Consider the following 260,185-nt stretch of genomic DNA (forward strand, 5'->3'; position numbering starts at 1 on the left):
GGACCAAGTTGATTTGTACTTTCTGCAAGATATCAAAACTGGAGGACCAGTTAAGTCCACAGTCTAACTGAATTTGACAAACCTGTCAGTGGCTCCTTTTTTCCGGCTTTTAGAGTGGATTTTTCATTTTCAGAATGGGATCTTAAATTACCCAGCTTAATGTTTTGCTCTTTGTCGAAGCAGGTGGATAAATCCACAGTCTGCCTTAATTAAGTACACACGGACAAAAAGGATGAGGAGCACGGCACAGACGAAAGACTTTCAAAAGTACGATTTAGGGGCCTACTATAGTCATGGAAAAACCAAGGCACTCAGTCCACTCATGCAGCATGTAGACTAAAATATTATTTTCCAGGATGTCACGGCACACATCTAGTGAACATCAGACCCTGCTAGGATCATAGTGACCCATCTGTCTCCTCCCTGCTCTCCTCTCTCCTCATACAGCTAGCTAGCCCACCACAACCTACGCTCGGTTTGATTTCTAACGGCCCTGACCTCCACGGCCTCTACAGCCTGGCTATTTCTGCTGCTGCTAGTACCTGCGGCTTTCAACTTCTCAACCCCTCCCTGCAGGCCCCACAGTAAATAGCTGATGGTCCAGCTGGTGAAATTAAAGAGAGCGATAGATATATTTACCCAGGAGCACAACTCTGGCCTGTTTGTGACGGTTTCAGTTTCAATATGTTTAAGGTTTAAAAAAAATAAAGAAATGCATTTGCTGAATATTGTCCGAAAAGCCGCAGAACAGACAATTAGCCAATCACTTTGTACACTGAGGTTAGTTCCTGGTCATTTTCATGACGTCGTCCTTTGGATTACTTTCTTCTTAAGCAGAAGTTGTTACCTATGTACATTGCTAGCGAGTGACCAGTCCCGTTTTGTAGCGCATTTCTAAACCATCTTCTTCCTCCCAGGTCTGCCCCTGCTGGTTCAGAGGACCATAGCCCGGACCATCATCCTCCAGGAGAGCATCGGGAAGGGCCGCTTCGGCGAGGTGTGGCGGGGGAAGTGGCGAGACGAAGAGGTGGCGGTCAAGATCTTCTCGTCCCGCGAGGAGCGCTCGTGGTTCCGCGAGGCTGAGATCTACCAGACAGTCATGCTGCGTCACGAGAACATCCTGGGCTTCATCGCTGCCGACAACAAAGGTACGACCAATCACAGCTCACCTCTAAAGAGTAGAACCACTTGTAGGGGCGCTTTTTTATTGTTTTTACTTGCCGGACCTTACGATTCGTAATGCCCCTCTATTAGGGTTTAGGATATGGTAGACCGTGCTGGTGTGGGCTTGTAACGGTTTGATAATCATGATAAAGGTTCACTTCAGCATATTTGGATGCAGTCTAGTGATCTCAGTGCAGAATCCCTGCTAGAGAGCCAGGGGTAGGTGTGTGTGTTTCTAGAGTCGGTTGTAGTAGTTGTGCTCAGTCCAGCTGGTCTGAGCTCTCTCTGACCATCTGGAGGTAACATTACATTGCTCTGAGGAGAACCAACTCACTGTGTTCATTAACCTCTCCCTCCCTCCCTCTTTCTGTCTGTCTCTCTCTCTCTCTCGCTCTGTCTTTCCCTCCCTCGGTCACTCGGTCTTTCTCGGTCTGTCTGTTTCTTTTTGTTTTTCTCTCACTCATCTTACTCTACTTTATCTCTCTGTACATGTATCCCTCTCCCCTCCCTCTTTCTGTTACCCCCTTCTCTTTCCAGATAATGGGACATGGACCCAGCTGTGGCTGGTATCAGACTACCATGAGCATGGCTCTTTGTTTGACTACCTGAACCGCTACACCGTCACCGTGGAGGGCATGATCAAACTTTCCCTGTCCACTGCCAGCGGCCTGGCCCACCTCCACATGGAGATCGTTGGCACGCAAGGTGAGTAACAGCTATGTTGACCAATCACAGTCAATCAGTGACTGGTGACAGCAACACCCACCAATCAGCGACTGAGGACTTTACTCTTTGTCAAGAGATGGGAGTCGGAACATTTGCCTTTTGGCTTCACGTAGAATAGTAATGTGTTACAAACTGTGTGTAACATAGCCACCAAATGACATGCATACAATACTTCACACATATATCTGTACTCTAATCATAATGTTCACACATTAGGTTTGTATCATGGGCATAGAAAGGGGAACTTGGACGTTTGACTATGATGACAAGCGGGTCCACTCCCCACTGTAGGGAAATCCCAGTCTATATCTGTAAATAGATGTTAAATCATCCCTGTCGGGCCTCTGTAGTTGATCTCCTGATGGCACACTACCTACCTAGTTATTATTCCCTATTATCAACTATGAAATAACACATATGGAATCATGTTAAACAAATCAAAATACTTTATATTTGAGATCCTTCAAAAAGCCACCCTTTACCTTGATGACAGCTTTGCACACTCTTGGCATTCTCTCAACCAGCTTCACCTGGAAAAAGTCTTGAAGGAGTTTCCACATATGCTGAGCACTTGTTTGGCTGTTTTTCCTTCACTTTGAGGTCCGACCCATACCAAACCATCTCAAATGGGCTGAGGTTGGGTGATTGTGGAGGCCAGGTCATCTGATGCAGCACTCCATCACTCTCCGTCTTGGTCAAATAGCCCTTACACAGCCTGGAGGTGTGTTGGGTCATTGTCCTGTTGAAAAACAAACGATAGTCCCAAAATTCTAAATAAATTACTTAGTGTCACCAGCAAAGCACCCCCACACCATAACACCTTCTCCTCAATGCTTTACGGTGGGAAATACACATGCAGAGATCATCTGTTCACCCACACAGCGTCTCACAAAAACACGGCGGTTGGAACAAAATATCTCAAATTTGGACTCATCAGACCAAAGGACACATTTCCACCGATCTAATGTCCATTGCTCATGTTTCTTGGCCCAAGCAAGTCTCTTCTTAGTATTGGTGTCCTTTAGTAGTGGTTTCTTTGCAGCAATTCGACCATGAAGGCCTGATTTCATGCAATCTCCTCTGAACAGGTTGGTAACTCTGATTAACATGTCCTCTGAAGCGGTCCTCATGAGAGCCAGTTTCATCATAGTGCTTGTTCTTGCCATAATATGGAGTTGGTCTTTTACCAAATAGGGCTATCTTCTGTATACCACCCCTACCGTGTCACAATACAACGGATTTGTTTCAAACACATTAAAAAGGAAAGAAATTCCACAAATGTACTTTTAAGAAGGCACACCTGTTAATTTAAATGCATTTCCGGTGACTACCTCATGAAGCTGGTTGAGAGAGTGCAAAGCTGTCAAGGAAAAGGGTGACTACTTTCTAGAATCTCAATATAAAATATATTTTGATTTAACACTTTTTTTGGTTACTACATAATTCCATATGTGTTATTTCATAGTTTTGATGTCTTCACTATTATTCTACAATATAGAGAATAGTACAAAAATAAATAAAGAAAAACCCTTGAATGAGTAGGTGTTCTAAAACTTTTGACTGGTAGTGTATGCATATATACAGTTGAAGTCTGAAGTTTACATACACCGTAGCCAAATACAGTTAAACATTCTTTTTTTTTTTTTTACTGTTTCTGACATTTAATCCTAGTAAAAAATTCCCTGTTTTAGGTCAGTTAGGATCGGCGCTTTATTTTACGAATGTGAAATGTCAGAATAATAGTAGTGATTTTATTTCAGCTTTTTTTTTTTATTGCATTCCCAGTGGGTCAGAAGTTTACATACACTCAATTAGTAGGTACACCTCCAATAGGCTAATTGGCATCATTTATCAGAAGGTTCTAAAGCCATGACATCATTTTCTGGAATTTTCCAAGCTGTTTTAAGGCACAGTCAACTAAGTGTATGTTAACTTCTGACCCACTGGAATTGTGATACAGTGAATGATAAGTGAAATAATCTCTGTAAACAATTGTTGGAAAAATTACTTGTCATGTACAAATTAGATGTCCTAACCAACTTGACGAAACTATAGTTTGTTAACAAGAAATTTGTGGAGTGGTTGAAAAACAAGTTTTAATGACACCAACCTAAGTGTATGTAAACTTCCGATTTCAACTGTACCATATACAGGACCTTTTATTATGGGTCTATTTTATTTTCTATCTGAAGATGCAGGATATGCCAATGCAAAGAGTGTGCTTTCAGCTGTCCAGTTTTTTCAGATCAGTACGGATACAAGGAGTAAGGAGAGGAGACCACTTAAGACTATTGAGATGCACCCCCACTCTCTCCACTCCTATGTCAAATACAATCATGTAGGCACCAGCGGGGACAGGCAGTCTTTATCTTTTCATTTTTTCTCCTCTCACTGTCCGACCTTTGCATCAGTGAGCTCTCAATCTAATTTCTCTCTCTCTTTTTTGTCACTCTCTTTCCTCTCTCTCCTTCCTTCCCTCTCTTTCTCTCCTCTTCCCACCCTCTCTTTCCCACCCTCTCTTCTCCCACTCTCTCATCTCTTTTTTCTCTTTCCCACTCTTTCTTCTTCCTTCCTCTCTTCTCCTCTCCCACACTTCTTCCTTTCTCTCTTCTTCCATCCTTTCTCCCCCCCCCCCCCCCCCCCCCCAATTCCAGGGAAGCCGGCCATCGCCCACAGGGACCTGAAATCTAAGAACATCCTGGTGAAGAAGAGCGGGACATGCTGCATCGCTGACCTGGGCCTGGCCGTGCGCCACGACTCCGCCACTGACACCATCGACATCGCCCCCAACCACAGAGTAGGAACCAAAAGGTAACTGGACTCCCCATTTGGGCTCCGCTGCCCTCTTATGCCTGTTATTTGGCCTGGCAATATGATATGACTGAGTCGCCATGCCGGCTCTTTGATGTGGTTAGTGGCGACTTCAAACTACTCCCCCCTCGACGTTGGAACGGGAATCAAAAGGTAACAGGAGCCCTTTGACGGCCATTCTGGCTCCACGAGCTGTCATTGGTTGTAATGATGTGGTGGGAGGTGGAGGTGCCTTGTAAACTGTTCGTCCATTCTGGCTCCAGAGTGCTGCCAAGCCCCCAACCACAGTGTGTGAAACTCAAAGGTAACTGGAGTCCCCAGGGGCGGCCTCTTTCGAGTCGTCATTCATAGTGACTGGAGCCATCACCCCGACTCCCAGCTCCAACAACTACTGCTCGCCGTAATAGGTGAAGGTGCTGTGAAATCGGTAGCAGGTAGGGAGGGAGGGCAGCTGCGAGGGAAGGAGGAAAGGAGAGGAGGAGCACACGGCGTGAGTAATTACATGGAAACACGCTGCCCATACAAATGCGCCGTCTCTACCTCACTGCAGCAGCAACAGTGATGTTTTATGAAACCATGTCTTGTTTCAAAGTAGCCAGGCCAAAATACAACCATAGAAATGTTGAGGGAATTATTTTAAAGACCCATAATATGCCATTGAAACCAGCATTTTTCTTGTGTTTTCTTGGTTTTTAAATCAATGTTATTTTATTGTCCAGCAGCCAAAGGCATAATCCTAGTCCTTTTAGTAACCCATGCTGATTCGTCTTTAGATCTCCCCTCTTTCTTAATTTCTAAAATATATTTTCATATCTGTCACATGAAACCGCTAGCGCGTGCCATTTTCCCAGTAATTGCATTTTGGAACGTTCATGCGGCCATATGCGCATTGTTGAGTTTATCAGCCTCTGCTTTAAGAAAGATATACATTCTATGCAGTGGTTCATCCCAGAACTGTCCCAGGGTCTGTTTTGAACTGTAGACATTTTTTTTCTCTTTTCGGGATACCCTTAATTTTCGAGCCCTGGAGGGTATTATTTTAGTATTTGGTTGTAATTGTAATATTTTATAGGCTACCAAGGGTAACCAACCATCCTCCAACAGAGCCTTAAAGGGGCAGTGTTGTATTTTGAAGCAGACTTGAATAGGCAAAGAAGCCAATAGGTGTAGCCTACATTTTTATCTGATTCTCTGTGGTGAAAAAGATAGTACAGCATTTTATTTTGTAAGGTGGTTCCTTGCATCGTACGATGATGTAAAAATGGTGTTGCAGACCTATTTTTTTTCTTCTTTTTTTGACAATTGACTTGAGCTTTTGGACGAGTAAAAAATATGTCCTACTTGTGAAGCCCTGCTAGAAACATGTCCCCTATCTTTCCTCCCACCGCACTCATGTTTCATGTAGCATTGCCCTGGGGCTGAGGAATGGGGACTGTGGGCGTGAGGGGGGGGGGGGGGAATCAATGCTGCAGAACCAATACTGAGTCATAGATGGGGTGGGGTGGTCGATGGCATTACCACAGTTTACTATGGTCATTGTCGGTAGGTGGTGGAGCTGCATTAATTAGTGCACTGACACATTGGCGCTGGTAGACAATGTCAAGAGTTTTTCTACCGTTCTGGAGTAGCACGGGAGACCCCCTTTCTCTTTGCGGTGGGTGGTTGTGTTGTGGTCCTTGCTGGCTCTGTGTCTGTCTGTCTCTGTTCAGCTGGCCCACTGGAATCTGTGTGGCTTAGTGAGGCTCACAGCTCTGGGACTGGGGAGGGAGATTAGGCGCAGCGCTAACACCCTTCCTTCCGGTGGCTCCCAACTTTCCAGAGGGGAGGGTAGCCCCCTTCCCAAAACATTCGCTCTCATCTCCAGCTGGGAATCTGGGATTCCTTCTTAAGGAACAAAATGTCCTCTCTCTAACGACAGTATTAGAGATTGACCCAAAAACTGATCTGTCAGTTTTGTGTTTGAGGTCTAATGGTGCAGGTGAGAATCTGGAGGAGGGGAAACTGATTGTCCATCTGTGCCAGAAACTTCCAACCGGAGAGATTTGCTGGTTATCAAGAATGTTGTTCATCTACAAATGCTGAGGAAGACAATGTTTCATATCTCTCTGAGAAGCTGTGTTTGGAAAACACGCCTGGCGGCCTAGCAGAGGATAGAATCCGTTTTTTGTTTGAATTTAAAAAAATTAAAATCAGAGGAATGATTGTGTCTTTTATTGCTCTGAGTGTGTTGGGCAAATATTGATTCACTTCTAACTGCTCTGTGATATGAGCATTTCTGAAACGCTCTCAAATGCACGGGGTGTTTGTAGGTGTATTGACACCAAACCTTTTGATGTTTTTTTTATTGTCATTATGAAACTCCAGCTCAAGGAATTCAATTGAAGACATTTTTTCTCAGTGTGGAAGGTTGTGAATTGAATGCTGCATAAGACGGTGCATAAGTGTGTGTGCGCGGTCAGTCTACTGTAGTATCTAACCAACCTTGCCGTCTCTCTCTCTCTCTCTCTCTCTCTCTCTCTCTCTCTCGCTCTCGCTCTCGCTCTCGCTCTCGCTCTCTCTCTCTCTCTCTCTCTCCAGGTATATGGCACCAGAGGTGCTGGACGACTCGATAAACATGAAGCATTTTGAGTCATTTAAGAGGGCAGATATCTACGCCATGGGCTTGGTTTTCTGGGAGATAGCCAGTAGATGCTCTCTAGCAGGTACGTGCGTTGGTCCCCCTGTAGATCCTCCGTTATTAATTCACTGTCTGTTGCGCCCCCGATATCAACAGTTGGTGAGTAATATGATGGCGCATAGCAAGTTTATTAGTTCATGAACTAATTCTCTGGTTCTGTTGGATTATCACTGTATATACAAATCACATACATTTCCTTTTTGAAGTACATGAGCTACTTCCTCTGGGATGTTTATGATATATACTGTGCGGAGGACAAACACATTTCCCTCGAGGGATAATAAACATTTGTTGTATTGTGTTGTAAGTACCGTTAGCGGTTTGTGATGTATTTTAACGCGTCTGACGTGATTTGCGTCAGGCATCGTTGAAGACTACCAGCTGCCATACCATGACCTGGTGCAGTCAGACCCTTCTGTAGAGGAGATGAGGAGGGTGGTGTGTGAGCAGAAGCTACGGCCCAACATTCCAAACCGTTGGCAGAGCTGTGAGGTACGTCACACACACACACACACACACACACACACACACACACACACACACACACACACAGGACCTTCATATCATTAAAAATGCTTTTATTTTTATTGCTTTGGTTTTTAAACCATTCACATTCCAAGTTCTGAGGTACGGCTCACCTTAAGAAATGTGTAGTGTCTTCTCTTTGCAGCCATAATAACTAGCCAATTTCATCAACTGAAAATCCACATGACATGACGCGTTTAAACCAAGAACGATCGCAGCCCACAAACCTGAAACTCTCCCATGCGTCTATCGATCTCAATAAGACTGGTCTCACAAGCTAGTGTTTCCCTCTCTCCTCAGTAGCACCACAGTCCCTCCCTCAGAGAGTAACCATCCACCCCGAGGGGAAGAAAGTGTGCTGCGTTTCTCCCCTCTGTCTCAGGTTTCCCTCCTTCACGGCATCACACTCTGTTTACAAGGCTCTTTTTTCCCCCTCTTTTGCTCTTTCTTTCATCCTCTCTGTTTATTGGTGTTCCTGTTTATTGACTGTAAAACCGAACAATTAGATTAGAGCCAATCCAAAGTAATACAATCTTGTAATCTAATCTGGCCACTACGACCATGCCTTTATGGCTGCCAAGCTGTTGTGACTGTGCTGCACCTGCCATTCAACACAACACAGTGACAAGACAATGATCGATCAACCGGAGAGAAAGATGTCCCTGATACCAAAATAATAGTCTAATGGGTATAGATATTAAGCTATATTCTATATTTCTGCCTTCTGCCAAGTTGTTTGCTAAGTTGTCCCCATACCAAAAACCTTTTTATAAAAAAAATGTATTTATAATTAAGATGAATACATACATGCAACCTACGGCAACACAAATACTAAGCAATGTAGCATGCCAGTACCAATCGTACAGTACAACTAACATAATATGTCAAGACATACAGGTCTGGTTTCCCAGAAACAGATTAAGCCAAATCTCGGACTGAGAAACGCTTTCATTGGAGAATCTCAGTTTAGCATAGGCCTAGCATTAACCACCCCAAAATTGAAATATACAGCCAGAGGAAAGTCATTCTCCTCTTCTTTCCCGGGTTTTAATTGAGGCTAGCTACGGCTGAGGGGGCAGTGGTTTAATGTGCCAATGGGCAGATGGCGCCTCAGCGGCCGCCACTCGTTCCCAGGTCAGGCCGTAAACACAGATGCCTTTTGTTGAGACTGGCGTGTTGCACCGCCACGGTGAGTCAGCCACACCCTGCCAACAACAATACGACCAGTAGGAGGAGGACTGAGAGGAGGAGTGTGTCTGTCTGGTTGGATAGAGCAGAGAATAGTGAGGGGACCACCTTGGGGCACCCTCTCCAAACAGACAGTGGTGTAGTTTATGATGAGGTACAGATTATCCTCGTAATGACTTCTCAGAGGACTTCCTTGCAGACAGACCAAACTGCTGCTTATGTTCATACAGGTGGTTTGGGCTGCTAGGGTAGTTTTGGTATTTAGTGAGAGACTCTTTGTTTTCTCTGAGTCAGGCAGAGCGTGACATGTGGAGAGCCTTCCCAGCCTTGTTTTGTGTCTGACAGCATGACCCTGAAAAACCGCTCTGTCTCACCACAAGCTATGGTTTCAGGGAGGTGTGTGTGTGTCTAGTCAGTTTGCACACAATGTGTGTGTGTATTCGGTTTGCATACTACATGTGTGCGTACGTGCAGTAAAGTGCACACACACACACATCCCTCTGTGCTCTTTAGCTAGCTAGTCACTGGGGCGTTCCTGTGGTTTCCAGCCCACAGCCCCACGGTGGCCTTGTAAACTCTCCAGATAACATCTCCCCTGTGCGTTCTTCTCACATGACTCACCCCTCTCCTGTTTCCCACTCTGGAGAAGAATCCTCTTAGCCAGTCAATCTGTTTCATCAGAACCACACGTTGGGTATGAAAAGTCTGGTCGATACAGATTTGGGCCAGACCAGGGCCCCCTGGTCCAAAGTAGTGCACTATATCAAAAGTAGTCCACTATGTAGGTAATAGGGTACCGTTCCAGTCAGATGCACACTTAGTCATTTCTAGGTGTCAGGATTACGCCGTGTTCTGGCCTTGAGTCCATTCAGGCATACAAAACAGAGAGCGCTGTGAATGCTTCTTAAAGCAGTAGCCAGCGTGGAGACTAGCTGCTGAAAAGGCCCTGCTGGATGTGAGTCAGTGTAATCTATGTTTGTCAACACACTGCAGCAGATTGTGGGGGAGGTGAGGGACCGTGGTGGGCTGCTGCTGCTCTGCTACTACTGTGCCAGACTTCTCCCACAACCAGGCTATCACTAATACTATTACTGAATAGGGAAGCAAAATATTTGGAACTGAATAGGGAAAGTCTAGACTCTTAGATCAGTGGGGATCTTTCTATGAGTCCCAACTGTATTGAATGTCCCAGGGTCTCAACATGTGAACTTGGGTAATGTCACAGCTTCTGAAACAATAGTGTGTTTTTTTTATAGTGTGTATCTCTCTAGCCTGTCTCTTACTCTTATCCATAGTGTATTGGTACATTTTCGATTTATTTTATTTCCGAGTCATACACCAATTGGTATGTGTTCACAAAAACATTTTTTTAGTTTTTTTTGTTGCATTAAACAAATTGAATGCATTTCACAATTTTTAAATGCACAATTATCAATCCTAAATATTTTAACGTCATTCAAATATGCATTGTGTAAGTGTTTCACTGTTGACGTTGTCGCTAGTACAGTGCTAGGACATGACCAAAATGAGTAATCATAACCAAACACTTCCACACACAGAATTACGTGATCTCTGTGGTTAAACACGCCCATTCAAATTGCGGGCATCTCCCACAACTGGAGCGTATACATAGCCACTGGCGTGGGTTGTATTAAGAGACCGTAGCTGATGCGGCGGCGAGGTCTACTTGTCAGAAAGCTTCCTGAAGAGTATTTGTCAGCGTTAATCCAAACGAGTGCACTCTGTCTTAATAAGCACTGGTGGAAATCTCCAAGATTATGTCCTCGACAGGTTTCTGAGAGATGTAGACAAATTATGGCCAGAAAACAGATGCTGTTTACAAGGCTGGCAACAAAATGATTCAGCGTCTCATTCCAGCTCCTCAAAAAACATACTATCCTTTTAAGAAATTAAGGGTAAGGGGATTTTGGCAATGAACCTACTTCCCTAGAGTTGGATGAACTTGTGGTTTTATGTCTCTGCATCTAGTATGCAGGAAGTTGCAGGTAATTTTGCAAGCAAATGCTAACTAGTTTCACGCAAAGACTTCGGGTACACCTAGTATGCTCGGTGCCACAATCTTGAACCGTTACCACAATCCCGAACTATCCCTTTAAACAAGTTTTTGACGAATGAGCATCAGATTGGTCCAGGGTTTTCAATTTAGGAGAGCAAAACAGGGCTATTGTTGAAGTAGGTATTGGGTCACCTTGTACACCCAATGGCCACAGCCAAGCCTCTCAGGAGTCTAACAGTGGAAACGATAAAAACATCAGTAAGTGGTTCAGAGCCCAGGGGCCCAGGTTCACAAAACCTTCTTAAAGAAGACATTTTTTTCTTAACTGCCACCCCCCCCCCCCCCCCCCCGTACTTTCTATAGTTAAGCAAAGTTGCTATTCCTCAAAGGTTCTTGGAAATGTTCTTGCGCTATTTATGTTTCTCCTTAAACAAAAAGTGTTTGTTTGGGTGCAGTGAGGAGGGTGGGGTGGGAACTCTCCTCATGTGTGTGATGCACACTGGTATATTGCCTCTCTCTGTTCTGGGTATACAAAACCACTGTTTACTAATATCATTGTCATGATAATAAATACTCCTACACACCTCTGTTCTAACACGTTGCTTTAGTGACGTTTTTTCTCTCTCTTTCCTCCAGGCTCTGCGGGTAATGGCTAAGATCATGAGGGAATGCTGGTATGCCAACGGAGCCGCCCGCCTCACTGCGCTACGCATCAAGAAGACTCTTTCTCAGCTCAGCCAATCAGAGGGCATCAAGATGTAGACACACTTTCTCTTATTATATTATTCATAATCTTATTATTTTATTATTACCATCATTAGTTCTCGCTCCGCTGTTCCTCCTCTTGGTTTGAAAGGAGAGGCGGCTCGGTGAAGTTTTACTCTGATATCCCCCGACCACTCCCTAAATGCCGGCATCGTTTCCTCGTCGCCCCACCGACCGGCGCGTGGATCTATTTCCTGTATCACGGAGGTGATGGATGGATCTGGTGGAGGGATGTTTGCCAGTGCAAACCACACCCCCCATGTCCTCAAGATTGGTGGGATCACTTCCTCCAGTGCTCGTGAATTACCTATCAGGGTGATTACAGGCCGACGTAGTCCCACCCTGCCACAGACCCATCTCTCAATGCTGTTCTGCGGAAACCAGAGGAAAGGAACAACGACCCATAAGAAAAACCCTAAGGTTGCACGACTGCTGGTCATAACATTCAGGTGACAATGCCTCCATTCCAACAACAAATGTTCTGCCACTGGGCGAGGTAGCTTGGACTCGACGAGAACCGCCCAAGAAAAAGACTGAACGAACTATAGTTTGTTTATTTTTTTACCATCTGGTACTTAAAAACGAGCATATTAATTGAGTTATTATTTGTGTTTTTTTCCATGGAGAGATGCTGGTGTGCTGTTGGACTCATCTCTCTAGAAAATGTTGCATCTTTTTTTTAGTATTTCTTTCTCTTCTCCCTAGGTATCACGGTACAGGGGGTCTACAGGTCAGTTTAACTTATTGGTTTTTGTTTGCAAACAGAATGGACATGAGCTCATTCAGTCTTGGCCAACATGCTATGGCATATGCAATATAGATAAAATGTATCTATTTTATATACTCTGCTCTGCTACTACTATGACAACAACAGCTCGACAGTCGCCATCATGCCTTCCGAGCCAGGTGATAACCTGAAAGTGCCACTGCTTTAAACCTACCCCCCTTCTTCCCCTCTCATGTCAGTTACTGTGTGAGGGTGGATGGGTGGGTGGGTGTTGGTGTGGGTGGGTGTGTAAGATCACATGGAGACTTGACAGAAGCCCTCCCAGAGCTGTAGGAGCAGCAGGGAGTGTTCCTCCTCCTATGCACATGAAAGGACACATGTGGCCTTGCCACACTGCCAGGGGCAGCCACAATACCGCCTCTCTGGTGCCATCTACCCACCCCCCTCTCCCCCCTGCTGCCAGCCACCCTCATCAAAACAGCAACAAGGGATGTATTTTTACCCTCGCTCGCGCTCGCTCGCTCTCTCTCGCTCTCGCTCGCTCTCGCTCTCGCTCTCGCTCTCTCTCTCGCTCTCGCTCTCGCTCTCGCTCTCGCTCTCGCTCTCGCTCTCTCTCGCTCTCGCTCGCTCTCGCTCGCTCTCTCTCGCTCTCGCTCTCTCGCTCTCTCTCTCTCGCTCGCTCTCGCTCGCTCTCTCTCGCTCTCTCTCTCTGTATGGGAGAGCTCTCTGGACTATAGAAACGGCATACCAGACTGATAGTGGGGCTAGTACCCACAGGACTACAGAGGTCACCTCCAAAGTGGCTTTAAGGAGAAAGAAAAAACAGCGCAAGCATTACTGAAGTTGCCCTATAAACATGCATTGTTGGATTCTACTTTTTTGGGGGGTTGTTTCAGAGTGTGTGACGGCACACATTTATTGTTTTAAATGTCTCTTTAAATAAAAACATGGTGAAGTACATTCATTTAAATATAGCAAATGGATATTTACTAAGCCATAGGTTTCCCCTTTTTTTGTGCAACTTTTTCTACTACTACAAGAATGTACATTTACGGATAAAAATTATCTGTAACATTATGTAAACTGCTTCACATTTCAGCTTAGCAAATCTTAAGGGACCAATGGAGAGAGGCAGGATTGCTTTTGTTTTGTGAAAAGTAAGATGATAAATAATAACTATTAGAAAGTAGGGTCAATATTATATATAAAGAAAAAAAGTAAATATTGCACCAGATTTAAAGCTGCAATATGCAACTTTTTGGGCGACCTGTCAAAATTCATATAGAAATGTGAATTATAGATCTGTCATTCTCATTTGAAAGCAAGTCTAAGAATCGGTAGATCTGTTCTATGTGTGTTATTTCTGTGCTTCCTGTTTTTAAGTTTAGTTTTTGCTTTACTTTTGGTTTTGTGCACCAGCTTCAAACAGCTGAAAATATACTATTTTTGGTTATGGAAAATTTCACAGTGGTTTTGGTACAATGATTCTCTAAACTATACTTGCTTGTTTGGTCACACAAACTGAAATTAGGCTAACTATTAGAATTTTAGCATCCAGGAAGTGGCAGAGTGGTTTCTGCATAGTGCATCTTTAACAATTGTATGTTTTTGTTTGTATTGTAAGGTGCCCTATTGCCACACACCTAAACCTGCAAGCTGCATATTTATACCAATTTGGATAGTGCTCGTTTTGGTATGTTCAGTTTCCACAGTCTTGATGTCACTGCAGCTTATTGCTCTATTTCAGCATACTAAGCAAAACCTCATATTGGAGCATGTGTGAAAAAAAGATAATATTTTTTTTAATGAAAAACTGTGTTGTCAATTGTCACAAAAAATAAACAGAACCCCAAAAGATATGAGTACTTGGCAATAAGTGCACTTCTTCTGACCTAACTGCACGTGAACCTGTGTGGCAATAAGTGCACTTCTTCTGACCTAACTGCACGTGAACCTGTGTGGCAATAAGTGCACTTCTTCTGACCTAACTGCACGTGAACCTGTGTGGCAATAAGGTTGTCTTTGTTCTTGTATTATTCCTTTGGATTTCTCTACAACAGTCTGCTGTTTGGATGCATTGTATTTATCTATGGGACACTGTGCTGCTACAAAATGTCTGCCTCTGTTCAGAAACCAAGATGAGGTCAGAGATGCTCTGTGAGAGCCCTGATTGGATGTACATAACATATCCCACATGCCTCTTATTAGAACTGTGTCATTATGTTTTTGTCTCTACATGATTCACCATTGGTGTTCCCCAAGGGTGAGTGCTGGGATCTCTGTCTCTCTCTCTCTCTGTCTCTCTCTCTCTGTCTCTCTCTCTCTGTCTGTCTCTCTGTCTCTCTCTCTCTCTCTCTCTGTCTGATGCATCAGGTCAATCTTCATCCTGTAGAGAAATGCTGAAGTAGCCCTTTAAGCATTTTCTTATTATTTCTGATTAGGTGTGCTTCAGGAAATGAAGATCTTTACATTGTGTTGAACCTTGGAGATTGATTGTATGCTGTGCCATATCTTAGTGATCCCTGCTACATACTGAAAATGTTCATTTGGAAGATTGAAGTTAGTGGAAATGAATGGACAGAGGGCGGGAAATGGTGTATATATCCAACTATTGATGTAGGACCTTAATTTGATCGCCCCGTTGCAGGAAAACATGCCTGTAAATCAGCAGGACATGTTAAACTTGTGTATTTGAGGTTTAAAAAGACTTCTGAAGTTTGCAATTTTCACTTACAAAAAAAATGTAACAACCCCTACAAAAATGTCAATTATTTATAATCCACGTAATAACTCACATTTCCTGTTGCTGCAGGATTATTTTCCTGCTGTAGCAAAATGGTCAAATTTTAAGATCCTACATCTTGTATATCTGTCTGAAAGCTCTGTCCTGCACAGTTGGTCAGCAAAAATAGTTTGAACAAAAAGGAAGTGAAAGCTATCCCTAATATTAAGAGAGTAACAGATATCGCTGCTATGACACATGTTGAACAAATGGAAGGGGGAAAAAGCAGAAACGTCATCATGCTGAATTAGGTCCCCGTGCGTGTACATAATGCTAGATCTTAGAGCTTGTGTTTGTGGCAAGGTCAACTCCATTCTCTGGGACATAACAACAACAACACTCAAACAGCAGCAGTTCAGCTGACTACTTCACTATCTATGCCTCCGTTGTCTACACTGGGCCAACGTTCATTCTGTGTCTGGACACATTTCTGTCTTAAAATCACCAGCAGCCTTTCTTTTCGTTTCTAAAATCAAAGGTGACTTATTCTTACATTAAGTGTAAAAAAACATGACATATCCAGGTATTCCCCTCTCAGTGATATGCAGGTAATTTTTCCTGGCCATACCAGCTTACAAGTTAACAGAAACAACGACAACAACCATACCGTTGCACCTCTGGTTTTATCATAAAACTAGGGCGACAGTCGCGGCTTTCGGGGTGGTCTAGAGTGGAAAAGTGGGGTTTTAGGTCTCGAAGCGCATTTAGTTTGCCTAGGGGTCTCTTGAGGTGCTACCAGTGTCCTTTTCAATACCCCCCCCCCAAAAAAAACTTTTCTGTGCCTCCTTTCTGCTCATCTATTTCCACCCAAACACAGAAAGGAGACACAAGCCAGGATGTCCCAGGCAGCAGACTGCCAGCGGCCATCTTTGTTTCACCAGTTAGGAGGGTTGAAAGGGTGGGTGTTTGCTGTACGTGCCCTTTTGTGACCCAAACTCATATGATCTGGTAATTTTATCACTGGCAGACGAATGGTGTAGAGGGCACTGCTGGATATGCAGTCTGCTCAGACAGAAACTGGCAAACAGTACTGTTGCTCCAAGCAAGGAGCAACACTAATGGTTGCTATTTTTATTTGATTATTTAAAAAAAATAATAATAATATTTGATTTATTGTGTGATCTATTTGAGGCCAGGGAGATATGCAAATGATGACCCCCCCCCCCCCCCCACTGAGATTAAACTGACGTGAATGTATAAACTCAAATGGCTCTACCTTTCCCGAGAGAGGCCGCAAACCGGAGCCAATTTGCATAATTCCTTCAAAGGTCATGCATATGCCCAGTTGGCCTGCAAAACCACAACACACAGGTTCCTCTTATAGTTATGCAAATTTTTTTGGCCAACGTGGTCCCTTTCTTTGCTTTCCATTTTTCGCTCCTGTCCTGTTCGGGCACCGTTTTACTGGTCTCTATCTATGCTACTATCTGGACCTTTTTTGCAGTACTGTGGCTCAGTTGTGTCAGAAAGCACAGGCATCATCATTCTGGAGACATTTTTAGACTGCCAATTAATGCCCAAGGGAAAGAAAGCAATGGTTTGGGTCACAAAAGGGTCCTGCTTGCTAAATAAAAAGCCAATAGTGGTGCTCTCCACGGGTTCTATGTGGCTGCTGTAAGGAGACCGTTGTGTAAAAGCTTTATCGTGTTTTATTTGGTGCCTAAGTTAGACTATTCTCTCTTCTGTAATTTTTCCACCTAGAATGACGAGCTGCATGTGATTGTGTTCCAATGTATGCATCACTTGATTTATAAATAAATAAAAAAAGCTGGAAAAAAATATGAAGTGTAATTAACAGGATATTAGGTCATTCAAATCTAAAGAAAATACCTCCTGAAGACCAATGTGTTTTTACCTCAATGTATATATTCGATTTGTTTACGCCTAGTTAGATTTTTTTTTTGTTTCTATGAAATGCTCATTTGAAGAATACACATTTGTCAATGGTACTTTTTTTTGTCAATGGTATTGTGTTTTGTGGTGTTCAGTATATTCCTCTATTTACCATTATCACTTATTGACTTCTGTTCTGTCTCAAATGTAAATGCTTTACCAACGTCAAAACCTTAGTCTTTTCCAAGCCCCTCTGAGCTGTGTTTAAAAATGTCTTGTTCTTTTTAAGTGGTCAAAAAGGAGGCTGCAAGGAGTGACCCGTTTCAGAATCGCCTGTGCCCCCTTCTGATTATTTCTAATGCATATGTATTTACTTCTTTTTAATAGTGTGCACCGAAGAATGAACGATCAACATAGGATAGCTTATGTTAAGTTCTAACATAGTTGGAGTACAAAGTGGTGTGAATAAAATACATTTCTGTAAGACCATGGTTTTGTTTGTGGTGTTGAATTCACATTCACAGTCTGTGTAAGGAATGAGCCATGTATTTCATTTCTGCTGGGGGGGGTTCTGGTGTGCCAGTACATGAGGATTAGACCTTCCTATCAAACAGAATGGAGTAGACACTCTTGGTTTTAGCTGAAGGCTAGCCTGTAGCCCAGGGCTCTCCAACCCTGTTCCCAGAGAGCTAGCCACCTGTAGGTTTTTAGCTCCAATCCCAGTTGTAACTAAACTGAATACTCTTATCAACCAGCTAATTATTAGCATCAGATGTGCTAGATTATGGTTTGAAGTGAGAAAATATAGGACAGTAGCTCTCCAGGAACAGCTCTGCATGTAGCCTATGGCCTCGCTGGTGAACATGTAGAAAGTACAAAAAATGCTGTCTGGGCCAGCGTACTGTTATCTACATGTTAAAACATTGTTTTAGTGTATTGCTGCCTGTGAGGGGTATACTACAAAGTAGGATCAATATTCAGAAATGTTTTTATTTTTATTAAAATGTTGTTTTTTATAGATCATCTTGAAATGGCCATGGTCTAATTGACTCAACAACCAAAACACATCTCAGTTTAGATTTCTTAATGAACCATAAAATCAATAGTTATTTATGTTTGTTTATCAAAGCTAGCTGGCTAACTCATTGATCCGGCTATATATTATACCACTGGTATTAATCAGATGTTATTTACTTGGAGGTGATTTGCTATAAATGAAAACTTTCGGGTACTTCAAATCATTCAACACAATTGGTGTCCACCATGTAATTTTGAGCTAAATAACAGGGTTCAATTCTCGGGCCGACTCTTTTCTCTGTATATATCAATGATGTTGCTCTTGCTGCGGGCGATTCCCTGATCCAACTCTACGCAGATGACACCATTCTGTATACTTCTGGCCCTTCCTTGGACACTGTGCTATCTAACCTCCAAACGAGCTTCAATGCCATACAACACTCCTTCCGTGGCCTCCAACTGCTCTTAAACGCTAGTAAAACCAAAAGCGTGCTTTTCAACCATTCGCTGCCTGCACCCGCACGCCCGACTAGCATCACCACCCTGGATGGTTCCGACCTAGAACATGTGGACATCTATAAGTACCTAGGTGTCTGGCTAGACTGTAAACTCTCCTTGCAGACTCATATCAAACATCTCCAATCCAAAATCAAATCTAGAATCGGCTTTATATTTCGCAACAAAGCATCCTTCACTCACGCCGCCAAACTTACCCTAGTAAAACTGACTATCCTACCGATCCTCGACTTCGGCAATGTCATCTACAAAATGGCTTCCAATACTCTACTCAGCAAACTGGATGCAGTTTATCACAGTGCCATCCACTTTGTTACTAAAGCACCTTATACCACCCACCACTGCGACCTGCATGCTCTAGTCGGCTGGCCCTCGCTACGTATTCGTCGCCAGACCCACTGGCTCCAGGTCATCTACAAGTCCATGCTAGGTAAAGGCGGAGGCCTTATCTCAGTTCACTGGTCACGATGGCAACACCCACCCGTAGCACGTGCTCCAGCAGGTGTGTCTCACTGATCATCCCTAAAGCCAACACCTCATTTGGCCGCCTTTCCTTCCATTTCTCTGCTGCCTGTGACTGGAACGAATTGCAAAAATCGTTGAAGTTGGAGACTTTTATCTCCCTCATCAACTTTAAACATCTGCTATCTGAGCAGCTAACCGATCGCTGCAGCTGTACATAGTCCATCGGTAAATAGCCCACCCAATTTACCTACCTCATCCCCATACTGTTTTCTTAATTTACTTTTCTGCTATTTTGCACACCAATATCTCTACCTGCACATGACCATCTGATCATTTATCACTCCAGTGTTAATCTGCTAAATTGTAATTATTCGCCTACCTCCTCATGCCTTTTGCACACAATGTATATAGACTCTTTTTATTTAAAAAATAAACAAATTCTACTGTGTTATTAACTTGTTTATTGTTTACTCCATGTGTAACTCTGTGTTGCTGTCTGTTTACAGTGCTATGCTTTATCTTGGCCAGGTCGCAGTTGTAAATGAGAACTTGTTCTCAACTAGCCTACCTGGTTAAATAAAGATAAAATAAAATAAACATACTGAGATATATCTTTATCATAATTAGATATAGATGTTTCAATAGTTTGAAGGTTTTTATTGGTCCACCATTAGAATTGAATCCTTTGTGATCGATCTCTCTACCATTGGCTCTCCTGGCCCCAATATCTAATTTGAGGCAACATTGATAGTGAAGTGTTTTAAAGATGTCTAGGCAGGCAGTGCTCAGTTAGGCTTATACACTATCTATTTGCCCCTCATTGATTTTTGTGACACTGACAATTATGGGCACCTACTCTCGGCAAGCCCACTAGAAACCAAAGGGGCCAAACACAAACTGGCGATGGAAATGGGCTGTCTCTCTCTTCCCCCCCGATGCTCAGTTGGCTGCCGCATCCTAGTTTAATGGGGTGGATAGTTCAGATCCTCTTACTTGTTCTTTCTATCTGCCCTCTCTCTCGACGCACATTAAGTACAGAGTAGTGTACAGATACATTTTTCTCAAGAGGAAAGATGCTGTTCATTTCAGAGCTGAGCATTCATGGGTAAAAGAATGTGAGCGTCGATCCCCTGCCATGCGAATCGAGGATTTACAAGTGTCTGAATGCTGTTGCAAATTCTAGCATAAATGACATTTATTTACCCCATGGGTTGAACATTATAGAATGTTACTATGATGCAGTATATTGACTTACTGTATCTAAAACGTTTTACACAATGTGTTTTCGATGCATAATACCCATTGTACCAGTGTTGTATGAGGTGCAGTACAGTTCCGAGAAGCAGCCTTCGTGCAACTCCACTAGGGCCTCATTCTCAATGTAGGAGAGCTATGTAGTCTGAAGGTTTCCTCCACCATAATCCCTGGTGTTTTTCAATAGCTAATGATGTGCGCACCGCTCTATCCTCTTTTTTTTATGTGTGGAGACGCTGGGGAGCTCCCAAGGCCTCTCGGAGCAAAAGGGTCAATAGCTAAAATGAGGAAATCGATGGGCTGAATCGCAAACTATGCTGCCTACACCCCCGCACCACGGTCTCGCCGCTACGCAGACATTTCACTGCGGTGCTGGAGCTCAGGCCAAGCTGAAGACTTGTCCATACAGAATGGGTAAAGGCTTGAATAAAAGAACCGTAACAACAGCCGCACAGTAAAGAAAGAAATTCCACAGACGTGGGCTGTGTCTCGATAGTGTGAATTACGTTTCCTCATTTACATGGATGTAGATTAACTGGATTGGTGATAGCAAATACTGTAGCTTGTGTAGGCATTCTCCACCATATTGCTTTCACCTTGCAGTGTTTTACAGCTCAATGCAGGTTAAGGAGAGGAGACGAGGAGAAGAAGCAGCTTGAGACTGGGATGCACCCATTGAATGTTTAATAGGCTTGGCTAGTAGATTCCAGTCAATACTGCCTGCCTCTATTGACACTCAAAAGCTGCCTGACGTGAACCAATCTCCTGATAGCTGCATGGTGGCAATGGAAAATAACTCCTACAAAATGACTCATTAGCAGCGCATGTCACACCACACATAATACATGCACTGAGTGCACAAAACATTAAGAAGACATGCTCTTTCCATAACATAGCTTTCACCTGGTCAGTCTATTATCCCTTATTGATGTTACTTCAATCAGTGTAGATGAAGGGGAGGAGATGGGTTAAAGAAGGATTTTTAAGCCTTCAGACAATTTGAGACGTGGATTGTGTTTGTTTGTTTGCCGTTCAGAGGGTGAATGGTCAAGACAAAAATGGTATTTCTTTATTTCACCTTTATTTAACCAGGTAGTCCAGTTGAGAACAAGTTCTCATTTGCAACTGCGACCTGGCCAAGATAAAGCAAATCAGTTCGACACATACAACAACACAGAGTTACACATGGAATAAAGTGCCTTTGAATGAGGTATGGTAGTAGATGCCAGGCTCACCGGTTTGTGTCAATAACTGCAACGCTGCTGTTTTTTTTTTCACGCTCAACAGTTTCCCATGTGTATCAAGACTGGTCCTCCACCCAAAGGACATCCAGCCATCTTGACACAACTGTGGGAAGCATTGGAGTCGACATGGGCCAGCATCCTGTGGAATGCTTTCAACACCGTGTGGAGTCCATACCCTGACATTGAGGCTGTTCTGATGGCAAAAGGAAGAGTGGGGGGGTGCAACTCAATATTAGGATGGTGTTCCTAATGTTGGGCATAGTCAGTGTATATACACAATGCTTCATGTATAAGGGAATTGCAGTGATTGTCTGATTCTCCGTACACAAAATTACACACTCACAGAGCCCATTCTAAATGTCTCAAAACAGTCACACTTTTTGCTGCAGTATATAGAAATTGTCAGACAGTGATTTATTTTCTCTGTTCTTCCCTTTTTTAGCAGTATAAATGCAGGAGCTGGAGAAGGGAAGAACATGCTGACAAGAAGTAGAACAGCAACTCAAGAGTCGGGCAGCATGTAGATGTTGTGTCCTTGAGTGCAGGTAACAGAACAGATGCATCATTTAATAGTCAAACGGAATGGAGCGGATCCAGAAATATTTTCTACAGGTAACTGGTTTTGTGAACCTTGTGTTTTTAAGCTTACAGTATCAGTATGTAAAATCCAAAGTTTGATTCACACTATTGATTTTTACAGATATGTAAATGTGCATTTCATCTACACATTAAATAAAAAGACCGATGCAGTGTTTTATGAAGATAAAGAAAATGCAAGCAGGTGTCACATCTCACCATTAATAAAACCACCAGAGGAGGGAGCTGTTGCCCACCAATTCAGCCTCTGAGCCACTGCTGGGTTCGACGAGGTCGACGAGTTTCTTTCTTTGTTCCCCATCTTCTGCATTCCGCTGTGACGTGCTCCTTTACACGTATCTTATCCACAAGCCCCAGCTGACAAAATGTTTTCAAACAGGATATGAAAATTGGCATTTTAACAGAAGTTGCGTCTAGGGGACCTACAAACGAATCATGCATAACCCAGGGTACAAACATCTGGGGGGGTAGTAATGTGAATTTTAATTACCTTCAACATGTCATGGTGAAATTTAGTACATATTGGAATGTTTTGCTGCCTAATCAACCATACTTACCAAATAGCATATTAATTGTACAAAGTATATCAGTGTCAAACCTATGCAGACTGAAGATGGAAAACAAATTCAAATGTTTAGATCAGAGGGGCACAAATGTCAAGCAGCAAGATACTGTCGTTCTTCCATAATTCGATATTAGATTGAGGATTGAGATGTTTTGAAAGTAAATTCTTATTGGCAGTTATATAGACTCATCTTGGGGCGGCAGGTAGCGTTGGGCCAGTAACCAAAAGGTTGCTGGATCGAATCCCTGAGCTGACAAGGTACAAATCTGGACAAGGCAAGTTTAACCCACTGTTCCCCGTTAGACCATCATTGTAAAGAATTTGTTCTTAACTGACTTGCCTAGTAAAGGTTAAATAAATAAAATAACAAATATTGTCTGGCATCCTATCCACAAAATAAAGTACCATATATTAATTACATCTGTACCATTTTGGTGATGATACAATTTTCATACAAACTCTATTGGACCTGAGGTAAGTCTTGTCATCAATGCAAGTAATTATTTCAGGACCCAAGGTAGCCAACAGTTTTCTCCAGTTGATGAATATTTAACATTAAGTCAACCATAGATGTGGCTCATTTCCTGTTGAATAAATAATATGTGCACAAAAGACAGATCTCCGTGAATATAACCTGGCATTTACCAGTCCCCCTAGTAATTCCTTCCATTCACGATTGACTTGATCACTGACTGTTGAGAAGTCACTAAAGAGGCGAGATAAAAAAAGACAATGTGAAGGTGGGAGAGGAGATTCAACCAAGTTTGCTTTCGGCCACACAGCCCATTCAGATCTGTAAGATCAGCACTGCTGAGCCTCAAGTAGACAGGGAGGTTGGGTAGGCATTGTAGGAGCATTAAGACAGAGCCTGTCAATTTGCTGTGGCCCAGAGAGAATTCCCCCCCCCCCCCGGTGCTCCAATCATAGATTTACTCTCTAATCCACATCAAATGTTGTTAGGCATTTGAGGGTAATTAAGGATAATCAATTTAACCTCCCGGAAACATGTGCCCATTTTAGCAAGCCGCCCTAGGAATTAACACCCATTTGCACACGCTCGGGATAGGATGAGGAATTAAACGTGCTAAAGTCTGTTATGATAATAGCACAACTCCCTGTTGTTACTGTTCCTCCATTGCCAGGCTTTGATATTTCACTAATTAAAGTGAGATCCACAGAAGATAAATTCCTGGTTTTACCTCAGAGGAAACTTAATATTATTATTTTTCCACTGAAAAATAGATTAATTGAGATTACTTTTCAAGTGGTTTTAACAGAAATGATTTGTAAAAAGCTTAGTGCAGTGTTATTTTAATGGCTCCTCAGATCATCCTCAAAAAGGCATATGTACACGTAGGGGGACATCTAACCAAAACAAGACGTGTGCTTGTGGTGTGTGCATGTGTGCGTGCTTGCTTGCAATTATGTAATACTAACCAATTAGATCCAAGCAGAACACACTGGTACCAACCAATCAGCTAAAGACATGCACATCCTCTGTAGGGGTCGAACAACCTCACTACTGAACCTCACAATGAGGGGTCAGACACTATGTTGCACCATGGCCAATACACTAATCACAGCTTGATGACCTAATACACTACATTAGTAAAAAAACACCAGGCATTTGCTTCAGCAAACATCATGAGGCTACAATAGGTATGTAAAAGTCATCTTTATACAACAGTGACCCTGGAGCAGATGCAGGCTTTTGTCTTTGTGTGACCTATATTCCCTCCCCTCTGATTAATACCTGTGTGTGTGTGTGCGTGCGTCCGTGTGTGTGTGTGTGTGCGTCCGTGTGTGTGTGTGCGTGCGTGCGCACGCACATGTTTAGCTGTTCAATCTGTCTGTTTTCCCTTCCTGCTGGCTGCCCTAGTATATTTCCTACATTTCTTCACAGAGCGCTGCATCGCCATGTTAACACGGAGATAATCTTCCCCCATCTCTCACCACCTGGACGTGGTGGTGGTGCGGGTGTTGCCAGGCGGGAAATCTCCATATCAGAAGTAGTGTACTCTGCACGCTCCCTCTGATGCTCTGGTGCCAGATGAGTGGTGCATGGTGGTGCTCAGCGTCACTGACTCCTCTACAAACGGACAGAGGACCCTGTGAGGTTGTTGACAGGCGGTGGCGGGAGTCGTGCAGCAGCCGTACCATCCCAATGCTGCATAGCCTCTTAAACTATGTACAGTGCCTTCAGAAAGTATTCACACCCCTTGACTTTTTACACATTGTGTTGTGTTACAGCCTGAATTTAAAATGGATCAAAGTTAGATTTCTTTGTCACTGGCCTACACCCCATAATATCAAAGTGGAATTACATTTTAAGAAATGTTTACAAATTAATACAAAATGAAAAGCTGAAATGTCTTCACTCAATAAGTGTTCAACCCCTTTCATAGCAAGCCTAAATAAGTTCAGGAGTAAAACATTGCTTAACAAGTCATATACGTTGCATGTGTGCAATAATGGCGTTTAACATGATTTTTGAATGACTACCTCATCTCTATGCCCCACATATGCAGTTATCTGTAAGGTCCCTCAATATCCCAGAGAATTTTAAACACAGATTCAACCACAAAGACCAGGGAGGTTTTCCAATTCCTCTCAAAGAAGCGTACCTATTGATAGATGGGTAAAATAAAATAAAAAAGACACATTGAATATCCTGTTGAGCATGGGGAAGTTATAAATTACGCTTTAGATGGTGTGTCAATACACCCAGTCACTACAAAGATACAGGTGTCCTTCCTAACTCAGTTGTCGGAGAAGAAGGAAACCGTTCAGGGATTTCACCATGAGGCCAACTACAACATTGTAGTTACTCCCCAATACTAACCTAATTGACAGTGAAAAGGATGCCGGTACAGAATAAACATATTCTAAAACATGCATCCTATTTGCAACAAGGCACTAAAGTAAAACACAACAAAAAATGTGGCAAAGAAATTAATTTTATGTCCTGAATGCGAAGCAATATATTTGGGCCAAATCCAACACAACACAACACATCACTGAGTACCACTCTTCATATTTTCAAGCATGCTGGTGGCTGCATCATGTTATGGATATGCTTATCATTGGCAAGGACTAGGGAGTTTTTTAGGATAAAAAGAAACGGAATAGAGCTAAGCACAGACAAAATCCTAGTGGAGAACCTGGTTCAGTCTACTTTCCAACAGAAATTGGGAGACAAATGAATCTTTCCGCAGGACAATAACCTAAAACACAAGGCCAACTATACACTGGAGTTGCTTACCTTGACGACAATGAATGTTCCTGAGTGACCTAATTACAGCTTTGACTGTAAAATCTATGGCAAGACTTGAAAACAATGATCAACAACCAACTAGACAGAGCTTGGAGAATTATAAAAATTATAATGCAAATATTGTACATTCCAGGTGTGCAAAGATCTTCGAGACTTACCCAGAAAGACTCATAGCTGTAATCGCTGCCAAAAGTGATTCTAACATGTTTTGACTCAGCGGTGTGAATACTTATGTAAATGAGATATTTCTCTATTTCATTTTCAATTCATTTAGCAAAAATTTCTAAAAACATGTTTTCACTTTGTCATTATGGGGTATTGTGTGTTGAGGAAAAAAATCGATTTAGTCCATTTTGAATTCAGGCTGTAACACAACAAAATGTGGAATAAGTCAAGGGGTATGAATACTTTCTGAAGGCACAGTAAGTGGCACTGTGTCTGGTTGATCCTTGGATGGAAGACCAAGATGCTGCTGGAAGTGGTGTTGGAAGGCCAGTAGGGGGCAGTCTCCCCCCTGGTCTATGGAGACCCCAATGCTTCAGGGCAGTGGTACACCATCAGTGAGCAATAGGGATGTGTTAGTGGCTTGGTTGTAGCCGTGTGGTTATACAGTAGGTCCAGAGGTATTTTCAAGTTTCATGTTTTATTATTATATTATTAGTCGTACGTACGGTATAAGCATGGTATACAACGTCCAATGAAATGGTTACTTGCAGGTTCCCTGTCGACAATGCAACAACAATTAGAAATAAGAAAAGATACAAAAAGTAAATGTCTCAGCAGAATGGAATAAACATTTTTAGCATAAGTATAATACAGGAAGGCACAATTTATGGTCCAATATTTCCATGTGTACTGGGGATGGGGGACACTGTATGAACTAAGCAGTATAATAGTCTGGTAGCAGCAGTTGTGATGTGTGTGTATCATGAGTGTGTGTATTAGTGAGTGTACTAAAGGTGTGTAAAATCAGAGCAGGTGGTCAATCCAGTTCAAGTGTTCGGCAGTCTGGTGGCTTGTACTGTCGATAGAAACGGTCTCTGAGCCTGTTGGTATCAGATCTCATGCTCCGATACCATCTGCCCGACGGTAAGGGAGAGAACAGCTCGTGGCTGGGGCGTGTGGGGTCCTTGATGATGCTGCATGCCTTCCTCAGGCACCGGTTCAAGTAGATGTCCTGGATGGGTGGGAGCACGGTCTTAGTAATGTACTGAGCCGTTCTCACCATCCGCGAGGAGCTTATAACTAATGACTCTCTCTACTGCAGTCTCGTCGATGTGGATTGGGACATGTTCCCTCTGCTTCCTCTGCTTCCTGAACAATCAGCTCCTTTGATTTGCTGAGGTTGAGGCTGAGGTTGTTGTCATAACACCACAATGCCAGTTCACTTACTTCCTCCCTATAGGCTGACTCGTTGTTGTTGGTTATCAGGCCTACAACCATGGTGTCATCAGCAAACTTGATGATGGAGGTGGTGTCGTGCAAAGACACACAGTTTTGGGTAAACGGGGAGTACAGCAGAGGACTGAGGACACACCCCTGTTAATTCCTGTGTTAACGGTCAGTGTGGAGGAGGTGTTTTTCCCAATCCTCACCACCTGTGGTCTGCCTGTCAGGAAGTCCAGAATCCAGTTGCAGAGGGTGGTGTCCAGACCCAGGGCTCTGAGATTGGTGTTGACCTTGGAGGGAACAATAGTGTTGAATGCTGAACTGTAGTCAACGAACAGCATTCTCAGGTAGGTGTTCCTCTTGTCCAGGTGTGTTACGGCCGTGTGTTGAGCGATGGAAATGGCATCTTCCATGTGACTGTTGGAGCGCTAGGCAAATTGTAGTGGGTCCAGTGTGTCTGGCATGCTGGCTTTGATGTGGGCCACGACCAGCCTCTCGAAGCACTTCTTGATGGCCAAGGTGTGCGCGACGGGGCGGTAGTCATTTGTCACCTTGTTTTTCCTGGGCACTGGGACGATGGTGGTCTCCTTAAAGCAGGTGGGGACTACAGCCTGGGACAGAGACAGGTTGAAGATGTCAGAGAAGACGCCCACCAGCTGATCAGCACACACTCTGAGGATGAGACCAGGGATGCCATCTGGGCCAGCGGTTTTGAGTATTCGCTCAGAGTTTTCCTCACGTCAGCCTCGGAGAGGGAAAGCGCTTGGTCATCCGGAGCAGCGAGAGTCTTCCTGGATGCGTTGAAGCGAGCCAAGAATGTGTTAAGCTCATCTGGGAGGGAGGCTTCGGTGGGTACCGCACAGCTGGATTTGCCTTTGTAGTCTGTGAGCTCTGTAGTCCTTGCCACGTGCGATGCTCGTCTGGGTTGTTGAACGTCAATTCAAGTTTGAGACTGTATTGTCTATTTGAGTCACTTATGGCTTGTGGTAGAATTGTTCAAGGCTAGCATGGGTGGGTGGTTGCGGTGGCAGTAGCTCACAATGTGTAAACCTGTCAGTGAGAGCCATGTTAATGTCTCCCATGAGACCCTAGCACCAGGCAGCATCCCTTTTCACTAACCAGATGTATTATGACTTATGGCCCTGGAGTAGAGCTGTAATAACACTTAATTCAATATTGTCTTTGGCAACATCAGGATGCTCCTGGTTGTTTATAGAAAACAATTAGACGCCATGTTGTATTTATACAACTGAAGTCACTTATGAAGACAGAAGCTTTAGCGTTACAAATCAGTTTGGGTTACCACAGCAACCCATCGGCCCTCGAGGTGATAAATTATTTTAACAGGAGGGCTCCTTTGAGGTTTAAGGTTTGGAAGGAGGCAGGAGAGAGTTTACAGTTTTCTAGTTTTGTGCTCGATGTGGTGCTCAAGCGCTGTGTGGTGCTTCGTTGAAGGCCCTTCGGCCATGTTAAATCATCCAAATGACTTCAGAATGACACTGGCCCCCAGAGCGCGGCAGAATCTCATTAAGATGGGAATCCAAAGACACAATTGCACAGTGTGTGTGTGTGTGTGTCTGTGTGTGTGAGTTTGACTAAGAGCTCACACAAGGGTGTGCTGTGCTTGCGTAATGAGGATAAGAGAAATTAGTCTAAAATGAACCAGGGCAATGAGCAAATTTAAGAGCAGATATACTGTATTTGGCGGCGTGCTGCCATTCACAAATTGCAGAGGGCATGATTGGTTGATCGAACTACCGATGTGTCACAGGCTCACGAAGTGGAATAATAACTCAAATAGCACTTTTCTATGTAATGCAATATCCTCACATAATTTTCACCTATGAAATATGAGAATATGGTTCATTTGAAAGTAGCGAGATAGGCCCTGCCCGGTTCAGACAGCTTGCGTTAATAGCATTCCTTGAGTAAATGTCTCTCCATTGTTATGTAAAATCGAAGGCAAATTCAGTCATAAAAAAACAGTGATGGCCCAAAGCTCCAACTGAATCGCTAACTGTGACCTTTTGGGGTGTAGGAGAAGTGACAGTAATACTGATATCTTGCAGGAATCATGAAAAAAAAAGACTGGGTTATAATCCGATGGATGGCGGGAAGAGTGGGTGGCGAGAGTCAACCCAGCGAGACAGAGACTGATGCCAGGAAAACGGCATGTAAGCACATATAGAGAGCACTGATAGGTTGATTCTGTTATCTTGCCAAGCAAATACCCTCACCAGATTGCATGTGTGTGCCAAATCACATGACATTTCATTGTCATGTATGTATATGAAAATGTCATGCTAGGGGCAATAAACCGTATTAAAAACAGCACTAGATGGAAGGGTTCTCTAGGCACTACAAGACAAGTTGAAACAGAGAATGAAATGCCAAAGAGTTCAACATGTTAGTATAGACAGCCATGCTGAAGAAAACAACAGGCCTGCTACTATACTTCTACTATTTTATTGATCATTGCCTTTAAGAGCACTAAGATGTGTTTTTTCTGCTTTAATAACCTATACGATACAACAAAGATGATAATAACAGCGATTTAGCACCATTAAAGTGGACAACAACATAATTTTGAAGTTCCACTACTGGCCAGTGGACAGCGGCCACTGGCCATTAGTGGAACTTCAAAATTATGTTGTTGTCCACTCACCACTGACGGAATCTCTGAGGATAAATGGTAGTAGGCTTATCCAGGAGTCAAGAAGTCTGGAAGGGGAATGCTAAAATGCTCCCCTACTTACTGTTTGTTACATCAGGGACTCAAACAGTAGCTCCCATGGTGCAGAGGCAAGCACCCAATGTACTATAAAAGCCAGGCCACTAAGTAGAACCAGTACACCACTCACATAGGGAGAATAGGCCCAGGCCTACTGTTACACACTATCTCAAGAATTGTCATTATGCATGAAGCCCAGCATGCCAACAAGCACACTTCCCCAACACCAAGAGGAAACACAGGGATAATCCCACTGCTGCCACCAATGTAGCAAGAAAGAGAGACAGGGAGCTGCAGTGGGGACTCGAACCGTAGCTCCTATGGCGCAGTCACAATACAAAAAAAAGTGCAATGCCTACGTAATGTACTGTGTTACAATAGAGCAGTGTCTCAGTCCTCTGTAGCATGGCCAGATAGTGACTAGTAGTACTGCTGATGTGTTGTGCCAGCATCTCCCATTCGTGTTCTTGGTCTGTCTCTGCTCTCAGGGGTGCTGTCCAACATTTAGCTTCCATTTACAGTCGCCTTATTCACCACACTGTGGGTTTAGGGGAGGATTGGTTATAGCGGCTTTAATGACCTTTGAGTGGTTTTTATTTCTGCTCGATTTCTCCTGCTTGTTCGACGCAATGGGACGTTGTTGAATTAATCATGATGGGCATCTCTAGCAAGAATCCCATCTCTCGACAGACCATTTGCTCACACGTGTAAGCATTATCACCATGACGATGATAATATTACATGTTTCAACTGAAATGCCAACTTGGTAATATGTCTAGGATCATGATTCATGTGTACTGTGTAATATGTCGAGCCCAGACATTAATGCCACATAATGCATATTGCATTGCCTATTTCTGTTTGAGCAATTAATGTAGCTAGCCTTTTTAATAGGCCTAGTCTTTGCAGTGGGACTATCACATCTTGAAACTTTGCAAATGTAGTATCATCTAGGCCAACACAATTCCCTCCAAGACACAGTTCCAATGTCCTTGAAATGTACCATCCGCATAAATGACAGAGAGAAAATTCCACTTACCAGAACGGCATTTGCATAAATCCAAGCCTTTCTTCTCATTCTTTCAGCAACTAAACTGACACATAAATACTGTGAGTTAAACTTATTTGATGCGACAAACACACAGAATGCTGATATCACACTGTGCCTACTTCTTTACACTGTCCTGTTGGTTGAGTAAAGGTGTACACTACAGACCTAGCCCGGAACCCAAACGGAGCATATCAGTTTGGATTACAAGCCACAAACACCTAGCCTGGTCTCATATCTGTTTGTGCTTTTGCCTACTTCATTGTCAAGCCAAACATGTTTTGCATGCCAATTTCACAAGGAGTTGGCAAGAGAGCAGAAACAGACTGGCACCCAGGCTAGTCATGTGGTAGACTGGCACCCAGGCTAGTCATGTGGTAGACGGGTACCCAGGCTAATAACAACCCACAACAAATAAATTCCTTGGCTTTTGTGGGGCAGAGGTAATGCCAGTGCGTCATGGTCATACCTTGTTTTGTTATGAGCATGGTCTCAAATCCCAGAGGTACATGAATCACTAGCAGATTAGTAATCCTTAATAATCTATACATTGATCACATTTAAGGGGCACCTGGTTTTTGGATTACCCCAGCTGGCACCCCTAAAATGAGGTGGCATTTCTGGCAGTGTGGAACAGATGAGAAGGGTAAAGCGAAGGTTGGCAGATGGTTGGATTTCAGGCAGGCAGTGCCCACTGGGCACCTTGGCAGGAGGTGGGAGGTTGGTATGAATTCAGCTCACTGTAACCTTTCAAAGCTAATGAGGGTGGACACGCTGGCATGGGATTGTGTTGGCGTGCTGGCATGGGGTTGTGGGAAAAACATCCTCCCACCTATAGAATGAAAGGGTAGACCATGATGTATGTAGCCTCACATGCCAGGATTCTAGACTCTGATATAGACACACTGCTGTTGAAAGACACTAACATATACAGTGCATTTGGAAAGTATTCTGACCACTTGACTTTTTACACATTTTGTTAACCTTATTCTAAAATGGATTAAAAAAAAATATCCCTCATCAATCTACACACAAAGCAAAAACTGAAATATTAAATTTACATAAGTATACAGACCCTTTACTCAGTACCAAATATCAACATTTGGAGGAGATTCATCTTCTGCTTGGATAGTTCCAATCAAATGTTGAAGCACCTTTGGCAGCGATCACAGCCTTGAGTCTTCTTGGGTATGAAGCTATAAGCTTGGCACACCTGTATTTAGGGAGTTTCTCCCATTCTTCTCTGCAGATCCTCTGTCAGATTGGATGGGGAGCGTCGCTGCACTGCTATTTTCAGGTCTCTCCAGAGATGTTTGATTGGTTTCAAGTCCGGGCTCTGGCTGGGCCACTCAAGGACATTCAGAGACTTGTCCCGAAGCCACTCCTGTGTTGTCTTGGCTGTGTGCTTAGGGTTGTTGTTCTATTGGAAGTTGGATTTTTGCCCCAGTCTGAGGTGCTGAGCGCTCTGGAGCAGGTTTTCATCAAGGATCTCTCTGTACTTTGCTCTGTTCATCCGCCCCTCAATCCTAACTAGTCTCCCAGTCCCTGCCACTGAAAAATATCGCTACAGCATGATGCTGCCACCAAAATGCTTCACCGTAGGGATGGTGCCAGGTATCCTCTAGATGTGACGCTTGGCATTCATGCCAAATAATACATTATTTGTTTCATCAGACCAGATAATATTGTTTCTCATGGTCTGAGAGTGCTTTAGGTGATGCTTAGCAAACTCCAAGCGGGCTGTCATGTGCCTTTTACTGAGGAGTGGCTTCCGTCTGGCTACTCTACCACAAAGGCCTGATTGGTGGAGTGCTGCAGAGATGGTTGTCCTTCAGGAAGGTCTAGGAAGAGTCTTGGTGGTTCCAAACTTCTTCCATTTAAGAATGATGGAGGCCACTGTGTTCTTGGGGACCTTCAATGCTGCAGAAATGTTTTTGTACCCTTCCCCAGATCTGTGCAGCGACACAATCCTGTCTCGGAGCTCTTACGGACAATTCCTTCGACCTCATGGCTCGGTTTTTTCTCTGCACTGTCAACTGTGGGACCTTATATAGACAGGTGTATACCTTTCAAGATCATGTCCAATCAATTGAACTTACCACAGGTAGACTCAAATCAAGTTGTAGAAAAATCTCAAGGATGGTCAATGGAATCAGGATGGACCTGAGCTCAATTTTTGAGTCTCATAGTGAAGGGTCTGAATACTTACGTAAATAAGGTATTTCGGATTTTTATTTTTAATACATATGCAGAAAATTCTACAAACCTGTTTTCGCTTAGTCATTATGGGGATTATAGATTGATTGATTGTTTTTGTTTTTTAATAATCAATTTTAGAATAAGGCTCTCGCGCAACAAAATGTGGAAAAAGTCAAGGGGTCTGAATACATTCTGAATGCACTGTATTGGACACCCACGTACTGTATTGATTATTCTCACGTTTACATATGCCATACATTAAGCATACATTCACAAGCCCCCTGGCTGAATGTATTAACCTACATCCCTGTTCTCGCATGTAGTCTATGTATAGGCCTAATACATGACATTCCAGTCCCTCTTTGCTGGTTGACAGCTACAGTGGGGCAAAAAAGTATTTAGTCAGCCACCAATTGTGCAAGTTCTCCCACTTAAAAAGATGAGAGAGGCCTGTAATTTTCATCATAGGTACACTTCAACTATAACAGACAAAATGAGAACAAAAATCCAGAAAATCACATTGTAGGGTTTTTAATGAATTTATTTGCAAATTATGGTGGAAAATAAGTATTTGGTCACCTACAAACAAGCAAGATATCTGGCTCTCACAGACCTGTAACTTCTTCTTTAAGAGGCTTCTCTGTCCTCCACTCGTTACCTGTATTAATGGCACCTGTTTGAACTTGTTATCAGTATAAAAGACACCTGTCCACAACCTCAAACAGTCACACTCCAAACTCCACTATGGCCAAGACCAAAGAGCTGTCAAAGGACACCAGAAACAAAATTGTAGACCTGCACCAGGCTGGGAAGACTGAATCTGCAATAGGTAAGCAGCTTGGTTTGAAGAAATCAACTGTGGGAGCAATTATTAGGAAATGGAAGACATACAAGACCACTGATAATCTCCCTCGATCTGGGGCTCCACGCAAGATCTCACCCGTGGGGTCAAAATGATGAAGAACTTCGGATGTTTTCAATGAGGAGACTCTCAGTTAGATAGCAAATGTTCAGTTTTTCCTGAAAGATTATTTGTTTAGGACAAATCGCTCCGTTTTCTGCGTCACGTTTAGCTATGAAAAAAACCTGTATCCAGGATTGTGTAAATCTATCCGCAAGCTCATTAGCATAACGCAACGTTAACTATTCATGAAAATCGCAAATGAAATGAAATAAATCTATTTGCTCTCAAGCTTAGCCTTTTGTTAACAACACTGTCATCTCAGATTTTCAAAATATGCTTTTGAACCATAGCTAAACAAGCATTTGTGTAACATTATTGATAGCCTAGCATAGGATTATCCCTGGCATTCAGCATGCAACATTTTCACAAAAACCAGAAAAGCATTCAAATAAAATCATTTACCTTTGAAGAACTTCAGATGTTTTCAATGAGGAGACTCTCAGTTAGATAGCAAATGTTCAGTTTTTACAAAAATATTATTTGTGTTGACAAATCGCTCCGTTTTCTTCATCACGTTTGGGTAAGAAAAAAAAAAGAAAAATAAATTAAGTCATTAAAACGCAAACTTTTTTCCAAATTAACTCCATAATATCGACAGAAACATGGCAAACGATGTTTAGAATCAATCCTCAAGGTGTTTTTCACATTTCTATCGATGATAAATCCTTCGTGGCAGTTGACTTTCTCTTCTGTTGAAATGGAACGCGCATGGACCTAGAGATTACGCAATAATTTCGACACAGGACACTGGGCGGACACCTGGTAAATGTAGTCTCTTATGGTCAATCTTCCAATGATATGCCTACAAATACGTCACAATGCTGCAGACACCTTGGAGAAACGACAGAAAGGGCAGGCTCATTCCTGGCGCATTCACAGCCATATAAGGAGACATTGGAACACAGCGCCTTCAGAATCTGGGGCATTTCCTGTGTGAAACTTCATCTTGGTTTCGCCTGTAGCATTAGTTCTGGGGCACTCACAGATAATATCTTTGCAGTTTTGGAAACGTCAGAGATTTTTCTTTCCAAAGCTGTCAATTACATGCATAGTCGAGCATCTTTTCGTGACAAAATATCTTGTTTAAAACGGGAACGTTTTTTATCCAAAAATTAAAAGAGCGCCCCCTATATCGAAGAAGTTAAGCCAGTACATATCCAGGCCTGTCTGAAGTTTGCTAGAGAGCATTTGGATGATCCAGAGGAAGATTGGGAGAATGTCATATGGTCAGATGAAACCAAAATATAACTTTTTGGTAAAAACTCAACTCGTCGTGTTTGGAGGACAAAGAATGCTGAGTTGCATCCAAAGAACACCATACCTACTGTGAAGCATGGAGGTGGAAACATCATGCTTTGGGGCTGTTTTTCTGCAAAGGGACCAGGACGACTGATCCGTGTAAAGGAAAGAATGAATGGGGCCATGTATCGTGAGATTTTGAGTGAAAACCTCCTTCCATCAGCAAGGGCATTGAAGATTAAACGTGGCTGGGTCTTTCAGCATGACAATGATCCCAAACACAACGAAGGAGTGGCTTCGTAAGAAGCATTTCAAGGTCTTGGAGTGGCCTAGCCAGTCTCCAGATCTTAACCCCATAGAAAATCTTTGGAGGGAGTTGAAAGTCCGTGTTGCCCAGCAACAGCCCCAAAACATCACTGCTCTAGAGATCTGCATGGAGGAATGGGCCAAAATACCAGCAACAGTGTGTGAAAACCTTGTGAAGACTTATAGAAAACATTTGACCTCTGTCATTGCCAACAAAGGGTATATAACAAAGTATTGAGAGAAACTTTTGTTATTGACCAAATACTTATTCTCCACCATAATTTGCAAATAAATTCATAAAAAATCCTACAATGTGATTTTCAGGATTTTTTTTCTTCTCATTTTGTCTGTCATAGTTGAAGTGTACCTATGATGAAAATTACAGGCCTCTCTCATCTTTTTAAGTGGGAGAACTTGCACAATTGGTGGCTGACTAAATACTTTTTTGTCCCACTGTATGTGAAGGGGGAAGAAACAATAGCTGGTAGCTGGAACAAAGCAAAATATAATACTTTGTAACTAGGGACAAACTAACTGATAGCTTCTATAGAAGGTGTGAGTGGCCAAATTACTAATATTGTATTTCACACTGTTATCAACATGCTCATTAAGCACTAGCGCAGAGATAAGGGCAAGTCGAGATGAAAAAATGGCGGAATCAAATGCCTTTCGTGTGTTCAGACTTGTTTAATTTGTTTTATGTTAATCCTTTCTGCAACGGCTTTGATGATGACATACGCTACCTAACTAAAGAAGAGGTGTAGTATTACTCCCAGACAGTGGTGTAAATTACTTAAGTAAAAATACTTAAAGTACTACTTAAGTCATTTTTTTGTGGTATCTGTACTTTACTATTCATATTTGAGAACTTTCATTTCACTACATTCCTAAAGAAAATTATGTACTTTCTACTCCATACATTTTCCCTGACACCCAAATGTACTTGTTACATTTTGAATGCTTAGAGGGACAGGAAAATTGTCAAATTCATACTCTTAAAGAGAAAATCTCTGGTCATCCCTACTGCATCTGATCTGGAGGATTCACTAAACACAAATGCTTCATTTGTAAATTAATTCTGAGTGTTGGAGTGTGCCCTTGGCTAACTGTAAATATATATATATATTTTTAAGAAAATCATACTGTCTGGTTTGCTTAATATAAGGGATTTGAAATGTTGTATTCTTTTACTTTTGATATTTAAGTATATTTTAGCAATTACATTTACTTTTGATACTTAAGTTTATTTAAAACCAAAGACTTAAGACTTATACTCAAGTAGTATTTTACTGGGTGACTTTCACTTTTACTTGAGTCGTTTTCTATTACTGTATCTTTACTTTTACTCAAGTATGACAATTGGGTAATTTTACCACCACTATTCCCAGATAATAGTCTGTCAAAGCACTCATCTGTGGAAATAACCTGACCCACAAGAAAGTTGAGCATGGTCCTTTTTGTCTAATTCAAAAAACTAAACAAAGTAACTTATTTTGGCTGAGAAATGCACAGAGGATGCAGAAGAGAATAGGATTGCATTGTTCAGCAGAATCACGTGCCCCTGTCAATGAAAACAACAGTAAACATGTTGTCCCACACGAATGATGCAGCGCCCCCTTTGGACCAATTGAGATATCGCTTGTGACTAACACATGCCAGTTAATTACTATAGCTCCCGCCCTGGGCAAATTAGTGTGAATGCCGGATCTCTATGGTAAGACCCATTATTCAACCAAGTTTCGTCAAAATCGGCCCAGTGCTGTCAGAGATATCGCGTGTGACTAAGGTACAAACGGAGGAACAGAGACAAATCCACATTCCTCTCCCCGATTTCATCGTGGGGGACAACTAAAGCCATTAATTAAGGGGAAGGGAGAGCGAGGGAAGGGATGGAGGCACACAGGGGTGTTTATAGATTTGTTTGTGGGTAGTATAATCTGTGTGCGTGCGCCAAATCAGTACACAGCAGAAACACCATCTGTTTCCTCAGAGGCTAGGACTCAAATTTGGTCCAGATCGGCACGAGACAGCTGCTTATTGCAGGACTGGTGGGCTGTCTCCCGTAGCCTCCCATAGCTCGTCAACCAGTAGGATTTCTGAATTTAAAAACCTCTCTCACCGACTACGAAAGCGGGATCCCGAACATGATGATGGGAGAAGATGCGAACTAATATCGTTGAGAGAGTAAAGTATTTTACATGCTTTTATCTGTATTCAATAACTGCTTTAATTTCCGAGAATTTTTAACGTTTTACAGGACTGAAATGTATGAGGAGAGCCTACCACAAAACTGCATTCATGTGTTAATGCTGAAATCATCCTGGATGCTTTGAAGGCTGCTACGACTGTGGTTCATCTATCCTCCTGCATCGATGAAGCGCTTGCAACGGCTGAAGACAAACGAAATTAATTGCATGGTCATTATTTGATATAAAAAAAAGGTGAGCCTGCCGCGTTTTTATGTTTATGCTATTTGTGTCGAATTGTGGGTTTGATTTTGTCCATTGAGAATGTACTTGCTGCAGTAACGGACAGTTATACAAAACCTTGTGACATTGTTATATTTAGGATAAAGTCATATGTAACCAAACGTGTGATCAGGTTGCATTTGTTAAAGTAGGCCTATGCTATGTATTCAGGCTTTCATATTTTACGTGTTTGTTTGTCATTAGCCAATATACATACTTCTCCGCCAGTTTTATAAATGCATTATAGAAGTCTAGCAAATTATTTGATAGTAAATTAACATGTTTTATATAAAGTAAACTTATAAACTTGCGCTGATTCAGATTAACTTAACTTTTTATTCAGGAACGGCCTTTTATTGCTATTTGAGTTCTGAAAATAAATTCGTTATCATAAACTAGCTATCCAAGGTGAATGGATAAGGGATAGCCACCATTAGTTTAGTAGCATCGATTTTCCACAGGTGTCTGGACTCCAAATGTAGCCTATTTCTTTTATATGAGAATACTTATCTCTTATATCACACTACAGAGGCCAATATTAAACTAGGCAGATCTATTCAGATTAGATTTCCTCATTTTGAAACGCGCTTTACTGTCTACCAACAGGGAGTCCGTATACATTTTGGCCTTGACGAGTTGCCGTTAAAATGGGAGACAACATGTCCAAAAGATTGAAATTAGTGTCGGCTACGGAAGCGGAGATGGAGGAAAGATCTTTTATCAACCCGTACCCCGACTGGGACCAAGGAGTCTTCACATCTTCCAATTCAGGAATGGACAGTGACTGCAACGAGCCTTTCGGCGAAAATGGAAAGGTAAGAGCCCCTTTGTTAACATTTATTTGCCATAAGTAGCTACTGTATCTGGCTAAATTGTAACGTAGCTGTTATGATTCACTTGCGCATGCCACAAGCGCATCTTTGACATTCTGAAGAGCTCTAACTCAGACAAAGTGCAGTATTAGACAACCCTAGCCCCATTGTGACTGCTATTAGTCAGTAAACACCACATTACTCAGTAATAACAGTCACTCAGACCATTCCTGCACAGAGCCCACACTACTCTGACACATTATTAGCCTGAAGACCCAACGACGTTGAATTGCTTAGAATTCTATGTAGGGCAGAAATGAGCGTTTCGATAAGGAAAGTTTCCTCTCACGACCTCTACAAGCCAGAATGCTAAATAAAATATACTTTACAGGTTGTCTGTGTGGTTCGTCTTTTTGCAGGTATGAATGTGAGACAAAATATCCACAGAGTAGTGTTATCAACCAGACCTTCAGTATGCTGGTTTGTATGTCGTTTGCATTTCTGTTTTTTATTTTCAACACGGATGCAATTCCAATCCCAGGTGACAAACCCTTGCACAATATGGTCGAGTCTAACAGCAAACACTTCCAGCTGATTGCGAGGAAACATGCTTAGGTCGACTACATTTGGCTATTGTTTACATATTTTGTGCATCACATGCAATTTGTCAACAGATTGAAAATACAAGCGACAGAACTCTTACCGGCGCCGCAAAAAGTTGGGTAAAAAATCTCCACCTCCTACCACCAAAAGGACCAACAGTGTCCACAGCATTGTGGACACTGTAGAGTAAGTGTAAATATCATTTGATGTAACATTCTTCTTTGTAGCTAGAGACATTTGCATCTTTCTTACTGCAACTTTGTTTAGACTGATTTCCATGGAGCAACCATGGTAACAGTGTGACGGTTTGCCAATGGACAAGTGTGCTGAATCTTGTAATTTATGAGCTGTGACCTGGGTGTCACATAGTTCAGAGGTTCTGGTGCTGAAATTGGCGATCGGCTGTCATTGTTTTGTCGTGCAATAATGGTGCTATGTTTACTTGTGCGCTGTGTTAATGGCACAACTTCCAGTTTCCACAGGCTCCTTTGGATGTCTTCATTTTACCTGTAGCCGTTCCCAATATGACAGATGGCCTCATGGTAGTGCCATCCCACTTCTCACACCAATGTAGCAAATCCCTGGTCCCGTGGAGGAAAGAGTGGTCTGGAGGAAAGGGCTTTTAGAGATGATCTAGACGATTAGCAAAGCTGGTGTAGGAGGTCTATGGCCTGTATACAGTGATGGATTGAATTGTGACATATTTAACTGCAGCTCCCCCTAGGAAAAGTAATTGCATCTAACTGCTAATGAGGCCTTTTGTGTGGATCTGTTTTGGCAGTGGGGTACAATTATGACTCAAGAAACTGTTGTAACGGCCGGCTCCGGCCAGTATTGTGGCTAATCATTTAATGTCTTCTCAGCCTTTATACTCATTAGTATTGTGGCAAGGAAACAAAGCACAAAGCTCGTTTTACTTTTTAGAAAACAGCCCTAATGTTGGTAACAAAGTTAATTATGTTTCATACAGAGTCACATTTATTTATTTTCCAAGCTATAGCACACAATATTTTACATACAGCAGGTTTTTAAAGGACCAAAGAGTTTGATCTGCATCGTGTTTTCACTTTTGCCATGGAAGAAATATTGCGATACTGGTATCGTCACAGCCTTGAAATGAATGTGACATAATGGTCATAACACATCATGTAGTCATGTGACCTAGCCTTGGAGACAGATAATTTTGTCATGCAAGACTACAACTCGGTGGCCTTGTGGTTATGTGTCTGCCCTGAGATTGAAAGGTTGGAAGTTCGTTCCCTGATGCGGCAATGCTTGGCACTCGGGGGTGTACTTGTACATCAAGTTCCCTCAAGCTACAGAAACAGGAGAGTGCCTGCTCCTATAAGTTGTGCCGGCTCGCACAAGCCAAGGCTACTTACTTACAAGACAAAAATAGAGGAGACTGTAGGCCATTTGGTCTCCATCTTTTTGCTATTTTCATTAATACCCAGTGGTTTCCCAAGCCATTTTGTGTTGTGAGTTGTGACCCTCCCCCTAAAGCCTTTTAGAATTTCCCTCTGGCCCTCTCTGTCCAGCACAATGCTTCTTGCCACGGTCACCTAGTCATAAGCCTCCACAGCCTCAAACCTGCCTGTCTAATGACTTGGCCTTTAGGCTGCTGCTAGCTAGTCTGGAGCCCTGGACTGAATTGAGATCATTCACAAGTGTGACAGGAGATACCAGGGATAATGTCATGCTCAGCAGCTCATGCATTAGATTCATAGAGGTTGAGTCCTTACCTCTCAACCTTGATGCTGTTATGGGGAGTGACAAATAGGTTCTGCACTTTGAGTGGATAGCCTGCCCTAATACACTTAGACCCGGCCTGACATCATATCTCTTTTCCTGCTCCTGAGAGGCTTGGCTACTGTAGTCTGGTCCTCAGGCCAACATTTTGTTGGGTTACATCAATCAAACGGAGAGGGAAATATCAGGGGACACGGTAAAAGAGCCAGAGGGATCGTCAGTCACCTGTGCAGTTAAAATAAGTTATGTTCTTAACTTAATTCCTCAGTTGGTGTTGTGTGTTTACTCACTGTCAGCAACAGTACCTAGACCCCGGGGGAGAGAAAGGCAGAAGGCTCCATAAAATAACCCAATAAACCAGAATTACACTTCACCCCTCCTCTCTTTAGCTCTCTTAGGCGCTGTCTTTCTCTCACTCACTCACTCACTTGTCTGGCCCAGGGCTACCTGCAGAGTGGGTCGTGGTTTGGATGAGATTGAGGGGGCAACCAGGGAGCAATGAAAGTTCCCACACAGCCCTAGAGAAAGTCATTTTATATTGTAATTGAGGTGTTCAGGTCAAGGAACATTTGGTGCCAACATGGCTTGTATGAAAAATGTATTTCTATACGGAACAAAACTATAAACACAACATGTAAAGTGTTGGTCCCATGTTTTATGAGCTGAAATAAAAGATCCAAGAAATGTTCCATATGCACAAAATGTTTATTTCTCTCAATTGCACACATTTGTTTACATCCCTGTTAGTGAGAATTTCTCCCTTGCCAAGGTAATCCATCCACCTGACAGGCGTGGCACATCAAGAAGCTGATTAAACAGCATGATCATTATACAGGTGCATCTTGTGCTGGGGACAATAAAAGGCCACTCTAAAATGTGCAGTTTTGTCACACAACACAATGCCACAGATGTCTCAAGTTTTGACAGAGTGTGCGCATGCCGACTGCAGGAATGTCCTCCAGAGCTGTTGCCAGAGACTTTAATGTTAATTGCGCTACCATAATCCGCCTCCAATGTCGATTTAAAGAATTTGGCAGTGCGTCCAACCCAGGACCTCCCCCGGCCTCACAACCCAGGACCTCCCCCGGCCTCACAACCCAGGACCTCCCCCGGCCTCACAACCCAGGACCTCCCCCGGCCTCACAACCCAGGACCTCCCCCGTCCTCACAACCCAGGACCTCCCCCGGCCTCAACCCAGGACCTCCCCCGGCCCCTCAACCCAGGACCTCCCCCGGCCCCTCAACCCAGGACCTCCCCCGGCCTCACAACCCAGGACCTCCCCCGGCCTCACAACCCAGGACCTCCCCCGGCCTTACAACCCAGGACCTCCACATCCAGCTTCTTCAACTGTGTGATGGTCTGAGACCAGCCACCTGGACAGCTGATGAAACTGTGGGTTTGCACAACTGAAGAATTTTTGCACAAACTGTCAGAAACCGTCTCAGGAAAGCTTATCTGTGTGTTCATCGTCCTCACCAGGGTCTTGACCTGACTGCAGTTTGGTGTTGTAACTGACTTTAGTGGGCAAATGTTCACCTTTTGAGGGTCACTGGAACGCTGGCGAATTATCCTCCTTTACGGATGAATCCCAGTTTCAACTGTACCGGGCAGATGGCAGACCGTATGTATGGCGTTGTGTGGGCGAGCGGTTTGCTGATGTCAACGCTGTGAACAGAGTGACTCATGGTGGCGGATATGGTATGGGCAGGCATAAATCCATTTGAATGCACAGAGATAGCTTGACGAGATCAACAGCCTAATCAACTCTGTGCGATGAAGGTGTGTTGAGCTGCATGAGGCAAAAGGTGGTCACACCAGATACTGACTGGTATTCTGATCCACACCTCTACTTTTTTTTAAGGTATCTGTGACAAACTGATGCATATCTGTGACAAACAGATGCATATCTGACAAACTGATGCATATCTGTATTCCCAGTCATGTGAAATCTATAGATTAGGGCCTAATGAATTTATGTACATTTCATTATATGAACTGTAACTCAGTAAAATCTTTAATTGTTGCATGTTGAGTTTTTATATATTAGTTGTACATTTGTACATTTGTCATGAATAAATTGCAGAAACAAAGAGCACCACATATTGGTCATTAGTCTCTGTATAAACTGAGTCTGATAAATTCAGAAAGAGTAGCTACTAGTTTGTAATGTTAGGCTTTGCATTGAGAAAAGCTGCAGCTAGGAAGCAGGTCTGAAAGGAGGAAAGCACAAAGCAGGAGTTTGTGTGCTATAAAGTGGACGATCATCCAGCGGCCAAACGCGAAGCTCTTTAGCCGTGATTTATGACCTAACACCCTCTTACAGTCAATCTTTATTCTGGGCAACTTACCTGCCTCCTATAACTCTTTTGGAGAATTTGACAAAATAGGTTCTCCTCAGCTGTATTTTTCCCTTCCCTCCATAAAGTAAACCGATTTGATCCTTCACCTCAAGTGTTTTCTGGGGATACAGTGCCTTCAGGAAAGTAAATCCCTTGACTTTTTCCAAATTGTATTACGTTACAGCCTTATTATAAAATTGATTAAATTGTTTTTTCTCCATCAAGATAGCACATTTTTTTTATTTTTTTTTTTACAAATTTTAGAAAGTATATATAAAAAAAAAAAAACGGAAATCACATTTACATAAGTATTCAGACCCTTTATTCTGTACTTTGTTGAAGGACCTTTGGCAGCGACTACAGCCTTGAGTCTTCTTGGGTATGACTCTACAAGCTTGGCACACGTGTATTTGGGGAGTTTCTCCCATTCTTCTCTGCAGATCCTCTCAAGCTCTGTCAGGTTGGATGGGGAGTGTCGCTGCACAGCTATTTTCAAGTTTCTCCAGGAATGTTTGATTGGGTTCAAGTCTGGGCTCTGGCTGGGCCATTCAAGGAGATTCAGAGACTTGTCCCGAAGCCACTCCTGCATTGTCTTTGCTGTGTGTTTAGATTCATTGTCTTGTTGGCAGATTAACCTTCACCCCAGTCTGATGAGGTCCTGAGCGCTCTGGAGACGGTTTTCATCAAGGATCTCTCTGTACTTTGCTTCGTTCACCTGTCCTCGTTCCTGATTAGTCTCCCAGTCCCTGCCGCTGAAAAACATCCCCACCTCATGACGCTGCCACCACCATGTTTCACTGTAGGGATGTTGCCAGGTTTCCTCCGGATGTTTACGCTTGGCATTCAGACCAAAGATTTCAATCTTGGTTTCAACATACCAGAGAATTTTGTTTAGGCAAACTCCAAGCGGGCTGTCATGTGCCTTTTACTGAGGAGTGGCTTCCGTCTGGCCACTCTACCATAAAGGCCTGATTGGTGGACTGCTGCAGAGATGGTTGTCCTTCTGGAAGGTTCTCCCATCTCCACAGAGGAACTCTAGAGCTCTGTCAGAGAGCCCATTGGGTTCTTGCTCACCTCCCTGAACAAGGCCCTTCTCCCCTGATTGCTCCGTTTGGCCAGGCGGCCAGCTCTAGGAAGAGTCTTGGTGGTTCCAAACTTCTTCCATTTAAGAATGATGGAGGCCACTGTGTTCTTGGGGACCTTTTAATGCTGTAGACATTTTTTGGTACCCTTCCCCAGATCTGTGCCTCGACACAATCCTGTCTCGGAGCTCTGTGGACACTTCCTTTGACCTCATGGCTTGATTTTTGCTCTGACATGCACTGTCAACTGTGGGACCTTTTTATATAGACAGGTGTGTGCCTTTCAAGATCATGTCCAATCAATTGAATTTACCACAGGTGGACTCCAATGAAGTTGTAGAAACATGTCAACGAGGATCAATGGAAACAGGATGCACCTGAGCTCAATTTCGAGTCTCCTAGCAAAGGGTCTGAATACTTATGTAAATAAGGTACAGTTGTTTTTAATTTTGAATACATTTGCAAAAAATGACAATCTGTTTTTGCTTTGTCATGGGGTATTGTGTGTACATTGATGAGGAGAACTTTTAATACATTTTAGAATCAGGCTGTAGCGTGAATTATCCATTTTAACAACACATCAGCTCTCTGGCAGAATACACTGCAGCATGCAATACAGTAGCACTTCTCACAGCCCCACTCTCTCTCTCCCTCCTATTGTTATGTTAAACAGTGAATGTTTGTTTCTCTGTTGAGCACTTCCTCTCCATGCCTGGCTGCAGTGGGAATTGTGAACTCCAGCACAATGTTCCTAGTGGTTAGTAGTCAGGCCCGCTGTGCTCCATAAGCCTATGCTTTCAGTAATATGAGCTGGTCCTTTAAATTGATCTCAATTGTTTGTTTTGCATTCCATAGGCCATGTACCCCCTTGTCCTACAGTGTATATTGTTGATTGGAAATTGGTCCCAAGAGAATGGACTGCATATCCATGATCAAACAAGGGGGTTGGCCTTACCCTTTTTATGTGCAGAACGAATCATAAGGCCATGTTCAAGGCCTGCATTAGATCAGACAAATAGTACTCTTTGTGAATATGATTGGTTGTTGTCAAAATTAAATCCTCATAGATGAGTTTTTTGTTATCCCTGGATTAACCTTACATCAAGGTTGTGTGTCACTGTCCAAGATGCTTAAACACGGTAGCGCTGCCTTTAGCATTGTAGCACACACTTAACCCAGGCTTAGTTTAGCCTTCGTTGTGATTCTGTCCATGGTGCTAGCAGAATTAGGCTATATTATGTAGTCTTAGGCTACACATACAGGCAGGTTACTATTGTCTTGGTTGTATGTGGTATTGACGCTGAATAGAATACAATAGCTAAGGGTGCTGATAGTTCTTGGCTGTGTCTGTGGTCTGTCTGGCTGTGCGTTAGGCGTGGGCGGTATAGCGTGTGGGGTATTTGGAAAAAGCCACGGGATGGTTTTTCAATACCTTCAATATCGTCAACTATTACTTTGACGTTTTTCTATAAATGTGAATATTTGTAGCTACTTTTAAGTTATTACCTGCAGTGAACTTAGGAGATAAAGCAGATTGCGTTCTTCATTTTACCTGTCACATTTATTTTAAATCATGCAGTTTCCATAGTTCCCCAGAACAGTTGAGCCAGTCACGTGTTTGTTTGTAAATAGCACAATGGGAGAAAGTGAGCTGGTGAGTCCATAGTGTTCTATATCTATCGGCGAGTCTCTGTTGTGCGGTGCACATGAGGGGATGATGGCTTTCCGACTGAAGTCAGGGCTCTGGATGAGTTGCCATCTTTTCCTTGTGCTTCCTACTAGCATTTTTTTCCCCCTCCTCTGTTCTTCTCTCCTCCATGTACACATGCTGCTCTTCCTTCAGAAAAGCATGCGTCAACTTAGTTGATTTGCCCAATTTCTCTCGTTCACTATCGCTTGTAAATGTCCACACTCACCGAACATGACATTCGGTAGCTACTCGCTATGCTTGTTTAACTTTCTGAACTGGATTTGCCTGCCTTTGCAATTAGTTTTCCGTCAAGATAGAACTACCAAAGGAGTTGCAATCTACTGCAGAGAGAGCCTGCAGAGTTCTGTCATACTATCCAGGTCTGTGCCCAAACAGTTTGAGCTTCTACTTTTAAAAATCCACCTTTCCAGAAATAAGTCTCTCACTGTTGCCGCTTGTTAGACCCCCCTCAGCCCCCAGCTGTGCCCTGGACACCATATGTGAATTGATTGCCCCCCATCTATCATCAGAGTTCATACTGTTAGGTGGCCTAAACTGTTATATGCTTAACACCCCGGCCGTCCTACATTCTAAACTAGATGCCCTCAATCTCACACAAATTATCAAGGAATCTACCAGCTACAACCCTAAATCCGTAAACATGGGCACCCTCATAGATATCATCCTGACCAATTTGCCCTCTAAATACACCTCTGCATCACTGATCTCAGCAATCACTGCCTCATTGCCTGCGTCCGTAATGGGTCCGCGGTCAAATGACCACCCCTCATCACTGTCATACGCTCCCTAAAACACTTCAGCAAGTAGGCCTTTCAAATCGACCTGGCCTGGGTATCCTGGAAGGACATTGACCTCATTCCGTCAGTAGAGGATGCCTAGTTGTTCTTTAAAAGTGCTTTTCTCACCATATTAAATAAGCATGCCCCGTTAAAAAAAATGTAGAACTAAAACAGATGTAGCCCTTGGTTCACTCCAGACTTGACTGCCCTTGACCCGCATAAAAACATCCTGTGGCATACTGAATTAGCATCGAATAGCCCCCACAAAACTTTTCAGGGAAGTCAAAAACCAATCTACACAGTCAGTTAGGAAAACAAAGGCTAGCTTTTTCAAACAAATTTGCATCCTGTAGCACTAATTCCAAAAAGTTTTGGGACACTGTAAAGTTCATGGTGAATAAGAGCACCTCCTCTTCCAGCAGCCCACTGCACTGAGGTTAGGAAACACTGTCACAACCGATACATCTACGATAATCGAGAATTTTATTAAGCATTTCTTCTATGGCTGGCCATGTTTTCCACTTGGCTACCCCTACCCCGGCCAACAGCTCTGCACCCCCGCAGCTACTTGCCCAAGCCCCCCGCTTCTCCTTCACCCAAATCCAGATCTTCTGAAAGAGCTACAAAATCTGGACCCCTACAAATCAGCTGGATTAGGCAATCTGCACCCTCTCTTTCTAAAATGATCCGCCAAAATTGTTGCAACCCCTATTACTAACCTGTTCAACCTCTCTTTCGTATCGTCTGAGATCCCTTAAAGATTGGAAAGCTGCCGTGGTCATCCCCCTCTTCAAAGGGGGAGACACTGTAGACCCAAACTGTTACAGACCTACAGTGAGGGGGAAAAGTATTTGATCCCCTGCTGATTTTGTACATTTGCCCACTGACAAAGAAATTATCAGTCTATAACTTTAATGGTAGGTTTATTTGAACAGTGAGAGACAGAATAACAACAAAAAAATCCAGAAAAACCCATGTCAAAATGTTATAAATTGATTTGCATTGATGGGCAAACATACAAAATCAGCAGGGGATCAAATACTTTTTTCCCCCTCACTGTATATCCATCCTGCCCTGCCTTTCTAAAGTCTTCGAAACCAAGTTAACAAACAGATCACCGACCAATTACAATCCCACTGTACCTTCTCCACTATGCAATCTGGTTTTCGAGCTGGTCATGGATGCACATCAGCCACGCTCAAGGTCCTAAACGGTATCATAACCACCATTGACAAAAGACAGTACTGTGCAGCAGTCTTCATCAATTTGGCCAAGGCTTTCGACGCTGTCAATCACCGTATTCTTATCGGGAGACTCAATAGCCTTGGTTTCTCAAATGACTGCCTCGCCTGGTTCACCAACTACTTCTCTGATAGAGTTCAGTGTGTCAAATCGGAGGGCCTGTTGTCCGGACCTCTGGCAGTCTCTATGGGGTTGCCACAGGGTTCAATTCTCCGGCCGACTCTTTTCTCTGTAAATATCAACGATGTCACTCTTGCTGCTGGTGATTTTCTGATCCACCTCCACGCAGACGACACCATTCTGTATACATCTGGCCCTTCTTTAGACACTGTGTTAACTAACCTCCAAACGAGCTTCAATGCCATACAACACTCCTTCCGTGGCCTCCAACTGCCCGCACCCGCTCGCCCGACTAGCATCACCACTCTGGACGGTTCTGACTACAAATACCTACAGTTGAAGTCGGAAGTTTACATACACCTTAGCCAAATACATTTAAACTCAGTTTTTCCCAATCCCTGACATTTAATACAAGTAAAAATTACCTAATTTAGATCAGTTAGGATAACCATTTTATTTGAAGAATGTGAAATGTCAGAATAATAGTTGAGTGATTTATTTCAGCTTCTATTTCTCTCATCCATCTCATCCATTCCTCCTGACAGAGCTGGTGTAAATGAGTCAGGTTTGTAGGCCTCCTTGCTCGTACACGCTTTTTCAGTTCTGCCCACAAATTTTCTATAGGTTTAAGGTCAGGGCTTTGTGACGGCCACTCCCAATACCTTGACTTTGTCCTTAAGCCATTTTGCCACAACTTTGGAAGTATGCTTCCAAGCTTTAACTTCCTGACTGACGTCAGGAAGATGTTGCTTCAATATATCCACATAATTTCCCTGCCTCATGATGCCATCTATTTTGTGAAATGCACCAGTCCCTTCTGCACCACAGCACCCCCACAACATGATGCTGCCACCCCCCCATGCTTCACGGTTGGGATGGTGTTCTTCAGCTTGCAAGCCTCCCCATTTTTCCTCCAAACATAACGATGGTCATCATGGCCAAACAGTTCTATTTTTGTTTCATCAGACCAGACGACATTCTCCAAAAAGTACACTCTTTGTCCCCATGTGCAGTTGCAAACCGTAGTCTGGCTTTTTTTATGGTGGTTTTGGAGCAGTGGCTTCTTCCTTGCTGAGCAGCCTTTCATTTTATGTCAACATAGGACTTGTTTTACTGTGGATAAAGAAACTTTTGTACCAGTTTCCTCCAGCATCTTCACAATGTCCTTTGCTGTTGTTCTGGGATTGATTTGCACTTTTCGCACCAAATAATGTTCATCTATAGGAGACAGAAAGCGTATCCTTCCTGAGTGGTATGACGGCTACGTGGGGTCCCATGGTGTTTATACTTGCGTACTATTGTTTTTACAGATGAACGTGGTCCCTTCAGGCATTTGTAAATTGCTCCCACGGATGAGCCAGAGGTCTACAAGGTTTTTTCCTGAGGTCTTGGCTGATTTCTTTTGATTTTCCCATGATGTCAAGCAAAGAGGCACTGAGTTTGAAGGTAGGCCTTGAAATACATCCACAGGTACACCTCCAATTGACTCAAATGATGTCAGTTAGCCTATCAGAAGCTTCTAAATACATTACATAATTTTCTGGAATTTTCCAAGCCGGTTAAAGGCACAGTCAACTTAGTGTATGTACATTTCTAACCCACTGGTATTGTGATACAGTGAAATAATCTGTCTGCAAACAATTGTTGGAAAATTTACTTGTGTCATGCACAAAGTAGATGTCCTAACCGACTTGCCAAACTATGGTTTGTTAACAAGAAATGTGTGTAGTGGTTGAAAAGAGTTTTAACATCTCTGGGATAAAAGCCAGAGAAAATGCAGAGTGCCAAATTCAAATAAATTACTATAAAATCATACTTTCATGAAATCACACATGCAAGATAAAAAATTAAAGCTACACTTATTGTGAATCCAGCCAACATGTCAGATTTCAAAAAGGCTTTTCGGCGAAAGCAAACGATGCTATTATCTGAGGATAGCACCCCAGTAAACAAAGAGAGAGAAGCATATTTCAACCCTGCAGGCGCGACACAAAACGCAGGAATAAAAATATAATTCATGCCTTACCTTTGACGAGCTTCTTTTGTTGGCACTCCAATATGTCCCATAAACATCACAAATGGTCTTTTTTTTCGATTAATTCCGTCAATATATATCCAAAATGTCCATTTATTTGGCGCGTTTGATCCAGAAAAACACCGGTTCCAACTTGCGCAAAGTGACTACAAAATATCTCAAAAGTTACCTGTAAACTTTGCCAAAACATTTCAAACTACTTTTGTAATACAACTTTAGGTATTTTTTAACGTAAATAATCGATCAAATTGAAGACGGGATGATCTGTGTTCAATACAGGAGGAAAACAAATTGTAGCTAGCTTTCTGGTCACTCGCCACTATCTAAAAGTACACTTCAAGTTACCCTCATTCAAGATGGCCGTACTTCTACATTACACAAAGGAAAAACCTCAAACCTCAAAAAAATTTCTAAAGACTGTTGACATCCAGTGGAAGCGATAGGAACTGCAAGAAGGTCCCTTAGAAATCTGGATTCCCATTGAAAAGAGAGTGACCTCAAAAAGAACATCTAAATGGTTTGTCCTCAGGGTTTCGCCTGCTAAATAAGTTATGTTACACTCACAGACATGATTCAAACAGTTTTAGAAATGCCAGTGTTTTCTATCCAAATCTACTAATAATTTGCATATCTTATCTTCTGGGGATGAGTAGCAGGCAGTTGAATTTGGGCATACATTTCATCCGGATGTGAAAATACTGCCCCCTGTCACCAAGAAGTTAATGACTCCAACCTAAGTGTATGTAAACTTTTGACTTCAACTGTAGGTGTCTGTTTAGACTGTAAACTCTCCTTCCAGACTCACAACCCCCAATCCAAAACTAAATCTAGAAACGGCTTCCTATTTCGCACCTACGCCTCCTTCACTCATGTTGCCAAACATACCCTCGTAAAACTGACTATCCTACCAATCCTTGACTTCGGCGCTGTCCTTTTCAAAATAGCCTCCAACACTCTACTCAGCAAACTGGATGTAGTCGATCGCAGTGCCATCCGTTTTGTCACCAAAGCCCCATATACTACCCACCACTGTGACCTTTATGCTCTGGTTGGCTGGTCCTTGCTGCATATTCGTTGCCAAACCCGCTGGCTCCAGGTCATCTATAAGTCTTTACTAGGTAAAGCCCCGCCTTATCTCCGCTCACTGGTCACCATAGCAACACCTACCCATAGCACACTCTCTAGCAGTTATATTTCACTTGTCATCCCCCAAAGCCTACCCCTCCTTTGGCTGCCTTTCCTCCTAGTTTTCTGCTGCCAATGACTGGAACGAATTGCAAAAATCACTGAAGCTGGAGACTTCTATCTCCCTGACTAACTTTAAGCATCAGCTGTCAGAGCAGCTTCCCGATTACTGCACCTGTACACATCCCATCTGTAAATAGCCCACCCAACTACCTCATCCCCATATTGATATATATCTTTTTTTTTGCTCTCTTGCACCCCAGTATCTCTACTTACACATCTATCACTCCAGTGTTAATGCTAAATTGTATTTATTTCACCACTATGGCCTATTTATTGCTTTACCTCCCTAATTTTACTACATCTGCACACACTGTATATTGATTTTTCTATTGTGTTATTGGCTGTACGTTTGTTTATCCCATGTGTAACTCTGTGTTTTTGTCGCACTGCTTTGCTTTATCTTGGCCAGGTCGCAGTTGTAAATGATAACTTGTTCTCAACTGGCCTACAAACTTAAATGTATTATTATTTTAAAAATCTTTTTAGCATTTAGCTTAAAGCGTCTATGTGATATCACTTAGTTTGTGCTAATCTTGTTAGCATTCTGGTAATAGAGGCCCAATGAGCTTTTCTTGCGTTTATGGCGCCACCTTGTGTGCTTTGACTGTCATACCTTAAATCCTGATATGAGAGAAGGACGGTATGAAAATCTGGATAACTCCCAAGCCTACTGTGTGTGTCTGTCCATTTCTGTCCTCCTGGCTCCTGGGGCTTCTTCAAGGCCTCACCCTCATCCATCTGGCTCTCCACTATATCCTCTCAGAGATGGAACCATCTTTCACACAGACATGTCTGCTTCTAGAACCAACCCTTTTCCTGCTTCCCCATCTTCTCAAGCTCTGTTGATATCACAGTTTGACCTAGTCGTTGGTGTTGTGGCAGCAGCGGCCTCCAGTCATTTTGATTGAGGTAGTAGTGAATCTTGCTTGATGTTTTGTTTTCTCTGCTTCAGTTCATACAGGATTTCCTTCATTCAGAAGTTTAGACCTGGATATTGCTCTTATATAATCTATTCATCAGTGTTGGGGTTTGGTGCCTCGGGCTCTAAGCTTCTCCCTTTCTTTCACCTCAATATTGACGCTTTATGGTTATTTTTATACTGTAAATCCATTAAAATAAAGTTGTCAACTCATCATTTGACATCTAAAACAATGAACATTAACATAATAAGCTTGGTTAAGAGAAAAGCTATTTATTACAGTGTCTTGCACAAAGCCAAGCATGTCAAAGTGACGGCCTATTTGAGGCGTTCGTTAGCATAATACTGATGTTGTTCATGGCCTTGAGTCAAATCTAGCAGACACGCTCTAAATAAACACAAAATAAAGAGTAAAGCTTGACTGATCCTGATTCATCAGAATAAACAGATTTTATAGGGGCTTAGACTAGGCTATACGCTAAGCCCAAATTAAATCAATGAAGGCTGAATATGGAGGGAAAGGCAGGATGGCCTACATTGGGTGAAGACTCCTGTGAAATTTAAATGGTAGTTTATTTTGCAAGAGGCAGGCTATTTCACAACAGGATTAGTCCATAATGTTGCATGATCGGTGGTTAGGCTATTAGCTGGCCAAAAGTAGGCTACATGAAAAGTGCAATACTGTTAATTACAGTTGTGCCGGTCAATGTTAAATTAAAATCTCCCTACATCTCCCTACTCCCTTGAGAAAGTATTCGGCCCCCTTGAACTTTGCGACCTTTTGCCACATTTCAGGATTCAAACATAAAGATATAAAACTGTATTTTTTTGTGAAGAATCAACAACAAGTGGGACACAATCATGAAGTGGACCAACATTTATTGGATATTTCAAACTTTTTTAACAAATCAAAAACTGAAAAATTGGGCGTGCAAAATTATTCAGCCCCCTTAAGTTAATACTTTGTAGCGCCACCTTTTGCTGCGATTACAGCTGTAAGTCGCTTGGGGTATGTCTCTATCAGTTTTGCACATCGAGAGACTGACATTTTTTCCCATTCCTCCTTGCAAAACAGCTCGAGCTCAGTGAGGTTGGATGGAGAGCATTTGTGAACAGCAGTTTTCAGTTCTTTCCACAGATTCTCGATTGGATTCAGGTCTGGACTTTGACTTGGCCATTCTAACACCTGGATATGTTTATTTTTGAACCATTCCATTGTAGATTTTGCTTTATGTTTTGGATCATTGTCTTGTTGGAAGACAAATCTCCGTCCCAGTCTCAGGTCTTTTGCAGACTCCATCAGGTTTTCTTCCAGAATGGTCCTGTATTTGGCTCCATCCATCTTCCCATCAATTTTAACCATCTTCCCTGTCCCTGCTGAAGAAAAGCAGGCCCAAACCATGATGCTGCCACCACCATGTTTGACAGTGGGGATGGTGTGTTCAGCTGTGTTGCTTTTACGCCAAACATAACGTTTTGCATTGTTGCCAAAAATATCAATTTTGGTTTCATCTGACCAGAGCACCTTCTTCCACATGTTTGGTGTGTCTCCCAGGTGGCTTGTGGTAAACTTTAAACGACACTTTTTATGGATATCTTTAAGAAATGTCTTTCTTCTTGCCACTCTTCCATAAAGGCCAGATTTGTGCAATATACAACTGATTGTTGTCCTATGGACAGAGTCTCCCACCTCAGCTGTAGATCTCTGCAGTTCATCCAGGGTGATCATGGGCCTCTTGGCTGCATCTCTGATCAGTCTTCTCCTTGTATGAGCTGAAAGTTTAGAGGGTTGGCAAGGTCTTGGTAGATTTGCAGTGGTCTGATACTCCTTCCATTTCAATATTATCGCTTGCACAGTGCTCCTTGGGATGTTTAAAGCTTGGGAAATATTTTTGTATCCAAATCCGGCTTTAAACTTCTTCACAACAGTATCTCGGACCTGCCTGGTGTGTTCCTTGTTCTTCATGATGCTCTCTGCGCTTTTAACGGACCTCTGAGACTATCACAGTGCAGGTGCATTTATACGGAGACTTGATTACACACAGGTGGATTGTATTTATCATCATTAGTCATTTAGGTCAACATTGGATCATTCAGAGATCCTCACTGAACTTCTGGAGAGAGTTTGCTGCACTGAAAGTAAAGGAGCTGAATAATTTTGCACGCCCAATTTTTCAGTTTTTGATTTGTTAAAAAAGTTTGAAATATCCAATAAATATCGTTCCACTTCATGATTGTGTCCCACTTGTTGTTGATTCTTCACAAAAAAATACAGTTTTATATCTTTGTGTTTGAAGCCTGAAATGTGGCAAAAGGTTGCAAAGTTCAAGGGGGCCGAATACTTTCGCAAGGCACTGTATCTACAGTGCCTTCAGAAGCGTTCATACCCATTTACTTATTCCACATTTTGTTTTGTTACAGCCTAAATTGAAGATGTATTAAATAGATTTTTTTCCCCTCACAAATCTACACCCCATAATGACAAAGTGAAAACATGTTTTTAGAAATTTTAGCAAATGTATTAAATACAGAACATGTATTTGGAATAGATGGCCAGCAGCATACCAGCCTGCATCCCACTGCTGGCTTTCCTCTGGCTTTCCTCTGAAGCAATGAAGGTGTTGGTCCTGGTCGGTCCCTGGATAAGAGACCAGATGCTACTGGAAGTGGTGTTGGAGGGCCAGTAGGAAGCACTCTTTCCTCTGGTCTAAAGAAAATATCCCAATGCCCCAGGGCAGTGGTTGCGGATGTTGTCAAATCAAAGTGTATTTGTCACGTGCGCCGCATACAACAGGTGTTACAGTGAAATGCTTACTTACAGGCTCTAACCAATAGTGCAAAAAAGGTGTTAGGAGAACAATAGGTAATTTAAAGAAATAAAACAGGCAATATACAGTAGCGAGGCTACATACAGACACCGGTTAGTCAGGCTGATTGAGGTAGTATGTACATGAATGTATAGTTAGTGACTATGCATATATGATAAACAGAGTAGCAGCAGCGTAAAAGAGGGGTTGGGGGTAGAGGTCGACCGGTTATGATTTTTCAACACCGATATCGATTATTGGAGGATAAAAAACCCGACTTATTTTAACTTAATATAATGCATCAATAAAATCTATTTAGTCTCAAATAAAGAATGAAATGTTCGATTTGGTTTAAATAATGCAAAAACAGAGCGTTGGAGAAGAAAGTGAAAGTGCAATATGTGCCATGTTAAAAAGCTAATGTTTAAGTTCCTTGCTCAGAACATATGAAAGCTGGTGGTTCCTTTTAACTTGAGTCTTCAATATTCCCAGGTAAGAAGTTTTAGGTTGTAGATATTATAGGACTATTTCTCTCTAAAAAAATTTTACATTTCATATACCTTTGACTATTGGATGTTCTAATAGGTATTTTAGTATTGTCAGCCTAATCTCGGGAGTTGATAGGCTTGAAGTCATAAACGGCGCAATGCTTGAAGCACAGCAAAGAGCTGCTGGCAAATGCCAGGCGGCCCAAACTGCTGCATATACCCTGACTCTGCTTGCACTGAACGCAAGAGAAGTGACATAATTTCCCTAGTTAAAAGAAATTCATATTAGCAGGCAATATGAACTAAATATGCAGGTTTAAAAATATACTTGTGTATTGATTTTAAGGAAGGCATTGATGTTTATGGTTAGGTACATTGGTGCAACGACAGTGCTTTTTTTCGTGAATGCGCTTGTTAAATCATCACCCGTTTGGTGAAGTAAGCTGTGATTCGATGATAAATTAACATGCACTGCATTGATTATATGCAACGCAGGACAAGCTAGATAAACTAGTAATATCATCAACCATGTGTAGTTAACTAGTGATTATGTTAAGATTGATTGTTTTTTATAAGATAAGTTTAATGCTAGCTAGCACCTTACCTTGGCTCTTTGCCAAATGGCAAATGGCAATCTTATCATTGATGAGAATGTCCCAGATGACAACCGAACTGACATCATGTTCATTAAGTACCACCGCATATGTTCAATTGGTCGGATTACCAGAATATAGTTCATTTCCCCCCACCTTCTGATGTTCCCAAAGTCTCTATGTTAACCAAGGGGTTTTCAAATGTAACATCAGTAGGGTAGAGAGAGGAAAAAGGGGGGAAGAGGTATTTATGGTCATAAACCAACGTCATGACACCAGTGACTGATGTGGTGTACTCCTCAATGCCATCGGAAGAATCCTGGAACGTGTTCCAGTCTGTGATAGCAAAACTGTCCTGTAGTTTAGCATCTGCTTCATCTGACCACTTTTTTTATAGCCTGAGTCACGGGTGCTTCCTGCTTTAATTTTTGCTTGTAAGCAGGAATCAGGAGAATAGAGTTGTGGTCAGATTTACCAAATGGAGGGCAAGGGAGAGCTTTGTATGCGTCTCTGTGTGTGGAGTGCAGGTGATCTAGAAATGTATTTTGCCTCTGGTTGCACATTTAACATGTTGATAGAAATTTGGTAGAACTGATTTAGTCCCTGTGTCCTGTGTAGAGTGCTGTATTTCGGATGGGACGTTAAACAAGTATCCTGACTCTCTGTGGTCACTAAAGATCCAATGGCACTTATTGTAAGAGTAGGGGTGTTAACCCTGGTGTCCTGGCTAAATTCCTAATCTGGCCCTCATACCATCATAGCCACCTAATCATGCCCAGCTTCCTACTGGCTTATTCATCCCCTCTCCTCTGTACCTATTCCCCAGGTCGTTGCTGTAAGTGAGAATGTGTTCTCAGTCACATTTTAACTGGTCATTTTTTTTATAAAGATGTCTGTTTGGGCCAAATTTAAGGCCAGTCCAGATTGGACCAAATCTGAACCAGAGGTGGATGAGATTCCCTAAAAACATGCCACTTCAATGCAGCTATGACCTTTTCGTAGCGGGTTAGGAGATCTTACGCAGCATGTCAGAAGAATTTGGTTAAGTTTAGGAAAAGGGTTAGGATAAGAATAGATACTCTCCTAACCTACTACAAGAAGTCACTTGCATAGAAGTAGTGTGTTTTATTTTAAGGGAGTCCCATCCGTGGACGTTGAAATCAAGGCCGGTCCGGTAGCCATCAACAAGTAAAAAAGGTGCGTCTGGGGGGATTTCTTTCTAAATGCTCACTGACAATTTATTCAGTACTTTGAGAGTCACAACTTCTATGTGCTTAATGTAAAGCAGCTGTTGACATTCACCACCTCCACTCTTTAAAGGGAGAATCCATATGTTTTGCATAAATGCAAATAACCATGTCTATGAATTAATAGCCAGGGCCCAGTTTCTCAATAGCGATGGAACTTATTACAAGTGTTTTAACAACGCATGCGTTTTACAAAACAACACATAGGGAGAACTTTCAATAAGTGAGTCGCTAGAGCATGTGTCGATACTGATAGGCCCGAAAGGCAGTGCTGCTCTCGGATCAGCATTTTCCATTTAAAATCTTACCTTAATGTTAGAGCCTGATAACAGATCAGCTCCTAGAGGGAAATTATCACCTACGGTTGTAAATATTGAGGCAGCTTGTTCTAATGCTTAGGCTATGCACTATCAATTACTTGACACATCATTGCACACATCATTAGGCCTACACATCATGAAATTGAGACTAATTTCGGGTAGCAGCCTAGCTAAATAGAACTCAATTGAACATGAAATTGATTCCAATATGATTGAAATACAGTACCAGTCAAAAGTTCTGACACCTACTCATTCAAAGGCTTTCTTTATTTTTACTATTTTCTACATTGTAGAATATTAGTGAAGACATAAAAACTATGAAATAACACATATGGAATCATGTAGTAACTAAAAGTGTTAAATCAATTAAAATATATTTTTATATTTTAGATTCTTCAAAGTAGCCACTCATTTCCTTGATGACAGCTTTGCACACGTTTGGCATTCTCTCAACCATCTTCAGGAATGCTTTCCAACAGTCTTGAAGGAGTTCCCACGTATGCTGAGCACTGCTGGCTGATTTTCCTTCACTCTGCGGTCCAACTCATGCGATCCAATTTATCCCAAACCATCTCAATTGGGTTGTGGTCGGGTGATTGTGGAGGCCATGTCATCTGATGCAGCACTTCATCACTTTCCTTCTTGGTCAAATAGCCTTTACATAGCCTGGAAATGAGTTTGGGGTCATTGTCCTCTTGAAAAATAAATGATATTCCTACAAACCATATGGGAAGGTGTATCGCTGCAGAATGCTGTGGTAGCCATGCTGGTTAAGTGTGCCTTGAATTCCAAATTAATCAGACAGTGTCACCAGCAAATCCCCCCCAACACCATCAAACCTCCTCCAAGCTTCATGGTGGAAACCACACGTCAACCACGTCAACGCGGTTGGAACCAAATATCTCAAATTTGGACTCATCAGACCAAAGGACAGATTTCCACTTGTCTAAAGTCCATTGCTCGTGTTTCTTGGCCCAAGCAAGTCTTTTCTTATTATTGGTGTCATTTAGTAGTGCTTTCTTTGCTTCAATTCGACCATGAAGGCCTGATCCACACAGTCTCCTCTGAACAGTTGATGTTGAGATGTGTCTGTTACTTGAGCTCTGTGAAGATTTTATTTGGGCTGCAATTTCTGAGGAAGGTAACTCTAATGAACTTAGCCAGTTTCATCATAGCGCTTGATGGCTTTTGTGACTGCACTTGAAGAAACTTTAAAAGTTCTTGAAATTTTCCAGATTGACTGACCTTCATGTCTTAAAGTAATGATGGACTGTAATTTCTCTCTGCTTATTTGATCAGTTCTTGCCATAATATGGACTTGGTCTTTTACCAAATAGGGCTATCTTTTACCACCTCTACCTTATCACAACACAACTGATTGGCTCAAAAGCATTAAGAAGGAAAGAAATTCCACAAATTAACTTTTAACAAGGCACACATGTTAATTGACATGCATTCCAGGTGACTGGAAGCTGGTTGAGAGAATGCCAAGAGTGTGCAAAGCCGTCATCAAGGCAAAGGGTGTCTACTTTGAATAATCTCAAATGTTGAAATATTTTTGTTTAACACATTATTTTTTTGGTTACTACATGATTCCATGTGTTATTTCATAGTTTGGATGTCTTCACTATTATTCTACAATGTAGAAAATAGTAAAAATGTTTTAAACTGAGTAGGTGTGTCCACACTTTTGACTGGTACTGTATATAGCCTCTATTTTTCTTTCAATCTCCTTTAACCCAGAACAAAAATCTTCCGTAATTTGGTCAGAAATTCGTGTACCGCTTTGTCTCTGTAGTCTGTCCACGAGTGATTGCACTGTTGTAGCCTCTAATGGCATTTGCATTGTGACAGTCCCAAGAAAGTCTGTATTGACTTAGCTGTCGATGCTGAGCTGTTCTTTTACCGTCTCAAACCAGTGGAGCAGTGAAATTGAAAAGGCATTCTGGATATGCATCACAAGATAATTGCTGAGGTGGCCTATTTAAAAAAAATATATATAAGACACAAGACGACCCGCTAAGGCAGATTGTAGCCCTGGGGTGCTGGATGGAGGCCATCGGAGTTACCCAAGCTGTCACTCTGTTGTTTTGGCCTGGGAAAGGGAGCTGTCTTTTGGTGTTTGTGTGCTGTTTTGTGAATTGAAGGTGTGCCCCTTCGTTCCTTATTTCCAACCAATGGATTGTGTGACTGAGCATATACAGTTGAATTTGGAAGTTTACATACACCTTAGCCAACTACATTTAAACTCAGTTTTTCACAATTCCTGACATTTAATCAGAGTAAAAAATCCCTGTTTTAGGTCAGTTAGGATCACCACTTTGTTTTAAGAATGTGAAATGTCAGAATGATAGTAGAGATTTATTTCAGTTTTTATTTCTCTCATCACATGCCCAGTGGGTCAGAAGTTCACATACACTCAATTAGTATTTGGTAGCATTGCCTTTAAAATTGTTTAACTTGGGTCAAACATTTCGGGTAGCCTTCCACAAGCTTCCCACAATAAATTGGGTGAATTTTGGCCCATTCGTCCTGACAGAGCTGGTGTAACTGAGTCAGGTTTCTAGGCCTCCTTGCTCGCACACGCTTTTTCAGTTCTTGTCACAAATTTTCTGTAGGATTGAGGTCAGGGCTTTGTGATGGCCACTCCAATACCTTGACTTTGTTGTCCTTAAGCCATTTTACCACAACTTTGGAAGTGTGCTTGGGGTCATTGTCCATTTGGAAGACCCATTTGTGACCAAGCTTTAACTTCCTGACTGATGTCTTGAGTTGTTGCTTCAATATATTCACATAATGTTCCTCCCTCATGATACCATCTATTTTGTGAAGTGCACCAGTCCCTCCTGCAACAAAGAACCCCCACAACATGATGCTGCCACCCCACGTGCTTCACGGTTGGGATGGTGTTCTTCGGCTTGCAAGCATTCAAATTTTTCCTCCAAACATAACGATTGTCTTTATGGCCAAACAGTTCTATTTTTGTTTCGTCAGACCACATTTCTCCAAAAAGTACACTATTTGTCTCTATGTGCAGTGTCAAACTGTAGTCTGGCTCTTTTTATGGCGGTTTTGGAGCAGTAGCTTCTTCCTTGCTGAGCAGCATTTCAGGTTATGTCGATATAGGACTCGTTTTACTGTGGATGTAGATACTTTTGTACCCGTTTCTTCCAGCATCTTCACAAGATCCTTTGCTGTTGTTCTGGGATTGATTTGCACTTTTCGCCTCAAAGTATGTTCATCTCTCGGAGACAGAACGTGTCTCCTTCCTCAGCGGTATGACGGCTGCGTGGTCCCATGGTGTTTATACTTGCGTACTGTTTGTACAAATGAACATGGTACCTTCAGGCGTTTGTAAATTGCTCCCAAGGATGAACCAGACTAGTGGAGGTCTACAATTTTTTTCTGAGGTCTTGGCTGATTTCTTTTGATTTTTTTCCCCATGATGTCAAGCAAAGAGGCACTGAGTTTGAGGGTAGGCCTTGAAATACATCCACAGGTACACTTCCAATTGACTCAAATGATGTCAATTAGCCTATCAGAAGCTTCTAAAGCCATGACATAATATTCTGGAATTTTCCAAGCTGTTTAAAGGCACAGCCAACTTAGTGTATGTACATTTCTAACCCACTGGTATTGTGATACAGTGAAATAATCTGTCTGTAAACAATTGTTGGAAAAATGACTCGTGTCATGCACAAAGTAGATGTCCTAACCGACTTGCCAAAACTATAGTTTGTTAACAAGAAATGTGTGGAGTGGTTGAAACACTTAGGTTGGAGTCATTAAAACTAGTTTATGTGAACTTCCGACTTCAACTGTATGTGTGTGTGTGTAAGTGAGCAGCAGCTGTCTGTGTGCCCAGTCTGTGCACGTCTCCCACCCTAAGCCCTTGTTCAGTAGAGCAGAACAGCGGTACGGTGTAAAGCCTAGGTGTGTACGTGTGTGCTTTGGTGCGCGCACATTCTGGTTCAGAGCAGAGGTGTGTGTCTCATCCGCATCCCCCCCCCCCCCCCCCCACACACACACACACAGTCCTGCCACAGAAGTTCGTAATCACCATGGTATTTCACTGCTTTGGCTCTTTGGCTTTGACAAAGCGGAACTGTCTGATCCCAGTCTTCTCATAGGGCTTAATGGCCTATGCCCCTCAAACTCAACTCTGGACCTCAAGTGTTTTTTTTTCATTGTTCCCCTCCAATCAGGGACTGATTTTAGACCTGGGACACCAGGTGGGTGCAACTTAATTAGCAGTTAGAACAGAAAAACAGCAGGCTCCAGACCTCGTAGGGTAAGAGTTGAATGCCTCTGTCTCTCTGCTATTTGCAGGTGTTACAGAATGTCACTCAGGCCTACACCCTCCACTCTGTACTGGTACCCCCTGTATATAGCCTCAGTATTGTTTTTATTGTGTTACTTTTTTTACTTTAGTTTATTTTGTAAATATTTTCTATTACTATTTCTTGAACTGCAGTGTTGGTTAAGGGCTTGTAAGTCAGCAACTTGCCCACCTGAGTGCTTTGTATTGGGGATCACAAGCTATAAATGCAAAGGTGCATGACTCTTCACAATTCCATGGCTCTCGACTTCCTTTCAAGACTATAACACTGGCTCTGGCTTGCAAGCTCTTTTCAAAACTCCAGTTTGACTTTAAACCCCCTTCCCGCACCCTAGTCTAACCCTAGCCCTTGATGTGATTTTAATATAGGCCTACCTGGATTTAGTTGTCCTTTTAGGTCTGGCCTCCTCCGAGCGGTTTGTGTTTTACAAGGACTGTCCGTACATTTTGTGTACCATTGTCTCCCTTGTACGCGGTTTCATGGACTGGAACTGGAAGATATGGTGTGGTCATGTGTTCTTACCCTCCTCCTCTATCCCGCCACAGATCAGCGAGGTGTTCCAGAAGAAGGTGCAGAACAAGATCAAGGACCTGCTGCAGCAGATGGAGGAGGGCCTGAAGACGGCCGACCCCCACGACTTCTCCACCTATACGGGCTGGACAGGTCAGTGACCAGTGGCCAGACTGATCTTCAGTTATGATTTAGAGACCTCGATTGGATTGAAGGTGAGAGACGGTTAATCATGTCTCATGGCTAGAAAAACTAACCTCTGACTCCTACTCAGTCATCTCTGACTCCTTGTCAGACTCCAGTCACCTAAGACATAGACAGTTCTCTCTGCTATCGCACGGCAAGCGGTACCGGAGGGCCAAGTCTAGATCCAAAAAGGCTCCTTAACAGCTTCTACCCTCAAGCCATAAGACTTCTGAACAACAATCAAATGGCCACCCGCACTATTTACATTGACCCCCACCCACCCCTTTGATTTAACACTGCTGCTACTCGCTGTTTATTATCTATGCATAGTTACTTTACCCCTACCTACATGTACAAATTACCTCGACTAACCTGTACCCCACACATTGACTCGGTACTGGTACCCCCTGTATATAGCCTCGGTATTGTTATTTTGCTTTACTTTTTATTACATTATTTTTTTACTTTAGTTTATTTAGTAAATATTTTCCTAACTATTTGTTGAACTGCATTGTTGGTTAAGGGCTTGTATTCGGCTCGTGTGACAAATACAATTTGATTTGATTTAGGGTTATAACCCACTGTTTGATCTAAGGGTGAAAGATGTTGACATGGAGAGGCTTGAATGTCGAAATGTTCATAAACACAGTACCAACAACGACGAGACGGCCTACAGGGAGGAGGTGAGGGCCCTCGGAGTGTGGTGTCAGGAAAATAACCTCACATTCAACAAAGGAGATGATCGTGGACTTCAGGAAACAGCAGAGGGAGCACCCCCTATCCACAGTTCCTCGGCGTACACTTCACGGACAAACTGAATTGGTCCACCCACACAGACAGCATGGTGAAGAAGGCGCAGCAGAGCCTCTTCAACCTCAAGAGGCTGAAGAAATTTGGCTTGTCACCAAAAGCACTCACAAACTTTTACAGATGCACAATCGAGAGCATCCTGTCAGGCTGTATCACCACCTGGTACGGCAACTGCTCCGCCCACAACCATAAGGCTCTCCAGAGGGTAGTGAGGTCTGCACAACGCATCACCAGGAGCAAACTACCTGCCCTCCAGGACACCTACACCACCCGATGTCACAGGAAGGCCATAAAGATCATCAAGGATAACAACCACCCGAGCCACTGCCTGTTCACCCTGCTATCATCCAGAAGGCGAGGTCAGTACAGGTGCATCAAAGCAGGGACCGAGAGACTGAAAAACAGCTTCTATCTCAAGGCCATCAGACTGTTAAACAGTCACCACTAACATTGAGTGACTGCTGCCATACATGTCAAAATGTATCACTAGCCACTTTAAACAATGCCACTTAATATAATGTTTACATACCCTACATTACTCATCTCATATGTATATACTGTACTCTATATCATCTACTGCATCTTGCCATCTTTATGTAATACATGTATCACTAGCCACTTTAAACAATGCCACTTTTATATGTTTACATACCCTACATTACTCATCTCATATGTATATACTGTACTCGATACCATCTACTGCATCTTGCCTATGTCGTTCTGTACCATCACTCATTCATATATTTTTATTTTTTATTTATTTAAATTTTTATGTACATATTCTTTATCCCTTTACACGTGGGTGTAAGGGAGCAGTTGTGAAATTGTTAGGTTAGATTACTTGTTGGTTATTACTGCATTGTCGGAACTAGAAGCACAAGCATTTCGCCACATCTGCATTAACATCTGCTAACCATGTGTATGTGACTTGATGTATTTGATGTATATGATTTGACTCTCAGTGCACTGCCTATTATTGCTAAATATTGGAAGCAGGCATTTGTGGACCATAGCCTCTGGGTGCATGGCCTGGTTGACCATGGATGATGTCAGCCCTGGGTCGTTCCACTTAACATGAACAGCCCATCTTGAGGGTTACGGTAATGACATTGTTACGGTAACGACATTGTTACGGTAACAACATTGTTACGGTAACGGCATTGTTACGGTAACGACATTGTTACGGTAACGACATTGGTACGGTACCGACATTGGTACGGTACCGACATTGGTACGGTAACGACATTGTTACGGTAACGACATGGCAAATGTACAGTTACGGTAATGACACAAGACAGATGTGGCTATGGTTTGTGACAGCTGGTGTGTAGGTGTTGTTGTGACCATTTTACCTAAGCCTTGGGTCTAGGGGAAGTGATACTCGCTGGATACTCGTCCAAAGTGCTATCCCTGTGAATTTTTGTTTTGTATCTAGCCTAATATGTATTTATTGCTCCAGTGAGTGAGATATTTTGATTAAGTGGACTGTCAGAATGCCTCTTTAGACCTACATATTTCATGGCTAACGGGACACAATTTGACCAGCCAAAGTGAACTGTAGTTGAAAGTTAAATTCTCAGCACAGAAATACCCCATGCCTTCCCTTACCCTGTTTAGCGCTCCTGCTACTAAAACGTGTCCTATTATGATCGTGTTTGGAATTTGTCCACAACTGTGCTCAGATAGCTACTGCATCAACCTCTAAACCGATTTGATAAATTATATCCTATGCCAGTTATGAACAAGATTTATTTTCCCTGTCTATAGGTATCGCCCTTCTCTACCTGCAGTTGCACCGGGTGACCTGCGAGGCCTCCCACCTCCAGAGGGCACTGGACTATGTGAAGAGGACCCTGAGGATCCTGAACGGTCGCAAGGTCACCTTCCTGTGTGGGGATGCAGGGCCACTGGCCGTGGCTGCTGTGGTGCACCATCGCCTCAAAAACCAGACAGAGAGTCAGGAGTGCCTCACCAAGTAGGGAGCTTTTAAAAACTCTCCGACTGCAGTAGAAATATTGTTATTCTTTTTGAAGCTCCTTTCTTTAATACTGGATTTGTTGTTGGCATGAACACCAGAACCTCCTGGCCTTTCAGCCTATAAGTACCCGCTAGAGATCGTTGCTGGGTCCACCTTTAGCATATGCATCAGATGCATATCAACCCGCAAGGTGCGCAAACATAAGCACCACCACTTGATAAATGGTGCATAAACTATTTTAAAGGATTAATTGCATGAAGAAATATCAATTTCCTTGCATCTGTCAATTACAAGATGTGCCCATCTCTTCATGTACAATTTGACAACTGATACCCTAATATTAGCACTTGTCCGATTATTGTCAATTTCGATGGGCCGGCTTTGCGGGCTGAGACGCATTAGCACCTGGTTGGGTACCAACACCCTAGAGCACATTGTCTTAGCGGGTTAGGTTGGGAGTAGGTGTGAAAAAAATCAGGTTAAAATACTTTTCTGTTTGTGATTTCAAAATTCTGACAAACGAGCAGTTTAAAATACAAACGTTTAGGAAAAGTCAGGGAAGGAGCAGGACATGGCTTATTTTCTTTGACAAAGTCAAATGTCCGTGACCGTTGGCCTATGGCGGTTCTAGTGTTAACTTGCTGATCTCTTTCTCCCTACCTCCTCCCTAATTTTCTTCATGCTCTCCAACCTTCTCACACTGTCTTTCTCTCCCCAATACTCTTTTACTGTCTTTACCTTTTTCACAATCTTTGTTTTCTCTCCTTTTACTCTCTACCAGTTTCTCACTTGGTCATTTTTACTATCCACTCTTTTTCCTCAGGTGCACTGTGTTCTTCATCAAGAACCATTCAGTTAATCCCTACACTATCCAACATGTCAATTGTCCCTAAATTATTTTCATTCGCAAATCTCTGCTTATCACGGACAAATGTCTCTCCCATGGTCTGGGGCTGGAGTGGTGTGTGTAATGTTGAGTGGCGTGATAGGTTGTAGCTAAATCTATTGGCCCTGCCTGCCTCTAGTACTCTATCTAGTTTTGTTAGCATGCTGATGGAACTAACAGTGGAGCTCACAGCAAGGGGCTGATTAAATGTCTGAACCTTATCACACACACACACTCCCTACTACTCACAAAGGCCCTCCTGCTGTCATCAAAGCAGTCTGAGCCCTGAGCCTACATGTTTTTACATAAAATGCATTTGGAAAGTATTCAGACCCCTTGACTTTTTTAACATTTTGTTAACAGCAGAAACAGCTTTTTATAATTTTTAGCAAATGTATTAAAAATAAAAAATGTCAGTATTTTGTTGAACCACCTTTGGCAGCGATTACAGCCTCGAGTCATCTAGGGTATGCGCTTGGCAAACCTGTATTCAGCTACACCTGCAATAACATCTGCTATACATGTGACAAATACAATTTGATTTATATTTGGGGAGTTTCTCCCAGATCCTCTTAAGCTCTGTCAGGTTGGATGGGGAGCATCACTGCTCAGCTATTTTCAGGTCTTTCCAGAGACGTTATATCGGGTTCAAGTCTGGGCTCTGGCTGGGCCACTCAAGGACATTGAGAGACTTGCCCCGAAGCCACTCCTGCATTGTCTTGGCAGTGTGTGCTTAGGGTCGTTGTTCTGTTGGAAGGTGAACCTTCGCCCCCAGTCTCAGGTCCTAAATGCTCTGGCGCAGGTTTTTATCAAGGGTCTCTCTGTACTTTGCTTCGTTCACCTTTCCTCATTCCTGACTAATCTCCCCGACCCTGCCGCTGAAAAACATCCCCACAGCATGATGCTGCCACCACCATGCTTCACAGTAGGGACGGTGCCAGGTTTCCTCCAAATACTTATTTTCCACCATAATTTGCAAATAAATTCATAAAAAATCCTACAATGTGATTTTCTGGATTTTTTCCCCCTAATTTTGTCTGTCATAGTTGAAGTGTACCTATGATGAAAATTACAGGCCTCTCATCTTTTTAAGTGGGAGAACTTGCACAATTGGTGGCTGACTAAATACTTTTTTGCCCCACTGTATGTGCACCGACACAATCCTGTGCTGGAGCTCTCCGGACAAATCATGGCTTGGTTTTTGCTCTGACCTGCACTGTCAACTGTGGGACCTTATATAGACAGGTGTGTGCCTTTCCAAATCATGTTCAATCAATTTAAATTGACCACATGTGGACTCCAAGTTGTAGAAACATCTCAAGGATGATCAATGGAGACGCATTTGAGCTCAATTTTGAGTCTCATAGCAAAGGGTCTGAACTTATGTGAATAAGGTATTTCTGTTTTTAATTTTTAATACATTTGCAAAAATGTCTAAACCTGTTTTCGCTTTGTCATCGTAGGGTACTGTGTGTAGATTGCATTCGGAATACTTTCCGAATTCACTGTACATGGGATCCAATTGAATATAATTAGGGACTGTGACTCAATCCACCTCTCTGTTTTGGCCGTCTTTCAAATGTGTTTGATTTTCTTTTGTGCATTTATTACGGAAATAGTTCTGTTTGTACATGTTTTTCCTGAGTATTTTGTGTGTGATTGCCTGTGTGTGCCTATCTAACTCTGTGTTAACATGTGTCTACCCTCCCCCAGGTTGCTCCAGCTGCAGCGTGGAGTGGTGTCTGCGGACTCTGAGATGCCCGATGAGCTGCTGTACGGACGGGCCGGCTACCTGTACGCCCTGCTCTATGTCAACAAGGAGATAGGACCCGACACTGTGGATGAGACCACCATCGCCAGGGTTAGAGCAACAAGCACGCCCGCCCGCACGTACAGTACACACAGTGCACGGGACCACCATGTCAATTATAGTGCAACAACACACGTCATCTCTAACACGGCATAAACATTCTGGTTAGCAACCGGGGGAAAAAAACGACCAAGTCAAATCATAATTTACTAATTTGCAAAGCAGAGGGGACAGTATCTAATATACGCTCTGGCTGCTGCCCAGTACTCGTGTGGTGTATGTGTATATTCACGTGTGTGTGTGTGTGTGCGAGCACTGTGTAGCGTAGGAGTGGGAATTCTCCAACCCCATTCCGTCCCCCTGTCTTTCTGGTAGACAGATGGTTATTGGAGAAGCGATGGAACACCTTCCCTGTAGAGCTGTATTTCACACAGAGGTGTAACGACGAAAAATGTCCCCAGTCACAAAAATATGCACAGTCAAAGCATAGTTTAACTATTCTCTTCCCTCTGGAGGAAAAGCTTACGGTGGATACAGCTGGGACTTTTCCACTACGTCTATACTACTGTACTCGGAAACATTGGCCCCATTTTAATCCCATTGGCCTAAATTTACCGTTTGCCTTTCAAGGATCAAATCTTTTATCTGAACCTTAATTGCTAATCCTTAGAAGTTCCGTTCCTCTAGGGCTCCAATGCCTCTGTCTTCCACTACATTAACAGCTCATTAGGAAAGATCTGTATGCTGCTCGCTCTCTCTCTCTCTCTCCCCCTCTACCACTACCGCCCTCTCTGTCTGTCATCTATATTTTCCCACTCTTTCTCTTTTCTCCTTCTCTCTCTCTCTCTCTCTCTCCCTCAGTCTTTTCCCTTTTTCATCTCTATCGATCGATCTCTCTCTCTCTCGATCACTCTCACTGTGCATGTTCAAGATGATGCTATTCTTAGCCCCGGTAGAGAGCCCCAGTGCAGGCTAGAGGGTAGGCATCCCTTCATGCTCCATCAGGATTGGGAGTGAAGGTTCATGCGAGGGCCAGGCCCGTAGGGTTTAGGGTAGGCCGGGATGCATGGATCACCTGAGCTTGTGCCCACTGCCCGCGTCACCCTCCTATCAATTCACCAGTTACTGTCTGACTGTGCCCCCGTCATTCCCCTATATCAATTCACTGGTTAGTGTGTGACTTCTAGGGATGACCCTATTTGGTCGATAGGCAGTTGGTCGACCAAGATTTCTTTAGTCGAGCAGTGTACATATTGTACAAGACACCTGTCTGATTCGTGCCTGTCTGAGTGCACTAGTCATTACGGAGGCTGTGGAGATGGCACAGTCCGTCACTAAGACGTGTGCTACTGAAATTGTATATGGTTAAATTATGTAAGAGCTATGGTGCAAAAATGTGTTATATTATTTCATAACAAATGCACTTTCTCCCCCGTTGGATAGTGGTTAAAGTGCGCTGTTGAATTGGCGTCTTTTCCTAGACCATGTTGCTATGTGGATAATAGCAAAGTTAACCAGCATGTTGGTGTTGAGAACAATGCGGCGGAGGCCGCATCGGCATTAGGAGACGAGAAAACAGCCCTTGCCTTATTGTCTAAGAAAAGTGAGGACAGATGAAATCTCAACTTAGATCTATAATCAATAGCCTAACTGTTAAATGTGCCTGGCTTTATAAATCATCGATATACAGAACCAGTCAAAAGTTTGGACACACCAAGTCATTCAAGGGTTTTCTTTATTTTTTACTATTTTCTGCATTGTAGAATAATAGTGAAGACATCAAAACTATGAAATAACACATTTTGAATCATGTAGTAACCAAAAAAGTGTTTAACAAATGAAAATATATTTTTTATTTGGAATTCTTCAAAGTTGCCACCCTTTGCCTTGATGACAGCTTTGCACACTCTTGGCATTCTCTCAACCAGCTTCATGAGGTAGTCACCTGGAATGCATTTCAATTAACAGGTGTTCCTTGTTAAAAGTTCATTTGTAGAATTTCTTTCCTTAATGCGTTTGAGCCAATCAGTTGTGTGGTGACAAGGTAGGGGTGGTATACAGAAGATGGCCTTATTTGTTAAAAGATCAAGTCTATGTTATGGCAAGAACAGCTCAAATAAGCAAAGAGAAACGACAGTTCATCATTACTTTAAGACATGAAGGTCAGTCAATCTGGAAAATTTCAAGAACTTTTAAAGTTTCTATAAGTGCAGTCGCAAAAACAATCAAGCGCTATGATGAAACTGGCTCTCATGAGGACCGCCACAGGAAAGGAAACCCCAGAGTTACCTCTGCTGCAGAGGATAAGTTCATTAGAGTTACCAGCCCCAGAAATCGGCAAATAACTGCACCTCAGATTGCACCTCACAGAGTTCAAGTAACAGACACATCTCAACATCAACTGTTCAGAGGAGAATGCGTGAATCAGGCCTTCATGGTCGAAGTGCTGCAAAGAACCACTACTAAAGGACACCAATTGGAAGAGACTTGATTGGAAACACGAGCAGTGGGCATTAGACCGGTGGAAATCTGTCCTTTGGTCTGATGAGTCCAAATGCGAGATTTTTGGTTCCAACCGCTGTGTCTTTGTGAAACGCAGAGTAGGTGAACGGATGATCTTCGCATGTGTGGTTCCCACCGTGAAACATGGAGGAGGAGGTGTGGGGGTGTTTTGCTGTTGACACTGTCAGTGATTTTATTTAGAATTCAAGGAAAATTTAACCAACATGGCTACCACAGCGTTCTGCAGCGACACGCCGTCCCATCTGGTTTGCCCTTAGTGGGACTATCTGTTTTTGAACAGGACAATGACCCAAAACACACCTCCAGGCTGTGTAAGGGCTATTTGACCAAGAAGGAGAGTGATGGAGTAATGCATCAGATGACCTGGCCTCCACAATCACCCGACCTCAACCCAATTGAGATGGTTTGGGATGAGTTGGACCGCAGAGTGAAGGATTAACAGCCAAAAAGTGCTCAGCATATGTGGGAACTCCTTCAAAACTGTTGGAAAAGCATTCCAGGTGAGTACCTCATGAAGCTGGTTGAGAGAATGCAAAGCTGTCATCAAGGCAAAGGGTGGCTACTTTTAAGACTCTTAACATTTTATTTTGATTTGTTTAACACTTTTTTGGGGTTACTACATGATTCCATATGTGTTATTTCATAGTTTTCAACAATTCTTTTTTACTATTCTACAATGTATCAAATAGTAAAAATAAAGAAAAACCCTTGAATGAGTAGGCGTCCAAACTTTTGACTGATACTTTATATCTACAGAAATAAGACAGATCCTGCTTCTGTTGCCTGTTGGAGTGTTTGTTTTAATAGCCTACTGTGTGCACCAAGCCTCATACAACCAAAACATGAGAAACAATTTCACATTTGTCTGTTTTTAATCTTTGCTATGCTGTAATAAAGGCTTTACACTTTTTTGTTGTTGTTGTTAGAACAGCCTCAGGTATGTTTTTATTACTTATATAGTGTTTACACTTTCAAATTGTCCCAAAAATTATATTTCTCATTATTGTTATAGTTATTATGATCATCATTCTAATAATAAGTTATGTCATTATCATTAGTAGGCTTAGTAGGCTCGACCACATCCAGTTTAGTCTTAAACTGTATCTTACTTTGACCTATATTTCAATACTTATATAGGCTACTGTATCAATCAGTCAATCATTTGTTAATGTTATCACAAGCATACAAGTCATTCATGATTGGAAATGCAATCAAGCATATTCGTTTTTAAAATAACTTAACAGCATTTGTTTTAACAGCACCTGTTTGGTACACTTAATATGCATGCAGTGTTGGCTCCTTACCTTCTTTTTCTTGATCTCCAGTATTTTCCACAACTAGTCCAATTTATTCCACACATCTGACATTCCCTTTCCTTCCTGTGCAAACAGTAAACATTCCCCCATTTTGAGTTTCTATGTCACTTCCTCTGCATCCATTTTGCTGTCTCGTGTTTGTAGTTTGTTATAACCAATTTATTGATGTGATTACTATGCTATAGGTCAGGCACTATTGGTTACATGCATGCAATGCATACATTTGTCACATAAAGAGAGCAAAGGTTGAGGGAATAAGGAATGTTTTCCCTAAACAAATGAGGGATTTTGGTAACATAACTTTTCAGTCAGAAATGCGGGTAATTCTGTTACAGCTTCAGCAACACGGACAGCGCAATAAACACTGTTGATGTTCTGTGGTTGTAGCTGCAGCAGGAGACAGCCCCAGTGTCCACGTACTGTATATCAATTCACCAGTTAGTGCACTGTAACCCACAGAGAGATTTCAGAACCTCCACCCTTGTGCATGAGCTGAAGCAGATATCTATATGTTTTTTTGTTCTACCATTACTTATCGCACAGTTTTGCACATGTTATGTGGATTTTTTTGCACTTGCATGCACACAGTCACACTCATCCAATCCCTGTGCTTTGTCATACTGTTGGTTTCTTTGCATCCTCCAAACGAAGATGGATTTCCTCCAGCCCTATAAATACAGTATAGTAGTTGAATCCCCACTGCAGAACACAACTGGGAGAGTGAATTTATTCACTACCGCACCTGTCATCTCCAGCATACCAACTAAGCAATGCTACAGTACACCGTTGACAAATGGCCTGCACATTTCTGGGGCCCCGATCGGACAGGTATATTATTAGGACAAATATAGGAATAAAGTTGTCAGGAATTTAGTTTTAATATTTGTATTTTATGTTTTTGGGCAGGCACAGCCCTGCAATTCGTCACAGCATCATGGGGTTAGATGAGGTGCCTGTCAAGGAGAATGTGTGTTTTATACACAGACACACACCCTTCATGGGTTACAAAACTGTGACTTTGATAGCTGCTCTTTTGGCTGGTTAATACTACTTGTTTCTCTTTTAATTTTTTTATATTCAGTTTATGGTGCTTTGTGTAAAATGAATGATCTGCTGGTTCTGTTTCAGTTATGAGATGGGTTTTCTTCTGCAGTATGAAAGGGCAAATATACAATCTGCTGACTGGCTGTTCTCGACGTGTCTCCAGTTCCCTCTTGTTGTTTTCTCTCGCTCCTTTTTTTGTGTTTGAACATTCCTTCATTTCATTCTGCAGTTGACAGCTTTGTGACGAGGGAGTCTGAGCTTACAGGGAAAGAGAGCAGCGTTTGTGTTTTTCAAATGTTTTATTTTGCACTTTGCACATCGCCATACACCTACTCTTGTGACATCCATTTTGGAAAAACATCAGAATGAGGGGAAAAGGTGGAAAGGTTCCTTTGCTTCCAAGGCGCCACCCCGTCTTAGAAAGAAGACACACACTTGATAATGTTCATGAGTCACACACACGTCCATGCACGCACGCACACCTACCACCCCCTCTCTATCTCTCTTCCAAAATGTTCTGGTCTGTTTTTTATGCCTTCACTTTTTGCCTCTAGCCAAACGAAAGTTTACTTAACTAATCCCATTTTGCCATAGCTGTACAGCAACACGAGATGAAGACACAGACAGACACAGCTCCTATCTCTCAGACCACATAGACTAGACAGTGTGTCAATCTAGTCACACCAATTTTTCCCTGTGATGTCTTCCCAAACAGCTGTGGGCGTTTGTTTTGATGTGCTAGGCTGTGATTTAATTAGTTCTATAAACAAATTAATTCACAGTGAATTACATAGCCTTCCCTGTGGGTGAAACAATTTGATGGCTTATGAATGAGGCCCTGTGAATTAATGTGTTGTGTGTGTTTTAGAGGTGAGGGATTTGGAGAAGAGTTACAATGGTGTGAATGAGAGGAGTTGTGATTGGTTGAATGGAGGTTAGTTGAGACAAACATTTTTTTTTTTACCTTTATTTATACAGGGTTTTCTCGTTGAGATAACATCTCTTTTTCAAGAGAGACCTGGTCCAATAGCAGCAGGGGGAACAAAGTTTCAGACAAAACAACTTACGTACACTAACACAACACTAATCAAAACTATAGACACACATGCAACAATTACATTAAAAAAACACAAATGTCACGACAAAAATAAAGCTATCCTAAAGACAATTACACTCTTCTATGATATTTATGTCAATCAAGTTTTTAAACTCCACCAACGTGAGTTTACATACCCTACATTACTCATCTCATATGTATATACTGTACTCTATACCATCTACTGCATCTTGCCATCTTTATGTAATACATGTATCACTAGCCACTTTAAACAATGCCACTTTAATATGTTTACATACCCTACATTACTCATCTCATTCAGTGGGGCAAAAAAGTATTTAGTCAGCCACCAATTGTGCAAGTTCTCCTACTTAAAAATAATAGAGGCCTGTAATTTTCATAATAGGTACACTTCAACTATGACAGACAAAATGAGAAAAGAAAATCCAGAAAATCACATTGTAGGATTTTTAATGAATTTATTTGCAAATTATGGTGGAAAATCTGTATTTGGTCAATAACAAAAGTTTATCTCAATACTTTGTTATATACCCTTTGTTGGCAATGACAGAGGTCAAATGTTTTCTGTAAGTCTGCACAAGGTTTTCACACACTGTTGCTGGTATTTTGGCCCATTCCTCCATGCAGATCTCCTCTAGAGCAGTGATGTTTTGGGGCTGTTGCTGGGCAACACGGACTTTCAACTCCCTCCAAAGATTTTCTATGGGGTTGAGATCTGCTAGGCCACTCCAGGACCTTGAAATGCTTCTTACGAAGCCACTCATTGTCATGCTGAAAGACCCAGCCACGTTTCATCTTCAATGCCCTTGCTGATGGAAGGAGGTTTTCACATGATACATGATTCATTCTTTCCTTTACACGGATCAGTCGTCCTGGTCCTTTTGCAGAGAAACAGCCCCAAAGCATGATGTTTCCACCCCCATGCTTCACAGTAGGTATGGTGTTCTTTGGATGCAACTCAGCATTCTTTGTCCTCCAAACACGACGAGTTGAGTTTTTACCAAAAAGTTCTATTTTGGTTTCATCTGACCATATGACATTCTCCCAATCTTCTTCTGGATCATCCAAATGCTCTCTAGCAAACTTCAGACAGGCCTGGACATGTACTGGCTTAAGCAGGGGGACACGTCTGGCACTGCAGGATTTGAGTGTGTGTTACTGATGGTAGGCTTTGTTACTTTGGTCCCAGCTCTCTGCAGGTCATTCACTAGGTCCACCCGTGTGGTTCTGGGATTTTTGCTCACCGTTCTTGTGATCATTTTGACCCCACGGGGTGAGATTTTGCGTGGAGCCCCAGATCGAGGGAGATTATCAGTGGTCTTGTATGTCTTCCATTTCCTAATAATTGCTCCCACAGTTGATTTCTTCAAACCAAGCTGCTTACCTATTGCAGATTCAGTCTTCCCAGCCTGGTACAGGTCTACAATTTTGTTTCTGGTGTCCTTTGACAGCTCTTTGGTCTTGGACATAGTGGAGTTTGGAGTGTGACTGTTTGAGGTTGTGGACAGGTGTCTTTTATACTGATAACAAGTTCAAACGGGTGCCATTAATACAGGTAACAAGTGGAGGACGAAGGAGCCTCTTAAAGAAGAAGTTACAGGTCTGTGAGAGCCAGAAATCTTGCTTGTTTGTAGTTGACCAAATACTTATTTTCCACCATAATTTGCAAATAAATTAATTAAAAATCCTACAATGTGATTTTCTGGTTGAAGTGTACCTATGATGAAAATTACAGGCCTCTCTCATCTTTTTAAGTGGGAGAACTTGCACAATTGGTGGCTGACTAAATACTTTTTTTGCCTCACTATATATACTGTACTCTATACCATCTACTTCATCTTGCCTATGCCGTTCTGTACCATCACTCATTCATATATTTTTACGTAGATATTCTTCATCCCTTTACACTTGTGTGTATAAGGTAGTTGTTGTGAAATTGTTAGGTTAGATTACTTGTTGGTTATTACTGCATTGTCGGAACTAGAAGCACAAGCATTTCGCTACACTTGCATTAACATCTGCTAACCATGTTCAGGAGAGAATTCCAGGACCACGGAGCTGAGTAACTAAAACTATTTCTACCGTGACCTGTTCTAATTCTTGGTACTGTTTAAAGCAAATGTGAATGGGACCGTAGTGGATATTTATTTACCGACCGAATTTAAATAAATACATTTAAAAGAGTAAGTGGCATTTTACCCAGTATGGCCTTATAAATCAGTGTTTACTAGTGTTTAAGCCTACACAAGGTCAATGACAACCAGCCAACGGCGCTGTAGAGATCACAATGATGTGTTAGACGTTTTTGATTGGTAATGAACCTGAGGGCTGCATGATATACTAAATCAAGTGCTCTCAGGGTAGTGGCTGAGGCCTGCGTATATACAGTTGAAGTCGGAAGTTTACATACACTTAGGTCATTAAAACTCGTTTTTCAAACACTCCACATATTTGTTAACAAACTATAGTTTGGCAAGTCGGTTAGGACATCTACTTTGTGCATGACACAAGTACATTTTCCAACAATTGTTTACAGACAGATTATTTAACTTATAATTCACTGTGTCACAATTCCAGTGGGTCAGAAGTTTAGTTTATGCAATGTTGACTGTGCCTTTCAACAGCTTGGAAAATTCCAGAAAATTATGTCATGGCTTTAGAAGCTTCTGAAAGGCTAATTGACAACATTTGAGTCAATTGTAGGTGTACCTGTGGATGTATTTCAAGGCCTACCTTCAAACTCAGTGCCTCTTTGCTTGACATCATGGGAAAATCAAAAGAAATCAGCCAAGACCTCAGAAAAAGCATTGTAGACCTCCAAGTCTGGTTCATCCTTGGGAGCAATTTCCAAATGCCTGAAGGTACCACGTTCATCAGTACAAACAATAGTACGCAAGTATAAACCCCATGGGACCACGCAGCCGTCATACCCCTCAGGAAGGAGATGCTTTCTGTCTCCTAGAGATGAACGTACTTTGGTGCGAAAAGTGCAAATCAATCCCAGAACAACGGACATTGTGAAGATGCTTGAGGACACAGGTACATTAGTATCTATTTCCACAGTAAAATGAGTCCTATATCAACATTACCTGAAAGGCCACTCAGCAAGTAAGAGGTCCTGCTCCAAAACCGCTATAAAAAAAGCCAGACTACGGTTTGCAACTGCACATGGGGACAAAGAGTGTACTTTTTGGAGAAATGTCCTCTGGTCTGATGAAACAAAAATAGAACTGTTTGGTCATAATGACCATTGTTAGGTTTGGAGGAAAAATGGGGAGGCTTGCAAGCCGAAGAACACCATCCCAACCGTGAAGCATGGGGGTAGCGGCATCATGTTGTGGAGGTGCTTTGCTGCAGGAGGGACTGGTGCACTTCACAAAATAGATTGCGTCATGAGGGAGGAAAATAATGCAAATATATATATTGAAGCAACATCTCAAGACATCAGTCAGAAAGTTAAAGCTTGGAAGCATACTTCCAAAGTTGTGGCAAAATGGCTTAAGGACAAAGTCAAGGTATTGGAGTGGCCATCACAAAGCCATGACCTCAATCCTATAGAACATTTGTGGGCAGAACTGAAAAAGCGTGTGCAAGCAAGGAGGCCTACAAACCTCACTCAGTTACACCAGCTCTGTCAGAAGGAATGGGCCAAAATTCACCCAACTTATTGTGGGAAGCTTGTGGAAGACTACCCAAACGTTTGACCCAAGTTAAACAATTTAAAAGCAATGCTACCAAATACTAATTGTATGTAAACTTCTGACCCACTGGGAATGTGATGAAGGAAATAAAAGCTGAAATAAATCATTCTCTCTACTATTATTCTGACATTTCTCATTCTTTAAACAAAGTGGTGATCCTAACTGACCTAAAACAGGACATTTTTACTCGGATTAAATGTCAGGAATTGTGAAAAACTGAATTTAAATGTATTTGGCTAAGGTGTATGCAAACTTACGACTTCAAGTGTGTTTGTGTGTATATGTATATATACACTGCTCAAAAAAATAAAGGGAACACTAAAATAACACATCCTAGATCTGAATGAATGAAATATTCTTATTAAATACTTTTTTCTTTACATAGTTGAATGTGCTGACAACAAAATCACACAATTATCAATGGAAAGCAAATTTATCAACCCATGGAGGTCTGGATTTGAAGTCACACTCAAAATCAAAGTGGAAAACCACACTACAGGCTGATCCAACTTTGATGTAATGTCCTTAAAACAAGTCAAAATGAGGCTTAGTAGTGTGTGTGGCCTCCACGTGGCTGTATGACCTCCCTACAACGCCTGGGCATGCTCCTGATGAGGTGGCGGATGGTCTCCTGAGGGATCTCCTCCCAGACCTGGACTAAAGCATCCACCAACTCCTGGACAGTCTGGTGCAACGTGGCGTTGGTGGATGGAGCGAGACATGATGTCCCAGATGTGCTCAATTGGATTCAGGTCTGGGGAACTGGCGGGCCAGTCCATAGCATCAATGCCTTCCTCTTGCAGGAACTGCTGACACACTCCAGCCACATGAGGTCTAGCATTGTCTTGCAGTAGGAGGAACCCAGGGCCAACCACACCAGCACATGGTCTCACAAGGGGTCTGAGGATCTCATCTCGGTACCTAATGGCAGTCAGGCTACCTCTGGCGAGCACATGGAGGGCTGTGCGGCCCCCAAAGAAATGCCACCCCACACCATGACTGACCCGCCGCCAAACCGGTCATGCTGGAGGATGTTGCAGGCAGCAGAACGTTCTCCACGGCGTCTCCAGACTGTCACGTCTGTCACATGTGCTCAGTGTGAACCTGCTTTCATCTGTGAAGAGCACGGGGCGCCAGTGGCGAATTTGCCAATCTTGGTGTTCTCTGGTAAATGCCAAACGTCCTGCACGGTGTTGGGCTGTAAGCACAACCCCCACCCGTGGACGTCGGACCCTCATACCACCCGCATGGAGTCTGTTTCTGACCATTTGAGCAGACACATGCACATTTGTGGCCTGCTGGAGGTCATTTTGCAGGGCTCTGGCAGTGCTCCTCCTTGCACAAAGGCAGAGGTAGCGGTCCTGCTGCTGGGTTGTTGCCCTCCTACAGCCTCCTCCACGTCTCCTGATGTACTGGACTGTCTCCTGGTAGCGCCTCCATGCTCTGGACACTACGCTGACAGACACAGCAAACCTTCTTGCCACATCTCGCATTGATGTGCCATCCTGGATGAGCTGCACTACCTGAGACACTTGTGTGGGTTGTAGCCTCCGTCTCATGCTACCACTAGAGTGAAAGCACCGCCAGCATTCAAAAGTGACCAAAACATCAGCCAGGAAGCATAGGAACTGAGAAGTGGTCTGTGGTCCCCAACTGTAGAACCACTCCTTTATTGGGGGTGTCTTGCTAAATGCCTATAATTTCCACCTGTTGTCTATTCCATTTGCACAACAGCATGTGACATTTTTTGTCAATCAGTGTTGCTTCCTAAGTGGACAGTTTGATTTCACAGAAGTGTGATTGCCTTGGAGTTACATTGTGTTGTTTTAAGTGTTCCCTTTATTTTTTTGAGCAGTGTATATACCAGTAATGTACATCGTACCAGCTTCTTCCTGGCCTCCAGAGAAAAGCTGGTATTGAATCGAGGTTGTTTGAGACTGTAAGGTTTTATATTTATGAAGGATCCCCATTAGCTGCTCCCAAGGCAGCAGCTACTATTCCTGGGGTCCAGCAACATTAAGACAGTTACATACAGTTTAAAATGACATTTAAATTTCATAACACTTATCACAACACATTAAGATTGGTAATTAATGGAGTTTGGTTGGGAGACTATGGATCGTAATGAATGGAGGTTGCTTGGGAGACTATGGTTGACAGTAATGCCATGATTGTGGATCTAGGAACCTGTGATTGCACAGCACTTGTCTCTCTGGTCGTTCTTGTGACAGGAATAGTTTTGTTCCGGTCTAAGGTTCTACGTTGATGGAACAATCTAATGGTGCTGGAGCTATATTATAGCCATTGCTATTTGCTGGTCCGTGTAGTACCCTATTAGAAGTTCTGTCTATATTAAGTTTGGTTAGTGAGGACCATTGAGCTCTCGGTCCCTCCTCTCCAGTGTAGCCCTGCCTGCCTCTCTCCTGCCTCACTGACACAGCCCTTCCCAGGGGACCTAGGGGGAGATCAGAGAGCTGAGTGTGGTTGCCACAGAGCAGAAATGGCCCTGAGTCTGCAGTTTCCCCCTGTGCAGCCCCCAGTTCACCGTCTCCAGGGATACGACTGTGCGGGAGGAAGGGAGGGTGTCGGGAGAGAGAGAGAGAGTACTGCAGCAGCCCTTCCCTTTATGACAAGGTGGATGTACGACGAGCACACACACACACACACACACACACACACACACACACACACACACACACACACACACACGCTCACTCCTAGGCCCTATAATATCGGTATCAGGTTTTCGCTCTCAAAATATTTTTCATTGGAAAACAAATGCTTGTCCACAACAATGGTTAAACTACAAAAGGAGACCACTTTTGAGGTCTGTGTGTAGTTACCCTTAAATTCAACTGGGCATGAGCCAGAGAATGTTGTTTGGTTAGCAGTGTTAGTTGATTTCCTACTCATTTCAATACATTTTTTTTACATTGTTGAATTCCGTTTTAATGTCTGGATTCCATGACGCCATCTGGGTTTTCCGCAACACAGATTGTATATATGCCCTACACTCCCATAGATCCATACTGCCACCACAGTGCTCTAGCAGCAAATCCCTCCCTCCCTCTATAGAAACAGATCTATACTGCAGCTTATCCATAGCTCAGCAGCTCCCTGGCCAACAGCTCCAGTTCACTTAAAGGAAATCCATATCACACCCATTTTCTCCTTTCAAAAGAAGACAGAATCTCATTTGAATAAGGGTGGGGGGGGTGTAGAGGCTGTGTGTGTAGAGGAGGTGTGTGTGTGTCCAGTCACTTGCGAAGAAGATGGATGAGCTTTTGTTCGAGAGTCAGAGATTTGAAAAGCTGCAATTTTATGTCTTACTGAAACGTGGCTGGATGATGTTGCTATGCACGTACTATTTGGTGGATTCTCCATGCAGCGTCAGGATCGTACACCGGCTTTGGAGAAGTCGAAAGGAAGTGGAGTGTTTTTTTTCACCCTCATGAAGAGCAACTGGTGTGCTGCTTCAAGTGTGAAGGAAATCTCAAGCGTTTGTACTCCTGATATAGAATACCTCATGGGAAGCTGCAGACCCTTTTATCTACCAAGAGAGTTCTTATCTGTAATTATCACGGCTGTCTACATCCCGCCCCAAGTCTACACCACACTGGCACCCAATGAACTGTGTGCTCACCCAGAAGTAGCAATTTTGGTGGGCAGAGACTTTAACGCGGGGAGACTTAAAACCGCCCTACCTCACTTCCACCAACACGTCTCCTGTGCCACTAGGGGAGCAGAAACTCTACACCACTTTTATTCTACCCAGAGAAAAGCACACAAGGCCCTCCCTTATCCTCCCTTCGGCAAATCTGACCAGGAACCCATTCTTCTGCTTCCTGCTTACAAACAAGATCTCAAACAGGAAGCAGCAGTGATGCGCTCAATGAGGAAGTGGTCGGATGAAGCAGACGCAAGACTGTTTTGCTAGTATACACTGGGATATGCTCTGGGATTAATTCAATAGCATTGAGGAGTTTCCCCCGAGTCATCATCTTCATCAATAAATGCATAGACAATGTTGTCACCACAGTGACTATAAGAACGTATCCATCCAAAAACAGGGAATATCCACGCTGGACCAAAGGCTAGAGTTACTGTTTACAAGGAACGGGACACGGACATGGACGCATACAAGAAAGCTCGCTATGACCTCCGAGACATCAAACATGCAAAAAGACAATATAGGAGGTGGAATCCTATTACATCGGCGGCGTATGCTTGTCGTATATGGCAGGGCTCCAGGGCGTATGCTTGTCATATATGGCAGGGCTCCAGGACGATAACTGATTACAAAGGGAAACCCAGGAATGAGTTGCCCAGCGACGCAGAACTCTCAAATGAGTTAAATGCATTTTATGCTCGCTTCGAGGAATATAACACTGTGCCTTGTGTGAAAGTCCCTATTTTTCCAAATGACTGTGTTCTCGCTCTCTGGGCCCATGTGAGCAAAACATTTGAACAGGTTTACAATCACAAGGCCGCATGGAATACCAGGGCACTTTCTCAAAGCATGCGCAGACCAGCTGGCAAGTGTCTTCACAGACATTTTAAATCTATCCTTGTCCCAGTTTGTAATTCCAACAGGTTTCAAGTTGACCACTATTGTCCACATTCCCAAGACATTCATGGTAACCTGCCTAAATGACTATCCCCCTGTAGCACTCACATCTATAATTATGAAGTGCTTTGAAAGGCTGGTCATGGCACACACCAACACCATCCTACACCCACTCCAATTCGCATACTGCCCCAACAGATCCACAGATGACGCAATCTCAATTGAACTTCACACTGCCCTTTCTCACCTGGACAATAACTGAGAATGCTGTTCATAGACTACAGCTCAGAGTTTAACACCATACTCCCCTCCAAGCTCTTCACCAAGCTACGGACCCTAGGACTCAACCCCTCCCTCTGCAACTGGATCCAGCCCCAGGTGGTGAGGGTAGGCAACATCACCTCTGCCACGCTGACCCTCAACACGGGGGCTCCTCAGGGGTGTGTACTTAGTCCTCTCCTGTACTCCCTGTTCACTCACGACTGTTGGGCCCGAAAAATTGCCAGACTCCAGCCACTCAAGCCGTAGACTGCTCACTCTGATACCATCCGGCAAACGGTACCAGAGCGTCGGCTCTTGGACCAACAGGCTCCGAGACAGCTTCTACCCCCAAGCCATAAAACTGCTAAATAGCCAGACTGCTAAATAGTCAATTAATGGTACCCAAATTACCCACACTGACTCTGTCTTGCACTGACCCTATGCACACTCACCAGACTATATATATACAAACAATTTACTCACTCAAACACACTACATTGACACTCCCACACACGCAGAACGACACAACACACATACATACACATTACACACACACACTTTTACACTAATTTCCTGCTCTGTTCTTTATTTTTTCTCTTATGTGTCCTGATGCCTGGTCACTTTACCCTGCCTTCAGTATCTACCTCAAATACCTCATACCTCTGCACATTGATCTGGTACTGGTGCTCCCTGTATATATATATCTTCTTGTGTATTTTATATCTCTTGTATTTTTTTAAACTCTGCATTGTTGAGAAGGGCTTGTAAAGCAAGCATTTTACGGTAAAGTCTACCAGTTGTATTTGGACGTGTGTGTGTGTGTGTGTGTGTGTGTGTGTGTGTGTGTGTGTGTGTGTGTGTGTGTGTGTGTGTGTGTGTGTGTGTGTGTGTGTGTGTGTGAGTGTGAGTGTGAGTGTGAGTGTGAGTGTGAGTGTGAGTGTGAGTGTGTGTGTGTGTGTGTGTGTGTAAAGCATTTTAACTCGCTTGTGTAAATGCCAGGCTACCTTTTATTCAACCTTTTTACAGAACCCCTCCAAAATGATACAGTGTATGAAACCATTCCCCTCCCCGTCAGTTAAGTGTCTAATACGCCAAGCCACCTGGCAAAGAGACGTAAATACTGCAGTTGCATGTTCATTAAACCTATAATGATATGAGTCAGTTATTATGCAAAGCCATGTCTTTTATCTGCTTTACAATCATTAGTCATCATCGTGAAATCCCCACCCTGATCAGTAAGGAGTACAAATCACATTATATTGGTTACATACACATGTTTAACAGATGTTATTGCGGGTGTAGAGAAATGCTTGTGTTTCTAGCTCCAACAGTAAGGTAATTTCTAACAAGAAATATCTAACAATTTCACAACAATACACACTAATCTAATGGAATTAAGAATATATAAATATTTGGACGAGCAACGTCGGAGCAGCATAGACTAAGAAACAGTAGAATAGAATACAGTATATACATATGAGATGAGTAATGCAAAATATGTAAACATTATTCAAGTGACTAGTGTTCCATTATTAAAGTGGCCAGTGATTTCAAGTCTATGTATACAGGGCAGCAGCCTCTAAGGTGCTAGTGATGGCTATTTAACAGTCTGATGGCCTTGAGATAAAGAGGTTTTTCAGTCTCTCTGTCCCAGCTTTGATGCACCTGTACTGACCTCACCTTCTGGATGATAGCGGGGTGAACAGACAATGGCTCGGGTGGCTGATGTCCTTGATGGTATTTTTGGCCTTCCTGTGACATCGGGTGCTGTAGGTATTCTGGAGGGCAGGTAGTTTGATGCGTTGAGGCAGACTGCACCACCCTCTGGAGAGCCGTGTGGTTGCGGGCGGTGCAGTTGCCGTACCAGGCGGTGATACAGCCCGACAGGATGCTCTCAATTGTGCATCTGTAAAAGTTTGTGGGTTTTAGGGGCCAAGCCAAATTTCTTCAGCCTCGTGAGGTTGAAGAGGCGCTGTTGCACCTTCTTCACCACACTGTCTGTGTGAGTGGACCATTTCAGTTTGTCAGTGACGTGTACGCCGAGGAACTTGAAGCTTTCCACCTTCTCCACTGCGGGTCCATCGATGTGGATAGGGGGGTGCTGGCATTAGGTGTCTGGCTGTGGGGGGAAAGGGCTTCAGCCCAGGATGTGTGTGTGTGTGTGTGTCAGCCCAGAATGTGGGAGGGAGTGATTTTAAAGTGCTCTACTCTACAGAGTTTAGACTCCCTGTGTGTGAGAGAGAGAGAGAGAGAGAGAGAATCACCAGGACATGTCTGTCTGCTGCCTGCCTGCGTCCCCCCTGTTCTGTTCAATCTGCTTCTCAACGGGTACTAGTGCATACCAATGCGCGTGTTCATGTGTGTTCACACTCTCTTTATTTCTCAACCTCAAGTCTGCATACTAACGGCAGGGTAGAGGGAGCAGAGATCTGTCAAATCACATTTTCATTCTGTCTCTCCGTCTCTCTTGGAGATATCAATCAATTCAGGGGTTTAATTGCACTCCCATGGAGAGACTGGCGTGTTCAATTCAACTGACAGGAATGCAAATGAGAATTGACCCGTTGAACTTTGCTGTTTATTAGTTACGGTAGTTATTGTCTTTGGACAGGGTCTCGCATGCATATACAGTATCTCTTCCAAACCTATTGAAACAGACGAGAGGGAGGCTAACCCACTTCCTGTTGGTGTCTTTGCAGGTTGTGACGGCCATCTTGGAGTCGGGGAAGAACATGGCCAAAGAGGAGAAGAAGGCGGAGAAGTGCCCACTGCTCTACGAGTGGCACAAGAAGCAGTACGTTGGCGCTGCCCATGGCCTGGCGGGCATCTACTGTATGCTGATGCAGGTGAGTTAAACACATTATCTTTAAACATTCTTTACTATGAGATATCGATCAGTGAGTAGATTTGACTGCTGTCTGATTTAATGCATATTACAAGATCTTACAGTATAGCATACATAGCATTGTAGTAAGTCTCTTTGGCCATGTTTCTAATAATGTATCATTTACTTACCATTTTTCCTTAAGGGAGTTGCTCCTACTCCGATATCAGATCTTTTCATTCTGATGCTCTGAAATGCGGAAGACACATTTCAGTTGAATGCGTTCAGTTGTACAACTGACTAGGTATCCCCATTTCCCTCTCCGTGAGTCTGCAGGTTTTCACAGTATCTGCCGGGAATTTGGGACTCATGCTAAAATTGCTGGTTCCTAGTTGGCTTATATCCATGTTTTGCTTCAGCGAGATGCTGTTTACGATCATGATGTGTAATCTAAATTCACCCAGGAGATGGATCACAGGAAATAAAATAAGATCAATTATTCAGGACCCAAACAACATCCCATAATGAGATCCTAGAGTGGCATCAACCTCCTACGCTCCCATTACCACGATGAATTAATATGGATTAATATGCTTTTTAATGATCAGTGTTCTTGGATTTTATGGCAGGTGCGGGTGTACCTCGATACATTTTTATATTTTAGGGAAAAATAACCTGTTTAAAATCATTTGTGAGTTGTTTTGTTTCCCCATGGTGCTTGTAACACTGATGTGCTTTAGTTAATTAAATTAGTCAGGGAGGAGAAGTTTTATGATGGAGTTAAAAAAGATATTTCTGCACAAGATTTTGTTATATGTGCACAAAACATTAGGAACAACTTTGCTTTCCATGACAGACTGACCAGGTGCGAGCTATTATCCCTTATTGATGTCGCTTGTTAAATCCACCTCAATCATTGTAGATGAAGGAGACCGGTTAAAGAAGGATTTTTAAGCCTTGAGACAATTGATACATGGATTGTGTATATGTGTGCCATTCAGAGAGTGAATGGGCAAGACACAATTATTTAAGTGTCTTTGAACGGGATATGGTAGTAGGTGCCAGGCGCACCTGTTTGAGTGTGTCAAGAACTGCAACGCTGCTGGGTTTCTCACGCTCAACAGTTTCCCGTGCATATCAAGAATGGTCCACCACCCAAAGGACATCCAGACAACTTGACACAACTGTGGGAAGCGTTGGAGTTAACATGGGCCAGCATCCCTGTGGAAAGCTTTTGACACCTTGTAGAGTCCATGCCCCGACGAATTGAGGCTGTTCTGAGAGCCAAATGGGGTGAAAGTCAATATTAGGAAAGCGTTCCTAATGTTTTGTGCACTCTTGAGTATATAATGTAGGTGTTACCATTACACCATGGCTCTGCACATGCAGAGTAACTATGTAGGTTAAGGGAACCCTTTACATTAGCCTAACTTTTTATCTAGTTTCTCTGCAGCTATTTGGTAACTAGAATATCATTACTCAGTTGTACAATGAAAGATATATACAAAATAGGCTAATTACTGTGTGTTTACAATGTAATTACACAACCCATGTAACTCAATGGTATCTATGACAAAAAGTAAGGCAAGGAGGGCTTACAAGCCACCATAGAAGATTCCATTATGACACCAGCCACCTATGGAGGCTAGCTAGTCCTAATCACAATCTTCACCCATTAGTATTGGAGGCTTCCAGAGGCTGTCAGAGGCCATGGGACCATGTGTTGGATATGTAATCTGCTTCTCTGAGAGTTTTTAAAGGCCAGAGTGGAGGAAAGTAGCTTATCTTTGATCCCCAGTGGAGAGTAGTCAGCGTTCTCTCTGTGCTAGGGCATGTGCTTCTCTTTTAGAAATGCTTCGATGATCCTCCTGTAGTGCTGGCACTATCAGCATGCCTCTCCTCCTCTCTTGGGATTGGCTGGCCATGCATCATCTGTCTCTGGGGAGGAGGGCGGTGATTGGGAGTAATGATGCCGCCCACAACCAGTTCCCAGGTTGCACTTAGATCTATAATAATGGCATTTAGCAGACCCTTTTATCCAAAGCCACCTACAGTCATGTGCATCCATTTTAAAGATGGATGGCAATCCAAGTTGCAAGCGTCATGCTCTACCAACTGAGCCATACAGGACGGCTCTACTGGTAATCATTAACTAGCAACGGACCTGCCATGTTGCTTTCAACTATCAGTAGAAGGGAAGGAAGCGAGGAGAGGAAGCCACGTTAGACTATTGAAATGCTCCCGATGACTGGAGCCACAGGGCTCTGCACTCCCACCTCTTCCCCCTTTCAAACTCTATTGGGCTATGACACACACACACACACACACACACACACACACACACACACCGTTGGCGTTTACAGCTTTGCAAATATTTGAGACCCACACGACCCTCATTAAAACATGAACAGAGGAAGGACTGCCACCAGCCAAACTAGTAAACGCATGTAAACAACCGCAGGCCTGGGAATTGTGTGTGTGTACAATTTGTACTAGCACTGACTTTGCTGATAGCTACTTAATGAGGAAGATATTGGCTTACTATGACTGCGGTTGTCTCTCTTTGCTACCTTAAGATCAATGCATCTAACTGTGAGTCGCTCGATAAGAGTGTCTGCTAAATTACAAAGATGTGTGTGTGTAGGCGTACACTAGTACGCCTGTTTGTGTGTTCATTCGCGTGAGTATTTCTCCCCCGAGCATTTACAAGGGGCTCCTAATCCAAAATTGGACACGTCTTATTTGGAACTTATGAAAGTTTGTTTCCATCTATCTATCGATCACTCTTTGAAATGTGAAAGCATAGCCGTGGGAAGTAGGGGTGTTGAGGGTGCTGCAGCACTCCCTGATAAACCCCCCCCTCGCCCTCATATGTGAACGAGGGACCAGAGCATCTCTGCCACTACCTGGGATGCATTGTTGTCCCCTGTTGCACAACTGAAAGCTCATATAGATTTTGCCTTGTAACAACTCCAATCTGGCATTGGCGTACCCGTCCCCACGAGAACACTGCCCAGCAAATGTCCCCGATAGCGGTCTGGACCGAACCCAACAGGAAATGTATTTAGTAATCCCCAAGCTGTTGGACTACCTCCATTTAGGCCTGTGTTTCTCGCTCTAAAAGGCTACATTTCAACATGTTTTTGCCAACTCACTCTCAGGGCACACAGTTATCAATGGATACAACTTGATTCCTTTTTGTGTTTGATGATAACCACTATCATTTGCGCTTTGTGTGCGTGTGCGTGTGTGTGTGTGTGTGCCCAGCTGCTTTGAGTAAATAGATTGTGTATATGCATTATCTTCCCTATGTGTTAGAGCAATGCAGTGTGTGTGTGTGCGTGCGTGCATGTGTGTGAGCATGTGTGTATAAGTGCGGTGCGTCATTGTGACGCACGTGGAAATGCTCTGCTACACCTATACTCAGACATAACACACAAACACACCCATCTTTCACTCATCCATCCTTCCTTTATTTCTCTCTTCCCTCCGATTAGTAACAGTAGCTCTCTCTCCTCCCTCTCTCCTGCTTCATCCTTTTTCCTCCTCTCCTTTCTGTCTAATGTCTAACAGACGCTCTCTCCTTTCTGTCTGATCTCCCTCGCTCTAACATTCTCTAACGGTAGTCTTCTCTCCTCCATCCTTCCTTCTCTGGCTGTCATTTTCTTTAGCAGCATTTATCTCCCTCTTCCTCTCTTTCTGGCTGTAATATTCTTTAATTGCAGTCCTCTCTCCTTCTTCCTCGCCTTCCTTCCTCCTCCTCCTCCTCTCTGACAGTATTCATATCCAACAGCTCCCTCCCTCCCTGTCTCTGGCTGTATTATTATCTAACAGCAGTCTTCTCTCCCGTAGGCCATGTTTCTCAGCATGGTCTTTCTTTTCTTTTCTTTCTCTCTAGCCAAATCAAAAGATTGTCCTTGTCATAAATTCTCTCTGACACTTGCCTCTAATTCATCTTTCTCCGTGCAGTAAAAACCATCAAGTGCATATTCAACACGGCTGAGTGCTATTTGGGATAATGACTGTTGAGTCAGGGATTTCTATTTGATTTGACTGGATTCTTCTAAGTTTAGTTAGTCTCTTAATGAAACCCAGTATAAATGGCCCGCATTTAAAATGCCTGACGGTCTCTCATAAATGTAACATCTGACAAACCTGCTGCATGTAAAGCTGAAGTGCAACGCTTGGGATGTTTCAGACCAGGTGATATGTTGTGTATTAACTGTTCATCGCGATAAGAATGATTGTGATATGCATATCAACAGATTTCAGCATACTTTGCTATCAGATGTCGGTATTCCACAGTAGTTACACCACCCGTCTTCATGTCACCTGAACTTGTGCCTCCATATTGTTACCATGATATTTCTACAAAGGATGTGGATATGGATTTTATTTACTATATCTCTCTCCCCTCTCCTCTCTCTCTCTCCCTCTCGGTCTCTCCCTTTCTCTCTCTCCCTCTCTCTTTCATTCCCTCTTTTTTTTTCTCTCTCCCCCTCCCCCTATCTCTTTCTCTTGGTCTTTTTCTTTCTCTGTCTCTCTCCCTTGCTCGACCTCTCTCAGCCCTCTGCTAAGGTGAACCAGGAAGTCCTATCTGAGTTGGTGCGGCCAAGTGTGGACTACGTCCGCCACAAAAAGTTCCGCTCTGGGAACTACCCGTCGTCGCTAAGCAACGAGACGGACCGGCTGGTGCACTGGTGCCACGGGGCGCCAGGAGTGGTGCACATGCTCATCATGGCACACAAGGTGAGGGACACACACCGTAGTAATGTCTCTTCAAGTAGATCTGAAAGGATTTTGGATTGAAACACTCGACACCACTCTCTCTCTCCTCTCTAGCACAGCTCTCTAAACCTCATGAATACACTCTCACGATATTAGGGCTCGTTTGTTTTCCTAATATCAATATCACGTTAACTAACCCCATGAGTTCCATTATAGCACTCAGCTACTCTCCCATACAGAGGACTGAGAGAGAGCAGTGAACCAGGCCCTCTCCTCTAATGCCTCCAGCTCTGCCACTCTCAAATAATTGCATGGAATCACCTAGGAAATATATGTAAATCTATAGCTGGAGGTAACGAACTTAACAGCTCCCGCTGCATCTCAATGCTCCGGCGCCGTGGCTCGGCGCCTAGGAGAAAGACACAACTCACAGTGACGCCTAGTGGATATCAGGTGCACTGTAGGACCAAGGTCCCTTTTCACAAAGCGTCTCACAGTAAGATGCATGATATTATATGGACAGTGGAGGCCTGGTCCCAGATCAGCACTAGGATCACTACGGGCCCCGGTGTCACATTTTGATTACCGACTGAATTTAAACAAGCACTACATCCCAGCTTTGACATGCTAGTCCGCTGGTTTAATACCACAGTCAATTTCAAGAGGTCTTATTGAGTAATGGGCTGTTTTTCTGCCGTGCTCAGCATATGGCCTCTTACAAGCTGACTCTCACTGCAGGTCTGAAAACGCACACCCTCTCCCTTTGAAATGACTAATAGAAGGAGCAAAAGAAGGAATGGAGATTATGTAGTGAGCATTTTGAGCATGCGTTGTGTGAGGAGAGGAGATTTCCCCGGATAAACGCTTCATCTCTTGACAAACAACATGTATTTAATCAGTCGTAGTGTGGCATGAATACACACACTCACGTTCAGGGGGGAGCACACACACACACACACACACCCCCCCCCCCCCCCAGTGCAGGGTCATTTCATGTCTCTTTGGTCCATTAACTTCATGAAGGAATACAATGTGCGTATCACCTGTATTCAGGTTCCTACCTTCTAGGGAGTTTTTCCTAGCCAATGTGCATCTGAATTGCTTTCTCTTTGGGGTTTTAGGCTTGCTATCTTTAAAGCACTATTACAAATTATGAGCTAAAATGGGCTTGATGAAATACAGTTAATTGATTTGATACTGTATCTTTGGCTATTTCAGTCTCCCTATGTAATGTAAGGGCAATTGATTAGGAGTACATGAAGAACATTACAGATTTCTAAATAGCAGGGCAAGATGAAAGTACTCTAATACCACGTTTCTTACATCAAATCCTTTCCGATCCTCGTGTGTGTGTGTGTGTATGTGTGTGTGTGTGTGTGTGTGTGTGTGTGTGTGTGTGTGTGTGTGTGTGTGTGTGTGTGTGTGTGTGTGTGTGTGTGTGTGTGTGTGTGTGTGTGTGTGTGTGTGTGTGTGTGTGTGTGTGTGTGTGTGTGTGTGTGTGTGTGTGAGAGTGAAGTTGTGGGTTTGGATTTCAGATGGGGTTTGGGATTGGCCATGAGTCTAATGTCACGTCTCCCCTTTCCTCCCTCCCTCCAGGTGTTTAAGGATGAGAAGTACCTGAAGGATGCTGTGGAGTGTGGGGAGGTGATCTGGCAGAGAGGCCTGCTGAGGAAAGGTTACGGTATCTGTCACGGCACGGCGGGCAACGCCTACTCCTTCCTCACCCTCTACCAGCTCACCCAGGAGAAGAAGTACCTCTACCGCGCCTGCAAGGTAACACTGGGGTGTGTGAGGAGGGGCTGTGGAGCTCCTGGTTGCTCCAGCAGTGTTGTCCTCCTTCAGATCTTCTTCCTCTGTTTGAGTGAGATGGGAAGGAAGGATTCGCCCACACATGCAGTACAGTGTAGGCAGCCTGCCCTGAACAAGCCTGCTAAAGACACGACTACACTCTGTGACACAAAAGTCTTTATCGTGACATGTATTGTACCATTGGCCAATATTGAAGGCCATTCTTCTTACTGACAAATAATCAGTATATGATGAATCATTCAGTCGGATTTCATTCATTGCTTTCTTGGTTTTATAATATAGCCTATGTTATGGTGTTATGTCTGCGTTGTCGCTTGCTTGCATCGATATGTATTGTCTCGTGTGAAATCCGGTTGTCAGTGAATGACCTTGTCATTACATTTGGATCAATTAATTTGTGCATTCATTTATCCAATCCTCAGGATTTTAGAATTACTGCATGCATGGTTCACATATTTATGTATTTATTTATTTATGTATCCAATTAACATACAGTATAGTCTATTGTCTTTCATGTTCAACCCTATGTTCTGATAATCACATTGGTCCTCATTTTTTCCCAGTTTGCTGAGTGGTGTCTGGACTACGGAACCCACGGCTGCAGAATCCCAGACAGACCGTACTCTCTGTTTGAAGGTGAAACTTTTATTTAAACCCCTTAAGCAGACAAAAACATCCCCAAAATACGTGACATTTTCCGCCTTCTCTTCTTCCCATTCAATCAATGTAATAACCACTCTGTAATTTACGAGAAAATGCAGACTGAATTTGCTTTACATATGTACTGTACCAGTCAAAAGTTTGGACACCTACTCATTCAAGGGTTTTTCTTTATTTTTACTATGTTCTACATTGTAGAATAATAGCGAAGACATCAAAACTATGGAATCATGTAGTAACCAAAAAAGTCTTAAACAAATCAGTCAACAAGTGCTCAGCATATGTGGGAACTCCTTCAAGACTGTTGGACTGGCTGAAGCATGACGTGGGGTGGGCGGCTGCCGAGCCCACCAAGACAAGAAGTCCTCTCGAGCTAGCTACGGCGTGGAAGCCCGACGAGCTAGCGGAGGCACCCCTGGGCCCATCGGCGACGGCACCCGGACCAGACATCACCAACCAAAACAAAAACCAAAACTCCCTGATGCTTATTTTAGTGGTGTCAGCATTCTGTAAGGACCGACGCTGGAGACGAGAAGCAGGTAGAGGGAGTGAACATTTTAATGAAACAACGGACATGAAACAGAACAGGAACAGCATTTGGACAGGGGAACAATACAGACGTCAATGCTGACACAGGGAATAAACGGAGGAGCACACAGATATAGAGGGGGTAATCAACAAGATAATGGACTCCAGGTGAGTCCAATATAGCTCAGCTGCGCGTAATGGTGGTGACAGGTGTGCGTAATGAAGGGCAGCCTTGCACAAGAGGGAGAGTGGGAGCAGGCATGACAGTCTGAGTGTTGGAGTGTGCCCCTCTGTCAGTAAATTTAAAAAAGAAAAGAAAATCATGCCATCTGGTTTGCTTAATATAAGGAATTTGATGTATTACATATACTTGAACTTTTTACTTTCATTTAAGTATGACAATTGTGCACTTTTTCCACCACTAGACTCATCCCTCATTCAGTGTAGTAAAAGAGGGAGATAGGAGAGGAGACTCTGTACCTCTCTGTTAATGAGATTTGAGGAGCCCTGATCTCTCATTGCTAATACAACTGAGAGATTGACCAACTACTGGACATTTTACAAACAATTAACACATTCAGTTAGCAATTCTAATGTTCCATGGCATGTGAAATTATTTGATAATGTATTTAGGAAAAGAAGTGCACTCTAAACGACTTCTGCACTAAGTCATGTTTCATGAGCTAGTGAGGCTTTTGCTCTTACCTCTCTGAACCTTCCTGAGACTTAAAGCTCTCTGCCTCACTGTGACTGGGTGATAATTGACTTAATATTTTAATCATCATTTTCTTCTATAATTATAATCTGATAAATATTGTGTGAGGGTGTGAAGTCAACTTTGATAACTTTAGCAGCTGGTCAGGAAAGGCTGATCTTACATCATAAAACCTGTCAACGGGCACAGTCCAAATAATCTGAGAGTGGCAATTACAGTGCCTTCGGTAAGAGTTCAGACGTCAGACCCCTTGACTTTTTCCACATTTCGTTACATTACAGCCTTATTCTAAAATGGATTAAATAAATACAAATCTTCAGCAATCTACACACAAATATACCATAATGACAAAGCGAAAACAGGTTTTCATACAAAAATACTTTATTTACATAAGTATTCAGACCCTTTGCTATGAGACTCAAGCTCAGGTGCATCCTGTTTCCATTGATCATCCTTAAAACGATTCTCAATTTTAGAATAAAGCTGTAACGTAACAAAATATGGAAAAGGTCGAAGGGTCTGAATACTCTCCAAAGGCACTGTAGGTTACCTTTAGTTTGGCAATGACTGGCCTCTATTTGGTTCTGCCATTGGTCCACTGGTGAGGTTTCCCTATGCCAGCTTTGTCCCCCCATCCCACCCACGTGTTGTGTGCAGCCACATGAAACGTCTTGCCTGGCGGTTTACCGCCACATCTCCATGGCAACCAGCTGCTGCCCACGTCCGAGTAGATTTGTGGGCTGTGATTGGTTGGTCTTGACCCCCTTTGTCTCCCCTCTCTCACACACACGGACAAACACGTACGCTCCCTTTTCCCATCCCTGCCTGAATTAATCTTCCACTGATAAACAGTCTGGTAAAAAATTATGCAGCAGTTTAATTTTATTAGTAATATATGGGCCCATGTTGACTCTACAACCTAGAATATTGAATGTTCATGTCTTGAATGTAATAACAGAATACATGTAATATTTCACATTACTGTTGTACCCACAGTGTTACAAGTACATTTTCAGCTCTTTGAACTATTTCAAAGAGATTTGAGAAGGTTTTGTTCATTCACGATGATAAATAACTCCATGATGAACGGTAAGTGATTTGTAAGCCAAGCTTTCATGTATATTGGGTTGTATGGTTGGGCGGTATCCTGATTGCCGTGCCATCATACCGTGCCTGTGCCATCCTGGGATAGACAGTATTACCTGGTAGTGCAGACAGGTGGCGCCAAAAGAAATTAGGATGTAAACATCTACCAGCATGCTAACAAGTACTAAGGAATCCCCATAGTGGATGCTAGGTAAATGCTAACGAGTGCATGAAAAATTGACTACCAAGACAGACAACCCAGCTCATAAGGTTATGCAAGTACAGTACCAGTCAAAAGTTTGGACACAACTTCTCATTCAAGGGTTTTTCTTTATTTTTACTATTTTCTACATTGTAGAATAATAGTGAAGACATCAAAACTATGAAATAACACATATGGAATCATGTAAGCAAAAAAGTGTTAAACAAATCAAAATATATTTGAGATTCTTCAAAGTAGCCACCCTTTACCTTGATGACAGCTTTGCACATTCTTTGCATTCTCTCAACCAGCTTCATGAGGAACGCCGTTTGCATAACGCACAAAACAAATATTACGCAGCAGGGCTCTTAATCCAGGAGGGGATTGTCTCTGCTGCTGTTACCAAGAAGCTTGATATTGCAAGCTAACAGCCACTAATGCTAGGAAGTTGACAAAAAAAACAGCTGGAGAGACTTATTTGGCACATCTTAGATAGTTGACTTAATAGTTATATACAGTGCATTCAGGAAAGTATTCAGACTCTTTCCCTTTTCACACATTTTGTTACCTTACAGCCTTATTCTAAAACGCTCATTCTATACACAATTCCCCATTACAAATGTATATTACATTATTACATATTGCTTTTTACCTTATTTACATAAGTATTCAGACCCTTTAATCTACCTGTGGTAAATTCAATTGACTGGACATGATTTGGAAAGGCATGTACCTGTCTATATAAGGTCCCACAGTTGACAGTGCAGGTCAGAGCAAAAAACCAAGCCATGAGGTCGAAGAATTGTCCGTAGAGCTCCGAGACAGGATTGTGTCAAGGCACAGATCTGGGGAAGGGTACCAAAACATTTCTGCACAATTGAAGGTCCCCAAGAGAACAGTGGCCTCCATCATTCTTAAATGGAAGAAGTTTGGAAACACCAAGGCTCTTCCTAGAGCTTCCCGCCCAGCCAAACTGAGCAATCGAAGGAAAAGGGCCTTGGTCAGGGAGGTGACCGAGAACACGATGGTCACTCTGACAGAGCTCCAGAGTTCCTCTGTGGCAATAGGAGAACCTTCCAGAAGGGCAACCATCTCAGCAGCACTCCACCAATCAGGCCTTTATGGAACAGTGGCCAGATGGAATCCACTCCTCCAGTAAAAGGCACATGACAGCCTGCTTGGATTTTGCCAAAAGGCACCTAAAGAACTCTCAGACCATGGTCTGATAAAAATATGATTGAACTCTTTGGCCTGAATGCCAAGCATCACGTCTGGAGGGAACCAGGCACCATCCCTACGGTGAAGCATGGTGGTGGCAGCATCATGCTGTGGGGATGTTTTTCAGTGGCAGGGACTGGGAGACTAGTCATGATTGAGGGAAAGATGAACGGCGCAAAGTACAGAGATCCTTGATGAAAACCTGCTCCAGAGCGCTCAGGACCTCAGACTGGGGCGAAGCACACTGCCAAGACAACGCAGGAGTGGCTTCGGGACAAGTCTCTGAATGTCCTTGAGTGGCCCGGACTTGAACTTGATTGAACATCTCTGGAGAGACCTGAAAATAGCTGTGCAGTGATGCTCCCCATCCAACCTGACAGAGCTTGAGAAGAATGGGAGAAACTCCAAATACAGGTGCGCCAGGCTTGTAGAGTCATACCGAAGAAGACTGGAGGCTCTAATCTCTGCCAAAGGTGCTTCAACGAAGAACTGAGTAAAGGGTCTGAATACTTATATAAATGTGGTATTTCAGTTTTGTATTTTTACAAGTGTAACTTGATCACCTCACTTAAGTTGCGCTGCAGGAGTGACTCACCTAACAAATGAAAAATAATCAAACAGGCGAAGCGATTAACGCGATCTGCTTTATCTATTACCTAATGCACAAGTTGACTGCAGGTATTTATTTCAAATGTACACTTTTTAATTTATTGAACTGTATTGGAAATTCAGTGGGTATTTCAGAAAACCCTGGCATACAGTATACGGGCCAACCCTAGGTTGTACTGTCTCTGCTTGTAATTAGACCCTGGTTTCTTTCTCCATCCTTAAATTTGTGTTTTAAAGTTATAGATTTCTTGTGTATTTGACTGTTGTAAATTGTGAAATAATTCAGCATTAGCTGCTGTTGATACCATGTAATGTCGTCTTATTGAATTTGAAATACACCATTCTCTCTTCCAGGTATGGCCGGGGCTATCCACTACCTGTCAGATTTGACCCAGCCTGAGTCTTCCTGCTTCCCTGCATTTGAACTTTAACATTTGAGTCGTAGACGGACCTCGTCCCCCTTCCATTCTAAATATTTGGGAGATTGCGATGAGCAGGGCTCTTGGATGAGGGGGTTTGGAGTGTGATGGACCCCTGGCGTCTTGACGAAGGGAACCCTCAGCCCAGAACTGCAGCCTGGGGAGGGATGTTGTCCCCTGCTCCGGTTTTTCAGACACATGGACAGAGGAAAAACACCCCAAAGCCCTAGGCCTTTAACTCTGTAAACGCTGTGTGTGTGTGTTGGGGTTTTGTTGTGAATGGGAAGAAAATAGTGTTTTGTTCGTGGATCTTTGCCTCTGCATGCCTATCCAGATCTCTTTCTCTGTATGTGATCTCTAATCCTTGTCCCACACCAGTTTTTAGTGCTACTCCCTCTTCCCTAGAGACTAATTATCTTTGCATGGGGACATCAGAAAACATGTATTAGCCTTGGAATGCGTGTCAGTCAAATGTTAATGTCTAACAGTAAAGTAACGTGGCTTTTTTGTATGTCACTGTGTTTTGTCCCATTTTCCATTTCGTTAATGTGCTGAAGAGAGGATTTTGTTCAATGCCGCTTCGACCTTTTCTCGTGGATATTGTTTCTCTCAGGCGAACAGCGTTACATTATGAATGTTGTACAATAAACCGGGCTTCAATTGCTGACTTACCGAGTGATTACAGTACAATGTCTTAAATAAAATGCATTCTTACCTGCCTTCAGAGGACTGACTGCTTAGGTTTGGTTTTTGGGGATGGAAACATTGGTCAATAGTCAAAGTGGTGCATCTCAATATGAGGTACCGAACATATGGCTTTATTTAACATATGAGGAGGAGGAAGTCTTAACGGGGGTTTGGCCAATTAGTGTTCTTTAGAAAGCCACCTCAGGCCAATGTGAGTGTTACATAAGCATTAATTACTCCCACCTATCACTTCCAAGTTAGGACTGCCATTGCCTGGAGTTATCTGTACTGTTAAGTCACCCAAAGCTAACATTCTGGGATGACTCGGTGTTTGAGTATTTATCTGCAGGGGTATTGAACTACATGACAAACGGTGGAGAAATGTGGCTTCTGGCTGATTTTTATGTAAGAATACAAGCAAGAGAGGAGGATACCATTCTATAGAATGTCTAGGCAGTGTCTCATTCATTTGGTCTACATTTTATCTGAAGGGAACAGTTTTCCTTCCCAGATGATAATATTTTCATTCAACAAATATGACATCCAAGTATAAAACCTTCAATCTCAAAGCACGACTGAACAGTGAGAAATCCGTCACGGACAACTTTAAAGGGAATAAATGAACACTAACTTCTATCGGAAGGAAACTTTATTAACCATATCATGGATGGATCATTTCTATTTTTTTGTCATGTAAAATGCCGAAAACCAACCGTCTTGGTGCAACAGTAAAAGCACATCCTAGCTCTACAAATGACATTTTAAACCTTGGTTGCATAGTTAAATGATCAAATAGAGACATGTCATATTAGCCAAACGTATACACATCATCCAATAGTAACACTTACCATAAATTAGATCTCCCTCCTTGGTTCTGCTCTAATAGTGTCTACGTACCCCAGTTTGCCGGCTAACATCTACAAGGACATTCCAAGTCAATGACAGTTGTATCGTTAACACTGGGTGGTTAGTTCGATCTGTTTTAACAGATGGTAATGTCTCATATCCTGCCCAGAAAATAGTCAACGCCCTATCTTAGGACATTTCCATATGATTGCCTTTGTGGAGGGGTTGAGTGCCTGATCCACTCTGAGAAATAAGTGTAAACAGAAGAACATATCCTGGTACCTTCACCCAAATGGTCAGTGCCAGCTTGAGGACCTGGTCAACCATTGGGACATGGGACCTCTACTACACATGCACATTCTACATGTGAGCTTGATAGCTTGTTTATGTGAAAGCAAACCATTTTTTTATTCTCCGAAATGCAAAAGGGTTTCAGATTCATACATGAAAACCATTTTTACCACAGTAAGGGTGTACAGCGCTGTACCTACCTACGCAGAACCAGTTGGTCATTAACATTCTAACGTGAGATGTTTAAATGGCGAACAGATGGTACATTGTGTTTGAGGAACTAGGTTACTGAAGGAGTGCAGCTAGCTTTTGTGACTACCACTACTTTGTCTAGAGATTATTGCAGCACAAAAATGGAGAATCCGTAAGTAAGCAGTTTCACTGGGATGGGCCATCGGTCAGAAAAGCTTCCCATATGCAAAATGTAATCCAGTTGCGACCTGTGTGTGTGTGAAACAAACATATCGTTTTGGGTTAATCCTCATTCTGGTTGAGCTCCTAACTGTACAAACTGAAGTCGATCTGAGAACCATGGCTGAACTTCTATGGGGATCACATCTCACTTCGAGCGGAAATGGATGCTTAGAGAATATGGCGTAGGTAGAGTTGTGGTAGGTTTCATCGTACCCATGCAGTCACTGACAAATTGACTTGTTCTCAATTGGGGGTCTGTCTGGTTGATTTGATTCTACATTTACATTTTAGTCAGTTAGCAGACGCTCTTATCCAGAGCAACTTACAGTAGGGAGTGCATACAGTTTCCTACATTTTTTTGTACTGGTCCACCATAGGAATCGAACCCACAACCCTGGTGTTGCAAGTGCCATGCTCTACCAACTGAACTACACATTCCCTGCCAGTTTGTGATGTCCCGATCCAGAGCGCCGAATCGCCACTGTCAGCACCACAGGAACACACACACGCATCCATAATGTGAATGAAACGTTGCAAACAAATCGGCCTCATAATTACCGCTCTCTCCAGCGCACACAATAGGTCCGATAAATCCAGGTCGGTTTCCTTTCCCTTCACAGCAAATGGGCACAATTTGCACAACGCATCCTGACAAGTGTTTATTGTCTATTTAACATTTTCTCAGTGTTAGGCGAACACAGCCAGCTACAGAGAGAAGCCCAATTATTCAGCCTCATAATAGGAAAGTCTTTGAACCTTTTAAGCCATTTAAACGCCTTTTGTTTTCAACTTCTCCAAGGTGTCTTTCAACTCAAGTTTGATATTGCTCCTGTACAGTTTAGATAGTGGTTGGTCTTATGCCCTTGGTCCTGGATCAGCTTCTCTACCCTAATGTTTACTTGAATCGATATTAATCTAAAAGCAATGTGCTGATCTTGGGTAAGCTTTCGTGATCGACTTCCACAGTTTGGTGTCTGTGGCATGAACACCCATCTACAGGACTCTGTGAGCGACTCAGTACATATCACAGTCACAGGCAAGACCATGCCCATCAAGATGGCATTGCCAGCAGAAGAGACTGCGGTGGATAGCTATGCTTTTGTGAAAAAAGTGGGCAAGGTGGAGGAAGGGTGAATGACAGTGAAATCCAAGCCATGGAGATACGGAGATAAATTCAGCCCGTCTGTCCAGAAGACCACAGCCTGCGGCACAGGTCCCCAGAAGGCAGTTTGTCTCTAAAGGTGGTTGTCTGTATCTTGTCCCCAGGACTTGGGCTGATGGTGAAGGTATAACAGTGGCAGACAGACTGTAGATGTCCCCTCCTCTCCTTGTCCTGTCAGTTCTGCTCGTGATGAGGTCACCATGAAGGAGAAGAAACGGAGGGGACGCCAATGGTCTCCGTCAATGACGCCGCAGACACTGGCAGCCTTTACCTCTTCTCTGGTGTCCGGAACACCTGTTCGTAGGGCGGGGGTGGGTGGTTGCAGTACGAGGGCGGTGGAGGGTAGGCGCTCATGTGGGCAGGGCCGAGCTGGATGGGGTAGGTGGGGGTGAGGGGTGATGTCATGACGCCAGGGTCGCCGTAGCCCACCATGCCAGGTTGCTGGGATACTGCATGGGGAAGACACAGAGAGACCACTGTTAATCATCTTTTTTTACAAGCGTTTGGTACAAATATACATTCTGTGGACAAAAGAGTGTGTGTGTGTAACTACTTAATGTGTGTGGGTCTGGTGATTGCATGCTCATTTGCATTTCCTGTTTCCTTAAAGAAACACAACAGTGCACCAGGCACTAATATAATCTTTGCCATTACAATCAAACTTTGCTGTACAAAAAGCTGTCTTTTGACTGTTTTCAAAATGGAGAAGCATAATGGCAGCCCAATCATCTATACCACTACTTGAAAGTCTATTTCTGAACCGATTGAAAATAGCACAGGATTCAATTTGGAAACCCACTCTGAACACTTAAAATGTGTTTTCCTATGTTCCCTGATATAAACATGAAAGGAATAAGCCATGTTAATAGGTTTATTGATGCTTTGTGACGCACAACAACCCAGTGAGAGTGAAAACAAAAGAAATGACAGTGTTCTCCCTCATGTTCAATTCTCCAGTGCCTGGAACTCCATAGCCATCGAACTCAAGAATGAAATTAAACGTCCATATATTATTGGAGCACTGAATACAATTTTCTGCATGACTGAATGATATAATGAACGATCCCATTTATTTTTGCCCTTTCAAATAGCTTTCGTTGGGAAAGCTGGCAGTATGATTAGGTGCCCTACTTTTCAGTCCGAATAGCAGTTTGAAGTCTGTTGGAAAAGTTTGGGAGTCAAAAGGCCAGTGACTGTGGAGCTCGCTGATTCGCTTAACATTTCTACTAACTTCTCAACTCAACAAAGCCCTGAATTCTGGAAACATCTGTCTTTCATTAACTTCATCCACTCTTCTACTCATCCTCCCTCCTCTAATCTTCTGTGTAAAGCAGATAGAGGGGTTGAAGGATAACACGTTTCACAGTAACAAAAGAGTGTGTGGGTCTCCTACTCTCAGTGACTCCTGAGGGGGCACCGATAACAACGAGCAACACATTGTGCTGCTCCACCGGCAGGCCAAGGTGGAGGACGGGTTCTGTTCCTCTCTGGATAGATCCAGGAGAACCCTAGAGGCCTTTCTAACCTGGGTCAATCAGGATTTACAGCTACAAGGTCCACGCGCCCCTTTGTTTATCCCATGTGTAACTCTGTGTTGTTGTTTTATTGTCACACTGCTTTGCTTTATCTTGGCCAGGTCACAGTTGTAAATGAGAACTTGTTCTCAACTAGCCTACCTGGTTAAATAAAGGTGAAATAAAAAATAAAATAAAAAATATCGTACATGATTTGAAGCAGCCTCAATAAACTCACTTTCAATGACAGAGCACCTACGAAAGCACCATTTCTCGCTCTTTCATTTCTATACCAGGTGGTTAACTAGGGAATGAAAGGTGGTGGTAAAAAAAGACAAGCTACAGTACAAGCAGGTTGGTTGGACCCCCTCAGGGTAAAGCGCAGCTAGCTCATTTTGAATGTGCAAATTAAATGTCACCAGATATCTTTCCTACGGGTCATTCTGCAACAGCTGGAAGTTGAGAGGTCATATTGCTGGCATCCTATTTGTTTACAGTCGACTTAGTTCTGAATAAGCAGAAAAAGAGAAGTGAAGGAAACTGCTGTGACTGGAGTTTTGCCATCAGTGGGATTTAGTCTGGGGAAAAGGCCAAATAATAGTGATGATGATTTGTTCAAGTTGACCAGAGTCAGCGATATTTATACACTACTTCTGAGATGTTGTGTGAGGTGATTTTCTACCTTGGTGACAACTAATTCAACTCATTTGTGGGATAAGGGTGGCAGTTGTCTTGAGATTGGGTGCAATCGGTCGGATGAAAGGTTTATGAAGCGGAAGGTTTGGAACTCACTTCTAAAAACTCCCATCACACTGCGAAAACAACAAACCAAACACTTCTCTGATGTGAAAGGACAGATCCACCACCAACCATCTCTCTATTTAAACTGCAGGCATTGCATCATTGGTTGTCATCATTAAAGAGGAGCGTAATGGAGAATAACAAAAAATATACATGATTGTAAGATGGTCTGACACTAGGGCAGCATTTTCTCTTTCATCCTCCTTCTAAACAGCTCAAAGCCTCCACTGACACAGGAAGCAATACATCAACTATCTATGACAAACATCCCACACACTTTTCCCACAACTAAGAATACAACAGGTGTAGACCTTACAGGGAAATGCTTACTTACAGGCTCTAACCAACAGTGCAAAAAAGGTGTTAGGTGAACAAAAGTTAAGTAAATAAATAAAACAGTAAAAGGCCGTGAAAAATAACAGTAGCGAGGTTACATACAGTAGCGAGGCTACATACAGTAGCGAGGCTACATACAGTAGCGAGGTTACATACAGTAGCGAGGCTACATACAGTAGCGGGGCTACATACAGTAGCGAGGCTACATACAGTAGCGGGGCTACATACAGTAGCGAGGCTACATACAGTAGCGGGGCTACATACAGTAGCGGGACTACATACAGTAGCGAGGCTATATACAGTAGCAGGGCTATACAGTAGCGAGGCTATATACAGTAGCGAGGCTACATACAGTAGCGAGGCTATATACAGTAGCGAGGCTATACAGTAGCGAGGCTATATACAGTAGCGGGGCTACATACAGTAGCGAGGCTATATACAGTAGCAGGGCTATACAGTAGCGAGGCTATATACAGTAGCGAGGCTATATACAGTAGCGAGGCTATATACAGTAGCGAGGCTATATACAGTAGCAGGGCTATACAGTAGCGAGGCTATATACAGTAGCAGGGCTATACAGTAGCGAGGCTATATACAGTAGTGAGGCTATATACAGTAGCGAGGCTACATACAGTAGAGAGGCTATATACAGTAGCGAGGCTATATACAGTAGCGGGGCTATACAGTAGCGAGGCTACATACAGTAGCAGGGCTATACAGTAGCGAGGCTATATACAGTAGCGAGGCTATATACAGTAGCGGGGCTATATACAGTAGCGGGGCTACATACAGTAGCGAGGCTACATACAGTAGCGAGGCTATATACAATAGCGAGGCTACATACAGTAGCGAGGCTACATACAGTAGTGAGGCTATACAGTAGCGGGGCTATACAGTAGCGAGGCTATATACAGTAGCGAGGCTATATACAGTAGCGAGGCTATATACAGTAGCGGGGCTACATACATTAGCGAGGCTATATACAGTAGCGGGGCTACATACAGTAGCGGGGCTACATACAGTAGCGAGGCTATACATTAGCGAGGCTACATACAGTAGCGGGGCTACATACAGTAGCGAGGCTATACAGTAGCGAGGGTACATACAGTAGCGAGGCTATACAGTAGCGAGGCTATATACAGTAGCGAGGCTATACAGTAGCGGGGCTATACAGTAGCGAGGCTATATACAGTAGCGAGGCTATATACAGTAGCGGGGCTACATACAGTAGCGAGGCTATACATTAGCGAGGCTACATACAGTAGCGGGGCTACATACAGTAGCGAGGCTATACAGTAGCGAGGGTACATACAGTAGCGAGGCTATATACAGTAGCGAGGCTACATACAGTAGCGAGGCTATACAGTAGCGAGGCTACATACAGTAGCGAGGCTACATACAGTAGTGAGGCTATACAGTAGCGGGGCTATACAGTAGCGAGGCTATATACAGTAGCGAGGCTATATACAGTAGCGGGGCTACATACAGTAGCGGGGCTATATACAGTAGCAGGGCTATACAGTAGCGAGGCTATACATTAGCGAGGCTACATACAGTAGCGGGGCTACATACAGTAGCGAGGCTATACAGTAGCGAGGGTACATACAGTAGCGAGGCTATACAGTAGCGAGGCTATATACAGTAGCGAGGCTACATACAGTAGCGAGGCTATACAGTAGCGAGGCTATATACAGTAGCGAGGCTACATACAGTAGCGGGACTACATACAGTAGCGGGGCTACATACAGTAGCGAGGCTATACAGTAGCGAGGCTACATACAGTAGCGGGGCTACATACAGTAGCGAGGCTATATACAGTAGCGAGGCTATATATAGTAGCGAGGCTATAACAGTAGCGAGGCTATATACAGTAGCGAGGCTACATACAGGCACCGGTTAGTCGGGCTGATTGAGGTAGGATGTACATGTAGATATGGTTAAAGTGAATATGCATATATGATAAACAGAGAGTAGCAGTAGCGTAAAAGAGGGGTTGGTGGGACACAATGCAGATAGCCCGGTTAGCCAATGTGCGGGAGCACTGGTTGGTCGAGCCAATTGAGGTAGTATGTACATGAATGTATAGTTAAAGTGACTATGCATATATGATAAACAGAGAGTAGCAGTAGTGTAAAGAGGGGTTGGCAAGGGTGGTGCGTGGTGGGACACAATGCAGATAGCCCGGTTAGCCAATGTGCGGGGGCACTGGTTGGTCGAGCCAATTGAGGTAGTATGTACATGAATGTATAGTTAAAGTGACTATGCATATATGATAAACAGAGAGTAGCAGCAGCGTAAAAGAAGGGTTGGGGGGGCACACAATGCAAACAGTCCAGGTAGCCATTTGATTATCTGTTCAGGAATCTTATGGCTCGGGGGTAAAAACTGTTGAGAAGCCTTTTTGTCCTAGACAGCTTAGCCCCAGTGATGTACTGGGCCTTACGCACTACCCTCTGAAGTGCCTTGCGGTCGGAGGCCGAGCAATTGCCGTACCAGGCAGTGATGCAACCAGTGTTGCAGCTGTGTTGCAGCTGTAGAACCTTTTGAGGATCTGAGGACCTATGCCAAATCTTTTTAGTTTTCTGAGGGGGAATAGGCTTGTCGTGCCCTCTTCATGACTGTCTTGGTGTGATGTGGACACCAAGGAACTTGAAGCTTTCAATGGTCACACAAGTATGTGTGTTTTTGGTTTTACTATCCTTCGGACAAGTGGAGACATTTTGCAGGTTCCCACAAGGGAAAAGGCTATTTTAGGCTTAGGGGTTAGGGTTTCAATTAAGGTTAAGGTTAGAATTAGGGTTAGGTTTAGGGTTAAGGTGAGGGAAATAGGATTTTGAATGGGAATCAATTGTTTGGTCCCCACAAGGTTAGTTAAGCAAACGTCTATGTGAGTGCGTGCGTGTCTGTGTCTCGGCCACGTGCACAGGTTTGCAGTGCATGGCCTCCAGATTGGGGGCCTGGCAAAGACTAGGGCGAACGAGTTGGTTAGGTACTACTCTGTTTCAGCTGTAATGGGCAGCCTAGCTGTTTGGAGAAGGAAGTGCTTTCTGACCTTTTGAGTGTCCATGCATACATACCAATTTGTAAAGTTGCCATGGAAATTGAAAATAAGTACTAGGAGAAAATACAAGTCTCTCTACAACCCATGCTGCCAAGTTTGCAATCAACAGCCTTGGAAACCAAAACTATACACATTCACTTAGCCTAAATAGATTACTTGGATTTAGAGCGGCTGTGTGTGTGTGTGTGTGTGTGTGTTATCCAGCGCACAATCTCATCAGAACCAGAAGGTTTGGATCTCAATTCCAAACACTCCCATCACACTGAGGAAGCAACAACACACCAAACACTTTTCTGACATGAAAGAACGCATCCACCACACTGGCTCTATTTCAACTTCACTGCGGGCATTGCGTCATTGAAGAAGAGGGTAATGGAGAATAACAACAGATATACAGTGCCTTCAGAAACAATTCACACCCTTCAACTTGTTCCACATTTTGTTATCAAAAAATGTTAGATAATTCAATTCTTAGTACAGACACCTACATTCAACACAAACAAACCATTACCAATACATTTTGCCTAGAGTACATGTACAGTGCCTTTAGAATGTATTCACAACCCTTGACATGTTTTGTTGTGTTACAGCCTGAATTTAAAATAGATGAAATGGAGATTGTGTGTCACTGGCCTACACACAATACCCCATAATGTGGAAGTGGAATTATATTACAAATCCATTCAAAATGAAAAGCTGAAATGTCTGGAGTGAATAAGTATACAACCCCTTTGTTATGGCAAGCCTAAATAAGTTCAGGAGTAAAAATATGCTTAACAGGTCACATGATAAGTTGCATGGACTCACTCCATGTGCAATAATAGTATTAAACATGATTTTTTTAATGACTACCTCATCTCTGTACACCACACATACAATTATCTGTAAGGTTCTCAGTTGAGCAGTACATTTGAAACAAATATTCAACCAAAGACCAGGGAGGTTTACCAATGTCTCGCAAAGAAGGGCACCTATTGGTAGATGGGTAATAAAAAAAGCAGACATTGTATATCTCTTTGAGCATGGTTAAGTTATTAATTACCCTTTGGATGGTGTATCAATACACTCAGTCACTACAAAGATACAGGCCTCCTTCCTAACACAGTTGCCGGAGAGGAAGGAAACCACTCAGGGATTTCACTATGACGCCAATGGTGACTTCAGTGTTGTGGAGTAACTACAATGTTATTGATCCATCCTCAGTTTTCTCCTATCACAGCCATTAAACTCTGTAACTGTTGTAACCTAAATGTCAGACTTAAAAGGAAGCCTGTACAGAATAAAAATATACCAAAACACACATCCTGTTTGCAGTAAGGCAAACTGCAAAAAATGTGGCAAAGAAATTAACTTTATGTCCTTCATAAACATTGTTGTTTGGGGCAAATCTAACACAACATCATGTTCTTAAGTATGCTTGTCATTGGCAATGACTGTGGAGTTTTTAGGATGAAAATACTATAAAAACTGAATAGAGCTAAGCACTGGCAAAAAAACAAAACAAAAAACCTGCTTCCGTTTGCTTTCCTATAGACACTGGAATACAAATTCACCTTTCAGCAGGACAATAACCTAAACCACAAGGCCAAATAGACACTGTAGTTGCTTACCAAGACAACATTGAATGTTCCTGAGTGGCCTAGTTACAGTTTTGACTTAAATTCGGCTTGAAAATCGATGGCAAGGCTTCAAAACGGCTGTCTAGCAATGCTAAAATAAAAATAAAAAAACTTGACAGAGCTTGAAGAATTTAAAAAAAGAATGTGCAAATATTGTACAATCCAGGTGTGCAATGCTCTTAGAGACTTACCCAGAAAGAATCACAGCTGTAATCACTGCCAAAGGTGATTCTAACATGAATTGACTCAGTGGTGTGAGTACTTATGTAAATTTGATATTCCATATTTAATTTGAAATAAATTAGCAAACATTTATAAAAACATGTTTTCACTGTCATTATGGGATATTTTGTGCACATGGATGAGAGAAAAATGTATTTAATCCATTTATAATTCAGGCTGTAACACAAAATGTGGAATAAGTCAAGGGTACATATACAATCATATACAATACCTTCTGAAAGTAAGACGGTCTGACACTAGGACAGCAGTTTCTCTTTCTCTAAACAGCTCACAGCCCCCACTGTGTTCTGACACAGGAAGCAACACATGAAATATTTATGACAAACATCCCACACACTGTTCCCACAACTAAGAGACAACACTGACATCAAGTGTGTGTTCTTTGGAGTTTTTATTATGCTTGTAGGGGCCAGACCTCACAAGGATAGTAAAACAAGGAAAATTCAGACAAGTGGGGCCTTTTTATCGGTTCTCACAAAGAAAAAGTATATTTTAGGCTTAGGGGTTAAGGTTAGCTTAAGGGAAAATAGGACTTTGAAGGCGAATCAATGGTTTGGTCCCCATAAGGTTAGTAAATCAAACGTGTGTGTGTGTGTGAGCATGTGCACGTGTCTCCAGATTGTGGGCCTGCCAAAGACTAGGGCAAACCAGTTGTCTAGGTACTGCTCTGCTTCAGCTGTCGTGGGCAGCCGAGCTGTTTGGAGGAGGAGATGCTTTCTGTACCCTTGAGCGTCTGTGCATACAGGGACCTTTGAAATGTTTGGATCCTTTTTTTTTATGTACTTGATTGGTGGATTCAAATAAAGTATTTAAAATGTGTGTGTGTATCCTGGTGAACACCAACATTCTGCGATGCATTGTGCAGCATGAACACACACCAATGTGTAAAGTTGCCATGGGAATTGAAATTAAGTACTAGGAGAACATAACAGTCGGTCTCCAACCCATGCTGCAGAGTTCGCAATCAATAGCCTTGGAAACTAAAACCATACACATTCATTTAGCCTAAATACACAAACACAACTGGTGACACAACACACTTCTGTGTTGTCTCTGTACTGCTTTATTTGTTGTTGCTACTTGGCTACCTGCCAAACGTTTTCACTTTATACTCTTATTAACTGTTTTTAGGAAGTTTACCAAGGTCTTAGTTTTGTCCTCACTACATTTTTTTATTCTCCTTTTAAACCCCTGACACGTTATCTGGACATAGATCTGCAGGACCTCGGCTTCAGACGCAATTGTTAGACAAGGGCAATTTAAGAGTAGGAACAGATGATACAGCGTCTGTGTCACCAGTAAATACAGGCAGTAGTGTTAATCCCCCGGCACAGTCCCCGCAGCCGGACAATTTTCTCATGGCTTCTGGAAAGAAATGCTTTCGGTATTTAAAAAAATATAATTATTTTACCTTTATTTAACTAGGCAAGTCAGTTAAGAACAAATTCTTATTTTGCTCACCCGGGTCGCTCATTCAACCGGTTTTCCCCACTAAGCAGTGAGTCGGAGTCAAAGCCAGAGCCTGCGCAGGTCTCTCCTCCACCTGTTAAAGAGTCTGAGCCGCTGGAGCCTCCCACCATTAGCTCTGACACATTGAAAACCCTAGACATTGGCAACTCCATTACTATATATTAGACTTAAAAAGAATCATCCAGCAATCATACACTGTTTACCAGGGGGCGGGGCTACCGACGTAAAGGTTCATCTGAAGATGGTGCTGGCTGAGGCTAAAACTGGCGAGTGTAGATGGTATAGGGATATTGGTATCCACGTTGACACCAACAATGTTAGGATGAAACAGTCAAAGGTCACCATGCGCAACATAACTTCAGCATGTAACTTATCTAGAAAGAATGGTTGGCATCGACAGTTAGGGGGAGTGATGAGCTCTACAGCAGACTCGCACAACTCAAGCTGGTTGAAAACTGTTTCTGCCCCTCCCAAAAGATAGAACTTGTGGAAAACTGGCCCTCTTTCTGGGACTCCCCCACAAACAGGACAAAGCCTTGCCTGCTTAATGTTAGGACTATTTAATGTTAGATCCCTCACTTCCAAGGCAGTCATAAACGAATCACTGATCATAACTTTGATGTGATTGGTCTGACTGAAACATGGCTCAAGCCTGATAAATTTACTGTGTTAAAATGAGGCACCTCCTCCTGGTTACACTAGTGACCATATCCCTCACGCATCCCATTGACAACAGCAAATAAAATAAAAAATAAAAAATTGAACTTAATGCATTTTTGTCTTTCGAGCTTCTAGTCATGAAATCTATGCAGCATTCTCAATCACTTTTTATAGCTACTGTTTACAGGCCTTCCTTGAATTCCTATCGGACCTTCTAGTCATGGCAGATAACATTTACATTTTGGATGACTTCAATATTCACATGGAAAAGTCCACAGACCTTCTCCAAAAGGCTTTTGGAGCCATCTGTGTTTCTCTCTCTCTGTCTATCTCATCCATGAACATTTGAACATCTTGAAGAACGATCTGGTCTTAATGGCCATGTACTCTTACAGGTTGACTACACTGCTCGCGTTGCAAAATACATTTTGAAATCTATGTTATTCAATTATTCCACCCACACTGCTCGCGAGCACCAACGAACGTCTGCGTTACCAAGGGCTAAAATAGAAGTCAGTTCTATTTCTGACGCAGATCGCGCTGCAAGTCTTGCCTCTCCCATCTCCTCATTGGTTTATAGAAGCAGGTACCCACGTGCCATGTCCTCATTGGTTATAGTCAAATGGGTGACTGAAAGACGAACGAGGTCAGTGGCGGTAATGCACCTAATTTAGGAAAGTTGCCAATCGCAATATAAAGTCAAGAGAAGAAAAAGCCTGGAAGGAGGAGAGATCACTTGAAATGATTCGGTTGACCGTTTATGTGTGGATTAATTATCGAAGGATCTTGTGCATTTCAGGTAAAATAACAACTCAATGTTTATATCCCAGGACAAATTATCCAGCAACAGAAAGCTAGCTAAATAGGACAAATTAGCTAGCAAGTGCAAGGTGATTCTTACCTCCCGTCAGTAACAGTTTATGGTATAAAGAATATACAGACAAGTGTTCATGTTTCATTTAAGCAACGTTTATTGTACTTATCAATGTTATGGGTGAGCGCGTTGTTTGTTTGGTTCTGTTCCTCTTCTCCGTCTCTGTAGCTTCCGGGTATGCTAGGATGAGGACCAGAGCTACGGTAATAGAGGGATTGAGCTGTTGATGGGGCAGCATTGTTTTTAAGATGTCCACCCTTGCGGCTCCGCCATCTTTTTATTTGATAGAGGTTAGGTTTTTCCCATTTAGCCTTCTGGCCTATTCTACCCCACCCACCCACCCACCCACACCCACACAGAGCTGGGTATATTATCACCTGTAGCACTGTGAAGGCCAGTAAAGCTGTCACTGCAGATATCTCAGTGGGGTAATTGGCACTTAGAATCGGCCTCATTCAGTGACATCAGAATCAGAATCAAACCTCATTGGATATTCCAATGCTGATAGATCTATTTGTCTTGTTCGACATGGCAAAACAACAGGCATATTCCACCAACAAAACAACATTGTACAAAGTTGCACGTATAGGTACACATTAAGGGCTTCAGACTAAATCTATTTATAACCCATATATCTAAGGGATAAAAACCCCTAAACAAAGCGCAAGTGTAAATGACTTTTGAAAGTCAAGTGCAGTGTGATGTTGGCACGTGTGTCTCTTAGTCTACTGACCTGGCGTGGATACGGGCTGCCTGGTGAAGGAGACGTTGAAGGCAGGCTCGTCGCTGAGGGGCAAGGGGTACATGCGCCTACGGATGAAGAAGCCTGCACCGCAGCAGAACAGCACCCCCATCATCAGCATCAGCCTGGCGAGAGAGAGTTAGTTCAAGATCTTTTGATAAGCACAGATCCTGGGTGCACTGTGACCTCCACTGACCAAAGTGTCTGAGGTCATAAGGTCATACAGTAACATCCCTAACAGACACCGCTGCTGAACCAATTGGAGCCACTGATCAGCCGTGAGGGCGAGAGCAGTGGAGGGTGAATAAACGGAAACACTGTACTCCCTTTTACATTTTGCACCTTTTACAGAAAATGTCACTGTAACTTGTAACTTTTTTTCATTGCGACCGGCAATGAGAGTTTGCCCACATTCCATTGGGATTATAGTGGGCCAGCCAGATATTTAAATCTCAGAACAGAAAGGGGAGGAATGGTGACGAGCATCCCAAAAAGTCCAGCAGTAATCTCCTTAAAGACTGCACCAAAAGACCCTATGAATTACTTACTTTAACAGCTTAGTTAGGAGCCACTGTAACTTCTCAATTGAGAGAGAGGATATTGAGGCAGTGCAGATGAATTGTAAACCACGTATCACCATCAATCTCGAAGATTTAAATGACTTGTCAACGCCGCAGCCAGACAGCTGGTCAGACAAAACGGTAAAGCAGGAGCGTGATTTAGCAGCGGAATTAATACATCACATATACCTAAAACCTCCATCTGAAAAAGGGTAAAAAGACATGATTAGGAAAATGTGCAATTACACCTGTGTAATATACACTGCTCAAAAAAATAAAGGGAACACTAAAAAAACACATCCTAGATCTGAATGAATGAAATATTCTTATTAAATACTTTTTTCTTTACATAGTTGAATGTGCTGACAACAAAATCACACAAAAATTATCAATGGAAATCAAATGTATCAACCCTTGGAGGTATGGATTTGGAGTCACACTCAAAATTAAAGTGTAAAACCACACTACAGATCCAGCTTTGATGTAATGTCCTTAAAACAAGTCAAAATGAGGCTCAGTAGTGTGTGTGGCCTCCACGTGCCTGTATGACCTCCCTACAACGCCTGGGCATGCTCCTGATGAGGTGGCGGATGGTCTCCTGAGGGATCTCCTCCCAGACCTGGACTAAAACATCCGCCAACTCCTGGACAGTCTGTGGTGCAACGTGGCGTTGGTGGATGGAGCGAGACATGATGTCCCAGATGTGCTCAATTGGATTCAGGTCTGGGGAACGGGCGGGCCAGTCCATAGCATCAATGCCTTCCTCTTGCAGGAACTGCTGACACACTCCAGCCACATGAGGTCTAGCATTGTCTTGCAGTAAGAGGAACCCAGGGTCAACCACACCAGCATATGGTCTCACAAGGGGTCTGAGGATCTCATCTCGGTACCTAATGGCAGTCAGGCTACCTCTGGCGAGGACATGGAGGGCTGTGCGGCCCCCCAAAGAAATGCCACCCCACACCATGACTGACCCATCGCCAAACCGGTCATGCTGGAGGATGTTGCAGGCAGCAGAACGTTCTCCACGGCGTCTCCAGACTCTGTCACGTCTGTCACATGTGCTCAGTGTGAACCTGCTTTCATCTGTGAAGAGCACAGGGCGCCAGTGGCGAATTTGCCAATCTTGGTGTTCTCTGGCAAATGCCAAACGTCCTGCACGGTGTTGGGCTGTAAGCACAACCCCCACCTGTGGACGTCGGGCCCTCATACCACCCTCATGGAGTCTGTTTCTGACCGTTTGAACAGACACATGCACATTTGTGGCCTGCTGGAGGTCATTTTGCAGGACTCTGGCAGTGCTCCTCCTGCTCCTCCTTGCACAAAGGCGGAGGTAGCGGTCCTGCTGCTGGGTTGTTGCCCTCCTACGGCCTCCTCCACGTCTCCTGATGTACTGGACTGTCTCCTGGTAGCGCCTCCATGCTCTGGACACTACGCTGACAGACACAGCAAACCTTCTTGCCACAGCTCGCATTGATGTGCCATCCTGGATGAGCTGCACTACCTGAGCTACTTGTGTGGGTTGTAGACTGCGTCTCATGCTACCACTAGAGTGAAAGCACCGCCAGCATTCAAAAGTGACCAAAACATCAGCCAGGAAGCATAGGAACTGAGAAGTGGTCTGTGGTCACCACCTGCAGAACCACTCTTTTATTGGGGGTGTCTTGCTAATTGCCTATAATTTCCACTTGTTGTCTATTCCATTTGCACAACAGCATGTGAAATGTATTGTCAATCAGTGTTGCTTCCTAAGTGGACAGTTTGATTTCACAGAAGTGTGATTGACTTGGAGTTACATTGTGTTGTTTAAGTGTTCCCTTTATTTTTTTGAGCAGTGTACATTTGAGGAACCTGAGTTTACAGAAGTCAGAAGTTTACATACACTTTAGCCAAATACATTTAAACTCAGTTTTCGCAATTCCTGACATTTAATCCTAGTAGAAATTCCCTGTCATAGGTCAGTTAGGATCACCACTTTATTTTAAGAATGTGAAATGTCAGAATAATAGTAGAGAGAATGATTTATTTCAGCTTTTATTTCCTTCATCACATTCCCAGTGGGTCAGAAGTTTACATACACTCAATTAGTATTTGGTAGCATTGCCTTTAAATTGTTTCACTTGGGTCAAACGTTTGGGTAGCCTTCCACAAGCTTCCCACAATAAGTTGGGTGAATTTTGGCCCATTCCTCCTGACAGAGCTGGTGTAACTGAGTCAGGTTTGTAGGCCTCCTTAATCGCACATGTTTGTTCAGTTCTGCCCACAAATTTTCTATAGGATTGTGGTCAGGGCTTTGTGATGGTCACTCCAATACCTTGACTTTATTGTCCTTAAGTCATTTTGCCACAACTTTGGTAGTATGCTTGGGGTCATTGTCCATTTGGAAGACCCATTTGAGACCAAGCTTTAACTTCCTGACTGATGTCTTGAGATGTTGCTTCAATATATTCACATAATGTTCCTCCCTCATGATGCCATCTATTTTGTGAAGTGTACCAGTTCCTCCTGCAGCAAAGCACCCCCACAACATGCTGCTGCCACCCCCGTGCTTCACGGTTTGGATGGTGTTCTTCGGCTTGCAAGCCTCACCATTTCTCCTCCAAACATAACAATGGTCATTCTGGCCAAACAGTTCTATTTTTGTTTCATCAGACCAGCGGACATTTCTCCAAAAAGTACACTCTTTGTCCCCATGTGCACTTGCAAACCGTAGTCTGGCTTTTTATGGTGGTTTTGGAGCAGTGGTTTCTTCCTTGCTGAGCGGCCTTTCAGGTTATGTCAATATAGGACTCGTTTTACTGTGGATATAGATACTTTTGTACCTGTTTCCTCCAGCATCTTCACAAGGTCCTTGCTGTTGTTCTGGGATTTATTTGCACTTTTCGCACCAAAGTACGTTCATCTCTAGGAGACAGAACGCGTCTCCTTCCTGAGCGGTATGACGGCTGCGTGGTCCCATGGTGTTTATACTTGCGTACTATTGTTTGTACAGATGAACGCGGTACTTTCAGGCGTTTGGAAATTTCTCCCAAGGATGAACCAGACTTGTGGAGGTCTGCAATTTTTTTCCTGAGGTCTGAGGAATTTCCAAGCTGTTTAAAGGCACAGTCAACTTAGTGTATGTAAACTTCTCACCCACTGGAATTGTGATACAGTGAATTATAACTGAAATAATCTGTCTGTAAACAATTGTTGGAAAAATTACTAGTGTCATGCACAAAGTAGATGTCCTAACCGACTTGCCAAAACTATAGTTTGTTAACAAGAAATTTGTGGAGTGGTTGAAAAATGAGTTTAAATGACTCCAACCTAAGTGTATGTACATTTTCGACTTTGCACACGCACACACGCACACACACAGTACCAGTCAAAAGTTTGGACACACCTACTCATTCAAGGGTTTATTTTTATTTTTCACTATTTTCTACATTGTAGAATAATAGTGAAGACATCTTCTTCTTATTGGTGTCCTTTATTAATGGTTTCTTCACAGCAATTCGACCATGAAGGCCTGCTTCATGCAGTCTAACCAGGAAAATTTCAAGAACTTTAAAAGTTTCTTCAAGTGCAGTAGCAAAAACCATCAAGTGCTATGATGAAACTGGCCCTCATGAGGACCGCCACAGGAAAGGAAGACCCAGAGTTACCTCTGCTGAAGAGGATAAGTTCATTAAGGGTTAACTGCACCCCAGATATTGCAGCCCAAATAAGTGCTTCAGAGTTCAAGTAATAGACACATCTCAACATCAAACTGTTCAGAAGAGATCGCATGAATCAGGCCTTCGTGGTCAAATTGCTGCAAAGAAACCACTACTAAAGGGCACCAATAAGAAGAAAAGACGAGCTTGGGCCAAAAAACACGAGCAATGGACATTAGACTGGTGGAAATCTCTCCTTTGTTCTGATGAGTCAAAAGTGGTGTCTTTGTGAGACGCAGAGTAGGTGAACGGATGATCTCCGCATGTGTGGTTCCCACCGTGAAGCATGAAGGAGGAGGTGGGATGGTGCTTTGCTGGTGACATTGTCGGGTGATTTATTTTGAATTCAAGGCACACTTAACCAGCATTTTTACCACAGTATTCTGCAGCGATATGCCATTCCATCTGGTTTGCGCTTAGTGGGACTATCATTTGTTTTTCAACAGGACAATGACACAAAACACACCTCCAGGCTGTGTAAGGGCTATTTGACCAAGAAGGAGAGTGATGGCCATCAGATGACCTGGCCTCCACAATCACCCAACCGCAACCCAATTGAGATGGTTTGGGATGAGTTGGAGCAAACAAGTGCTCAGCATATGTGGGAACTCCTTCAAGACTGTTAGAAAAGCATTCCTCATGAAGCTGGTTAAAAGAATGCCAAGAGTGTGCAAAGCTGTCATCGAGGCAAAGGTTAGCTACTTTGAAGAATCTCAAATATATTTTGATTTGTTTAACACTCCTTTGGTTACTACACGATTCCGTATGTGTTATTTCATAGTTTTGAGGTCTTTACTATTATTCTATAATGTAGAAAACAGTCAAAATAAAGAAAACCCCTTGAATGAGTAGTTGTGTCCAAACTTTTGACTGGTACTGTATAGGTATTGAGAGACAGATGATTTAAGCACACTGTTTGATGAAATAAGACACAATTGACTCAAGAGGGAGCCAGAAATAATGAAAACCAGAAGAAAAAAGCTTAACCTGACCTGACCTGACCATCCTTCTCTCGCTCCTGCTGGCTTTCTGCCGTTACTCTCCTGAAGTTGCCGGTATCGGCTACAGGAGGAGTCGGCAACCTTTGTAGTGTGGAACGTCATTTTATCTTAAAATTTATACCGATCTGCATGCCAGTTATGGTTTTCATATGCACATTTTCGTGGCACAGTTTCATTTAATTTGTAATAATGTCTTCGTATCTCAAATTAATTGTCATGTGGTTAATCATAATTCTATCCAATTCTAAATGAAAATGAAGCAAACCTAAAAAGTAACTTCTATTGCCATTGTCAACTCTGTAAAAATAGTCTACATAAAGCCAATAAATAATAACAATGCAGCCTGCAGGTAGAATATATCCTGATAAAATAAATACCCTATAAATCACATTGGCTACGCATGGCCTGTCTGCAACGAACATGAATCAACTCCAGCTAGAAAACCTGCAACATTGTATAGAATTTTCTGGGCCCTCAGAGATTCCAGGGCCTGTGAGCTCAAGACAGACACAGCTGTAGGCTATTTGCACAAGGGATAAGAGGGCATCAGTTAGGCCTATTTTATGACGTTTCCACTGGATCAGAGCATGACATTTTTCCCTATCATGCTGAATTGTTATCAGAAGGGAGAGAGCTGGAAAGATTTTCAAATACATTGAGGAACTATTGTTATTCTCAATGGATGTAAAAACTGTAACTAAGCCAATCAGGAACATCCAATGTCATCTTGGTATGCAACTCCAGTGTAGATTTGGCCCTGTGTTTTAGGTTATTGTCCTGCTGAATGGTGAAGTCATCTCCCAATGTCTGTTGGAAAGCAGACAGAAACAGCTTCTCAGCTAGGCTTTTGCCTATGCTTAACTCTATTCCCTTTTTTCCCATCCTAAAAAACTCCCTAGTCCTTGCTGATGACAAACATACCCATAACATGATGCAGCCACCACCATGCTTGAAATAAAAAGTGTTATTCAGTGATGTGTTGGATTTGCCCTAAACATAATGTTTTTGTTTCAGGACAAAGCTAATTTCATTTTTTGCAGTTTTACTCTAGTACCGTATTTTTAACAGGATGCATGTTTTAAAAAATATATATTTTCTTCTGTATAGACTTCCTTCTTTTCACTCTGTCACTTAGGTTAGTGTTGTGGAGTAACTACAATGTTGATTCATCCTGTAACTGTTTCATCCTCTCCTATTACAGCAACTAAATTAGAAAGGACGCCTTTATCTTTGTAGTGACTGGGTGTATTGATACACCATTCAAAGTGTAATTAATAACTTCACCATGCTCAAAGGGATATTCAATGTCTGCAATAGGTGCCCTTCTTTGCTAGACATTGGAAAGACTCCCTGGTCTTTGTGGTTGAATCAGTGTTTGAAATTCAGTGCTCGACTTAGGCACCTTACAGATCATTCATTATATGTGTGGGGTACAGAGATGAGGTGGTAGTCATTTTTTTTTAAAATCATGTCAAACGGGGGGGATCACGTGACCCTTGAACGAGATGGCCGCATGAACTAAGAGCTCCGCACAAGTAGTTTCCAATTCCTAATCTTACCTCCACTCCAAGTTCACACTCATTTAGCTTTAGTAAGAAAAAGTCATGGCGGCTACAAAAGGCGACACTACATGTGACATTTTTACCCGGACTCGAGTATTAGCGACGGAAAAAGCCTCCAAGAAGAAGGTAGCTTCAGAAAAAACTAGCGCCATTAGCCAGGAGCAAGAGAACCCGCTCCCCCACGAGGCACAACGAATGCCAACCTCGCACTCTGTCGAAGACATCCTTTCTGAGTTGAGATCCCAACGTACAGAACTAAACACCAAATTAGATGCCATTAACTCTCAGCTCAGTGCGATAGGGGGCAAGGTGACAATCCTGGAAAACGCTTTGCCTGACATCAACAACAAGATAACCATAAACGCGGGGCGCCTGGACGAGGCAGAGGGGCGAATCCTATCCATGGAAAACTTATTGACAGATGCCATGGAAACAATAGCATATGCTAAAAAGAAAATCGAGCATCTGGAAGAGAAAACAGAGGACCTGGAAAACAGGGGGCGAAGGAATAATTGTGTTCTATTCAATCTGGGCGAAAAAGAAGAGGGAAACATGCCACTGATCCGCTACCTGCAAGACAAACTTCCCGAGTGGCTCCACCTGCCCACCGACAGGCCCATAGAACTCGAGAGAGCTCACCGAGCACTGAGGCCCCCACCAGCAGCCGGACAACCAGCGCGCCCAATCACCATACGTTTCCTGAGATTCACCGACAAGGAACGAGTCCTACAGGCGGCGAAAAACAACACCATCACAGTGGGAAACACCAAACTCGCTTTACACCAGGACCTGTCAGCTGGAATACGCCGAAAGCGCCGAGAATTTGACGAAGTGAAGAAATACTCAATTGACCGAGGCATCTTCAGGGGATTCAAATACCCAAACGAGCTCAGGATTCTTCACCAAGGAGCCTTGCGACACTTCAAAACTCCCGAAGAGGCAAAACGTTTTTTGAAAGACAATCCTGGCCAATGAGAAACAGACCAATGACTAAATGCGATTAATGCCATTACTAAAGGAGGTAAGACGACATATAGCCGATATCCAGAGATCCACCCCCTAAATGTCATTATAGCCGTCCAATTTATATTTATTGTCCTTTAACTGAGAGGGATGGGCTGTATAGCCTAACCTAGGCCTACTAATGTTTCAGCCTACTTTTATTTCCCTGTTTTTTTGTTGTTGTTGCTATTATTACCTGGGGTTCCCTATGTCCCTTGGGGGAGGTATATGTAGGCTGGGCTATTGATTTTTTATTTTTCTCCCCTCTTTTACTGTGGTCTGGACGAGGGCAACTGTGTTATTTACTCAATGCGGGGTGGAGAGGATGAGGCATTTCTTTGGTGGGGAGAGGGAGACGTTGTGCGTTGCTAACTGTTCCCGGTTTTTGTTTTATTCGGAACACAGAATTGAGACTGAGCGGGGGGGTAATAGATCCAACGGGATGTGTCGAGTTGTTTGGGAACTCGGCTGGGGTGTTCAGAGATTATTATTTTATGTACACCATTTATTTTCCTTTTATGTGAACGCAGCTGTAATTACTATCCACTTTTACCCAGCGATGACTTGCACTAAAGTTCGATTACTGCTCGATGACGATGACTAGTACCTTACATCTATTGACATGGAACTGCCATGGTCTAGTGCATGCAATAAAACGAAAAAAGATACTATGTGCTCTAAAAAAGGAAAAAGCAGACATTGCGCTATTACAAGAGACACACCTCTGTGATGCTGAACATGCCAAACTCCGCAGAGCTTGGGTGGGACAGGTGTATTTCTCATCTTTCAAATCAAACAGTAGAGGCACAGCCATACTTATCCATAAAAATGTTCCATTCATAATTGACAAAAACATATCTGATCCGGAGGGGAGATTTATTTTGATAACTGGGTCACTATATGGTCAACCAATTACTATATTAAACATATACGCCCCTAACACAGACACTCCTGCCTTCATGTCAAAAATAACCCTGTTCAATGAGCATTGTGTCTCCTTTGGCGTGGTGGCTGGAGATTTTAATTGTACCCTTAACCCAACCCTAGACAAATCATCTCAAGTCCCCACCACAAATCCTAGATCTGCAAAGATGTTGAACTCTCTTACTAAAGAGATGGGACTGATAGATATCTGGAGAGAGAATAATAGCTCATCTATGGACTATACATACTACTCTAATGTTCATAACACCTACTCCCGTATAGATTACATTTTTATCCCAAAGAGTTTCATAAATTCAGCCACATGTACAATCGGACCCATAGCACTTTCAGATCACGCCTTTGTCCACCTCCGCTTTGACCTCTGCAAAAACATCCCGAGGACAAAGAGCTGGAAATTCAACACCTCCATGCTATCAAATGACGAGTTCCATACATTGGTAACTACATGGATAGACAACTACACACAAGACAATAAAGATTCTCCTGTTTCTCCGGCCACAATGTGGGACGCTGCTAAAGCCACAATAAGAGGTCATCTAATTGCATATGCTTCCTCTAAGAAAAAAGCAATGGAAGCACACAGGCTAGATCTTGAGAGGGAGCTGGAATGCTGTGAAAAAATACATAAACAATCCCTAGACAGCACTTCCTGGAGTCATCTTAAAGCAGCCAAAGCCAAACTGAATTTGGACTACACTCGGGAGATAAAAAAAAAAGTTTTCTTTACTAAACAGAAATACCATGAGTATAGCAATAGGCCCAGTAGATTGCTTGCTTACCAATTAAAAAAGGAGCAGTCAGAGCGTACAATCATGGCTATCCGAACAGCAGAGGACGAGGTCACATATGACCCAAAAAAGATCAATTTAACTTTTCATGATTTTTACTGCAAACTATATACCTCTGAGAAAAAACACACGGAGGCAGAACTCCACTCTTTCCTAGAGGGAATCTCGCTACCTAAACTAGCAGAGACCGACCAGGAAGATCTCAACTCCCCCTTCACTCCTGAGGAGATCCTGGAGGCAATTACCTCCATGCCACCTAATAAGTCCCCAGGCCCAGATGGATTCCCCAGAGAGTTCTACAAAGCTTTTTGGCCCCAGCTCAGCCCTATCTTCATGCCAATGCTGGAGGATTTTTGCAAAAACGGAGTTCTCCCAGACTCAATGCACACAGCTCGCATTACAGTGTTGCTAAAAAAGGACAAGGACCCCCTATCCTGCTCGTCCTTCCGGCCCATAAGCTTGTTGGATTTCGACTATAAAATAATTACCAAATTGCTTGCCAAAAGACTAAACACTCTTCTTCCCAAAATAATAAAAGCGGACCAAACTGGATTTATTAGAGACAGATACTCTTCTGATAACATTCGCCGTCTTTTTGATATTATTGATCAAGTAAACGCACAAAAGACCCCTGTCCTGCTGGCTTCACTGGATGCTGAGAAGGCGTTTGACAGGATGGAGTGGAGCTTTCTGTTTTCAGTCTTAGAAAAGTTCAATATGGGCCCAAATTTTATTAAATGGATCAAATCACTATACTCTCATCCAAATGCCATGGTGACTACTAATGGACTGAACTCTGACAGATTCCCTCTGGAACGGGGCACAAGACAAGGGTGCTCGCTGTCCCCGCTGCTCTACTTGTTGGGGGCGGAGCCTCTGGCAGAGCTGATAAGGAGCAATCCAAGTATTATGGGTGTTTCTGCAGGTGGCCTGCAGCACAAGATTTCGCTTTACGCGGATGATGTCTTGCTCTACATATCCAACCCTGAGAAATCCCTCCCTCTCATTTTAGACACAATTGCTCAGTATGGCAAGTTTTCAGGTTATAAGATCAATTTTAACAAATCCACTGTCTGCCCTCTCAATATTACACTCACCAGCTCTATGAAGACACTTTGTCCTTTCCAATGGAAAACACAGGGGTTTCAATACCTCGGGATCTTCATAACACCAGATCTGAATAGCCTTTTTAAGGAAAATTATCTTCCACTCCTGGATCGAATCAAGAACGATCTCCAAACCTGGATCTCCCTCCCAATTAGCTTAGTAGGAAGAATTAATGTAATCCGTATGAACGTCCTCCCTAGACTAAACTACTTATTTCAGATGCTCCCATGCTATCTCCCAGTTTCCTTCTTCAAAACAACTAACCAAAGCATCACCAAATTTATATGTGGCAAATAAAAAACCTAGGATCAAGTTTTCCACTTTATCAAAACCTGAATCTAAAGGGGGTCTTGCCCTTCCCTCCCTTCAACTGTACTACTGGTCTGCCCAAATCCGCAACATGCTAACATGGATCACAAACAGACAAGAGTCAACGTGGATTCAGATAGAAGCCCAATCCTGTGGTTCATTGCCCTTAAGCTCAATTATATTCATTAATAACTTTAGTGAAGTGGGCAACATAGCCAAAACCTTTGCGATTTACAGCACCCTACTAGCGTGGAGGGACTGTAAGAAATACCTGGGCATTTCCTCCCAAATATGTTCTCACTCGCCTATAGTAGGCAACCCAGACTTGCCAAAAGCCCTGAGGGATGCCAACTTTAATCTTTGGCATACTCTAGGAATCAGGACCTTTTCAGACCTATTTCATCAGAAAACCACTACACTGAAATCCTTTCAAGAGCTCTGCAGTGAATTCGATGTGCCAAGATCCCATTTTTTTTAAATATCTTCAAATTAGACATGTAATTTCCTCATTTACCTCCAATAGGAGGTTTAGAACTCAGTTGAATGAAGTTGAAACCCTTCTTGTCACAGCACAATCCATTAAAGGCAAAATATCATACATCTATAGACTCCTTTCTGAGAAAGGAAGCTCCTCCTTTACTCCTTTGAAAATAATCTGGGAAAAGGACCTTGGTCTGACTATCAGTGATGAGTTATGGGCGGAGGTTTGCGACAGGGTATACTGCTCCTCTACCAGTGTAAAAATGAAAGAATCTAATTACAAATTTTTGTACAAATTTTATTATACTCCTTTGAGACTCCATAGAATGAAAACAGATATGTCTCCTAACTGTAAAAGATGTACCTCTGAAAGCGGAACCTATATGCATGTATTTTGGAGCTGTAGGGAGATTGCCAGAATCTGGCAATCTGTACATACTGCTGCACAGAAAATACTAGAGGTACAGTTTGATATGACCCCGTGTATCTATCTTCTTAATGCCCAGCAGGACTTTGTCCTTGATCCTGACAGAGAAAATTTGCTTATGACTATTACATACTTTGCTAAGAAATGTATTCTTCTATTGTGGGCCTCTAATACCCCTCCTACATTTAAAATGTGGATTGACCAGATTGTTGACTTTCTTCCTCTTGAAAAGCTCACTTTTGACCTCCACAAGAGACAGCCCAAGTTTGATAGACTCTGGTCTCCACTATTCAACTATATTTCAAACTGGACAGAGTGAACGGGGTGATTAGGGAAATGCGCAGACACATGTTGTGTAAGGTACTGTAAAACCTAAAAACGAATTATTGTCCCGTCGTCTCAGCGAATGCTTGAAATAGCTGATAAGAACCTTGATAGTGCTGCTGCAAGTGTTATATGTTTTTTTTAAATTTATTTATTTATTTTATTTTTTTAATTTAGTTTTTGAGTACGTGTGCGTGTATGTATATGTGCGTATGTATGTACGTATGTATGTATGTATGTACGTATATATATATATATATATGTACCAAGGAAAATATATAGATTAAGAAAAATAAATGCTTTTATTTGACTTCATCATTCATTTTAATTGTATTTTTATTTTTTCAAAAGTATTATTATTATTTTTTTTTTTTAAATATATATATATTTTTTTAAAGCCTGTCACATCTGTGAATGTGGAATGTGTTTTGTTGGTTGAATGAAAAACAAGAAAACTTAATAAAACTTTAAATTGAAAAAAAAAAAAAATCATGTCAAACACAGAGTGAGGCCATGCAACTTATGTGACTTTAAAGGATCTAACCCTTTTTTTAATTTTCGCCTAAAATGACATTCCCAAATCTAACTGCCTGCAGCATGGATATGCATATTCTTGATACCATTTGAAAGGAAACACTTTGAAGTTAGATCTGGTAAAATATAATTTGTTTTTTCATCATCTTTGAAATGCAAGAGAAAGGCCATAATACAATAGTGCAGTTTAGGCACAATTTAGATTTTGGCCACTAGATGGCAGCAGTGTGTGTGAAAAGTTTCAGATTGATCCAGTGAAACATACCGATACTGTACAATATTTTGTATACATAACTATAGGAGAACATACAAAGATTATATGGTAATACGAACATTTTAAGAATGTCATACATGACGGGTCATTAGCTTATACACTAACTTTCACACATCTACTGTAGATGGCTGGGTGGGGTGGGTGTGGAACCATAGACAGCAGGGGTTCAAACTCAGTTCCTAGATTTGAATATAAAAATTGATTTTATCAAACAAAACTATGCTGCATTTTTATCTCTGGGACCCTCAGGATAACAAATCAGAGCAAGATTACTGAATGTAAGTACATTATTTACCTTCAGATGTGAATGTATCAAACCAGATGCCGTGATAATTTTGTTGTTTCACTGTAATAGCTACTGCAAATTGAACAGTGCAGTTAGATCAACAATAATTTAAGCTTTCTGGCCAATACATTTCCCGGTATAGGGACACCGATCACATAGAGATTAAGCACCTTTATTATCATGAACTTATTTAGTCTAGCTATAAGAAAGTGGTTGAAATTGAATACTTATTGACTCACGACATTTCAGCCTAAAATGTATTAATTGTGTGTAGGCCAGTGACACAAAATCTCAATGTAATCCATTTTAAATTCAGGCTGTAACACAACAAAAAAACATCCACGGTTATGAATACTTTCTGAAGGCAAACATTGTTTCTAAATATTGGAGTGAAACAAGCTTATATTTTGGGTTCTGATGGGGTACGACAGTTGAACTAAGCTCATAAGGAATTTATAAGTCACATTTAATTAATTCAGCAAACATTTAATTAATTCAGAAGTCCAAAAATGGATAAAGCACCTGCAGATTGCCCCTTTAAACGCAATACTGCACTATATGTTTTAATAAAACCATGAGTTTCTTAATCGTGCTTACAGTTATTCTGAATGGAAATCGTGTCTCAGCACAACAAACATGCTCTATACGAGCCACAATCAGTGGTTTTCTGTGAGTTCATTTGAAGGAAGGGAATCTGAAGCATCAGCATAATCAAGAAGTATATACTGCATGTACTTCCTGGAAGCAATAGAATCACACTGTGCTGAGCTTTCACAATACACCGGATTTAACCAAATCCACTCAGTTTGTTCTGTATTGATTACCTTTAGAGTCCTAGTTGTAGCAAGTCATGTCCCAATGAGCACAGCAAAACTCACAGCTTAGGCCAAATTGTTTAATTATTCACATTGAAGCACAAACAAGAACCCCCAACCCAAGAGATTAATCAAAATATGAATACTATAAGGTCTTACAAAGAGCCATCTACAGAAATAACAATCTATATATGTCTCTGAAAGGATCATTTCCACTCATGGCACAGTGCACATGTCTTTTGATGCAAGCATGTGGTTAAATTAGGGGGCCATTACACCTAGTTTGTTTGGAGCTTAAATTAGGTTCGTTTGGACAGGTGTGAACACTTTATCCACACTCAGGTGTGCACCAAACATGCACCATGGTTCACGCTAAAAACGGTTGGTGGTGCAGTTCGCTGCAGGTGAAAACGCAGTCTGGACCAAACTAAGGAAAAGAACCAAAGGCACACAGTATTATTGGTCGTTTGACTGAGTAACTTGATATCTGATGCAGATAAGGGTCTCCCCTATTCTCTGCACGTAGCAGTTAATACAGCTTCTATTGCTATAGTAATATGAAGATTGGGACACAAGTAATGCTCGCCTCCGGATCAAAGATGGATTTAACGTGAGCATTTTCGTCCAATAAATAAATGACTCGCATTAAAAAACGTGGTATTGTTTAGGTATTTAATTTGTTTGACATTTGGCAACGTGTATGAACTCACTGGAAAATAGATTGAACAACAAAAACAATGATGTGTGTGGGTGTATGAGGACTGATACATCTGACAAAGTTCTGGCTCACTTCAAGACGTAATAAAGCATTTTGAAAGGAGCATTATGGCTGCGTCTGATCTTTTTTTTTCCACTAATTGGTCTTTTGACCAATCAGATCAGCTCTGAAAAAGTTCTGATGTAATTAGTCAAAAAAACAGTTAGTGAAAAAAAGATCAGAATGGCTGTCTAAACGCTGCCTGGGTGTCACTTGTGTTCATTGAAAAGATGGGTTTTTATTATCAATGGTTAATATTGTATGAATTCACTGGAAAATAGATTGAGCAACAAGGAAGTCAGATAACCTAGGAGTTGCAGGGTGTGTATGAAGACGTGACAGCACACAACTGATAAATGTTCTATCTCACTTCCTCAGTTGATTGAAATGCAATCTGGGATTCAAACAATAACCAACCACTTTTTTGGTAAACAGCTTTCTGTAGAAATGCAACGACTCTAATAGGCTTTGGCTGCAAGGAATGACCATCCTTGATAAAAATTATAGTTTTAACCACCATGTTTTGAAGCTATGCAATGTTTGTTTAAAATTATATTGGGGTTTTGGAGTAAGACTGTTAAACTTAAGCATTTCTAAGTTATATTCTTCAAGCATAAATGGATATAAACCATTCATTTAAAATGAATAAAATTGATGTACTCATCTCAGATTAACCATATGAGTATGACAGGAACAGTGTGCACTGTTATGCTACAGATGTACATTTAAGCTGGGTGTCATGTCAGTTCAACAGTTCGTTATCATCGTAAATAATACAACAAGGAAACTCAACTTTCAATTGATAACTACCAAAGTGATTGCTAATACTAGGGTTGCAAAGGAAGGGTATATTACTGGAATTCAACAAAAAAAATTTATCCCCAATTTCATGGCATCCAATTGGTAGTTATAGTCTTGTCTCATCGCTGCAGCTCCCGTACGGACTCGGGAGAGGCGAAGGTCAAGAGCCATGCATCCCCCAAAACACATCCCAACCAAGCCGCACTGCTTCTTGACACAATACATGTTACCAAATGTATCAGCTAGAGATGATGTGCAGGAGCTAGCAGAGATTTGTAGTTTTCCATGATGTTTACTTTGATGCTAATTAGAATGTTCAAATCTGAGAGTAAATAGAGCCGAATATCTCAGAGAGATGTAAGTGGATTTATCAAAACGTCATGCCAGGGTAAGACTACACAAAACACAGCCCTTATTTTATGTGTTTCTAAAATCCCTCATGGGAAAAATGATTGTGATTGTAACCATTTCCCTGTTTGACTGCTAAGTTTTATGGGTATTATGAGACCTCCACAGTGGGGCTCTATGGGTAAATAAGTGTGATGTTTCCTTAGCTTTAAAAAGGGGAAATCTGTGATTGGTACATCCATTTTTGTACTTTTAAATTAATGATATACAGTACCAGTCAAATGTTTGGACACACCTACTCATTCAAGGGTTTTTATTTTTACTATTTTCTACATTGTAGAATAATAGTGAAGACATCAAAACTATGAAATAACACATATGGACTCATGCAGTAACCAAAAAAGTGTTAAACAAATCAAAACATTTGATATAAGTAGCCACCCTTTGCCTTGATGGCAGCTTTGCACACTCTTGGCATGTTGATTGAAATGCATCCCAGGTGACTACCACATGAAGCTGGTTGAGAGAATGCCAAGAGTGTGCAAAGCTGTCATCAAGGCAAAGGGTGGCTACTTTGAAGAATCTCAAATATATTTTGATTTGTTTAACACTTTTTTAGTTACTACAGTTTGATCTGCTAGTTAACGAGCAGAACCTTGAGCTTTTGCAAAGGAAAGCATTCTCAGGGTCTATTGCAAAAAACTAAATCGCACCCCGTGCCAAGTACAACGTCTATCTATTCTGTAAAAAATCATTATGGAATAGGAACCGTTTCCAGAAAAATATTATTTCTTCCTTTGAATGGCAAAGAGTTGAAATACAAAAGGGACTTTGATTTGCTAACACTGAAAAAGGAGAGATACACACAGAGAATCTTCGACGTAGAGTACCATGTCGATCAACTGGCCACATTCTCCCAAACACCTGTGGCGCTGGGAGAGTACAGTGCCACCAACAACAACTGCCACTCAGTGAAGCAGACGGTGCGGTTAGAGGAGAGGACCGAGAGACAGAGCACCTGGCAGACCAGCGTCTCCTCCTCCCTGACCATACCCACCTTCATAAAAGAAGGGATACCAATAATCTCTGCTACAGCTAATGTCGCCGTCACATCTGAGAAAACCCACATCAACGGCAACTCTGTGACTGAAACCGTCAGCCACTCAATGAGTGGAGGTGGCTGTCCCAGCCAACCATCACTGTACGGTGAAAATGGCAGGGAAAAAGTATAAGATTGAAATCCTATTCACCGCACACCTGGCTAAAGAGTACACTGACAGCACTGTCCATACCACCACAGTGACGGGCGTCTACCGAGGTCTACAGGTGGGGGAGATTGACGCAGTGGCGGAACGCTGTCAGCCTAACCCCAATCCCCAGCCCTATGCTGCCTAGGTAGCAGGCAGTTGAGACGTCCACTGTAACAGCAGGGCATATGCAGAGAAGCCTGTGTCTATCAACAATGTGTGTGACAATCTCTGTGTTTTGATCTACCAACTGACAGACAGGAATTTGTGGAGTGGTTGAAAAACAAGTTCTAAAGACTTCAACCTAAGTGTAATGTAAACGTCCGACTTCAACTGTACTTATGAATGCTAGAGAGACATCCCTGACAGTGTACTGTCATTAGTGACATTTGTCAGGAGTGAAGTGTAACAAGTAACCCCTGTTCACTTTCCTCATCATCCTCTCGCTGTTTGAGAATGACATTCAGCTTGCCACTGACTTCATATAGTCTGCTTGCCTTGACACTATCAGAATAAGCACCCATTTTATCCACAGATCCACAGACAAGGTCAGGTGTCCATTACATTGAGAGGGGGAGCGAGGACATTACCTTCCACGTGGGCCTTGAGAACCTCGCAATTGAGTTGACACCAGCCGTGACCCACAAGCGCCGTGAAAGGTAACCAGGCAGTCGCTGATCAAAACCCTTCAGCCAAGGCTGCTAGAGCACCATGAAACCATGGTTTTGTTTACATGGTGAGTAGCGGTTCCATGTTCTGTTTTTGCAGTTGAATTGCGAAAGCAAAGCAGTGATGCCACATGGCACAACTGGAAAAACAAAGGCTGATGAAGGAGAGAATAAGTGACCCTAGACTCTTGTAACTCAAGAGGTCGTTATGGCTAATTGCACCACTAACATGCATTAATCATGGAAAAGAGAGGCCTATTTCATGCTTAATTGCATGTCCCACAATAGGCGTATAAGACAATGCCTGACAGGATCGTGCCCAGTGCGCTGCATTTCTCTTTCTGGGTCCCTAACGGTTTCATGATGTCCTTGTCCTCAGCACGCCATTGTTTCGGTCATAATTATCCTACACAAGCTCTTCGCCTCAACACATCAGCTCCCCGTTGACTCGAGAGCTTCACTACAACATACTCAATACTCAGCCTATATCGCTCCACACAGACACAGTTCATCTAACCCTTACTACAAGATTCCTGTTCTTCATTACCAGCCAAGGGCCGGCCACATCACAAAACACCTTGTTTAGAGAGGTCACAAGGGCGATGGTCGCAGGGGATTATCTGTATGCAAACACCGCAGTCATCTCTGGAGTGGGGTATTGATTTGGCTGCCTGACCCCCTGATCCCTTGAGTTGGGGCCCTGAATACCAATAGCGACAGATGTAGCCTTGGGACTGTCATGGAGGGAAGGAGGGGAGTTAGAGGGGGAGGGCAGAGTAAATGTCGATCCATTGGAAAGGACCGCCTGGTAGGTAGGACTCACCAGAAGTACCATAGCCGCTGGATGGAGAGGGCTCGGACGCAGCAGCGCGTGCCACAGCAGTCCTCGTACGAGCGGCATCTGAAATGAGACACAAAGCAGCCTTGGCGAAACACATTTCTTCTAGTCACATGTAGAAACAGAGTGGAATGTGTCATGTACAGTAAACCCAAACCATATCGGCATTTCTTTTCATTTCCATTCCATCTCTATTTTTGACCAGGCAGCTTCAGTGTTGAATCTTGAAATAACAGCACACCTTACAAGACATGGTTCTAAATACAGTTCATGTATTGCATTAAAAAGTGGCCACATAAAAACAACTTCGATTTCAGCAAGCCTCCAGGAGCCTCCAGTATATAATTGTTAGATGCAGTTAACAGACGCGTCAGTATCTTAACTCCATGGGCCGTTGTCCATTTCTCCACACAGCGACATGTAATGGAGTCACGCAGCGAGGCCAGCAGCAGTCATCTTCCTCTCTCCTGATGCTACACTCCACCCAATTAGCCCGTGCTGACCGAGGCCAGTGTTTTACAATGTCCTGGCTGTCTGGGGAGCGAGCTGGTGACAGTACTGCGGCCAGCGACTATGCCACAGTGTCCCCTAGCTGATTGACAACAAAGGAGATGAGAGAGGTCACGGGTGTGAAGGCTCAGAGGGCTCAGCACGGGGACATATTTCACCATCGATTCAACAAGAGGCGTAGAGACAGCAGAGAGCCTGGTGAGTCTGGTACCTCAGGCGTAATGTGGAGACAGATTCATTCTTTAAAAATAGCATAATCGTTTCAGAATGGCTTCTTGAACGTAGCAGTATTTAATCTGATTCTGCTTTATTGTAATGAAAAGTTAAGGAATAGGTTAGAGATTTGGTGGTTTAAATTGTTTGGTTATTTTTAGAATGTGCCCACTTATGTCATAATGTCAGGAGTATACGAGCAAAAGATTGCGATCCAATTGTGATCAGATCTGTAGCTGTGAGCACTTCTGGACAAGGACATGAATGTGTCAATGTTGTGAAGGCGAATTGGTCCCTAAATGTGACCGCTTTTCAGACATGTCTATTTCAAAAACTAGGAAGAGATACTTTTGAACACCTTGTGGCCGCAAAGCATTGTTGTCCAAATGATTTGTAATCGAATCTAAAAGCGTAGTTTCAATACCAGGCATAGACACGGCCTTTTGGAGCTCCCGAGTGGCGCAGCGTCTAAGGCACTGCATCTCAGTGCTAGAGGCGTCACTACAGACCCTGGTTCGATCCCGGGCTGTATCACAACCGATCGTGATGGGGAGTCCCATAGGGTGGCGCACAATTGGCCCAGCGTCGTCTGGGTTAGGGGAGGGTTTGGCCGGGGCAGGCCATCATTGTAAATAAGAATTTGTTTTTAACTGACTTGCCTACTCAAATAAATAAATAAATATATACACATATACATACATACATATATATATATATAAAACAAAATAATGCAGAGAGGCCTGTAATCTCTCTGCAGTACTGTAGCATGAGCGCCCTTGACGTCTGACAATACCATACGTTCCATAAATAAAGTACCATTTTTCAAAACAGCTTTTGAACCTCTGAAGATACCAAAAGCGTACTCATTACTATCTCCTATCAAATTATTAATTCCGTTGCCCTCTGATTCTACCTGGCTGAAAGTAGGTGATTGGAGCTGCCAATACTGGATGTTTGAATTATTCAGTGTTCCTCAATGAAGTAATGCCCCCATAGATTTGGGGTGCGATTCTGTTCCAGCGCTGATGCAGTAGCCAGCTGCAAGCCTTCCAAACTCTACAAATGAGTCATGGCACCAAGCAGAACTATATCAATACTGCTCTAAAGATTCCTTTTTCATCCGTGCCGTACACTCAGTGATGAATGCCTTTGTTCTTTATGTTTTCATCACGTCGCTTTTTCACTCACTCCATTCCGAGGCCAGAGACTCCTTAACAGACCTTTTCCGTTTCTATAACAAAGTCGAGTATCTCTTCGAAAAGACAGAATACTTTTTCGAGTTTATTCTCTCTCTGCGGCTCAACATTTGTCTGACCAGTCTTATCAGTTAACTTCCTCACCCTTGACTCAAAGTTTTTGTGCAATATAACTTTCTAAGTTCTAATTTCCAAAGTAGGCCATATGGAACATATCAACTATGGATATCTGAGTCCGACTGCAGCACATACTTCACAAAGTCCCATAGGGGCGACCAAGGAATACATGTTTTATTGATCATGTTTCTCACAGGTTTGATGTCCAGGCTACAATGTATACAATTGAAGAATCTAAATTCCTATAGAAACAACTAATTAATTGAAATTGTGGCTGGCATGACCTACCTCAGTCACAAAAGGAGAATAATTTCACTGTACTGTTTACACCCTGTATCCTGTGCACTAAACTTCGATTTGACATACAGTTGAGGTCTGAAGTTTACATACACTTAGGTTGGAGTCATTAAAACTTGTTTTTCAACCACTCCACACATTTCTTGTTAACAAACTATAGTTTTGGCAAGTCGGTTAGGCCATCTACTTTGTGCAGGACAAGTAATTTTTCCAACAATTGTTTAGACAGATTATTTCACTTATAATTCGCTGTATCACAAGTCCAGTGGGTCAGAAGTTTACATACACTAAGTTGACTATGCCTTCAAACCGCTTGGAAAATTGGCTTTAGAAGCTTCTGATAGGCTAATTGACATAATTTGAGTCAATTGGAGGTGTACCCGTGGATGTATTTCAAGGCCTACCTTCAAACTCAGTGCCTCTTTGCTTGACATCATGGGAAAATCAAAAGAACAGCCAAGACCTCAGAAAAATAATTGCAGACCTCCACTAGTCTGGTTCATCATTGAGAGCAATTTCCAAACGCCTGAAGGTACCACGTTCATCTGTACAAACAATAGTACGCAAGTATAAACACCATGGGACCACGCAGCCGTCATACCGCTCAGGAAGGAGACGCGTTGTCTCCTAGAGATGAACGTACATTGGTGCAAATCAATCCCAGAACGACAGAAAAGGACCTTGCGAAGATGCTGGAGGAAACAGGTACAAAAGTATCTATATCCACATAACCTGATAGGCCGCTCAGCAAGGAAGAAACCGCTGCTCCAAAACCGCCATAAAAAAGCCAGACTACGGTTTGCAACTGCACATGGGGACAAACATCAAACTTTTTGGAGAAATGTCCTCTGGTCTGATGAAACAAAAATAGAACTGTTTGGCATAATGAACATTGTTATATTTGGAGGAAAAAGGGGGAGGCCAAGGTATTGGAGTAGCCATCACTGACCTCAATCCTATAGAAATTTGTGGGAAGAACTGAAAAAAACATGTGCGAGCAAGGAGGCTTACAAACCTGACTCAGTTACACCAGCTCTGTCAGGAGGAATGGGACAAAATTCACCCAACTTGCTGTGGGAAGCTTGTGGAAGGCTACCTGAAACATTTGACCCAAGTTAAACAATTTAAAGGCAATGCTACCAAATACTAATCGAGTGTATGTAACCTTCTGATCCACTGGGAATATGATGAAAGAAATAAAAGCTGAAATAAATCATTCTCTCAACTATTATTCTGACATTTCACATTCTTAAAATAAAGTGGTGATCCTAACTGACCTAAGACAGGGAATTTTTAGTAGGACTAAATGTCAAGAATTGTGAAAAACTAAGTTTAAATATACTTGGCTAAGGTTTATGTAAACTTCTGACTTCAACTGTAAGTGCATCAAGGACAACATCCCCACAGTGACCTACGTACATATCCCAACCAGAAGCCATGGACAATATATGCACCAAGGTAAAGGCTAGAGCTGCTGCTTTCAAGGAGCTGGACACTAATCCGGATGCTTATAAGAAATCCTTCTACGGCCTCCGACGAACCATTGTACAGGAAAAGCTTAAATACAGGACTAATAACGAATCCTAGCACACCGGCTCAGACGCTCGTCAGATATGGCAGGAATTGCAAACTATCATGGCTTACAAAGGGAAACCCAGCCGGTGACGCATCACCGCTTGGTATGGTAACTGCTTGGCATCTGACCGTAAGGTGCTAAAGAGGGTAGTGCATACTGCCAAGTACGTACATACAGGACCTCTACACCAGCCAGTGTCAGAAGAAGGCCCAGAAATTGTAAAAGACTCCACCCAAGTCATAGACTGTGCTCTATGCTACCACACGGCAAGCGGTACCGGAGCACCAAGTCTGGGACCAAAAGGCTCCTTAACAGCTTCTACCCCCAAGCAATAAGAATGCTGAACAGTTAACCAAAATGGTTACCCTGACTATTTGCATTTACCCTCATTTTATTTGCACTGCTGCTACTCTTTATTATCTATTGCTTAGTCACTTTCACCTCTACCTCCATGTACATATTACCTCCACTACCTTGTACGTCCTGCACATTGACCCAGTACCGGTACTCCTTGTATATAGTCTTGTTATAGTTATATTGTGTTTCCTTTTGGCAAATGTTTCTTATTTATAAATCTGCATTGTTGGGAAAGGGCTTGTAAGTAAGCATTTCACAGTAAAGTCTACACCTGTTGTATTCGGTGCATGTGGCAAATAACATTTTATTTGATTCAACATAACACAAGAGATAATGACGGTCGGCCTCCTGGCAGTTCAGACAAATTGTTTCATACATCCTTCTCTAGCAGTCAGATGAAAACATAAACGGATTCTCTAATACTATCACCATGCTCACAAAAAGCAGCCAAAACCAAGGGGTGAGTTTATTCCCAATGACAGGCTCTGTATCCTCACACAGCCTCTGTTGTTTACAAAGCATCTGTCAGCGCTCCTGCCACCGGGAAATTCAAGGCCTGGTGAGAATATTATCAAGTGCTTATTATCAACAGGGCATCTGGTTCACATTAATAACTGACCTCCTGGGTCACTTTAGCTTTCACTGCCTTTAGAAGGGGTGGGGGACGGGGACGCTGCCTTGTCACATTTACACAAACTTCTCTGCCCTTGTCACCTCAGTTACCCCTCTCTGGTCCTGTCACCAACATCGCCTCTCTGGACCTTTCAACCCAGTCACCCTTCTGTTATCTCCATCACCCCTCTGCCCCAGTCGCTACGTCACCGCTCTTCTGATGTCACCCCCATCACCCATCTACATCAGTGGTTTCCAAACCTCTCCTCTGAGACGTTTCACAATTTGGTTGTAGCCCTAAACCAGCTCACCTGATTAAAGTAGTCAAAGGGCTTGATAATTACTTGACAAGTTGAATCAGGTGTGAGAGCTCTGAAACACATGGAACGGCTGGGTGTCCCCGATGAGGTTTGAAAACCCCTGACCTAATCCTCAAAGAGGTAGGTCTAGATAGTTGGTACGCTATGTAAAGAAGACCAGGGGGAAAAACACAGGATGTGGTGCCTTTGTAATGAATAAGCTTGTGGTGGTCATGACATTTTGTCAACCGGTGATGGTCAAGCAAATAACTGCTGGTCTCACAGTAATTGACCATTTAATGGACATAAACACATTTAGCATAGCCTACAAGCCACTGACGCAGACCATCGACATTTTAAAAAGTCTAATAAATCCATTTAATATAGCCTACATCACAATAAATCCATTACTTATCTTTGACACGTCTAAAGAAACATGATATGAAGAAAATGTAGTCTATTTCAGAAGAACATAATAGCGTACTCAGACATTATGTTCGGCCCTGATCTGAATATGCCATATGGCTATGGGATACACTAGTTCATTTAGCAGACAAGATTTGCTTTGAATTCTGTGGCATTATTTTATAGTATGAAGAATAAAATTGAACATAGCTGAATAAAATAGAACGGATATTTTCTACAAAAGATTTCAAAGGTAGGGTGCACATGCGGCTATTTTGTGTTGAGCGGTTAGCAAAGAAACAGGTCCTCCTATATGCTTAATTTAGAGTTATTTATGCAACTTTAGATATGATACAAACATTGGCTATGTTTTGATTTGTAATACATTCTAAGGCTGCATGATGCGACTCTAATGATGACCTGAAAAAAGTTGCATGAAAGGCATGAGCTCTGCTTTTTTTGCGCAGGCCGTACACACTTCATCAGTCTCTCACTCACAATTTAACAATCACTTGATAATATTCTCACCAGGCCTCGGATTTCCCAGTGGCATCCCCCTTGAGTGGCTGTTGTGCCCTTGGGCTGAATATAATCATTATAATTCCCTTCTTCCGGCTGACAATCGCCGTGCTCCGAAACACCTACCTCTCACTCACATGGATCTCTCAGATATCTCAATTCTTATTAGCCAATGCCCGTCACGTGATTGGGTCCTACTCACAGGCATCTCAGCTCCGAAATAGGCTACAAGTGAAGACAGACACATCGGAGATGCAACTGCGCGTTTCCTTATCAAATTCCGAGGTGAATATTGAAGATGTTAGAACTGTCCACATTTTCTTTTTGTCAGCAAACAAGATGAGTAGGCCAAAAGCACTAGCCTAAGTCAATCTACTATCCCCCATTGTACAAAAGTTTACCTACTCTATTGGTCAACTTGTCCTGTGCGAGAAATAAGTATTCCATACATACTTTGGGACAGTTGTGGGATGCGATAGATCCCAAATGAATACAACCACTCACATAAAAAAAAAACATTTTAAAAGCAATGAGGCTGATGCAACAGATCAGATCATTAAGCTTAAAATGTTGATCAACTATTAGGCTATTTCTTCAAATTATAAGCGCAGCAACGCACACATGCAGCGATGCACACACGGCAGTAGGCTATTAGAGCAATTGTTCCAAAATTAAATCAATTAACGGGAAAACACTGTTCACAAAAGTGAACGCAAATGTGATTATGCATGTAATGCTTTATCATAAAAAGGTGCATTTGTTTAGGGAAAAATATCTTTCCCAAACTTGAAACTCAAGCGCCACCTATGTTTGCCACTTAGGCTCTACACTGGCTGTAAAGCGGATTAATGTGCTTAAGTTATTTGGCCACTTTAGTTGTGATACAAACCTTATCAAAACATAAGCCTAAGGGCTAGGCTACATGAGGTATGCGACTATGATTTGAAAAAGTCACAAAAATGCATGGGCTCTTTCTTGCCTTGCTGCACACGCTGGAAATCATTCACAAGTGATATTGTCACCCATCAGATTATTCTTAATTTAATTTTGTCTTTACATATAATAAATAATATACTGTATGTGTGAAATTAGTTTTGATTTAGAATGGACCATTATCTTGCACCTGTTTCGGAACAGGGTCAAAAATAAATGTAATCTATGCACTTAAATAGCGAATGGAGGACACTTTTCCTGTGGTTCATTTTCATGCCAGCCAGCTAGGCTATACTCCTGTTGTAAAGCGAAGCAATGTGCTTAACAGTAGGAAAGTTGAGAAATAAGACCATCAAAACTGTGTTGTCTCACGCAATTACATAGCCTATGGAAATGTCGCACAACATGAGCTCATAGGCTCTCATGAAGTGCTTGATTTGATTTTCGCTTACATTTGCATTGATGTCAGAATGACAATGGAGTGCTGATTACCAGGCAGTTAGCAATTTTGGTAGGCTACTAATGACCATCAGCAGCATCAGAGCTTGGAGAAGCCTAGTTGCCATGACTAAATGGTCACGTGGAATTTGACTGCCATCATGACTGGTGAGCGCGGGTGAGGCTGTAATACGGTCACCACAACAGCCCTAGTAATGGATCTTATAAATCCTACATTGGCATCAATGCATTATTTACACACAAACTCAAGTTACATGCATGCTTCTCAAGTTGGGATGTAGCTCTTACAGCACAGTTGGTGGTTAGAACCTTGAATATTAAATGTAAACCCACATTGCCATCATTTAAAATGACAACTTGTTCTCCACTGACCTTCCAGTTTACATTTAATCAGATAATAAAACGCCTGCCTTGACTTCCTCCCAGACAAAAGGGGAAAAGTGCTGGCTTACGGTTTTCATAGAGCGATTAAAGCCAGAGGACACCGGGGCACTTACATGACTATGATGTGGAAAGTAGAAATTCTGGAAACTACCATTGGGTGAAGCTCCTGATAAAGCTGAAAGAATAGAGATGTGTGAGGCTTTATGAATCTACAGCTTATGGTGGATGACCCTGAGGGGAGAGGTCTCTTACCGTTGTCATGCTTGGTATTGTTCTCACTGGCAGGGGGATAGAGAGGGTCAGAGGCAGGGTGAATCGATAGATTCAGCGGGAGAAAGTGCAAAACATTTATTAGACACCCATCTATCCCCCTGCCCGCATGACAAAACACACAGACCAAATCTGTCATCAGTGGACTGGCTATCCTGACCCTCCCCAGGGCCAGGTCAGGAGATGCAGCCTGGAGCTGTTTGGAATGCACCCCTCACTCCCACTCTTTCTACTCTCCTTTACCTCTTCTCCTCATCCACAGAACAGTATGGCCCTATAGACTTATCTCCAGCCCTTTATGGTGGCATTACCTGATAAGACGGTGATTAAGATACACAAGTGACAATTTGTTGAGTTATAACACATACAGGCATGCACACACGCACAGAGAAAAGAGTCAGAGAGACAAATTGTGTGTGTGTGTGTCAACATGCGTGTTTGTTCTTGTTCTGTTAACAATCCAAACTCCACAGCTGTAGGCTCCCATGGCACCTCACACAATCCCACCTCATATTTAATCAATGGTACCTTGTTTGTATTCAACGCCAGAGACACGATTGCTCACAAATGGAGTGCGGTACCCCGAGATAAAGCAGGGCTGAACGGTTGCAACGCTTCCCTCCTGGTGAGCTCATGAACTTGACGAAATGACAAGTCGGCTACATCAAAGACCGATTTGCTTTAGAGGTTTACTCCACTGGTAGGTGCCTAAGACATTGACTGAAACGGCACTCTATTCCCTATATAGTGCATTACTTTTGCACAGAGCCCTATGGGCCTTGGTCAAAAGTAGTGCACTACTGTATATAGGGAATAAGGTGCCATGTGGGACGCAGACAGTCATCAAAGTGAACCCAGGAGTAAAGAGAGCACAATAAATCCCCGTTACCAGGGAAACTGATGAGGAAACTGGTTATAAACAAGACTTTGATCTCAAAATAAGTTTGTAAACAAGCACAAAATAAATGTATACGGTAAGATATAACGTCGCCAATGGGCTTTGAAATTCTTAACCAGTCCTTAAAAATGCAATACCTTCCACTTAATTTCAACACATAGATATGACACTAAGGACCAGTGGAATTAACCTCCAGAGGAGATATTAACATAGTCAATGAGCCATGTAAAAGGGAGTGACAATGACATTAGGAGAGCCAAATAGAATGTGGGAACAATGGCCATACAAATTGAAGCAATGCAATCAGAGCTGCAGGGTAATGACACATAATACTGGTGCATGGTGGGAGACAGCTCACCATTTGATGAAGTCAGAGGCCAATTTTTGGTGGAATGAATTCTGTTCAACTGAGGAAAAAAATGTAGAGATTTTCTATGAGTAAAAAGAAAGAGTAGTGTTATATCAAAACAAGTCCAATGAATGGAACATTTCTGATTTATGGTGCTTATCCTTTCCATTCATTTGGGGTTGAACCATATAGCTAGATCTACACAACCGATGGCCTGGGTCATCTTGACATTTGAGGCCTGAAAAACTTTGATTTTGGAAAGTAAGGCCTCTTCAGACAGGCAGGAAAAGTGGCCATCCCCTAAATCAGACTCAAACTGCAGTGTTGCCAGGTTAGGCTGGACTGAGTCCAGGAGCAGTTACCCTCCTCTGTGGTCCACTCTCTGAGATAGCTCCAATAACGTCCACCAAAGTAGAATTAAGCTCTTTATGCTTTGGTCAGAGTCCCAGACACCCTCACTAACAGTCAAAATGTTTTTTTCTAAGGAAGGCCTCTGGGGAAATTATTTTCTTCTGTCTGCCATGGTTATTTTAGTAGGACATTTCAAGTGTTGAATGTATGAAATTCAAATAAGTTGAAGGACCTGTTTGAGTTGAACAGTCAACGGTTGATTCAAGCAATTATTGGAAAGAGCTGTGGCACATACAGTCCCTTCAGAAAGTATTCACACCCCTTGACTTTTTCAAAACGTTGTTGTTACAAAGTGGGATTAAAATGGAAAAATGACATATAATGTGTTGCATGGACTGTGTGCAATAATTGTGTTTTAACATGATTTATGAATGACTACCTCATCTCTGTACGCCACACATACATACATATCTGTAAGGTCCCTCATTCAAGTAGTGCATTTTAAACACAAATTCAACCACAAAGACCAGGGAGGTTTCCAATGCCTCGCAAAGAGGGGCGCCTATTAGAAGATGAGTAAAAAATGAAAATAACGAGCAGACATTGAATATCCCTTTGATGGTGAGGTTACACTTTGGATGGTGTATCAATACACACAGTCACTACAAAGATACAGGCGTCCTACCCAACTCAGTTGCCGGAGAGGAAGGAAACCGCTCAGGGATTTCACCATGAGGCCAATGGTGAAACAGTTCCAGAGTTTAGGAGAAAATGTTGTTGATCCATCTTCAGTTGTAGTTACCCCACAATACTAACCTAATTGACAAGTGAAAAGTAAGCCTGTACAGAATTTAAAAAATATTCAAAAAAATGCATTCTGTTTGCAACAAGGTACTAAAGTAAAACTACAATAGAGTGTCCTGAATACACATTGTTATGTTTGTTGCAAATCCAAATCAACACATTGCTGAGTACCACTCTCCATATTTTTAAGCACAGTGGTGGCTGCATCATGTTATGGGTATGCTTGTAATCGTTAAGGACTGGAGGGGGAGGGTTTCAGGATAAAAAAATGTACGGAGGAAAACCAGGTTCAGTCTGCTTTCCACCAGACACTGGGAGATTAATTAACTTTTCTGAAGGCACTGTCACCATTATTTTTCATAAACGAAAGGGCTATTCCACAGTAACAGAATTATGCTGAGACCACTAAAATGTATGGCAAACAAAAAACGTTGATTTCGAAGTTTAACACACCATATGCCAATGACTGCTTTGAACAATTGACACAGTAAAAAAATACATGAAACTGTGCAGATGCAAAGTTTGGTAAGAGAATTACTCTAAAATAGATGTTTTATTCTGTTACCAAACTTTGTATTTACACAGTTCTTCCTGTAAATGTGTTTTTGTAAATGTTTCAGTCACAATTGTTGAAAGTAGTCCTTGTACATAGAGTTCTATAGTTTGTTAAACTTTAAAGTCAATGGTTTTTGTTTGGTATACACTTTAAAGTGAAACCTGAGTCTCAGCGTAATTCCGTTACCATGGAATTACCCATAACAAGTACTATCCACACATTTCTAACCAACCGAAGACAATGGACACCCTTTTGAGCGTTTCAAACAAAGCCTGACGTCTGAATATAACAGGCTAATGTTCTTACTCAGCAAGAGTGCAACGTAAGAGAGATCTCTGCTATGACCTAAAGCCATTTTAAAGGCCAGGGCCTGGAAAGCCTTGCTCTGCAACAACCTCTTTCTGCTTTGAGTAAGTGTGAAGATGTCAAAGGCTTTGGGATTCTGTGCTGGGTATCCCACTGGAAGAATACCTCCACTGCCCACCAACCCTTTTTCCAAATATGCAGTGTACTGTGTTCGATTTACATCATAAGTTCTGAATAGTGCACTATGCTTTTAGGAATAACTGATATGTGTCAATAGAGTATCAAAGTACACAGTAGTAAACTATTGGAACCATCGAAGAAACTGAAACATTCGCTTACAGTGTATTTGCTAAAGAACACATCTATTAGAATCAGTTATAGGAATGATATTGTCCCGTACAGATGTTAAAATTCTCCTTGGGTTTGAGGGAGACCCGGTGCTGTCTGTGTCTCCATCAAGATTGACAGGTGGTCTTGTGACTGATGAGGCGCAGGCCCATGACGTGTGTTTACACAGACGTCACCTTGCTCTGTGGGGAAACTGGGTGGGTTTGTTAAGCCTCACAGTAACACAGTAAATAGAGGGACACACATAAACCTATTTCTGGAGACGGAGGTAACATACATAATGTATGATATCCCTCTTATCCTAAATTGAGTTTGCACGTTTTGCTGTACTCTTGTGGGTAACATTTTAGAGCTCATCAAAATACTGTGAATGGTCTGGTACTTCATCCGAGTATAGCTTAGCCTAATATTGCCCACTCTAATTGCCCATGCATTGATGGCTAATTAGCTGCTAGTGCTAGCACACGTTTAGTATTTTATTAGGATCCCCATTAGCTGTTGCAAAAGATGACATAAAACATGGCATAATACAGAACACCAATAGACAAGAACTACTCAAGGACAGAACTACATAAAAAAAAATTAAAGACACACAGCCAATTATCAATACATACACACAAACTTTCTAGGTCAAATAGGAGAGAGGTGTTGTTTCATTTGGTGTTGCTTTATCTGTTTTTTTTAAACCAGGTTTGCTGTTCATACAGTGCCTTGCGAAAGTATTCGGCCACCTTGAACTTTGCGACCTTTTGCCACATTTCAGGCTTCAAACATAAAGATATAAAACTGTATTTTTTTGTGAAGAATCAACACCAAGTGGGACACAATCATGAAGTGGAACGACATTTATTGGATATTTCAAACTTGTTTAACAAATCAAAAACTGAAAAATTGGGCGTGCAAAATTATTCAGCCCCTTTACTTTCAGTGCAGCAAACTCTCTCCAGAAGTTCAGTGAGGATCTCTGAATGATCCAATGTTTACCTAAATGACTAATGATGATAAATACAATCCACCTGTGTGTAATCAAGTCTCCGTATAAATGCACCTGCACTGTGATAGTCTCAGAGGTCCGTTAAAAGCGCAGAGAGCATCATGAAGAACAAGGAACACACCAGGCAGGTCCGAGATACTGTTGTGAAGAAGTTTAAAGCCGGATTTGAATACAAAAAGATTTCCCAAGCTTTAAACATCCCAAGGAGCACTGTGCAAGCGATAATATTGAAATGGAAGGAGTATCAGACCACTGCAAATCTACCAAGACCTGGCCGTCCCTCTAAACTTTCAGCTCATACAAGGAGAAGACTGATCAGAGATGCAGCCAAGAGGCCCATGATCACTCTGGATGAACTGCAGAGATCTACAGCTGAGGTGGGAGACTCTGTCCATAGGACAACAATCAGTCGTATATTGCACAAATCTGGCCTTTATGGAAGAGTGGCAAGAAGAAAGCCATTTCTTAAAGATATCCATAAAAAAGTGTCGTTTAAAGTTTGCCACAAGCCACCTGGGAGACACATCAAACATGTGGAAGAAGGTGCTCTGGTCAGATGAAACCAAAATTGAACTTTTTGGCAACAATGCAAAACGTTATGTTTGGCGTAAAAGCAACACAGCTCATCACCCTGAACACACCATCCCCAGTGTCAAACATGGTGGTGGCAGCATCATGGTTTGGGCCTGCTTTTCTTCAGCAGGGACAGGGAAGATGGTTAAAATTGATGGGAAGATGGATGGAGCCAAATACAGGACCATTCTGGAAGAAAACCTGATGGAGTCTGCAAAAGACCTGAGACTGGGACGGAGATTTGTCTTCCAACAAGACAATGATCCAAAACATAAAGCAAAATCTACAATGGAATGGTTCGAAAATAAACATATCCAGGTGTTAGAATGGCCAAGTCAAAGTCCAGACCTGAATCCAATCGAGAATCTGTGGAAAGAACTGAAAACTGCTGTTCACAAATGCTCTCCATCCAACCTCACTGAGCTCGAGCTGTTTTGCAAGGAGGAATGGGAAAAAATGTCAGTCTCTCGATGTGCAAAACTGATAGAGACATACCCCAAGCGACTTACAGCTGTAATCGCAGCAAAAGGTGGCGCTACAAAGTATTAACTTAAGGGGGCTGAATAATTTTGCACGCCCAATTTTTCCGTTTTTGATTTGTTAAAAAAGTTTGAAATATCCAATAAATGTCGTTCCACTTCATGATTGTGTCCCACTTGTTGTTGATTCTTCACAAAAAAATACAGTTTTATATCTTTATGTTTGAAGCCTGAAATGTGGCAAAAGGTCGCAAAGTTCAAGGGGGCCGAATACTTTCGCAAGGCACTGTATAAGCAATATGAGATGGAACGGAGTTCCATGCAATAATGGTTCTATATAATACTGTATGCTTTTTGGAATTTGTTCTGGATTTTTGTTCTGGATTTGGGGACTGTGAAAAGACCCCTGGTGGCATGTCTGATGGGGTAAGAGTGTGTGTGTGTGTGTGTCAGAGATGTGTGTAAATTGACTACGCAAACAATTTGGGATTTTCCACACATTAATATTTCCTATAAAAATAAGTGATACATATGCATTACACATTATGTTACACATACGCATTACACATACTGTAAGTATCTGTTAAGTACTTTATTCAATGCCCTTGTGATGTAGTGAATTAATGTGGGGGACTTGTAGGCTTAAAAACCACACATTGTAGTCCTGCATGGAATGGGCTTGCTGTTGAAAATAAGCCACTGTTGTGAAGTGGATCATTACAAACTAATGATAACCTTTAAACAGACTGCGTTTAATTGCACTCTGTCATTAGTGGCAAACAATAGATGACCTTTTGTTTGAAGAGCAGACACCAATGAGTCAATTCCATATAGGTCATCTATTTTCCATCTTCAACACACTGTTTATTTTGTTGTCACAAAGATGGATTCTATTTGACGAAAACATGGAACTTCTGCCCAATGTCACTCTCTAAAGTCTATTTATCTCCAGAGTTCGAATAACACCATAATGGTCCTACTTAGAACTCAAGATTGTGAAGTTTGTTCCCACTTTATGTATCCATTACATACTGTTGATGAGAATTCCATCCCTAGGATGGAAGAAAAACATTTAGAAAGGCCAACTAAGCCAGAGTAACTTCACGATAATACCCTGCCCGAAAAGAGATACATACACATTTTAAAAGAGAATTAAACATTAAGAATTTAATAAGTGCATTGCATAAACAACCTCCTAATTCGAGGTCAAAGTCTTCCATACAAATGTTGGTCTGAAAATCAATTTGTGGGAAAAATAACTAAATTGCAAAGTGACTCCAAAAGTCAAAACCCACATAAACGGTGTCTATATGGAGTTAGAGCTGTTAGGGTGACCATATTATAAACCCAGTCATTGTGCAATCGTGTGCAAATACAGAGTTGACAGGCCACTATTTAAAAAGAGAATCCCAGCTTTCTCATGCATATTTATTACTCAATTCTTAAAATATAGCACATTAATCTGCTTTCCAAACAGTGCAGGGGGCTATAACGGCCTCTAATACAGGACTATTCGTACTATTCGTAATGTGATGTGCGGAATTGATAGTCATATTTTAGGCTAATAATATAACTCAATCACTGTTAGCAAAAAAAAGGCTGAGTGTGTATAGTGTAGAGTATTTTTATTTTATTTAACTAGGCAAGTCAGTTAAGAACAAATTCTTATTTACAATGACGGCCTACTCCAGCAAAACCCTCGCCTTACCTGGATGAAGTTGGGCCAATTGTGAGCCGTCCTATGGTACTCCCGATCACGGCCGGTTGTGACACATCCTGGGAACGAACCAGGGTCTTTAGTGACGCCTCCAGCACGGCAATTCAGTACCTTAGACCGCTGCGCCATTCGGGAGGCCTGTTTGTTCATAGGCTGGCTATAGTCCTAGGCTATTTCAGATACGTTTCTTCTGTCTTTGCGTGGCTTTTTATAAACACATTTCATGCAATTCTACTACACATTATATGACTGGAGAAGGTACATTTATTTATATTATTTTTTTGGTACTTTTTACCCCTTTTTTTCATTATATCCAATTGGTAGTTACAGTCTTGTCCCGACGCTGCAACTCAGTCATGCGTCCTCTGAAACACGACCCTGCCAAGCCGCACTGCTTCTTGACACACTGATTACTTAACCCGGAAGCCAGCTGCACCTGTGTGTCAAAGGAAACTGTTCAGCTGACGCCCGAAGTCAGCTTGCAGGCTCCTGGTCCGCCACAAGAAGTCACTACAGCGGGATGGGACAAGGAAATCCCGGCTGACCAAACACTCCCCTAACCCGGACAATGATGGGCCAATTGTGCGCCGCCTCATAGGTCTCCAGGTCACAGCCGGCTGTGATACAGCCTGGAATCGAACCAGGGGCTGTAGTGATGCCTCAAGCACTGCGATGCAGTACCTTAGACCGCTGCGCCATTCGGGAGGCCTGTTAGAATTTCTTTTAAAACAACAAATTACAGGGTAGCCTACTCTGCTGGCACTGACAAAGAGATAAATAAAAAACGACATTGTCCATACAATAGGCCTACGAGAAGGGGAGACACAAATAGAATGTGAGTCATTCTAAACTGGATGAGGAAATTATTGTCCAAAAACTAACTTTTAAGTAGCACTGACCCAACAATTATAAATAGTGAATATGTGCAGTGCGCACTCACCAGGGATATTGCCAATGCTCTCCGCTGGTGCAAATAAGATGGGCTATACAGTTGTTTGCTCAATTAAGTTGATCATTTTGATTCTAAAAGACAGAAGTCTTTTCATCGTCATCTCTTTACAGCAATAACCATTTGCTTTCCAAACTATGTTCTCCCCTCGATTGTATTTTAAAATATTGCGCTATGCCTGGCTTGGCCTCCCTCTATTTTTCACAGACAGTCACAACTCAACAATAATCTGCCCAAATTGCGCGAGCTGCCTTCCTTCCAACTGTAGGCAATGTGATTAAAAATTATATATATATGTTTTAAGAAGCCAATGATCCTCTGTGACCAAATCTATCTTAAGTAGCCTATTTTGAAAGATTTTATTTATGTATAGACAGGAGTAAGCTAATTAGCCTACACAATTTTGGCAGAATACTTTGGGGAAAGCTCCCACAGCCTTCTGGAAGTGCCGCCTATGCTCGCATATTAAATAACATAACAGCACATAACCACCATTAATTATTATATATTTTTGTGGGCCCTTCTAAATCAAAAATAATTCCACACATATATTAGTAGCCTATATGTAAAGTCCAGATTCAATTAAGAATAGTCTGATGGGTAAGAATATTATCAAGTGCTTGTCAAATTGTGAATAAGAGACTGATGAAGTGTGTGCAGCCTGTGCAAGAAACAGAGCTCATGCCTTTCATGATACTTTTGTCAAATCATTATCAGCCGCATCACGCAGCCTTAGAATGTATAAAACATATCTAAACATATAGCCTAACTTTTGTATCACAACTAAAGTTGCACAAATGACAAGGTGGAAAAATGACCCAATTGTCATACTTGAGTAAAAGTAATGACACCTTAATAGAAAATGACTAGTCAATGAGAGAAGTGAAAACTAAGGAAGAATTTTATAAATCTAAAAGGCACAACCTAGATTCAAGTCAGTTGAACATGTTATTACTCCAACCTTGTGAAAGTGACAAACTGACACGTTTTCATCTTAGTAAAAAAAAAACTTGATATCAAAGGAGTGCCTTTGATTTGAAGGCCTGCACATGCACAGTTCAGCGCGAGACAACCGTTAGACCCAATGACGTAATTCTGCGCACGCGCTTAGCTAACCAACGTCGCCATGACATTGCCTACAAGTCTGACCGGAGATTTCTATTGGAGAAGCAGTTTCAGCCTATCATCTTCCTACTCTGTCTTTGCTCTCGTCACTAGAGGCAATGCAGCAGATGCTAAAGAAGGCTGCCAGGCCGACAGGACTTCATTTGGGCGGAGGCAGAGGAGTGCATTGAAATGGATGTCTTCTCTGTGAACGCCTCTTCCTTGTCTGCTCCTTTCATCTTTCTCTTCTATCACACAGAAGGGTGAGAAATATGGAAAGAGCAGGCACGGGAGAGGTGCGTTTCAGTGCACTTCTCTGCCTCTGCCTCAGTCTCATGATATACACTGAATGTACAAAACATTAGGAACACCAGCTCTTTTTTACAAAAGACTGACCAGGTGAACCCAGGTGAAAGCTATGATCCCTTATTGATGTCACTTGTTAAATCCACTTCAAACGCAGTGTAGATGAAGGGGTGGAGACAGGTTAAAGAAGGATTTTTAAGCTCCCCTCCCATTTTCCCTTGAGGACAGACTCAATTCGTCAGGGCATGGACTCTACAGCGTGTCGAAAGTGTTCCACAGGGATGCTGGCCCATGTTGACGCCAATGCTTCCACAGGGATGCTGGCCCATGTCTCAATTGTCTCAAGGCTTAAAAATCCTTCTTTAACCAGTCCCCTCCCCTTCATCCACACTGATTGAAGAGGATTTAACAAATGACATCAATAAGGGATTATAGCTTTCACCTGGTCTGTCTTTGTCATGCGCAGGTGTTCATAATTGTTTTCTACACTCAGTGTATATATCTCCTATATAGCTAATGTTGCCCTTTCCTTCCCTGCTCTCAGCTTCCACAACCAATATCGATATCATAACAAACATCAATGGGAATGCTGTCCCCGCACAGTGTCCCTAAGAACACAAACATATTTACTGTTGTTACACATACAGTACAAATGCCCATCAATAATAAAAGCACACAATATATATACACATTCATTAAGGGACCTGATTCCATATACAGCATAATACATAATTTATTTGCTTTGGTTACAGGTACCATATTCATGTCAATTTACACACTTAGTACCCGTAGGCTGCCACATTCACCCATAGATTTTCCTGTATAGGAAATACAGAGAAATCATATTTATCACACAGGATTTTCTAATAATAAAATTGGTATGTAGAGAAAAAGAAACAGAAAGGTGGGCCTACACCCTCAACCCAACATGTCTTCACAACACCCTGCAATCCACCCCTTCCCACCCTGCCTAGCAAGACAGTTTAGTTGTCAGTCCACACCCCCTCATATCTCTATCTAGAGTCAAGTATATTTGTCCAGGCCTCAATTGTTCCTTGACTAGCACCATTCCTTATTGGACTGAGCCCCAAAAAAAATTTGCGGCAGTGCTGCCTGCCCGCAGTGATCATCTCTGATTGGGAAATTCAAGGAGCTGTCATTGTTAAGTAAAATGGAATATTTACATTCATGCACTTTGAAATATGTATATATTTTTAACTTTGTCCCATTTAACTGCAAGGCACTCCCACATCATGTGAAGGAATATGCCTACATGATTTAGGGGACACAGTGAACAGCTGGGGACAGTTTCATCGTAAAACATTTCCTTGGTGTCAAATACAGTCTGAACAAATTTAAAATGTATCAATTGATGGTTCGGATTATGGGATGCCAAGGTCATATTTTTCCATATTCTGTTCCAGTTAAAGGGTTGCTCAGATTCACTTACAGTGGGGCAAAAAAGTATTTAGTCAGCCACCAATTGTGCAAGTTCTCCCACTTAAAAAGATGAGAGAGGCCTGTAATTTTCATCATAGGTACACTATGGTACACTATAGGTACACTTCAACTATGACAGACAAAATGAGAAGAAAAAAACAACAAAAAAAACACACCGCCCGTGCAACGAAGGAGTGGCTTCGTAAGAAGCATTTCAAGGTCCTGAAGTGGCCTAGCCAGTCTCCAGATCTCAACCCCATATAAAATCTTTGGAGGGAGTTGAAAGTCCGTGTTTTGCCCAGCAACAGCCCCAAAACATCACTGCTCTAGAGGAGATCTGCATGGAGGAATGGGCCAAAATACAAGCAACAGTGTGTGAAAACCTTGTGAAGACTTACAGAAAACGTTTGACCTCTGTCATTGCCAACAAAGGGTATATAACAAAGTATTGAGATAAACTTTTGTTATTGACCAAATACTTACTTTCCACCATAATTTGCAAATAAATTCATTAAAAATCCTACAATGTGATTTTCTGGATTTTTTTTCTCATTTGTCTGTCATAGTTGAAGTGTACCTATGATGAAAATTACAGGCCTCTCATTATTTTAAGTGGGAGAACTTGCACAATTGGTGGCTGACTAAATATTTTTTTGTCCCACTCTATGTAGATCTGTGAACCATAATAAAAATAAAAAAAAATGGCTAACTCAGAATATGAGCTTTCCAAAAGTTGTTCATATATAATAGAAATCAGTCCTTTTGGGAGCCCAGATTATTTATAAATCATCATTGCATGGTTCGGTAGTGTGTTTCCCAATGGACTCCATTGAACAGCATAGCTGACATAAATTGTAAATATATTCAAAAGGAGTTGCCTGGTAATGTTATGCGTCTTTTAAATCTTGGAATGTTCTCAAACCATCCATGATATCGTCAAGCGTATGGATTCTACATTTGGACCATTGGGGGTATGCAAAAGGCCGCCCTCCAAATCGCAAGACATTAATGTGAAATAACGGAGTATGTTTTTCAATTTTATGCCAAATAGAAGTTGTGTGAGCAATAATAGATGCAAAGCGTAGTTTACATTTAAGGGATATATCAGTGAAGACCCTATTTCTTTAAATACACTCAGTCAGGGGGTGGAAGAATCATGTCTAAACCAATTTAGGATGAAGCGAAATGCTAGTGCCTGAAATACAGTTTAAAGTTTGTTACAGATGGTTCTCCTACGTCTTTCTCTCTTTGTAAGTCGGTTCATTTTATCCGGAATCTTTTACCTTGAATTGAAACCGCACCTGGAATTTTATCCCTATAGCCAGAAGGGAGAGATATGGGAAGCATTGAATTCAGCCGTGGCAATACATTTTGACAATAGGTTAAAGGTTAAAGCAACTGGGATGTTAGTCCATCTACTGAGGTCCAATTTCATTAATTTGAGAGTTATATTACAGTTTGTAGAAATGGTTTTATCTAAGGAAGGAAATATATCTATTCCCAAATATTTTAAATGGGAAACGATTGGGATTCCATAAGTAGAGATGGAGTCCTCCGTCGAGGTCTTGAGAGGCAGAAGGGCTGATTTGGTTAGATTCATTTTATAATTTAAGATTAAGCTGAATTTATCTATGATCTTCAATGCGTTTGGGAGCAATTGAGATCCATTATGTAGATATAGTAAAATATTGTCTGCGTATAATGAGATGAATTGATCAGAAGATTTGAGGGAAATGTGTTATTTCTTTTCATTGATGAATTGCCTGGGCTTCCATGAAAAAGAAAAATAGCAAAGGAAAAAATGTGATTATCTTGTCTGCTGCGTCTAGTAATTATGAACGGAGCAGAGCAGATCTTTCCTGTTATAACTATGGCTGAGGGATTGGCATGTTAGTATTTTAAACATATGAAATTGGAATCAATTCCCATATGTTCCAAGAGAGACCAGAGATATGGCCATTCTAGTCTATCAAAAGCTTTTTCTGTGTCGAGAGATAAAACAGCCCAAGGAGTTGTTGTTTCTGATTAAGCATTTACGATATGTAATAGTCGACGGAGGTTATCCAAAGATAAACCTTCAACAAACCCACTTTTGTCCACGAGGACCAATTTGGGCAAATAAGTCTTGAGATGGGAGGGACGACAACATTTTGCAAAACAGTTTAAAATCTGTGCTTATCAAAGAAGGGGCAATAGTGAGAACACTGGGTGGCATCCTTACCTTTTTGAATAAAAACAAAATTTGTGCTGTATTCACATCTCTCCCAAATTAACCTTTGTGAATTGCTGTGTTAATAATTTCAAACAATAGTGGACCTAATTGATTCAAACATTTCAAATAGACCTCAAGAGGAATACTGTCCCATCCAGGGGATTTGCCTATAGAAGAGTCATTCTTCATTATTTTAGAAAGGACTTACTCTGGCTTGGTGTGGATTTACAATCAGAGGTGTACAGTTTCTTATAGAGGCGGGAGAATCTGATACATTCGGGTTCTGATACTAATTCCCCCGTTTCAGATTCAATAGTTGCGATATCAGCTAATTGATCATTACTGTGTAGCTTGTTGGCCAGTAAAAGACTGGGACGATTACCGTGAAAGTAGTTAGTTGAGTCCAACTATGGATGGCAAACTCTGCTCTCCGTCTTATCAATAAATTAAGGTGTCTCGACTTTAGAAAGAGTAATAGCTACCTGGTCTGGAACAAATTTTTTTTGTTGAGAACGTTAGAAAGCAGTTAACATTTCCAATTCTGATATCTTCTTTAATTGTTATTTATTCAACCCAGATGCAAATGAAGTATAATTATTGTATTAAAACCTTTGGTGGCATTCCACAGAATATGGGGGTCATTGACTGAATTATTATGGATCATTATTAATTAATTTAATTAAATGTCACATTTATCACAGAATGTAGGATTTTTGGGTAATGAAATGATGAAATGCCATCTTGTGGATCTTTTGGGAGATTCTGACATAGTTGGCAGTAGCAAGCGTGATGATCAGACAAGCGCATGTTGAATTTCTATTTTCTTAATGTAGGTGTATATAATATAACATCGATCTGGGAGAATGTCCTGTCTGTTTGAGTAGAATGTGTACTCTTTTGCTTTCAGTTTATGTGCTCGTCAGGCATCAATGACGTTGTAAATCAGAGCGTATACATTGGTTGCGTGTGGATATTGAACTAAGCAAAAAAAGAAACGTCCTCTCACTGTCAACTGCGTTTACTTTCAGCAAACTTAACATGTGTAAATATTTATATGAACATAACAAGATTCAACAACTAAGGCATAAACTGAACAAGTTCCACAGACATGTGACTAACAGAAATGGAATAGGGTGTCCCTGAACAAAGGGGGGGAATGAAAATCAAAAGTAACAGTCAATATCTGGTGTGGCCACCAGCTGCATTAAGTACTGCAGTGCATCTCCTCCTCATGGACTGCACCAGATTTGCCAGTTCTTGCTGTGAGATGTTACCCCACTCTTCCACCAAGGCACCTGCAAGATCCCAGACATTCCTGGGGGGAATGGCCCTAGCCCTCACCCTCCGATCCAACAGGTTCCAGACATGCTCAATGGGATTGAGATCCGGGCTCTTCGCTGGCCATGGCAAAACACTGACATTCCTGTCTTGCAGGAAATCACGCACAGAACGAGCAGTACGGCTGATGGCATTGTCATGCTGGAGGATCATGTCAGGATGAGCCTGCAGGAAGGGTACCACATGAGGGAGGAGGATGTCTTCCCTGTAACGCACAGGGTTGAGATTGCCTGAAATGACAACAAGCTCAGTCCGATGACTGTTATTGTCTTAACGTCACCACCCCAGACCATGACGGACCCTCCACCTCCAAATCGATCCCGCTCCAGTGTACAAGCCTAGGTGTAACGCTCATTGCTTCAACGATAAACGCGTATCCGACCATCACCCCTGGTGACACAAACCGTGACTCGTTAGTGAAGAGCACTTTTTGCCGGTCCTGTCTGGTCCAGCGACGGTGGGTTTGTGCCCATAGGCAACATTGTTGCCGGTGATGTCTGGTGAGGACCTGCCTTACAACAGACCTACAAGCCCTCAGCCCAGCCTCTCTCAGCCTATTGCGGACAGTTTGAACACTGATGGAGGGATTGTGCGTTCCTGGTGTAACTCGGGCAATTGTTGTTGCCATCCTGTACCTGTCCCGCAGGTGTGATGTTCGGATGTAGCGATCCTGTGCAGGTATTGTTACACGTGGTCTGCCACTGCGAGGATGATCAGCTGTCCTGTCTCCCTGTAGCTCTGTCTTAGGCGTCTCACAGTACGGACATTGCAATTTATTTCCCTGGCCACATCTGCAGTCCTCATGCCTCCTTGCCTAAGGCACGTTCACACAGATGAGCAAGGACCCTGGGCATCTTTTTTTGTGTTTTTCAGAGTCAGTAGAAAGGCCTCTTTAGTGTTGTCGTGACGTTGAATTAGTTAATGTGACGACTGCTGTTCATCGAATGATTAAAGTTTCTAATTGAGTGATTAACTGAATCAAGCAATTATTAACTCATTAACCTGGGGCACCATGGGAAAACTAGTTTTTAATTGGAGTTTCTATTTCCCAAATTAACTCAAAGAATATCAGAATATCGATTTTACAACAGCCGCTAATTAACCAGTTGCCTCTACCAATCTCGTTCTGAAAGTCGTATAGCCCGTGAATCTGCACGGACCCGGGTCTCACCAATGAATTCGTACCACACCAATCTTAGTTGAATATTTGTTTACTAAAAAGCTAAAATGATTTAAAAAAAGTACACATAGACAAAACACATTATAGGCTATTGATTAGAACTTAGTATAACGGGCCAACACACTATGGCGCGTGTTACCCATAATGGGGATTTCAAAAGAGAGAGAAAAAAGAAAGTACACAAGAGAAATATACATTTGGGTGAATTTGTCAGCTACGCACTACTCCGGCGCACCTCTCTGAGCGTCCTCCCGATGTCAGTGTCCTTTTTGGCTTAGGAGTCTGTTCCCTCACCCTTTGCTCTGGAAGGGGTCTTCTGAGGACAGACACCTCTGAATGAAACCCTTTAGATACCACAATTTGATGGGAGATGGAGGCTAGGTGGTTTGACTTGAATTCACCCGCTTAGACACAGCTACTCATCCGTAGCTTGGGTAGACAAATATTTCTTTGTCCTCAAACTTGCGTTGCGTTCTGGGTTCGTTGACTTTTTAGACCTTGTTGCAGCTTGGGTCACGTAGTCTTGTCTGTAAATTCTATACTCACAGGTTTTATACACTTGGGTCAGAAGTGGGCGTAACCGCCTTTAGGGCAATTCTCTGGGCGTACCAAGTTAATGAGGCAAGGTCTAGATTTGATTCAAATCCAATTTTAGTCAACTAACTTAACATTTCATCTTCCCCAAAACATTCTCTTTGATTTGGATATTTTCCATACAACGTACAATGTATAAACATCAAACATCTACTAGGAAAACTCTTCACATTACAATGTTTTCGTAATAACGTCATCTATTAACCTTTAATAACAAAACAAAAATGACATACATTTTCATATTCCATCTATTGTCATGACCACCATTGTGGCTGACGGAAACCATTGTTCCAAAGTCCCTTTATTTCATGTTTAATGTTCTGAGGCTGGTTCTCCATAGTAACAGGACAGTCATGACAGTGTCCTAAATTGTCATAACTGTGACCTTAATTGCATACCGTCTGTAAGCTGTTAGTGTCTTAACGACCGTTCCACAACCCCGCATGTCCAAATTGGCATTCATGAATTAAGTTAATTCCAACAATTTGCTATTCAGAGAATCAAAAAATGTAGGATCTTGTGAATTTGGAAACATGTGAAACATGAATAAAAAGGCTATTTTCTTTACATTATGGATGCATTTAAGGAAAGTGATTCTGCCTTCTCGGTCTTCGCCTTTACCAAGGATGGTGATTGAGTTTCTTATGTATCATTATGATTACACCCTTAGTTTTGTTTAGAGCTGATTAAAAAGCAGCCAGTTTGAACAAATGGTTCTGTATTCTATGTGGATAATTTTGGAGCAGGTGTGTGACTTGGAGCATTGCTAAATCAATATGCTTTCTTGCTTGGATATCAAGACAGCTGGAACGTTTGATAGAACAATTTAGGCCTTTCAAATTCCAAGAGATTAGCGAGCGGTGTCATAGTTTATCAGAAAGGAATGCTATATTAATGATATCAATTGTTATATTTCATGTTGATAAGCCCATGGATGTGTAAAAAAAAAGCAGGACCCACAGGGAAACCCACCCATTTGTCATTCTCCACCCAGAAAACCCTCCCTGTAAACCCCCCCCCCCTTCCCTGACCCCCTCCTCCCTAGCCACAGCCCCCCCTCCCCAGTTCCCCCTGCCCTGCACCATCATTACAGGGATGCAGCATAACTGTGAGTGGCAGCCTTAGATATGGAGACTCTTAAGCAGTATACTTTTCTGACCCATCCAATCAATAATAAATTAGACTACATTATATAGAGCAGGGATGGGTAACTCCAGTCCTCAGTGCCTGCTTGGTGTCACACGTTTGCCCCAGCTAACACACCAGACTCCAATAATCAACTAAATCATGATCTTCAGTTTAGAATGCAAATACACTGAACAAAAATATAAAACGCAACATGTAAAGTGTGGTCCCATGTTTCATCAGCTGAAATAAAAGATTCCAGAAATGTTCCATACACACACAAAATGTATTTCTCTCAAATTTGCTGCACAAATTTGTTTACATCCCTGTTAGTGAGAATTTTTCCTTGCCATGATAAATCATCCACCTGACAGGTGTGGCTTATCAAGAAGCTGACTAAAGAGCATGATCATTACACAGGTGCACCTTGTGCTGGGGACAATAAAAGGCCACTAAAATGTGCAGTTTTGTCACACAACACAATGCCACAGATGTCTCAAGTTGAGGGAGCATGCAATTGGCATGCTGATTGCAGTGTCTACCAGAGCTGTTGCCAGAGAATTAAATGTTTCTCTATAAGCCACCTTCAATGTTGTTTTAAAGAATTTGGCAATACGTCCAACTGGCCTTACAACAGCAAACAACGTGCATGACGTTGTGTGGGCGAGCAGTTTGCTGAGGTCAACATTGGCGGTGGGGTTATGGTACGGTCATGCATAAGCTACAGACAACAAACACAATTGCATTTTATCGATGGCAATTTTATTGCACATAAATATCGTAACGAGAACCTGAGGCCCATTTAGGCCCAAGTCATTGTCTGTAGTTTTTTTCAACTTAGTATACGTTTGTTTTAAAACTATGAAGGCGTGGCATTTCTAATGAATTATTTATTTTTCAAGGTATCTGTGACCAACAGATATTGACTGTATTCCCAGTCATGTGAAATCCATAAATTAGGGCCTTTTGAATTTATTTAAATTTACTGATTTCCTCATATGAACTGTAAAATCAATGAAATTGTTGCATGTTGCATTTATATTTTGGTTCAGTATAGTTTAAATGAACTGTGTTTACTAGGGATGGGGAAAAAGTGTGACACGACTCCGGCCCCCGAAGACTGGAGTTGCCCTCCCTGGTATGATGAGTCTCATATAGACGCTCCAGCAGACTCCTCTTCTTAATAAACTAAGCTTCTACACTATGCTATCCTCGATTCCCCTCTGAGGTACACCTGCTGTGCAGACAGAAACAAAGTCAAATTTGATGCCTCCCGCGACAGCCTTCGGAAGATTTTCTTATGAAAATGGGCCCCTAGCTACAGTACATTGATAAGGTATACTATGAGTTATGTCAGGCAGGCCTATGTTATAAAGCCATTGTAATTGGAGGGCTGGTGTGTGTGTGTGACGAGACACTCCGAGCGGCAATTGATGGGGTTGGAAAGTGGCGCAGTGACTGGCTCCAGACAGACATGTATGTACTGTATCATTTGTAATCCGCTGGTTCCTGTCACGCGTGGCGATGGTCGGATATGAATAAGGGAACAAGAGAAAAATGAGAGAAACCCGAGAGGGAGATTAAGTAATTTACGAGCCAGCACAGTCAATCCAAGGTCCTCTCTAATCATTAAACCCAGGATTTTACCCCAATGCAAATGTTAAATCTGAAAGGGGGGGGGAGTAAAGGAGACAGAGATATGACAAAGAGAGGGAGAGAAGTAGACAGGCATGAGACTGGGAGAGAGAGAGGGAGAGGGACTGGGGAGAGACAGACCGAGAGTCAGGAGAATGAGCGCAAAACTAGTCATCAGAAAACAGAAAAGAAAAAGAGTGGAAAAAACCCCATGCTCATAAACCTGTAATAAGTCAATTTCACTTCCGTCTTTTCATTTCACTTCCGTCTCTTCGCAGCAATTCAGATTTCATTCTTCAAAAGGTTCCCTGAACATTTGACGAGGTTTCTGTGAATTAGGAATGTTGGAAACATTCTCCAGCTTCCTCTCTCTTTCCTTCCTGCCCTTACTCTGATTTATTGGTCTTGTGAATAAAATCTAACACAGCAGAACCAGCCATAGAAGTCAGTGAAGACAGTTTCTCACGTTAAAAGTTGCACATTAAAAACACTTGCTCCAAGAGTACAGGATGGGTACATTACTTCCCTGGCTGTCACACTCAATTGGCAATGAACATTTTCCATAACAGTGGGAGAGAAATGTGGCAGTCATCATCAGGACATTAGGGTTGATATCAGGGACCAGCCGGGAGCCACACTTCACCCCATCGTCCTCTGATTGTTCACAACAAAGTATTGTAGGTGGTGGGTCGAAGCTGGAAAACAAGAAGTTTATTGATCCCCGTTGGGGTCGCCTTCAATTCTTGCACATTTTCTCATAAAAAGTATGTTTCAACAGTGTCTGCTCAGGTACATTTTCCAAACTTGGAACCTGTCAGAACTCCCGTACATACTGCTCGTGACAAATATCGCCAATGGCCTACTTCCATCTACGACGTTAACAGTCTCGTGTGAAAACACGAGCTGCTGTCTGATGAAGGGGAACAGATATAGTTAGCTACCAAAGACTGAAATCAGATACATATGTTTGAGTGCACTTGAAATGACAATTAAATACATTTTAATTCTTTGTAGCACAACAAAATGTGGAGGGGTGTGAATACTTTAAGGCACTGTACATTCGAACGAAGAACACGATCAAACGGTGTTTCACCATTTATTGAGTACAGGGACAAATAGCAAAGTTGTCTCAGGCAGAATCTAAGTATAATGTAACCTACCAATCAATTATTGGAACAGTGACCCATTTTGTTGTTTTCGCTTTGTACTCCAACACTTTTGAAATTATACAATGACTATGAGGTTAACGTGCAGACTGACAGCTTTAATGTGAGGGTATTTTCATCCATATCTGGTGAACCATTTAGAAATTACAGCACTTTTTGTACATAGTCCCTCCATTTTAGGGGAACAAAAGTATTGGGGCAAATGAACTTATACTGAACAAAAAAGTATGTAAAGTGTTGGTCCCATGTTTCATGAGCTGAAATAAAAGATCCCAGAAATATTCCATACACTCAAAAATCGTATTTCTCTCAAGTCTTTTGTTTACATTCCTGTTAGTGAGCACTTCTCCTTTGCCAAGATAATCCATCTACCTGACAGGTGTGGCACATCAAGAAGCTGATTAAACAGCATGATCATTACACAGGTGATATGTGTAGTATTTGATCCCATATTCCTAGCACGCAATGATTACATCAAGCTTGTGACTACAAACCTTTGAATGCATTTGCTGTTTGTTTTGGGTGTGTTTCAGACTATTTAGTGCCCAATAGAAGTTAATGATAAATAATGTATTGTATCATTTTGGAGTCACTTTTATTGTAAATAAGAATATAATGTGTTTCTAAACATATCTATATTAATTTGGGTGCTACCATGATTATGGATAGTTCTCGATGAATAATGATGAGTGAGAAAGCACAAATATCATACCCCCAAGATATGCTAACTGTAACGGTTTTCTTTAGGTGAAGTAGAGGCGGACCAAAATGCAGCGTGGTGGTTATTCATGTTCTTTAATTTATAAAGGCACTAAACATGAAATAACTAACAAAAACAACAAACATGAGAAAACCTAAAACAGTCCTATCTGATGCAAACACAAAGACAGGAACAATCACCCACAAACACACAGTGAAACCCAGGCTACCTAAGTATGATTCTCAATCAGAGACAACTAATGACACCTGCCTCTGATTGAGAACCATACTAGGCCGAAACATAGAAATAACCCAAAACATAGAAGAACAAACATAGACTGCCCACCCAACTCACGCACTGACCATACTAAATAAATACAAAACAAAGGAAATACAGGTCAGAACGTGACACTAACCTCTCACGATTCCAATAACAGGGATTAGGATATTTTTTGCGTCTAACGTTCTCACTCATTATTCAGGCCTCATTCAGGACTATCCGTAATCATTGTAGCATCCACATTAATGTACTGTATCATTGTGTCATTTCAAATCCTAAGTGCTGGAGTACAGAGCCAAAATATGGAAAAAAATGCTTCACTGGCCCAATAATTAAGGAGGACACTGCATATCAAGTGCTGTGGAGGGCACAATATTACAATGTTGCAGTCCAGAAATTATAGCTTATCCATCTATGCCAAAAGCCTGGGCCTCTGATGGAGTCTGTAGATCTGTCATCAACACATGCTTCAGTATTTCCGCTTCTCTCTAGGAGCATTTGTGTGCCCAGGCCCCATAGGCATATAGAAAGGATTCCACCCTGGTCACCAATGAAGCTGACCAGTATAGAGTGGCTTCAACAGAAAGCAATCTAAAGCCTCTGTGGTCCAGACACGAAAACTACCATCTATAGCAAAAGCCTGGGCTCCTGACAGGGTCAATAGAATTCTCCCCACTGCATGTTTAAATAGTAAAATATTCTGTTTGTCACCTGTTAAACTGATACTACATTGAATTTAGTCTTCGAGATGCTCAAACAAGCACTTGCATCTGTAGTTGGTGTTCTTCAACTCTAAAATGCACTAGACTGTAAGACAAAACCCACAAAGAAAAGACAACAGGCAAATACATATGTGGTCTTTGTCTAAATAGTGACGGCAGGGCTAGTTCAAACTGCAGGTCTTGGTGAATAGATCATTGGAGACAAAAGTGAGAGACAATGAATAAAGATGCTCAAACAAGCATCTGTAGTGGCTCTTCTTACATTCTAAAATGCACTAGATCAGGGGTATTCAACTCTTACCCTTCAAGGTACAAGGTCTGGAGCCTGCTCGTTCTGGTCTATTTGATCATTAATTGCAAGCACCTGGTGTCCCAGGTCTAAAACCAGTCCCTGAGAGGGGAACAATTAAAAAATGCAGTGTAATGGGCTTCGAGGTCCAGAGTTGAGTTTGAGGGCACTAGACTGTGTAAGACCAAACCCACAAAGAAAAGACAACAGGCAAAAATGCATGTGGTCCCAATGTCTAAATAGTGATAGTTGAAACTGCAGTCGAATGGTTCTTCTCACAGGTGAGTAAATGACCCCATGCTTGGTGAATAGCACTTGGTTGATCTCTGGGAGCAGGATACAGGAGAGTTGAATAGATCCTGTCATACAAAAGTGAGAGACAAGAATTAATCAAATAAATCGCAGCAAAAGGAATGTAGTGTGCAAGCTAGAAAATGAACATCCTGACAGTCTGAGGCAGGGTGATCTGCAATCATCCTATTTCACTTACTGACAGGGATAAAATGTGGCATTTCTTATTTGTTATGAATGAAATTGGTGGGTCCTGCTTTGATGACTTTATTAGATTTACACTACTTGTCCTATCGGTTTTTGTGGTATTAAATTATTACTTGGATTAAACTAATAGCTAAAACGCTCCTTGTCCCTGAATGACATGCTAGCGATACAGCCATCTTCGAGCTAGTTACCAACATATCTACTTGTAACTAGCAAGCTAGCTACATTACCACGGTTGCTGTTATCTAAGTTGGGAGTCATTTTACAGCATCACGTTTCTATAACTAAATATAGAAACGTGAAATTAGATTACAAAAAATATATATACTTTACCTGATAGCAGTTTGTTGGACGGAGATCGAGATGTCACCAGCTGTCTACTACCTTAGATATGGATAAAGTGATTGGCAGACGTGATCAGCAGAGATAGTACACTAGACTAGATTTTTTTTTACAGTTTAGTACTACGTGGCGTTTGCCTGTCCAGCTAGTGAACATAAAAATATTTGAAAAATTTGCAATTCAACAAACGGAAATGTGTTTAGAAGAAATAAATACACATGATGTAAAAACCAGCTCCTCCCTTCGACAGAAATCGATCATCTGGCGAACTAAAGCAGATAGCTTGCTACAGCTCACCACCTATTTGGGCTGGGGTGGGAATGAGCAGGCACGTGTGTGTGTGTGTGTGTGTCTGTGTATCAACTTTAATTAGCCCTACGTCCAGGATAGATGTGCTTACTTGCAGGTTCCTGCAACAATTAAACAACAATTTGAAACAAAAGATAAGAATACAAACAATGTAAATGGCTCAGTAGAATAGAATTCAATTTTTAGCACAAGTATAATAAAGGAAGGTACAAATTATATGATTTACATGTGTTTTGGGGAAAGGGGGGATTGGGGGGCCAGTGTTTAAGTTGTGTAGTATTTAGCAATAATAAATAAGAGTCCGGTAGCAGCAGTTGTGATGTGTGTGTGTAGCATGAATGTATATGCCCACGTGTGGGTGAGTGTATGTCTGTGTGGGTGTGTGCATGAATGAGTGCATGTGTGCTAAGGTACGGAGAGTCAGTGCAGGCGGTCAAGTCCAGTTAAACTGTTCTGATGGCTTGTAGATAGAAACTGTCTCTAAGCCTGTTGGTAACAGACCTCATGCTCCGATACAGTCTGCCCGATAGTAAGGGATTGAACAGCTCGTGGCTGGGGTGTGTATGGTCCTTGATGATGATGCTTCCTCAGGCACTATTTCAAGTAGATGTTCGGGATGGGTGTGCACACGGACCTGTGATGTACTGGGCCGTCTTCACCACCCGCTGGAGGGCCTTGCGGTCGTGGATGGAGCATTTCCTGTACCAGGCTGTGATGCAACCGGTCAGGCTGCTTTTGATGGTGCAGCGGTAGTATTTGGAGAGGACCCAGGGTGGCATGCGACATTTCTTCAGCCGCCTTAGGAAGTATAGATGCTGTTTAAGCCATCTCGACAAGAGTGGCGGTGTTGTTGGTCCATGTCAAGTCATGGTTGATGTGGACGTCAAGTAACATAAAACAGCTGACTTCACTGCAGCCCCGTTGATGTAGATTGGGGCATGTTCCCTCCTCTGCTTCCTGAAGTCAACAATCAAACTCATTTGTTTTGCTGACATTGAGGGAGAGGTTATTGTCCTGGCACCACAATGCCAGTTCACTTACTTCCTCCCTATAGGCCGACTTGTCGTTGTTGGTTATCAGGCCTACAACGTGGTGTTGTTAGCAAACTTGGAGTTGGTGTCGTGCAAAGCCACGCAGTCGTGGGTGAATAGGGTGCTGCAGTGTGCTGAGGACACTGTGTAAAGAGTCAGTGTGGAGGAGGTGGTGTTCCCGATCCTCACAGCCTGTGGTCTGCCCATAAGGAATGTGTGTGTGTGTGTGTGTGTGTGTGTGTTCGTGTGACAGTGATTATAAAAGAGATAAGTGTCCGACACCTCTCCCAGTCTCACATATACTTCCTTTGCGTCACTCAAACGGATGGGCACGTTTTCCCAATACCGCAACAGCCCCTCACTTCATTACTGCCGAACAAAACTCAGCCACATTATCATTCCGTGCCAGGGCTACGGCTTGCCACATCCCCGGAACAGCACGCTCTACGCGATCGGTAGCATTACATCCAGATGAGTCGGATGATTAGCACCACGTTGGGGTGAAATGCAAATCCAATGTCTATTCCAGGTCCTGGAAAAACACGCCGCTATCTATAATTGGTTCCTGCCCAGTGAACTTCTGCCTGGCCACCTGGGGGGGGGGGGGGGGGGGGACCTGCATCTTAACACCAGAGCACAAAGCTCTTGCTGTGGGTAAATCCCTTCCAGAGCCTGCAGTCAGAGGCTTGTACATTAATCAGGAGCTCTGGGGCCCCTGATGAGCTGCTCTCTAACCAGGGCTGGGACTTTAAGACTAGCCCTTTTCACCCAGACACCAATGGACATCAAACAGCTTGGAGGCATGATGTGATTCACCCATTCCTCTTCTTCACTCCACCGTTTCCTCATGTAAATAATCTGGACGCTAACCACTAGCAGGTAGCCTGGTGGTTAGAGCGTTGTGATTGAATCCCTGAGCTGACAAGGTAAAAATCTGTCGTTCTGCCACTGAGCAAGGCAGTTAACCCACTATTCCCCGGGCGCCACAGCCATGTCGATTAAGGCAGCCACCCGCACCTCTTATTCAGGGTTAAATGCAGAAAACTCATTTCAGGTGTAGGCATTCCGTTGTACAACTGACTAGGTATCCTCTTTCCCCAGTAGATATACAGTAAACTGCCAAAATAAAGGAAACACCAACACTGGAGGGATGCGACACCATTCTTCCACAAGAAATTCCATAATTTGGCGTTTTGTTGATGGTGGAAAATGCAGTGTCAAGGGCTGCTCCAGAATCTCCCATAAGTGTTCAATTGGGTTGAGATCTGGTGACACACACACACACGGCAGGTAGCCTAGCGATTGACACATGATTCTAAGCATGCTGAGATGTTAATTGCTTAATTAACTCAAGAACCACACCTGTGTGGAAGCACCTGCTTTCAATATACTTTGTATCCCTCCTTTACTCAATTGCTTCCTTTATTTTGGCAGTTACTTGTAGTTTAACCTGTATATGATGATGGTAGTGGAGTTTCACTGATCGCACAGCAAAGGACTCTTCGCTTCCTGTGCCCTATCATGGATAACTGCTGGAAATCACGGATAACTCCTGTGCCCTGACTGCTGGAAATAGTTTGATTCCTGCCAATGCCACAGTATGCAGGGAGAAGGATGATGTCAAACGCTGGTTGTCTTCCATTACCTAGGTGATCTCTTCATCGAGGCGCACGCTCTCATTTTAATGAACAACGGCCGACACTGGTAGTTACCAGCGAGGGAGAATGGATGGGCAGCTTAAGCCAGGGAGAAGTGCTGTGGGTCTGAATTAAGGCCCTGGTCAGAGGGAATACAAGATGTCTTAGCTCACTGGAGTGTGACATTAAGCTGCAAAAGCAGGATGACCCATTGTGAAAAGGCCAGTCTCCCACAAACAGTATGTACGGTAAGCCTTGACAAAAACACTTGTGTACACTCGTGGATGAGACGATTGCCTCAACAGACACTGTGCTTCTTCTGAAAAGAAGTGTTAATACGAAAAATTTATTTTTATTGATAAGACACTATCACTTGACTGTACACAACGTTCAAAAGTTTGGGGTCACTTTGAAATGTCCTTGTTTTTGAAAGAAAAGCACATTTATTGTCCATTTAAAATAACATCAAATTGATCAGAAATACAGTGTAGACATTGTTAATGTTGTAAATGACTATTATAGTTGGAAATGGCAGATTTTTTAGGGAATATCTACATAGTCATACAGAGGCCCATTATGAGCAACAGTCAGTCCTGTGTTCCAATGGCACGTTGTGTTAGCTAATCCAAGTTAATCATTTTAAAAGGCTCATTAGAAAACCCTTATGCAATTATGTTCGCACAGCTGAAAACTGTTGTGCTGATTTAAGAAGCAATAAAACTGTCCTTCTTAAGACTAGCTGAGTATCTGGAGCATCAGCATTTGTGGGTTCGATTACAGGATCAAAATGGCCAGCAACAAATACCTTTCTTCTGAAATTTGTCAGTCAATTCTTGTTCTGAGACTTGAAGGCTATTCCATGCGAGAAATTGCCAAGAAATTGAAGATCTCGTACAACGCTGTGTACACTCCCACAGAACAGCGTAAACTGGCTCTAACCAGAATAGAAAGAGGAGTGGGAGGCCCCGGTGCACAACTTAGCAAGAGGACAAGTACATTCGAGTGTCTAGTTTGAGAAACAGATGCCTCAAGTTCTCAACTGGCAGCTTCATTAAATAGGACCTGCAAAACACCAGTCTCCACGTCAACAGTGAAGAGGCGACTCCGGGAGGTTGGCTTTCTAGGCAGTTGCAAAGACAAAGCCATATCTCAGACTGGCCAATAAAAATAAAAGATTAAGATCGGCAAAAGAACAGACACTGGACAGAAGAACTCTGCCTAGAAGGCCAGCATCCCAGAGTCGCCTCTTCACTGTTGACGTGGAGACGGGTGCAATGCCAAGATAATCCATCTACCTGACAGGTGTGGCATATCAAGAAGCTGTTTAATAGCATGATCATTACACAGGTGCACCTTGTGCTGGGTACAATAAAAGGCCACCCTGAAATGTGCAGTTGTCACAACACAATGCCACAGAATTTGAAAAGAATGTAATCGGACATTGTACACCATGTTGTGGCAGGTAGCAGGTTGTACTTACATAAAGTAGATGGGGTATCCACCTTCAAAATACCAGCAAGACTTCTTGGCCTCTATACACTGCAAGAGGGAGAGAAAATAAGTCAGTCCATGCATTCTCTTTTTTATTTTTTTAAAGACTCTCCCTTACCCCAACACAGACCATTTATCCCATAAAGTATGACCTGACATTGGGTTCAGTACATCACCAAGAGCGGTACTTTGCTGAGGCCAAGACGCTTTTGCCGTTTGACAGGAACAAATGACCCGAAAACCTCTCTCGGAACAGCAGAAGTCTGTCAAAAATTTCCTTAAAACAAGTCAAAATGAGGTTCAGTAGTGTGTGTGGCCTCCACATGCCTGTATGACCTCCCTACAACGCCTGGGCATGCTCCTGATGAGGTGGCGGATGGTCTCCTGAGGGATCTCCTCCCAGACGTGGACTAAAGCATCCGCCAACTCCTGGACAGTCTGTGGTGCAACAGACTGGTGGATGGAGCGAGGCATGATGTCCCAGATGTGCTCAATTGGATTCAGGTCTGGGGAACGGGCGAGCCAGTCCATAGCATCAATGCCTTCCTCTTGCAAGAACTGCTGATACACTCTAGCCACATGAGGTCTAGCATTGTCTTGCATTAGGAGGAACCCAGGGCCAACCACACCAGCATATGGTCTCACAAGGGGTCTGAGGATCTCATCTCGGTACCTAATGGAGGATGTTGCAGGCAGCAGAACGTTCTCCACGGCGTCTCCAGACTCTCACGTCTGTCACATGTGCTCAGTGTGAACCTGCTTTCCTCTGTGAAGATCACAGTGGCGAGTTTGCCAATCTTGGTGTTCTCTGGCAAATGCCAAACGTCCTGCACGGTGTTGGGCTGTAAGCACAACCCCCACCTGTGGACGTCGGGCCCTCATATCACCCTCATGGAGTCTGTTTCGGACCGTTTGAGCAGACACATGCACATTTGTGGCCTGCTGGAGGTCATTTTGCAGTGCTCCTGCAAAATGCAGTGCTCCTCCTTGCACAAAGGTGGAGGTAGCGGTCCTGCTGCTGGGTTGTTGCCCTCCTACGGCCTCCTCCACGTCTCCTGATGTACTGGCCTGTCTCCTGGTAGCGCCTCCATGCTCTGGACACTACGCTGACACACAGCAAACCTTCTTGCCACATCTCACATTGATGTGCCATCCTGGATGAGCTGCACTACCTGAGCCACTTGTGTGGGTTGTAGACTCCGTCTCATAACACCACTAGAGTGAAAGCACCACCAGCATTCAAAAGTGACCAAAACATCAGCCAGGAAGCATAGGAACTGAGAAGTGGTCTGTGGTCCCCACCTGCAGAACCACTCCTTTATTGGGGGTGTCTTGCTAAATGCCTATCATTTCCATTTGCACAACAGCATGTGAAATGTATTGTCAATCAGTGTTGTTTCCTAAGTGGACAGTTTGATTTCACAGAAGTGTGATTGACTTGGAGTTACATTGTGTTGTTTAAGTGTTCCCTTTTTTTTTGAGCAGTGTAATTGGTTCAGAGTTTGTTTTGATATTTTAACCTGTGTGTCGTGATCTCGTTTGGTGTGGGGGGACGAAATACATTTATGCACAATGGGCGCAGCCGGTTTGGGTTCCGTGTTACCCCAGAACAGTTGAGACAGTTGCATGCTGGTTTGTAACAGCACAATGGGAGACAGCGTTCTACATCTATCCGCGAGTTGTAGCGTCACACATGAGGTGAAGAAGTCAGTGTTGCAAATTTAGCGACGTAGTCGCTATATGTAGCGAGTATTCAGACCCCTCTAGCAATACATTTTCAAAAAAGCGACTAGCAACAAATCTAGCAACTTTTTCTGGTGTTATTGGAGACTGAGGCTCTGACGTGAAAGCACGTATCGTTCTTACTCTTCTCAACCTCTTACTCTTCTCAACGAGCAGCGGGTGCTGCCGTGCCCCACCCCCCCTAGCACTCACAGGCGGCCCAGCCCTCACGCTGCAGTAATAGCACCCCTCCTCGTCCAGACTGCAAATTAATCGTGCATGTGGAAAGCCACCACTGGTTGATCCCGCCCTGACTTACATTTTCTTTTTTAAACAATTAACCTGAATTAGGGCCAGACTAGTTAGTTTCTCACATTGCCATTGGCAGTTTTTTTCTATTGTCTCTTTTTGGTCCATTTAGATTGTATACAAAACTTTTTTTTTTATGTTATGGTTAAAAATGTTCATGTTGGGGATCACGTGACCCTTGAACGAGATGGCCGCATGAACTAAGAGCTCCGCACAAGTAGTTTCCAATTCATAATCTTACCTCCACTCCAAGTTCACACTCATTTAGCTTTAGCAAGAAAAAGTCATGGCGGCTACAAAAGGCGACACTACAGGTGACATTTTTACCCGGACTCGAGTATTAGCGACGGAAAAAGCATCCAAGAAGAAGCTAGCTTCAGAAAAAAATAGCGCCATTAGCCAGGAGCAAGAGAACCCGCTCCGCCACGAGGCACAACGAATGCCAACCTCGCACTCTGTCGAAGACATCCTTTCTGAGTTGAGATCCCAACGTACAGAACTAAACACTAAATTAGATGCCATTAATTCTCAGCTCAGTGCGATAGGGGGCAAGGTGACAATCCTGGAAAACGCTTTGCCTGACATCAACAACAAGATAACCATAAACGCGGGCGCCTGGACGAGGCAGAGGGGCGAATCCTATCCATGGAAAACTTATTGACAGATGCCATGGAAACAATAGCATATGCTAAAAAGAAAATCGAGCATCTGGAAGAGAAAACAGAGGACCTGGAAAACAGGGGGCGAAGGAATAATTGTGTTCTATTCAATCTGGGTGAAAAAGAAGAGGGAAACATGCCACTGATCCGCTACCTGCAAGACAAACTTCCCGAGTGGCTCCACCTGCCCACCGACAGGCCCATAGAACTCGAGAGAGCTCACCGAGCACTGAGTCCCCCACCAGCAGCCAGACAACCAGCGCGCCCAATCACCATACGTTTCCTGAGATTCACCGACAAGGAACGAGTCCTACAGGCGGCGAAAAACAACACCATCACAGTGGGAAACACCAAACTCGCTTTACACCAGGACCTGTCAGCTGGAATACGCCGAAAGCGCCGAGAATTTGACGAAGTGAAGAAATACTCCATTGACCGAGGCATCTTCAGGGGATTCAAATACCCAAACGAGCTCAGGATTCTTCACCAAGGAGCCTTGCGACACTTCAAAACTCCCGAAGAGGCAAAACGTTTTTTGAAAGACAATCCTGGCCAATGAGAAACAGACCAATGACTAAATGCGATTAATGCCATTACTAAAGGAGGTAAGACGACATATAGCCGATATCCAGAGATCCACCCCCTAAATGTCATTATAGCCGTCCAATTTATATTTATTTTCCTTTAACTGAGAGGGATGGGCTGTATAGCCTAACCTAGGCCTACTAATGTTTCAGCCTACTTTTATTTCCCTGTTTTTTGTTGTTGTTGCTATTATTACCTGGGGTTCCCTATGTCCCTTGGGGAGGTATATGTAGGCTGGGCTATTGATTTTTATTTTTCTCCCCTCTTTTACTGTGGTCTGGACGAGGGAAACTGTGTTATTTACTCAATGCGGGGTGGAGAGGATGAGGCATTTATTTGGTGGGGAGAGGGAGACGTTGTGCGTTGCTAACTGTTCCCGGTTTTTGTTTTATTCGGAACACAGAATTGAGACTGAGCGGGGGGGTAATAGATCCAACGGGATGTGTCGAGTTGTTTGGGAACTCGGCTGGGGTGTTCAGAGATTATTATTTTATGTACACCATTTATTTTCCTTTTATGTGAACGCAGCTGTAATTACTATCCACTTTTACCCAGCGATGACTTGCACTAAAGTTCAATTGCTGCTCGATGACGATGACTAGTACCTTAAATCTATTGACATGGAACTGCCATGGTCTAGGACATGCAATAAAACGAAAAAAGATACTATGTACTCTAAAAAAGGAAAAAGCAGACATTGCGCTATTACAAGAGACACACCTCTGTGATGCTGAACATGCCAAACTCCGCAGAGCTTGGGTGGGACAGGTGTATTTCTCATCTTTCAAATCAAACAGTAGAGGCACAGCCATACTTATCCATAAAAATGTTCCATTCATAATTGACAAAAACATATCTGATCCGGAGGGGAGATTTATTTTGATAACTGGGTCACTGAATGGTCAACCAATTACTATCTTAAACATATACGCCCCTAACACAGATACTCCTGCTTTCATGTCAAAAATTATAACCCTGTTTAATGAGCATTGTGTTTCCTTTGGCGTGGTGGCCGGAGCTTTTAATTGAACCCTCCCCCAACCCTAGACAAATCATCTCAAGTCCCCACCACAAATCCTAGATCTGCAAAGATGTTGAACTCTCTTACTAAAGAGATGGGACTGATAGATATCTGGAGAGAGAATAATAGCTCATCTATGGACTATACATACTACTCTAATGTCCATAACACCTACTCCCGTATAGATTACATTTTTATCCCAAAGAGTTTCATAAATTCAGCCACATGTACAATCGGACCCATAGCACTTTCAGATCACGCCTTTGTCCACCTCCGCTTTGACCTCTGCAAAAACATCCCTAGGTCAAAGAGCTGGAAATTCAACACCTCCATGCTATTAAATGACGAGTTCCATACATTGGTAACTACATGGATAGACAACTACACACAAGACAATAAAGATTCTCCTGTTTCTCCGGCCACAATGTGGGACGCTGCTAAAGCCACACTAAGAGGTCATCTAATTGCATATGCTTCCTCTAAGAAAAAAGCAATGGAAGCACACAGGCTAGATCTTGAGAGGGAGCTGGAATGCTGTGAAAAAATACATAAACAATCCCTAGACAGCACTTCCTGGAGTCATCTTAAAGCAGCCAAAGCCAAACTGAATTTGGACTACACTCGGGAGATAAAAAAAAAAGTTTTCTTTACTAAACAGAAATACCATGAGTATAGCAATAGGCCCAGTAGATTGCTTGCTTACCAATTAAAAAAGGAGCAGTCAGAGCGTACAATCATGGCTATCCGAACAGCAGAGGACGAGGTCACATATGACCCAAAAAAGATCAATTTAACTTTTCATGATTTTTACTGCAAACTATATACCTCTGAGAGAAAACACACGGAGGCAGAACTCCACTCTTTCCTAGAGGGAATCTCGCTACCTAAACTATCAGAGACCGACCAGGAAGATCTCAACTCCCCCTTCACTCCTGAGGAGATCCTGGAGGCAATTACCTCCATGCCACCTAATAAGTCCCCAGGCCCAGATGGATTCCCCAGAGAGTTCTACAAAGCTTTTTGGCCCCAGCTCAGCCCTATCTTCATGCCAATGCTGGAGGATTTTTGCAAAAACGGAGTTCTCCCAGACTCAATGCACACAGCTCGCATTACAGTGTTGCTAAAAAAGGACAAGGACCCCCTATCCTGCTCGTCCTTCCGGCCCATAAGCTTGTTGGATTTCGACTATAAAATAATTACCAAATTGCTCGCCAAAAGACTAAACACTCTTCTTTCCAAAATAATAAAAGCGGACCAAACTGGATTTATTAGAGACAGATACTCTTCTGATAACATTCACCGTCTTTTTGATATTATTGATCAAGTAAACGCACAAAAGACCCCTGTCCTGCTGGCTTCACTGGATGCTGAGAAGGCGTTTGACAGGATGGAGTGGAGCTTTCTGTTTTCAGTCTTAGAAAAGTTCAATATGGGCCCAAATTTTATTAAATGGATCAAATCACTATACTCTCATCCAAATGCCATGGTGACTACTAATGGACTGAACTCTGACAGATTCCCTCTGGAACGGGGCACAAGACAAGGGTGCTCGCTGTCCCCCCTGCTCTACTTGTTGGGGGCGGAGCCTCTGGCAGAGCTGATAAGGAGCAATCCAAGTATTATGGGTGTTTCTGCAGGTGGCCTGCAGCACAAGATTTCGCTTTACGCGGATGATGTCTTGCTCTACATATCCAACCCTGAGAAATCCCTCCCTCTCATTTTAGACACAATTGCTCAGTATGGCAAGTTTTCAGGTTATAAGATCAATTTTAACAAATCCACTGTCTGCCCTCTCAATATTACACTCACCAGCTCTATGAAGACACTTTGTCCTTTCCAATGGAAAACACAGGGGTTTCAATACCTCGGGATCTTCATAACACCAGATCTGAATAGCCTTTTTAAGGAAAATTATCTTCCACTCCTGGATCGAATCAAGAACGATCTCCAAACCTGGATCTCCCTCCCAATTAGCTTAGTAGGAAGAATTAATGTAATCCGTATGAACGTCCTCCCTAGACTAAACTACTTATTTCAGATGCTCCCATGCTATCTCCCAGTTTCCTTCTTCAAAACAACTAACCAAAGCATCACCAAATTTATATGGGGCAATAAAAACCCTAGGATCAAGTTTTCCACTTTATCAAAACCTGAATCTAAAGGGGGTCTTGCCCTTCCCTCCCTTCAACTGTACTACTGGTCTGCCCAAATCCGCAACATGCTAACATGGATCACAAACAGACAAGAGTCAACGTGGATTCAGATAGAAGCCCAATCCTGTGGTTCATTGCCCTTAAGCTCAATTATATTCATTAATAACTTTAGTGAAGTGGGCAACATAGCCAAAACCTTTGCGATTTACAGCACCCTACTAGCGTGGAGGGACTGTAAGAAATACCTGGGCATTTCCTCCCAAATATGTTCTCACTCACCTATAGTAGGCAACCCAGACTTGCCAAAAGCCCTGAGGGATGCCAACTTTAATCTTTGGCATACTCTAGGAATCAGGACCTTTTCAGACCTATTTCATCAGAAAACCACTACACTGAAATCCTTTCAAGAGCTCTGCAGTGAATTCGATGTGCCAAGATCATTTTTTCAAATATCTTCAAATTAATTTCCTCATTTACCTCCAAGAGGAGGTTTAGAACTCAGTTGAATGAAGTTGAAACCCTTCTTGTCACAGCACAATCCATTAAAGGCAAAATATCTTACATCTATAGACTCCTTTCTGAGAAAGGAAGCTCCTCCTTTACTCCTTTGAAAATAATCTGGGAAAAGGACCTTGGTCTGACTATCAGTGATGAGTTATGGGCGGAGGTTTGCGACAGGGTATACTGCTCCTCTACCAGTGTAAAAATGAAAGAATCTAATTACAAATTTTTGTACAAATTTTATTATACTCCTTTGAGACTCCATAGAATGAAAACAGATATGTCTCCTAACTGTAAAAGATGTACCTCTGAAAGTGGAACCTATATGCATGTATTTTGGAGCTGTAGGGAGATTGCCAGATTCTGGCAATCTGTACATACTGCTCCACAGAAAATACTAGAGGTACAGTTTGATATGACCCCGTGTATCTATCTTCTTAATGCCCAGCAGGACTTTGTTCTTGATCCTGACAGAGAAAATTTGCTTATGACTATTACATACTTTGCTAAGAAATGTATTATTCTATTGTGGGCCTCTAATACCCCTCCTACATTTAAAATGTGGATTGACCAGATTGTTGACTTTCTTCCTCTTGAAAAGCTCACTTTTGACCTCCACAAGAGACAGCCCAAGTTTGATAGACTCTGGTCTTCACTATTCAACTATATTTCAAACTGGACAGAGTGAACGGGGTGACTAGGGAAATGCGCAGATACATGTTGTGTAAGGTACTGTAAAACCTAAAAACGAATTATTGGCCCGTCGTCTCAGCGAATGCTTGAAATAGCTGATAAGAACCTTGATAGTGCTGCTGCAAGTGTTATATGTTTTTTTTTTTGGTTTTGTTTTTTGTGTTTTTATTTTAATTTAGTTTTTGAGTACGTGTGCGTAGGTGTGTGTGTGTGTATGTATATGTGCGTATGTATGTACGTACGTATGTGTGTATGTATGTATATATATATGTACCAAGGAAAATATATAGATTAAGAAAAATAAATGCTTTTATTTGACTTTATCATTCATTTTAATTGTATTTTTATTTTTTCAAAAGTATTATTATTTTATTTTTTTTTATTTTTTTTAAAGCCTGTCACATCTGTGAATGTGGAATGTGTTCTGTTGGTTGATTGAAAAACAAGAAAACTTAATAAAACTTTAAATTGAAAAAAAAAAAAAAAAATGTTCATGTTTTAATGTGACTTGTTGTAGGCTCCTAAGTGGACCATAAGGTTAAAAACAAAAACAAATTAAGAAAACTAAAAAAAAACTTTTTTTAAACGAAGTAACTCTACCAGAGTGTCTCTTTTGGGTCACTTTTTCCAGTCCCAAGCCCGGATAAAGGAGGAGGGTTGGAATTGTGACAAAGAAAATCAACAGAAGAAATTTCATTTGTAGTTCTAAACATATTTAGGATGTTTTTTAATCACTTTTTCTCTCTCCTAAAGTGTCCATCAAAATTACATTGCCAATTGTACAAATTAGGTGATGTTATTTAGAAACTTCAAGCGACTTTTAGGACAGCCAATAGCTACTTTCCTTACTGAGGAGTTGGCAACACTGGATAAAGTTACACTTGTATCCAATTCACTAGTAAATGTTTGCTATCAGATATCTTACAATGGCTTTCTCAAAGAGCTCTGGATAAGTTTATTTTTTTCCCCCTGCGCTTCCTACTAGCGTTTTTCCCCTCCATGTACACATGCTGCTCTTCCTTCAGAAAACTATGCATCACAACTTCATTCATTTGTACAATTTATTTGGTTCTCTTGCTTGTAAATGTCCTCACTCACTGAAAATGACTTTCGGTGGCGTCTAGCTATACTTGTATATATTTAGCTAACAGGGTCTGTGATTTCGCTATTAGTTTGTGCTAATTCTGTTAGCATTTCTTGCATTTTTAGTGTGCTATGCTTGTAATACCGTACATTTCCGGGATCAGAGAAGGACGGTAAGACAATATGAAAATCTGGATACCGCCCATGCCTATTGGAGACACTATATAAGGCCTTCCTTCTAAACTAAATCTGCAGTTATTTCAGGCTTCATCCATGCTTTCAATAACCTCCATTCTCTGTCAACCTAGTGCTAGACGAATCAGCATATGCTCTGGGCTTCACCATTTAAGATATGTTCTCGGTCTAATTGGATAAGAATTTGAGACGGTCTTACGATAAAGAGCATACCAACAAACCCATTTCAGAGCAGCGGGCTGTCTGCCTGCATCCCATTACACCGGGTTTCGTTCATCTGGGCAGGACTGTCATTTAATAATCAATACGCCTTCCGGCTACACTACGCAGCTGCCGCCAACTGCCCTCTATCAAAATGCAGACCGAAGCCCGTCTTTGTAAGATGAGGAAATAGAAAAAAAGATGATGGAAAGGAGAGAGAGCGAGAAGGGAATATGTCCTAGACTAAACTGTGAGTCTGTTATGCACAAGGCCAGGCGTAGCCTCAAATGCTTTATGTGCAAGTAATGTTTTTCATTAAAAAATGAGACACTGAAGCTTCTAAAGATAAATGAAACAGCTCTGCTCACATATGAAAACATGTTGGTTATTCATGCAGTACTGTAACTGGGATGCTTTTCAGTGTCAAGATGATCTGTTTGCCCATGAGCAAATGAACACATTTTATCCCTGTATGTTAACCCATGCAAATAGTTTTGCTGTTTTAAATCATACATACTGGTTCTTTCCTAGACAGCTGTGGCTTTGTGCAACACACAATGCCGTCCTCCACCTCAGGAAAGGTTTGCAGCTGTGTCCTTGAAAAGGGAGTCTTTGATTTGAATAATTATGTGTTGTCAGAGTCATTTATATGATACCACCTTGTCAAGGACATGTTGCAAAGCTGTTCACTCTGCCTTTCCGTAATTCTCCTCGACTTTCACAGATTTGGCAAGCTCTGTGTGTTGTCTAAATAAAACAAATGGATGCCCCTTATTTGCTCTTCCGTGTAACTTTGAGTAAGTCCCCATCCACTGTATAGTAATATAATTCATATAAAAGGCTATACAATGGGTATCATGTGGGTATACCTGGGCTGCATCTCAATAGTCTAATGCGGCTTGCACAGAATTGGCACCCATGCCCTACTGCTCTCACCTGCCCAGTCCTGGAAAAAGATGAGGAGAGGCGCCACTTTAGTTCAGACTATTGAGATGCATCCACAGACAAAGCTCATTGAGGTGAGAGATGAAGTAAATAAGACAATGAAGCCTGGTCTGTCTTCCGAGAAGTGTGGTTGACACAAAAACCCACTTCCACAGCAGCTTCATTAGAGAAGTGAAAAGGGGCGCCGACCGACGGGTTGGGGAAAGGTCATGGGCACGTAATTAACAGTTCCCATCAGTGGAGACCTTTTCTGCCGCACCACGCCAGTCGCACACCAGCCATGAGGGGCAGGTTGGGGTGATATTTTCTCCCCAGGAATCCCTTTTGTGGTTTGTGCCATGGGCCTAAAAAAGGGAAGGGTTGGGTGTTTTCACACAATGCGTGCCCACTGAGGGGACAATGGATGGGGGTTCAACCCCTAAACATAACCTTAGTATGTTTCCTGGCTCTTGCGACCAGAGAAGGGGGACAGTCACGAGGGAGTTTGGGTCATACAGACTAGGGCCATACAATGGAGCATTTGTCAATGTCTGGCTGTTGGGATGGACAATATGGGGACGCCCTGGCAGGGAAGCCCTGGCAGGAAGAGGGACGCCATGGTTGAGACAACCACCCAGCCTGTCTGTTTGTGGGACCAACTTACCCACATTGACACTGCCAACAGCAGGGTCCACAGCCATGTATTGTAGTATCAGGAACTGACAGACTCCAGATATCCAGGCCAGCCTCAGAGCAAACCAGAACAACTAGTCTCCCACCCCACTGACAAGCTTCATTAAAACAAGGGAGTTTACAAATGTATTCTCAGTAGACCAGCAGAGCGACAGTTGAAGGGACAACTGAATGAGTGACCGCTATGCAACCGCAAACTGTGGCGTCCTGCTCAGATTTGTCCCAGATAGGCAGGACATTGGAAGGACATGTTGTTGTTTTTTTGTTTTTTTACTCCCTCTTTACAAATCAGCCTCAGACATTTTAAACCATTTAACGTGACAGAATACTCCAGAGATTTTATTCATCCACAGTTTACCCCCATGTTGGCTGGTTTTATGAAAGGTAACAGTGGGGAAGGGAAATCCACCACAGTGTATCACAAAAGGCAATTTACATCAAAACGATATTGGATTACTAGATGATTTTAAACTCCTGCATTAATCCGACCTGTGTGTATTCATTACTCATGTCATGTCTGCTTTATAACCCAGCTACAGAAACAACGAAGGTGTATCCCTAATGGTAAGGCTTCTACTTAATCTATTAGATAATAATGGTCAACCTGATTCTATACCGTGTGGCTCACAGTGAGCCTAACAAGGTAGTGTAATGTTTAGCTTGTGATAAGACACATTTTAAAATGTAGCCACGCATGACCTTGCATTGTTCCTAATACCATTTTCCCAGTTTTTGCACTTGGGGAACGACTATAAATATGTGATGGTTCAACATGTTTAGTTGAAAAACAGAATATGTATAGTTACATTAGCCTCTTCAAATCATTTTGAATTGCTCATTTTACTGCAGCACTGTTTGAGGAAGTATAACTTCACTGCCACAGAGGACAATTCTCATTAGAGGAAAACCACACATTAACATGTTTAGCTCATTTGATATGAGAAAGGAAACAGATGAAACACGCTTCCAGTCCAATGCCTCCCCCCCCCCCACCCCGACCCCACCACCTCCCTCCCTTGCACAAGTGGCTCGATAATGTCAAACCACAGGGATGTCGATTCCATTAGTGAACACAAACAACCCCAGAAAGGATCATTGCACAGCAGCTATCCAGCGGGTGTGCCGGGAGCTGACGCTAATCCCTCAAAATACTTTCTCCTCAGATTAGCTCGGCTAGCCCACCACGTCACCGCGTTCAGCCGGAAGCCTCTCTGTGTTTAGGCCTAAGACAAACTACTGAGGAGCCAGATGTAAAGCCCCACTTAAAAGACTAAGTAAAGTAAAGCAGAAAAGGGGTGGACAAACGTTCATGTTTGAAGTTCAACAGGACAGGGGAATATGAAGGAGTATGGTTTGACAGAGACATTTTTTTTTATTCCAGGGTTTTAAATTCAAGGGGATTCTTGAAGCTGAATGGTGAATAACAGCATGCAAGAAAATAATGAGACTTGTGTTACATTTAAAATCCTTTGAAATATCCACACCTGTGTCTGTGTTTGAGTGTGACAGACAGAGAACCAGAGGCGGTGGATGTTTGATCTCAGAAAGTCAGTCATTTCCCTAATACATTGTTAATACACAGTCTGATACAACAAAAACTGCAAGTAAGCACCACGAGTCCAGAATCATGTCATTGGGTGCACTTACCCTTGCAATACTAAAACTTTCAAAAAGGAGGTTCTCAAACATCACTACGCAAAAATAAAGGCAATACAATTTAGCAATTCAGCAAGCGGATCAGTTTAATTTAAGATCATTGATTGGATATTGAATGAAAACAGACAGATACATTGTTGATCATACGCAGGTTAAAATTCAACTGAACCAACTTCTCTGCATTTAAAAAACAGCCTGTGGCATCAATATGAGTCAGAAACATTAATTCCAGTGTCAAATTTCTAAAGTAAAAAATGAAGAATGGTACTTGCCTACTACAAATATAGCCATAGCTCTGGCAGCAAATATCAAAACGTATCAGCAAGCATTCAGCAACGTACAAAGCTGGTTGCATAGTAACGTATCATCACCTGCCTGAATCTATTCTGTAGTTAGCCCCTCTATTAGCATATCAATTACTTTCAAACTAGAGAAATATATTTTTCCCCTCGCTATATGTTTATTGAGTGATGATATATGATATAAACCTGGTAGATGTGTTGTTTAACAGCATCGTCGGAACCCCCTACCATATCAAGAGCTGTTCCAGAAGACTGAAGCAGTGGCCAGACACCAGTCCCGCTTCAGAGTAATGGAGGACACTTGAATCAGGTTGGTCACAGTTGATCTAGTCAAAATACTATCGGTCCTGGAATTCACCTTACCACCATTGATAATGTAATCAGTGCTGTGCATACAGTGGGGCAAAAAAGTATTTAGTCAGCCACCAATTGTGCAAGTTCTCCCACTTAAAAAGATGAGGCCTGTAATTTTCATCATAGGTACACTTCAACTATGACAGACAAAATAAGAAAAAAATCCAGAAAATCTCATTGTAGGATTTTTAATGAATTTATTTGCAAGTTATGGTGGAAAATAAGTATTTGGTCACCTACAAACAAGCAAGATTTCTGGCTCTCACAGACCTGTAACTTCTTCTTTAAGAGGATCATCTGTCCTCCACTCGTTACCTGTATTAATGGCACCTGTTTGAACTTGTTATCAGTATAAAAGACACCTGTCCACAACCTCAAACAGTCACACTCCAAACTCCACTATGGCCAAGACCAAAGAGCTGTCAAATGACACCAGAAACACAATTGTAGACCTGCACCAGACTGGGAAGACTGAATCTGCAATAGGTAAGCAGCTTGGTTTGAAGAAATCAACTGTGGGAGCAATTATTAGGAAATGGAAGACATACAAGACCACTGATAATCTCCCTCGATCTGTTGCTCCACGCAAGATCTCACCCCGTGGGGTCAAAATGATCACAAGAACGGTGAGCAAAAATCCAAGAACCACAGGGGGGACCTAGTGAATGACCTGCAGAGAGCTGGGACCAAAGTAACAAAGCCTACCATCAGTAACACACTACACCGCCAGGGACTCAAATCCTGCAGTGCCAGACGTGTCCCCCTGCTTAAGCCAGTACATGTCCAGGCCCGTCTGAAGTTTGCTAGAGAGAATTTGGATGATCCAGAAGAAGATTGGGAGAATGTCATATGGTCAGATGAAACCAAAATAGAACATTTTGGTAAAAACTCAACTCGTCATTTTCAGAGGACAAGTTGCATCCAAAGAACACCATACCTACTGTGAAGCATGGGGGTGGAAACATCATGCTTTAGGCCTGTTTTTCTGCAAAGGGACCAGGACGACTGATCCGTGTAAAGGAAAGAATGAATGGGGCCATGTATCGTGAGATTTTGAGTGAAAACCTCCTTCCATCAGCAAGGGCATTGAAGATGAAACGTGGCTGGGTCTTTCAGCATGACAATGATCCCAAACACACCGCCCGGGCAACGAAGGAGTGGCTTCGTAAGAAGTATTTCAAGGTCCTGGAGTGGCCTAGCCAGTCTCCAGATCTCAACCCCATAGAAGATCTTTGGAGGGAGTTGAAAGTCCGTGTTGCCCAGCAACAGCCCCAAAACATCACTGCTCTAGAGGAGATCTGCATGGAGGAATGGGCCAAAATACCAGCAGTGTGTGAAAACCTTGTGAAGACTTACAGAAAACATTTGACCTCTGTCATTGCGAACAAAGGGTATATAAAAGTATTGAGAAACTTTTGTTATTGACCAAATACTTATTTTCCACCATAATTTGCAAATAAATTCATAAAAAATCCTACAATGTGATTTTCTGGATTTTTTTTCCCTCATTTTGTCTGTCATAGTTGAAGTGTACCCACGATGAAAATTACAGGCCTCTCTCATCTTTTTAAGTGGGAGAACTTGCACAATTGGTGGCTGACTAAATACTTTTTTGCCCCACTGTATATGTGCATCATGTCTGTTGTAAGGAGATGCCCCCTTCCACTGTGCCAATGGACTACTTTTGGGCCCGAGTGAGTAATGCCAACCAGTCAGTGCCATGCTGGCACGTGTCCCTTGTGAATTAGCATCAATGATTGGCTATGTTCCACTGTGTATTTACTGATGGCTTCCTTGACTGAATGGTGTCGGTCTTTCCCCTTTATGCCCCTCCGTGATATAGGAGCCAAAGTCAGGCTCCTTCATGACCAATATCAGTGATGAGACGGGCCTGGATCTGCTCTACACTCCCATGCCCATCAGGCGTTGGCAAACACCTCCGAAGGGACAAAATTATTAATAACACAGTACATCAGAAGTGTTAAGCAATATCACCCTTTCATTACACGTCACTCATCAACTCTCGTTTTTATACAGATGGGCAAAATAGATGCTTTTGAAATGGAGTCCTCTGACTAAAAGACCGGTTGATACTGATGTCTGAATAGGGAGAGACCTTGCACTCAGCAGAAAAAATTATACAAGACACTTTTTATCGTCTTTTGTTATTTAATTAAAATGGTACCGTCGAGGTTATAATAGAAGAACACCGTTTCTACAGTATTAAGTGAAGGATTGTTTATTCTACATGGAGCTGTTACACTTGGAAGTTATCAAAACACTGTTTAGAATATCTACACAAGTTCAGCAATTGCACTCATTTCATATTACTTTGGAGCAGGGGTGAAAGTAGATTTCCTTTCTTACCGGTATGAGATTGTCACACCCTGACGTTAGAGAGCCTTATGTCTCTATTTGGTTTGGTCAGGGTGTGATTTGGGGTGGGCATTCTATGTTTTGTTTTCTATGATTGTGTTTATATGTTTTGGCCGGGTATGGTTCTCAATCAGGGACAGCTGTCTATCGTTGTCTCTGATTGGGAACCATACTTAGGTAGCCCTTTTTCCCTCCTTTCGTTGTGGGTAGTTAACTTTGTTTGTGGTACTAATGCCCTGTAAGCTTCACGGTTGTTTTTTCGTTTGTTGTTTTGTTGGCAACATTTTGAAATAAAAAGGAAAATGTGCGCTTACCACGCTGTACATTGGTCTTCTTCCAGCAACGGCCGTGACAGAGATACCCAAGATATGGCTTGGTCAATGAACCATAAATGATTAATGAACATGCACCTGTGGAACGGTCGTTAAGACACTAACAGCTTACAGACAGTAGGCAATTAAGGTCACAGTTATGAAAACTTAGGACACTAAAGAGGCCTTTTCGATCTCTGAAAAACACCAAATGAAAGCGGCCCATGGTCCCTGCTCATCTGCGTGAACATGCCTTAGGCAAGGCGGCATGAGGACTGCAGATGTGGCCAGGGAAATAAATTGCAATGTCCATAGTGTGAGATGCCTAAGACAGCGCTACAGGGAGACAGGACGGACAGCTGATCGACCTCAGTGGCAGACCACGTGTAACAACACCTGCACAGGATCGGTACAGCCGAACATCACACCTGCGGGACAGGTACAGGATGGCAACAACAACTGCCCGAGTTACACCAGGAAAGACAAATCCCTCCATCAGTGCTCTGACTGTCCACAATAGGCTGAGAGGCTGGACTGAGGGCGTGTAGGCCTGTTGTAAGGCAGGTCCTCACCACACATCACCGGTAACAACGTCGCCTATTGGCATAAGCCCATCGTCACTGGACCAGACAGGACTGGCAAAAAGTGCTCTTCACTGACGAGTCGCGGTTTTGTCTCAACAGGGGTGATGGTCGGATTCATGTTTATCGTCAATGGAATGAGCGTTACAACGAGGCCTGTACTCTGGAGCGGGATCGATTTGGAGGGGGAGGGTCCGTCATGGTCTGGGGCGGTGTGTCACAGCATCATCGGACTGTGCTTGTTGTCATTGCAGGCAATCTCAACGCTGTGCGTTACAGGGAAGACTACCTCCTCCCTCATGCCTGCAGGCTCATTCTGACATGACGCTCCAGCGTGACAATGCCACCAGCCATACTGCTTGTTCTGTGCCTGATTTCCTGCAAGACAAGAATGTCAGTGTTCTGCCATGGCCAGCGAAGAGCCCAGATCTCAATCCCATTGAGCACGTCTGGGACCTGTTGGATCAGAGGGTGAGGGCTAGGGCCATTCCCCGCAGAAATGTCTGGGAACTTGCAGATGTCTTGGTTAAAGAACGGGGTAACATCCCACAGCAAGAACTGGCAAATCTGGTGCAGTCCATGAGGAGATGCACTGCAGTACTTAATGCCCCAGATACTGAGTCTTACTTTTGATTTTGACCCCCCCCCCCCCCCTTTGTTCAAGGACACATTATTCCATTTCTGTTAGTCACATGTCTGTGGAACTTGTTCAGTTCGTCTCAGTTGTTGAATCTTGTTATGTTCATACAAATATTTACATATGTTAAGTTTGCTGAAAATAAACGCAGTTGACATCGAGAGGACGTTTCTTTTTTTGCTGAGTTGATAATATGACGCCCATCTAACCTGGACATCATATTGTGGCACTGACCCAAGGATGAAGACAGTGAATATGCACATTCACCGGGGATATGGCCTTTGTTCTCCACTGGTGCTAATAATATAGGCTACTGTTCGCTCAATTAAGTTAAGAATTTTGATCAAGACAGATTGGAGTCTTTTCATTCACATCTCTTTACAGCAATAGCCATGTGTTTTCCACAATTTGTATTTTAAAATATTGTGATATGCCTGGCTGGTTCTCTCTGCTTTTCACTGACAGTTAAAACTCAACAATTATCCATTTGGTATTTGCAGCACGTGCTGCCCAAATTGCGGACCCTTCCAAATGTAGGCTAAAACAGTCGTGAAAAACAACTCCGTTTTTTTAAGCCAATGATCCTGTGGCCAAATCATGCTTTCTGGTGTAGTAGCCTATTTTGAATGGTTTTATTTATTTCTGTAGACAGGAGTAATACGATTAGGCTATATAATTTTGTAGTCTGTGGTTGTGAGGCCGGTTGGACATACTGCCAAATTCTCTATAATGATGGAGGCGGCTTATGGTAGAGAAATTCCTGCAGTCCTGCAGTTGATATGCCCCACCTGTCAGGTGGATGGATTAACTTGGCAAGGGGGGCATGTTCACTAACAGGGATGTGTACAAAATTGGAGAGAAATACATTTTTTGTGCATATGGACAATTTCCGGGAAGTGTTATTTCAGCTCACGAAACATGGGATGAGGTTGGGCGCGTGGTATTGGCTGGAATTGTTACAAAACACATGGAAACCATGTTTGGCTCCGTTTCATAAATTGCATTCCAGCCATTACAATGAGCCTGTCCTCCTATAGCTCCTCCCACCAGCCTCCTCTGATGTTGCGTTTATATTTTTGTTCAGTATAGATGGATAGAAAGTCATTAGCCACTGGAGACAGCTGGAGTTGTACTCTACACACAACTTGTTTATATTTGCTAGGTAAGCTACGTTTTTCCTCTCTCTGCTGGTGATCCTTCAACATTTTGGAAAACAGTTAATGCACTGAAGTGTACAAATATATCTTCTTCCCTGCCTAAGCAACTTCCGTCTAAGTCATCTAAACTGAGAAGAGGGGATAAGTGATGCTCTTAAGCATAATTTTATCTCGGCAGGTTTTTTTATTTGGTTTAATTGAGCCTGGTCAGTTATTCGATTTCTCTTCTCTCTGCCAGCCTCTAGCTGACTCTACGGTTAACCCGTCAACTTCCAGTGAATCTGTTTTCATTTCAACAATTTACTGCCCGAAATGTGCTAGATGCCTTGCTTAAGATTGATTAAATTTTTTTATACTGTATATATATATTCTAGGGTTGATTTGCTTGAACTATTTTTGCTGCAACTCTGCCCCCCAATTTCTGAATCCCCAAGGTTTGGAAGGAAGGCCTATGTGTTCCCCCTTCACAAAAGGTGGTGAACCTTGAGACCTGAATAATTAAAATCACCCCAATTCTAAACTTCCCTGCCTAGTTAAAATATTAGAATCCTTGATTCATTCTCAGCTAAGATCTTTTAAAATGTATTCCAAAATGTACATCAGTCAGGTTTTAGACCAGGTCATAGCATCATCTCTGCAGCATTCCTAGTTATAAATGTGGTTAACTGTATGGATAAAAGGCAAGATTGACCTGTGAAAGGCTTTCGATGCTGTTGATCACTCACTGCTAATGCAGAGGCTTTCCTCAAATTGGCCTAGGCCAGGCTGCATGTAACTGGGTTAAAAATCACTTTAGATACAACTGAATGTGTATCTACTGATGGTGTTAAATATAATTTTCTGGACATTCTGGACACGAAAACTGTCCTGCAGGGGTCAATTCTGGGTCCTGTAACTTTTCACATTAACAATATTGACTTCTGTCCAAAAATGTTACCTGTCCTTGTATGCCGATGATACTGTTGTGTATGTTATTGCCCCCACGGTTGACCAGGTTCGATCTGAACTACAGTCTGCCTTCATTGTACTACAGAAAAACTTTGACCTGAAATTAGTATTGAATGCAGGTAAAATTAAGTACATGTTGTTCTCTAAAGCGCATAAAAATAACTGATGATTTAAACCTATGTACTTTGGATGGGGTCCCTATTGATCGTGTCTCTGCTTACAAATATCTGGACATCTGGAAAGAAGACAAGTGGTCTTTATAAAAAAGCATATTGAGGAGTTAGTTATTAAGCTGAGAATAAAAATGGCCTTCTATAGAAATAGGTAATGCCTCTCGTTAAATAGTAGAAAGCAGATTATTCAGTCAACGTTCCTGTCAGTCCTAGACTATGGCGACATCCCTTTGAAAGCAAATGCCACTTCATTAAAGCCGTATGATGCAGTTTATAATAGCGCACTTACATTTTTTGTAATGGGCGACAGTTTTAGTATTCATCACTGCATTCTCTACCAGAAAGTTGGTTGGCCCTCTGATGTCATTTAGGTTGATACATTGCTATGTATTCATGTATAAAGCCCTTTATACTAACACCCACTGTACTGAACATCATTACTTAAAACTTTAGACTTTGAGTTACCACACCTGGTCTCAGGGACGGCCAACTCTGGAAATTCCTTTTGGTCTCCGAGTTAACTAAAAGCCGATTTACTTTGCATCATATTTGTGGAACAATATTCAAAATGTTCTTAAAATGTGATGTTTTGATACCTCTAGGGCAATTCAGCAAGTTGATTGAGGGTGGCAATTAGCCTAGTGTTTAAGAGCGTTGGGCCAGTAACCGGAAGGTCGCTGGTTTGTATCCCTGAGTTGACTAGGTGAAAAATCTCGATGTGCCCTTGATTAACCCTAATTGATCCTGTAAGTCACTCTGGATAAGAGTGTCTGCTAAAATGTAAAATGATTGAGGATCTTATTACTGATGTGTTTGTTTTTTATGACAGTTTTTCTTTCTGCTTGCATTTTGTATTTATATTTCAATGTTAGTATTTTTTGTAATCCAGGGCTCATCTGTAAAAAGAGACCTTGGTCTCAGGATAACTCCCTGAAAATAAAGGCTTCAATAAAATAAGTGTTGACATACTTTCTTCATAAGCATATCAATATGATATTTACAGCATAAAATGTTGTCTTTGTAACAAACACACATTGATTTTGTGGAGAAATATGTACACTCAAGCTGGGCACTGTCCACATGTAGTCTACACCTTTTGTAGGAATATTAGCTAGTCGTTATGGGATTTGTCCCCTGGGAAAGATCTAACAGTGGACATAAGGAGAGACAAAAATAGCCAGTTATAGAATATTGTGTTGTAGTACAGCGATCTCCAGACTTGGCATTCAACTCACGGTTGACAACATTTCAATGATAACCTGCATTTACATAATGTGATGAAACGTTGAAATGAAGTTGCATGCTTCTTTCATAGCAAGATGTTGTAGAACTATAGTAGTGTCTTATAAAAAAACATATTCCAGCCACTGGCTCTTGCCATAACTGATTTAACAGAGACATATCAGCTAGACAGCTGATATCTCCAAGCTATGCTCGCTAGCTGCTGTCAGCTTGGCTAAACACAAGGTCAGCGTAGGCTTTAGCATACACAAAGAACTGAATTAGGTGACCATCTTAAGATGGCGAATCGTTCTCTCCATATTGCAGGATTCCCCAACTGGTGGCCCTTTTTACCTAAAAGACTGTAAAAACACCAGGAAATCAGCTCTAAGTGATTTTAATGTATATGTATAACAGAGACACTGATCGTATACAAATGCAAGCAAGGTTTGAGAAATGATTGTTTTATTCAAATATTGTGTATGTTTGGGCATCTTGCTTTCAATAAATTATTGCACTACTGCCTTTTTTGTGATTGAATGGCAAAATGCACACCCAAGAAACACCCACATCAAACCACACCCAAGACAACTCTCGTTTGCCTTCAGTCATGGCCGCTACCACTTCTTAACGAGGATTAATGAAAAACAAGGCCAAAATCAGGAAATGCACTCGCCCTTTAAAGGCATGCTAAATATAATTACAAAATAATTACGCTCAGACAGGCCGCATCCACTAAGCCTCGAAACAAACTTCTCATTAAATGGGTGACTGCACAGAGCAATGCCTGTCTAACACATATAGGGAGTATGGTGGCCTAAAAAGGTCAAACGATGGAGGACAAAAATATATTTTGTCACATACAACAGATGTGTTGTGTTACAGGGTCAGCCATAGTAGTATGGTGCCCCTGGAGCAAATTAGGGTGAAGTGCTTTGCTCAAGGGCACAGTGACACATTTTTCACCTTGTCAGCTCAGGTATTGGAGCCAGCAACCAAGCCCTAGGCTCTAACTGCTAGGCTACCAAATCTTATACATCGAGACATGTACACTCGATTTCAGCTCAAATCAAAGTTCATTGGTCGCATACACAGATGTTATCGTAAGTGCTGTAAAATGCTTGTTTCTAGCTCCAACAATGCAGTAATACACACATCATCCAAAAAGTTTAAAACAAATCATATCAGAAAGAGCAACATTAGAGTCCGGAACAAACAAACAATATAAATGAATAATGGTATGTATAGACAGCATATGAATAGGAAAAGGTATGTACAGCAGTAGTTACATAGGATGAGCCATAACCAGAATACAGTATATACAGTGCATTCGTTAAGTATTCAGACCCCTTCCCTTTTTTGACATTTTGTTATGTTACAGCCTTATTCTAAAATGGATTACCCCATATTTAAAATCGTATTTACATAAGTATTCAGACCCTTTGCTATGAGACTCGAAATTGAGCATCCTGTTTCCGTCAATCATCCTTGAGATGTTTCTACAACTTGAATGAGTCCACCTATTGTGAATTCAATTGTTTGGACATGATTTGGAAAGGCACACACCTGTCTATATAAGGTTGACAGTTGACAGTGCTTGTCAGAGCAAAAATCAAGCCATGAGGTTGAAGAAATTGTCAATAGAACTCCGCAACAGGATTGTGTCAAGGCACAGATCTGGGGAAGGGTACCAAAACATTTCTACAGCATTGAAGGTCCCCAAGAACACAGTGGCCTCCATCATTTTAAATGGAAGAAGTTTGGAACCACCAAGACTTCTTAGAGCTGTCCGCCCAGCCAAACTGTGACCAAGAACCCGATGGTCGTTCGGAAAGAGCTCCAGAGTTCCTCTGTGGAGGAAGGACATCCATCTCTGCAGCATATTACCAATCAGGTCTTTATGGTAGAGAGGCCAGACAGAAGGCACTCCTCCAAAAAGGCTCCTAAAGGACTCTCAGACCATAAGAAACAAGATTCTCTGGTCTGAGAAAACCAAGATTGAACTCTTTGGCCTGAATGCCAAGCATCACATCTGGAGGAAACCTGGCACCATCCCTACGATGAAACATGGTGGTGGAAGCATCAAGCTGTGGGGATGTTTTCAGTGGCAGGGACTGGACGACTAGTCAGGATGGAGGGAAAGATGAACAGAGAAAGTACAGAGAGATCCTTGATGAAAACCTGCTCCAAGTCTCTGAATGTCCTTGAGTGGTCCAGCCAGAGCCCGGACTTGAACCCTATCGAACATCTCTGGAGAGATCTGAAAATAGCTGTGCAGCGACACTCCCCATCCAACCTGACAGAGCTTGAGGATATGCAGAGAAGAAATGGGAGAAACTACCCAAATACAGGTGTGCTAAGCTTGTAGCGTCATAGGGGCGGCAGGTAGCCTAGTGGTTAGAGCGTTAAACTAGTAACCGAAAGGATGCAAGATAGAAACCCCGAGCTGACAAGGTAAAAAAATATATATAATCAGTTGTTCTGCCCCTGAACAAGGCAGTTACGCCACTGTTCCTAGGCTGTCATTGAAAATAAGAATATGCTCTTATTAACTGACTTGCCTAGTTAAATAAAAGTTAACATTTAAATAAAAAAATACCCAAGAAGAATCGAGGCTACATTATAATCACTGCCAAAGGTGCTTCAACAAAGTATTGAGTCTGAATACTTAAATAAATGTGATTTCAGTTTTGTTTTTCATTAATTTGCTAAATTTCCTAAAAAACTTTTTTTTTTTGTCGTTATTGGGTATTGTGTGTAGATTGATAAGGGGAAAAAAACAGAGTCAATTTTAGAATAAGGCTGTAATGTAATAACATTTGGAAAAAGTCAGGGGGTCTGAATGCTTTCCGAATGCACTGTACATAGGAAGTGGGTAGAACAGTATGTAAACATTATTAAAGTGACCAGTGTTCAATGACAGTCTCTGAGGTGCAGGGTAGAGTACCTGGTGGTAGCCAGCTAGTAACAGTGACTAAGGTTCAGGCCAGGGTACTGGGAGGAGGCCGGCTATTGGTGACTGTTTAACAGTCTAATGTCCTGGAGATAGAAGCTGAGTTAATGCAGTGCATTAACGAAAGTTCACAAAACATAAACATAACAGCATCTTACACAAAGAGGAGCCCATAGGCAGTCTATCTATACTATAGCTCTTATCCAGCCCTCTCCCAGTCACAGAGCTGCCTGCTAAGCACAAATGGAAGAGAGAGAGAAAGCGAGGAGAGAGGAGAGAGAAAGGGAGGTTAATGCAATCGTTGGCAAGCTGCACCCCGGGTGGACGGTGAATCCTGGCCTCCCGGCATGACGAGGCAGACTCTGTACTCACAGGGTCTCTGAACCGCAATCCCTACATTAATCTTCCATCTCCACAGAACCATACATTAAACCTCCATCTCCAAAGAAGTTTCTGGTCACATAACTGCTGGAGAGCCTTCCGCTGCCAGCGAGCCGACCCTTGGCCGGATGAGGACATGGCACTTTACATTATAACCAGTCTCTCTCGCTGTCAAAAAGTGGCTATGTATAATAGGGTTGGTTTAGTTTCCACTTGACACTGCAGAAATACATAGGATGGTTTATGTATTCCTATTGGTTGGTTGAATTTACACTGAACAAAAAATATAAAACGCAACGTGTGTTGGTCCCATATTTCATGAGCTGGAATAAATGCACAAAAAACGTATTCCTCTCAAATGTTGTCCACAAATTTGTTTACATCCCCGTTAGTGAGCATTTCTCTTTTGCCAAGATAATCCATCCACCTGAGATGTGGCATATCATGATTAAACAGCATAATCATTACACCGGTGCACCTTGTGCTACAGACAATAAAAGGCCACTAAAATGGGAAGTTGTGTCCTTCAACACAAATGCCACAGATGTCTCATGTTTTGAGGGAGTGTGAAATTGGCATGGTGACTGCAGGAATGTCCACCAGAGCTGTTGCCAGAGAAAGTAATGTTACTTTCTCTACCATAAGCTGCCTCCAATGTAGTTTTAAGTGCATGATCTGTGTAGTAATGTTATTCGTATCTAAGTTCCACTTGCATTGCTAGTTATAGCCTAATGTTAGCTAGCTAGCTAACATTGAACCTAGCTAGTTGGCTAGCTTTAGCTACCAGCAAATTCATACAGGGTAGTAACGTTATGAGTTGGGATTATGGTTCATTGTTTAGCAAGCTACATGTCTAAACAAAAGACTCCACTATGCAAGTAACCATTTCACTTATTTTCTGGAATAAAGAATACAAATTAAAGACGTTGTCAACTATATGATATGGTTATTATTTGAACTAGCTAGCCAGCTAACTTAACATTAGCTAGCTTGCTAACAAGCTAGAAACAAACCAAAACATTGTTTACAAAGTTACTTTTAGTTGCTTGGTTTGTTAGATTGACATTTACTAAATTCATTTTTAAACAGATGGGTTTAGTGATGTTAAAATACACCATTTGTGCTATTTTGGACTACCAGGCTGTCGATGTCATGCAGCCTATCATTTGTGTGTTAATACTTTTTCATAACGACAACGACAAGCTTGATGTCGGACGACAATATAATGTCACTGCTACACTGCAAATAAACCAGTCTTTAGTCTTGAAATCTTTGGTTGTTTAGTACACTACCGTACTCTCTCTGTTTAGCACATGGCCTCACATGTGAATCCTTAAAGAGATGGGTGGGGCTAAGGCTTAAGAGGGTGTGAACGATGCTGAATGGGTGTAGACAAAGAGGGTGTACCAAAACAGGGGGGCCATTTTCTCAAAAGTGGGGTTACAAGTCTATTAACTTTCAAAGCAGAATTACTTTCCCATTGTTCCTCAACTGTAGTGTATTTTCTAGCTCTAAATCTCTACTTTTATCCAATGTAAGAAAAAACACAATTTAAAATGTTGATAAATAAGACCAAATCGAGCCGGTCGGTCACATGTGTATGGTACCTGAGATATTGGGGCATCCTAGGATGTGCTTTTCTATGTTATTGCTGTAAGAGTGAGTTGGCTAGCATGCTCCAATTGTAATGGTCGCATTAACTGAATTAGCAGGGAGCTATTTCCATGCTAACAGGCGAATCACGAATCTACAGCAATCAACATACTGTTTTCCTACACATGTATTGCGTTTCCTTTTGTCTATCGTCAGGTACCTACCTGCATTTATTATATTTTGTACTATTTTTGTCTTTGATTACAAAATACCCAGTCTGACATTGACATGCAAGCGATGAATCACGACTCTACAGACATCAACATACGGTTGTCCTGCACATCTAATGTGCTACCTAGTGTCTATGGTAAGAATTAAACACCAATCAACTGGGATCGCTGGCTGGACAGTCCTGTCATTAAAAAAAAACAATGCAAGAGAGTTACACAAAGTACGATTAAATCTGTTACACTGTTGACTTCTCTGGACAGCTATTACATATGCCCAAGAAAATCATCTGATCTGCCTTTCCAACCATGCACCCAAATATTTCACTATTACTAGTTAAGCAGACCACTTCTGGATCTTCTTCATGAGCAAGCAAAGCCTAGTAATTGCAGCCTAGGCTAGAATTGATGCATTTGCTCTCCACTTCATTAAATCAAATAAGTAGTAGCTTTTCAGTGGTAATCATGTATTTCTTTTCCACGATTTTACACTTTTTGGGACGTTGGACAAAAAGACAAAGGATATCCAAATTATACTGTAGCCTACAGTGCATGTCATCTGAGGAAGGGGGGCAAAAGAACACCATATTCACCAAAAATGATATAAATGACCATTAAAATAATATGTTTTGCCAAATGTAGAGCGTTATCCCATAAAACGCCCGTTTGACAACATCGGCTTTTCTATTGACAACTAAAGGACTGCTCACCTCTAAAAATATGCAAAACGTCAGGACTATCCAAGGGAGTAGATTCTTCATTTCTACTTGCCGAATTATAAACTCCGCTTTTTGAAAGGAAAGATGGAAGAAAAAAAAGTCCTTATCACAATGTCGATTTCATATAGCGCTACAAAACGTTGAGCAGCTTCCCGTATCACACAAAGCAAAGCATTCGACCTACAAGCCTTCGAGTAGCCCCGCTGTTAATGCGGGATAGGAGCAGGGAGCAGTGACAGCCCAATGTCGCTTTGAGTCCCTGTTAGGTCAGTGGCATTGTTTCCGCGACTAGATAACCTCAAAGAAAATGCATGAGAAGTGCTTCTTTTGAAGCAAAACTGCCCCAAAGAAAGATAATATTAGCGGTAAGAACGATTAAACTGCCCGACTATTCTGCTAAGGTGACTCAAATAAGGTGAATCAAAAGGTTGCCTGTTGGGAAATTAGAATACTAATTAAATACGATATCTACTGTTGCCTAGTCCTAAATTTTGATATATACAATATGGTAACTAATATGAATAATCACATTCTCTGACATCTCATGGAAGTGCAGTAGCCTAGTATAGTAGAGAGATCCTACAGTCTATTTTAGGTTTACAATGCAACCAGGACTGTCCAAGCAGGAGGGAGGGGGGCACAGCACTGTATCATACAGTGTCCCAAAAGGACTAATGCAGTAAAAACCACACAAGAATCCAATCCAAAGTGACCAGAGTGCTTGTCTTTACGATCCTATGTGATTATTATGATGAATATACACTGAGTATACAAAACATTAACAACAATGGCTCTTTCCATGACATAGACTGACCAGGTGAATCCAGATGAAAGCTATGATCCCTTATATATGCCACTTGTTAAATCCACTTTAAGGGAAGGAGACAGGTTAAAGAAGGATTTTTAAGCCTTGAGACAATTGAGATATGGACTGTGTATGTGTGCCATTCATAGGGTGAATGGGCACAACAAAACATTGAAGTGCCTTTGAACAGGGTATGGTAGTAAGTGCAAGGCGCACCGGTTTGTGTCAAGAACTGCAACGCTGCTGAGTTTTTCCACGCTCAACAGTTTCCCGTGTGTACCAAGAATGGTCCACCACCCAAATGACATACAGACAACTTGACACAACTGTGGGAAGCATTGGAGTCAACATGGGCCAGCATCCCTGTGGAACGCTTGACACCTTATAGAGACCATGCCCTGATGAATTGGGTGTACAAACACTTGTTTTAACTCCCCTCCATCTAGATTTACATGGTCATTTCATTTTCCAGAGTTTATTTTGCTAGTAGTTGAACAGTTGCAAGTAGACTACTTACAATGGGTACACTGTAGCCTACCTACTTATAGTTTTAGTGGCACTTTATATAAAAGGGACAATTCTTCTGTTCTGTTCTATGGTTGCAGAATAAGAACAAAATACTTATTTCTTGTCTCTCACAAACAGGCACAGTCTAGCAACCTGAAAGTAAAAATAGTGTACAGGTGAAAAGCAGAGTTTTTTTTTTCTCCCCCTGGTGTATTCACCAATGTCCGTTGTCATGGAAGCAGTGTTCATCTTGTCATCAAGCAGTGTTCACAAAAGAAAAGAGAGAGTGGCAATGATACTGTTTCACAACACACCTCGTGTTTAATTGGCCTGTCTTTGTAATGACTGAGGATCATTGGCCGTGATAAACGGACGCCATCTTGCCTTCAACCACTTTGTCGGCTTGACATTGCCTTGTAATTCGAATGATGTCTGAGGTAGCCTAACTAGTACAAGGAAGAAACCTTAAATTATTAGTAATGTGTGATTGGATGGGATAGCCTTGTCCTAAAAATTCTCTCTTCGACTGATCTTATCAGGAGCGTGAAACATATACAAATACATAAGACTTTAAAATCCATATAATTATACAGAACACTTAATAGTTTCTTTATGGCTGTGTTTACACAGGCAGCCCAATTGTCATAATTTGCCCAAATATATACCAAAAGAGCTGATCTGATTTGTCAAAAGACCCGTTTAAAAAATAAAAAAAATGTAATGGGCTGCCACTGTGTTGTGCATATAAATGTAATATAAATGTAAATACTGTTTACAACATAAACATGGGAATCATGTTTGTTTAGACTGTTTTAAATCACAGCAATGTTCAAAACTGGAGTATCTTATATATCACAGAGTTATGGCTGAACGACGACATGAATAACATACAGCTGGAGGGTTTTACGCTTTTTCAGGATAGAACAGAGGCCTCTGGTAAGACAAGGGTTGATGGTCTATTTATATTTGTAAAAAAACAGCTGGTACAAGAAATCTAAGGAAGTCTCAAGGTTTTGCTCGCCTGAGGTAGAGTGTCTCATGATAAGCTGTAGACCACACTATTTACCAAGAGTTCATCTATACTCTTCGTAGCTGTCAATTTACCGCCACAAACCGATGCTGGCACTAAGACCGCACTCAATATGAGCTGTATAAGGCCATAAGCAAACAGGAAAACGCTCAACCAGCGGCACTCATAGTGGCCGAGGACTTTAATGCAGGGAAACTTCATTCCGTTTTAACCTCATTTCTACCAGCATGTTAAATGTGCAACCACCTTTACTCCACACACAGAGATGCGTACAAAGTTCTCCCCTCGCCCTCCATTAGGCATATCTGACCATAATTCTATCCTCCCAATTCCTGTTTACAAGCAAAAACTAAAGCAGGAAGCACCAGTGACTCGGTCATTAAAAAAGTGTCAGATGAAGCAGATGCTAAGCTACAGGACTGTTTTGTTAGCACAGACTGGAATATGTTCAGGGATTCTTCCGATGGCACTGAGAAGTACACCACATCAGTCATTGGCTTCATCAATAAGTGCATCGATGATGTCGTCCCCACGGTCACCGTATGTACACACCCCAACCAGAAGCCATGGATTACAGGCAACATCTGAACTGAGCTAAAGGGCAGAGTAGCCGTTTTCAAGGAAGCTTATAAGAAATCACCCTATGCCCTACGACGAACCATCAAACAGGCAAAGCATCAATACAGGACTAAGATAGAATCATACTACCCCGGCTCCGACGCTCGTCGGATGTTTATTTATTTATTTTAATTTTATTTAACCTTTATTTAACTAGGCAAATCAGTTAAGAACCAATTCTTATTTACAATGACGGCCTACCAAAAGGCCTCCTGCAGGGAACGGGGTCTGGGATTAAAATAAATAAATAAATACAATGTAAATGTCATGTATACTTCCGCTCTGGCCTCTGGGTGATCAGGCTGCTGATGATCCCGCACATCTGTCACCATCGTCTCGCGCACCTGCACCTCATGACAATCACCTGGACTCCATCACCTCCTTGATTATCTTTCCTATATCTGTCACTCCCCTTGGTTCTTTCCTCAGGTGCTATTGACTCTGCTATTGACTCTGCGTTGTTTGCGTTTTGTGTTCATTGTTTATTTTATTTATTAAAACACTCACTTCCTGAAATTGCTTCCCGACTCTCAGCGCACTCGTTACAGTAAATATAGGACAAAACACACATCACAACACTACATAAAGAGAGACCTAAGACAACAACATAGCATGGTAGCAACACAACGTGGTAGCAGCCCAAAACATGGCACAAACATGATTTGGCACAGACAACAGCACAATGGGAAAGAAGGTAGAGACAACAATACATCACACGAAGCAACCTCAACTGTCAGTAAGAATGTCCATGATTGAGTCTTTGAATGAAGAGATTGAGATAAAACTGTCCAGTTTGAGTGCTTGATGCAGCTCGTTCCAGTCGCTAGCTGCAGAGAACTGAAAAGAGGAGCGACCCAGGGATGTGTGTGCTTTGGGGACCTTTAACAGAATGTGACTGGCAGAACTGGGTGTTGTATGTGGAAGATGAGGGCTGCAGTTGATATCTCATATAGGGGGAGTAAGGCCTAAGAGGTTTTTATAAATAAGCATCAAACAGTGAGTCTTGCGATGGGTAAACAGAGATGACCAGTTTACAGAGGAGTATAGAGTGCAGTGATGTGTCCTATAAGGAGCATTGGTGGCAAATCTGATAGCCGAATGGTAAAGAAATGGTGGCAGGGCTTGCAAACTATTACAGACTACAAAGGGAAGCACAGCCGCGAGCTGCCCAGTGACACGGGCCTACCAGACAAGCTAAATTACTTCCTTGCTCGCTTCGAGTCAAGTAACACTGAAATGTGCATGAGAGCATCAGCTGTTCCGGACAACTATGTTATCACGCTCTCCGTAGCTGATGTGAGTAAGACCTTTAAAAACAGGTCAACATTCACAAGGCCGCAGGGCCAGACGGATTACCAGGACGTGTACTTCGAACATGCGCTGACCAACTGGCAAGGGTCTTCACTAACATTTTCAAGCTGTCTCTGACTGAGTCTGTAATAGCAACATGTTTCAAGCAGACCACCATAGTCCCTGTGCCCAAGAACACTAAGGTAACATACCTAAATTACTACCGACCCGTAGCACTCACGTCTGTAGCCATGAAGTGCTTTGAGAGGCTGGCATGGCTCACATCAACACAATCATCCCAGAAACCATAGACCCACTCCAATTTGCATACTGCCACAACAAATCCAGATGATGCAATCTATATTGCCCTCAACACTGCCCTTTCCCACCTGGACAAAAGGAACACCTATGTGAGAATGATATTCATTGACTACAGCTCAGCGTTCAACACCATAGTGCCCTCAAAGCTCATCACTAAGCTAAGAACCCTGGGACTAAACACTTCTGCAACTGGATCCTGGACTTCCTGACAGGCCGCCCCCCAGGTGGTAAGGGTAGGTAACAACACACCCGCCCCACTGATCCTCAACACGGGGGCCTCTCAGGGGTGCATGCTCAGTCCCCTCCTGTACTCCCTGTTCACTCATGACTGCAAGGCCTGACATGACTCCAACACCATCATCAAGTTGTCTGATGACCCAACAGTGGTAGGCCTGATCAACGACAACAATGAGACAGCCTATAGGGAGGAGGTCAGAGACCTGACAGTGTGGTGGCAGGACAACAACCTCTCCCTCAACGTGATCAAGACAAAGGAGATGATTGTGGACTACAGGAAAAGGAGGACCGAGCACACCCCCATTCTCATCGACAAACTATCATGGTCCAAACACACTAAGACAGTCGTGAAGAGGACACGACAAAGCCTATTCCCCCTCAGGAGACTGACAAGATTTGGCATGGGTCCTCAGATCCTCAAAAGGTTCTTCAGCTGCACCATCGAGAGTATCCTGACGGGTTGCATCACTGCCTGGTATAGCAACAGCTCGGCTTTCGACCGCAAGGCACTAGAGAGGGTAGTGCGTATGGCCCAGGACATCACTGGGGCCAAGCTTCCTGCCATCCAGGACCTCTATACCGGGCGGTGTCAGAGGAAGGCACTAAATATTGTCAAAGACTTCAGCCACCCTGTTCTCTCTGCTACTGCATGGCAAGCGGTACCGGAGCACCAAGTCTTGGTCCAAAAGGTTTCTTAACAGCTTCTATCCTCGAGCCATATGACTCCTGAACAGCTAATCAAAGGGCTACCCAGACCCCTCTTTTACGCTGCTGCTACTCTATTATCTATGCATAGTCACTTTAACTCTAACTACATATTACCTCAATTACCTTGACTAACCGGTGCCCCCTGCACATTGACTCGGTACCGGTACCCCCTGTATATAGCCTCGCTTGTTATTTTACTGCTGCTGTTTAATTATTTGTTACTTTTATTTTCTATTTTTTACTTATCAATTGTTTTACTTATCACTTCTTTTTCTTAAATCTGCATTGTTGGTTAAGGGCTTGTAAGTAAGCATTCACTATAAGGTTTACACCTGTTGTATTTGGTGCATGTGACAAATAAAATGTGATTTGGTATGGTGTTGTCACGCTTTGACCTTAGATCTCTGTTTTCTTTATATTTTGGTTAGGTCAGGGTGTGACGAGGGCGGGTATGCTAGTTTTTGTATTGTCTAGGGTCTTTGTGTGTCTAGGGGTTTTGTAGGGCAAGGTATTTGTATGTCTATGGTGGCCTGATATGGTTCCCAATCAGAGGCAGCTGTTTATCGTTGTCTCTGATTGGGGATCATATTTAGGTAGCCATTTTCCCTTAAATGTTCGTGATTTCTTGTCTATGTGTAGTTGCCTGTCAGCACTCATTTGTATAGTGTCATTTTGGTTAGTTTGTTCAGTGTTCATTCTTAATATAATAATGAACGCATACCACGCTGCGCCTTGGTCCGATTCATACGACGAACGTGACAGGTGTACAGCACATAATCAGTGCCTTTTTTGACAGGACCACTTGCGGTGAGCAATAGAAGCCTTGCAACACAAACACATTCAAATCAACTAGCAGGACAACCGGCATGCTCATTTGGAAAACGTAAATGCCAAAATAGGAGAATGATGACCTGCAAGTCTAAAGAGTGGCTTGACAGATTCCCTGTTAAAGTACTTAGACTGCGTACAGCTCCAACCCTTTTTTCCCACATCAGTTTCCTTCTCTCGTTATACTGTCATGTGGTAATTGTTACTTATTGTACAATTGCTGTCTGGAATCAGCCTGCATTAATGCCATTTAATGGCCCTCGTGGGTTTTGAAAACAGTAAAGGGCATCTCTGCAGCCATTTGCAATATGTTTGCTGCTATATTCCAGAGCGAAAGCTTGAGCTTTTCTTGACATGTACAACACACTCCACCGTTTCTCCACCTCAAAGAGGATAGTAAAAATTGTGCTCACGTTGTCTTCCCACACAATCAGAGTCTGGATATCATGAATTGGGTCATACATTTTCTGCCAGGACAATCAGAATTTGTAAGCAGATTTGTTTTTACGTAACATGAAAACCTCTACATTTTTCAATTCATCCGTTTAAATTCTTAAATGGATTAAGTTATTCTACAATGTGATGACCCATCCACATTTGGACAGTAACAATCAAGCTCTGGGTATCTATGCAAGGAGCAATTCGGATTCCAATAATTTTTATCTAGAAGCTTCTCACATAGGATTTGTTCTAGCCTAAAAACTCATGTAATAACTTGTGATTTTAGATGGAAAGCTGTGTAGATGGAAAGCTGTGTAGATGGAAAGCTGTGGCGTCCTCCAATACAAGAGAGCGATTTGGCCTCAAAGTGAACTTTGTCAGTCAAGCAATTTTGAGAACACTGGTCTCCGTCTTGTCTTACTGAATTATAGATGCTACCTACTGTCAGGTCTTACAAACAGACGCTGCATTTAAAAAAACATTTTTTGCAATGCTTTTCCCAAGCTTTCTCCTATGGCAAAGTCTTGGCATCAGTGCATCTTATTCTCATTAACAAAGCCAGACAAAGGCAGACTAAAGGCAGAATAAATTATCTTAAATCCAGTGCTTGAAATGGAGTCATTCTATAACCTTTGAATTATGAAATGAATATAACTAATTACATCTGCAATCAGTGGGTTCTATAAGATTCACCATTGAAGCTGCGGTTAAAACATCATGTCTTCGGAAGACTGTAATATTGACTGGGAGAGACTTAGACTCAGACACGCAATCAAAACTAGCGAAATCGACTCAAATCCTCGCAGTGCCCTAAACCCCTTATCTTTCTGGATCCCCGTTCAGAGCTGATCATCTCATTTGAGGAGACGGTCGTTCCTCTCCCTCCTGGCGGTGAGAGTAAACCGTGCTCAGATCGAGCACCCATGCTGCATAGCCTGGGATCCGAGCCTCCTCCCTACAGCAGGAGGAAATCACAGTGGTGTGGAAAAGTGTGCCTGGGGGGGGGGGGGGGGGGGTTGCAGCAGGGGTCGAAGGGAAGGATAGGGGTAGAGAGAGAAAGATATCTGCTGTGTTAGCCTTTGATGGAAGGCCTTCCTTAAAGGCTTGTTATACAGAAGCTTTTGTACCCCACTAATAAGGACGATCCATTATAATGAACACATCGGTCGGATAATTCCCATGAGATAAACACTGAAGTCTACACTCTGTACAATGTGGTGAAATCAGGCTATTATTTGTTGAGGAGTTGGTGAAATTGGGTTATTGACCAGGAAAGGTCAGTGGAAGAGCAGGGACAAAAAGGATATCGACATTAGCCGCAGAAAGCTAGCTAATGACAACATCCATCCTATAGATTTGTGTCGATACATAATGGGGGGGTAGGCTATAGTGTCGCTGTTGCTCTGTTGTCAACATAGTCAACTACACCTAACCCCATCGTTAGGATAGTGTGGAGGAACATAGCACAGGATAAGCATGTGATATACAGGGCATAGAAAAGATGTGACTTGCTATAACAACGAGGAAACAGCGGCAGGGTGATTAGATATCCACTCACCACGTTTCCCTCACATTTCCCAATCATCCCCCTGTGTTCGATAGCATCATTCCACACAGCCCCATCATATTAGATCAGTATCACTGTATCCATTCACTCCAGGGAGTCAGGTGTGTTCTCTGTCTCTCTAATATTGCCAGGCAACTGGGGACTACCTGCAGGGCTGCAATGGGATGAAAATGAGCGATAGCAGCCTTCCTCCGTACCCGTCGCTGTGCTCCTGCTGTCACACAACCAATTACAGGCTAGAACAAGACCTTGACCTCGCCCTAGAAAACCTCCAACCTCGGAATTATCACAAAAGGCATGCATCCTAACGTGATATGTGCAAAACTCAAAACTTTGCTCAAATCTCCCACTGACTGGGTTTACATGGGTATAATCTAAGAATCCATAACCAAATATGAAATGTCTGTCAAGAGACTAACACGTGGATCATGTTAGATTGAGTCTGACAGCCATAACCATCATAGGAAATATTTGCTAATAAGGGTAATCTTAAAAAGTACACAACAACAACCATCAAACTAAGCCCTGATTAACCCCAGGGGTCCTGGACATTGCTTGGAGGCGGGCGTTGCTTGTGTACATTGGCCCTTAGCCCATTTGTTAGAATATAAATCCCCCTCCACCCACCCCTTGATCTACCTCCAGACATTAACCTTGTACAGTTTATCGTCACATGCCAATATGTACCAAGTAGACATTTTTAGATACAGGAACATCAGCTTCTCCTGGAATGACAAAAGACTGCCCAAATTGTAGTTCACTGGAGAGGTTGATCCTCATTGGTGGCCTATGCTCCTCATGCAGCAATGGGCCCAGAGTACGATTTTTTTTCTCTAATAGTCCAAAATCAATCTATTCCAGAAATAAATCCTGAGTAAAATCTGGTCAGTTGATTGGCCTAGCCAGGAGTAGATCTGACTTTTCCCCAGTAGAGGTGAAGAGACTTTTGGTAGTGGGGTCATATTTGATGTTGGGAGGTTGACATCTGGGAAGTGAGTATAAGGGAACCATAAACAGCTCAAAATGAACTTTGAGCTGAGCCCAGTCTGAAACAGTGGGCCAAGCTCACCAAGGAGTCAGCAGCGAGAATCTACAAATTCAATTTCAGTCTCATCATTTGCTCCAAATGACATCCATTCAGTCAAACATCCTAGTGTTCTACACTGTAATTGGGGGAGAAGTCCTGACTCCCTTCACTTTGTACAGTTCGCTTAATTCTCTGTGTCACATCATCCTACCGTGAGTGATGTTACTCTATCTTATTACAGTACATGACATATCCCATCTGTAGTCTGTCTTCTGGCCAGTGGTATGGTACGGTGCACATTTTAGGATACCCTCAATCTGAGTATCATCTGTGGCGAGGGTACGAGATAGCTTGTGCCGCCGTGGAAAGAAAGTTCCTGCCTTCTGGTCCGCCTTGCTACAGTACTGAATGCAGACAGTCAGCCTCAAAGGCAACAATTATCCCCCCATTGAGCCAGTGATGAGGCCCCCTAGTTGTATCAAAGGCGACAGGCTGAGTTGTGTAGTCAACTCTGTGGGGTACAACCAGGGACCTCCCGCAGTCCTGCCATTGTGCAACACCAGTTCGATTCACCAGCATGTGGAACTAAACAGTCTGGAGAATTTAGCACGAGGCAGACTGTTTCAGACCTTTCAGAGTGATATCTCTAGTTGTCATGGCAATGGGTAAGAAATTGTAAAGTAGAGAGGAAAACACACAGGCATAGAATTTGTTGCTGCATTTATGATGATGAAAGCAGAATTGGAACCCATCCATACTAGAGTATGGGGACACAGAGTGAAGACTGATTTTATGGGACAGACTCCTTGAGACACTGTGGAATACAACAACAGTGGCTGCCATGAACACTAGGTCAGACTAAGAACTATACTAAAGACATCAGACCACTGCCTTCTCTTGTCTTGGCCCTCTTTTATATGCTGAAGGGGTTTCGAACTAAGCCGAAGGCTATTCTTATAATGCAAATAGGGCCTTTATGAATCTGGTGCAAGTCAAGCTAGTTTTCCCTGCAAACTATGTAGTCTAGGGCCGGCTCTAGTCTTTTGGGGGCCCTAAGTGAGATTTGGTTGGGGCCCCCCACCTCACGGCAAAACATTTGTAGCCCCCCTCTTGACGGCGGAGAGAAATACATACAAAAGTTCATTTCTGTTAATTCTACATATTTTTGCCTTGGAGCAGAGAGAAAATGTTGCAATTTTAAAACAAATGTAATGCAAGTCTACTCATTTTGCCATGGAGCAATGAGAAAAAATGTGCCGTTTTACAGCCAACTTCCTGCAATTCTAATCACTTTGCCATGGGGTAGATAGACGTTTTTGCAGTTTTAAAGCCAATTTCCTACAATTCTACACACTTTGACATGACTTATGCCATGTCAATATGATGTCTGAGTGAGAATCACTTACAAAATCAATGGGGGCCCACTGGAGGCCAGGGCCCCTGGGTAACTGCCCTCCGTGCATGGTCTTTATTCGACTATGAATATTACAAGTTTAGATAGCTGGTTAGACTAACTACCATTGTAAAAATGTACATGGCTAATAGTCAGCTAATTGACCCTTCACTAAGCCCCTCCCCAGATTTTTGGACAACCAATTGCTGCACTCCAATCGATAGCAATTGTCGTCAAGTCCGACACCTCTGACAAGCTCATGTTTGAAACACATGAAAGTCAATGAGGGAAGTGGGAAAAACTGTTTTCTTTAAAAAAAACATATTGTTTAAATGGTTAAATAATTGAAGAGTGCACCAGGGGTACTTTCTACTGTGATTCCTGAAATGCAAAGCCTGGAGTATTTTTCAAATCCAAAATTACACTTTTGTTACATTGTTTGTTAGCTATCGCTCAGTATCATTGACGACTAAATGTTGTTAACGCTAGCTAGCTGCTTAATATAATTTGTTTTCTCAAAATGTATGTTAGCTATCTAAGTTAGCCATGTTATTAACTCCCTAGCAGCTGGGGGCCCTATGCGACCACTTATGTCGCTTATGCCTGGAGCCGGCCCTGACAAAGTCAAATGAACAAAACCCTGGGATATCAAGAAGGGATATCAACAACAATAATAACAGATGGCTTAATGCATTTGGACACATTTAATTGTGTAATAGGGCTCCCGTGGTGCAGCAGTCTAAGGCACTACATCTCAGTGCTAAAGGCGTCATTACAGACCCTGGTTCGATTCCAGGCTGTATCACAACCTGCTGTGATTGGGAGTCCCATAGGGCGGCGCACAATTGTCCCAGCGTCGTTAGGGTACGGCCAGGGTAGGCCGTCATTGTAAATAAGAATTTATTCTTAACTGACTTGCCAAGTTAAATAAATAATTGATTAAATGTGAACTAAAAGGGCTCTGGTGTTGTTTTGAAGAATTGTTTACTTAGAAAACCGGTGCTGCATTTGCAAGACAGAGAGAAAGAACTAAGTTCTGCCCATTGAAATGGACTCGGTGGTTTGCTGCAATTTTCATTTGGTTGGGTGATTGAATTGCAGGAGCATCAACACAGACAGTGCTAATGGGAATAACAGGACTAGAGAGAGAGCACAGAGAAAGCACTCCCTTAATCTTTCATTGTCTCCCATTTCAGTTGTTATCCCGACCGAATAACAATGATTTGGTAGTTATGGGTTATAACTCTTAGTCAATGTGTTGTTACCAGAGAGCTTGGCCATATCATGGAGCCACTTCACTAAAATCTGCAAAGAGCTGGCACAGAGACATGGAAAACTTAAATTCCAATCGAAAAGCAAAGGAAGGAAATACATGCCAGCTACTGATTGATAATAGTGATGACCCATCATTTGGTTCTATTTCTAGAGGGTTTTCGATTAGTAGTCCTATAGTGTTTTCTACTAGTCATTTCCAGGTCCAATGACAAGGACAGATTGGATTTAGTAGAACCTGTGTCCTAGCCAGTTCTTTCCACAGTGATTACATGTCACATACTTTCCCCTTGTGATGAAAGCCTTTTCCACCAGTTTCCAAGGAAATGTACTATATTTCAATGTAAATATCACAACCCACCCACACAATTTCCTTCTGTAAGCCTGTGCTATTGGCCTCAGACAATAGACACTGCAGACATAGGATAGATACAGTCTGAACATTGTGATAGGCTATGCTGCCCTCTACAGGACAATATTTTCAGTGACATTGAAAAATAATTGTTCAGGTGAAATGTCAGCAATCTCAGTAGCCTAAAGATGATCCCTCTACTTGTTTCCTTGCCTTCATCCACACTGATGTGAAAGAACTGTAAAACTTTGACCAACTGGGTTTGAACCTGGTCCGTCTGTGCACCACAAGACAGTGTCAACCAACTGAGCGAAAGCCTAGGGATTTGCTCAGGGGAGCTAACGCAAGTCTTCAGGTCTCAGGCAAGGTTACTCATTCAAGCATAGTTCACGAACCACCTCTGCTACAAAACCTACAAATAGTCATGCACCAGATTGCTTTCTTCCATATTTTTCCACATCAGTGCAGATTAACCTAGTCAAATTACAGAATACAGCACCAACCTGTTCTCTGAATGTGAACTACTTGACAGCCCTGCAATACTTCCCATCAACATGCATCCGTTACTCAAAATTAACTGGAACGGCAGCATGAGAGACAGTTAATATGGGGGTGCGTGTCTTCGAATGTAGACTATAGCCGTTGGGGGGAGCTCGTCAAGCAGTCGGTCACAACAATTATTCTGCCTCATGTTCATTGTGTAATTGGTGCTAAGCTTCCTTAACGACAGCATTCGGACAGGTGTATTTCTATGACCTCACCAGTCCCCTCTGTATGGTTATAATGAGAGATGCATAATACACACTGCTCTGGCACAACAAGAGAAATCCTCAGACTGAATTACAACACTGATTGGCTGACCCCTGAATTAACGTTGAAGTTTAGAACTAGGCTTAATATTATGCACCAGCAAAATATCCAGTAGGTCTACAGCACATGATAATGGCGTTTGAGGGATGGGTTAACTTTGAGACGAATTGTGTTGAATAGGCCTAATTAGGTAGGACTGCCCCCATGTGTTGTCAAAAATGTTTAGGCTCAAATAAGTTAGCACCTCCATAGTGAAATCAAACAACAACTTTGATTAACAACACGATTAAACTAATTATACTACCCATTTGTCATTAAAAGCTTTCCAGTCAGTACTTCAAATCCTCTGGAAACATCAATTAAGATGCTCAACACCTGGCGAATTTAAATAAGTATACCATCTTTGAAATATTTAGACATTTAAATCTCAATTAACACAACAGGCCTGGTAGAAAATCAACTGCAACATTTCTCTGACAAGTTAATTGAGATGTCTCATTGGGCACATCTAAATATTTTATGTTTTGATTTGAGTGCCAGTTTTTGCTATTTCATAGTAGGCCGACATTTCTAAATAGTAGGCTACAATATTATAGGCCAATAAAGTAATTACAAATAACCATATACTTGGTATAGGCATTTCAAGAAACTAGACCACACTTTACAACCAGACCAAATAAGAAGGCTCATATAGTCATATATTATTTCATTGCACTCACCACAGAGCTGTGTTCCATAGCTGTTCATCACCTCCCTCAGACTGGCAACATCAGGCTGGAGTGACTATCTTCCTCCCAAAGAAATAGCCTCCAATCTATCAAGTTTTATATCGTGTCAAACAAGTCTGGTGGCTACAGTGCATCCTTCTTTCATTCCTTTAAGTAATTACTCATTAGAAATGGCTGGACAGGTGAATGCCATGAGGTGAAGGCCTTGCGTTCACCTGTACTATCATGTGTAATCAGCGATTACTTCAAGGAAGGGAGGAAATATGCACTTTTAAGGAATTTGAACAGCTCATGTGTAGCCAGGTCTCAGACTTGTGAGCCAACATGGTCATTTAGCGGTCATTTGGCAGAAAACAGTGAATAGATCCCTTCCTTATTGCGTTCCTGACAAATATAATGAATCATTCTCCACCCAGACCCAAAGGCATGAGTTCCTCAATGGACTGAGGAACTACTGGTTGTAAACAAATTGCTGGCTCAATAACTTTTTCATTAAGATAATGGTCTTGGAGGGTGGTAGTAAAAAGAACACCCACTGGAAAGCCAACCCTCACCAGAAGTGGAGAGGGAGGGAAAGAGGAGAGGACTGACAAGACCAGAGAAGTCTACTTAACAGCTGCATATGAAAGGCTAATAGAGTGCCACAGTATGAGTTGTAATACCCATAAAACCTGGTGTGACCTTTTGACAACCGTGTAAATCTCTCGGGGACAAGGTGACTTTTATCAATATATTCATTCACCTGTATTTACCCCCCAAAAATGAAATGCTAATTCTCTGCTAATGTGGCTATTCTTATTTTTTTTATTTAACCTTTATTTAACTAGGCAAGTCAGTTAAGAACAAATGCTTATTTACAATGACAGCCTACTTGGGAACAGTGGTTTAACTGCCTTGTCAGCTCGGGGATTCGATCCAGCAACCTTTCGGTTACTGGCCCAACGCTGTACCCACTAGGTTACCTGCCACCCCTTCAAATCGTCCACTGTCATGATGATCTGGACGAGACTGACGAATCGAGGCAAAGGTCAGAACTCTGGATTAACTATTGAATGTTAACTAAGTGTATTAATGTATATATTGGCTACATTTCTTTAAAATTGACAATTCTGTAAACGGTCTTGTGCAAATTTTAAATTGACACAATACCTGTTAGCAAAGGTATCAGCTAGAAATTACGTGCAGGAGCTAGCAGGGATTTAGTTGTCTTCCATGATTTCTACTTTTACGCTAATTAGCATTTTTCAGATCAGATTTTCATAGTTAAAGTGTAATAGTTATCAAAATGTCAAGCCAGGGTAAGACTACACGAAACACAGGCCATATTTTTAAGTGTTTCTAAAATCCTCTATGGGAAAAATGAATAATGGAAAACCGATTAGAACCGTTTCTCTGTTTGGCCGCTAGGTTTTATGGGTATTATGACCTTGACTGAGGGGCATCACACTGATGCTTGGCAAATAGCCTGTCCTTTCCCTCACCCCCACCCAGTGGACACAGTTGCCAGTGTGTCCACACAGATGTATCATACAGTCGTACGCATGCACACACACACACACACACACATTACATGTCATCTCCTCTGAAATAAATGTCTTCATTCAAGGCCACAACACAAAAACCAAATCGTACTCAAAAAAGGTTTAGAGACTTATCTTTATTTACAGTATCAGGACATTCATGTACAAATTTGTTCCCATAATAAGGAGCCTCTCGTTTGATATACAGTAATTACTATTGGGAGTTAGGAAAGAAAAACAAGCGCCGTCTGCAAAAACAAGTAAATTATTTGCAATTATTGCCGAAGAGATTGAAACCCATGGGATGTTCCCAGTTCTGGGTCAAACGTGTGCAATGGCTTTTTAAACAGTATTATTTAGAGATATACTCTCAAAGCAACAGAACGTTTGTTTCACATACATAGAATTAACCCTCTCTCCCCCCGTTCCCATTTTAGAAGATATCTATAACCTTAAACAAAACACCTTAAGAAAAGAGATGGCCTGACGAAACATGGACAAAAAACTGAAGGGAAAAAAAAGATGCAATTGCATTTATGGCCCAAGTCATTGCTAATTCTCCAAGCATGGCACCAAAGAAGAAAACAAAAACAAAACAAAGTATCACAACAAGGCTTAGGGCCAGATTCAATCAGATCGGCTTTAGCCAAAACCCACATAGCTGATGTTTTGACATTGTCGGAGCTGTCAAATCCACAACGGATCCCAGCATTATACCTAAAGCGCACATCGCCATTGGCTGCACAGAGTCACATTGAGAGAAATCCCATGCAGCCTTGTTTACAAGTTCGAACACTGGAATGTGAGATGTAATCTACACTTCGATTAGGCGGATAGAAATCCTCAATATTTTGCTCATTGATTTTCCATTCGAGCGTCATTATTTCTATATCGCCTACACTTTCTCGTCCTGAACTTTAATGCAAGTGGGATGGCTGTGGTTTCGTGACAATGATCACAAGAGCAGCTCTGATTTGACAGCTCCAACGCAGTTCCACTTCCGACACGGCCAAAACATCAGCTCTGCGGGTGTCGGATATGGGTTAACGCTTGATCTGACTGAATCTAGGCCTTAGTCTGGAGTAACGATCCCCATGTATAGTAAAGCAGCACCAACATAAGACAAAAAACAACAGGAAAAAAATAAAATAAAAAATAAAGAGTTTGGCTTACGAGTTCAGACCATGAGGTGGGTTAAAAAGTGTCATATTTATTCTGGTTTGTAAGTGCGACATTTTGTACCGCTTTCACCTAGATGTAAGAGCAGGGGTTCTCCACTATGGTTCCTGGCGAGCTACTGGGTGGTTAAGGCTTTCACTCCAAGCCATCATTAATGTACCTGATTTTACTAACCAACCAATTAGCTGGTGTGTTAGTGAACGGCAGGAGGGAGACACAACACAACCAGTACCTCTCCAGGACCGGAGAGAAGACCCCTTGTGTAAAGGTTGAGATGTCTGTGTGTGTATGTGTATGTGTGTTTGTGTCCTTCAGTATATGAACTCCCCAGGGACCTCTTGGAGGGCGCTAAAGGGCTCCTCGAACTTGAAGCGCTTGGAGATAGCCTTTTGGTCGGGGTTTATGACCTCCTTGTCCGTTGACTGGCGACACTGGCCCAGTGTGTAAGCTGCCACCACGATCAGCTCCTCTGTTCCTTCCTTCTCCTCTTCCCTGATGGGGCTCTCAGGGCTGGCTGGCTCCGAGGGGCACTTGGTTGGGCCGATAGTCTCTTTCACCGCTGTTGTCGCCTCTGCCTCCTTTTTCTCTTTTGGCTGGAGCCACTGGTGCTGCAGGCACTCTTCTGCTGTGGCACGGTTCCTGTTGGGAGAAAGGAGAGGGGCCAGGGAATCAATGGGAATATCCACCTTCTTCACTGGCTTGGTGGGTTTCAGCACCAAGGTTGTGGGTTTGATTGCCCAAGGCACCTATTTTATGACATATATATATATACACAGTGCCTTCGGAAAGCATTTAGACCCCTCATTCTAAATGTTATGTTACAGCCTTATTTTAAAATGGATTAAATCATTTTTTCATCACCAATCTACACACAATACCCCTTAATGACGAAGCAAAAACAGGTTTTTAGAAATGTTTGCAAATTTATGTAAATGTATTTTATTTCTTGATTTTTTTTACAATTACTCAGTACTTTGTTGAAGCACCTTTGGCAGCGATTAGTCTCGAGTCTTCTTGGCTATGACGCTACAAGCTTGGCATATTTGGGGAGTTTCTCCCATTCGTCTCTGCAGATCCTCTCAAGCTCTGTCAGGTAAGATGGGGAGCATTTCTGCACAGCTGTTTTCAGGTCTCTCCAGAGATGTTCAATCGAGTTCAAGTCTGGGCTCTGGCTGGGCCACTCAAGGACATTCAGAGACTTGTCCCGAAGCCACTCTTGCGCTGTCTTGGCTGTGTGTAGGATTGTTGTCCTGTTGGAAGGTGAACCTTTGCCCTAGTCTGAGGTCCCGAGCAGGTTTTCATCAAGGATCTTTGTACTTTGCCCTATTAATTTTTCACTCCATCCTAGTCTCCCAGTCCCTGTCACTGAAAAACATCCCCACAGCATGATGCTGCCTCCACCATGCTTCACCGTAGGAATGGTGCAAGGTCTCCTCCAGACGTGATGCTTGGCTATCAGGCCAAAGAGTCTTTAGGTGCCTTTTGGAAAATTCCAAGCGGGCTGTCATGTGCCTTTTACTGAGGAGTGATTCCGTCTGGCCACAACCATAAAGGCTTGATTGGTGGAGTGCTGCCGAGATGGTTGTCCTTCTGGAAGGTTCTCCTATCTCCACAGAGGAACTCTGGAGCTCTTTCCGATTGACCATCGAGTTCTTGGTCACCTCCCTGATCAAGGCCTTTCTCCCCCGATTGCTCAGTTTGGCCGGGCAGCCAGCTCTATGAAGTGTCTTGGTGGTTCCAAACTCATTCCATTTAAGAATGATGGAGGCCACTGTGTTCTTGGGGTCCTTCAATGCAGCAGACATTTTTTAGTACCCTTCCCCAGATCTGTGCCTCAACACAATCCTGTCTCGGAGCTCTACGAACAATTCCTTCGACACCATGGCTTGGTTTTTGCTCTGACATGCACTCTCAACTGTGGGACCTTATATAGACAGGTGTGTGCCTTTCCAAATCATGTCCAATCAACTAGATGTACCACAGGTGGACTCCAATCAAGTTGTAGAAACACCTCAAGGATGATCAATGGAAACAGGATGCACTTGAGCTCAATCTCAAGTCTCATAGCAACGGGTCTGAATACTTATTAAATAAGGTATATTTGTTTTATATTTTCAATTAATTTGCAAAAAAAAAAAAAATTTTTTTTTTGCTTTGTCATTTGTCATTATGGGGTATTGAGAGGAGGATTCTTTTTATGTAATCCATTTTAGAATAAGGCTGTAGCGTAACAAAATGTGGAAAAGGTCAAGAGGTATGAATACTTTCCGAATGCACTGTATACACTGAACAAAAATATAAATGCAACAAGTGTAAAGAGCCTAGAAATGTTCCATTAGCACAAAAAGCGCAGTTTTGAACACAAATTTGTTTACATCCCTGTTACTGAGTATTTCTCATTTGCCAAGATAATACATCAACCTGACAGGCGTGGCATATCAATAAGTTGATTAAACACCATGATCATTACACAGCTGGGGACAATAAAAGGCCACTAAAATGCCACAGATGTCTCAAGTGTTGCTATTGGCATGCTGACTGCAGGAATGTCCACCAGAGCTGTTGCCATATAATTTATTTATTTCAATTGAACTGTAACTCAGTAAAAATGTTTAAATTGTTGCATTTATATTTGTATTCATTCTTAGGGCTTTAAAGAGAGTCATTACTCACTGGGGTTCTTTGATGAGCAGGGCTTTGATGAAGGTGATGGCGGCCTGGTCTACATGCTCCAGCTCCTCCTCCTGGTAGCTGATGTTGATCTGGGAGATGTTGAGGAATGTCTCCTGCTTGTCCTCTCCCAGGAAGGGAGATATGCCCGTCAGCATCACATAGGCCAGCACACCAATACTCCTGTCAGCCATTTACAGTGACAAACGGTTAGACAGCCACTGGAAATAAGTTCCAGATTTTCTCTCTAAGATAAACTCAGAACTTTACATGTGCATAATGGAACGGTGCTGTTTTCTTTCATGTGTGAAGTTTTCCATTTTCTATCCCTTTTTCAAATAAGCTCTTGGATAATTCAATCACAAGCCATACAACGTACTGTTGCACTAAGTTACAGTACAGTGAAATGCCACTTACCACATATCTGTCGCTGTGCTAATCGGCTCGTAATTCAGGATTTCTGGAGCTGCAAAACATTTGTCTTTATTTTATTTGGGTGAACTATCCCTTTAAAGATTTTGGACATGTTGAGTGCAGTGACCATGATGTCCATAACAAAATGGGGTGTGCTGCACTACTTACCCACATACTCCGGGGTCCCCATGATCTCCCTGAGCTCCTGACTGCTGCTCACCATCCTGGACAGACCAAAGTCCACGATCTTGATGTCCCCCAGAAGAGCATCGCTGGTCAGCAGAATGTTCTGGGGCTGGAGAGGAAGAAAGAAAAACACAGCCGCCTCAGGGGAGGTCCAGTGTGGCTAACTTGCGTGTGTTTGGTACTGTGTCTAAACAGCGATATTAAAGCTTGATTCCATCTTTAAAGGGATAGGGCAACATTCTGGCAATTAAGCTTTTTTGCTAGTTAGCAACGTCCTTCAAACTGCACGCATACCTCCCAAAAAATTGGTATCCGCGAGTTCATCCGTCTCTGGGTAAGCAGAAGGAACAAAAATGGCCAAAATGTCACACTATCCCTTTAACCACAAGGTGGACGATGTGATCACATGCATATGACAAGAACGTTGGTAAAGTGTGTAGCAGGGGTTCAGGGACTGACCTTGAGGTCCAGGTGCACCATGTTGTTCCTGTGGAGGAAAGAAACTCCCTCTAGGATCTGTCTCATCAACCTCTTCACGTCCTCCTCTTTGAAGGCCTCGTCCCGCTCCGCCACACACTGGTTAAAGATCTCTCCTCCTGCTGCACTGTGGACACACACCAACCGGTTAAAGATCTCATATTTTCCATACAAACACACAACCAAGTTGAAACCGTAATAGTAGTATTTTACAAGCTGCTTGCTTTTCGGATTTGACAGGCTGGCTATATGCTGGTGTGCATTGGATGTAAAACCACACATCTTATCAGTACAAACATTCAAACCTTTCATTTTGCAATTCACTACTCTCTCTCTGTCACTAACGTCTTAACCTCAACCAGTGATTTGCTATATTCTTTGGGAGTCTGGGATAGCCTGTCCTCAATGACCAATCACGGAATGATTGATGACTGTGATTACTGTGTTTCTCATGTCTGGTGGTGGTGGGTATGCTGCCTTCCAGCTAGGTCTGGTCTCCTGTCTGGTGGTGGGGGTTATACTGCCTTCCAGCTAGGTCTGGTCTCCTGTCTGGTGGTGGGGGTTATACTGCCTTCCAGCTAGGTCTGGTCTCCTGTCTGGTGGTGGGGGTTATACTGCCTTCCAGCTAGGTCTGGTCTCCTGTCTGGTGGTGGGGGTATGCTGCCTTCCAGCTAGGTCTGGTCTCCTGTCTGGTGGTGGGGTTATACTGCCTTCCAGCTAGGTCTGGTCTCCTGTCTGGTGGTGGTGGGTATGCTGCCTTCCAGCTAGGTCTGGTCTCCTGTCTGGTGGTGGGGGTAAGCTGCCTTCCAGCTAGGTCTGGTCTCCTGTCTGGTGGTGGTGGGTATGCTGCCTTCCAGCTAGGTCTGGTCTCCTGTCTGGTGGTGGTGGGTATGCTGCCTTCCAGCTAGGTCTGGTCTCCTGTCTGGTGGTGGTGGGTATGCTGCCTTCCAGCTAGGTCTGGTCTCCTGTCTGGTGGTGGTGGGTATGCTGCCTTCCAGCTAGGTCTGGTCTCCTGTCTGGTGGTGGTGGGTATGCTGCCTTCCAGCTAGGTCTGGTCTCCTGTCTGGTGGTGGGGGGTATGCTGCCTTCCAGCTAGGTCTGGTCTCCTGTCTGGTGGTGGGGGTATGCTGCCTTCCAGCTAGCTGCCTGTCTGGTGGTGGGGGGTATGCTGCCTTCCAGCTAGGTCTGGTCTCCTGTCTGGTGGTGGTGGGTATGCTGCCTTCCAGCTAGGTCTGGTTTCCTGTCTGGTGGTGGGGGTAAGCTGCCTTCCAGCTAGGTCTGGTCTCCTGTCTGGTGGTGGGGGGTTATGCTGCCTTCCAGCTAGGTCTGGTCTCCGGTCTGGTGGTGGGGGTATGCTGCCTTCCAGCTAGGTCTGGTCTCCTGTCTGGTGGTGGGAGTAAGCTGCCTTCCAGCTAGGTCTGGTCTCCTGTCTGGTGGTGGGGGTTATACTGCCTTCCAGCTAGGTCTGGTCTCCTGTCTGGTGGTGGGGGTTATACTGCCTTCCAGCTAGGTCTGGTCTCCTGTCTGGTGGTGGGGGTTATGCTGCCTTCCATAGGTCTGGTCTCCTGCTGGTGGTGGGGGGTATACTGCCTTCCAGCTAGGTCTGGTCTCCTGTCTGGTGGTGGGGGGTATAGCTGCCTTCCAGCTAGGTCTGGTCTCCTGTCTGGTGGTGGTGGGTATGCTGCCTTCCAGCTAGGTCTGGTCTCCTGTCTGGTGGTGGTGGGTATGCTGCCTTCCAGCTAGGTCTGGTCTCCTGTCTGGTGGTGGGGGTAAGCTGCCTTCCAGCTAGGTCTGGTCTCCTGTCTGGTGGTGGGGGTAGTAGCTAGCTGCCTGGTGGTCTGGTGGTGGGGGGTATGCTGCCTTCCAGCTAGGTCTGGTCTCCTGTCTGGTGGTGGGAGTAAGCTGCCTTCCAGCTAGGTCTGGTCTCCTGTCTGGTGGTGGGGGGTATGCTGCCTTCCAGCTAGGTCTGGTCTCCTGTCTGGTGGTGGGGGTTATACTGCCTTCCAGCTAGGTCTGGTCTCCTGTCTGGTGGTGGGGGTTATACTGCCTTCCAGCTAGGTCTGGTCTCCTGTCTGGTGGTGGGGGTTATGCTGCCTTCCAGCTAGGTCTGGTCTCCTGTCTGGTGGTGGGGTTATACTGCCTTCCAGCTAGGTCTGGTCTCCTGTCTGGTGGTGGGGGTTATACTGCCTTCCAGCTAGGTCTGGTCTCCTGTCTGGTGGTGGGGGTTATACTGCCTTCCAGCTAGGTCTGGTCTCCTGTCTGGTGGTGGGGGTTAGGCTAGGTTTGGTCTCCTGTCTGGTGGTGGGGGTTATGCTGCCTTCCAGCTCGGTCTGGGCTCCTGTCTGGTGGTGGGGGTTATACTGCCTTACAGCTAGGTCTGGTCTCCTGTCTGGTGGTGGGGGTTATACTGCTGCTCCTGTCTGGTGGTGGGGGTTATGCTTCCAGCTCGGTCTGGGCTCCTGTCTGGTGGTGGGGGTTATACTGCCTTACAGCTAGGTCTGGGCTCCTGTCTGGTGGTGGGGGTTATACTGCCTTACAGCTAGGTCTGGGCTCCTGTCTGGTGGTGGGGGTTATGCTGCCTTCCAGCTAGGTCTGGGCTTCTGTCTGGTGGTGGGGGTTATACTGCCTTACAGCTAGGTCTGGGCTCCTGTCTGGTGGTGGGGGTTATACTGCCTTACAGCTAGGTCTGGGCTCCTGTCTGGTGGTGGGGGTTATGCTGCCTTCAAGCTAGGTCTGGACAGTAGCTTTAGCTGTACAGCTATTTGACATTCCAGGGTTGAGGTGGAACATTTTACTGTTATTCCAACACCTAGGTGATTTTGCCCCGGGCGAAGCTAGCTGTTGAGTGATCCACTCCTGGCGTCGACATAGACAACCCTTCATAATGATATATGGCCACTGTTAATGAGGAGAGACCCTTTTTAAGAGTCTGTTTCCCTCTGTAGCCAGCCACAGACAGTGATAAGTCCTGCTAGTTCACCAGACAAGGTTATGGGTCTCCTCTTGGGTGGGCTTCGGAGGTGCCGTGTGTGTGTGGCTTAAAGCAATGGCACTCTGTTCCAAAACTTCTCCGGGGGATGTCAAAACGACTTGAACTTGAGTCTATTCCAGTATCCCCCATGGGAGACAGCTAGATATTGTATCTAGATCAAGGGAGTGTGTGGAAGGCTCCATCTCGCTAGAGGGATTGGTTCTAACATAGCACACTAATTAGGGATAGTGCACTACAATAACACTATTGACACGGTTTGATTCACCACATGATCATACGATTGTGATTTGTGAATAATATTATGAATATTTCACAACACAGTACGCCACAAAGTTAATATGAAAATATCTAATATAGTTAATATAGCTAAATGACATGGAACGGAAACAGCGAGCCTTTTAAAATCACTGGCAGTTCTTAGTGCCTGAGGGATAATACTTTACAGTCCTATTTCAGATGGTTATTACAAACAACGGTGTCTTATGTCTATTTCCTAGTACTTACGAAGCACTGCTTCAATTCATCCCAACAAATGTAAAAGGTCATTACTAGGTAACCATTGTGCACATCATATCATGTGGCTAAGTAAATACCAGGCAAGCAACAGACTGTAAACTATTTGAAAGTCTTGTGTTATCTCTCATAGTACCAGTTGTGTAAAGTACTTAAGTAAAAAATACTTTAAAAGGACTACTTAAGCATTTTTGGGGGGAATCTGTACTTTACTATTTCTTTTTTTGGACTATTTTTATTTTTACTTCACTACATTCCTAAAGAAAATGTACTTTTTACTCCATACATTTTCCCTGACACCCAAAACTACTTGTTACATTTTGAATGCTTAGTAGGACAGGAAAATGGTCCAATTCACACACTTATCCCTGGTCATCCTGACTGCCTTTGATCTGGCAGACTCACTAAAGACATGCTTGGTAAATGATGTTGGAGTGCCCCAGGCTATCCTTAAAGAAAAAATAATACAATAAAATGGTGCCATCCAGTTGGCTTAATATAAGACATTTGAAATGATTTATACTTTAACTTCAGATAATCAAGTATATTTCACCAATTACATTTCATTTTGATACTTAAGTATATTGAAAACCAAATAGTTTTAGACTTTTACTCAAGTAGTATTTTACTGGGTGACTTTCACTTTTACTTGAGTCATTTTCTATTAAAAAGGTATCTTTACCTTTACTCAAGTATTACAACTGGGTACTTTTTCCAGTCTTGAGTCTTGATGACATGAGGAACTAGCAGTGGGAAAAAACACCACCCTGTGCCCCTTTCCACACGACACCTTGTGTGACACGTGAAACTAACTTAATTTTCTTCTGACCCGCAGTGACTGCCACCCAATTAAGTTGGAAAGCGAGACACGAGAAAGTTTGTTGAAAGACTGAGGCTTATCAAAAATAGACTTGGGCTCCCTTGAAGCCAACATGAATTGGGTCCTGTCTGGGTAGGGAGGGAGTTTCAGAAGTTGTTTTGGTTCTAAGGCTGAAAATCCAGCGCTTGCCACATGCCAGGTTGAAAACACAGAAAGGTGGATCAGAGGGACGTCAGACTTAGGTCAGCTGAGTGGTAGGCTTCATGTAGAACCTGCTGTACTGTATTGTCACATGGGTCTAAACTCACGGTATGTGGTTGTGGGTTATGCTGTATTATATTTTCTCAGGTGGTGTAGCTGTACGCTGCGTTGCTCTGTGGTGTTGCGCTGTGCACATTATGGAATGACTAGTAATCCTATTTCTCTGGAGCGGTTGTTGTGCTAGTACTGTGTTGCTCCTCGGCTGCACCTGGCATGACATGTCCAGTGGCTAAGCCTGGGTGGGTGACTTGTCTCCCGTCTGTCTATGTCGGTCTGTCTACCCAGTCTCGTCCCTCTCCGAGTATAGGATCCATCATCCAACAATTGGCCAAACCCGTCACAGAGAGAGAGCGAGAGAGAGAGAGGCCCCATCGAAAATCAGTGATGACTCCAGTCAATGTACTTTGCAAAGGGCAGACAGCTGAGAGAGAAAGCCAACAACCTCTCCTCATTCATTATCTTTATTATCTTCCAGACAGGTGAGTCACATAGTGAGCCCACGCCTGCACATCTGAGTGTACAGTAATGTCCTTGAGTGATATTAAAACACATGGTTCATGTCTCAATACTTGGAGAATGAAAGTCCTTTCCTCAGGTCTTTTTCTTCATTAACACTTGATAGGTGAATAGGATTCCGCTATATTGCTTCCACCCCTCATGTCTTGCCAGATCAGCTATCGTGGAGGTAAGAAAACAAGGTAGTTTAAAAGGGCAACTCCACCACTTTTCAACCTCATTTTCCTTATTTCCAGCGCAATACCAGTGTCAACATATGTGAAAAATGGCATATTATATATGAAGTTAAAAAGTCCATAGTCAAAAGTTAAGGTGGGGTGGGGAGCAAGAAAAATACCCTCCCTTGGGCTAGAAACTCACTGCAGGTTTTGAAAATCAACGTTTTAATTTACCTTCAATACTACCCTGTAAAAAAACATGTTGTTTTACCACTGAGCTGTTTTCACATATGTAGACACTGGTTCGGTGCTGGAGATGAATGAGGTTTAAAAGTGGCAGAATTGCCCTTTAACTCATGAGACACAGCATATAACTAACTCTCTAGCTGAGTGTGAAATGTGCTTTTCTGTTATTGTCTCTTAAGGCAATTCTGGAGAGATAATGCAAAACCCCCTGCAGTTTCACTGCCTCACCATCGGGTGTCAGTCAAGGGTAGAGGAGATGGGTAGAGGAGATACAGTAACCTGGTTTTAAGGTCTGTGACGGTAACAGAGTGGGATTAAACCTAAACAGAGGGAGACCTCCTTCCCAGGTCGAGGTCTGGTAAAGCACTCTGCTCCATATGGTCAGCCACGAACACCCCATGGAGCACTAACTAAAGGCTGCATCAGGAAAATCATGTTATCAGCTTTGTTTTCCCTCCAACTCAGTGGTTGCTAAATGTTTCAGCATTGTGACCCACTAATCAAATCATCACAGCTGAGTCTCAAACTACAACTGTGACTTGGTCCCACGTCCTGACCCACCATTAGGGGAAACAAACTGCCCCAACTGCAAAAAAATAAATACAAATCTGGATATTTTCAACGTTAGTCACTTGGTACCAAACAGAGTGGATTCTGTTTGAACTTTGCGACCAGTATAATGCCGGACACCAGGGATGTCCAACTGGCAGAGGAAACTCAGACAACACGGCACAGAACCAAAACGTTTTTTTTTTAGGGGGGGGACAGTTTCTCAGAGCCTCCTCTTCTCTATGTATTCTCCACAGACACGGAGGGCTCAAACTGGTTCCTCTGTTAGCACGGCCAGTAATTATAGCCTAGCGCTGAAAGTTTAGCCTCTTAGAGCCTCTAACCACTGAGTGCACCAGGGGCGGATTCATAACTAGGTCATTGCTGTTTTGGATGATTAAGAGTCTGGCCAGTTGCTGCTGTACTGTTTTGGTGTGGTGGGGATGAAACCCCCTTCTAATCCGAGGGGGCTCACACAAAGTGACATGAACTCAATGCCAAAGTGCCACACACATCACATGTACAAAATAAACTATTGGAACGTAGCCTATTGCCCCATTTCAGAGAATATGGGAGTCTTTCTGAGTATAATATTTCTAGGTTTTGGGCCCTTAGCTCTCAGTACAACAGGTCAATCATTGCTTAATCTGATCTGCTGAAAATGTAATGATGAATAGTATGTATTGGGATCAGTGGTTAATATGAAAGATAATAATTTTGATACCAATTTCCACGATACTAGCTTGTCAAACTATTTACGTGGATGGGATATCTTTGAACGTGAGTCAGTGTTCAGTCTGAGCGGACAAAACATTTCCCGTGCCCTGGATTCATTCAATCAAAGAAAGATAGATCCCACTGATCCCCGACCCATTTCAGCGAAACTGAACACGGGAATCGTCCGGTCTGTTTCTATTTTTGTGGTGACCTGTTTTGTTTCACCACTCAAACAAAAAACAAAAGACTAGCCACTATGATCAATGGAGGGTGAGAACGAGAGAGAAGAAGAAAGAGGATGGAAGGAGGAAGGTGAAGTGGGTTGGATTGATGGGATAGAGTGACAAAACGATCAAGTGCCATCGGGCACAGCAGAGCTCAGTGTAGGATTTGCTTGAGATGGGCTATCCCCCTTGCTCTGGAGATTAACCCTCCTCCATTGCTCTTATCCTCCCCTTCTCTGGGCTGGTAGCCACGGTCCGGGCCCTCACGTGCCGCCATGGAGCACCACTGACATAATAAACTTCCATCTGGGGCCCAGGGAGCCCAATGAGGCTACATTCCTCCCTCACCCAGCCCCTCCCCTCTCCATCCTGCCTGGAAAAGAGCTTTGGAGCCCTCTTCCCCCAACCCCCCCCCCCCCTCCCGCCTCATACTGTAATTGCATGAATAGCTCTCTTTAATTTCAGGCTGACCCTCATCAGAAGACTCACCACCCCCTCCCTCTCCTCATTCCTCACGGAGCCTCAAAATAACCATCAGCTTAAAAATAAATATAAAAAAATAAGAGGAAAAAGGAAAAACACACAAAATCTATTATAACCAGGACTTTCTCTCCCTCAGTCTCCCTCCCTCCCAGTCTTCATCTCCCTCCCTCCCTTTCTCCCTCCGTCCATCCCTCTCCCTCCGCCCCCCCCCCCCCCCGTCCCCCTCCGTCCGTCCCCCCCCTCTTTCCACTGATTTCACATGCCAGAACCTGAAACAGGCTAAATGCATTCCACTCTACTTCCCTTCTGTATTAAAAAAATAAAAACAGCTCTATTATCCATATTGAATGGTGCTGACAGGGGCACTGCCAATCGCCAGGGAGGGATCGCTTCCTATCCTTCACTCAGCCCTCTTTTTTTGACAGGGTTATTGATGATATGGGGCCCTCCTGGTCGTACAGAAGAGAGGGTGTAAAGGCAGGGGACGGGTTGTCAACTGAGGTCTGAACAGCAGATCAACAATGGGCTTGGGAGTGGGGGGGGGGGGGGGATTAAGACTAACGGAAGTGCAGCGGCAATTAAGGGATATTCTATTCTAAAAGATGACATTCTAATACACAAAAAATGTCATCCGCAAATGCGATACGCCGATATAGCTATGAAAAACGATCCCCCTCTTCTCAACGTAATACACATTAGGCTGAACGGTCCCCCTCTTCTCAACGTAATACACATTAGGCTGAACGATCCCCCTCTTCTCAACGTAATACACATTAGGCTGAACAATCCCCCTCTTCTCAACGTAATACACATTAGGCTGAACGATAATACACATTAGGCTGAACGATCCCCCTCTTCTCAACGTAATACACATTAGGCTGAACGAACGATCCCCCTCTTCACATCAACGTAATACACATTAGGCTGAACGATCCCCCTCTTCTCAACGTAATACACATTAGGCTGAACGATCCCCCTCTTCTCACATTAGGCTGAACGTAATACACATTAGGCTGAACGATCCCCCTCTTCTCAACGTAATACACATTAGGCTGAACGATCCCCCTCTTCTCAACGTAATACACATTAGGCTGAACGATCCCCCTCTTCTCAACGTAATACACATTAGGCTGAACGATCCCCCTCTTATCAACGTAATACACATTAGGCTGAACGGTCAGTCTCAAAAGGAGAGTAGTAGGGCATCTCATCCTGTTAACATGCGCAATCTAATTTTCTCTTCTAGGCTACTCAAGTATTTGTCCATTGAGTAGCCCCCACCACAGGGAGCATTACAGCCTTGTCCAGGTGAGCAGTCGAGTCACAGAGGGGCTCCATATGGACTGGAGTGACTGTTAGCGGAGGTCAGCAGTGTGGTGCCCTTTGCATTAGCTTAGGATGCTAATCTAGCAGGCCAATCAATTATCTCCCTGCTAATGCTATTGCTAACACCACGTCCATCCCCCAAGCTACTCCAGGGCACCACAGGGCTTCACTTAAAGCTTCTTTAAACCTGAGAGAGCGAGAGCGAGAGAGAGAGAGAGAGGGAGAGAAAGAGAGAGAGGGAGAGAAAGAGAGAGAGAGCGAGCGAGAGCGAGTCTGCTCTGCAACTTGTTCCCCAGGCCCGCTTAGCGTTTCATTAAGTAGAATAACATCCGTCTCTGCTGTTCTGAAACACAAGTGCACGCACACACATACACATGCGTGCACACAGTGTGCCATTACAACCAGCAGCACAGTTACAATAATTGAATGAACACATTGGCGAGAGAGAGAGAGAGGAGAGCCAAGCTGCCCTGGGGGAGGAGAGGTGACCCCATGTTGAGTGAAGGGTCCAAGTCTCCTGAGCCAGCGCCAACATGTGGAAACATGGCAGCCTAGGGGAAAGTGCATGTCAATGGGCTCAATATGGAAGGGAAAGAGAGACACTCACACGTGTGCACACACACACACACACACAAAGTCCTGAGCAAACAGCGGTGGTGGGGTAGTTTCCATGGGCAGGCAGGCAGGCAGGGAGGAGGGAGTGCAGCTCTATGGGCTAGCTGCTGGGACCTCTCCCTTCACGCCAGTCTTCACACACACAAAGGGCACATGAGCACCAGGTCAGGTCACTCATTGGTCAACAGCACTGATCTCACTCTACCACTCAAACATAGACAGCTGAAGACCTTTGGCATGTATTTTTTGATCAGCTGAAAGGATGGCACTGTTTTATCAAATCAGAATGACGATTTCTTCATTAACATGTTCAGATTTTTCATCCAGCCAATATTATTACAATATTGTAAAAGCAAAAGGCCTAGCCTAAATCAAGGACTTTGACTTATCAGAGGTCGACACAGAAGTTAGTATTAGGTAGCTACAGTAGGCTAATAGCTTTTCTTCTACAGGGAGTTTGAATCCAAAAGAGACCAGTATGGATCCTGTCTGGGAAACCAATCAGCCAGTCAGTGTGATGGCACAGCAGCTAACTTCCCCTGAGTCCATGAGAATGCTCTCACCCCAACAACCCCAAAGTTCAATGTCTGCATGTGACAAAGGGGAAACCCAATCCGCCACGCAATGTGTCTGTGTCTGTGTGACCCGTCCAGTGCAGCAGAGAGGGGAGGGGGTATGGCACGTTGTTGAAATAGCCAGTGCTCACTGAGGCATGCTGAGTATCGCCCTGGGCTTTGGAACTGGATTACTACTCTCTATGGCCCACTATCCACTTCTCTGTCTCTCTCCCTCTCTTTATTCAGTGAGGCCTCCCCATCTCTATCCAGTGAGGCCTCTCTCTCTCCCTCCCCATCTCTATCCAGTGAGGCCTCTCGCTCTCTCCCTCCCCATCTCTATCCAGTGAGGCCTCTCTCTCTCCCTCCCCATCTCTATCCAGTGAGGCCTCTCTCCCTCCCCATCTCTATCCAGTGAGGCCTCTCTCTCTCTCTCCATCCCCATCTCTATCCAGTGAGGCCTCTCTCTCTCCCCCTCTCTATCCAGTTAGGCCTCTCTCTCTCCCCCTTCCCATCTCTATCCAGTGAGGACGCTCTCTTCCTCCCCATCACTATCCAGTGAGTCCCCCCTCTCTCACCCCTCTATCCAGTGAGGCCCCCCTCTCTCTCCCCTCTATCCAGTGAGGCCCCCCTCTCTCGCCCCTCTATCCAGTGAGGCCCCTCGCCCTCCCTTCCTCCATCCATCCAGTGAGGCCTCTCTCCCTCCCTCCCCATCTCTATCCAGTGAGGCCCCTCGCCCTCCCTTCCTCCATCCATCCAGTGAGGCCTCCCTCCCTCCCTCCCCATCTCTATCTAGTGAGGCCTCTCTCCCTCCCTCCCCATCTCTATCCAGTGAGGCCTCTCGCTCTCTCCCTCCCCATCTCTATCCAGTGAGGCCTCTCTCCCTCCCCATCTCTATCCAGTGAGGCCTCTCTCCCTCCCCATCTCTATCCAGTGAGGCCTCTCTCTCTCTCTCCCTCCCCATCTCTATCCAGTGAGGCCTCTCTCTCTCCCCCTCTCTATCCAGTTAGGCCTCTCTCTCTCCCCCTCCCCATCTCTATCCAGTGAGGACGCTCTCTTCCTCCCCATCACTATCCAGTGAGTCCCCCCTCTCTCACCCCTCTATCCAGTGAGGCCCCCCTCTCTCTCCCCTCTATCCAGTGAGGCCCCCCTCTCTCGCCCCTCTATCCAGTGAGGCCCCTCGCCCTCCCTTCCTCCATCCATCCAGTGAGGCCTCTCTCCCTCCCTCCCCATCTCTATCCAGTGAGGCCCCTCGCCCTCCCTTCCTCCATCCATCCAGTGAGGCCTCTCTCCCTCCCTCCCCATCTCTATCTAGTGAGGCCCCTCTCCCTCCCTCCCTCCATCCATCCAGTGAGGCCTCTCTCCCTCCCTCCCCATCTCTATCCAGTGAGGCCCCTCTCCCTCCCTCCCTCTACCCAGTGAGCCCCCCCCCCCTCCATCCAGTGAGGCCTCTCTCTCTCTCCCTCCCCATCTCTATGCAGTGAGGCCTCTCTCTCTTCCTCCACATCTCTAAGCAGTGAGGCCTCGCTCTCCCTCCCCATCTCTATCCAGTGAGGCCTCTCTCTCCCCCTCCCCATCTCTATCCAGTGAGGCCTCTCTCTCCCCCTCCCCATCTCTATCCAGTGAGGCCTCTCTCTCCCCCTCCCCATCTCTATCTCTATGCAGTGAGGCCTCTCTCTCCCCCTCCCCATCTCTATCTCTATGCAGTGAGGCCTCTCTCTCCCCCTCCCCATCTCAATCCAGTGAGGCCTCTCTCTCCCCCTCCCCATCTCTATCCAGTGAGGCCTCTCTCTCCCCCTCCTCATCTCTATCCAGTGAGGCCTCTCCCTCCCTCCCTACCTCTATGCAGTGAGGCCTCTCTCTCCCCCTCCTCATCTCTATCCAGTGAGGCCTCTCCCTCCCTACCTCTATCCAGTGAGGCCTCTCTCTCCCTCCCTACCTCTATGCAGTGAGGCCTCTCTCTCCCCCTCCTCATCTCTATCCAGTGAGGCCTCTCCCTCCCTACCTCTATCCAGTGAGGCCTCTCTCTCCCTCCCTACCTCTATGCAGTGAGGCCTCTCTCTCCCCCTCCCCATCTCAATCCAGTGAGGCCTCTCTCGCCCCCTCCCCATCTCTATCCAGTGAGGCCTCTCTCTCCCTCCCCCTCATCTCTATCTCTATGCAGTGAGGCCTCTCTCCCTCCCTCCCCATCTCTATCCAGTGAGGCCTCTCTCCCTCCCTACCTCTATCCAGTGAGGCCTCTCTCTCCCTCCCTACCTCTATGCAGTGAGGCCTCTCTCTCCCCCTCCCCATCTCAATCCAGTGAGGCCTCTCTCTCCCCCTCCCCATCTCTATCCAGTGAGGCCTCTCTCTCTCCCTCCCCATCTCTATCCAGTGAGGCCTCTCTCTCCCTCCCCCTCATCTCTATCTCTATGCAGTGAGGCCTCTCTCCCTCCCTCCCCATCTCTATCCAGTGAGGCCCCTCTCCCTCCCTCCCTCTACCCAGTGAGCCCCCCCCCTCCATCCAGTGAGGCCTCTCTCCCTCCCTCCCCATCTCTATCCAGTGAGGCCTCTCTCTCTCCCTCCCTACCTCTATCCAGTGAGGCCTCTCTCTCCCTCCCTACCTCTATGCAGTGAGGCCTCTCTCTCTCCCTCCCCATCTCAATCCAGTGAGGCCTCTCTCTCCCCCTCCCCATCTCTATCCAGTGAGGCCTCTCTCCCCCTCCCCATCTCAATCCAGTGAGGCCTCTCTCTCCCCCTCCCCATCTCTATCCAGTGAGGCCTCTCTCTCCCCCTCCCCATCTCTATCCAGTGAGGCCTCTCTCTCCCCCTCCCCATCTCTATGCAGTGAGGCCTCTCTCTCCCCCTCCCCATCTCTATCTCTATGCAGTGAGGCCTCTCTCTCCCCCTCCCCATCTCTATCCAGTGAGGCCTCTCTCTCCCCCTCCTCATCTCTATCCAGTGAGGCCTCTCTCTCCCCCTCCCCATCTCTATCCAGTGAGGCCTCTCTCTCCCCCTCCTCATCTCTATCGAGTGAGGCCTCTCTCTCCCCATCTCTATCCAGTGAGGCCTCTCTCTCCCCCTCCTCATCTCTATCGAGTGAGGCCTCTCTCTCCCCATCTCTATCCAGTGAGGCCTCTCTCTCCCCCTCCCCATCTCTATCCAGTGAGGACTCTCTCTCTCCCTCCCTCCCCCTCCCCATCCAGTGAGGCCTCTCTCTCCCCCTCCCCCTCCAGTGAGGCCTCTCTCTCCCCCTCCCCCTCCAGTGAGGCCTCTCTCTCCCCCTCCCCATCTCTATCCAGTGAGGCCTCTCTCTCCCCCTCCCCATCTCAATCCAGTGAGGCCTCTCTCTCCCCCTCCCCATCTCTATCCAGTGAGGCCTCTCTCTCCCCCTCCCCATCTCTATCCAGTGAGGCCTCTCTCTCCCCCTCCCCATCTCTATGCAGTGAGGCCTCTCTCTCCCCCTCCCCATCTCTATCTCTATGCAGTGAGGCCTCTCTCTCCCCCTCCCCATCTCTATCCAGTGAGGCCTCTCTCTCTCCCTCCCTACCTCTATCCAGTGAGGCCTCTCTCTCTCCCTCCCTACCTCTATCCAGTGAGGCCTCTCTCTCCCTCCCCATCTCTATCCAGTGAGGCCTCTCTCTCCCTCCCCATCTCTATCCAGTGAGGCCTCTCTCTCTCCCTCCCCCTCCCCATCCAGTGAGGCCTCTCTCTCCCTCCCCCTCCCCATCCAGTGAGGCCTCTCTCTCCCCCTCCCCATCCAGTGAGGCCTCTCTCTCCCCCTCCCCATCCAGTGAGGCCTCTCTCTCTCCCCCTCTCTATCCAGTGAGGCCTCTCTCTCTCCCCCTCCCCATCTCTATCCAGTGAGGCCTCTCTCTCTCCCTCCCCCTCTCTATCCATTGAGGCCTCTCTCTCTCCCTCCCCATCTCTATCCAGTGAGGCCTCTCTCTCTCCCTCCCCCTCTCTATCCATTGAGGCCTCTCTCTCTCCCTCCCTATCTCTATCCAGTGAGGCCTCTCTCTCTCCCTCCCTATCTCTATCCAGTGAGGCCTCTCTCCCCCTCCCCATCTCTATCCAGTGAGGCCTCTCTCTCCCCCTCCCCATCTCTATCCAGTGAGGCCTCTCTCTCCCCCTCCTCATTTCTATCCAGTGAGGCCTCTCTCTCCCCATCTCTATCCAGTGAGGCCTCTCTCTCCCCCTCCCCATCTCTATCCAGTGAGGCCTCTCTCTCTCCCTCCCTACCTCTATCCAGTGAGGCCTCTCTCTCTCCCTCCCTACCTCTATCCAGTGAGGCCTCTCTCTCCCTCCCTACCTCTATCCTGTGAAGCCTCTCTCCCTCCCCATCTCTATCCAGTGAGGCCTCTCTCTCTCCCTCCCCATCCAGTGAGGCCTCTCTCTCCCTCCCCCTCATCTCTATCTCTATGCAGTGAGGCCTCTCTCCCTCCCTCCCCATCTCTATCCAGTGAGGCCTCTCTCTCTCCCCCTCCATCCAGTGAGGCCTCTCTCTCTCTCCCTCCCCATCTCTATGCAGTGAGGCCTCTCTCTCTTCCTCCCCATCTCTAAGCAGTGAGGCCTCGCTCTCCCTCCCCATCTCTATCCAGTGAGGCCTCTCTCTCCCCCTCCCCATCTCTATCCAGTGAGGCCTCTCTCTCCCCCTCCCCATCTCTATGCAGTGAGGCCTCTCTCTCCCCCTCCCCATCTCTATCTCTATGCAGTGAGGCCTCTCTCTCCCCCTCCCCATCTCTATCCAGTGAGGCCTCTCTCTCCCCCTCCTCATCTCTATCCAGTGAGGCCTCTCTCTCCCCCTCCCCATCTCTATCCAGTGAGGCCTCTCTCTCCCCCTCCTCATCTCTATCGAGTGAGGCCTCTCTCTCCCCATCTCTATCCAGTGAGGCCTCTCTCTCCCCCTCCTCATCTCTATCCAGTGAGGCCTCTCTCTCTCCCTCCCCCTCCCCATCCAGTGAGGCCTCTCTCTCCCCCTCCCCTCTCCAGTGAGGCCTCTCTCTCCCCCTCCCCATCTCTATCCAGTGAGGCCTCTCTCTCTCCCTCCCTACCTCTATCCAGTGAGGCCTCTCTCTCTCCCTCCCTACCTCTATCCAGTGAGGCCTCTCTCTCTCCCTCCCTACCTCTATCCAGTGAGGCCTCTCTCTCCCTCCCCATCTCTATCCAGTGAGGCCTCTCTCTCCCTCCCCCTCCCCATCCAGTGAGGCCTCTCTCTCTCCCTCCCCATCCAGTGAGGCCTCTCTCTCCCTCCCCCTCCCCATCCAGTGAGGCCTCTCTCTCCCCCTCCCCCTCCCCATCCAGTGAGGCCTCTCTCTCCCCCTCCCCATCTCCATCCAGTGAGGCCTCTCTCTCTCCCCCTCTCTATCCAGTGAGGCCTCTCTCTCTCCCCCTCCCCATCTCTATCCAGTGAGGCCGCTCTCTCTCCCTCCCCCTCTCTATCCAGTGAGGCCTCTCTCCCTCCCTCCCTATCTCTATCCAGTGAGGCCTCTCTCTCTCCCTCCCTATCTCTATCCAGTGAGGCCTCTCTCTCTCTCTCTCTCCCTCCCTATCTCTATCCAGTGAGGCCTCTCTCTCTCGGCTTTATTCTAGTTCTGTCGCTACCTCATGCAATTGTTCATTACTTTTTTTTGTTTCATCCCTGTACTTATCTCCTCTCATTCTAGGGTTTCACCTCAGTCTCAATATTTAACAGCTTGCCTTGCCATGGACCTGCTGCCTTTCAATAAACCATCTGGGTCACAGACTGTTTATTATTCACCAGTCAGTTAAGGTGGCATGCAGCTAAGAGATCAGTCTGCAGTGCCCGGGAGCCTTTTCCGTACTTCCTGTGGGTCAAAGGTGATACGTAGTGTCGAGCTACCTTTTCCATGGCCTAAATAAACACTTTGCATTAGATCACTAGCACATTACCTATCCTGCTTTTTCAGATCAGTGTAAAAGAAGGATATGAAGCCATATCAGACTATTGAGATACTAACTGTGTGTAAAAAACATGTGCATAAAAAGAGATTGTCGTCCATGTCAGAAGTGGACTAAAATGGAGGGTAGACCTTCTCTCTCTTCTTCCACGGCTGACCTTTTCAAGTCTACGCATCATACCGTTGAGTACGTGGCATTGTTCCTACAACTTCGATTTGACCAAAGTGCGACACTCACAACTGGAGGACGAGCACCATCTCGGCGGCCATCTCGTAGACCTGGTGCAGGTTGACCACCCGCTGGCTGGCCGTGGCGAGCTCCAGAACGGCCACCTCGTGGATGATCTCCAGCCTGCAGTCCTGGCCCTTCCTCCTCTTCCTCATGAACTTGGCGGCGTACTCCCGGCCCGTGCACTTCTCCACACACTTCCTGACCACCGCAAACTTCCCCCTGAGGAGAAGCACAGGCAGAGAGAAGAGGGTGCTGGGTGAAGATTTATATTTCACTGAAAAGTTGTTTCAGTACAGAGAATAAGGTAGGCTTTTCCAGACACTTTCTAGTCTAATGTCATCTACAATAGAGAAGGTTTATATATGCACCATTCAAGATATTCTAAGGCCTTTTAACTAGCTCTGTAACTATGGTAACTGAAGGCCGTTCATCACTTGGCATGACAAGTTGACTATATGACCTAGTTTCACTGACCCAATAGGGCAATACGGACTTTCTAACAATTCACAAGAATGACACAAAGCCACAAATGAATGTTAAGAGTTCTCAGTCTGGAGAAACTAAAGGAAGTCATCGCAGTGTCTCTCATTAGATCTGCATGATGTTACAAATCAAAATGACCCGATGAACAAGCAGTGGATTCACATACAAATGTGTACACACAGGCAGAAATGTTTTTTTTTTGTAGAACCCTTTCATCTGTGTGTGTGTGTGTGTGTGTGTGTGTGTGTGTGTGTGTGTTATGTTGATGAGAGAGAGGTGTTGTAGTGATCCTGAGACCAGCACACTTAACGTTGGACCTGAACATCCCTTTGTCTCCTTGGCATTTCTGCAGGATGAAGTCATCTCCCGTCCCCAGAAACCAAGTTGGCCCTTTTTCTCACCGCTACAGCCGTCTGCTTTGTGGCGCTGACCCACTTTGAATGTGGACTATGAAGGGGTAGGGGGGCCTGGACTGGTCTGGTGTGAAAAACACACAGCGAGCGGCTGTGTTTCAAATGGCAACCTATTCCCTTGTGAAGTGCACTACTTTTAATTAGGGTCCATAAGTAGATCTGGTCAAAAGTAAACAGGGTGCCATTAGGGACACAGCGTGTGTTGCCCGGGGGGCCTTGCAGAGAGAAAGCAGTGTATAAAGATGACACGCCAACATCAACTCCCCTCTCGGCTACCCGAGAATGCAGCCAAATGCTCTAATACACTGAACCAATGGTCCCATTATTGTCTGACCTCATTGTAAGAGGATATGACAACACAACCTCAGGTTCTAAAATGTGTAGCAGAGACATTTAAATGCCAAGTAGAAACAGTGGAGGCTACAGGGATACCGTTTGCCTACTTTGTTTCCATGCGAAGGCAACACAACTTTTATTTACACTTTATAGTACAATGGTATTGACTTAACCTCTAAGGAGGAGGTATTTGCGGGACAAGGAAAGGTTCTTTGAAACAGAGGTTTGCAGTGGAAAAATCTGAACTCTCCGGAGCCAGACAACTCTCTTATCAAACAGGTCTGAAGAATGATTTACCGGCCGAGGTGACTTGAGGCTGATAAACAGAGTTTTGTGAGTGATAACCATGCACACACACACACACGGATTTACGACTCACGCCGGAACATGGTGGCAGTTGAGAAAAGTCAGAGCGATTGACCTCTCTGGAAGTGCCAGAGCTGCCAAAGGGTGGAGAGTAAACATCCACCTAAACAAAATTCCCATGACCTTAGCTCCTCTCATCCAAGCCTTAGATTTAGAAAATCTGAACCACATATCACCTGGTCCTCCTCGTATCCGCCTACCTTCATCCCTCCTTGCACACTCAGATAAATGGTGTAAGACCATGTTCAACATCTACCTTAAAGAAGACAGTGGCCTTGAAGGTTGAGCCTGGCAGCTGTCAAATATCTCAGGTTGTCCTTAAGGGGGTGGGCACATCCTCCCAGTTCTCATGAAAGTAGTGTCAACTAGCCTGCATCATGTGCAACACAGCCATGACATGCGAGAGACTGGGCAGCAAAGAGGGATGCGAGAGACTGGGTAGCAAAGAGGGACAGATCTGACTAGAAGTCGACGATTAATCGGCATGGCCGATTAATTAGGGCCGATTTAAAGTTTTCATAACAATCGGTGATCACCATTTTTGGACGCCGATTACATTGCACTGCGTGGCTGGCTGACCACCTGTTACGCAAGTGCAGCAAGGAGCTAGCTAGCATTAAACTTATCTTATAAAAAACAATCAATCTTAACATAATCCCTAGTTAACTACGCATGGTTGATGATTTTACTAGTTTAACTAGCTTGTCCTGCGTTGCAAATAATCAATGCGGTGCCTGTTAATTTATCATCGAATCACAGCCTACTTCGCCAAACAGGTGATGATTTAACAAGCGCATTCGTGAAAAAAGCACTGTCGTCGCACCAATGTACCTAACCATAAACATCAATGCCTTTCTTAAAATCAATACACAAGTATATATTTTTCAACCTGCATATTTAGTTAAAATAAATGAATGTTAGCAGGCAATATTAGCTTGGGAAATTGTGTCACTTCTCTTGCGTTCTGTGCAAGCAGAGTCAGGGTATATGCAGCAGTTTGGGCCGCCTGGCTCGTTGCGAACTGTGTAAAGACCATTTCTTCCTAACAAAGACCGTAATTAATTTGCCAGAATTGTATATAATTATGACATAACATTGAAGGTTGTGCAATGTAACATAAATATTTAGACTTATGGATGCCAGCCGTTCGATAAAATACGTTACGGTTACGTATTTCACTGAAAGAATAAACATTTTGTTTTCGAAATAATAGTTTCCAGATTTGACCATATTAATGATCAAAGGCTCGTATTTGTGTGTTTATTATATTATAATTAAGTCAATGATTTGATATTTGATAGAGCAGTCTGACTGAGCGGTGGTAGGCAGCAGCAGGCTCGTAAGCACTCATTCAAACAGCAGCTCTTAGCAATGCTGGGATGCAAAGCGCTGTTAATGACTTCAAGCCTATCAACTCCAGAGATTAGGCTGGCAATACTACAGTGCCTATAAGAACCTCCAATAGTCAAAGGGATATGAAATACAAATGGTATAGAGAGAAATAGTCCTATAATTCCTATAATAACTACAACCTAAAACTTTTTATCTGGGAATATTGAAGACTCATGTTAAAAGGAACCATCAGCTTTCATATGTTCTGAGCAAGGAACTTAAACGTTAGCTTTCTTACATGGCACATATTGCACTTCTACAACAGTGTTTTTGCATTATTTAAACCAAATTGAACATGTTTCATTATTTGAAACTAAATTGATTTTAATGTATTATATTAAGTTAAAATTAAAGTGTTCATTCAGTATTGTTGTAATTGTCATTATTACATACACACACACACAAATATATATATCAAATAAATAAATAGCCCGATTAATCGGTATCTGCTTTTTTTGGTCCTGTAATAAAATCGGTATCGGTATTGCCGTTGAAAAATCATAGTCGGTCGACCTCTAGATCAGACCCAAGAGAAAACACAAGCAAGAGACTAATGAGAAGTCCAGTTTAGTCATGCCTGCCTAACGCCACCATGCTGAGTGTCATTGTCATGTTGTCGGGGCAGGAGTGGAAGCAGACTGGAAGAAATTGCGTCTGGAGTTGGTTTTGCCCTCCAGAGAAACAGGCAGTAAATATGTGCTGAGCGCCATAGACTAGATTGGCATAGGAATTGTGACAGGCAACCATGCCGTAGCTGGTCAAAACGATGCACTTCCTGATGTAATATGGTCAGTGTTTTTAGTCCTGTTTTGATTCGTGAATATTCTAACACAACATCGAGAGAGAGAGAGCCTGGGCCTCGGGAGGGGGGTGCTGATCTGAGCTCATGTGAGAGTCATGGGCCTGGAAGATTGTGCTGGGGCTCTAGGCTCTCCAGCTTTATTCCCTCTTGTCCTTACATTCTCAATCCCACTCTGTCCAGCCACGCACAGATTTACTACATACAGCTGCCTTTCCCTTGCAGAAACACTCACACAATGAAGAAAAACGTAGAGACTGGAGGATGAAAAAATAAAAAACCATGCTCTTTGGCTTGTGCTGAACTCATCAAGTCCACAGACTTGCCTTAATGCGTTGGGTCAGGCTAAATATTTGAGGAGTTTGAGGATGTTTGTTATTGTCTGAAGCCAGTGTGACAGGGCAGTGACAAAGTAAGAGCAACGTGACAAGGTCAGCGGGAACATGAACATGAGGCACGTAGAGGCAAGGAGAACCACTGACTCTGTATTTGTGAACACCTTGTCAACCATCCGAACCAGGAGGAAAGACACACTTGGTAGCTGCAGGAAGGCACTTGACATAAGCTTGTGAAAATCCTTCAGGGGGAGGAGTCTCCTTATAGTCATGGACATGGACGTGGACAACTACAAATACTTAGGTGTCTGGTTAGACTGTAAACTCTCCCTTCAGACCCATATCAAACATCTCCAATCCAAAGTTAAATCTAGAATTGGCTTCCTATTTCGCAACAAAGCATCCTTCACTCATGCTGCCAAACATACCCTTGTAAAACTGACCATCCTACCAATCCTCGACTTTGGCGATGTCATTTACAAAATAGCCTCCAATACCCTACTCAACAAATTGGATGCAGTCTATCACAGTGCAATCCGTTTTGTCACCAAAGCCCCATATACTACCCACCATTGCGACCTGTACGCTCTCGTTGGCTGGCCATCGCTTCATACTCGTCGCCAAACCCACTGGCTCCATGTCATCTACAAGACCCTGCTAGGTAAAGTCCCCCCTTATCTCAGCTCGCTGGTCACCATTGCATCTCCCACCTGTAGCACACGCTCCAGCAGGTATATCTCTCTGGTCACCCCCAAAACCAATTATTTCTTTGGCCGCCTCTCCTTCCAGTTCTCTGCTGCCAATGACTGGAACGAACTACAAAAATCTCTGAAACTGGAAACACTTATCTCCCTCACTAGCTTTAAGCACCAGCTGTCATAGCAGCTCACAGATTACTGCACCTGTACATAGCCCACCTATAATTTAGCCCAAATAACTACCTCTTTCCCTACTGTATTTCATTTATTTATTTATTTTGCTCCTTTGCACCCCCATTATTTTTATTTCTACTTTGCACATTCTCCCATTGCAAATCTACCATTCCAGTGTTTTACTTGCTATATTGTATCTACTTTGCCACCATGGCCTTTTTGCCTTTACCTCCCTTATCTCACCTCATTTGCTCACATCGTATATAGACTTGTTTATACTGTATTATTGACTGTATGTTTGTTTTACTCCATGTGTAACTCTGTGTTGTTGTGTGTGTCGAACTGCTTTGCTTTATCTTGACCAGGTCGCAATTGTAAATGAGAACTTGTTCTCAACTTGCCTACCTGGTTAAATAAAGGTGAAATAAAATAAATTAAATAAATAAATAAAATAGTCACAGCATCCAATGACAGGAATGCAGGGAGGAGACGTAATCTCTTGCATTCATAACATCTTAACGGGCTGCGTCTAATCAATCAAGTTCGGAGGAAATAGTTTGTGCTATAAGGAACCTTCCGGGCCTTTGAAACTAGCTAAAGAGCAGGTCTAATAGGCTTTCGCCACACTTGACTGCATGGCCGAGGCATTCCTTCATACCTCTGCCACCACCGATACTCTAATCCAGCCCCTGCTGTCGTAAGATTGGTTTCCTAAAAATTTGAAAGCCCTGGAGCTCTGTACGGGCCAGAGGCGTGTTAAGCGAATTGTCTTATGTAAAAATAAAAAATGAAAAAAACAGTGCCATAGATGAGGTGTTTGTGGTGTAGCGTGGTGGCAGGGGTGCGAACCAGCCCTAGCCTAATGAAAACCCTCACAGCAGCCTCGTCCTGTCCCGTCTGGCCACTCACCCACTGTGAGTAATGATACTTTGGATCGGAGGCATTGGCATCAACGCTGTGTGAAGTTCATCAAGTCGGCCATGAATCTTTGCTATGCTTAGGGAGGGTGCTGGACAGGAGGTCTAGGCCTGCCTGGAATGTTCCATGGGTCATTCCAGAGGAGACAAGTAGCCTATTTTGATTTATATTATAGCTGGGCAACTATCTGCATGGGATTGAGGAGAAAACAGAGTCTACCATCAATGCTAGCAGTGCACAATATACTAAATATTCCAAGTTCAGCCAGCACAGGGCTTGTGTACATGCTTGCTGGAGAGACTGGTTGGGACTGAGACTCTGGTACCTTTAAAACAGACCACAGCCTTTCTGCAGTCATGTCAGCACATTTCCAAAGCCTGTGTCCAAACACAGACAACACCCTGAAAGAGATGGTTTTCATGTGTGCAGACACCAGGGGTGACTGCTGGGTCAATGTAAAGAAACGTTTGGATTCAGAACAGATGGCTTGGCCGTTTATGCACAAAGACAAATGGCTCAAAACCACTGGACTTCGTCAAGAGGCAGTAAGTTTCCTTTTTTTTTTTACAAAAACTGTGAAACTAGTCTGAACGTGGCACCTCTGCTTTGGTCCATTTTAGCTTTTGGCTGAAGTTTCCTTATTTATAATTTATCACACCCAGGTTCCTGACCCATACTCATTGAAATTAATGGACATCTTTTTTCCATACACATTTTTGCAGTGGCAGGAGTCCAAGCAGAAGATTCATTTAATATAACAGGGCTATGCTGCAGGCAGTGTGCCAGAGCGGTTTGCATGCCAAGAGCTGAATGGTTCGTCTCCTTTTTTATATGAAAAGATTCCACACAGTAGCCTCTCAGAAATTCTGAACAACCCCTTGAGGGGGGAAAGTCAGCTCTATGCAAGTATGTAAGGTAACTTACGGGTTAAAAAAGGTAGAATGTTAGGAATCTAACATCTCTTTTCTCAGTTGAGTGGCCAAACTGTAGGTAGGGGGCTTGAGATAAAGCTGCTGACAGATCTCAACTGTCAGCTTTATTGAATTAACCTCGGCAACATCGCCCCCTCTAAATGGCCTCTGCATAGGCCCAATTTTTGAGAGTGACACAGTTGGTATGGGTAGAGTGACACTTCATCAGGTGGCTGTAAATCTGATGGATGCTGAACAGTAAATTAGAGTGGCTCTGACAGACAGATGCTTAAAGATGACGTGAGCCCACTTTGGCCTCTGGACTTTGACCACCTGTTAAACCGTGGCACCAAAGTTGTTGCTATGTTGGTCGTACACTGATGGAGTGGCCAGGTCATCTAACTGGTAGGTGTCAAACTCTCAAGTCACTGTGTGTACGGTACAAACCTTCTGCGCGTCATCCCATTTCTGACACCAATGTGCCAAAGAAATTACAGACAATCAACACTTCACAGAGTGGTGCAGATGACATCAGCAATTTGGTGGCTTTAAGTTGAGAGGCCTTCCATTGTCCTCATTCGTCTCACAGATAACTGCAAAGCCTGGACAGATGGATTCATTCCATCTGCAGTAGCAGACAAGTGGTCCACGCAGACTAAAGGAGCTCCCGTCTACCATCTGCAGCCACTCCTATAAAAAGGTTGAAAGGTATTACTTTAAACCCTCCCGCCAAAACTATTCTCATCAATGGAATCAGATCTAAACAGTGCAAAAAGAGAACGCAGCCCGGGTATATTGTGGCCAGTTTATAGCGTCTATAAAAATGCAGACAGGGTCTCCAAGTTGGCAGAGACAGGATACCAAAAGTCAGACTATTGCAGTGTCCTCAGATGGCAGAAAGAGAGAAGGCTCTAAGCCAGGGGATCCAGCCTGGCAGCAGGGCCACTTCCTCCAGCTGTTGCCCAAGGGAGAACGTGCCCGTGTTTTTAATGCATTTGAAGTATGTTGTGGAAATGGGTCCCTAGACTCACTACAAACAAAATCACTTTATATCGCGTCTATTGCGTCTATTTGTCCGCCTGCTCAGTTCTGTCAATATTATGGCAACCTGGTGCACTTTGGCTAATCAACTACTTTTGTTCCAGCGTTTTGATTTATTTTTTAAAACAGGCTTGTAGTTTCGCCTGAGTGTCCAGAGTAAGCGCAGCCATCTCTCAAAGAGCTCCATTAATCATCAACGGGCGCACCGAGAGTGAGCCTCAAGCAATTAGGTAGTGGCTGCTTTTGACAGGAGGAAAGCCTCATCACCATTAGAACAAAAAGCAAGGCAGAGCAAAGAGCTCCTATTGACCAACCCCTCGTTTTCCCCCAATAAGAACAGGGCCTCTGAGCTCTTACCAGCGCATGGACTGAAACCAGAGGTATGTTTACTCTGCGTCTATGACATGAGGGAATAAGGAACTCTGACATGTGACCCCTGTACAGAAAGGAGAGGGACAGAGAGAGAAAGAGGTTGCCTATTCACATGCTCTTTGCACACAGGACATTTTCTGAATACCTTGGGAAAGGGCATTATTGCCTCATCACCATCCCCTGGGCGGCCTGTTTCAAAACCCCACCAGCTCAGGCTCCGTTCCACGGAGGTTAATGGCCCACAGAAGATGTGGTTCGCTCGCCACGCCTTTGTGGAGATGAATGATTTCCGTACTCGGGTTGGACTTCATTGCCCGGCTTTTTTCTCTCTCGCCACAGCTCAGTACATGTGAAAGGACATGACAAATTGGGTCTGCTGAGCGAGCAAGGATACACGATAACGCGTAGCACCTCTAATCTGTGAGAGAGAGAAAATGGCTAGTGCTAATAGTTCATATGAAACAGATTAGGCCCGGTTGATGGAAACGTGCGATTCCTTGGTGAGGTGTGTCACAGTTGTAGTCGGGGAGGGCCGTGATCCACAGGAAGTTCTATCAACTTAATTAGATTGCTTTGAAGGCGGGAGAGGAAGTATAGCATGACATACCCCCCTCCATGCACTTCCCTTCCCCTCATCTCCTGACACGAGTGAGTGAGGGATCTCGCTGATGGGGTTCAATAACAAACTTGGCTTTCACATGTCCCCCCCCCTCCTCCTTTCTCCGCGGTTGGTTGTTTCCAAGGCGCTCAGCAGATGTTGCCACCGGCCCGGCCGCGAGACCCAAACAACGTGAATAGCCAGGCCGATGATGTCATGGAATCCTGCCTGATTGTCAAGACACAGAGATCCTTTCTGTGAGAACTAGAGGGGGAGGTTTGGTTCAAAACATGAAGGGGAGGGGTTGGGACTGGGGAGTGTGGGTGAAAGGGACCCCACTGCACACATCCGACAGACACACAGGCTCATCCAGAGAGAAGACCCCCCCCCCCCCACTAGGACCCTGAGAGTTATCCCAAGGAGGTGGATGCTGCATCACCGCCTGCTGTAACTGCAGTCTAATCCTTCAGGACGATTCCTAGGACAGCAACTAAATATGACACACTCTGTCAATGATGACAGAGATTTTTTCTCCCTTGAGACCCTGAAGACTCCACTGACCACTGGATTACTGTTGGCAAAACAGCTTTTCTTCACACATTTGGGGGAGAGAGTGGCGCAGCGGTCTAAGGCAATGCATTGCAGTGCTAGAGGCGTCACTACAGACCCGGGTTCAATCCTGTATCACAATGTATCCCGGGCTGTATCGTCAATGTAAATAAGAATTAAGGGAAGGTTTGGCAGGGTAGTCCGTCATTGTAAATAAGAATGTTCTTCACTGACTTGCCTAGTTAAATAGATATAAACAAAATATATACAGTTGAAGTCTGAAGTTTACATACAATTTGGTTGGAGTCTTTAAAACTCATTTTTCAACCACTCCACAAATGTCTTGTTAACAAACAATAGTTTTGGCAAGTCGGTTCGGTCATCTACTTTGTGCATGACAAGTCATTTTTCCAACAATTGTTTAGACAGATTATTTAATTTATAATTCAATGTATTACAATTCCATTGAGTCAGAAGTTTACATACACTAAGTTGACTGTGCCTTTAAACAGTTGGAAAATTCCAGAAAATGATGTCATGGCTTTAGAAGTTTCTGATAGGCTAATTGACATCATTTGAGTCAAATGTAGATGTACCTGTGGATGTAATTCAAGGCCTACCTTCAAACTCAGTGCCTCTTTGTCGGACATCATGGGAAAATAAAAAGAAATCAGCAAAGACCTCAGAAAAAAAATTGGAGACCTTCACAAGTCTGGTTCATCTTTGGGTAGCAATTTCCAAACACCTGAAGGTACCACGTTTATTTGTACAAGCAATAGTACACAAGTATAAACATCATGGGACCACGCAGCCGTCATACCGCTCAGGAAGTAGACACGTTCTGTCTCCTAGAGATGAACATACTTTGGTGCGAAAAGTGCAAGTCAATCCCAGAACAACAGCAAGGGACCTTGTGAAGATGCTGGAGGAAACAGGTACAAAAGTATCTATATCCACATTAAACGAGTGCTATATCGACGTAACTTGAAAGGCCGCTCAGCAAGGAAGAAGCCACTGCTCCAAAACCACCGTAAAAAAAGCCAGACTACGGTTTGCAACTGCTCAATCCTATAGAACTGTTTTCCACCATAATTTGCAAATAAATTAATTAAAAATCCTACAATGTGATTTTCTGGATTTTTTTTCCTAATTATGTCTGTCATAGTTGAAGTATACCTATGATCAAAATTACAGGCCTCTCATCTTTTTAAGTGGGAAAACATGCACAATTTGTGGCTGACCAAATATTTTTTTGCCCCACTATGTGTGTCTGTGATGTATGTATGCATGTATATACACACAAAAAATGGCGATATGAAAAGAATACAAAAAAAAAAAAACATTTCTGTCATACAGCCCTTTGTCATGTGTACAGGCTGTAACTTTTGCATAGGGCTGAAACTATGTGAAGAACTGAATACCCTTATGGATATTATAGGCCTAACCTACTTTTATTAATTAGAGCAGGCCTGGAAAGATCCAAAAGAGAGGAAGCGATGTGGAAATAAATGTGATGGATTTCACCAGAGAGAACAGTAGTGCTCGTACTACCCACTCTTTGTTCTCTATATTTAAAACAGTGGGTTATTTTGATTTCATTAGTATGCCGTCTGAGGCATGTGATTGTTCCTGTTATTAAATCAGCACTCTTTTAACAGTAACCATGGTAAGGAAAAGGCTTCAGACTTAAAAGCTCTAAATATTTAGTCTAGTTTAGTCTTTTTTTTTTCTTTCCGAGGCTTTCTTTTACACCACCTATTAGCCCTGTTACGAACCTAGGCTAATTCCTTGAAATTAGTTGACAAACTAAACTACAAATGGTTGCACACTTATACAACGAGTACAGCCTTCAAGCTACCTACAACATTACATGGCCAAAAGGTACTGTATGTGGACATCCCTTCAAATCAGTGGATTCGGCTATTTCAGCCACAGCCATGAAATCCCATTAAAAAACAAACATTGGCAATAGAACGGTCCGTACTGAAGAACTTTCAACGGGGCACAGTCATAGGATGCCACCTTCACAATAAGTAAGTTCATAACATTTCTGCCCTGCCCTGTTATTGTGAAGTGAAAATGTCAGGAGCAACAATGGCTCAGCCGCGAATTGGACACACAAGCTCACAGAACGGGACTGCCGAGTGCTGAAGCGCTTATCGCGTAAAAATCGCCTGTCCTCGGTTGTAACACTCACTACGGAGTTCCAAACTTCCTCTGGAAGCAACGCCAGCACAAGAACTGTTCGTTGGGAGCTTCATGAAATGGGTTTCCATGGCCGAACAGCCACACACAAGCCTAAGATCACCCTGCACAATAGCAAGCTTCGACTGGAGTGGTGTAAAGCTCACCGCCATTGGATTCTGCAGCAGGGGACATGCATTCTCTGGAGTGATGAATCACACTTCACCATCTGACAGTCCAACGGTTTAATCTGGGATTGGCGGATGCCAAGAGAACACTAGCTGCCCGAATGCATGGTGCCAACTGTAAAGTTTGGTGGAGGAAGAATAATGGCATGGGTCTGTTTTCATGGTTCGGGCCTAGGCCCCTTAGTTCCAGGGAAGGGACATCTTAAGAATACAGCATACAGTTACATTCCAACTTTGTGGCAATAGTTCGGGGAAGGCCTTTTCCTGTTTCAGCATGACAATGCCCCCGTATACAAAGCGAGGTCCATATAGAAACATTTCATGAATTGGAATGCCGGCTGTGAGCCTGGCCTAACATGCTGACCACACAGCTCGCATGGCGTGCCCGAACGTTGCAAAAATAAAAATGTACACATACAGTTGAAGTCGGAAGTTTACATACACTTAGGTTGGAGTCATTAAAAGTCATTTTTCAACCACTCCAAATTTCTTGTTAACAAACTATAGTTTTGGCAAATCTACTTTATGCATGACAAGTCATTTTTCCAACAATTGTTTACAGACAGATTATTTCACAAAACTGAGTTTAAACTTCTGACTTCAATTGTACATATTATTTAATCTACACTGTTCACAAGTGTATGCGTAGCCAGGGGATAAAATAATCTCGCCTCTCCCATCTCCTCATTGGTTTTTAGGAGCATATACCCACATGGCTGATTTAAAGATCAAGCTATTTCAACCTGCGTGTCTGGATCCCGTCTGGATCAACTAGCAATGTCGCACGCGCGTTCCCGGTCTAGCCAGCATGTAATCGTTCAACATCAGTGCCCGACCTCACAATGCTCTTATGGCTGAATGGAAGCAAGTCCTCGCAGTAATGTTCCATCATCTAGTGGAAAGCCTTCCCAGAAGAGTGGAGGCTGTTATAGCAGCAAAGGGGGCCTGGTTTAGACCTCATCTGTCAGAAAGATATCAGTTTGTGTCTGTGGATGGTTTGACTTCTGACAAATCAACTGTAAACTTTGGTGTTCCTCAAGGTTCTGTTTTAGGACCACAATTGTTTTCACTATATATTTTACCTCTTGGTGATGTCATTCGGAAACATACTGTTAACTTTCACTGCTATGCGGACGATACATACAGGCTGTACTTTTCGATGAAACATGGTGAAGCTCCAAAGTTGCCCTCCCTGGAAGCCGATATTTCAGACATAAGGAAGTGGATGGCGACAAATATTTTACTTTTAAACTCGGAAAAAACAGAGATGCTAGTTCTAGGTCCCAAGAAACAAAGAGATCTTCTGTTGGATCTAACAATTAATCTTGATGGTTGTACAGTCTTCTCAAATAAAACTGAAGGACCTCTGCGTTACTCTGGACCCTGATCTCTCTTTTGACAAAGATTTCAAGGACAGCTTTTTTCCATCTTCGTAACATTGCAAAAATCAGAAACTTTTTGTCAAAAAATGATGCCGAAAAGTTAATCCATGCTTTTGTCACTTCTAGATTAGACTACTGCAATGCTCTACGTTCGGGCTAGCCGGATAAAGCACTAAAACTTCAGTTAGTGCTAAACACGGCTGCTAGAATCCCAAAAATTGTATCATATTACTCCAGTGCTAGCCTCTCTACACTGGCTTCCTGTTAAGGCTAGGGCTGACTTCAAGGTTTTACTGCTAACCTACAAAGCATTACGGTTTGGTCCTGCCGTAGCTACCTACACATACACTACGGTCACAAGATGCAGGCCTCCTTACTGTCACTAGAATTTCTAAGCAAACAGCTGGAGGCAAGGCTCTCTCCTATAGAGCTAAATTTTTATGGAATGATCTTCCTATCCATGTGAGAGACGCAGACTCGGACTCGACCTTTAAGTCTTTATTGAAGACTCATCTCTTCAGTGGGTCATATGACTGAGTGTAGTCTGGCCCAGGCGTGCGAAGGTGAACGGAAAGGCACTGGAGCGACGAACCGCCCTTGCCGTCCCTGCCTGGCCGGTTCCCCTCTCTCCACTGGGATTCTCTGCCTCTGATCCTATTACGGGGGCTGAGACACTGGCTTACTGGTGCTCTTCCATGCCGTCCATAGGAGGGGTGCGTCACTTGAGTGGGTTGAGTCACTGACTTGATCTTCCTGTCCGGGTTGGCGCACCCCTCGGGTTCGTGCCGTGGGGGAGATCTTCGTGGGCTATGCTCGGCCTTGTCTCAGTGTAGTAAGTTGGTGGTTGAAGATATCCCTCTAGTGGTATGGGGGCTGTGCTTTGGCAAAATGGGTGGGGTTATATCCTGCCTGTTTGGCCCTGTCCAGGGCCGAACAGGGCCACAGTGTCTCCCGAACCCTCCTGTCTCAGCCTCCAGTATTTATGCTGCAATAGTTTGTGTCGGGGGGCTAGAGTCAGTCTGTTATATCTGGAGTATTTCTCATGTCTCATTCAGTGTCCTGTGTGAATTTAAGCTCTAACGCTAACTCTGAATGAACGGCTATGAAAAGCCAACTGACATTTACTCCTGAGGTGCTGACCTGTTGCACCCTCTACAACCACTGTTATAATTATCATCATCATCGAACATTGAACGTTTCAACATCTTGGCCATGTTCTGTAATAATCTCCACCCGGCACAGCCAGAGGAGGACTGGCCAACCCTCAGAGCCTGGTTCCTCTCTAGGTTTCTTCCTAGGTTCTGGCCTTTCTAGGGAGTTTTCCCTAGCCACCGTGCTTCTACATCTGCAATGCTTGCTGTTTGGGGTTTTAGGCTGGGTCTCTGTACAGCACTTTGCGACATCTGCTGATGTAGAAAGTGCTTTATAAATCTTAGCAGTGTCCACATACTTTTGGCTGTGTAGTGCATTTGCCCAGTGAATTCATTCGAACCTAGGCCTGAGACACAATTGAGCTATTTCAATAACACGTTGAAAACTGCAGCCGAGTTCAACGCTCGACGATGAGCTCGTAACTAGAAAAGGACATTCTTCCAAAATGACACGGGGGCTCTCTTTTTTTTTTTTTTTTTTGTTACATGGACAGGTCCTCTTACAGCTAATGGGGTTCGTTTTGATGACTCACACATAGGCTAAGCCTTGGTTCTGGTGTTGATCCATGCGGACAGGGAGTTTCCCCCAGAGGAGGAAGCCTGTGGAATTCTGTAGGGCTGGGCCGGCCACCGCTAGGCCCTGCAATTATCTACATGCAAGAGTATGAAAATCACAGGACCGCGGGGATCGCACTTCACACCACTGTGCTCAGTACAGAGGGATACAGACAGAATGTTCTCAGAGCTTTCGTCTTTCATGCTTTATCGTCAGTATGCAAAAAAAAACACAGGCCTCTGTATATTTCTCTACGTCTGCAACTGCATTGAAAAGAGCTACACTCAGTGATGGTAAAATACAGTAACTTTGTAGCAACATGCAGAAAACACTAAAACACAGGTGCCATGTGCACAACTCAAATCTAGTTCCAGGCTGAATTTACAGGTTCATAATCTCATGGCGTTTGGCGTACTAACAAAAACACAACCCAACCAAATGATATGAGAAATCTGGAATCTGGACAGCTTAGCAGGGTTATTAGTCAAGTGCTTACTTCAGCATTACAGCCAGATAACTTCATTAAATCACATTATTTACAGGAATTTGATACAAGGCCAACCCAAACAAACAGATTACATCTAAACTAGGCTCAGGCTAGAGCCTCAATTGAGGCATACAGACAGACAGCGATGGTAATTTACTGTCCCTGGTAAAAGTCTAATGGTCCAAATACCACTACTGAAGCAAAGAAACTGCCAAATCTAACAAATTGTGAACCGTCATTCAACTCCAGCTAACTCCATGACATCCATGCCTTATGTCAGGGTTCCCCAACCGGCAGCCCACAGGTCATTCTATTTGGCCCCCCAAGTTTCCTGAGCAAAATAATATACGGTGCATTCGGAAAGTATTGAGACCCTTTGACTTTTTCCACATTGTGTTACGTTACAGCCTTATTCAAAAAATGTAATCTACATACAATAGCCCATAATGGCAAAGCAAAAACAGGATTTTTGACATTTTTGCAAATGTGAAATATATGAACAAACTGAAACCCTTTAACTCAGTACTTTGTTGAAGCACCTTTGGCAGAGATCACAGCCTCAAGTATTCTTGGGTATGACACTACAAGCTTGGCACACCTGTATTTGGGGAGTTTCTCCCATTCTTCTCTGCAGATGCTCTCAATCTGTGTCAGGCTGGATGGGGAGTGTCGCGGCACAGCTATTTCCAGGTCTCTCCAGAGATGTTCGATCGGGTTCAAGTCCGGGTTCTGGCTGGGCCACTCAAGGACATTCAGAGACTTGTCCCGAAGCCACTCCTGCATTGTCTTGGCTGTGTGCTTAGAGTCGTTGTCCTGTTGGAAGGTGAACCTTCGCCCCAGTCTGAGGTCCTGAGCACTCTGGAGTAGGTTTTCATCAAGGATCTTTTGCTTTGTTCATCTTTCCCTCGATCCTGATTAGTCTCCCTGTCCCTGCTGCTCAAAAACATCCCCACAGCATGATGCTGCTACAATAGGGATGGTGCTAGGTTTCCTCCAGACATGGCGCTTGGCATTTAGGCCAAAGAGTTCAATCTTGGTTTCATCTGACCAGAGAATCTTGTTTCTCATGGTCTGAGAGTCCTTTAGGCGCCATTTGGCAAACTCCAAGCAGGCTGCCATGTGTATTTTACTAAGGAGTGGCTTCCGTCTGGTCACTCTACCATAAAGATCTGATTGGTGGAGTGCTGCTGAGATGGTGGTCCTTCTGGAAGGTTCTCCCATCTCCACAGAAGAACTCTGGAGCCCTGTCAGTGACCATCGGATTCTTGGTCACCTCCCCGACCAAGGCCTTTCTCCCCGATTGCTTAGTTTGATTGGGCGGCCAGCTCTAGGAATAGTCTTGGGGGTTCCAAACTTCTTCCAATTAAGAATGATGGAGGCCACTGTGTTCTTGGGGACCTTCAATGCTGCAAAAATGTTTTGGTACCCTTCCCCAGATCTGTGCCTCAACACAATCCTGTCTCAGAGCTCTGTGGACACTTCCTTTGACCTTGTGGCTTGGTGTTCTCTCTGATATGCACTGTCAGCTGTGGGAGCTTATATAGACAGGGTTGTGCCTTTCCAAATCATGTCCAATCGATTTAATTTACCACAGGTGAGCTCCAATCAAGTTGTAGAAACAATAATCATCAATGAAAACAGAATACACCGTAGCTCAATTTTGCGTCTCATAGGAAAGGGTCTGTCTGAATACTTATGTAAAAAGGGTATGTTTATTTGTAATACAATTCCAAAAATGTCTAAAAACCCGTTTTCGCTTTGTCATTATTGGGTATCATGTGAAGACTGATGAGGAAAACATTTATTTAGTCCGTTTAAAATTAAGGCTGTAACTTAACAAAATGTGGAAAATGGGAAGGGGTCTGAATACTTTCCGAATGCAATGTGTGTGTGGATTATTTTATATATATATATATATATATATATATATATATTAAAAAAAAAAAAAATTATATATATTTTTTTATTGTTGTACAGACTAAAAACACCAGGAAATTACCTCAGTGATTTTAATTTAAGAAATATGTTCCCAATTATTCCCACGCATAAGAGAGAGAAACATGTGATCGCATAGAAATGTTTTAGTCAAACTAACCAGTTTGGTCTTATTTCGGTCAATTTGTCGTCTACAAATGATTTGTAATTATGTGCTGGCAACCAGACACTCCGCTCAAGAAAAAAAAATCTAAAATAACTCTGCAGCCAATCAGATACCCTGAAGAGACGATCCTACAGACATTTTACATTCTTTGTTTGAGTATAGGTTGTCCACAATGGATAGTCATTAAGAAAAAAATGGATTAACAGTGAGGACATAGCAACACACGGTCAGCTAGAGACGTTCCAATGATTGAGATGTGAAACGTATGTTTTACCTTTAGGCCTAACAGGCCTCAATTTGCAGTTAAAAATGATCTGAAACCAGAATCTAATATTTGTTGCAATTGACTCCTTTTTTCTTTTAAAATCTAAGAAACCAGGGTTCATAGTGGGTGTATTTGGGGCTTTAGACGAAGGATGCTTGTGACCAGTCACCAGAAGGCTACTTCCCTAGCAGCTGGTCACTGGGCAGTGCGCACAGTGATTTGACTCATATGTGGCTTAGCCAAACACTTTGAAGTGAGTGCCTTTAGCTAATCTCAGACGCAACGGCCGGTCATGCGACGCAAAGCCACATTCTGAATGTCCCTTTTATTCGCTAAAACATTAGAATCTCATACAAAGCTCAAATACCTTCTATAAAAAGGGCAATGGCTTTAACGTTGAAGAGGGCTCACATACTTCTTATCGGTTTAATCAAATCTCAGAGGAGTTGAATATACTTGGCACCATGTTCACCCAAGGACATTTAGATGGTTGAGTATGGTGTTTGCAATGCCTAGTCTGACTGGTGCCCTTTAGAATGTGCAGTGGCAAAAGTTCCTATCCCAAGACTGTGGCAGGCATGCTCAGAGAGCTATGTGGATAAACAAGGCTGAGATATTCCACTCATAAAAACACACTGGAATCTCCCCTCTTTCTGTGTCAGTAAAGCAGAGACGAACCACAGAGACGGCTACCAAGAACAAAATGGACTAAAGCGATTAGGTAAATCCATTTGAATTTAATAACCTTTTGACAGCATCCCTTTTGATTTAAACAAAACTTTCCAAACACGTTTGTCCACGGAAGAAGTGGTCAGAAAGTGACTATTTGGACCTTAATGACAAAACATTCAAGAGTTAAAGGTGATCAAAGTTTATTCATTTGGAATAACCCACCAAACCATGAGACATCCATGTCTTCATCATTTAAAAGCTTGTCAAACTATCTGATAATTTTTTTTTTTTAAATAAGTCATTTTTATACCTTTAACGTCAATTATCAAAAAGCGTATAACCTCAGATTGATTTCAGAATCGCATATGTTGTAGCTTAAACCTTATTTCACATCATCTGAGTTTGTGTTGTGCCTGCCATCAGTTGCGACAACATGCTCTTAAATACAGGGAGGGTGTCATTTCAATCATAGAATGAACCTATCCCTTCAGATGATTGCAGTCTGACTGAGCGGTGGTGGGCAGCAGCAGGCTCGTAAGCATTCATTCAAACCGCACATTCCTCTGTTAGCCAGCAGCTTTTCGCAATGCTTGAAGCACAGCGCTGTTTATGACTTCAAGCCTATCAACTCCCGAGATTAGACTGGCAATAATATAGTGCCTATAAGAACATCCAATAGTCAAAGGTCAATGAAATACAAATGGTGGAGAGAGACATAGTCCTATAATAACTACAACCTAAAACTTCTTAACTGGGAATATTGAAGAGTCATGTTAAAAGAAACCACCAGCTTTCATATGTTCTCATGTTCTGAGCAAAGAACTTAAACGTTAGCTTTTTTACATGGCACATATTGCACTTCTACTTTCTTCTCCAACACGGTGTTTTTGCATTATTTAAACCAAATTGAACATGTTTCATTATTTATTTCAGATTAAATTGATATTATTTATGTATTACATTAAGTTAAAATAAAAGTGTTCATTGTTCATTCAGTATCGTTGTAATTGTCATTATTACAAATAAATAAATACACACACATATACATATACATACATACAGTAGGGCAAAAAAGTATTTAGTCAGCCACCAATTGTGCAAGTTCTCCCACTTAAAAAGATGAGAGGCCTGTAATTTATCATCATAGGTACACTTCAACTATGACAGACAAAATGAGAAAAGAAAATCCAGAAAATCACATTGTAGGATTTTTAATTAATTTATTTGCAAATTATGGTGGAAAATAAGTATTTGGTCACCTACAAACAAGCAAGATTTCTGGGTCTCACAGACCTGTAACTTCTTCTTTAAGAGGCTCCTCCGTCCTCCACTCGTTACCTGTATTAATGGCACCTGTTTGAACTTGTTATCAGTTTAAAAGACACCTGTCCACAACCTCAAACAGTCACACTCCAAACTCCACTATGGCCAAGACCAAAGAGCTGTCAAAGGACACCAGAAACAAACTTGTAGACCTGCACCAGGCTGGGAAGACTGAATCTGCAATAGGTAAGCAGCTTGGTTTGAAGAAATCAACTGTGGGAGCAATTATTAGGAAATGGAAGACATACAAGACCACTGATAATCTCCCTCGATCTGGGGCTCCACGCAAGATCTCACCCCGTGGGGTCAAAATGATCACAAGAACGGTGAGCAAAAATTCCAGAACCACACAACCTAGTTAATGACCTGCAGAGAGCTGGGACCAAAGTAACAAAGCCTACCATCAGTAACACACTACGCCGCCAGGGACTCAAATCCTGCAGTGCCAGACGTGTCCCCCTGCTTAAGTCAGTACATGTCCAGGCCCGTCTGAAGTTTGCTAGGGAGCATTTGGATGATCCAGAAGAAGATTGGGAGAATGTCATATGGTCAGATGAAACCAAAATAGAACTTTTTGGTAAAAACTCAACTCATCGTGTTTGGAGGACAAAGAATGCTGAGTTGCATCCAAAGAACACCATACCTACTGTGAAGCATGGGGGTGGAAACATCATGCTTTAGGCCTGTTTTTCTGCAAAAGGGACCAGGACGACTGATCCGTGTAAAGGAAAGAATGAATGGGGCCATGTATCGTGAGATTTTGAGTGAAAACCTTCCATCAGCAAGGGCATTGAAGATGAAACGTGGCTGGGTCTTTCAGCATGACAATGATCCCAAACACACCGCCCGGGCAACGAAGGAGTGGCTTCGTAAGAAGCATTTCAAGGTCCTGGAGTGGCCTAGCCAGTCTCCAAATCTCAACCCCATAGAAAATCTTTGGAGGGAGTTGAAAGTCCGTGTTGCCCAGCAACAGCCCCAAAACATCACTGCTCTAGAGGAGATCTGCATGGAGGAATGGGCCAAAATACCAGCAACAGTGTGTGAAAACCTTGTGTAGACTTACAGAAAACATTTGACCTCTGTCATTGCCAACAAAGGGTATATAACAAAGTATTGAGATAAGTATTTGGCCAATAACAAAAGTTTATTTTCCACCACAATTTGCAAATAAATTCATTAAAAATCCTACAATGTGATTTTCTTTTCTCATTTTGTCTGTCATAGTTGAAGTGTACCTATGATGAAAATTACAGGCCTCTCATCTTTTTAAGTGGGAGAACTTGCACAATTGGTGGCTGACTAAATACTTTTTTGCCCCACTGTATGTATGTACGTATGCATGTATATGTGTATGTGTATATATATATATATATATATATATATATATAAAAAGAATCGGTCGATTAATCGGTATCTGCTTTTTTTGGTCCTCCAATAAATTGGTATCAGCGTTGAAAAATCATAATCGGTCGACCTCGTGTGAATAATTTCTGAAGGCACTGTATATGGAAAAAAAAATACGTTTATGCATTTTTAGATAGATGTTAAAGGTAACAACAACAAAAAATGGCCAGAAATGATAAAGTAGTTTGACAACCCTGTTTGGAAACTTTTAAATGATATGAATCTGAACTGTTTATATTTTCTAGTGATGAAGACATGGATGTCTCATGGTATGGTGGGGTATGCAAAATGCGTCAACTTTGAACATTTCTCTCTCGTGAATGTTTTGTCATTCAGGTCGAAAAAGTCCCTTCTGAGCACTTCTACAATGAGCAAAAATATGTATGGAAGGTTTTGTTCAAATCAAATGGGGTTCTGTCAAAAAAGTGATTGAATACAAATGGGTTACCCTATTTCGGGGGTGAAGTTTGGAGTTTCAAAGCGCCAATGACAAAGTCTTGATGTATTTTTATTGCCGTCGCTGAGTGGAAAGGTCACAGTAGTGTATGCAGGCTATGCTGTAATTATCATGTGTTTCATCAAACTTTACAACATGGAGGGTGATGCATCTAAGTCACAGCTACAACTGAAGACAATTTGGCAATGGCTCTGTGTCAAGTCATAGGCCAATGTTTAGAGAAATGTAGATACTTAATGAAGTAAAAAAGACCAATAGTGTGTTTGTCAAATGCATCCATTAGTACTGTAATTGTTATGATGTGGTCCTGACTGCCTGAAAACAGAGGGAGAAAAAGCTCTTGCATGTTTCATTACAGAACCCATCTGCTTACTTTAAGATTTAGCAGGCACATCACAAGGTGTGGCCGCCCACATTGCAGTTCAAACACTCATCAAAGATATGACTTGAGCAGTGGTGGAAAAAGTACAACACTGTCATACTTGAGTAAAAGTAAAGATAGCTTAGAAAATCACTCAAGTAAAAGTGAAATACACAGTAAAATACTACTTGAGTAAAAGCCAAAAAGTATTTGGTTTTAAATATACTTAAGTATCAAAAGTAAATGGAATTGCTAAAATGTACTTAAGTATCAAAATTTAAAAAATAAATAATTTCAAATTCATTATATTGAGAAACCTGACAAACAATTGTATTATTTTTTCTTTAAGGATAGCCTGGGGCACACTCCAACATAATTTACAAACAAAGCATGTCTTTAGTGAGTCTGCCAGATCAAAAGGCAGTCAGGATGACCAGGGATAAGTGTGTGAATTGGACCATTTTCCTGTCCTACTAAGCATTCAAAATGTAACAAGTACTTTTGGGTGTCAGGGAAAATGTATGGAGTAAAAAGTACATTATTTTATTTAGGAATGTAGTGAAGTAAAAGTAGTAAAAATTATAAATAGTAAAGTAAAGTGCAGATACCCCCCCAAAAACAACTCAAGTAGTACTTTAAAGTATTTTTCCTTAAGTACTTTACACCACTGGACTTGAGTGACCTTTGCTGTAGAGAAAATGCAAGCCCACTACTATAGCAGCTATGCATACTTCAGCATTCTCAAACCAAACAACAACAAACAATGGAAGCATGATTTGGCAGCTGGGACCCTGTATTCATGGAAGAACATTGGAGTGCACCAATCATTGTTTGGTTCCAACCAAGTGCACTGCGACATTGGGGAATCCATTGAAAGGATTTGCATTAGCTTACACTGATGTGCACAATCCAAAATACATGTTGCAACTTTTAACTGCTGGACAACATCCCGCAACGTTTCATTAAATTTAAATTAAATTAAAGGTGAACTTGTGGTGCAGACAAATATCTAGATAATTACAGCAGGGATGGAGATGTGGCACTACGAAAGGCCAAAACCGTGATATTTGAATATGAATTAATCTAGAAATTGAACATTTTCCTGTATTATATGTTCAATATTTTCACAAGTATGGAAACAGACAGTCATAGTAAGCAAAAAGGTTATTCAGGCTGACAGACAAACTCACAGACAACTTGACAAAGTGGATGGATAGATGCCCCCCTGTATTACCCCTGTAATTATTAATTAAGCACGTATAGTACCTGCCAAGTTCTTTGCCCGGAATGATGGTGTAGTGGTCAGTGAATAGTTCATTTTTGATAGGAGTTTTGATTTCGGAGAGTAGCCCACATCGGTTCTGGTTTGGTTCGGCTGCCTGACCATAGTGGCAACGCGTTCGGCTTCTTGTCTCGCTGGTTCGGGGACTATATTCAGGAATCATCGCGTCGATTCGGTTTTACAGCTTGTTATCTCCTGTCACTTTCAAACAAACCTAACAGCTACTGCAACCAAACTTCCCTAGCTAATAGATGGCTAGTAAACGTTGCCTACAAAGTGACCACAAAAATAGCAGTACTTCGCTGCTTAGGAGTGATAAAATAAGACCGCATGCCTCACGGATATTTCAGATGAGAGAACTGTTACTTTCATGTTCAATTAAATTATGTCGAAGGGCGCAACAATGTATCAATATTTTCAACTCCACTAAATGTTTGTAACCGGGCGATCTGTTCTAACTTCGCTCGCTCATCAGTATGAACAACGGATGAATGAATACAAGTTTACCAGTCAGATACTTTGCTCTCTGTCACCATGGTAACACTCTTGATTGACAAGTAATTTGACCAAATAGGGTGGCGCATGCTACTTTACTACAAGCAGGGGGAAGGCTCTCCACATAAATAAGATCAGCCAACAGTTGGCGCAGTACCAGTGCCATGAGTCTTATTCAATTAAGTTAAATTTGCTTTAAATATCCTAACTAATCGGACACAGCACTACCGTTAGCTCAATGAGAAAGGGAGAATTCCCAGTAAGATACTAACTAATATAATCAATTGATTGGGACTTTACATTAACCTTGTCTAACCTGTATCAGTTTTCATAGTATTGTTTCATAGTAACATTTGGGCACATTAACCAGTGAGAATCATTAGAATAATAGAAGAAAATAGAGTATAATATAATGGAATACTTTATTGTTCATCTTGCAATGGAAACAACTGTTATGTTCCCTCCACCCTCCAATACACTACAGAAACACACCCACCACAACACATTAAAAACAATAGATTATATGGTGTCTTTTTGTCTATTTTAACTAAAGGCTTGCACCTGAGTGAGTGGGTTTGCATAGCAGAACATGTATTTTGTAGAATCTGCAGTGTATATTAGAGTGCAGAGAATCACATTCTCCCTCTTCTGGTGAAGGATAGTAGTGCAGAAGTGCACATACTGTAGTAACAGTGGTACTGGTAGTAATTGTAACCTTTATTTAACTAGGCAACTCAGTTAAGAACACATTTCTTATTCACAATGACGGCTTACCGTGGCCAAACCCGAACGACGCCGGGCCTGGATTCGAACCAGGGACTGTAGTGACGCCTCTTGCACTGAGTAGTAGTAGTGCACTTATGCTGCACTGTGCTGTTTGTTGCTGGTGAGTGGTATGTAGTACCACAGTACGGGTCAGAATACCCATAAAACTTTGCGGTCAAACAATGTTTCTAATCATTTTCCCACCATTTATTTTTCCCATAGGGGATTTTAGACATCAAATAAGGGCTGTGTTTGGGGTAGGCTTTCCCTGGCATGACGTTTTGATAACCATGTAAATCTCTCTTGGACAAGGTGACTTTTGTTTTTAAAAATGTAATTAAAAAGTGACTTTTATCAATAATGTATTTATCCCCCAAAATTAAATCCTAATTGGCTGCTAATGTCGCTATGACACATCTACAAATGCCTGTCTCAAACTTCCCGTCACTCACCAGGGACATGATGAGACGAGATTGCTGAATCGAGGCAAAGTTAAGGATTGCTGGATTAACTAATGTTAGCTAAATTTAGTAATAAATAAATTGGCTAAATTGTTTATTTACTGTACACAATACCTGTTATCTAGCTAGCTCATGGTTAGCAACATTAGCCTGGCTATGGCTACATTCGCCGTCTATTTGTCTAGCCATTTAAATGCATGAGAAGTTTATAAAAAGTTTAGCTTTCTTTGGCTTTTATAAACCAACAGTTTATCTTTCTAGTTCACTAGCTAGCTAAGATGGTGAATTTAGGCGTTATTTGTTAGGTATCTTTGTGTATGTGGGTGAGGAGCCTACTTCAAGTAATGTTAGCTTAATACTTGACTTGTAGCTACCTAGCTAGCTGTATTATGTTGGTCTGTCTTTTTGAGAGGTTTCAGAGATGGACTGATTAGCTCTTATCTCTTGAGTCAAGCAGTGTGGTTATTTTACTGCGGGAAGACATTGATCTGTTTGCTGTTTCCCTCTGGACAGCAGATCATCATTAGTGTAGCTAGTAGGCAAGGTTATGTAACCTTATTTCGTCTTACTTGCTATGGTGGGTTTTAAATTATTTGGTATTCACACATTTGTTTTTGAGGTAAAATTACTGCCATGTTATTGATGCCAAATTAAAAACCTTATTTGCACCTTCTCTATTCTATAACCAATTGGTATGCCTAAATCTTATCACCTTGCAACTCGGTAAACTGTTTCAATCTAGAGCACCATTCTCCTGCTTTGTCCTGTTTGTCATTGCAGGAGGTCCTGGAGAGCAGGAGTGTGTGATCAGTTTTGTCCCAGCCCAGTTCTAACATCTGACGAAAATAAATCAACATACCAAATCAAGGCGATAGGCTATAATTTACAATCAGGTTTGAGTTGTAGACTATAATTTATAATCAGGTTTGAGTTGTAGGCTATAATTTATAATCAGGTTTGAGTTGGGCTGGAACAAAAGCTTACACAAACATCTTCCATTCAGATCTGGAGATGTCCACCCTTTTAGTCATTATTCTGTACTATGGATACAATTGGGGGAGGGTTATTTAGATGGTATGGAGTGTGGTATATGACCAATATACCAGGGCTAAGGGCTGTTCTTAAGCACGATGGAACGCGGAGTGGTATATTGGCAATATACGACAAACACCCTAAGTGCCTTATTGCTTTTATAAACTGGTTACCAACGTAATTAGAGCAGTAAATATACATATGTTTTTTCACACACATGGTATACCACGACTTTCAGCCAATTAACATTCAGGGCTCGAACCACCCAGTTTATATTGATATACTATACAGTGCATTTGGAAAGTATTCAGGCCCCTTGACTTTTTCCATATTTTGTTATGTTACAGCCTTATTCTAAAATTGATTTAAATTGTTTTTTTTCCCCTCTTATCAATCTACATACAATACCCCATAAGCAAAACAGGTTTAGACATTTTTGTATATGTATTAAAAATAAAATATCATGTTTACATAAGTATTCAGACCCTTTACTCAGTACTTTGTTGAAGCACCTTGGGCCGTGATTACAGCCTTGAGTCTTCTTGGCTATGACGCTACAAGCTCAGCACACCTGTATTTGGGGAGTTTCTCCCATTCTTCTCTGCATATTCTCTTAAGCTCTGTCAGGTTGGATATGGAGCGTTGCTGCAGAGCTATTTTCAGGTCTCTCCAAAGATATTTGAACCGGTTCAAGTCCGAGCTCTGGCTGGGCCACTCAAGGACATTCAGAGACCTGTCCCGAAGGCACTCCTGCATTGTCTTGGCTGTGTGCTTAGGGTCAATGTCCTGTTGGAAGGTGAACCTTCGCCCCAGTTTGAGGTCCAGAGCGCTCTGGAGTAGGTTTTCATCAAGGATCTCTCTTTACTTTGCTCCGTTCATCTTTCCCTCGATCCTGACTAGTCTCCCAGTCCCTGCCGGTGAAAAACATCCCCACAGGATGATTCTGGCACCACCATGCTTCACCGTAGGGATGGTGCCAGGTTTCCTCTAGATGTAACGCTTGGCATTCAGGCCAAATAGTTCAATCTTGGTTTCCTCAGACCAGACAATCTTGTTTCTCATGCCCTGAGAGTCTATAGGTGCCTTTTGGCAAACTCCAAGCAGACTGTCATGTGCCTTTTACTGAGGAGTGGCTTCCGTCTGGCCACTCTACCATAAAGGCCTGATTGGTGGAGTGCTGCAGAGATGGTTGTCCTTCTGGAAGGTTCTCCCATCTCCACAGAGGAACTCTGGAGCCCTGTCAGAGTGACCATCGGGTTCTTGGCCACCTACTTGACCAAGGCCCTTCTCCCGGGAGGCCAGCTCTAGGAAGAGTCTTGGTTGTTCCATAACTTCTTCCTTTTAAGAATGATGGAGTGATCTTGGGAACCTTCAATGCTGCAGAAATGTTTTGGTACCCTTCCCTAGATCTGTTCCTTGACACAAAACTGTCTCGGAGCTCTACGGACAATTCCTTCGACCTCATGGCTTGGTTTTTGCTCTGACTTGCATTGTCAACTGTGGGACCGTTTATATACAGTGGGGCAAAAAAGTATTTAGTCAGCCACCAATTGTGCAAGAGGCCTGTAATTTTCATCATAGGTACACTTCAACTATGACAGACAAAATGGGGAAAAAAATCCAGAAAATCACATTGTAGGATTTTTTATTAATTTATTTGCAAATTATGGTGGAAAATAAGTATTTGGTCAATAACAAAAGTTTATCTCAATACTTTGTTATATACCCTTTGTTGGCAATGACAGAGGTCAAACGTTTTCTGTAAGTCTTCACAAGGTTTTCACACACTGTTGCTGGTATTTTGGCCCATTCCTCCATCGATTTTCTATGGGGTTGAGATCTGTAGACTGGCTAGGCCACTCCAGGACCTTGAAATGCTTCTTACAAAGCCACTCCTTCGTTGCCCGGGCGGTGTGTTTGGGATCATTGTCATGCTGAAAGACCCAGCCACGTTTCATCTTCAATGCCCTTGCTGATGGAAGGAGGTTTTCACTCAAAATCTCACGATACATGGCCCCATTCATTCTTTCCTTTACACGGATCAGTCGTCCTGGTCCCGTTGCAGAAAAACAGCCCCAAAGCATGATGTTTCCACCCCCATGCTTCACAGTAGGTATGGTGTTCTTTGGATGCAACTCAGCATTCTTTGTCCTCCGAACACGACGAGTTGAGTTTTTACCAAAAAGTTCTATTTTGGTTTCATCTGACCATATGACATTCTCCCAATCTTCTTCTGGATCATCCAAATGCTCCCTAGCAAACTTCAGACGGGCCTGGACATGTACTGACTTAAGCAGGGGGACACATCTGGCACTGCAGGATTTGAGTCCCTGGCGGCATAGTGTGTTACTGATGGTAGGCTTTGTTACTTTGGTCCCAGCTCTCTGCAGGTCATTAACTAGGTCCCCCGTGTGGTTCTGGGATTTTTGCTCACCGTTCTTGTGATCATTTTGACCCCACGGGGTGAGATCTTGCGTGAAGCCCCAGATCGAGGGAGATTATCAGTGGTCTTGTATGTCTTCAATTTCCTAATAATTGCTCCCACAGTTGATTTCTTCAAACCAAGCTGCTTACCTATTGCAGATTCAGTCTTCCCAGCCTGGTGCAGGTCTACAATTTTGTTTCTGGTGTCCTTTGATAGCTCTTTGGTCTTGGCCATAGTGGAGTTTGGAGTGTGACTGTTTGAGGTTGTGGACAGGTGTCTTTTATACTGATAACAAGTTCAAACAGGTGCCATTAATACAGGTAACAAGTGGAAGACAGAGGAGCCTCTTAAAGAAGTTACAGGTCTGTGAGAGCCAGAAATCTTGCTTGTTTGTAGGTGACCAAATACTTATTTTCCACCATAATTTGCAAATAAATTAGTTAAAAATCCTACAATGTGATTTTCTGGATTTCTTTCCCTCATTTTGTCTGTCATAGTTGAAGTGTACCTATGATGAAAATTACAGGCCTCTCTCATCTTTTTAAGTGGGAGAACTTGCACAATTGGTGGCTGACTAAATACTTTTTTGCCCCACTGTAGCAGGTGTGTGCCTTTCCAAATCATGTCCAGTCAATTGAATTTGCGACAGGTGGACTCCAATTAAGTTGTTGAAACATCTCAAGGATGGTCAATGGAAACCGGATGCACCTGAGCTCAATTTCGAGTCTCCTAGCAAAGGGTCTGAATACTTATGTAAATAAGGTATTTATGTTTTTTTATAATAATGGCAGCTGGGATTGAAGAAAAAAAACTATTTTCTCTTTGTCATTATGAGGTATTGTGGTTAGACTGAGGATTTAATAAAAAATAACATTTTAGAATAAGGCTGTCACGTAACAAAAGGTGAAAAAAGTCAAGGGGTCTGAATACTTTCCGAATGCACTGTGTATATATAACGCATGCTCCACTCTCAAATTGAAGTTGAACTTGTTGACTGATACTACAGTGGTGGCGGCTGCTAAGAAGAAGGGAGTAGATGCAGACCAAAAGAATGCAGCCAAGGCAGCACTGGTACACACCTGCTCTGTCTGTTGGGTGAGTAGTATTGGTTGGTACCGTGTGTGCCTTTAGGTTACTATCCATGTGTAGACTATTGTACTGGCCTGTGTGGTACTGTCTTTGAGAGCATGCTTCCCAAGTCTCCAATGTTCCCAACACCAGTTAAAGTGACCACACACACT

General features: G+C 43.0%; 4 protein-coding genes and 1 pseudogene across 8 annotated transcripts in view; 3 read left to right on the plus strand and 2 right to left on the minus strand.

The window, feature by feature from the left end:
- LOC139367077 (TGF-beta receptor type-1-like) overlaps nucleotides 1-14,442 on the plus strand; it is a 55,197-nt gene extending 40,755 nt beyond the window's left edge. Inside the window, exons 4-9 of one of the 2 annotated variants that reach the window (XM_071105082.1) lie at nucleotides 918-1,148; nucleotides 1,702-1,869; nucleotides 4,545-4,701; nucleotides 7,279-7,403; nucleotides 7,740-7,870; nucleotides 11,745-14,442. In XM_071105082.1, the coding sequence (XP_070961183.1) occupies nucleotides 918-1,148; nucleotides 1,702-1,869; nucleotides 4,545-4,701; nucleotides 7,279-7,403; nucleotides 7,740-7,870; nucleotides 11,745-11,870 (938 nt within the window). In that variant the 3' untranslated portion in view covers nucleotides 11,871-14,442. The remainder of the gene's footprint in view (nucleotides 1-917; nucleotides 1,149-1,701; nucleotides 1,870-4,544; nucleotides 4,702-7,278; nucleotides 7,404-7,739; nucleotides 7,871-11,744) is intronic. The other variant, XM_071105083.1, reaches the window with a different exon arrangement.
- A 24,674-nt stretch (nucleotides 14,443-39,116) lies between these two features.
- Nucleotides 39,117-99,120, plus strand: LOC139366742 (LanC lantibiotic synthetase component C-like 2 (bacterial)). 3 transcript variants are annotated; one of them, XM_071104436.1, is made up of 9 exons: nucleotides 39,117-39,306; nucleotides 63,472-63,589; nucleotides 66,200-66,407; nucleotides 69,010-69,157; nucleotides 86,296-86,442; nucleotides 90,987-91,169; nucleotides 92,745-92,921; nucleotides 93,521-93,593; nucleotides 98,330-99,120. In XM_071104436.1, the coding sequence occupies exons 1-9, from the start codon at nucleotides 39,139-39,141 to the stop codon at nucleotides 98,404-98,406; spliced, it is 1,299 nt and encodes a 432-aa protein (XP_070960537.1). In that variant the 5' UTR covers nucleotides 39,117-39,138; the 3' UTR covers nucleotides 98,407-99,120. The 3 variants fall into 3 exon arrangements, with proteins under 3 accessions (XP_070960537.1, XP_070960539.1, XP_070960538.1); XM_071104438.1 differs by lacking the exon at nucleotides 39,117-39,306 and adding an exon at nucleotides 39,995-40,092; XM_071104437.1 differs by lacking the exon at nucleotides 39,117-39,306 and adding an exon at nucleotides 50,258-50,375.
- A 595-nt stretch (nucleotides 99,121-99,715) lies between these two features.
- Nucleotides 99,716-194,664, minus strand: LOC139366743 (WW domain binding protein VOPP1-like). Its single transcript, XM_071104439.1, has 5 exons — nucleotides 194,074-194,664; nucleotides 167,744-167,802; nucleotides 131,871-131,948; nucleotides 113,106-113,239; nucleotides 99,716-102,243 (listed from the first exon to the last, which is right to left on the minus strand). The coding sequence occupies exons 1-5, from the start codon at nucleotides 194,122-194,124 to the stop codon at nucleotides 102,062-102,064; spliced, it is 504 nt and encodes a 167-aa protein (XP_070960540.1). The 5' UTR covers nucleotides 194,125-194,664; the 3' UTR covers nucleotides 99,716-102,061.
- On the plus strand, nucleotides 119,978-130,527 carry LOC139366631 (natterin-3-like; annotated as a pseudogene).
- Nucleotides 194,665-209,668: 15,004 nt separating the features above from the next.
- LOC139366744 (serine/threonine-protein kinase 17A-like) lies at nucleotides 209,669-254,223 on the minus strand. 2 transcript variants are annotated; one of them, XM_071104440.1, is made up of 7 exons: nucleotides 253,751-254,223; nucleotides 230,575-230,787; nucleotides 214,445-214,589; nucleotides 213,968-214,094; nucleotides 213,803-213,851; nucleotides 213,389-213,568; nucleotides 209,669-211,354 (listed from the first exon to the last, which is right to left on the minus strand). In XM_071104440.1, exons 1-7 carry the CDS (start codon nucleotides 253,927-253,929, stop codon nucleotides 211,027-211,029), a joined length of 1,221 nt encoding a protein of 406 aa, XP_070960541.1. In that variant the 5' UTR covers nucleotides 253,930-254,223; the 3' UTR covers nucleotides 209,669-211,026. The 2 variants fall into 2 exon arrangements, with proteins under 2 accessions (XP_070960541.1, XP_070960542.1); XM_071104441.1 differs by lacking the exon at nucleotides 230,575-230,787.
- Between the last annotated feature and the right edge of the window lie 5,962 nt (nucleotides 254,224-260,185).

This window comes from Oncorhynchus clarkii, chromosome 15, assembly GCF_045791955.1.
Source record: "Oncorhynchus clarkii lewisi isolate Uvic-CL-2024 chromosome 15, UVic_Ocla_1.0, whole genome shotgun sequence".
NCBI classification, from domain to species: domain Eukaryota; kingdom Metazoa; phylum Chordata; class Actinopteri; order Salmoniformes; family Salmonidae; genus Oncorhynchus; species Oncorhynchus clarkii.

Bases quoted from the DNA above. Each gene is read 5' to 3' on its own strand.
- LOC139366742 (XM_071104436.1), top strand. From the start codon at position 39,139: ATGGGAGACAACATGTCCAAAAGATTGAAATTAGTGTCGGCTACGGAA. The intron at 86,443-90,986 runs GTGAGTTAAACA...GACCTCTCTCAG, and splicing joins TCTACTGTATGCTGATGCAG to CCCTCTGCTAAGGTGAACCA. The intron at 93,594-98,329 runs GTGAAACTTTTA...TCTCTCTTCCAG, and splicing joins ACCGTACTCTCTGTTTGAAG to GTATGGCCGGGGCTATCCAC.
- LOC139366743 (XM_071104439.1), bottom strand. From the start codon at position 194,124: ATGAAGAATCTACTCCCTTGGATAGTCCTGACGTTTTGCATATTTTTA. The intron at 131,949-167,743 runs GTAAGTACAACC...GTCTCATTTCAG, and splicing joins GGATACCCCATCTACTTTAT to ATGCCGCTCGTACGAGGACT. The intron at 113,240-131,870 runs GTGAGTCCTACC...CTCTCTCGCCAG, and splicing joins CAGCGGCTATGGTACTTCTG to GCTGATGCTGATGATGGGGG.
- LOC139366744 (XM_071104440.1), bottom strand. From the start codon at position 253,929: ATGATTCCTGAATATAGTCCCCGAACCAGCGAGACAAGAAGCCGAACG. The intron at 214,590-230,574 runs GTGAGTGTCGCA...GTGTGTCCACAG, and splicing joins ATGGTGCTCGTCCTCCAGTT to TGCAGCAGGAGGAGAGATCT. The intron at 213,569-213,802 runs GTAAGTGGCATT...AATGGCTGACAG, and splicing joins AGCACAGCGACAGATATGTG to GAGTATTGGTGTGCTGGCCT.